The 261,084-nt window shown below is 40.1% G+C and overlaps 2 protein-coding genes across 18 annotated transcripts; one reads left to right on the forward strand and one right to left on the reverse strand.

Annotated features, from left to right (window-relative positions):
- The first annotated feature begins 454 nt into the window (after nucleotides 1–454).
- FIP1L1 (factor interacting with PAPOLA and CPSF1) lies at nucleotides 455–70,490 on the forward strand. Of its 15 annotated transcripts, none has more exons than XM_082630728.1 (19): nucleotides 456–784; nucleotides 1,960–2,004; nucleotides 2,108–2,147; nucleotides 5,645–5,702; nucleotides 6,814–6,917; nucleotides 11,698–11,762; nucleotides 12,304–12,414; nucleotides 13,105–13,235; nucleotides 13,527–13,595; nucleotides 20,473–20,582; nucleotides 27,423–27,530; nucleotides 34,753–34,846; nucleotides 36,814–36,970; nucleotides 49,384–49,410; nucleotides 51,445–51,499; nucleotides 52,989–53,044; nucleotides 60,654–60,867; nucleotides 68,396–68,533; nucleotides 69,281–70,490. In XM_082630728.1, exons 1-19 carry the CDS (start codon nucleotides 700–702, stop codon nucleotides 69,426–69,428), a joined length of 1,815 nt encoding a protein of 604 aa, XP_082486854.1. In that variant the 5' UTR covers nucleotides 456–699; the 3' UTR covers nucleotides 69,429–70,490. The 15 variants fall into 15 exon arrangements, with proteins under 15 accessions (XP_082486859.1, XP_082486854.1, XP_082486861.1 ...); XM_082630735.1 differs by having other exon boundaries at nucleotides 12,307–12,414; XM_082630738.1 differs by lacking the exon at nucleotides 1,960–2,004.
- A 123-nt stretch (nucleotides 70,491–70,613) lies between these two features.
- Nucleotides 70,614–196,539, reverse strand: LNX1 (ligand of numb-protein X 1; the record flags this gene model as incomplete). 3 transcript variants are annotated; one of them, XM_082630676.1, is made up of 10 exons in its annotated part: nucleotides 70,614–71,021; nucleotides 71,419–71,577; nucleotides 79,217–79,448; nucleotides 81,230–81,407; nucleotides 87,478–87,612; nucleotides 108,105–108,476; nucleotides 111,154–111,356; nucleotides 117,001–117,153; nucleotides 117,658–117,896; nucleotides 196,148–196,539. In XM_082630676.1, 10 exons carry the CDS (start codon nucleotides 196,537–196,539, stop codon nucleotides 70,886–70,888), a joined length of 2,199 nt encoding a protein of 732 aa, XP_082486802.1. In that variant the 3' UTR covers nucleotides 70,614–70,885. The 3 variants fall into 3 exon arrangements, with proteins under 3 accessions (XP_082486802.1, XP_082486804.1, XP_082486803.1); XM_082630678.1 differs by lacking the exon at nucleotides 196,148–196,539 and adding an exon at nucleotides 181,859–182,009; XM_082630677.1 differs by lacking the exon at nucleotides 87,478–87,612.
- Nucleotides 196,540–261,084: the final 64,545 nt, after the last annotated feature.

Below are 261,084 nucleotides of genomic sequence, written 5' to 3' on the forward strand. Positions count from 1 at the left end.
CTACTTCTGGAAAGGAGGGTAGTGGATGAGAAGGTCTTTGACTTTTTGACAACGAGAATGCATTATTCATTTTTTAGTTTGGCTTTTGTTTGCTGTTAAAATTAATTTTTCAGGAAAGTGGGCATGAATTATGATTTCTTCTCTAAGGAGAAACAGGGACTGATAAGGCAACGATTCTGGATCAAGTCTGATACAAGTAAAGAATGAAACAAGGCCTTCCGGAAGATTTAATAAAAACAAAACAAGAAAGCAAGCAACACACGCAGAAAGTAACCACGGTACACTCTCCAGCAAAAGCAATACAGGTTATCAGAAGGAACGTTGGGGGAGGGGAATCGTAGCCTACGTAGGACGTCACAGGAGAAAGCCACGCTAAAATGCAAGCGAGATCCCGTGGGGGCGGGGCCAACGGCGGTGCGCAGGCGCAACCAGGCTCAGGTGGCCGCCGCCGCGGAAGCGAAGCCACCTAGAGACTCCGAGCTGCTTGGGTGCTGCTGCGCGTGCGTGTGCGCGGGCGGCGCGGCGCCGGAGTCGTGTTCTTTGCCGCCTCCGCCGCCATCTACCCCGGATTTGAGTCTCGCGCCTTCTTCGTTCGCTCGCCGGCGGGTTCGCGCCCCTCTCGAAACCCCGGGCAGCGAGGCTGGGGAAGGGTTGGAGGGGGCTGTTGATCGCCGCCTTTAAGTTGTGCTCGGGGCGGCCATGTCGGCCGGCGAGGTCGAGCGCCTAGTGTCGGAGCTGAGCGGCGGGACCGGAGGGGATGAGGAGGAAGAGTGGCTCTATGGCGGTACGGAACTTCCTGTCCCTTCTCTCTCTCCCGGGTTCTCTCAGGCCTCCCTTCCCGGCCCGCAAACGGCCGGCGTCCTGGGGCCCTCACGCCGCCGCCTGGGGCCTCTTGCATGGGGCCTCATGCGGCCTGACTTAGGCCGAGCGCGGCGTGCGCGTCCCCCGCCCCCCTTGCCTCCTCCCGTTCAGCCCACGCCCCCAACACGCACCCACCAGGTGGCGGCTGGGACCCTGCTGGGCAGGGGGCTAGGGGCCGGGCCCCCAGCCTCGCCGTCCACTCCACCCGGGCTTCTCGGCCGCCTCGCCTCTGTGCTCTTTCCTCTTGTTTTCTTATATCGATTCTAAGCTGTGTTGGTGTGTCTCTTGCCCCTTGACTGTGGGATGCCCTTCCTGTCCCAGGAACAGTCATTCTGTAATAATAGATAAATAAAGTTGATGATGTAAAACTAACGTCTTGTTTCTTGATGGTCAGTTTGTATGGAATGCACCTGCAAGGGTACCTCCTTGTGTGAAAGTCGTGCTTTAAAAATAATTAATTAAAAGAGAGAGAAAGAAAGAGATGGAATACATTATGGCCCATAAAGAAAACCCCGAATGTCTCCTGTATTAAGGTGAAGTTTTTCTTTTTTAAGAGACTGCGTTTTAACCCACATAGAAGTACCTCATGTCCCTTAGGTTTATGGATTTCAGTATCACCTCGTGTATATCTTTTTCATAAAATAAGTTTATTCATCTCTTACTTCCCCCTTGGAGTTGTTTGACATCTGGCTTTTAACTTCCATGAAGTCACAGTCCCTTCTTGTCTGTTGCCGGTACTAGATTTGAAAGTCAGTGTTTGTTCCTTGCCTAAAATGCGTATTCTTGATTGTCTTTAGGATAGTTTAGTAAAAGTGCACGTTTGGGCACCACGCAGCTCCTTGATGATGTGACTTCGACAAACTTTGATTTTGATAAACTTGTAAAATACGTTATCTTTGGCGGCAAGATTTAGCATTTGTAGTACTGTTTGAAATGTAAATGTATAGGGTTTCTTTTACAAAGGTCTAGAAATCTTTAATACTTCTTAAGTTTATTTTTATAGAAGTAAAGTCTGATTTTTAAAATTTCTTTATTTTTCATAAAAGACATATCTTGTTAAGTCATTATAAGGTGATCTAACTTTGGATGTGCTTATAGGCCCATGGGACGTGCATGTGCACAGTGATTTGGCAAAGGACCTAGGTTAGTGCTTGTGATGATCACTTCAGATTTTCATAATACTGGTTTCTTTAAGAGCGGTATGTTTGTTAATTTTATTTATTTATTTATGTATTTTTTTTGGTAGATGAAAATGAAGTTGAAAGGCCAGAAGAAGAAAATGCCAGGTTAGTGAAATTTCTTGTTGATGCTTTTGCAGATTGTGCGGTACAGTGGTTCTGTCAACAGATCGTCAGAATTATTTTGTTATAATCATTGGCTTGATTACATTTTGACAAAGATAGCAAGACACTGAGTCCTTTATAGTTTATTACTATTTCAGGATGTAATCTTATACCAATTCTGTTTATTTGCTAGTAGCCCAGGGGACAAAATGTTTTTGAAGTACGGGTTTGGATGTTTTTCACTATTAAGTAACTTTGTACTCTTAAATGAGCTCAGTAGTGGAGTATACAGTATAACCATCAGACTACTAAGAAAAAAAGTTTTAACTTAAAAATTTTTTTTAAATAAAGAATTCCTTGGGTAACTACTTTTACAGCTTAATATTTTTGATGGTGTAATGCATTGTGGTTATAATTTCAATGTTTCGTATTTATTTAAAATTCGAAGTGGAATTAATGAATTTGTTATAAGATTGATTGCCTCTGTTAGATTACTAGAAAGGTCTGAGTATCATTTACAGAACATATCAGGGAGCCAGAAACTTATTCTAAATTTCAGAATAGCTCATGGATACAAGTACATGGATATGCTGACACCACTGACCAGATGCCTTAGTGTCTTATAATGGGGGAGGCGTGATTACAAAAAGGACTTTTAAAGAATATTTGGGTTTAAAAAGAGGAAGAAATACGACTTCACACCCACTAGGATGGCTGTAATCAAAAAGACAGATAGTTAACAGGTGCTTGTGAAGATAGGGAGAAATTGGAACCCTTAGACACTGATGGTAGGATTGTAAAATGGTGCAACTATTATGGAAAACAGTCTGATAGTTCCTCTAAAGGTTAAACGTAGAGCTACCATATATAGCAGCATTCTTCATAATAGCCAAAAAATGGAAATAACCCAAGTGTCCATCAAATGGATAGATTTAGAAAAGTGGTATATCCATACGGTGAAATACTATTTGGCAGTAAAAAGAAATTAAGTACTGATATGTGTTACAACATGGATGAACCTTGAAAACATGCTAAATGAAAGAAGCCGGTCACAAAGAACTACATATTGTATTTCTTATTATATTAGATGTACACAATAGGTACATCCAAAGAGACAGAAAGTAGTAGTTACCAGGACAGGGGAAAATGGAGAGCAACTACAAATATATAAGGTTTCTTTTTAGGGTGATGAAGATGTTCTGGAATTAGATAGATACATACATACATACATACATACACTATTCTGTAAATATACTTAAAAACCTTTCAATGGACTGTGAGTGGTATAAACCTTCAAATGAGTGGATTGTGTGGTATATGAATTGTATCTCAAAGCTGTTATTTTTTTTTAAGTTAATGGAGGGAAGAAGTGAGAAGTGGAAACAGCTCAGGGGGTGCTGAGATTATTGTTCCTCGCTTAAAAATACCACTATGTTGGAAGTTTTTTTTTGTTTTTATTTATTTTTTTGGTTTGTTTTTTCTTTTATTCATTGCTGTATCATCTGAAATCTTGTCATTTAGGGTTTTTTGTTTTTTGTTTTTGTCCACCTTTGGTGGCATGTGGAACATCCCCCTGGGATCGAACCCCCACCCTCTGCAGTGGAAGCTTGGAGTCTTAACCACTGGACCACTAAGGAAGCCCTTGTCATTTAGTTTTGAAATGGATGTATCCAACCCAGTTCCTAATCCTACTCTCAGTTAACCACAGAGTTGGGATTTGTGTAGTTTAATAGTTATGAAAGTAATATTTCTTCATACCCTGTTTTTTCAGTTGATCAAGAAATTAATGATAACAATCAGATACACATTTTTGTGAACTGATTTTTATTTTACTTTGTTAATATTAGTTCATGGCTACAATTCTTGAAGCGTGTTTTCTGATTAAGTATTCCTTAATTCCTCAATACACAGCTTGATTAAATTGATTGGAGAGGAACCCTTCTCCCTTCCCTATCACTGTCAAAATGTCTTCATATTCCTTATTAACACTTTATCTGGAAAGCTATTAAGTTTATTTCATCCAAAGGAAAAGATCTACCCTTAAAATGTTATTTTTCTAGATAAAGCTTATAATTTTATCATGTTTTAGTGTTTTAATGGTGATAGAGAATTAAAACTTTAAAAAGTCTATTGGGGAAGAGAGCTCTGCCAAACCTGTGTTCTGCTACACAGTGCGGTACCTACTTCGTTGCCCTAACTGAGCCGAGTCTTTGCTATTAGAGTTTTCCCCAGCTTCTTTGTGATTAGCCCATCGTTAAAACTGTTCTTAACCATTGCACTGTGCTGTCTCTGATTGTCTTGTTATATATCCAAGTTGTGGCTAAACATACTGTTTTGTGACATAAAGAACAAGCTCAACTTACATCTGAGAAATGTACTGTATAATTATAATTGCATTTTTGGGGGGGGTGTCAAGCAGTAGAACTATGAAAATTTAACAGATAAGTTTTCAGGTTTTGTCCTTCATTTTGCTTTGTTTGGAGATTGTGTTACAGAATACCACTATAGAGTTTAAATTGGTTTATATAGAAACTGCTTGACAAAAAGTGAAGTTTAGAAGAGATAAGCAGAAACCCAGTGAAAAGAGCTTTGAACTATATCAACATCTAGACATTTTTCCTAGAAATGCTACTAAATAATTGTCAGTGGCCTTGTATTTCAATTTCTTTATCTATAAAATGAGGTTAATGGTTAATTCCCACTTTCAAAATCATAATTATTAAAAATATAAGGAACCATTTGCACCGTGGTACTAGAAGTTTTATTTCATGGTTAATGGCCATATGCTTGAGTCTCTTGAGAATAAGTGTTTATTGTTATATGTCAATTTTGTTGTAACAGGGCAAATTCAAGTATTAACTGGCTTTTAAAAAGTAATTATTTTTTAATGCATCAAAATTAGGTCTGGAGCTCCTTAGTGTCAAATTGGAAGGCAGTCTTTACATGAAAGTAAACTTTTTTTTAAATCTTAAAATTTGTTTTTTATACAGCAAAGGACATATATCCAATAAGACTGATGAAACAGAAAACTAGGAAGAAGCATGTGTGTTAACTCAGTACTGAGTTAACGTCATCATACCGCACCTCTGAGTTCCTTGGGCACCAGGGAGAAGAGGAAACTGTGTGTGTTACATAGCCCTTGGCAATTCCTAGAGTACCTTGAAGTTCAGTGTAGTTTTAGGATAAATAATATTGATTAAGTATGATGCATATTTTAAAAATGTAAAAACTCAAATTATACCCCACCGTCAAATTGCAAATTTGGCATCATTAACAAATTGTGGAGGCAATTCCATTCTACTTCCAGTGTTGAGTGTACACATTTTATGTAGGGCATTAGGAATAGCAGAATAGGACAGGCAGTTTTTACCATCTTTTTTCGTCTCTGGTGGAGACAGTAATTTCAGGAAACTATCAGACATAGATTAAAAATACTAATATGCTCCATCTGTACTTCAGAAAAGTAATACCAGCTGTGTACTTATTTGTGTTGTTTGTAGTGCTAATCCTCCATCGGGAATTGAAGATGAAACTCCTGAAAATGGCGTACCTAAACCGGTAACATAAAGCTTTGAGATCTGGTTACTTATCTGTTTAAAATCTTTATCAATAGCTTCCCGTTCACTTAGGAAGAAAACCAAAATTTAACATGACTGCCAGTATTTTGTATGATCGGGCCCCTTTTATATCTCCTGTGTCATCTGGTGCCGTCAAAAAAGTGTAACCATGAGAAGAAATAGTGGGAGGAGAGTTCAGATGAAATGGGGCATGTGCAAAGGCTTGATGTTTATTGCTACCAAGGAACCTAGTGGTCATAGGTCAATTAGATAGATCATAGTGAGCCTGGTTTTCAAGGCAGACATTGAGTCTTTCAACCCAAGTTTGTCAAGTTTTTTAGCAAAAAATTATTTTTTATATAAGTGACAGTCTGACCTCATGCCTGTTAAAAGTGATGTTTTAGGGGGTGAACAAATCATTGGTCCCATGAGTATTTTAACGTTTTAATCTTGTAAAAAGAAGGAAATTCTTATTCTGCAAGCTTGAACTTGTATACAAAAAAGTATTTAGCCTTGGTGATCTACTTTTTAAATTTACTATTATGTGACTAAGCACAGAACAGCCTTTTAGAGCCAAAATAAAGCCTTCATAAACGTCCCTACTTTTACTCATAGAAACAAAGTATTCCCTCAATCATTTGCATGCAGGGCCTTTTCTATGTGTACATGAATGTCAAGAATAAGTGAGCTGCTTTTTAACTATTTGGTGCTTTTAATGGTGACACTGTGACCCTTAAAATTAGTTGTTTTACTCTTACCTTCATGTTCTTTTTGCTAAGAATTCCTCAAATATTTTAAAAATATCTTCTAGGTATTTTAGTACATTGCCTTAGATCCTTTGTGCAAGAGGAGCAGTTATAAATAGTAGGAAAAAATACATGTGGTGTTATTTACAAAAAGACAATGTTGAAAAAAGGTTTTACTTCACATTCTTATCCCTTTTTATCATTGCAAAACATCAAAGTTGTAAATGAGTTGAAGTAGGTAGTAGCACTATAACTTTTTCTCTAGAATTAGCTCAAAAAATGAAAAATGGTTACCTTTTCAGTTATTCATATCGGACGTTGAAATGGATTATTGAGTGTATTTTGTGGTTGTTTATGTTGATATAGAAAGTGACAGAGACTGAAGACGATAGTGATAGCGACAGTGATGATGATGAGGATGATGTTCATGTCACTATAGGAGACATTAAAACGGGAGCACCACAGTATGGGTAAGTTATTTTTAAATAACAACTGTGTGCTTAAATCAAAGGTAGTGTGTCTGTATCAAACAATCAGTGGTTGATTCCAATGTTTTTACATTTTTTCATCTTAAAATGATATGAAAGAACTCGTTAAAATTTCACATGATGTGTTGCTAAGACAGTAGGTAAAAGCTGTTGACACAAGAAAAAAATATTTGTAACTATCTTTGGTGATGGATGTTAACTAAACTTATTGTAATCATTTTGGCAGTTTATATGTATATCAAATCATTATGTTGTTTACCTAAAATTAATACAGTGTTATATGTCAAGTATCAATATATCTCATGACTAAAAGGAATTTCACCATGAAAATATTTTTTTCTTAAACATAAAGTTAATTAGGTAAAGTTAGCAGCAGTAAAGCAGCAGTTTTTGATTCCTGAAATTGAAATGTTTTTACAAATGAATTGAGTGATACAGATTATTTTTTTTTTAAAATTTATTTGTTTATTTGGCTGCATTATATCTTAGTTGCGGCACGCGGGATCTTTGTTGAGGCGCATGGGCTCTTCGTTGCAGCACGCGGGCTTGTCTAGTTGTGGAGCGAGGGCTTCTCTAGTTGCTGCGTGTGGGCTCAGTAGCAGTGCACTGGCTCAGTTGCCCTGTGGCATGTGGGATCTTAGTTCCCCTACCAGGGATCCAACCTGCATCCCTTGCACTGGAAGGCGGATTCTTAACCACTGGACCACCAGGGAAGTCCCCAGATTCTTTAATTAGAATTAGAAAACCTTAAATTGCTGTTTACGTCTATATTGTTCTTACATTTTATTACTTATCCAGACTTCAGCTTAGGTTTTTAATTTTTTTGTCCGATAAAAACAATATCAAAAGTATTTCTTTTTGCTTTTCATAATGTATTTTTCAAGTGGTTAATTATCCTGTATGCTATTTATGCCAATAGGTTGTCTCAAAGTTTATAGTCTGTAAAGTTGGATCAAGTGAATGGACTGTCATTGACTCATTGAGCACATAAAGAATCTTACAGAAAGATTGGAAGGGAATAAAGTACAGATTCTGATTTTGTTATGGTGGTAGAGTATGAGTTGACGTTTTCTCTATCCTTTTCAGATTGGATGTATGATGTGGTACTAGGGCGTTGGGAATATAAACTTTTCATTAATTGCACTATAGTTCATTAAGCAGCCTTATCTGAAATGAACCAATATACACATAAATCCTTTTGAATATTTTATTTCTTCAGTAGAGAAATTTTTTCAAAAGTTATTTGAAAGAAGCTTAAAGGTAATTCAGTTGTCATAATCAGTTTTGCATTATAATAATGACTGCTGATGTAATTTTAAGACCCTAGCAACTTTTTTAGGGAGGAGGTTTGAGAAGAGACTAAATTATTCAAGTTAGGATAACTCTTGATGTTCTCCTCATCCCCACTTAAAGTAAATAATTAGTGTTGAGCTATGATATTAGTAAGCCTTTATGCTAATAGGCCTTTATCCGTCTGCATTATGCAGAAGGAACACTTTAACATAATATTATAATAATCAATTGCATATTTAGTAAATACTTATATTTAATATAAAATTATTTGTATTTTCAAGTACAGAACAATTAAAGCATATGGTGATTACTTTTTATTAATATGACCAATTTTGGGGTGGGACTTGCATGCAAATATTAAATACATATAGACTCCCATAGTACTTTATCTGAACTTTATTTCTTATAACAGTTTCCAGTTTCATGGCTTGAATTATGTTTGCACGTGTTTATGACCTTTAGATTCTAAATTCTTTGAGTGGTTTATGAATTTTCCTATTCCTTACATTGCCTTAAATATAGTAAGTATTTAGTAAGTGTTCATTCACTAAATTGCGTGTTAAAAACACAGTTGTCTTTGAACTTTTTTTCTCAACATTTGATTATGAAAATTTTCAAACACTCGAAGTTTAAGGAATTGATGTGAACACCCATTTATTTACTCATCACCAAAATTTACATTTTGCTGTGTTTGCTTTATCACCTATCTGTCTATCTACCTACCTGCCTACCTCCATGCCTCCACCCACTCATCAATCCATCTTTTTTATTTTAAATTTTTTTTATTTATTTAGTTGTGCTGGGTCTTAGTTGTGGCTTGCCGGCTTCTTAGTTGTGGCACATGGGCTCCTTAGTTGTGGGATGCAAAGACTTAGTTGCGGCTTGCATGTGGGATCTAGTTCCCTGACCAGGGATCGAACCAGGGCCCCCTGCATTGGGAGTGCAGAGTCTTAACCACTGTGCCACCAGAGAAGTCCCCTTATTTTGTATTTTTTATGCATTTCAAAGTAAGTTACAGATCTTTCTGAAGCGTATAAAGCTTGTTTGACCTTAATATCTCAAGATATATCCATTGAAAACTGAGAGAAAGCCAGGGAGAAAATAAAATTTGATGAATATTTACTTTGTTCACAGCATTTCAAAGGCAAATTTAAAGAGCAAATTGTTTTCAAGGAACAATACTAAATTGGTTTATTATAAGCTGTTAGAAGGTAAAGACTAGAATTTTTTTTAGGTGACATACTTTTGTTACAGAGTTTATTGTATCTGTAAGTAAGGTATGAGGAAAATCAAATCTTAGGGTAGGAATAATTTACCTTGTATAGAGGAGTGGTTTCTTAGCTGTATCTTTGAAATTCAGCCGCTCATTCATTAACACTTTTCAAAGGCAGTTTGTTTGGCACTCTAATAATTGATGATGGGAATATCAACTGTCCTTATTTATCAAAAGTAGTGAGGAAGGGCTTCCCTGGTGGCGCAGCGGTTGAGAGTCCGCCTGCGGATGCAGGGGACACGGGTTCGTGCCCCGGTCCGGGAAGATCCCACATGCCGTGGAGCAGCTGGGCCCGTGAGCTGTGGCCGCTGAGCCTGCGCGTCCGGAGCCTGTGCTCCGCAACGGGAGAGGCCACAACAGTGAGAGGCCCGCGTACCGCAAAAAAAAAAAAGTAGTGAGGAAGATAGACGTGAGCAGATACTTTACTTGCAGTGTAAGTGCTTGAATAGAAACATGTACAGGGTGATTTGAAAGCTTTGAGAGGACAGTTGCTAAAAGTCTACATGTGTGGAAGAGAAGATCCTAGAGGAGGTAATATATGAATTTGTTTAAATAATTCTTGAGACAGAAGGAAGAGGACTGATGATTTTGGCAGAGGAAACTACTTAGATGTAGTGGAAGCATGACTTAGACGAACCACAAGACTGGAGGATAAGGTAGATGAGAGAGGATGCTTGAAAGCACAGAAGAGGGGAGTTAGGATGTTTTTGCTGTGTCGTCATGGAACCCTTAAAGGTTTTTAGGCAGGTCACATTGTTTGAAAATATAACTCTAGCAGTAGTAGTTGAGATGGACTAGATAGAACTTAGTTAATAGATTTGAAGTAATCATCCAGATGGGATGATAGTCCAAACTAAACCAGCAGCAGTAATATGGGGTAGATGGAAGAATTCGATGTATTTGAGTGAATAATAAATGGAAATAACATGGGTAATGGGTTGGTTGTAGATGGAAAGGGAGACAAAGGATTCAGTGACTTGGAGCTTTCTAGAGTAGTTCAGTGTGTATATAACAGTGTATTACCATATATGGGTAATGTGGGAGGAGCAGGTTAAGATAAAATTTTTTGATACATTTATTTTTAAGTTTTTGTAGACATCCAAGTATGTAGGATCTAGCCCCTAGAGAAGCCTGAGACCTCATGGTGGGTGCTATTGAACGGTATCAGATTTACTTAAGTGCAGTTTTCCAGACAGCTAAGGTTCTGTACACACAATGAATGTGAAGGCTTGGAGGCATTAAAAAAGAAAAGTAATGTTTTAAAGGGCAGAATGGGGAAGGAAGGAAAGTAGCTGGGTGGGAAGCAAAGAAGTTCATTTAATGAACTATGGTAAGCCTTTTATAAATACTGTTTTGGTTTATCCTTTAGCGGTTCTGTAAGAGGACCATTTGGAGACAGTCCTTGGTTTTTGTATTTTGACTGTCAAACAGCTAGGACTTTTGTGCATCATATATAGATACCTCAAAGCACTTTGGCTGTGCTGAATTTAGCTTGTTGAAATGTAAGCATCATGGGGCAGGAACCATATTTGTCCAGCTCCTCATTCTCTCTCCTTGGCTTAGAACTATATGTGATGTATTGTTGGTGCTTAAGCACTTATTAGAGAATTAGTCAATGAGATGATTAAACCTTTCAAGTTGGTAATGATAGTACAACTTGACAGTAACAATATATTTTAGGCTCCTTCATACTTCTTGCATTTATAGTAGTGGATCTTTATACAATTATTTGAATACTTTTTTGAATATCCTTATTTTTTTAAGCAGAATAACCTAGGTCTCATAAATTTAATACATTGGAGACAAAAGATGGAAATTGTTAGGCAGACCAGAAGCAGTGAGTTTTCACAAGTCCATTTGGATGACTGGGAGGCAAGGAAGTGAAAACAAGGCATATAAACTATTCTTCCTTTCCCAGCCAAATTTCTCGAAAGTTTGTTAGAGTGGGATATTGAGTTAATCGCAGGTAGGTTTTTGAGATGGAAAATTAGTCAGGCTTTTTAAAAATATTTTTTTATCTTTTATTAAGCAAGTGACAGACTTTTTAAATTAGTTTAAAACATTTTCTAAAATGTTTGAGTTAGTGTCAGTCTATCTAGTTAATATGTGGGTATATAATTTATGTGTACATGTTGAATATATTGCTGCTTTTGTTTACTTTAAGCATCAGGATAATTTTTTTTATTTTGCTTTTAGGAGTTATGGTACAGCACCTGTAAATCTTAACATCAAGACAGGAGGAAGAGTTTATGGAACTACAGGTAAAATTTGTATTTGCATTTGCATCAATAGAAAATAGGGCATATATCTGAATAGGTTATGAATAGATTTTAATAGCTATTACAGCTCAATTAAAAAGAGCAGTTTTTGACCATGTATCATAGAATGGGCACTTTTCTGTAAATGGCTAGATAATGAATAGTTTAGGCTGTGTGCGTCACATAAGGTTCCTGTCACGTGCGTGTGGTTTTTTGTTGTTGTTGCCGTTGTTTTTTGGTTCTACAACCCTTTCTTACAGCTCACAGACTGTACAAAGACAATGATTTAAAACATGGAAGTTAACTTCTTGGTACAGAAATCCCTTATTATAAACAAGAAGTCTCTAATCTCTCTATTTTATCTTATAGCTACACCATAAACTTTGACCTCACCTTTTATTTGTGGTAACCATTACTACTCTGTTTGGAATCTTGGCCATATTTAGTGCTAATAGTATTAAAAAGGTGTCATTGTTTTCTGTTTGTCTGTGGTATCTCTCAGCTTCTTATTAATATAGTTCCTTCATTTTGTAATTTTCTAAAGTAGGAACGAAAGTCAAAGGAGTAGATCTTGATGCACCTGGAAGCATTAATGGAGTGCCACTTTTGGAGGTAGATTTGGATTCTTTTGAAGATAAACCATGGCGTAAACCTGGTAAGATTATTGTGGATTATATCAGTTTCAAAAGATTTTTAGTCTAAACAATTATTAGAAAAGTTTTTTTTCAGCATCAGTTTAGAATATTATTTTTAAATGTAATTTTCAGTATCTTAAGCGCATGAGTAATAATGAACCTGTATTATTAAATCTTACAGGTGGCCTAGCATTGTATAAAAGTAGACTTGCATATTGTTTTATTATGATGCCAGTTCTTTTTTTTTTAACATCTTTATTGGAGTATAATTGCTTTGCAGTGGTGTGTTTCTGCTTTATAACAAAGTGAATCAGTTATACATATGTCCCCTTATCTCTTCCCTCTTGCATCTCCCTCCCTCTCACCCTCCCTATCCCACCCCTCTAGGTGGTCACAAAGCACCAAGCTGATCTCCCTGTGCTATGCAGCTGCTTCCCACTAGCTAGCTATGTTATGTTTGGTAGTGTATATATGTCCATGCCACTCTCTCACTTTGTCCCAGCTTACCCTATAATGCCATTTCTAAAGGGAGTAATTTTGATCAAAAATTTGTATAGTCCTGTTGCTTTATGGTAGTAATTGGGAGAATTGGTAAAATTAGAAGATGAGACTAATAGAACTCTAAATTTATTTTTACAGTTTATTATCTTTTATGTGCTGCATAAAAATAGAATTGAAATATTTGTACACTAAAAGTGTTTTATCTTTAGGTGCTGATCTTTCTGATTATTTTAATTATGGGTTTAATGAAGATACCTGGAAAGCTTACTGTGAAAAACAAAAGAGGATACGAATGGGACTGGAAGTTATACCAGTTACCTCTACTACAAATAAAATTACGGTAATTAGTAAATATTCCAAAATACCCCAGCCTTTTCTACCATCCCAGTTTTGCTCCCTAAATACATCAGTTTTTCCCTATAAAGGTGGTTAAATGCTATATGATAGTTTAAAAATTCCATTTTACTGTGTTTGTTTTTTTTCCCTTCCTTCCCTTTCAGAGTTTTATATTAATGATTATCTGATGTTTTTAGTTTCAATTCACAGACTAGCCACAGCTGGTTTGTCTTTATGTGGCCTATCAATTAAAAATTATGTGGTATCTTAATGGGGAATATGTTATTTAACTTAGGCCGAAGACTGTACTATGGAAGTTACACCAGGTGCAGAGATCCAAGATGGCAGATTCAATCTTTTTAAGGTGAATTTTAGTAAATTATCCTTGGTTGCTCTCATTTTTTGTTCTTGAGTCTGCTCCCATACCACTACTCGAGGGACAAGATTAAAGTGGAAATAGCTACCTTTTTTCCAAACCTTCAGCTTCCTGGTGACTTACAAATTTGCTGATTGTTGTTTTATCTCCACTTTTGCAAGCATGTGAATTATAGCCTATTATACTAACAAATGCAAAGTAAAACTATTCTTGCTATATGTTGTGATTTTATTTTGAGTCAAGTGTGTGTTTGCTTGTAGGATATAAAAGTTCATGCCAACAGGCTAAGCACTCATTGTAGACCCCGCTATAATCTTTATCAGAATTGGAGACTTATTTGTCCTAATTTTCTGTTAAAAAATGGTAAGGTAGATGACATACTGCTTATTATCTGTATGAGACTGAAATCATTGGTATAATGTCTTCTGCAGTTTAAGATGGCTCAAGAATCTTAGGTGTTCTTTGACAGTCGCCAAGAAAGACTCAACAAAATTAGGATAAAGTCATAGATTTTTTAAATTAATATTAAAAGGAGCAGGTGTAATGAGGGACTTGCAGGTTGATACCACTTGGGTATCAAGTCTGACTTCTGGCTTCTCCATTCCATAGGATCAGTCCCAAGAATAATAATATATTTTCATACTTGTGTGATACACAGCAACCTACAAACTTCTTTCAAAATCTGATTGTAAACTCTTCTTCCTTTACCTTAATTCTTAATTCTTGATTCTTGTATTGAGTGACACTGGGATGAAGACCGGGAGTGACTTTTAGATTGGGTTATATACCCAGGGAACTTTTGTGGGCAGGAACTTCTCTGTGTCCCATTTGGGGCTACAGCCCTGTCCACCAAAATACTGCCTTATGCAATGCATGTGCTATATCCGCAGATGTAGCCGCTCTGCTGGACACAGTTCTGTATAGAGAATTTAATTTTAATTTACATCCTACTTTGGGTAAGTATTTGGTTCTTGTTCTGCTGTAAATATTTTGAAAGTGTGTGATGATGTCTATCTTATTTTAACTGGTCATCAAGTTCTTTTTGGTGATACCTACTTATTGAGACATTGAATATATTGTTTTTCATGATTGCAATGAATAGTTAGAAAAGTTATCTTCATGAGGAAATAGTTTGTTTGCAATGGTGCTTTTAATTTTCTTCTAACAGAAATGAGAACTGCCTTTTTAAACTGCCAGCTTCTCTATACTTTGTCTTTTTGCAGTAAACTTCTAAAACTAAAGGATAAAAAGAAACTCTTAGGGTCTGGTCTCTTATTGGAGGTAGCCATTGTGAATAAGTTACATACATACAGTCTACTGAAAAATTATTTTGAAGTTTCTTTTGATCATGTGAGAGGAGGTCATTGTTCCATTCTGATTTATTTAATTCTGAATGAATAAGGACTTGAATTTGACAGGTATAGTCAAATTATTTAAGAAATCAGCTTTATTGGATCAGAGAGTTATTTCTGGAGAAGAACATCCATGGCTTTGTAGAGTGTGGTTTAATTTTAGAAAGCCTAGAAACCAGAAAGATGAATTGGAGGAATTACTCCCTGTTAGTGATCAGGAGAGTGACTTATAGTAACAGTATTCTGGCAGCAGTGTATGGTGTGGTTGGATGAAGTCCAAGCTCTTGTCCACTTATCTACCATTTGAACTATAATTATTAGGATTGGTGAGAAAGAAGGAAAAAAGCTTGCCCAGCTTTCTTGATGTATCTGAGTACCTTCAGTGTGCCCAGCACTGTGCTAGATGCTACAGTAAAAGAGGATCTTTGTATTCACGGAGCTCATGATCTGAATGATGTGTACATGTGAACTAGTAACCATGATGTTTTGTGACAAGTGTTATGTTGGTGTATTGACAAAATGCAGTAGGGAGTGTAGAGGAGAGATTGGGTTATCCTGCATTGCAGAGTCTAGAAGGATTCAAATGGGATGTGATAAGTGAAAAATGAGTGAGTTTTCGTTAGTAGGAGACAGGGGAGTATAGAACATTGTAGGCAGAGAGAGCAATGTGAACAAAACCAAATAGCATTAAAGGAGAGTTGGGGTAGATGAGAGATAGAGGAGAGAAACCTGGAAATGGTAGAAATGATGAGAAAGATCTTAATCTAAAACTAGCTTGCAGACATATGTATGGGCAGTAGGAAGCCATTTGAAAGTTTTTGGGTAGGAGAATAGTATGAGCAAATCTGGTTTTTAGAAAAAGAACTGGTACCAGGGTAAGCTATAGAATGTAAGAGGGAAAAAGGGAGACAGAGACTAGATAGGGAGCTGTTGGAGTACTATAGGTACGAAATGAAGAAAGACCCAGACTGATACTGGTGGATGGACAAAGGAACAAATTTAAGAATCAAAATTTAAGCTATTTTCATATCTACTACAAAGATATTTTTTCATCCTTAGTCAAGTGAGAGACAGGCAACTCATCAGCATCTTTAAAATATTTTTTTTTTTTTTTACTTTTTATTAAGTAAATTTTCAAACATTCTAACAGGTAGATAGAATAGTACAAGTGAACTGCCATGTGTTTATTATGGCAGTGTCTCAAGTAATTTATCAACATTTTAACATTCTTAAAGTCTTCTTACATACTTCAATATAAAATATTTTTAATATATTTTTTAGCAAAATGAAAGATGAAATTTAATAAGTATAAAAATAAAATCACTCAACTGGGTACAAAAGCAGTTGTATAATTACATAATTTGGGGTGAGGGCAAGAGAGGAGTGACTAGTGAGAATGGGTGCATACCTGCACAGATGTTTTTTTTTCCTCTGTGGAAGCATGTATGAGTTTTGTCACCAGTGTTGTGAATTTCATAAGCATGTGTCTTGGTCTGTTATCAGTCATTGTACCAAGCTTTCATTTGTACAACTTTTTAATCTGGAAGTACATATCCTTCATTTCTAGGATATTTTCTTATGTTGTTGTTATTATTATTATTTTACTTTTCCTCTGCTTTCATCTGCCTTTTGGACCTCTTATTCAAAAATTGGACCTCCTTATGCTGGTTTCTTTAATTTTCTTAGTTTTTCTCTTTTCCTTTCTCTTTATCTGGGAGATTTCTTCAGCCTTAGAATGCTTCTGTTCACTTTTTCATTCCTGCTATTGTATTTTTGAATATCCAAGAAGATTTTCCTTCAGTATTTAACTTTAGCCTATTCGTATTCAGTAATGCAGTATTTTTTCCTCCCTCTATCTTTCGAAAGATCTTAATGTTAATGATAGATTGTTTCTGTTAGGTTTTCTTTTTGTGCAAGGTCTGTTTTCTACAAGTTCATCTTTAAGTTTATTGCTTTTGGCTTCTGACTGACTTTTCTCAAGTATTTGTTGATCCTTGCCCATTATTAACTCACAAGAGAATGGGCCACTGAAAAGGTGATTGGAAGCTCTGTGCATTTGGGTAGAACTTGTTGATTGTAGGCTTTACTGTAGGGGTAAGTTTTTCTCACAGTCTCCTATGTCAGTATCTTTATCTTTTACTTTTTGTTTTTTCTTTTTGTGATAATCTGAGTTTTCAGAGAAGAAATTCTAGTATCCTGCCTAGAGGGTTTATATTTATATTTGGCTGCTTGAAATGTTCTGGGAGCTAGAGTTATCAGTTCCTGAATCTTTGCGGGTCTTGCTGTGAAAATCAATGTCTTTGCTTTCTCATTGCTGACTTAGGATTCCGATTCTTTGGTCTGCTCAGTTACGATTTTTTCATCTGCTTTCAAAGTCCTAACTTTTGTTGCCTTCCCAGTCTTTTTGTTCTTGTGGGTTGAAACAAAATTGTAATAAATAATTTATGTGATTTTCTATTTTTTCTTTTTTCATCTTAACATGTAAATGTTTTCCTAGGTTATTAAAGTTTTTTGATAAATAACACTTTATAAATAGTTGCATAATCCATCATTTGGGTGTTTCAGAATAATTTCTTTTTAGATATTATTTTGTAGTATTAAACTTTTATGAATAATGCTGTGAAAGGCAGTTCAAGGAAATTTTACAAAATAATAAAGTTTCAGCATAATTTGAGTAAAAATCTGATAATTTGTTTTTTTATAAAATCAGTCATAATGTCTTACAGTCATTTCTTAAAATATTAGATCATGTGGAAAAAATAATCTCATTATGTTGTGATTAAACAAGTTTTGAGTCTATGTAATGCTGAGTGCAACATCTGAAGACAGAGTGATAATGATAATGCAGGTTGATTAGGAGGGTTGCTAAAATGGTGAAGATTTTCATAATTGTTTAGTATAATGAGTATATTATGAAGAAATTAACAAGAAAAGAAAGCTAAGTTAGGAAACACAAGCAATTTTTACATGTTTGAAAATGTACCATGTCTTCTGATACCTTTTCTCACTTCTTCCCCTATTGTAAATACTCTTTAATTTATAATCTCTTGCCCCTCTTTCTACTTCTTTCCAACCCTTCTCCCTTCCTCCTTCCCCATCTTTATTTATTTGTTTACTTATGTGTTTGTTTATTTTTAAGATTTAACCTATTATTCTATCTTTATTACTTTCTTTAAATTGCCTTTCCAGAGATATTCATCTTTATGTAGTTTTTGACAGAATAACATTAATACCCCACGTTTATGAAGTGGTTTCCCATTATCTCACCTGATCATCACAAGAGCTTGATGAAATAGACTGAGTAGTTGTTACTGGTGTTTGATAATAGGGATAGAAGGATTAAAGACTTTCTCAAAGCCTCAAGAGCAGAGACTAGTGTCCTGGCCTTCTGGTGCCCAGCAGAGCTCCCTTTCTGTGAGACCAGATTTGCTGCTCTGCTCCGGTACTAGGGTTCCAGTTGCTCTCCAGATCCCAACTTTTTTTTTTGCGGTACGCGGGCCTCCCACTGTTGTGGCCTCTCCCATTGCGGAGCACAGGCTCCGGACGCGCAGGCTCAGCAGCCATGGCTCACGGGCCCAGCCGCTTCGCGGCAGTGGGATCTTCCTGGATCGGGAAGATCTCAACCACTGAGCCGCCAGGGAAGCCCCAGATCCCAACTTTTTTTTTTTTTTTTTTTTTGCGGTATGCAGGCCTCTCACTGTTGTGGCCTCTCCCGTTGCGGAGCACAGGCTCCGGACGCGCAGGCTCAGCAGCCATGGCTCTCGGGCCTAGCCGCTCCGTGGCATGTGGGATCTTCCCGGACTGGGGCACGAACACGTGTCCCTGCATCGGCAGGCGGACTCTGAACCACTGCGCCACCAGGGAAGCCCCTATTGGAGAATTTTGAGCAGGAGAGAGACATGAGCTGATTTACATTTTTAATAAGATTGCTTTGGCTATGTACAGAGGATGGATTTTAGAGAGGTAAGATCAAAGCAGAGAGACAGTGTAATAGAACAAATGAGCTGTGCTGGTGGGTTTGACCTGAGTTTTAGGAGTGGACAGAATGATAAGTGGTTGAATTTGGTATATATTGTCAAGGTAAAGTTGACATTGGCTGTTCATATGTATTGGATCATTGCTAGGTTTTTGTTTTTGTTTTTATTGAGCAACTCGGTGCCATTTACTCATAGGAAGAAAACTTGGAGAGGATCAGATTGGGGGATAGCGGGAAATCAGTAGCTTTATTTTGGCCATGCAGGTTTGAGATGGTTAGAAGACATGTGAGAAGCTGGGTATAAATTATTGGAGCTCAGGGGAACAGTTGAGACCATAGTGTCAACTCTGAGTATTCCTGACATCCCCAGGAAGAATAGTGCATTTTTTCTTCTGTGTTCTCATAGTATCTTTTATCCCAACTGTTATTTCATAACAGTTGTTGTATTGCTTTGGTGGTTTGTGTCTGTCTTTTCCCACAGTCTGGAATTTTGTTGTATTTCTCTCTGTGGTCTCAGTTTCCAGTACATAATAGATAGTCAATAAATGTTTGATGAATAAATCATGTTTATTTCCCCTGTCACCACATTCGGTCAGTTTTACCTGTCAGATGTCTAACAAATCTGTTTCTTTCTTTCTGTCCTCATTGTCTTAGTGCTGATCCTCATCATCCCTCATATAATTAGTATTAACATTAATATCTTATTTGAAAATGAGTTCCACATAATGTTTATTTGAGAGGTAGATGGTTTCTGGAATTGAATCAGTGGTTTGAATATATCAGAGTCAAGGTGTCTGAATTCTCTTGGCCTTTGCCCCATAGGGAAGGAGAGTGATGCTGAATTTAGACTGAACAGGGGCAGTAGAATTTAGATAGGGCCTAAGATATAGTGATGTTATTTAAGTATAGGGCAACTTGAACTTTATTTAAATTTAATAAATTAATGACGATTTTTAAGATAGGAAGGTGATTATAAAAGCAAAAGAGCATAAAGAAGATTTTCACCAGTCTAAAGGAATATGACTGGACCATACTTCAAAGGATCTGACAGGAGCACAAAGGATGGGCAAATATGGGAGAAATTATGAAGTAAGTAGATAACTGGCTTGAAAGTGAACGTAAAGAGTGAGAAGAGGGATTAAGGAGACAGATGATTGACTTCAGGCTTCTGGGTATACTGAATTCCTCAAGGCCTTTCTTGAACTCTGAAACATGGAGTCTTAACTGAGTATCTTGGACTTATTTATAGTGATCTGAGGGAATTTTGAAAGTCCTTAAAAGTTATAGGTTATTGGACTTTTAAGTGACATTAATTTGAACTTTTTACTAGTTGGGAACATTTTGGTCCCATAATCCATCTTTGGTGCCTTTCACCTAATGCTGTTCTAAAATAAGTTTAATTTTATTATATACTGGGCAACGAAGCATTCTTCATATTCAATTTCAAATCAAATGTTATGAATTTATTTTAACATCTTTACTGTATTAGGTTTGAGTGTTCCATTGAATAAACAAGCTAATAACCCTTTTTTTTAAGGTACAGCAGGGAAGAACTGGAAATTCAGAGAAGGAAACAGCGCTTCCATCTACGAAAGCTGAGTTTACTTCCCCTCCTTCTTTGTTCAAGACTGGACTCCCACCGAGCAGGTTAGTGAGATACTGATGATTCAGTTTATTGAAGGCATCAGTATCTTCACCTTTAGTGCTATATGAAGTATAAAAACTGAGTGATATACCAAAAAACTGGGACATTCTGCTTGGTTTTAGTACAAAATGAATTCTTTGTGAAAAACTCTTCTGGGTGCTCTTTCATCTAAAAAAATCTAGGTAAGCAAGAAATGAACAATGGAATATAGTTACATGTATATATAAAGAAACAACAATCTCACATTCAGGACAGGTGGTGACAGCAAAGGTCGTGCTGTTTTCTGTGCTTACTATTCTTACATAAAGAACTATTGAACTTCCTAAGTCTAGATGTACTGGCCTAAAGATGTTTCACTGATTTTAGTAAAAGAGGTGGTAGAAATTTCAGCCTGAGAAATTTTTCAAATTAAAACCATTTTCTTTTCTTTCTTTGGTTTGTTGTGATACTACCTAACTTTGAGTTCTACACGGTACCAAGTGTAAGAGGCAAAGATGTTGGCAAATGTCCTTTTAACTTCAACATAACAAGTGATTAGCCCATTACCAGGAAAATGGTAATGGATAAGCCAAGACTAGGGAAGTTTTATGTCAGCAGTTTAATCTTGGGTTAAAGATGACTTAAACCAGTTATTTCTCTGAACCTGAAACAAGTCAGTAACTCAACTATTACGAGTTCTCAGCCAGATCATTTACCTTTTGTGTTACTTTATTTTATGTAGTTTCCTGATTTTGTCATTCTGATATCTCATACTATATGAATGCAGAAAGAAAACTTGTAATTTAGCCCTAAAATAAAGATTTTTGAAACTTTCAGCCAAAATTCAATATCATAAAGCCATCTCAGATTTTGACTGTCTCTTCTTAATTTCTAGTCATGCATATATACACCACCAAATGTAAAATAGATAGCGAGTGGAAAGCAGCTGCATAGCACAGGGAGATCAGCTTGGTGCTTTGTGACCACCTAGAGGGGTGGGATAGGGAGGGTGGAAGGGAGACGCAAGAGGGAGGGGATATATGTATACATACAGCTGATTCACTTTATTATACAGCAGAAACTATAATACAGCATTGTAAAGCAATTATACTTCAATAAAGATGTTAAAAAAAAAACATAAGGGGAAAAATGACTAAAACAAAAAAACAATTACTAGTCATGGGCTTTTCCAAATAAGGTTTTCTAAACCAAATGCAATCTCATAAAAGTGTTTGTCTAAGAAGTTATGATAGCTGAGGAATATTGATTCTTTTAATATGTAGTATTCTTTTTTTTTTCATATTTTAAAAGAGGCCAACCTTCATTCATTGAGTTGATGGTGTTCTACATTCTAGAATGATATTAAGAGCTTGGACTCTAGAGCCAGACTTCTGGCTCAAATTCTGGCTCTATTACTTACTAGCTGTGAATTACACTAGCTGTGTATTACTAGCTAGTGTGTATTGGGCACATCGCCCAATCTTCTTGTTCTTTCATTTCTTAATCTATAAAATACAGTAATAATACTACATAATACTCTAACTGGATAGTTATATATATTAAATGGATTAATTTATGTAAGGTGTTTAGCACAGTGGTACATACATAATAAATATTCTATGGATGTTTGTTATTATCATAATTAAACTAATTGAACTTTTAAAAATCAATAGCAGTTTTTCTGTGTTTTGCCCACTTCCACCCCCTCCCCTCTTTTTAAAAAAAATTTGGGCCAGATTATGTAGGACATTGTGCCATTATAAGGGTTTTGGCTTTCCCTGTAAGTGAAATACATGGGGAGTCACCATCAGATTTTGAGCAGAGGAATGAAATAATCTGATTTAGGTTTTTAAAGTCTCAATTTAACTGCTTTATTAAGCTCAGACTACAGAGGAATTAGGGCAGTAATGGGGAGGCCAGTTAGGAGGCTATAACAGTTATCTAGACAAGAAATAATGATAACTTAGACCACGGTGGTAGTGGTGCAGATGGTGAGACGCAGTCAGATACTGGACACATTTCAAAAGACATAAAAGATCTTTTATACCTGAGGCGGAAAAAACTATAGGAGGAATGATTTTTGGAGGGAGGAGACCGAAAGTTCAGTTTAGAACCTGATAAAATTGAGATGCCTACTAGTTATACAAGTGGAATATTTGCATGGGAAGTGGATAAATAGATCTAGAGTAAGGGGAAAGGTATGGACTGGAGGTACAAATCTGGGAGTGATCAGTGTTTAAATAGTACTTAAATGAATCTGTGAAATTGAATTAGTTTGTAAATGAGGTAAGTATTAATAGAGAAGTAGTAAGAAGACAGAGCCTTGAGGCACTTCCATGCAGGTCAGAAAAATAAGGATGGAACAGTAAGAGACAAGTAGAGAAGAATGACTAATGAAATAGGAGGAAAACCCAGTGTATATCTTGAAAAGGGTGTGTTTCAAAATAGGAAGAATGTTTTAACTATCAAATAATATTGATTGGCCAAGAAGAAGAGGACTGGGAATGACTTTTGGATTTGAAAATGCAAAGGTTGTGGTGATTCTGACCAGGACGTTTTCAGTGGTATAAGGTGAAGATTTAAAAAAAGACTTTGTGGAATGGATTCAAGAGAAAATAGGAGGAAAGGAATTAGAATGAACAATTTTTTGAGTTTTTTTCTTTTTTTTTTTTTCTTTTTTCTCTTTTGAGTGGGCAGAGAAATGAGACAGTATCTGGAGGGAAATGTGGGGTCAGGAGGAGGGTTTTTTGCCAAAATGAAAGAAATTACAGCATGTTATTATATTTATGAGAATGAGTTACTAGAGGGGAAAATTGATGATACAAGAATTGAGAAGGGACAGTTGTTAGAGCAGTGTCCTTAAGAAGGTCGGGGGGAGGGTGGGATGTAATATGCAAGTGGAGGATTTAGCCTTAAAGAGAAGCATGGACAATTCACTCATTGTAATAGGAGGAAGGGCAGGTGAAGGTAGGTGGGTGGTTAATGGTGATGGAAACAACTGAAAGTTCTCTTTCTGATTGCTTCAGTTTTTCCCAGCAGCATAGAATGCAGACTTATCTGGTGAAAATGAGAACAGTGGAAGAGGGCGTTGAATGTTTGAGAGGAGAGGAGAAGGTCTGAAATAGTTATTTAGAGGTGTGTGAATAAACCTGGGGGAAGGGAGCAGGATTGCTAGGCAGTTACCTGGAGGGAAGTGTGGGGTGAAGAGATGGCTTTTTTTTCCAGGTGGGAGAAATCACAGCATTTTTATATGCTGATGGGAATGAGCAGAGTGAAAAATTTATGACACGGGGAGAGACTGTACATTTCCAACTTTTCTTGAGGTTAATGGCCATAGATTGAAAATGAAACAAGTCAGCTTGTCTGGGTGTGTTTGTCTTTCCCTTGTCAGGTATTCATGTGTTCGTGAAGAGTAGCTAGAGTTGAATTTAGCAGGGGTTGAAGTTATACCAGGCACATATGCCCAAGGGAGAGAGGGGCAAGGAAGGTGAGAGTGTACTTGAGAGAGTGATTATAATGATGGATCATGGATCTAAGGAGAGATGGATAAGGAGTGATGGGAGGACACTGGTGGATAAGGCACAGTAAGAAGGAGGTTAAAAAAAATGACAAAAATTAGCAGATTCATCACTTATGCTGAAAAGAATAGATGATTACCACCACAGTTTGTAGAAACAGACGTAGCATGTTAATACTGTCACTTTTGGATGCAGAGAACAGTACTCATTGCTCATTAGAAAAGTTTGTTTTCTGGATTCATCTTCGCTTGATCAAAAGGATACTTCTCAGCCACTGTGAAGTATTTCCCTAAATAAATATCTGTGTTTTATTCTTTATAAAGTATTTCCATTTTATTCTTTGTATTTATGGAAATTAGATGTTTTTGAAAGTAAAATTTTATTGACTTTAGGGAGAAGACAGTAATGTCATGTAAGTCATAATAGAGGCTGTACAGCAAATATTTAGCAGTAATGAAGTGTACTACTGACCTAATCATTGTATTTCTGTTGTTTAAAATCTTAGATTGCCATATTAATATATAAATGGCTAATGGTATGTTTGCAAAGAAAAATTTTTTTTTTTTACGGTTCTTTGTACTTTATCAGTAGGAATGTTGGATTTCTAACTTTCTGTATTGCCCGGCAAATTGTTAATATTTGATATATCAGAATGTTTTTTTTAATCTTTAAAAGTTTTCATATAGATCAATAAGCAGAATATTACCATTACTACCAGAAGCCCCTGTTGTGCCCACTTCATTTATTGTTTTCATTTTTTAATGTTTTATTTTGAAAAAAATTCAAACTTAGAGTTGCAAGGAAAGTATTAAAGTCTACACACTGTTCAGTCAGATTCACCAGTTGTTTACATTTTGCCATATTTGCTTTATAATTTCTCAAAAATATTTTTTTCCTTAACCATTTGAATGCTAATTGTAGACATGGTGCCCTTTTACCCCTGAGTACTTCAGCATATATTTCCTAAGAACAAAGACATTGTGTTCCGTAATTATAGGAAACAGTTAATCAATGTCAGAACATCTCATAATGAATCAGTACTTTAATATACAAGCCATAAATTTTGCTGATTATTTCAATAATATCTTTCATGGCAGTTCTTTTCTTTCCTCCTTGATTTAGGATTTAGTCCAGGATTATTCGTTACAATTAACTCCTTTATCTCTTTATTGATCTGGGACAGCTTCTTGAACATTCTTTGTTGACATTGACTTGAAGAGTACAGTCTGGTTATTTTGTAAATCATCCTTCAGTCTGGGTTTGCTTGATGTTCCCACGTTATTAGATTCAGGCTTTGCTTTGGGGGCAGGAATACTACATAAGTAATGTGGTATTCTCAGTGAATCAGCCTGTAGGTACATGATGTCAGTTTGTCCCATTTTTAGTGGTGATAACTTTAATTACTTAGTCGTGGTGGTGTCCTTTGCGTTTCTGCAAAGTTACTGTATAAATAAGTAATCTGTGAGGAGACTGCATAAATATTCTGTTTGTCTTTGAACTTTCCATGAATTTTAATGTCCGTTTATGATTTTTGATTTAATCAATTATTACTGTAATGACTGAAAGTAGTCATTGTCTAACTCTGTTATTCCTGTTACATTTATTAGTTGGCATTCTACTTTAAAAATGAGCTTTTCCACCTCCCTCACCTACTTATTTATTATTAGACCCATTAATTTTTATTTTATGTGTGAGAGAGTTATAAATGGGGTATATAAACTATATATATACATACACACACACGTATATGTATACACACACATATATGTATACTGTAATTCATATTGATGCTCAAATTGTTCCAGATTTGGTCTGTGGGAGCCTCTTCACACTGGCTCCTCTGACCTTTTGACATGTCCCCATCATCTTTTTTTGAGGATTTCTTTATTTTCTGATGTTTCCATCTTATGTTGTACTTTCCCTGCCCCTTCCCTAGAAGCAGTCATTTCTTGAAGGAATCCTGATGCTTTTTAGTGGGAAATGGTAATTAGAAACCACGGTCTTGGCAATAGTTATGCTCATTGCTCTTGGGGTGTCACTATTTCTAGGTCTTTCCAGCACTCAGAGCTAGGAAAAAGCAAGCAATTTCAATGTGAAATTGACATATGTATGTTATTTTTATAAAATTTTAATCATATAGTCATGTTTCTTTTACTTCTAGTTTGACACCACAGGTTCTACTCCTCTTTCCCTATTTTGTATTGCATCTTCCTTTTTCCCACAGTGAGAACCTAGTTCCAACAAGTTCAATATATACACTCATTTGCTTAATACTGAAATGCACACAAAATAGATTAGAACTGTGCACTTACCATTACAAAAAACAAACCTATTAAATAGAGTTCAAGATTTCTTTCAATTTTTCTTTTTCTTAGATTGAGGGTATATAGTTAAAATATTGTGTTCAAAATTTTCCTTCAGAGTAGTTATATGTATTAATCACTTAAAAGATAATTTGATCCATTGTTTGTTTCTGTTCAGTATTAACATTTCTTTTCCTCCATGCTTATTGACTTACTTTCTACATATCTAGAACATTTAACATAGTTCCAAAGGCAAGACTATCCAAAAGTATATTCATATTAGTCACTCTTTTCGCAATTTTTTTCACTCCTGTCAATAAACAATTTCATTTCATCTAGTTACTGGCTTGTTCTTCCTGTGTTGTTTTTTTTTACATAAATAAGCAGCTACATAAACATGTTTTTCCTATTGCTTTGAAAGAGTGTCTTATTACTCCTTTAAAGGATTGGCAAGAGTGTAAATAGGTGAACACCAGGGATAAAATTAACTTTTTTTAGAATTTTACTTTGAAAGACTTTAATTATTCTGAAATGGAATTTTAATGAAATATATATTTAATATAGGCTTTTATGAAACACAGAATGTTGCTGTTAACTGGTTACACTAACAATATTTACTTCTATTATTGAAGAATTAGGGAAAGAAACACCAACATTTCAAATAAGGTTTTATGAAACTGCAGAAATTAATGTTATTAATTTGTAAAAGCACTGAAATTTATTTCTGGATAATATATATAACCTGAAGTAAGCCTTTGGTTCTTTTCTCATTTCTGCATTTTGACATCATACTGTCTATGTTGAGAAGTATTTCTAAAAATATTCTAGAATTAATAAAATGTTGATAACAAAGACATCTATATTTGAATACCACTAGCAGTCTTAGTTCCACAACAAGTATTTCATATAACTTGAAGAGAATGATACTATCGGAACATGCTAAAGGACTTTAGAAAAAGTATGTCAAGGAAAAAAGAAACAGAACAAGGGGGGTCAGAGGCAACAGTATGTAAGAAAAAACATAGAAAATTTATCTCACCAGAAACAGCACCTCTTCTCAGTCTCAGACAAGTACTGCCTCCAAAAAAGCCAATTCAAGCGTTGGGAAGTGGCAGGATCAATATGGGAGGGCCGAATCACCTGATCTAAGGTAAGGCTATTTTTAAACATTGGATACTCCTGATGTTTAGGTCATCAGTGTTGTTTTATCTCATTAGAAAGATAATAAATTTTGACTAGGCTGTACCATTTTCCCCCCTGAATTACACTGTTTCAGTATAGAATTGGGGGTTTTTACACTTACCTTATGAATCAGCCCTTATCACCTCATGTCTCGCTCCTTGTCTCTCTAGCTTTTTATAACATAAATCACCTGGAACCATGCTAATGGGTGCTCAATAAATGTTTTCCTTCCCCTTGCTGCAGGTTTAATTTTCCTTTCTCGTATCATACCCTATTCAAAAACCCCTGGGTGCTTTTCACTATCTGGAATAAAATTTAGCTCTCTGAGCCGGTCTTTAGGACCTATAAAATTGGACGCCATTGAATCTTTCCAATCTTTATTTCCCAACTACAGTGCATAAACCTGCCATTCTATTAAGTGGGTCTAGGAAGTACTATCTCCCTTATTGTTGCTATGCTTTTTATTCATAATCCATCCTCCGTAGAATTTTGGTTTGTGTTCTACATCTTAAATTTACAAAGCATACAAACCTTGGATGGATATTGTAAACTCTGAGCCTGTGAAAATGGGAATAATAATTTCTATCCTAAGCGATATAATGAGAAGCAAGTGTGTTAGGGTATGAAAATGTTTTGCCAACAATAAGCAGCTATACTTTGCTTGACTATACAATCTAAGCAGTTATACTTTGCTTGACTAGAAATACAGACTAAGATACCTTCTTAATTTATCGCTTGAAGTTTTAAATAAGGTAATAGTATATGGGAGTGTATTTTGTTTGTTTTCGTTGGTAAAGAATTTAAAGCTTTCTTCCTGGGCAGCTTGATGCTGTATTAATGTGTGTTTTGTTTTGTTTTTTATGAATTTATTTTATTTTATTTTTGGCTGAGCTGGGTCTTCGTTGCTACGTGGGCTTTCTCTAGTTGTGGTGAGCGCGGGCTACTCTTCGTTGCAGTGCGCGGGCTTCTCATTGCGGTGGCTTCTCTTGTTGCGGAGCTCGGGCTCTAGGCGCACTGGCTTCAGTAGCTGTGGCTCGCGGGCTTTAGAGTACAGGCTCGGTAGTTGTGGTGCACAGGCTTAGTTGCTCCCCGGCATGTGGGATCTTCCCCAACTAGGGCTCGAACCCGTATCCCCTGCATTGGCAGACAGATGCTTAACCACTGCGCCACCAGGGAAGTCCCATGCTGCTATTACTTTAACATCTGAAATTTCTTTTATATAAACCATTTGACTTATAATTTTTATCTTAAAATAGTTATGCTTTTGATATAACAGTTTATTTCTTGAAATAAATTGGCCATTTTATAAGGAAAATATTGGTTTTTAAATCTGAAAGTGATACATTTCAGTACTTAGACTATATAACTTCCCCCTGGCTTCCCACCCCCCCTCCCCCCGTGCCCCAAAAGATGGTTTGGTAACTCAGAAAACTCCCTATTCTGATTTTGTGATTAGTCTCAGGGAGTATAGGTAGTAGGAAATTTGACACTGTATTTTCAGTATGTATTTTGTGCTTTTGAAAATTAAAAATTAAAAAGAAAAAATAACTGTAGATGAAAGCTACATACACTTTCTTATAGCATACGATAACAAATGAGATTCCAGCTCTTGTAATTAATGTAACTGAGAAATGGGGAGTTTATTTTAAAGCATTCCTCAAGTCTCTTTGTAAAGAACGATTAAATGATGGTTGAGATCCTTTTCATAAATTACTGTATTTGGAGACCCAGACTTTTCTCACCCTGTTACTCTTAATTTATATATTATTGTGTTTTTTAAATCTTTAAGCTAACTATAGTATATAACAATAACATTTTATTGGTGCAAGTTTGTTTTGTACAGATTTGTAACTCTTGTAAAGCGAATTAATGAGAAGAATGAAGTCGTTTTAATGAACACAGAAAATTGGAATAGGCAATGTGGATGATTGCTATAACCTTATGCCAGTGTCCAATTTATTTCTGTATTTTGTTTCCATTTTACAATCTTAAACTATGCTCCTTTTAGGTAATTAGTTGCAAATTCTAGGTTGTTTTATTAAGCTTGTTTTCCAATATCAGAATACTTTTAAACTAACCCAGACTCTTGAAGGAGGAATAGTTAAAAATTGTTTTACAATGTATAATCACTAAGATATTTAAACCTGCTCGCATGTTTTATAAATAGACAAACAAAACTTAAAAGTGGATGTTAAATGAACATTAAATCTAAGATTGACTCCCTCATTTGTTCTTGCTGCTTACTGTTATGTCTTGATGAAATCGTTTACTGAAAAAATGTACCTGTACTTCATAGCATTTGAGCACTCTGAATGCATGTTGCTATATTGTGTAGCTTGTAAGATTTTATGTGATTGGACATATGAAGGCCTTTTTTTTTTAATTACCTGTAGAAACATATCTTTTCCTGTCAGTGATACATTTAAAAAATGCAACTAAGCATAAATATGGCTGGTAAAGCTTTATTCCAAACTCTGCACAAAAGTAAGTAAACTTGGCTGCCCTAATAAACACAATTTATGTCCTCCAGTGAGTCAAATTTTAGCATATTTCACCTTTAAGTATTCAAGGTTTTTTGTTTGTTTTTAATATAGCTTAACAAGTAACGTGACATTTTAAAAATTCAGGACCCAGAAAATTAGCGTGGAAAACATTCTGTGGGTAGGAGGGGTTTGGAGTTGGTCATACCCAAGCCTGAATATTGACGTTAGCGCGGTACTTCACAAAAGAGCCTCTTTCCACATCTGTGAAAATGAAACTGATTGGACTTACACCTTACTTTCAATGTACTTACAGATGAAATAATTTTTAAGCCTGTGAAAATGCTATTGCAGGGCACCACTAAAGTGTTAGTTCCCTTTGGATCTCTGCTCCCATCATAGGCTTTACCAGTCTCTTTGAATATGGTGTGATAGGAAATTACATGTCCTGAAGACAGTTTTTAAATTCTGTGATTTTTTTTTTTGGACGTGTATCACTTTTCTAGAGAGAATTATTTTTTATTAAGAAGTCTCCACTTGAAAAATAGAATGTAAGTATAGAAGCAGTACTGTCTGTCCACAGAACTCAAAAGATCAATATGAAAATATGTATGTAATGAAATCCTTACCATAATTGTTAAACCTTTATAGATATGACTTTAAATTTATTGAGTAATAAAAACATTAATTTTTATTAACTACTTTAAGTTCTTTCTAGAAGAGGACAAAATATAAGTCTCTTCTTTGGGCATGCCATTAGTTGTAGTCCTCGACTTTAGCTCTGTATTGGGGTTACATGGCGAGCTACAAAAAATATTGGTGCTTCGGCCTGAGAGACTCAGATTTAACTATTTGGTGTGCACTCTGGGCATTGGGGGCCTTAAACGCTCTCTAGATGATTCTGATGTTCAGGCCAAGTTGAGAACCCCTAATCCATTAGTGGGGTGTGAAATCAATTTGCTGGTCTCAGCCACCAAATATTTCTTGGTTTTATTTTGGTTTTTTTCCTGTCTTATTTGTAAATATTAATAAAATCATATTTGATATTAATGTTATTTTTCCTTTATAGTAAGTGTAAGTAAGTACTGTTTTATGAACCTTTTTTAATATAATATATATACTGGATTGCTGTGCAAAATGTATTTCCTAAATAACTGTTTTGTGGTTTAAAAAGTTTAAAAACTACTGTACTCTATCATACTTTCACTTAAGATGGACTCAGCGGAGAAACTTTTTTCTTTTTTACTTTCATCTTTAAAATGGGAATAATAATAGTTGCTACCTCATAGGATTATTATGAGGAGTAAATCTATATAAAGTGCTTAGAACAGTGCTTTCCTAGCACCAAAGTAAGTGTTCGATAAATACTAGCAATTGTTATTACCAAGAAAAGTAATCGTCAGAGCTAGTGCTTTGTTTTTCTCTTAATGCACATTAAAGACTTTTGTTATGAAGACTGTCCTTCATTTTGGCTGGTAAAAAATAAGCTCAGAGATAAATTGGTGGCCAAAGATTAATAACTAACCTTTTATCTGTTTTCCCTTGGTTGTGATTTTGTTACTCTTAGGATTTCTATTGTATCTATGTAAGCAGCTCTCATACCCTTTCTGGAACATCAGAATCATCAAAATATGTCATTTTATTTTAATTCCACTAAAATTTCAGAGGTGTTTTCATATTCATCTGTGCTAGGAGGATAGGTAGAGGTTTTTGTGACTATTCACTGCCTGTATTAAACTGTAGATTAATGAAACTGTAGCTGTCCACTGTGGTTAGTTGCTCTGTCTTTCAGCTTTTTACTCTATGGTTGAGTCCAGTATAGAGAAGAGAATCTTGATAACTGCATTAGCTGTCTGCCTTATTGAACAAATTTGTAAACCCAGTTAAACCTGTGCTATGTAGAAATCCAAGTTACAGTAGATCCTCATGGTGAAGCTCTACTAAATTTTTTTATTCATTGAAATAGAAAGTGGTACATCAGAAATTTTAATAATAATATGGTTCAATATTGTTTTCCATAATGTGACATCAGAATTGATGTTTAATTATTCACCTGTGTTAAATATTAAGTGATTTTTGTTACTTTGGTACATATGTGTCTGTTGTAAAATATTTCTAACAAAATTTCTGATTAAGGTAAATCAATTTGTGTGGTAAAAATGCTTGGGCAAGGAGCTGTTACTATTATGGACATGTAAGGAATTGCAATTTTCTAGACTCCCTCTAGTGATATACATTTATTAAGGCTAATTTCTCATTTGTATGTTTTCATTTTATTTATTTATTTTTAAAAATATTTATTTATTTATGGCTGTGTTGGGTCTTCGTTGCTGTATGCAGGCTTTCTCCAGTTGGCGGTGAGTGGGGGGCCACTCCTCGCTGCGGTGCATGGGCCTCTCATTGTCGTGGCCTCTCGTTGCGAAGCACGGGCTCCAGGCGTGCAGGCCTCAGCAGTTGTGGCACGTGGGCTCAGCAGTTGTGGCTTGTGGGCTCCAGACCTCAGGCTCAGCAGTTGTGGCACACGGGCCCAGTTGCTCCGTGGTATGTGGGATCCTCCTGGGCCAGGGCTCGAAGCCGTGTCCCCCGCATTGGCAGGCAGATTCTTAACCACTGCACCACCAGGGAAGTCCTGTATGTTTTAGAAACACAGTATTTGCCATTTTGAATCTTTAGTGATAGAGCAATCCATTTAAAGCTGAAAAAGGTAATCAGACATCTCTGAACATATTGAAGATAAACTTTAATAAATGAGTACTCCCATGTGTCCCAGAATTTTTGAAAGCAGAAGTCGTTAGAAATCCATGGTCAAAGGTTATAGAATCTTTCCCCTTTTGCTACTTTTAACAATTCAGAGAATTTATAATCCAAGTTGCAAATCCAAACAAATTTGTGAGAATTTGTTCTTGATGGGAATAAATTTAAGAAGATGGAGAGGGGAGAATCCAGCAATTGAGAATAGAAGAGAATGGAAAAGAAAATGGGTAGAAATAAGGATTTTTACTATGAAGTTTAGGTAGTAATAAATGGTGAGGGAAATCCTGGTTTCAGAATATACACCTTTATCGTTTGGGCTGTTGGATCTGAGATGTGTTTATATATGGGAGAGCTGATGGCATGTGCTTTGATAGGAAATTATAGTGGTCGTAGCTTTGTAAGTCTTTTAAGTTCTAGGCAAAAATAAGAGCAATATTTGTTTTGTCAGAAGTATTTCAATTTTTCTAATGTGTGACTGTTAGGGTAGTTTCCCAGCTGCACTGAAGGGTACACGTTAAGTAAAATCACTTTTGATCTTTGAGATCATGAGGGAACCTAGGTGGTCAATGACCTAGGCATAAAATCAGAAAGGCTTGAACATTTTTTAAATGTTATGAACAGAAATCTTAAGTGGCAGGTTAGTAAGCAGGAATTAAATATGTAGTTGCAGACATTTCAAATGCCATTATAGACTTTTTATAGTTCTCTCTTCTTGTTTTTGTGAGCATAAAATTATTTATGGGACTTTTCAAGGTTTACTTGAAACATACTTTCAGTAGTTCTTGATTTCCCAAAGTCTTAAGTTTTTCAAAGGCTGCTTATCTTGCTAGAAGGCAGCATGGCTCAAGGGAAGGGGTCTGAGGCTTTGGAGTCAGGAGGAAAGTTAGTTTTGCCATGTAATCATTACTGAGGTCAGTGACATCACTCTGGCTCTAGCTTTATCATCTCTAACAAGTATATATTAATTTTTTAAGTTAAGGGTTATTCTGAGGTTTAGGTATAGAATGTAATCATTCAATAATTGGTAGCTGCTGTTATTAGTCATTTTAGGAACCTAACTGTGGTGACCTGAAGGATCTATGGTACTTTGTTTTACTTCTATAAAATTTTAAAAACAGAATTGTTCAGAACTGAAATATAGGTGAAGAGAAATTCATCTAATTTGCATCCACTTTTCATTGCCAGTTCCTACAAGTGACTTCTGTTATCTTGTTAAGCATATATATTTTTATAAAGTTCTTAGCTACATGTAAAAATGGCTTTAAACGTTATTTTATTTTCTTTTATTGTTAGATTTTCCTATTAAATTTGCAGCATTATTTTGTGATAGACTGTTTTTCCATCTACTCACAAACTTTAATGGTTGTAAATACAATTGGAGGTGGGGCTGGCATTTAAATATTTGAATTTTTCTATCTAAAGGCAAGTTATCAAGAATGAAAAAGTGGTTCCCTATTTATTTTTTCTAATTCTCAGAATAAATAACTAAGGAAAATAACCTTTATGTATCAAAGTGAGCATCATTTCTTTTCAAGCCCTTTTGAGGAATTTTTAAGATTTCTGTAATAGAACTATGATATGTGTTACAATTATAGTGGCCAAAAATTTTTATTTCCATTTGTTTAACATTTTCTACTGATTCAGTTCCACAAAGATAAATTCACTTGGAGACTATTAAAAAACAGTAAATTTTGAAGAAAACCTACAAAAATACTTAAAATTTAGCATTATGATCATTGTTGGGTGTGTTGGTCTTAGCTTATTAATAAAACTTAGTTTTTATGACTATGCAAAGTAGTGAGATCTAAGTGAAGTTTTTTCAATGTGTGTTGTGATCTGATTTTATTTTAAATTATATTGCAAAGGGTTTTAGCCTTTATTTCTCACCTAATATTTGTGTTATTGTCCAAACATCTAATTAGGTGAAACTGAAATGATTGAATTTTTATGTTACAGGAGATTACCTGGGGCAATTGATGTTATTGGTCAGACTATAACTATCAGCCGAGTAGAAGGAAGGCGACGGGCAAATGAAAACAGCAACATACAGGTTTAGTATTTTAAAAGTTATTATTTTTTTTTAAATGAAGGATTATATCTGTGTTCTAATTTAATTCATTCATAGCACTATGCTATGTGTACGGTGATTTAGATGCTACAAAGGGGATTTAAAATGTGGAATCAATCACCATGTTATTACAAAAGCTGTTCCATTTAAAATTTATAACCTTTGGATCTTTTTCAGTAAGATATTTTTTTCCTTGCTATAAATGTGATATATAGGCTCATTGGACTAAAAAAGGAAAATATGGGAAAAGTTTAAAGAAGAAAATAAAACCGTCGATAGTTCTGCCATCTAAAGATAACCACTCTTAACATTTTGGTACATCCCTTCCTTGTCACTAAGCAAGATTGGGATAGATACTACTATGGTTATATTTTTGTGTATCCTTTTTTTTTTCCATATAAAATTATCATTTACATTTTCCCATATTCTTAAAAATATTTAACAGCTCCTCATGATAGATTTATTGTATGGCTATACCATAATTTATTTAATGTGAGATTTCTCGGTGAAGTAGATCTCTTTGCTTTTCAAGTGAAAGAATGAAAGAAGATGAGTTATTAATAGCTTATATAATTCAAGTTTGAACTTTGAGTAATTGAGACTTTCAGCTGTTAGCTTGACCACACTTTTTTTCATTATTTATTTTCTTTCTCTGAGTACTTTAAAAGATGTCCAGTGTTTTGATTCTTTATTATCTTTAATAAATTATGTAAATGTTCTTTTTAGCACCTTTTAAGGTAAATTATTTCTAAAATGGAAGATAATCCTCTTTTTTACCCCCACCATTAAAATGTCATGCTTTCTTAAAATAATACTGCTTTCTACTTTAAAAACTGGCTTATCAGCATAAGCCTTATAAAAATTACTGTACTTAAATGTAGGAAAAGTTAATGAAAGGAGATTATATGTTTAGATGATATGCTTTAGCTAGCAAGGATTTGAAAAGTATAAATTAAATATATAACATCATGTTGCCTGTTTTTTCTAGTTTTCTCAAACATGTTTGCACATCAGATTCCCTTGGGGAGCTTGTCAAAAATTCAAATTTCTAGGTGCCACTGTCCTGTAGGTTTGGTTTCTGTCCCTTACCTGTTCACATAGATCAATATTTTGTAAATACTTTTACTTTTTAAGTATAAACCCTTGTTCCTAAAGGTACAAGGCTCACATGAAGAAGTTTTTTTATGTATCTGGCTGCCTGTTAGTTGCACCCTATTGATGCATGCCTTATAGTCTCTTACTTTGCAACCTGATAATGACAGGCCTTGGTACAGTGAATATCTGGTTCTCTTGCCACGTTAATTTCTTAATGTTGGTATCTATGACTAATGATTATATCGCCTTAATTTGAATACTTTAACTTTGGTTGAGTAACAAAGATAATACTCATTACATTTTATTTATGAAGTACTTAATTGTCTCATTTAGAATATTTTTTTTTTTTTTTTTTTTTTTTCTTTTTGCGGTATGCGGGCCTCTCACTGTTGTGGCCTCCCCCGTTGCGGAGCACAGGCTCCGGATGCGCAGGCCCAGCGGCCATGGCTCACGGGCCCAGCCGCTCCGCGGCATATGGGATCCTCCCAGACCGGGGCACGAACCCGTATCCCCTGCATCGGCAGGCGGACTCTCAACCACTGCGCCACCAGGGAGGCCCTAGAATATTTTTAAAACAATTATTCCTTAAGAATTTTATTTGTAATGATTCAGTTTTGTCTAGGCTTTGAATATGAACATTTTAAAAAGTGTGTTTGAGAGTGAATACTCACATCTGTATAATATCTGTATAATATACGCACACATCACACACATAGAAAAATTACTCCTGCTTTCCCAGAATATATGTAAGTGAATAAAACTTATTTCTTAGATTAAATGAGATTCATTTACTGAGTTTAATCTTAGATAAGAACATTTATTCATCTTTTTAATTAACTGTGCTCTAATTTTAGGTCCTTTCTGAAAGATCTGCTACTGAAGTAGACAACAATTTTAGCAAACCACCGCCATTTTTCCCTCCAGGAGCTCCTCCCACTCACCTTCCACCTCCTCCATTTCTTCCGCCTCCTCCCACTGTCAGCACTGCTCCACCTCTGATTCCACCACCAGGTAAATAGTAAATAAGACATTTGATTTTGAAAGAAAAATAACCTATGAGTGTTTTTAAAATTTCGAATTTAACAATTAAAGTATGTATTTTAAAATAGCATCTTCATTGATTGCACTACATTAAAAGTAATAGAATATGAAATTGATTATGTAAAATCTTCAGTAGATTCACACTGAAACAGATGTATACGTGTCTTACTTTTTCAGTAAAGCAAAGAAGCAATGTACTAAAATAGGGAAGAATGGACAGACACTAAAATTGTGATCCAAAAATATGATAGTGATCCTCAAATTAAAGTTGCTAGTTGTATATGTATAAATTCACATTGAATCATATTAACTTGTTTTGAAAAAAAATTTAAAGATACTTTCAGAATGGCGTAAGTCAGAAAAATTACGTCCTGTGAAGGGATTGAAATGAAAATCTCAGTCTGTCTGGTCATCTTTCTTTGTATACTGGTTTCCTTTTAGGAGACTTTCTGGGTGCCAGGTATCTGATATTTACTTCTACTACACAAGAGAGAAAACTAATGTCAATTTTTATCATATTCTTAGTCACTTTTGGTTATTTATTAAAAACTAGATCAGTGACAGTAGAAAAAAATTCACAAATAATTACCAAATTTTATACTTTCATCCTTTTGTCTGAAGACCTTTGTTATTTTATTCACGATAGGCTTTCAATATTTATATCCTTTAATCAATTTTTAATGAAACTAACAGGATTGATTGAGATAATAATTACTTTCTTCCTAGGGAGAATGCCAGTAGTAAATATTAAAAATTAGCTCCTGGTCCTAACCAGAACTACATGCGCTACATATGTTAAAATTTGCTTTCTATTAATAAAATCAGTTTATACTAGAGAGGCTTGTCCACTCACTTTGCATTTTCAAGAGAGTTGTCTTTGTTTTAAGCGGTGGTGATTGTAATTAGAGTACAGAAGCACTTAAAGGGTGTGACTAATCCTTCCCTGTAATACTCATCCTTGGCCTCGAAAATTCACCTACTGCATTAGCCCCACAAGCACAACGCCTTTGATTTTCTTCTGAGATTACTTCTGCTTTCAAAAAGGATAATTATGAAACCTGACCACGGCTTAGGGAACCTGTTGTCTCAAAAATAGAGGAAAGAGAAGACTGGAGAGGTTACTCCAGAGAACATTATTTCTAAAGTTCAGTGAATTTCTTGTTCCAACAATAAATTGCTTGTTCTGAATCCGAACCCATTCAGAAGTTGTGCCTGGATCTGTGACTCTTGAATCTTTAATGTGATGAGAATTAACTATATGAAAAGAGAAAGTAATGATGACTTAGTGATCCATAAATGAGTTCTTTGCCCAATGAAAAAGATAAAATGTAGAAATAGTTTTGAACGTATTCGATTTAATGAGACTAAAAGATGATCAATATATGTGATTACAGTCTTTACCCTACATTGCTTTGTAATCTTATTTAAGCTTTACCAGCTACTAAAGGTGATTTAAAAGAATTTTTTGTTTACTAGCTAATATAGTATATTCCCAGATGGCTAACATATATTTCAACACTTGCTATTTATTAAAGTAAGTGAGAGAGAGGTGGTATGAACTAATGATAAAAAAATAAATACTTCCCTGGTGTAAGAATATTTAGAAGCCCTGTAGGATATCGATAGGCAATGGCATTATCTGGATGTGCGTTCTTTTTCAAAATGGCAAAATCATTCTATTTCTTTGCTGTATAACCTCTGTTTATAAGGATGACAAATCTTTTAATTATGTTTAGCTTATCTATGGCATTATACTGTAGAGTACCAGTGATTATTGCTTAAGCTGTCTATTTAATATTAATTTTCAGCTACATGCTTTCCATATTTTAAACACCTGTCCAGATTTCCTTTGATGCTTATCCTTAGAGAATATTTCCATGTCATCCTGTCAGCATTTAAGGAATACATATTCAGATGAATTCTAATGCTGGTTAAGCAGTACCTATCTGTGGTATATTTGCTGGGGGTGGTAGTGAGGGAAAGATACCAATTCATATTAAAACCAAATATTTGTAAGTTGAGACTATCTGGATTACTCCTTATTTCACTAGATTGTGAGCTGTTGGAGAGAGCATAGGCTGTGTATTTCCATTTATGTTTCCCCGCAACGCTAATCACAGAGGTCTGTGTATACTTGACATTCCCTTAATATGTTAGCTAATTGAGTTAACAAGGTATTTATGTATCCATAACACCAAAGGGATTTTCAGATTGACAGTTGGTACAGGCACTTATTAATCAGAATGAGCACTGGCTTTAAACTAAAGTATGGCTGCATAGATATATATATACATATACCAGATGAATGTAGGCCTTGATTAAAGCCACATTTTCAGTTACCACTTACCACAGAGTCACATGATTACAGTATATTCTGTAGAGTTTGCTGTAATTTAGATCACCTTAAGAAACATAAGCAACTAGTGAAAGAAAGCTGTGGTTCAGGAGTCGTTTTGTAAGTACTGCCTTAAAAAGTACTCCATTTGTCTTTGAGAAACCTTGGGTTATCTTTTTGCTTCCTTGAGAAATAAAAAAAGGAAAAATGAAAAAAAATCTTTGGAGAATTAATTTGAACATTTTAGTGTTGCATTTGTTAACATTAGCTTTCAAATGTTTAAGTTTTTAAGACTGTAGTTCTGTATATGATGGAACAAATATAGTAATGATGTATTATGCCCTTAATTTGGGGTGTTATCCAGATTTGCTTGGAATAGTCCTATTATATGTTTTGTCCCAGCTTAATTATTACTATTCACTCTCAGAAACGCCTTGGTGTGGAGGATTAAATTTATGGTCAGCTCTTGGAGGTTTACAGATGTGGCTTCTTGCATGAGTGGACAGTTACTCCTTAGCAACAATGAATTGATAGAGACAGCTTCATTCAAGGGACTTTTACTTTCAGATAGTTAACAGAAAAGAAGAGGTGTGTTGCTTCCTCTCCCCCTCAAATACACATACATCTAGAACATACATGAAAGTGACAGGCCAAGATCGTATTTCTGGCCACAATGGATTTGTACGGAGAGCAGAGGAGGTTTTGTTTTGGAGAGTACAACAAACATGTAAGGTCCTAAATGAATGTTGTGAGTTCTGGATTAGCTTTTTTTAATGAAAAAGTATTTAATATGGTTCCTTGCCACCATACTAACAGTAGCTTGAAAACAAACACTCATTATTCAAGATCTTCCTTCATTTTCGGAAAATCTATTATTTTCATTTTCTAGTGAACCAGAAAATTAGATTATTAGATAATCTAAAATTAGATTATTTTCCTGTTAGCAGTATGGTTTCTAGCACAGCAGCTAGCAAATGTTTTGGTTACAGACCCCTTTATACTCTTAAAAATTACTGTAGACCCCAGAGGGCTTTTATTTATGTGTGTTATATCTATTTTTTATTAGAAATTAAACCTGAGAAATTAAAATATTATATTTAAAATATTATTTTGAGAGTATGCATAATAATCCCATTACATATTAAGAACATTTTTATGAAAAATTATTTTTCCAGAACGACAAAAAACATTTAGTGCAAACAGTGGCCTTGTTTTACACTTTTGCAAATCTCTTTACTATGTGGCTTAATAGAAAAAAACCGGATTCTCTTATTTGCTTCCACATTAAATCTATTGTGATTTCACATGTCATGTAGCCTCTGGAAAACTTCATTGTACACTTGCAAGAGAATGAGCATGAAAATGGCAAATAACATCCTAGTGTTTATGAAAGGAGTTTTGACCTTGCAGATTCCTAGAAGGGCCTTTGGGATGCCCAGGAAGCTCCAGATAACACTTTGAGAACTGCTGCTTTGTCAGAAGCTTGGCCTGTATTCGATGAGTATTTTCTGCATCCTTGAGGAAGTACAATTTTGTCCCTTTATTTGAGAAGCTATTTTGTGAATATAACATTTATTAAGCTGATTTTATAGTTCCATGAAGATTTTTGGTCTTACACAGCAAATCCACATATTAACTGATGCTGTTTGCCAAAAATGTAAGCATTATAAACATGTAGTTTCTAGAAATACCTTTTGAAAAATAATTTCTTGAAGTTTTTGAGAACTGTACTCGTTTTCTATTTTGTTGTGTTTTTCTATATTTTTTTAAAAAACCAAGAGTCTCTCAGTGTTTTCAGTAAACTCAAAGTAGGGTATAATGCTAAGTTATCTGTAACGAATACTGTTTTTTGGCACAATTAAAGTTAATTTAAATTTAAGTTTTAATAGAAAATAAAAGCTCCTTCAAGATGTTGATTTTTTTAAACGTCTTTTTTCCCCATGGATGCTCCCTTTATAATAGTTATATTTTTAATACACCATAGATGCTGTATTTTGTAGAATTGAATTATGGTTTAATATTTGCCTTTTGTTTGTGCTACTCTTCCTGTCACTTTGCCATTAGATGTGAGCTTGTAGAGATTAATTCCTTTACAGGTTATTTGTAAAAATATTGATATTTCTATCAGACGTTTTTATTTGTCTAACATAGAATTTTTGTTTTCCGTAGGCTTTTAGATTACTTTATAATAGGAGGAGTAAGAGATCTTAATAAAGATAAAATAGTTCACCCATTTTATAGTTAATGTAAAATTATCTTTTTTACTTCTTAGGTGTGGAGTATGCTGATAACTATTTTTGTTGCTTTAAGTTTAGTGACCATAGCACCTTTTAACATATTTTTTCTTTAAAATTACTTCCATTCCTTTTTTTTTTTTTTTTTTTTTTTTAATTTTTTATTAGTTTCTGCTTTATAACAAAGTGAATCAGTCATACACATACATCTGTTCCCACATCCCTTCCCTCATGCATCTCCCTCCCTCCCACCCTCCCCATCCCACCCCTCCAGGCGGTCACAAAGCACCGAGCTGATCTCCCCGTGCCATGCGGCCGCTTCCCACCATCTATCTACCCCACGTTTGGTAGTGTATATATGTCCATGCCTCTCTTTCGCTTTGTCACAGCTTACCCTTCCCCCTCCCCATATCCTCAAGTCCATTCTCAAGTAGGTCTGTGTCTTTATTCCCGTTTTACCCCTAGGTTCTTCATGCCATTTTTTTTTTTTAAAATTCCGTATATGTGTGTTAGCATACGGTATTTGTCTTTCTCTTTCTGACTTACTTCACTCTGTATGACAGACTCTAGGTCTATCCACCTCATTACAAATAGCTCAGTTTCGTTTCTTTTTATGGCTGAGTAATATTCCATTGTATATATGTGCCACATCTTCTTTATCCATTCATCCGATGATGGACACTTAGGTTGTTTCCATCTCCGGGCTATTGTGAATAGAGCTGCAATGAACATTTTGGTACATGTCTCTTTTTGAATTATGGTTTTCTCAGGGTATATGCCTAGTAGTGGGATTGCTGGGTCATATGGTAGTTCTATTTGTAGTTTTTTAAGGAACCTCCATACTGTTCTCCATAGTGGCTGTACCAATTCACATTCCCACCAGCAGTGCAAGAGTGTTCCCTTTTCTCCACACCCTCTCCAGCATTTATTGTTTCTAGATTTCTTGATGATGGCCATTCTGACTGGTGTGAGATGATATCTCATTGTAGTTTTGATTTGCATTTCTCTGATGATTAATGATGTTGAGCATTCTTTCATGTGTTTGTTGGCAGTCTGTATATCTTCTTTGGAGAAATGCCTATTTAAGTCTTCTGCCCATTTTTGGATTGGGTTGTTTGTTTTTTTGCTATTGAGCTGCATGAGCTGTTTATAAATTTTGGAGATTAATCCTTTGTCAGTTGCTTCATTTGCAAATATTTTCTCCCATTCTGAGGGTTGTCATTTGGTCTTGTTTATGGTTTCCTTTGCTGTGCAAAAGCTTTGAAGTTTCATTAGGTCCCATTTGTTTATCTTTGTTTTTATTTCCATTTCTCTAGGAGGTGGGTCCAAAAGGATCTTGCTGTGATTTATGTCATAGAGTGTTCTACCTATGTTTTCCTCTAAGAGTTTGATAGTTTCTGGCCTTACATTTAAGTCTTTAATCCATTTTGAGCTTATTTTTGTGTATGGTGTTAGGGAATGATCTAATCTCAGACTTTTACATGTCCTTGTCCAGTTTTCCCAGCACCACTTATTGAAGAGGCTGTCCTTTCTCCACTGTACATTCCTGCCTCCTTTATCAAAGATAAGTTGGCCATATGTGCATGGGTTTATCTCTGGGCTTTCTATCCTGATCCACTGATCTATCTTTCTGTTTTTATGCCAGTACCACACTGTCTTAATTACTGTAGCTTTGTAGTATAGTCTGAAGTCAGGGAGCCTGATTCCTCCAGCTCCGTTTTTCGTTCTCAAGATTGCTTTGGCTATTCGGGGTCTTTTGTTTTTCCAAACAAATTTTGAAATTTTTTGTTCTAGTTCTGTGAAAAATGCCAGTGGTAGTTTGATAGGGATTGCATTGAATCTGTAGATTGCTTTGGGTAGTACAGTCATTTTCACAATATTGATTCTTCCAATCCAGGAGCATGGTATATCTCTCCATCTATTTGTATCTTCTTTAATTTCTTTCATCAGTGTCTTATAATTTTCTGCATACAGGTCTTTTGTCTCCTTAGGTAGGTTTATTCCTAGATATTTTATTCTTTTTGTTGCAATGGTAAATGGGAGTGTTTTCTTGATTTCATTTTCAGATTTTTCATCATTAGTGTACAGGAATGCCAGAGATTTCTGTACATTAATTTTGTATCCTGCTACTTTACCAAATTCATTGATTAGCTCTAGTAGTTTTTCGGTAGCATCTTTAGGATTCTCTATGTACAGTATCATGTCATCTGCAAACAGTGAGAGCTTTACTTCTTCTTTTCCGATTTGGATTCCTTTTATTTCCTTTTCTTCTCTGATTGCTGTGGCTAAAACTTCCAAAACTATGTTGAATAAGAGTGGTGAGAGTGGGCAACCTTGTCTTGTTCCTGATCTTAGTGGAAATGGTTTCAGTTTTTCACCATTGAGGACAATGTTGGCTGTGGGTTTGTCATATATGGCCTTTATTATGTTGAGGAAAGATCCCTCTATGCCTACTTTCTGCAGGGTTTTTATCATAAATGGGTGTTGAATTTTGTCGAAAGCTTTCTCTGCATCTATTGAGATGATCATATGGTTTTTCTCCTTCAACTTGTTAATATGGTGTATCACATTGATTGATTTGCGTATATTGAAGAATCCTTGCATTCCTGGAATAAACCCCACTTGATCATGGTGTATGATCCTTTTAATATGCTGTTGGATTCTGTTTGCTAGTATTTTATTGAGGATTTTTGCATCTATGTTCATCAGTGATATTGGCCTGTAGTTTTCTTTCTTTGTGACATCCTTGCCTGGTTTTGGTATCAAGGTGATGGTGGCCTCGTAGAATGAGTTTGGGAGTGTTCCTTCCTCTGATATTGTTTGGAAGAGTTTGAGAAGGATAGGTGTTAGCTCTTCTCTAAATGTTTGATAGAATTCGCCTGTGAAGCCATCTGGTCCTGGGCTTTTGTTTGATGGAAGATTTTTAATCACAGTTTCAATTTCAGTGCTTGTGATTGGTCTATTCATATTTTCTATTTCTTCCTGAGTCAGTCTTGGCAGGTTGTGCATTTCTAAGAATTTGTCCATTTCTTCCAGGTTGTCCATTTTATTGGCATAGAGTTGCTTTACTTCCATTCCTTTTTGCACCTTTGTGATTATTTTACTTTATTAAGAAATAGTTTTATAGTAGTCTACATCCTGGTTTTTTTTAAAGGGTACATGGTAGATGATGTATGTGTATATATAGTATTTAAAATATTGATGAATAGAAAAGCATGTGGTGGAAGGTAATATTTAAAGATTTTTATACAACTTTTTGTACTCAGTTTTTTTGTGCAGACTTTACTTACGAGCTTGATTACTTGAAAGTAGAAATTGGTGAGACATAAGGAAAGTGATCAGGCTATCTATTTGTAACATACTAGTGTTGATGAAATTTGTAATTTACAAGTGAGAAATAGGAAGCATAGTTCACATAGTTCTTCTGCTGTGCTTTTTTCTTTCATTTGAACTGAATAGAGAAATGATAGGTAGTAACTATATGTATTAGTTAGCTCTTGCTCCATAACAAATTACTGTAGAACATAGTGGCTTAAAACAACATACATTTATTATTGAACAGTGTTTGTGGGTTAGGAATGTGGGGACAGCTTAGCTGGTCCTCTGCTTCAAGTTCTCTCACAGGCTTTGAGATGGTCATCTCAAAGGCTCGACTAAGAAAAGATTTCTGTTCAAGTTCACTGACCTCTTTGTTGAAAAGATTCACTTCCTCTCCAGCGCGGTAGCTTGCTTCATCAAAGCGTGAATGCTGAGAACACAATAGAGGAAACCAGCAAAATAGAAGTCACTCTCTTTTGTAACCTAGTCACGGAAGTGACATCCCATCATTTTTGCTGTATTTCGCTTGTTAGAAATAAGTCATTATATCTAGCCCACACTCAAGGGGAGGATATAAATACCAGAGGTATAAAAAGACATGAATACCAGGAGGCAGGGATCACTGGAAGCCATGTCAGAGATTGCCTATCACATAACTCTTTTTTGCCATAGCTATATAAAATAATGATGGGATACATTGAGAATGCATTCATAGATAATTTTTATTCATTTATCTTTTGAGTACAGAGCCTCTGTTAACTTTGTGAGAATTTTTGAAATATAGATGAGTTCCTTTTGATATGACGTTTTGCTGGTCTGCTGCCTTTCTGTTTCTTTGCATCAATTCCTTCAGTCCCTAAGTAGGATTTTAGGTGCTGTACTTCTTTACATTTACAAGTACTTATTATATACTGGAATTAGTTAAATCCTATTCTCTTTCTTTTGAAGATGCCAGATAGTATAGGCTGTCATAGAGCTGTACTGTTTTACTTAAGAATGTCACATGCTTTGTTTGTTTCATAAAACTTTGAAACGGAATTTATTTTATGTGTTTTGAATATTGAGGTGCTCAGCAGTGCAATTAGTAGAGAAGTTTGGATGTAATCCAGTGATTTGCAAAGTATGGTCTCTGGTCAGCAACATCATCATCTCCCTGTTGGGGATGCAAATTCTCTGCCTCACTCCAGACCTACTGAATCAGAAATTCTAGGGGAGGGGCCCAGCAATCTGTGTTTTAACAAATTCTTTACAGCCACTATGGAGAATAGTATGGAGGTTCCTTAAAAAACTACAAATAGAATGACCATATGACCCAGCAATCCCACTACTGGGCATATACCCTGAGAAAACCATAATGCAAAAAGAGTCATGTACTAAAATGTTCATCGCAGCTCTATTTACAATAGCCCAGAGATGGAAACAACCTAAGTGTCCATCATCGGATGAATGGATAAAGAAGATGTGGCACGTATATACAATGGAATATCACTCAGCCATAAAAAGAAACGAAATTGAGCTATTTGTAATGAGGTGGATGGACCTAGAGTCTGTCATACAGAGTGAAGTAAGTCAGAAAGAGAAAGACAATTACCGTATGCTAACACATATATATGGAATTTAAGAAAAAAAAATGTCATGAAGAACCTAGGGGTAAGACAGGAATAAAGACACAGACCTACTAGAGAATGGACTTGAAGATATGGGGAGGGGGAAGGGTAAGCTGTGACAAAGCGAGAGAGTGGCATGGACATATATACACTACCAAACGTAAAATAGCTAGTGGGAAGCAGCCATATAGCACAGGGAGATCAGGTCGGTGCTTTGTGACCACCTAGAGGGGCGGGATAGGGAGGGTGGGAGGGAGGGAGACGCAAGAGGGAAGAGATATGGGAACATATGTATATGTATAACTGATTCACTTTGTTATAAAGCAGAAACTAACACACCATTGTAAAGCAATTATACTCCAATAAAGATGTAAAAAAACAACAACAGAAAAAACAAATTCTTGAGGTGATTCTGATGGCCACTGAAGTTTCAAAACCACTAATCTATTCATTCCCTTTAGAACTTGAATATCACTTTTCCAAAAACTTTTGGCCTGTAATAGAAATCTTGCTTTTACTATTGTATGCAAAACTTTCCAGGAAAACAAACATTTTTTTCCTACTCATTTTACAGATAAAGGATACAAAAAAGAAACACAGTGCATGCTTTGTGTATTTCAAACCTGTTGGCTGGGCAGCATGTATGTTGGCCAGGAAAGGTGGGATTGTTGAGGGAGACAGGACCGGGAATTTTGAGATGCATTTTCTTTTTCATTACACTGTTTCTTTTGTTAACAAAAGTCGAATACCAAACGGTGATTATTTTAGATGAAAATTCTGTTGGTTTAACATTATATTACATATTTTCTTAGTAGAATTTTGAAAATACATTTGCTAATTGTCAAACAATGGATTGTATAGTGTTTCATCAACTCTTAAGTTCTGTTTCAGTGAACACTTACCAATAAAGATTTGCATTGAATTATCTTAGATGAAATATAGGTCTCACAAGAAGGACCCTTTATAAGTTCTCATGCCAGCTTTCTGATGTGTAGATACTGTTTGGAAAGACATCTATATCTGTCTGTCTATGTTGCATAATTTTTGTGTTCTTAATCCTTTTCAGTTGATTTTTTAAAAATCTGTCCTATGATACTACTGTAGTAAGATTAAAATTTAAAGCAAAATGTTTGTAATTTTAACTACCTTCATAGCATACTTAATAGTTTGATTATATTCTTTTATTTTTATGTTTTGTGAAGTTTGATAAATGTTTTTGAGGAATAAATTTTGAGAGGGCTGATTAGTATTTTCTTACTTCACATGAATTCACATTGTAGTTAGCTGAAGTGATGCATGTTGCTTGTGTATTTACTTAGGTAAAGTTATTAGGATTACAGAGTGGGTTGCTGAATTTGGTATGGTTTTTTTATCTTACACACCTAGGACAATAGTCATTCATTTAAATAGTCATGTATTTAAATGTGAAAACTAGGTCACATAGTGAAGTCCAGTAGTGCTCTAAAAAAATCTATACTGTTCTAAAGAAAATCAAGTAATAGTAGACATTAAGAACATTTAATATGCTCTACCTTCCTTAATTTCCCATTTAGTTTGGTGTCTGGGACTCTGCTAGTTTGTATTGTTTGCTGGATTCTTTTAGCTTAGTAATATAGGAAGCAGCAAGGTACCTCAGGATGGATGAGAATTACCATGAAGTGTAGCTCATTTTAGTAGACTTGTGGATGCCTAATGATTTTTGAAACATGATGGCTGCCTTATATATCTTTTTCAGTCTTCTTGGTTTTGTAAGTTTAGCATATCCTTTTATTGCATGGGTGGTTCAATAAGGTGCTTCATTCTCCATTTTAAGGCCACTTGCTGCTTTAAGATCTTTTTGTATAAACCTCTTATTCTGGTAAAACATGCACAGAAAAAGTTTAAATAAATTATTGGCAGATGTTTCATTGACAAGCAAACTCTTGAAAGCAGTTTTTTTCATTATTTTTTCTTATGCATTTAGTTAATGAATTAGATTACTTTTTCCTCTTTGGGAATAGTTTTGATGCAGTTTTTAAGATTGGATTTAGTAAACCATTCTGACTTTGTTGAAGTTATTGTGGTATAAAATGTTCCTTGAAAAAGTTATTTATTTTTAAAATTTTTCTACTTAGAAATGTCGTTTTTCTTCAAACACGAAACTGTTATAATTTGCATGACACATAAATTTTAAATTAGGATTTATGGGCACATTTGACCAATGTAAATTGAGAATGTTTATACATAGCTTATTTCTTAAAGTTTATAATGTGTGCTAATGAGTGAGAGTCACTCAAATTAGTATTTACTGACTTCTATAGAAGTAGACTTAGTGTGCCCTAGGGGTTTATATATGTGACTTGGCTATACCCCCTATCCTCCCACAAGTCAAGGGAAGTAATAACCTTTCCACACTCGTGTCAACAAGAGCAAAACAGTTCACACTAACACTTGAACCTCCCTCGTAGCTTTACTAACGTGAATATCCATCATCTTCCAAGGTCCCTTGCACTACCTGCAGTACTTCAGAGCCCATTGATAACTCCCCCTGGTAAACTGGGAACATAACAAGATCAGATGTTGAGTATCAAACTTAGTGTTAATTTCATGGAGTTTGATATTTGTGTAGGCACAAGTGTGCCTTTTTAACCGATGTCTGACTTCGTTCGTGATTACAACTAGTGGGGGAAACCTTGTTATGAAGTTGTTAGACTGGGATTTCATCAGGAAGTCTGACGTTACATTTGAATCGTTGGTCCTCTGCAAGAAAACAGAATGCTGCTTTTGACTGAATAAGCCAGGACAATGAGGCGAGGGGTTGTATTTCAAGGTTTTCTTTGGTGATGGCATAAATACATAACAGGTTATGAAATCCAATTACTATATTAAATTTCATCACTTGTTTTTTAGGTATTCCAATAACTGTACCACCTCCAGGTAAAACTTTTTTCATGTTTTCTCCATCATTGTTAATAAACATGAAATTTCAAGCTTACAGTTACAGGAGGGACAGTGTGGATGTGGTTAGAATGTGGAATAGGCTATTGGGATTTCAAGGTCCTATTTTCAGCTCTGCCTTTGCTTCATTCGAGTTTTGATTGAGATATTTAGTTTTCTTATACTTGTCTTACCCATTTCTGTAGAAGTAGAGATTCTGAGAAAATTCTTACCATATCAATTTATTAAAGAAAACAGTATAGGATTAAAAATAAAATTTTTATTAAAAATTGTTTTTTCAGACCAATGAATTTTTTATGTATGAAGTGACTGCAAGAGAAGAGAAAGATCATTTATCTGATTTTATCATGGTTTCTGATTTTTTTATTTTTACCCCGCTGGCATAACTCAGTGTTGTGAGAAAGTATGTTCTGAACCACACAGATAGATTGACAGCTGGACAGATGGTTGTTCATAGAGCAGTGATTAAATTGTTCATTGTTGTAAGGATATGATCAATAGGAGTTTATATGTGGCCCAGTGTTTTTTACTTTTTTTTTTCAGTTCTTTTTAAATTTTTTTTATTTTTTGGTAGTGTGATACGAATATGATAGCAAGTGTATTTACTGAGTTCAGTATTAAAAGTCAAGAAGTATAAAGAGAATGAGAGGTGACAGTGCTTGGAAAGGTGGGTCTAAATTCAAAATGACCTTGATAAACAGAAAATAGTGGAGTTTAGATAGCATGGGATAGTATACATATTTAGATGTGGGATAGAGAGTCACTGATTATGTATGAATATGGCTGAAAAAGACTTATTAGGAAAAGTCATAAAGGAATCATTGGTGTGTCTTTATAGGTTAAAAAGAAGTGTGATTGTAAGGCTATATAAATTAGGATTGTGACTCTAGGACTAATGTAGTAATTGCTGACTTTTACACTGCTAAGATGCTTAATAGAGGAGACCCTAAAAACTGGACACAGTGAAGATGAGCATGGTGAATTTGAAACAGCTTGAAGCAGGGCTAAAAATGGATTTAAATGGACTTCTGAGAAGGGTTAGGAGAACTGGGATTCATTTTTACCTAGAATACTAAAAAGGAAGCTTAGTGGAAGTGTTTTCAAACATGTATTTCAGTGGATTGCTTTTTGTCCTCATGCAGATCAGCATATGAATTGTAGTGAGAGAGATTCAAATTATATAATTTAATGTGCTTCCTAATAGTCAGGGTTATTAAAGCTTGGCAGGAATTGGTGTCATAAGGAATTGGTATCATAAGTTGCAGAATCTTCAAGTCTTGTTGGGATATTTTATTGCCTATCTGAATTTGAAAGTGCAGAGTAGATTAACTGTTAAGGTCCCTTGTAGCCATACCCTGTGGTATTTCATTTAGGTTTTGTGAATTATTCAGAATGCAGACCTCATGATATAAAGGTACAAATTATTTCCTTTCTAAACTAATTTAAAAACTATATTATGTGCTTTTCTTTATAAATTAGTTCTTTAGGGTTGTGCTATTTAAAACGTATTTTATGATGGATGTTCTCAGCCTTAAGTATTTATATATTTACTGGTAAGATTTTATTTATAAATTATACATTTTAAGGAAATTTCTATACATGTAAACTCTCAAAATATTTTTTGAAAGAGGTAAATGCTATTTTATTTGCTTTTCTTCTAAAATACTTAAGATATATTTGGTGGCAACACTACTACTGTTTTATATATGGAAAAGGTAAGGCATTGAGATTAACTTTCTCACACTCACAAAATGGGCTGTGTGTGGTGCTGAAAATAAGACCGGGTGTCCTGACTCCCAGTTTGTGCTCTGTGTATTAGACCAGACTGTTCATGTAAAGTTATATTCCTCCAAAAATCTGTTCATAAATTTAAGCTCCATTTTTTTCCTGTCCATTATAACATAGAGAAGCACGTTATATCCCCAGAGAAATTTAGTGACACACAGCAACCTTAACTCTTGTCATTAAGTGTACATTCTGTTAACTTTTTTTATCTTATATTGAATGTTTCAGGTTTTCCTCCTCCACCAGGCGCTCCACCTCCATCTCTTATACCAACAATAGAAAGGTAATCAGTATGGGTACTGTAAACTTTTTTATCATTGATAGGCTTCTGACAGAAGAATCATATGTATCTTGGTAATATTTTCAAAGGTTTAATTTTATAAACAATAGTACCTGCCTTTTAATTCATAAGTCTAGATCTATATTAGTTACTTTTATATAAGATGTTGGACCTATAGCCTAATAACAAAACAGGACAAAGAAAACTAAATGATAGTATTTTGAAATATCTTGCTTTGATTTACAATACTCTTATTAAAGAAACCTCTAGATTGTAAAAACTTGGCTGTAGTCAAGTTTTGTGGGATGTACAAACATGACTAGTAATCATGAATAATGCATGTCTGTTTTAGGATTAAGTAAGGATAATAACTATTTTCAGGGACCACAGTAAAGCAAAGCTGCCTTATTCCTTGCTACCCAGTGCCTTATTCCTTGCTACCCATCTTATTCCTTATTCCTTGCTACCCATCTGCCTTATTCCTTGCTACCCACAGTAAAGCAAAGCTGCCTTATTCCTTGCTACCCATCTTCCACAAAGGAAGATTGGATCCCTTCTGCGTGGCAGTAGCCTTATTTTTTATACCCTGCGTTTATGGTTTGTGTTATTTGGAATGCTGTGGTAAAGAACATTTACCTCATGGATGGCAATACCATGTTTAACCCCATAGGTTTTGGAATCACACTAACCTCGTTCAAATTTGGCTTCAGAATTTCCCAGCTTTGTGTTCTTAGGCAAGGTTCAGAACTATTCATTGAGACTCAGATTCCTCTTTTACCAAATGGGGGGTTGATAGAGTTGTGAAGATAAAAACAGCTAGTGAATATAAAGCATCAGCACCATTCTTTGCAGATAGAAATAACTAATAAATGGTAGCTATTATTATTTCCTCTTAAGTGGCAAATAAACTCTATAAAAAATACCGTATTTCTGAAAAAGTGATTTAAACTATATAAAAAGAAAAATTGTGAGAATTTTACATCAATAACATCAAACCGTGCATATGATTTTCAAACGAAATGATAAAACTCAGTGAAGTGTGACTTGTGAGACCATAGGATTTAATTTTAAGTTCTTGTTAAACATTTGTTTTCACAATCAAAATATTGATAAGTAGTATTTGTTGATTCTATCAGTAGGGCTGAATTTCTGATTTTTAATCATTAAAGTCAGTTTTTTAAGGCAAAATTTTAACTAAAGTCTGAAATACTTCGTTACCCTCGAAGTTTCTGTTACTTATTGTGAGTCAGGCTGAATTGATTGGATTACTCATGTTAGTACTAACAAGCTGTATTTTCTTTACAAGTAGGTGTTAGGTTTTGAGGTTAAATAGCCTGTGTTTTTAAGTATTAAAAAATGAAGTTACAGAATTACAGGTACCATTATATGGTGGTTAAATAAAAGTCATAATTCTGCCTTATGTTTTGCATTTGCACCAAATTAAAATTCAGAACTTCCTTGCAACACATAAAAATATATTTTTCTTCGACAGTGGACATTCCTCTGGTTATGATAGTCGTTCTGCACGTGCTTTTCCATATGGCAATGGTAAGTGTTATTTTTTAATTGCCCAGATTCAGTTTGAATCAGTAAAGTACTTAAGTACTTTTAAAACAATAGAAACATACTTCCTTGGTTTAAAGTACTATCTTACAGAGCAATTAAAAAATATTTACTACAGGAATAACTAGGTCTTACATATATTCCAGGTTACTTAACAGAATACTTTTCATTTCTTTATCAACTCTACTTTTAAAAATTAACAAATGGTGACACAACGGGGATATTTGTCCCTTGCCTTTTCCTAAAAGTATTTAGGATTTGTCACCAAATTGTCCATCTTCATTGTCCATAATCTTTTTTGTTTCTTAACTCACGGTATCTGACTAACCTCTTTCTCACCTTTCCCCCTCACTGGTTTATCTTTTCTTCTAGATCATTTGGCAGGTTCTCTTTCATGTTCACTCTTGACAACTTTATCCCTTCTAAGGCCTTCTGATACCACTTTCTGCTTAGATTTCTTGATCCATTCGTTTATTTTAAAAGAGCTGTGCATTGTACTCGGTTTTTTTTTGGTTTTTTGTTTTTTGCGGTACGTGGGCCTCTCACTGTTGTGGCCTCTCCCGTTGCGGAGCACAGGCTCCAGACGCGCAGGCTCAGCGACCATGGCTCACCGGCCCAGCTGCTCCGCGGCATGTGGGATCTTCCCGGGCCGGGGCACGAACTCGTGTCCCCTGCATCGGCAGGCGGACTCTCAACCACTGCACCACCAGGGAGGCCCCTGTACTAGGTTTTAAGGATACAGTAAACTAGACATAGGTTTGCTTGCCTTCAACAAATTATAAGCTAGTGAGGAAACAACCAAGTGACAGAAGAGGGTATCATAGGAGCATGATGGAGGGGTCTGCCACTCCACTGGAGTGGGGTGTAGATGATTTGATTTGGGGTTCAAATCATGTTCAGAAACATGGGGATGTGAGAGAGTGTGGTAGGCTTTATGAACTGAATGAAGTGTGGTGTGGTCCGAGTGTAGAGAATACAATGAACATCTAGAGATGAGATAAGAAATGGTGCGGGGTTGGGGGGGGGGGTTACAGCCATGCTGTAGAGTTTAGACCTTAGTCAGAGGGCTGTGAGGAGCCATTTAGTTTTATGCTGATTTGCATAATTGTTAGGTTTACATTTGAAAAGCGTCCATTCTGGCTACTTACTGTGAGGAAATTGGGGATTTGTAGGGTGGGAGAAAGGTGGGAAGGGCAGAGATGCCTGCTTGATTGGGAGAACAAGAAGCTGTTAGAGTAATCCAGGGGAAGAAATTTATAGCCCTGAATTCAACTGATACCATGGGGGATGGAGAAAATTAGTGGTTCCAAAGGCATTTATGGAGTAGAATTTGTAAGTCTTGGTGAGAGATCAGATCATAGTATCAGTCATATACTTTCTGTTAACCTTCTAGGTATCTGTGTCAGGGTTTTGTACTGTCCTTCAGACCCACCTTGTTCAAAGCCACATATTCCATTCATTCACATCAAAAGGTAGTCTTTCTGTTATTTGTTTCAGTGGTTATATCACATTTTTTCCCCTGGGCTCCCAGGAAGTCACACTCTGGGTTAGAATCTTGCTTCCCCCTCTCATTATTTATGTGACTTTTGTAGATCTTTAACCATTAAATGGAGAGCATAATTCTTCCTCATAAGATCAGAGAGAATACACTGAAGCATGTTAGTCCTGCCATTTAACAAACACTCAAATATTAGCTGTTATTTTTCTGATTATCCCCATCTCCAACAAGCTCCAAGTTCCTTCCCTTTTCTGCACTTGGAGGCGGTTATTTTTCACATCTGTTAATTGAAGTTTGAATATAAAGGACTCAGCACAGTGCCTATAATATGTACATACTCGATAAGCATTACTTATAAAATTAATTAAAATTTATTTTTACCTTTTTTATGGCACTTAACATTTTCTGCTTTGTCATTAAATTCCTGTGTATTTGTTGCAGTACAGATGAACTTGAGGAATAGCCCATATCAGAAAGAATAAGACTTTATTCTTGAGATTACCTGCACAGTTTCCTTGTGGAAGATTTCATTTTTAAAAAACTGGCTAATTAAGCCTTTAACTTTTTCTCAAAGTAATACATGCACATTTTTAATAAAAAAGCAAGAGTTTTCTGCTCACTCTTTACCACCCCCTCAGAGATGAGCTTTTTCCCCCCCTTTAATGAGGATGTCTTTAGTACTAACAATGATAAAGCATAGCACAAGAATTAAATAGAGGAAAGTTAGGTTTCTTTATCCCAAACAAAGCCTTGGAATGAAGATGATAAATACTACTTCCTCTTTATTGGTAATTCTGTTTTACCTTTGTTTATTTTAGAATTTTGTAGTTCATCCTCAAACACTACTAAGTAACTGTAGATGGAAACAATGATTTTTCTTGATGTGCATATTAAGATTGTGCTTATAAAGTAATACCTAGTTTAAAAGTAATCTTTGCAGGAATATTGAAGAACTGCAGAGACAAACATTTTTAATGGTTTTTAGTTCTTTTGATGGTCTGCATGGCATTTCTACATAGGCTTATCACCCTATTTCTTGATTATATAACTTTATAAATTTAGATCTGTTATCTTCCTAGTGTGATAGATGTGTATTTTACTCACTTACCATCATTACTCCTCTCCTATTCCCCTGAAGTGAAATTATATTACTCTCTTTCTTCCTCTTTTTATTTATATACCTATCCTCTGTTTCATGTACCATCAGTCTCTACTACTGTGTGTCTTTCCAAGCCTTCACCTCTTTTTCCACCTCTGCCTCCCTGCTTTGATCACCTATACTTCTAATATTCTGTCTTGTAACCAAAATTATCTGTGCCCTGGCAAATACTTTATTCTAAAAGCTAAACAATAAACCATAGTCACATTATTATGACTGTGTAAATATTCTGTACTAAAGCGATAATTATACTCAAGCCCCTCAAAGAAGAAATTTTCTATGGCAAATACATTAAAAGTATCATTTTTTTAAACACTTCATCAACTGTGCAAAGTCATACCACATTTTAATTGGGTTCATATTTGAACCATGAGTTTCTCTACCTCAAGTATACAAAGATATTCTTTAATACATTTTTCCCCAAAAAAAGTTTTCAAATTTCTTTTTCCTGTGTAAGTTCTTAAGCCATCTGGAATTAATTTTTGCCTACGTTATAAAGTAAATATGTAATTGTCCCAGTGTTACTTGTTATCCTTCCTGAGGGATCTACAATGTCATCTCTCCATTAATGTATCAAGTTTCCCTGCATGCATGGATCTGTTTCTTACCTTTCTAGACTATTCATTTGGTTAATTTAACTGTCCCTGTGCTAATAATGCCACACTACCTTAATTTTGAGTTCTATAGTAAATCTGATATCTGGTTCGGCAAAGTCTATCTACCTTATTCTGCTTCAGAAGTATTTTGGGGCCATTGCTCTTACATATCTATTTTAGAATCAACTTTGCAAGTTCCATGAAAAACTCTGTTGATTTTTATTAATAATTAACGCTTATATTATGCGTACAAGTATGACAAACACTGTTAATTCATGTAATCCTGACACTTATAAAGCAGGCATACTGTTATGATCCTCATTTTATGGACTAAGGAATTTAAGAACAGCCAGATTAAGGCCATTTTCCCAATGTCACACAATAAGTGGCAGAGGCAGGCTTTAAACCTTATAGCCTTGCTCCAGAGTCCTTTCTCTTACTATACCATGTTATTTGTTACATTGATGCTCTAGAACAGTTTGTAGGAATTCATACCTTACAACATTGAGTTAATGTATAAAGAAGTACTCTCCATTTAGGGAGGTGTTCTTTAATGTGTTTCAGCTGAGTGCCGTAATTGTCTCCATACACTTCTTGCACATCTTGGGTTAGATTTAGTCATAGGTGCCTATTTTTTGTTCTTATAAATGGTGTATTCATTTAAGCTCCATGTACTGTTTGTATTTGCTTGTATTTAGAAATATAATTGGTTTTTGTTTTATTTATATGTATATATATTGATCAATATATATGTTGATCTTGTAGCCTGTTACCTGTTGAACTCTCACTATAATTTGTTTGTGAATTCTCTTCAGGCAGTATCATCTGCAATTCCTTCCATTTCAGATTCTTATTCCTCACCTCCCCCCACCCCCAACCCCCTTTTTTTGGTCTTATTGTTCTGGCTAGGATCTCCATATAATATTGAAGTACTGAAAGTGGAGTTCTTGTCTGGGGACACCCCCCCCTTTTTTTTTAAAGGAAATGCTTTTATATTTATACTACTAGGTTTTTACTCTTAGGGTTTTGATAAAACCCTATGTCAGTATAAGGAAAATCTCTTCTTGTTTTCCAAGGGCTTTTAAACTGTGAACAGATATTGAGCTTTATCAGATGCTTTCTGAGTTGATCATATTGTTTTCCTTCTCTGTTAATGTGGCAGATTTCTAAATTTTTCTAATATTGAGCTACCTTTTATTTGCTAAGGTAAACCTAACTTGGTCATGATTGATTACCTTTTTATTTTTTAAAAATAAACACTGACTTATTTAGGATTTTGACAACTAAGTTCATATGTAAGATTGTTCTGTGATTCTCCTTTATTTGTACTGTCCTTAACTGGTTTTAGTATTAAGGTTATACAAGCCACATGGGATAAGTTAGGCAATAATCTTTTTTTCCTATTCTCTGGAAGTTTGTATATTATTAGAGTGATCTGTCGTAAAAGTCACCTGTAAAAGCCATATGGTCTTGTGGGTAGGTTTTAAGTTACAGATTTAATGTCTTTAATAATTATGGTACTAGTCAAGATTTCTTTTCACTCTTGAGTTACTTAATGTGTTTGTCTGAAGTATATAATGTTCTCTGTATTGTTTAATCTCTGCAACATCTGTAGTTGTAGTCCCTTATTTGTTCTGATAATTTTTATGAGGTCTGTTTTTTCTTAATCTTGTCAGAAGATTATCATGTTTTATTCATCTAGTCTTTAAAAACCAACTTCTGGCTTTGTTTATTGTATGGTAGTTTTCTGTTTACTTGATTTCTACTTTTATCTTTATTATCTCCCTTCTGTTAGATTATTCTATTTTTTCCTAGGTTCATAAGTTGAAAGCTTAATTCATTCACTCGCCATCTTTTCTAATCTAGTGTTTTTTAAGATTAATTTCCCTCCAGAACAGTTTTCATTTCTAGACTTTTGATATATTGTGTTTTTGTTTATGTTCGGTTTTTAAACTATTTTAAATTTATGACTTTTTTGACCCCTGAGATATCAGAAGTGTGTTTTAAATTTGATATATATGGAGATTATTTTCCCATAATTTAAAATTTTTACTTCTAATTTAAATTGTATGGTGGTCAGAGAACATGGTGTCTATTATACTTATCCTTCGAAAGTACATAGTATATTTTTATAAATGTTTCATATGGGTGAGAAGAATGAGTATTCTTTACCTGCCCTGGGCAGTATTCTATGTTAGGTCCATTAAATCAACTTTGTTAGCAGTATTTTGCTTGGTCCTCATATATCTATAGTGATTTTTTTGTTTGCTTAAAGTGTCAGTAATTGAAAAAGTATGTTAATCTCCCATGATCATGGTGGATTTTTCTATTTCTACCTGTATTATTTCTATTAGTTTTTACTCTATAAAAAGTAAGGCAATGGTGTTAGATATTTGGAAGTTTAATTTGTTCTGTCTTCTTGGTCAGTTGCATTCTCCACCTTCAAGTAGTCTTCCTTTCTTTCCCGAGTAATCCTTTTTGTATGAGTGTGCTTTAATACAGCTACTCATATGGAAATTGGGGGATATTAGTATTTTATTTTATTACTATTTTATTAGTATTTTCCTTTTTTCCCCCCCATTCTTTTACTTTCAACCATTCTGTGTGTTTTTATGTCTCTTATCTTCAGCATTCATTTTTTTTATTTATATAGTTAGTTTATTAATTCTTTTTTATTAGTTTCTGCTTTATAACAAAGTGAATCAGTCAAACATACACATCTGTTCCCACATCCCTTCCCTCATGCATCTCCCTCCCTCCCACCCCCCCATCCCACCCCTCCAGGCGGTCACAAAGCACCGAGCTGATCTCCCTGTGCTATGCGGCCGCTTCCCACTATCTATCTACCTTACGTTTGGTAGTGTATATATGTCCATGCCTCTCTTTCGCTTTGTCACAGCTTACCCTTCCCCCCCCCATATCCTCAAGTCCATTCTCAAGTAGGTCTGTGTCTTTATTCCTGTTTTACCCCTAGGTTCTTCATGACATTTTTTTTTAATTCCATATATATGTGTTTGCATACGGTATTTGTCTTTCTCTTTCTGACTTACTTCACTCTGTATGACAGACTCTAGGTCTATCCACCTCATTACAAATAGCTCAGTTTCGTTTCTTTTTATGGCTGAGTAATATTCCATTGTATATATGTGCCACATCTTCTTTATCCATTCATCCGATGATGGACACTTAGGTTGTTTCCATCTCCGGGCTATTGTGAATAGAGCTGCAATGAACATTTTGGTACATGTCTCTTTTTGAATTATGGTTTTCTCAGGGTATATGCCTAGTAGTGGGATTGCTGGGTCATATGGTAGTTCTATTTGTAGTTTTTTAAGGAACCTCCATACTGTTCTCCATAGTGGCTGTACCAATTCACATTCCCACCAGCAGTGCAAGAGTGTTCCCTTTTCTCCACACCCTCTCCAGCATTTATTGTTTATAGATTTCTTGATGATGGCCATTCTGGCTGGTGTGAGATGATATCTCATTGTAGTTTTGATTTGCATTTCTCTAATGATTAATGATGTTAAGCGTTCTTTCATGTGTTTGTTGGCAGTCTGTATATCTTCTTTGGAGAAATGCCTATTTAAGTCTTCTGCCCATTTTTGGATTGGGTTGTTTGTGTCTTCAGCATTTAGGTAGAATTTTTAAAAGTACAAATCAATAATCTCTGTCACTTAACTGATTAATTAATTCAATGCCTTTTGTATTATTGTGATTTTTGAGCTATTCACACTTGTCTCCCATATCCCCGTTCTTTCTAATTCTGTTTTGAATTGACTGAATTTTTCAGGTGAATTTTAAAAAATTCTATTTTTCCCTACATTGTTTTGAAATAATATACTTATTTCTGTTTTTTAGTGGTAACTCTTGAAATGTAATATGCATATATCTGGTAGAAATTTTTTTTGGTGAACTCTGTTGTTTATAACTTGCACTTATTTTTGTTTATGAATGCCTTTGTTTTAGTCTTATTCTTGAAATACAATTTTGAGTACATATTTCTAGGTTGATTGTTACATTCTTTGAGCACTTTGAAGATGTCCTTATGTATTCTGGTTTACATTTTTGATATATTGGGAAGTTTGTGGTGTATCTAATTCTCGTTTGCTGTTCACCTTGCAAAATGAAGTCTTTATATGTTAGATCTTTAAGGTTTGTTTTTGGGTATTTACCCAGACTGTGGGTATTCACCATATGTTATTTCTCTATTCTATGTATAAAATAATTTTCTTTTTAATCTAGTGAAGCATTTTTGTGGGATATTTACTTTTTTTGGTCTTTTTTGTTTTTTAAGTACCATAACTTTTGTTTTTAATTATTATTTTCTTTTCTCTGTAGTTGCCTTTCCCCACCTTCCTGGTTCTGCTCCTTCATGGCCTAGTCTTGTGGACACCAGTAAGCAATGGGACTATTACTCAAGAAGAGAGAAAGACCGAGATAGAGACAGAGACAGAGACCGAGAACGAGATCGTGATCGAGACAGAGAAAGAGAACGCACCAGAGAGAGAGAGAGGGAACGTGATCATAGTCCCACGCCGAGTGTTTTCAACAGGTATGTTCAGCGTGCAGTAATTTGTACACCTGTATTTTATATGCACTTTAGAATTTATATTCAGTGCCAGGATGGAAAATCTACTACAATTGGGAAAGGATTGCTTGAAGAGTAGTTAGGATAGCCGTTTTAAAAGCATCAAGGCTGTTTATTCATAAGGATTTCCCACTATCTAAAGCAGCAGTCTTCAAATTTGTTTGTTCATTTCTTCCTTAAAACAATTTTGAAAACGTCATACCCCCTCACATATTTTTATCTTGCCATCAAAAATTTTTCACCTTAAGTATAAATAGTTGGCTATATAGATATAATTTCCAGTCTGTTATAAATCTCACAATTTTAAAATAAAGTTATCATTATTCTATTATCCAATGGATTAAGAATACTAAAGTGATTTGCTAAACATCATTATCCATTTTTAAAAAATGTATAAACAAGCTCTGTAACAGTTGGAAATTCTGTGTTTCTTTTTGTGCTTGAATTCTTACTTCTGAGCCGCGTCCCCCGAAGAATTTTATTCTAATTCAAAATATTTTTTTTCTTGAAAAAGTTCTTTTAATCCATCCTGTCAGTATTCCCTGCAACATACCTATGTAAGTTAAAATGTATTAAAAAATTAATGACCATAAGATTAAGTATTTAAAATTTTTTTGATTTTATTTTATATATTATATTTATATATATAAATATAATACAAATTCTGAAAATACTTTAACAGAACTACATTCTTTAATGTGATGGAAGAGCTTCTTCCCATCCCTAAATAATATTTGTATCCATGAATGAATGTTACTACTGTTAGGGGAAAAAAGGCTTTGCCATTAATTATATTTCTTTTTTTTTAATATATAGATGTAAGCATTGAGAAACCTTGTTCACATAAAATATGTAAATAAGAATTGATGGAATTTTGTTGCGGCTCTGTCACTCAATTATTTGAGCACTTTAAGATTTAGTGATATGTCAAAATTACACAGCTAACCTGTCATCAAAAGTTATTTTTAAGAATCTATTAGCTCATGGCTCAGTTTTCTTAAAAGCAGATAATTGGAAACCACCTGATTGTTACTCGGTGAAATTGTTTTCTACGGCTGCTGCAATAAAAGTACCATAAACTGGTTAGCCTAGAACAACAGAAATTTACTCTCACAGGTCTGGAGGCTAGAGGTCTGATATCACGGTGGCAGCAGGTTTAGTTCCTTTCTGTAGGCTTTGAGAGAATTTGTTCCCTGCCTCTCTTGTAACTTCTGGTGGTTGTTAGCAATCCTTGGTATCCCTTGGTTTGTAGATGATGCTTCACTCCAATCTGTGTCTGTCTTCACACAGCATTCTCCTCTCTGTGTCTGTGTACAAATTTCCCTATTTTTATAAGGATAACAGTCTTTGGATTAGGGTGCAACCAAATCCAGTCTGACCTCATCTTACCTTGATGATTACATCTGCAAAGACCCTGCTTCCAAAGTCTTTAGTTTTCTCAGTTTCTTGGAAGAACAACAAAAGGGCTTTACCAAGACTTATCGGAAGACTACCAATTATACTTAATACTCTTTATTTTAGAGGTACCCTGTTCAACTTAATATGCTTAGAAAGGGTTAGAAAAATGGAAATATATCTTTTCCAAAATGTCTTTAAAAAATGAAACACCTTTATGTGTATTTGATATTTATTTTCATGCAAACCCCCATTCCATTTATGGAAAATAGTTACCAAATAACTTAATTGGTAAAAGACAGCTCCTATTGTCAAGCCAGCCAGCCACATCACACCCAATTTCTATGGGAAAAAAGTCTGACTTCATTTTTCTGTCCAGTTAAATGAGTTAATCCATATTTCCTATCTAAATCTAAGATAAAATAGTCACAGAACTCAAAATAAGGTGCTGCCCCCCCAGCACTTTGTTTTGCTTTCCTTCAGAAGGAATTTTTGGTTTTGTTTTTTTACTAGTTCAGGGAAAATTCTTATGACTCCACCACACTACTCTACACGATATCTGACGTTAGAACATCCCAGGACACAGGCCAAAATATTCCATTTCTTCATACTTTGTAGCAGACAGATGTATAAGAGAGAAAGGCCTAAAGCCCTATAGAAGCTTTATGGTTCTTTGAATAAAATAGGTCTTACTGACACTAATATTTTAAATTAGATCTTCTTGATGCCATGATGGTTTTTATACCCTGAGCCAATAATGTACTATAGTAAAATTGGTGAAAAGAATGCCTTTCTTTTGTAAAAGGCCAGGAACGTGATGGAGGAGAGGTTAGCCAGAGAAGTGGCATATGTGTTACCTGCAGGTGTATCATTAGGCAGTTCATGTTTAGGAAAGAATAAATATGGAAGTTGGGGACCTGGAAATAGATTCCCTAAAACTTTCTGTGCCATTGGAAAGAATTCATTTATTGCTAGCATAAAGAATAAAGTCAGAATTCTTTTTATGATCCATAAGTCACAAATTCAGTGCACCTTTCTATATTTTAACCCTGGTTCTCTCCCAAGGCAATATATTGCATGCTCTAGCTACACTGAACTAGGTAGTTGCTCTTCTGGAAAGCCTCATAGTTTAACACTTCCCTTCTTCATGTTATTCCTATCCTCTCTGCCTCACAAACTTTTACTGATTCTTCAAGGTTCAGCTCATATTTGTCTTCTGTGAGCAACTCTGAACCTGAAAGAAAGAATTAATTATTCCTTCACATGCTCCCTAAGCATTTTGTGTATTTTCTTTAAAGCATGTCTTTCTCTTTCAGGGTGTTGACTATCATTTTTCATCTCTGTATCCTCAGCACTTTGTACAGTAATGCCTGGAACATAATGAATGTGTCAGTGAATAAAATGACTTAACACGTATCGGGGAGGAGGGTGAATACAATAGAGAAAAAACAATCTTGAAAACTGTCGGTGAAACTGTATTAGCTAGATAGGTTTTGAAATGGATAAAAATTAACCTTTATATCAAAGCATTAATTTGGGCATCTTTCTAATTAACATATCCATTTAGGTACCTCCACAATGTAGAATGAAATAAGCTAAAGATAACTTTTTTTTGTTATCAGCTATTTTTATGGATAAGATAAATGTAAGGTACACAGTTTTCTGATTTTGCTGGATGAGATGAAGTAATATATCAGTTCAAGATGTGAGCATATGCTTGATTCAGACAGCATTTGTTTTGTTAGATGTGATCATGTAATCATACTTCTTAATCCAGAAAGGTCCTTAGGGGTTATCCAGTCTAAATTTTGATTTGTCAGATGAGGAAATGGAAGCATAGAGAAATTAAAGCAACAGTAGAGCCATACTATCTACTGGAAATATGGTTGAGATATTACTTAAAATCCTTTCTAGTCTTGAAATTAGGTAGTTTAAAAATTCTATTATTTTTCATTTGTTTTTATTACTCTTTCTGTACTTGATTTTTTTTTTTCTTTCGGGGGTGGTGGGGAGCAAGATTCATTCTTTCATTCATGTAACTGACATTTTTTAAAACATCTTTATTGGAGTATAATTGCTTTACAATGGTGTGTTAGTTTCTGCTGTATAACAGAGTGAATCAGCTATACATATACATATATCCCCATATCTCTTTCCTCTTGCATCTCCCTCCCACCCTCCCTATCCCACTGCTCTAGGTGGACACAAAGCACCGAGTTGATCTCCCTGTGCCATGTGGCTGCTTCCCACTATGTAGCTGTTTTACATTTGGTAGTGTGTATGTGTCCATGCCACTCTCTCACGTAACTGACATTTTTTGAGTCCCTGTTATGTACCAGGCACAGAGTTGTTTGCTGAGGATACAGAATTACTCATACACTGTCGTTATAGATTTAACCATATAATATTGTCACGATATCTAGGACTGGTTAGAAGTTTAAAACTTTATGTAAAAAAAAAGTGCAAGAAGAAACTCCATAGGATTTATTAATCTTTTTCCTTCCTGTAGCTCCTAATAATATGACTTACACACTGTAGGCACCTGGTAACATTTTATTGACTAAATAAGTAAAGGTATGGTATATACATACGTGTTTGTGTGTGTGTGTGTTGAAGTGTATGTTTTGAGTTTGTGTGGTGGGACATGTGCTGTTAATAACTTCAGTCACATAAGTGCATGAATTCTGTTAAATTCAAGGGCATTACTTTCTGGGAAGTTGAATTGTTTCTAATATAGTTAAAATTAATATATTTGAGATAGTACTGTTATCTCTGGAATGTACATGTTCACAAGGTAAGGAGCTTAATGCAAAACTTCACAGGAAAGCACTCTGAAATGAATTGCTTTGCTAGAGCTTGTAACTTTTCTTTGCATAAATAATACAGTGTTTATAAAATTTTGTCCATTTCAAACACACTCATGCACAAATGCTACTTAATTTTTATTGAAGCTAAAAGTGTTAATGGTTAAATCATATTTGATTTTCATGTTGCTAGCTGTAGGGCATCAGGAGTAATGTTTACTTAAATCTGACTAAAAGTTCAAGGCCAGAGAAGGAAAAAAAGGTGGAAGAATTTTGTGTTGTTCTGAATTATCCCAGGAATAAAATGTTCTCTGGAAAATCCAAATGAAGTATAAGTAAAGGCCATTTTTTTCTCAAGACTGAGATTTCAGCAATATGGCATGTAGTATGTGTTGTTACAAATAACAGAGTCATTGTTTTGAAAATTACAGACCAGTTTCAACATCTGTTTTTTAGGCCGCTTAATTGTGGGCCAGAGAGAAGGCTGGTCATTCTAGGGTGTTTGAAATGAGCTCTAATGATTTCCAGGCTCAGAGAAACCTTTGTGCTGCAGCTGCTTATCAGAGAAGGGGTCTTTATATTTTGTGTACGAGACCAAATCTTCCACCATCTGTAGGAAGGGTCCCATCAGATGGCTGCCTTCAGAATCTTAAAGGCCTCAAAGCTAACAAGAATTGGTGTTAGGGTGAGAGGGAAAAAAGAGGGTTACAAAGGACAAATTATGAGATAATTTACCTTAGTTATTTTTAGGTAAATCCAGTTGGAATCATTACAAAGAAGCTCATTTTTTAAAAAGAGGATAATATTAATGCTAATATTCATTTGTCATGGTAGGTGTGAGTTTATTCTCCTTTAGAAACTTTATTAGAAACAGTCACCTTTACAAAAAGCGTTCTGCTTCTGAAAATTTTAACATTAAATTTAATGAAGATGGTGAGCCTGCCTGTTAGTGGCCATTTGAGGGCCTGCTCTTGTTCCAAACACTTTATAAATGTTATTGCCAGTTCTACAACAACCCTGAAAAAGACTGTTGCCAGTTTTACAGATGAGAAAACTGAGTGTTCACAGAGGTTAAGTAACTTACCCTGGGTCATACATTTAGTAAATACCAGAGTCAGGACATGTTCCTGGGCCTGTTCTGCACGGACTCTTCCTGCTACTCCACACTGCCTGTCGTGGTGCATTGCCTTTCTGATGACACACTTCCACCTTCCCAGTACCAAGTACACATTTATGATCAGAAAAAAAATCGTGTTTGTGTATATGTGTCCATATGTGTGTGTGTGTGTGTGTGTGTATATATATATATCATCCATATATATGCATATATGAATACTTTTTAAAATAACATTAAAAATGTATCACAGGCAATAATAACTTGGTCAGCAATATGACTTGGCTTTAGGTGTTGCACTCCTGAATTATCACTTTTGCTAAGAGACCACAGTTAGGCTTTGTTTTTATATGGCTTATACTTCCACCTGATTCTGTCTCCTGTTATTCTCTCTCAGATTCCTTAACATCTTGAGGCTATGTACAAATTCTAATTTAATAATTTGTATTAAACATACATTTCTAGAAACCAAAGCTCTTTAGCACACAGTGTTCTAAAAGATATTTTTATTCATTCTAAGAGAGTTTACTGACATTAGGGTGTAGAAAATGTTGACTTCTATGCTGAACAAAAAGAAAAAATAGACTTGAAGGATTAAGAGAAAAACAGAAGTATGTCTCCATTTTCACGAAAGGACATGGAGAGACAGGTCTAAGGAGGTAAAGATGACTACCGTCTGTCCCAGTTTCACTAGTCCATTCTCTCCAAAATCAGAAAATGGAGGCAGAGCTTAATATGGATTTGAAGTTGTTCCCATGGTCCCCTCCCCTCCAGCTTCCTCCTCCCCCCTCCACCCCCAACCCCACCTTCCTCACCACACAGATAGTGTTAAGTTATTGGGATGTCAGAATTCAAGTATGTCCATAGGCAATTTTCTGCCTGCATTTTGTGTGGTTATTGTGGAAGTTGCTTTTTTTTTTTTCAGTCTTTTGTATAATACTTTATTATCAGCGCCACTTTTCGAACAGGATTTGCTCACTTCGTGTTTCTTTGTCACATTTTGGTAATTCTCACAATATTTCAAACCCTCCACCAGTAAAACGTTATGACTTGCTGAAGACGCAGGTGATGGTTAGCATGTTTTAGCAATAAAGTATTCTTAATTAAGCATGTACATTGATTTTTTTTAGACATAATGCTATTGCACACTTAACAGACTACAGTATAGTGTAAACTTTTATATGCATTGTGAAATCGAAAATTCGTGGGCTTGCTTTATTGTGATATTTACTTTATTGTATTGGTCTGAAACTGAACCTACGGTTCATATCATTGAGGTATGCCTGTATTCATAAATTTGCACATCTACTAAGAATGCCAATATATGACAGTTTACAATTGCCTGCTTTCTAATTTTCACTGGAAAATGGAAGTTGCTTTGATGTCACTCTGTTCTTAATGTTTATACCACTTCATTAGATGAATATATACTTTATGTGATTCAAAAGCTTAAGAACCTTTATCTACTTTCCACTATGTTGTCATAAGCCAAATATTTTTTTTTTTTTTTTGGCGGTACGCGGGTCTCTCACTGTTGTGGCCTCTCCCGTTGCAGAGCACAGGCTCCGGACACGCAGGCGCAGTGGCCATGGCTCATGGGCCCAGCCGCTCCGCGGCATGTGGGATCTTCCCAGACTGAGGCACGAACCCGTGTCCCCTGCATCGGCAGGCGGACTCTCAACCACTGCGCCACCAGGGAAGCCCCAAGCCAAATATTTTTAATATATTTTTAGAATCTTAACTGTGTGCCTAAGATTTTATAAATATCATAAGAATTTTGGTTGGAAATCTGAAATATACAAACATGCTTTTAATTCTAAAAAGTAAAATGAAGCTGCTGATTAAAATTTAAATCAGCTACAGCTCCCAAATTTTGAAGAAAAACAGCATTTATATAAAATTTCTACCCTATAACAACTCTGAAAGCACAGAACTTGGCCCTTTAACATAATGTGTAATTATTACATATTTTTTATTCTTGTATTATTAGATCTAGTACTAATTTGGGAACAGCATTGTTTTCCTCTCAGTTCAACAAATATATACTTTGCACCTATTCTGTGTAAGATGCTAACATTGGGACTTCTGGTTTGGACTCAGGTCACGTCTTTTGTAGCTTGAAGTCATTCAGAATCAACAATCCAGTTGTCAAGAAAACTTGTTTCTATTGTGATTTCAGTGATGAAGAACGATACAGATACAGGGAGTATGCAGAAAGAGGCTATGAGCGCCACAGAGCAAGTCGGGAGAAAGAAGAACGACACAGAGAAAGACGACACAGAGAGAAAGAGGAAACCAGACACAAGTCCTCTCGAAGGTTTGCTCTTTAATAGTGAATCATTTTGAAGCCAAGAGAAATTGATTGGACTTCAGGAAGTAAAAGCAAACATTTCTAAGTAACCACTAGAGCATATATGTGTTCCTAATTGGAAGACTATAGTTGGTTCCTTATAGGTTTCAACAAAGATATTGAAATCTAACCAGATTATAATTCCCATAAGCCAAAATAAGCATGGAATAAAAAATGAGAATTAGACTTACTACATTATTTTGGGGGGGGAATTTGTCATATGAATCAGTTTTTAGTAGTAAATGTTATTAAACAAACTGATGTTCATTTTAATCAAAGAAAATTCAGGGCCTTGTAGCCCCCCCACCAAAAAAAAAATCAGCATTAAATTTTAATGCCTATTGTTTGCCTAAAATCAACTCTAGGAAATATTTCCTGTTTTGATCTAGTGCTTCAGTTTCTAATTTGTAATTAGTCTTTTAGAATGAAGTATATGGGCCCTAGTGGCCCTCTTGGCACAGTGGGCGGTGCGTCGGTCTCATAATCTAATGTTTATGGTTCTTAGGGTTCTAGGAAAATATCAGTGAAGGTGAGCATTAAATGTAAATATAATCTCAGCATAAAAGTCACATAAAAAATGATTACTCCCCAAAATGTGTTTGAGAAAAAGAAAGTATTATTTAAAACCCACTGTTATACCAAGAATTTACCTAAAGTAGGTTGATCTGTCACTACTTAAACATTTTTAAGAATACACCTTTCTTTTTTCTTTAGTAATAGTAGACGTCGCCATGAAAGTGAAGAAGGAGACAGTCATAGGAGACACAAGCACAAAAAATCTAAAAGAAGCAAAGAAGGAAAAGAAGCTGGCAGCGAGCCTGCCCCTGAACAGGAAAGCACCGAAGCTACACCTGCAGAATAGGCATGGTTATGGCCTTTTGTGTACAGTAGTGCCAGAAATAGATACTATAAATCTTCTTATTTTTCTGGATAATGTTTAAGAAATTTGCCTTTAATCTTGTTCTGTTAGTATGAAAAGTTAACTTTTTTCTTCTAAAATAAAAGAGTGAATTTTTCATGTTAAGTTAAAAATCTTTGTCTTGTAATATTTAAAAAAATAAAAAGTAATGACTTTGTATCGAAGAAAGTAATGTGAATGAGTCACTCAGCAGGGAATTTAAAGAGCTATGTTTAGCTGTGTACATAATAGCTGATTGATAAAGGTCAAGGTTCCCTCTTGGCCAGTTTCCTTGAGTTAGTTAATCAAATACCAGTCTCTTAAGAAGTTGCACTGCAAAAATGCATCAAAATGCACCTCTGAGTCTTGAGATTAAAACTAGTCTTTTATCATCACTGCTGTGGCACTGTTGCTATGCATATTAAAGAACTCATACAGTTTTGATACTGCAACTTTTTGATTGATAGCAGGTTTTCAGTGTTCTAAATTTGGGTTCATGGTGAAACTAAAGGGGAACTTTTCTATCCAAAGTAATAAAATCTAATGGCATTTGGGTGACCTCTGAAATAACTTGCCCTAAATGTAGTTTCTGGCAGGCACATGGACAAATACTCGTCACTGTGACACAAATTTGAATTGCCTCACCGCCATCTTTTATGAGCTAGGTCAAGCTGGTTTGGCCTTTCTTGATGGTTCTTCCAAGGCTCATTGGTTGAGCAGCACGTAGAGTTTGTATACAATTACTAGCTATACTGTGAATAAAAATAAATAAGAGCTTTAGATTAGTCATTTCCCATTACATTTAAGAAAATACAAGTTTATATAATTCTGTGAACATTTTTAGGGATAGCCCTTAGAAGATACTTGTCAGTGATGGTAGCAACATGGTTTTGAAAGAATGAATTACCAAGAACTTTTAAATAGTGATAATAGAAATGAACTTCGTATCACATACTAAAAGACAGCTGTATAATTTTTGAAAAATATTTATTTCTCATTTCATGAACATTTTTCAGCAATGCACTTTTTAAATCCTCTGTCTGGAAATTGTTTTTAAAATGCCCATAATGTACCCTTTGCAGACCTCAGCATATACCAGATTTTAATTTAACTGTATGATTTGAATTCAGTGGGGGCATACAAACCATGTCAGCTGTTTAAGAGCTTTTTATTGATAGAAAAATATAAACTTAAAGTTATGAGAAATGCTCCACACTGAATAAAAACTATTAGTAATGTTTATATTTTGTGAATTATATTTTCTGAGGTGTAACTGGCTTTTCATTAGATCCTACTTTTCCTGACATTAAAGTTTATATTTTTACATTGTAGCCTTCAAATACAAAAATTGATAAGATAAATACATTGTTTCAACTTAGCTTGTTTGTGATTTCCTGTTTTTCTATGACCCATCATTGATTCTATAAAAAAGTTCCAGGCCAAGAAGCAATGGTGAGAGTAATTTTTCCTTTAAGTTCTTTTAGCATCCTTGCCAAGCAAGCATGTATCATTCCTGATGTACTTCTGCCATTGACAGCAAGAAGAATATCACCACATCTAAAAAAAATAAAATAAGGTACATGATTAACATTTTGAGCCACAGCTGAAGTTAATGCAAGTTTTTTTGGTGGTCCTAGTTTTTGCTCCATCTGTCAGTTTTAATTATATTATCAATACTTCTAATTAAGGTTCTTCCTCACTTAAATTCTTCAAATTCTATCGTTCAGCTTGTTTTAGAAAGAATGCTAAAAGTATAGGAAGTTGTTGTATGGGACCAAGAGTAACAAATCATTTTGGATTTCTTAGAAATGGAATGCTGCATAAATGTTTTATATTTCTTACCAATGAAAAAAGATATAATAGGTGCCTTATTTCAAATGGGGCCAGGCTTTTTGCATGTATAAAAACACAATCTTTGGATATAAATTTTTTGTTAAGTAGTCATTATTATTACCTGATTCTTCCATCGTTGTATGCTGGTGTTCCTTCAACAATGGATTTGATAAAAAAAGGTTTGTTCCCGTTGTATTCTTCATAACCTCCTACAATGCAGAAGCCCAGACTTCCAGCTGTGTTTCTTCGCAGTATAACATCTTTACAGTTGTACAGGTACCTGAAATAGAATGAAATCAATGTAAATAAATACAGTTAATTCGAACTCATAGTAATTACTGTGATTCATCTCCCATTCCCTTTATTGGCATTTTTTTAAGGCTTAATAGCACTGGATGGGTCTCATTCAAAATTGTGTCATAGCCCAGTCACCTTTGTGCTTTTAGCTGGCTTTTTCTTTCTTTTTTTTTTTTTTTTTTTTTTTTTTTTTTTTTTTTTTTTTTTTTGCGGTACGTGGGCCTCTCACTGTTGTGGCCTCTCCCGTTGCGGAGCACAGGCTCCGGACGCGCAGGCTCAGCGGCCATGGCTCACGTGCCCAGCCACTCCGCATGTGGGATCTTCCCGGACCGGGGCACGAACCCGTGTCCCCTGCATCGGCAGGCGGACTCTCAAACGCTGCGCCAGCAGGGAAGCCCTAGCTGGATTTTTCTAATTGAACTTCTCTTTTCCAGAGCTAACCACCCTTTTAAAAGAGACACCATCTATTATGTTCTGTTTATATGTCTACTGGAAAAGAATCATTTCTGGCTTAAAGATTTCTGACTTAAAGGTTTAATTTCTCAACTTATATTAAAAAGTTAGTTATGCCTAAATCTTTACTGATGAACCACATTCAAGCATACTTACAGATATATTTTTATTTCCTTATGGATGTAAATAATTTTTAATGAGGGAAAAATTCTTTGAATAAATGGTTAATATCTCAGTGAAAAATGTAACCCTAATTAATTCACTGAAGTTCTGACTTTTGAAAGATACCAGTTTATACATAGTTTTACATGTTTGATAGGTTATAGAGAAGAATGCAGGCAGCATAATATAGTGAATGGAGATTGAGGTACATTTAAAGATTGTAAGAATGATTCATACTGAAGGAGAAAAAACTGGCGGTAAACTGAATCGCAAGTTATAACAGGAATGGGAGAAAGACCACAGGTCTTTTGTAAATGGGTAGAACCCTCAGCTAAAATAGAAACTGATTGAGGAAGCTGTTCCTTTTATTATTCAGTGGCAGTTGGATCAGTGTTAACATAGGTGCAGGCTAAGTACAAAACTGTTACAGTTATGACAGGGGTATGTCAGGAGCTGGATTTGACTCCAAAATACCCCAGTCCAGGAACTGGTTTGAAAGAGAATTAGCATTTTCATGTTGGTAAAAGTCAAGATTTGGTGATTTTGTTTATAAACTGTACCTTGAAATACTAATTTTTTTTTTAAAAACCAATAAAAAGTCTCTTGAGAAATGTTCTGGTGATGAAGTTGGTCATTACATTTGTTACTGACCTTGCTAATCAATGTAATATGACTTTTTTCATGGCATTTTGACTCCCATTTGAAGTAAAACAAGCTTTGGGTTTGTCTGGTGGGTAACTTTAAAATGTAGTCCTAAAATTCAACTCAATTTTGTATCTGTTGTCATACATATATATCATTTATAATAATTTCGCTGAAATTGCTGAAAAATATGAATTCATTAAATGAAACATAACCATATTTTTATTATAAAGTACTCATTTGCTGTATTTCACAGTAATACTTGATGTTAGTAAATTCATCCTGTAGGAGTTGTGGTGTGTTTGATACCACATTTACACAGTGGCTCACTGACTGCTCATGTTCAAAGCAGGTAATTGTTCCCCAGACACTAGAGCATTATGTTCCCACCTATGCCCAATGTCCGGAGGAGAGCTGGTCGGTGCTTCTTACCCAAGGTTATGATTAAATATGTCTTAACGTTCTTTAAAACATATAAATGGGTACATGGAGCAATACTTGAAACTTAAGTATTTCTCACCCTTTTGACCATTGGGTTTTTTCATTAATTATCACTTTGGACCTTGACTCTTGATATTTTATTCCATGTGGACAAGCTATAAAAATAATCATCTAAAATTTTTATGTTACCAATACAAAAATTTCAACATAACATTAATGAGTCATTCTCATTTTCTTACAAGCATGTGGTGACATTTTCCAGAGGACATGTGATAGGTGATCTGGCACAACACTAGATGCAGAAGTAGATATGAGAGTCCAGAGTTATCTTGTATTAAGCCAAACATTAAAGAGGTTTGCAAAAAACATACACTGCCACTCTTGTAATTTTTTAAAATACTGCTTCTTATAAAAGATGTTATTTATGTTAATAATATAATGGATTATTTTAAATGATATAATAAAATGATTCAGATTAATTTATAATAAGGTAAAATATTAATAGGTATAACCTATATAAGCAAAAGCTCTTGGGGATCATCAATACTCCAAATAACTGTAGGGGTCTTGAAAAAAAACTTTGGGAATTGCTGCTGTAGACATGTTTATCAAACTTGATGTTCCACTGGTATCTCAACCTCAACAAGTCCAAAACAACTAATAACTCCTCATTCTTCCTTACTGTGTAAAATAATTACATTAATGGCCCCAAGTCATCACCCTTCCCTGGTATCATCCGTGCCACTTATTGTATAATTCTGTGGTGCCCCCCTCCAATTCTGGATTCAGCCATAAGATCATCAGTGGGATGTTGGCCAGAGCCAGCCAAATCTAGACACAGGAGCACGGCCAGCCAAGATTAGCAGAGCCACCTAAACGACCCAGAAAGGACTGCAAATGCATGAGGGAGCCAGCCAAGATCAATCATGCCTGGCCTGGATCAGCTGAAGCTGATCTGTGTCTGATGTTCCCTGCAGAACGGGCATTCTGCACATCAGAGGGGCCGCTCACTGGGGGCCCAGGGCTCTGCAGGCTTGGCCTGCACGCTCCAGATGTGGGCAGCCTCACTTCCATCTTCCGTCTTTGACTTTCACTTTCTGCTACTGAGGTTTTGTAGCTAGTTTGTTACATAGCATGATTGTGAAAAGTAACTGATACTCTTAACTCTCCTAGTTTGGTTATATCCTCCAGCTAGATGAAACATACCACCATTCACTCCAATGTATTTTCTAGGTTCCCAAAGCACCCTGTGCCTACATAATATTTTAATTATAACTTCTTTAATTCATAATTTTTAATAATTTACTATGACATGTTGCTTACTGTATTACGAAGTCCATGAGGGCCATTCCTAGAACCTACTCTATTGATTATTTCATTCAACAAATGCCTGCTAAGCAGAGCCACTTAAAGACCTACAGAGACACTAGGTATCCCTGTGGCGGCTCCACCCACTATTACAACAAACACATTAAAAGTGCATTCATATCCCACCATAAATATAGGTGAGTTTGGGGCAATTATAAAAGATTAATTTTGCTCCTTAAATGACTTCGCCAGGAGTTACTCATTTGATTCCTGATTGACTGTTACTTATTAGCAAACATCACACAGGGAAGGTAATGGTGGGAGGTGGGGAGGAGAATGGGAAGAAAATTGAGGCCTAAGAGGCTAAGCAATGAAGAAAAATACGCTGCTGGGTGCATGACACATCCACTGAATGACAGAGATCTGAGGCATTTACACTCCTGCAGAACTTGTTTACGGTAAAGAGAGAAACGGTTAAGACTCAAATTATAAAAGCTAAATATAGGCTTCACATCCTCCTAAAGGATGCTCACCAAACATTGCATAGTGGTTAAGATCCCAACCAGGCAGCCTGGTTCAAATCCCAGTTCTGCATATTAACTAGCATGTTACCTTGGACAAGTTACTTAACCACTCTGTGCTTCAGTCTCCTATCTTTAAAGTGGGGATAATATTAGTACCTAGATCATAGGACTGAGGTGAGCTTTAAATGAGTGAAAAATGCAAAGAACATGTAAAGCTCTTAGCAGAGTGCCTGTGTTGCAGTTGTTATTTCTATTCTGGGTTTGGATGTACTTGACACTGTCCCTGTCCTATAGTTAAAATGTAAAAGTTTTTGACTTAAAAAAAAAACAACATGATATTTGCCTCCTTGCTCTTCAATACAGACAATCCTCATCAAAATGCTTTATTAGTTCAGGAAAGTGAAAGTTTACATACTTAGGCAAGAGAAGAAATGAGTTAATGAGTATCACTATCATACTAGTCCAGATGAGAGCATGTTTTCAAAGACTTCCAGATGTGGAGTGTGGGCCCTGAGAGCCAACAGTGAATAAAGCAGAAGGTCTTCAGTGTTTTCTGAATCCCCTCCAAGTGAATGGCATCTGATAATTTGTATAGCTTAGAGCCCATGTCTGGAGCTACTGCCCAGGGGTGTACAAAAGGCACCCTGATAAGGGTGAGACATATTTGCATTGTCCTTAATAACCTACTTTTACTCTCTGCTACTATTTATTATATCTGACACCCACTGGTTCAGCATACTAATGGCACCCTCTTCATATACATTCATTCTACGTGTTGGACTGCACTTAAGGACATGATCACAATGTCCTAGAAAAGAGATTGTTTCCAGACCTGCTGACATATCACTTTTCTTCACCAGTAGGGAATCTTAGGTAAGTGGCTGGATCCTACTTTAGGGCAAATAGTTTTCCCTCAAAATCTGTTAAGCAAAAGGGGAAAAGGTTTGACTGGGTAAATGTATAACTTGGAGGGAAATGTCTCCTTTGTGAATTAAAAAAAAAAAAAACCAAAAAAAAAAACTATTTGCAGCCTAAATCTCTAGTGGTTCCGGCAGGTAAGTAACTTTTGCTAAGGCCTGAAACTCTTAGGACATCACTAATGCCAAATGACTAGAGACATTTATGCCCATGGTATTGCATCAGTGAGGGAGAACCTGGCACCTTTGGGGCTCTATGCAGTCAAGATCAGAAATGCCAACCTGCAAGATGGCCCTGGTTCCTTCCTTTTTTTATAAACCTCCAGCAAACAGCCACTCCAAGAAAAATTTAGCTCAAAGGTTTAAAAATGAACCAGAGACACATTATAAAAGAAAAGGCGGAGAGTAACAGTAAAAACAGTAACAGACAAAAACCACTCACCAGAAAAATGCTACCACAGAAATGAAATGCTGCTAGAGAAAAGGAAATTTATAACCAACCCTGTTACTGTGAATTTAAAATACTTCTGAAACAATGGCTCTGTAAAAGAGATCAAGGCAGAGATATAAGATTTCAAGGGGAGATATAAGACAAGAGGAGAAGAAATGGGCTGAGAAGAAAGACGTGGAAGGGAAAAATAAGAACACAGAAATGAAAGTGACTACAAAGGCAAAGATGTACTACTGAAAACACAGTAAGGGTTATGAAGGACAGATCAAAACAAGCAAAGAAAGCAGAATGAAAGTAAACAGAATTGAAAAGGATTCAAGAGAAAATGAAAGATATAAAACAAAAAGAGGTAACAAATACATATCTGGACTCCCTGAAAAGAAGACGCCAAATAACAGACATTTATCTTGAATGTTAGGTAGAAAGACCAAGCCACGTAGAGAAGGAAAGAAATGAGACAGACCTCACTTCTCCACATCACCACTCAGTGCAAGTCAGTGATGCAATGCCTATGAAATCCAAAAAGAGGTGATCAGATAGTTTTATAACCAGGTAACCTATCACAGGGTTGTACAGATATAGCATGATTTCTTTAACTAGTTCCTATTGGTAGTGGACACAACAACAGTGCAATGAGCATCACCATACCTTCCTTATGAATTCTTTTTGCAACATTGCTTATGAAAGATGAAAACAACCCAAGTGTCCACTACCAAGAGGACTGGCTGAATCAATATGGTACTTCTATACAAGAGAATACTATCGGCCATAGAAAAGAATGAGGCAGCTTGATGTGTACTGATGTGAAATGATACCCAAAGTATATTCTTAGATTTAAAAAAATTGTTGTACATCATAGTGTATATGTTACCACTGTATGTGTGTGTGTACATATATACCTAGACTAGGGGTCAGCAAACTACAGCCCAGCCCAACACCCAATTTTATAAATAAACAGGCATGCCCATTCATCTATGTACTGACTGTCTATGGTTGCTTTCACACCACAACAGCAGAAATGAATAGCGGCAACAGAGACAGCATGACCCTCCAAATCTGCACTCTCTGGCCCTTTTCAGAAAAAGTTTACCAACCTCTGACATAGACACTCCCTGGGAAATTACACAAGTCATTGGTAACTGTGACCTCTGTTGAGCAGATCTGAGGGGCCAAGGGTGGAAGACTCCCTTTCACTCTCTCTCTACCCTTTGGTGCCCTCTGAATGTTCACTGTGCTTATTACTACGAGGAGAGGAGGGGATGAAGGCAAGTAAAAATTGCCAGGGGGACTGCAAACCAGTGTTGTCTTTGCTGGCTTCACACTTTCTCTTCTTCTAAAGGAAATGAGCAAAATCCAGATTGGACTTCTGATAAGAGCAGGGAAGTGCTGTGCCCAAAGTCAAGGGCAAATGTAGAGGGAGAGAAAGCCATTCACTTGGTTGTACGTGAAGTAAAACACATCTCACATTTGTTCTGTCTTTACATGAATGAACGGCAAGGAACTCTGTTTTATAAGACAAGTAGCTTTCAAGCACAAAAATATTTTTTAAATGATCCATTTTAATAGATTGAAGTTTTAGAAATTTTTTTTTCATATGATTTTAGTTAAAGTAACATTCTCTTCCACCCAGGAAGAAAATTTTTTAAAAAAATTAAAACATTTTTTAAACTCAATGCTCAGTTTTTAACTTAAAATGTACTCGTTTAAAAAATATTTTATCAACTAGTGAAGGCTAAAAAGGGAATCTCAGTGTGGATTTGAGGTAGGGATGTTTTCTAAAACCTCATTTAAAATTAAAAGAGAGAGAGAGAGAGAGAGAGAGAGAGACCAACCTATCTCCACCCTCGAGAAAAATGTACTAAAACCAAACATCCTACTTTCATTCATTTAATCCTCTGCCAGCATATCATCATCAGTGACTCTAATGTTTAACATTTAAGTCATGCATTTGGAATTATTAAGGCAATCCTTTGAAGGCCAAGAGTTTATGCTCTGATGCAGGTGAGCAAACACCAATTTATCCGTCCTTCGAATATTTGATTTCTGTATCTAGCCATTTAGCAAGGCTGCCTTCAAATCCTTTCCTGAACTTTCCGAAACATTTATCTGGCTCCCCTCTAAGGCTCTAGTTACATCTCACTGAGATGACAAACTAGTTGCTTCCTGAAGGTTTACAGGAGGACTTTTCAAGAGTAGGAACAAGGGAGAGGTGATCTGAGATAGGCCCTCAATCAACACAGGACCCAACATCTGGGCAAAGGCAAAATGTGCTGCTACGTTGCTCTGGGTTTAGCTGGGGCCACCGGAGAGCTGGAGAGGTGAAGCCACAGATGGGTTTTACCTCCATGCAAGTTCCTAGGCCCGCCACTAGCCAATTGAGAAAAGGTGACCTTGCCCTGCTCCAGAGTGTGTGAAAACAGCGCTCTCTCTCTGTCGACTGAGCTTCCTGACGCACATACAACGCACACAATCAAACGTGGCAGCCCTACGAGCTCCTCGCCGTGAAGGCCAGTGTTTCCACATCCAGGCTTTCGTCCCTGCCCAAGAATTACTGCAGTTTCAGTTACAAAAGGGAACACAAATTCTTTCAAATAGACCCGCAACCAAGCCTGAGTCTCATTAACATGTCAGTGCCCTGAATCAGCCCAAGAGAGTGAAACAGTGGTCTAAAAACTATCATCGTTTCCTCCCACACCTCCCCAAGGACGTCACGCTGGGACTCACCGTGGTAATTCCAGCCACATGACCCAGGATGGGGACCGGTTGCCAGGTGGGGCCGTGTCTTTGTGGTTGGAGTCCAGCGCTGCTGGGCTGCTGCCTTCTTCCTGGGGCTCGCATTCTCTGACTTCCAAAGCTTTAAGTACCACCGAGGAGGATGTGCTTTTCAATAAAGCAACCGCCTCGCTCCGGCTGACCTCTGTTAGTTCAATCCCGTTCACATTCAACAGAACGTCACCTAGTGACCGGAGAAGCAGAAGCCATTCTTAGTAAGAGTGCAAACTGGAAAGGCAAAGGGGCAGGGACTGACTGGGATGCGGGTACGTGGGGAGGGTAAGGGGCACTTCCTTAGCCTCCCGTCAACATGCGGCTGGGTTTTCACACCTCATTCACACCTCAAATAGCGAGCGGTGCGCATGTGCCAAGGCGCTGGTAAATCATGTGGGGGGGGGATTCTAAAGCACACCTATTGGTATTTGGCTCTTGCCTTAAAAAGGAAGAGAGGGAGGGAGGAAGGAAGGAAGGAAAGAGAGGGAGGGAGGGAGGAAGGAAGGAAGAGAGGGAGGAAGGAAGGAAAGAAGAGGGAGGGAGGAAGGAAGGAAAGAAGAGAGGGAGGAGGGAGGAAGGAAAGAGAGGGAGGGAGGAAGGAAGGAAGGAAAGAAGAGAGGGAGGGAGGAAGGAAGGAAGGAAGGGAGATAAAATAGCCACGTTCACTATTTAATCAAAGAAAACCTCCTTTTTTTTCCTTTTCTTCCCATTTTTAGCACAAAGGCGGAGCATGTGGCCAAAGCGCCCAGCACCCACACGGAGCCAGGCATGTAGTAGGCACCCAATAAATAAGGGTTGAATGAATAAATAATAAGCTTCCCATGAGAGAGTCGGACAGATGAGTCTGCGGCAGTTAAGAACAGTGGGCCTGGAACTGTGTTCCTAAAGAGGTGGGAAGAAGAGGTTCCGTTTCTATTCAGTGCAAAGGTGCTGACAGCTACCACTGGTTAAGCCCCTACTGTGTGCGGGGCCATCCTATCATATAACCCTCTGCTCACGTTCTCTCACTAATAAGTCACTTCGTGGTTGACCTCATCGTTCTCCACCCGGGTGCTTGGGTGAAAAAGAAAAGAGAAACTAAAGTACATACCTCCCCTACCTCCATTTCCTATCTTTTTATCTCCCTCCTGTTTTTCTGCCTCCTTTGAATATCAACTTTCTCACACAGAATAACTGTAGCAAGAGTAAAAGGACAGGAGGAGAAAGATGGGAAAGGTCTTGAGTTCATCCTGAGCCCCAGAGAAGCACCGTTAGGTTGGCTGACTGAACCCCTTCACACATGCCATCCCCCTGTGACCCCTCAGGCTGAGCAACTGTACTTCAAAAACTTCACATTTTATTTCTTGAATCTGAACACCCTGAAAGGGCATATCGGCTCAACCATCAGCTACCCATCCATGTGAATTGACAATACTATCAAAGATACAAATTGGACATCTCTTTCCTTCACTTCAAGGAGCCCAAGTCACATAAGATTAAAGTAGTGAATCTACTTTATCATCAATGGGAAAGTACCTGGCTTGGTATTTTCACTTAATAAATATTCACTGAATCAAAATCTATCAAATTATTTCTCCTATCCAACCCATAAATGGAACGATTCATGAACAGTTTCATCACTGGATCAATCCACCAAAGAATTACTTAGAATGAATGGAACCAAATTATGCCAGTTAATCAAGGCAACTTGCTCATAACTGTAGCTCTTCCCTATTAATTCTTGGCATTGTTTGCAGATACTCACTTTACCAGCAAGCAAGGTGGCCCGCATCAACCCACATGAACCAAGAGGGGTGAAACCCGGTCCAGGAACTATACTCAAACCAATCACGGTCAATGGGTAACAGATGCCCTGGCCAGATCACCCTCACATTCTCTTGTTAATTCTGGAAACAGTTACCTAACCCAGTAAGCCGCTAATTCCTTTTAACACTCTGCTGCCCCAGTACCTTAAGTCTCTTTACTTTTTACCTGTTTTTATTCTTCCATCTCTGCTTATGACTCCTCCGGGCTCAACACTGATGACATAGATTGGCAAATTCCACTCCCTATGTGATGCTCCCCCTGCAACGGTCATGCCGAGTGATTCACTGGGGTCTTTTTGGACACTTACCACCTTCTCGTGACAAGTGACCGCAGAGTGGAGGGGCTGAAGGCACAGACAGAAAAACAAATATAGCACATTTGTTCATAAGTGGGTTTGCATTTCTTACATACAAAAAACTACCAAGATTGCATAAATATATGATGGTGGTTCTTGGTTGTACATAGAGAGAAGGAGGGAGAGAGAGGGAGAGAGAGGCAGAGAACTCCTCACTTGGTCCTCACTCTCAACAGAGTTACATTATCCCAAATTCCATAGGCTGACTCAGAGAAAAGTTATATTCCAAATGGGAGAAGTAAAAAATGGGAAGAGGAATAGGTTGGAGACCACTGGAGAAATAGTAAGTATACAAAGTAAACTGCACCCAAAATTTTTCAGGTGACTCATTTATTCCTGATATAGTGAGTCAACATTTCGTAAAACTCTCGTCTTGCATGAACATCAGGAAGTTTTTCTAAGTTAAAATGTAACCATATTTAAATTAAATAGTTCCAGTTTAATTTATGCAGGTAATCAATTACAGAAATCCTCAAAGAAAAATAATGAATTTCCTAGATATTATACTCTAAAATCTCACCAATATCTAGGTTTGCACCAGCTGACAACTGTACTCTTACTTTAGCAGTCCTAAATAATGTGCAGTTATAGCCTTTAATTTTATTACATAAAACATAATATATACATTATACAATACACATCGTAGACCAAATTTTCAAGAGCAAATTAATTGTGATTTGATTCAACAACACTAGATTAAAAACGTTGAAGCCACATTCAACATTATCTTGAAGCAATAAGAGTAGGTCAAGGGTACTGCTTTATCAATGAATATGTATCAATATATATTGTTCAAAAAAGTTATTCTCCTTCCTGCTTGGGCAGTGACCTAGGAGACTAGGTGGGCATTTGCACTGCAAATAAATACTTATAACACTTGATCAAACCTCAAAGAAGTCTATGGCTCAAAACATAGCTTAAGTTCTATCTAAAGAAAGAAAATTTAAAAACACATCTGACAAAAATAACCAAGCTACAGAACAAAATATAAGTATACTACCTTTCTTTTTTTTTTTTTTAAAAAAGGAGGGAAATAAGAATTTGTACTGATACTTGCATTTTCATAAAGAAATTATGGAAGAAAAAGTGGTTTCATGGGGGTGGAGGGGGAAACTGGGAAGATCAGGGAAGGGTGAGAAACTTAATATATACTTCCCATTTTTTTAACCCTGTGAATATATTATCTATGCAATAAATCAAATGAACTATAATCAAACTTCTGTAAATTTGATGGTTGACATCATACAGAACTAATGCTTGCATGTACAGAATCAATTTTTAATGCTTCATTATGAAGCAAGATAAGCCTAGGATTTTTGTGCATTTGTTATCTGATGATTTCCTATGGTTTTAAATAACCCACGTCTGTTTTAATGGCCTTATTGTATACAGTAATGCCCTGTGACTGTATCCCTAGCCCTGAACATTGTGTTTAACACATTGATGATGGTAAGTACATGTTTGTCGAATAAATGGATGGATGAATTGCAAATTGCCACATTGTTTTTGATAGTAATAGAATAATAAATTGGAAATTAAGAGTATAGCAAGGTATATGTTACAATTCGTACTTGTAAGGTCTCGGTTGTGTTTATATGAACCTTAGAACTTTGAAGTGCCCTGTAGAGATTGGTTGTCAGATGAAGGCTGTAAAACTGAAATGGGACTTTCTTCAGAGAAAAGTTTCAAGACAAGACAAGCAAGTAACAGTATGAACATAGTGGTTCTAGCATTCCAGCTGAGGCAAAGGAGTAGACTTGGAGGGGATCTCAAGATCTGTCCTTAGTACATGACTTTTCCTTTTTAAAAAGCAATTAGATTCAGGATGTCTCTTCCTTTAACCACAAATATCTCTCAAAAGATCCCAGCTTGGAGATGCAGGCAGTTCTGAAATGCCCCCAACTCAGGGCAAAGCTCTAAACCCAGAGACTCCAACAGGCTGCCCTGCTGCTTCAGCTTGTTCCTGGGGATATTCATAAGGCATTTATTCCCTGTGCTCTCAAAGAAGGGCTTAACTCCATTATTTCTAGGGGGCCTGGGGTATTGTAAGGGTAGTTAGTCAATCTCTCAAGGTGGTGCCTTATACACATATGGAATGCTCTGGAAAATAAGGACATCTTTTTTATGTAAATACACACACACACACGCACACACACACACACACACTTTATCTCTTCTTGAACAGCTGCCTAGTATTTCATTGTGTGAATATGCCATATCCACCATTAATGACCTTTTGGGTTTTTTACAGTCTTTCACAAAATTAAACAGTGTCACTGTGAATATCCTTAGACACACATATCTTGTGCACTTGTGTAAATATTTCTTCAGGCTAATGTCCTAGAAGTATAACTGCTAAATCAAAGAGCCTGAGCATTTAACATTTTGACAGATATTGATAAACTACCTTTGAAACAGCTCTATCATTTATAATCTCAACAATACGCTGTGAAAATGCTAATTTCCCACAATTCATCTAGTACGGGGTTTTAGCAATACAGTATTTAGAATGTTTACCCAGGTGAAAAAAATTCCGATAATTTAATTGTCTTTCTAGTAGAAAGTTTGAACATCGTTTGTTGCTATTTAGGTTCTATATAATTTTTTTTAAATTAACTAATTAATTTATTTATTTTTGGCTGTGTTGGGTCTTCGTTTTTGTGCGAGGGCTTTCTCTAGTTGTGGTGAGCGGGCCTCAGTGTCACGGCCTCTTTTGTTGTGGAGCACAGGCTCCAGACGCACAGGCTCAGTAGTTGTGGTGCACGGGCCTAGTTGCTCGGCGGCACGTGGGATCTTCCCAGACCAGGTATCAAACCGTGTCCCCTGCATTGGCAGGCAGATTCTCAACCACTGCGCCACCAGGGAAGCGCTATTTGGGTTCTAATAGTAATAAGCGAGAGATTTCATAACACTGTAATCACTCCAGGTTCCTCTGACTTCATCTATAAAATGGGTCAGAATGCCCACATACGGCAAACCTGTGGCTAAAAGAAATGCAGTTAAATGGAAGATATGGCTTTTATCTGAGAATACTTTGGTTAAAAAATATGTTGCTAAATTCATGTGAAAGCAGCAAAATTACATATCCTGTGAAATATTCCAGAAGTTCCATTGGCTTCTCTCCTGCCACTCCAGTTAATAGGGAGTGTTACTGAGGCCTTAATTATTTTGTCATGAATAAATATTGCCTGAATAATGTACAGACTGGCCAGATACTCATTTAGGAAAAGAAAAAATTATTTGTTGTTTACTTCCATGTGTCAGGCCAGGCAAACCGAGGCTCACCATTAAAAAAAAAATTTGATCAATGAATCACAACTGGCAGGAGAAAGATTGAGTGCTGAAACCTAGGATGTCTGACCCTAAATCCTTGCTCTCCCCTGTACACCGCTCTGCTTTTAGAGGTACCATTTAAACACGTGATATAAATTAATCTATCAAGTTTCAGGTGATGGTCAGAAAAACACACATGAAAGAATTAATTACCCAACTATTCCAGAAAGAATTTGTCTCACTGAATAGAGAACTCAAACCAACTTCAGTGCTGTCAAATAAAATACATGACATATAAGATTTGAATGCTGAAAGCTATGTCCTCCTGGCTGCAGAGATGTGCTGTCTATGCTTTCAGATACAAGTCCCTGGAGACAGAGTCTTTCCATCATACCTCCTCAGTGCTCACCAAGCAGTCTTGCTGCACTGAGCATAGGGATGTTTTGTTGAGCAGGTACAGGCTCAGCATGAATGTCTGGGCTACCCCAAATCAAGGTGTCCTGTGCCTCTAACAGCCACTCAGTTCCCCACCAGAGAGAGATCCATGTTAGGGACAGAAAAACCCAAGTCATCATCCCTCAACACCCCGAACCCTTCACACCCAGAGGTGCCTAACTTTGGTTGAAAGAAGAAGAGCTACATACAACAGAGATCTTCTTTTCCACCCGTGTTCTGTTCCCACCCCCTTCCCTACTGTGGAGACCTCAGAATATTCCCTAATGTTTAAAAATATAATTTTTTATGACACAGTTCAAACTGATTAAAAAGTATCATGGGCACCTGAATACTCATCATTCAGCTCTTAAAATATGTTATGGAATGTTTGCTTTGGATTTTTAAAAGAAAACATTTCAGACGTATAATAAAAGTATAAAGATGAACATAATGACCTACCCGTGTACTCTGCAATGCAGCACCAGAAATACAGGTTCTGTGTGCAGCTCAAGTCCCTCTGTGATATTCCTCTGGTCACGTTTCCTTTCCTGTCCCACAGAGGTAACCACACTCCTAAATTTGATGCCTGTCTTTCTTTAACTTTTCAATTGGCTAACAACTTCTCTGTCTCACAGATCTTGGTTTGCCTTCTTTGGTATTTCTTTGAATCATTTAAGCTCCTGCTTTCAAAAAGCCATGTTGCTTTCTAAATAAAACTTTAGTAGGATCATAAAAAACTAAATCATCAAATGTCTATGTGTCTTAGTTTAATTTGAAATATGCCAGTGTGTGTGTGTGTGTGTGTGCGCATTTCAGAAGGCAGATAGAACTATAAATTAAAATGAAACTAATTACAGTTTCCCACTAGGCCAGTCTGTTATATATGTTTTCCAGGAACTGGACACATGACAGAAGGTTGCAGCAAACACGTTATCAGATTACCCAGCTGTTTCCATGATGCATGATGGTTAGGCGGAAGGGATTATAAAGCCCACAGTGCTGGCGGAAGCTGCATTCTTAGTGGTGTAATGAACCAGAATAGAATATGGTCTAGTTAACTCAACTATAATTAGATTAAAACTTTAATTAATTGAGCTAATAAGCTAGTTTTCCATTAATAAATACCATTGGTTTAATTTAAACACTAATGGTATTTATTAGCAAAAAGACACCAGGGAGTCCTTATCCATAAAAGGTTTTAGCAGGAGGTACTTGGTTTTTCTAGATTGTTTATTGTAAATAAACCTGAAATGTATGGATTTATGGGGCATGGCTGTCTGACTGGCTGGAGAAAGGAGAGGTGGTGTAGCTTTGTAGGCTGTGCAGTTAACAGTATATAAAGCAGAGGTATTCCAAAATCAAAAATTTGAGTACTGTTTCTGTATCCACTGCTCAAAAACTCAAACTCATGAGTTATTCCAGACTGAAACACAGCCTTATGTAGAATGTAGGCATTCCTTAATCTCTGTTGCAAGAAGAATGGGCTACCTGTAAGATTTTAGTGACAAGTGATTTAATGAAACCAGGTCCCAGGAGGAATGATGGCTAGAAACTCATTGCCATCACAACAGGATGCCGAGCCACGGCTATAGGACTCTGAATTTGCACTAAACAAGGTTTGTGTTGCTTAGATACCCATCCAAATGAAGAGGTTACAGTATTACCTCTAATAAAAGCCATGACAGAAGTACATATTGTGCTGAGTCACCTCACTTAAAGATAGGCTACACTTTGCTGCCCTGAAGGAGGCATTCTGCCTAGAGATGCATTCTGCTTCATCCACAGTGTTTTAAAATTTTTCTGGAATTTAACGCCGTAAGGACATACGCTCTCTGGTTTGTCCCAATCCCAATTATTACACGAACTTCATGAACTAATGTTACATGAACTTCAAGTGTTTTTATTATCTTCCTGGGTCCTTCTTGCAAAAACAAACTTACTAAAGGGGAATCATTAATTTTCAGGCAGACTGGGAACTTCAAAAACTAGAAACCAAGCAAACCTTGTTTCATTTCAAAGTGAATGGGAGCAGTCCTTAAACCAAATGCCTGTTGGAAAAACACGACATCCATCTGGCTTAGGCTAGAAATTAGGTCCCTATATGAGGTCTGGTTTTCAAGATCAGGTTTCAAAACTTTCACGCACCTTCCTCTCTCCTGCTTGGATGAAAGACACCTGTTATCTCACCAGTTCTCGAAGATGGGATTTGGGGCTTTCCATTTTACAAGACAAGTCAAATAGTGTTTAAGTGATGAAGTCCAGAGGTGACACTTAAAAATGTTCAGGTATGCAGCCTTCCCAAGAAAGAGCTCCCTGCAGGAGCTGTGGACATACCCTGGCTGGGCCTCACCTTGGGAGTGTTGCTCCTGTCCTCTGGCCCTGGGGACCGGCTGCCGCTGCTGTTCCAGCCAGCTTCCTGAAAGATGTCAGGACTCTGCTGCCGAAGCTGGCGGGACACGACGAGGTGAATGCGCCTTTCACTGGCCTGTGTGATAAGACACAGGTGTTAGCCACTCTGAGCTTCCATTCAAAGCACCCAGCACCAGTGGCTTACCAAGATGAGTTTGGTTTTACCTTTTTTTATGAAAAAAAAATTATTTCTAGTATTTTCCATGGCCATGCCCCCTTTGTAATTTAGCGAGAACTTGAGTTATTTCCTTTATCCCTAAATCGGGTAATGAAGGTCGCTTCAAGGGAAAAACTAGGGAAGGTTTGACTCATTCAACAGTCTTTGAAAAGATACTGTTGGACATTGCTAATTTATTTTTAATGAATGGGTTCCACTGCACACAAGCCATGTCTGTAGGACTTTCCAGCTAGAACAGAATGTACAGTGTAAAGTGGTAGCCCAGCCCAAATCCCAGATCGAAGGTCTAAGACCACAGGTAAACAATAAAGAAAAAGAAATGGAGTTGGTGGCAGCAACACTACCACTGCAGGAAGAGGAATCCCGTGTCTGACAGTTTCAAACATTCGCGCATTGGAAAGGATGAGCGTTTCAGAAATCTGAGGATGACGGCAGGTTGTAATGCAGCCTGATTAAACGCCTTTGCCTTGATCCTTTTTTATGTGACAGCCACTAATTGTGATGACTAGTCCTCTCTGCTATGTACCCTGACACTTGGACAGAGCATTGCAAATAGCAAATGCACTGATTATTAGGAAGGTTCATTCCACACCATAAATTTACCTATTGGCTCTCTGCCACAGATGAGTTTCACTTGTGTCTAAGGGTGTGGGTCATTATTCCAGAACTGCTGACTACTGAAGTTCCAGATCTGCAGGCCAGATAGACTAGACCTTGGACCTGTGAAACATCTATAACAAGGCTCCCTGATGGTCCAAGATGACGTAGTCTGCTGACCTCCCTGTCACTTGAGTAAAAGCTGACCGTGGCTAAGTCATGACTAGATTTGATTAGAAACCAGGAAAGGCTAGGTTGGAGGACAAGGAAGGCGGAGAAGAGAGGAATAAGTTCTAGGCGTTCCCCTCTACATCCCATCCCCCGACGGCTGAGCATCACAGCCCAGATGGACAGCGGCCTGCCTACCCTCTTCCTTCACAGGCATGGTTGTCATACCATGGACAAGTCAGGTCGTGAAAGGGGGCCATGGAAAGTCCACGCTCTTCTCCATGGGCTCAGACAATGGGAGTGGAGATATTCACTTCCTGCCTCTCTGCAGCTTCGTTCCCATGACCCATAACTCACTCCCACTCTCCAGAACAGGGACCTTATCTTAAAACCTTAAGCAATAAGAACCCCCCAATAAATCAAATCCCCACAGTTGTCCAGCCCAAGTCTTCAAGACTTTACATTCTTATATTAATGTCTCTTCTCGGCCATCTCTTGAAGAAGCTTAGGGGTCATCAGTTGGGTGGCTGTACATTAGATGAATGTTTAAAAACACCTGCTAAAGTGCAGTGTCTCCTGTAAACATCATGGTGGATGGTGGGCCAGGAGAGTTGACTCATTTCACATAAATGTAGGAAACGCTACAAAGAAAGTCTAAGTCCTTCGCTCACTCTCCTTCACATCAAGACTGATCATCACCTCTGCTGCCCTGCCCAGTCATCACTTACATACCCTTCCTCTGCTCATTTGCCTATCTTGAATTCCCTGGTGTCTCTCATCATATATAAAGCCTGTGTCAGAACAGGATAAAAATAACAAGCCCAGGAAACAATAATGAAGCAAGCTGACATGAAGAACTATGGTATTAACCAACTAAACTCAGTTCTCGGAAGAGTATTTTGTAATAACTGTCTCTTTCTTTATACCGTAGGTCTCACTTATCCAAATGAGGTTATCTCATTTGGAACTTTCTGAAGGAAAAATTACTAAAAGATAAGAAGTGGCAAACATTCAAGTCAAAACCTCAACTGCTGAGCCCAGATGTGTTCCTTATCTTCAGGGAAATTCCGACGTTTTGAAGGATCTCGGTGGTGGTGGTGGGTTTGTATCCAGGCCCACATGTTGCACCATGTTCATTCTGGACCGGCAGCAGTGGCAGGCCTAACCACCTCGTGATAATTGAGAAAATCTGAGGCTTTTACATACTGAATCAACTTGCTAGGCAAAATCCCAAATACCAAGAAGTAGCCTAAGAGCTATTTAATTCACATTTTCCAGCACGAATTTCTCACTGGATTTTCAAATGCTGACTTTGGCGGGAATACACCCCAATAAATAGCCCTGGTATCAACTTACTTGGAAATAAATTCCCTGCAAGGCTGGATCCCCAGCTCTTACCAGCCACCTTATAAATTGCTCTCAGAGAGATTCTATTTGATGCTCTTTCTTACCGAGCATTTGAAGTTGAAGGTGGAAAATGGGCTAATGTGTTTATCCTGGCTCTAATTCTCAGGAACAGCTGGATTCAGTGTTGAGAAATGGCCCTTAGCACTAGATAGCCTTTCTTTCCACTGGTGTGAGTGTGGGGTGAGTGTGAGAAGAGGGGAGTCACAGAAAGACTGAATGAAGGAGAGAATGGCAGGAACTTGTTTATTTCATACTCACATAATCTGTGTCAGGAAGATGGGGGCAGGAGTTCTGTCATTTAAATAACAAACCTTGGGACTTCCCTAGTGGTCCAGTGGTAAAGAATCTGCCTTCCAATGCAGGGGACATGGGTTCTATCCCTGGTCGGGGAACTAAGATCCCACATGCCATGGGGCACCTAAGCCCGCAGGCCACTACTACTGAGCTTGCGTGCCTCAACTAGAGAGGCTGTGTGCTGCAAACTGCAGAGCCCACGCGCTCTGGAGCCCGTGCGCCACAACTACAGAGTCCACGTGTCCTAGAGCCCACACACCACAACTAGAGAAGAGAAAACCCACACGCTACAACTAGAGAGAAACCTGGGCGCTGCAACAAAAGATTCTGCATGCCTCAGTGAAGATCCCGCATGACACAACTAAGACCGATGCAGCCAAAAAATAAACAAACAAACAAACAAAAAATAAATAAAAATAACAGACACTCGAAGAGGGAGCACAGCAACTTTCTTGCATTTCTTGGGATGCTGTAATTTGGGCAAAAGGACTGTTTAACAATTGTGACTCTTTCAAGTGGCAGACCAGGCTATAGGTAAATCCTTTTTACTTTTTCCTCTCCTCTCTTCTCTTCTCTCCCTTAAACATTCTAGATTTTGATCTAGACAAATTCTGGACACAGTGGTTACCAGTTGCACCGCCTGGCTGCTGTATCGTTTTCTTTCTACTCTAAGAGCCCAAGCATTAACTCCCTCTTCTCCTTTCCTTGGCTAGGGGGAAGGGATTCTGATGGCCTCTACGTTCTCCCCTGTGGACCTCCGCTTGTTGGCAGGTCTCATTCTACAAACATTCTGCCCCTGTGGCTGACAGGTGCCTGCTCTGGACCAGCCACTGCACTAAGAGCCTTGGGAACATGGCTCCTGCTCTCAGGGAGCTTGTTCTACTTCAGGGAGAGTCAGAAGCAGGTGCCAGGAAAGAGATATGGGTAGCACACAAAGGAGTCTCCTGAGGTGGGACCAATTGCTTCTAGCTGGAAAAAACAGGATAAATCTCATATTCAGAGAAAACCAGAGGGCTAAAACCGAGTAGCATTTCTCATGGAAAGGCTTGTCTTTGTTTTGTTTGATGACTTTCTCTCTGCTCTTTTGAGATTTGACTCAAAACTGCCTATAATGTTTATACGATGGGAGTAAGCAGAGGTCACAGAAGGCAGCCATAGGCCGGCAGCCTCATTTATATTTAGCCCAATTCAAAATAATACGATCCCATCTCTTACAGCTGGAAGGAAGAGTCTGAGAGCACTACACTAATGCCTCACAGGGCAAACATCTTCCATCGTGTTCAGCTTGGAAATGGCTCTTTTCTCTACAAAATCCACTATGGTTGATAAGAACTGCTCATATTGTCAGGATGCAACACGGACCAGAAGCTTCACAGAGAGACGTAAATCAAAGATGCCACTGCACAAGGGGCCAGGAGAGGCATTTTGCAGAGCTGTGCTTTGGAGCCGAGTGAGACTTTGTACTGACCCAGTGTTGCATGGGTCCATGAGGTGGCTGTTCAGCCAGTAATAACTAGGGCAGAGCAAGAGTTGATAGAGTATCTGTACTTCAAGGTGTGACCTAGCCGAAGGAAGATTGGAGTTAAACCAAATGTACTCTAGCATTTGCTGCTTTTTAACCATATATATATATGCATATGCTTAAAAAACACATTTGGTAAACTGTAACTCATGTGGGTTTGGTCACTGCATTGATATATTAGCTTCAGAAAATATCAAGTTCAGAGCTACCACACTCGTGCCCCCTCAATGCCACAGGGTATAGTTCTACACAAACACATAAAACAGAGGACTCCAAACTGACTGTTGGGCATTGAGATTGTGCTGCCCACAGCAGACAGACCATGTACACGGCCCCCTTTTTATGACATAGTATAGACCCGCTTGACTGGAGGTCCCTCTTCTTACAGAGATAAGAGCTGTAGTTGGATTTATAATAATAAGCTATTTACAGAGTTCGTCTCTACTTAATGCTCCATCCATTAGCATCCGAGGTCTTTTTTTTTTTTTTACAAATAATTATAGTTTTATTTTTTATTTCTGAAGACATTGTAGTATATAATAGAATGTTACATGTCAGGTGCAAGATGCAATAACTCTTCCTATCCCTCTGAAGGAAAATCCCAGCCATAGGTCACTCTGTGGGAAGATTGAAAGAAATTGCTGCTATATAACTCTTCCCATGGCATTATAGTTTCTATCCTCAAGAGGTCATAGACTCCACTGTATTTGATAGACTCTGGGTCTAAGACTGGCTCAGGTTGGAATCTGAGAGAGGGATTGTGATTTCTCAATAGCAGCTATAAGCCAAGAGAATTAACTGTTAAACTATGAAAAGCAATGAGAGTTTGGTAATTTTACTGAATAAAACACCAACACACTAACAATCAACGATTTTCTTATATATCTTTTTTTTTCAAGGTAACAGTAGTGTTTTTTTTTAAATTGCACATGTCTATAAACCTAACAAATATGTTTCCTCTTTTTTTTTATACAGCAAGTTCTTATTAGTCATCCATTTTATACACATCAGTGTATACATGTCAATCCCGATCTCCCAATTCATACCACCACCACCATCCCCACTCCCCCTGCCGCTTTCCCCCTTGGTGTCCATACGTTTGTTCTCTACAACTGTGTCTCGATTTCTGCCCTGCAAACCGGTTCATCTGTACCATTTTTCTAGGTTCCACATATACACATTAATAAATGATATTTGTTTTTCTCTTTCTGACTTACTTCACTCTGTATAACAGTCTCTAGATCCAACCACACCTCAACAAATGACCCAATTTTGTTCCTTATTATGGCTGAGTAAAATTCTATTGCATATATGTACCACATCTTCTTTATACATTTATCTGTTGATGGGCATTTAGGTTGCTTCCATGACCTAGCTATTGTAAATAGTGCTGCAATGAACATTGGGGTGCATGTGTCTTTTTGAATTATGGTTTTCTCTGTGTATATGCCCAGTAGTGGGATTGCTGGGTCATATGGTAATTCTATTTTTAGTTTTTTAAGGAACCTCCATACTGTTCTCCATAGTGGCTGTATCAATTTACATTCCCACCAACAGTGCAAGAGGGTTCCCTTTTCTCCACACCCTCTCTAGCATTTGTTGTTTGTAGGTTTTCTGATGATGCCCATTCTAACTGGTGTGACATGATACCTCATTGTAGTTTTGATTTGCATTTGTCTAATAATTAGTGATGTTGAGCAGCTTTTCATGTGCCTCTTGGCCATCTGTATGTCTTCTTTGGAGAAATGTCTATTTAGGTCTTCTGCCCATTTTTTGATTGTGTGGTTTGTTTTTTTTAATATTGAGCTGCATGAGCTATTTATATATTTTGGAAATTAATCCTTTGTCTGTTGATTCATTTGCAAATATTCTCTCCCATTCTGAGGGTTGTCTTTTCATCTTGTTTATGGTTTCCTTTGCTGTGCAAAAGCTTTGAAGTTTCATTAGGTCCCATTTGTTTATTTTTGTCTTTATTTCCATTACTCTAGGAGGTGGATCAACAAAGATCTTGCTTTGATTTATGTCAGAAAGTGTTCTTCCTATGTTTTCCTCTAAGAGTTTTATGGTGTCCCGTCTTACATTTAGGTCTCTAATCTATTTTGAGTTTATTTTTGGGTATGGTGTTAGGGAGTGTTCTAATTTCTTTCTTTTACATGTAGCTGTCCAGTTTTCCCAGCACCACTTATTGAAGAGACTGTCTTTTCTCCATTTTATATCCTTGCCTCCTTTGTCGTAGATTAGTTGACCATAGGTGTGTGAGTTTACCTCTGGGCTTTCTAACTTGTATCATTGACCTATGTTTCTGTTTTTGTGCCAGTACCATATTGTCTTGATTACTGTAGCTTTGTAGTATAGTCTGAAGTCAGGGAGTCTGATTCCTCCAGCTCCATTTTTTCCCTCAAGACTGCTTTGGCTATTCAGGATCTTTTGTGTCTCCATACAAATTTAAAGATTTTTTGTTCTAGTTCTGTAAAAAATGCCAATGGTAATTTGATAGGGATTGCATTGAATCTGTAGATTGTTTTGGGTAGTACAGTCATTTTCACAATATTGATTCATCCAATCCGAGAATATGCTATATCTCTCCATCTGTTGGTATCATCTTTAATTTCTTTCATCAGTGTCTTATAGTTCTCTGCATAAAGGGTTTTTGTCTCCTTAGGTAGATTTATTCCTAGGTATTTTATTTCTTTTTGTTGCAGTGGTAAATGGGAGTGTTTCATTAATTTCTCTTTCAGGTTTTTCATCATTAGTGTATAGGAATGCAAGAGATTTCTGTGCATTAATTTTGTATCCTGCGACTTTACCAAATTCATTGATTAACTCTAGTAGTTTTCTGGTGGCATCTTTAGGATTCTCTATGTATATTATCATGTCATCTGCAAACAGTGACAGTTTTACTTCTTCTTTTCTCATCTGTATTCCTTTTATTTATTTTTCTTCTCTGATTGCCATGGCTAGGACTTACAAAACTATGATGAATAATAGCAGTGAGAGTGGACATCCTTGTCTTGTTCCTATCTTAGAGGAAATGCTTTCAGGTTTTCACCATTGAGAATGATGTTTGCTGTGGGTTTGTTGTATATGGCCTTTATTATGTTGAGGTAGGTTCCCTCTATTCCCACTTTCTGGAGAGTTTTTATCATAAATGTGTGTTGAATTTTGTCAAAAGCTTTTTCTGCATCTATTGAGATGATCATATGGTTTTTATTCTTCTATTTGTTTCTATGGTGTATCACATTGATTGATTTGTGTATCTTGAAGAATCCTTGCATCCCTGGGATAAATCCCACTTGATCATAGTGTATGATACTTTTAATGTGTTGTTGGATTCTGTTTGCTAGTATTTTGTTGAGGATTTTTGAATCTATATTCATCAGTGATATTGGTCTGTAATTTTCTTTTTTTGTAGTATGTCTGTCTGGTTTTGGTATCAGGCTGATGGTGGCCTAATAGAATGAGTTTGGGAGTGTTCCTTCCTCTGCAATTTTTTGGAAGAGTTTGAGAAGGATGGATGTTAGCTCTTCTCTAAATGTTTGATAGAATTCACCTGTGAAGCCATCTGGTCCTGGACTTTTGTTTGTTGCAAGATTTTTAATCACAGTTTCAATTTCATTACTTGTGATTGGTCTGTTCACATTTTCTATTTCTTCCTGGTCAGTCTTGGAAGGTTATATACCTTTCTAAGAATTTGTCCATTTCTTCCAGGTTGTCCATTTTATTGGCATAGCGTTGCTTGTAGTAGTCTCTGAGGATGCTTTGGATTTCTGCTGTGTCTGTTGTAACTTCTCCTTTTCCATTTCTAATTTTATTGATTTGAGTCTTCTCCCTCTTTTTCTTGATGAGTCTGGCTAATGGTTTATCAATTTTGTTTATCTTCTCAAAGAACCAGCTTTTAGTTTTCTTGATCTTTGCTTCTATTTCATTTATTTCTGCTCTGATCTTTATGATTTCTTTCCTTCTGCTAACTTTGGGTTTTGTTTGTTCTTCTTTCTCTAGTTCCTTTAGGTGTAAGGTTAGATTATTTATTTGAGATTTTTCTTGTTTCTTGAGCTAGTCTTGTATAGATATAAACTTCCCTCTTAGAACTGCTTTTGCTGCATCCCATAGGTTTTGGACTGTTGTGTTTTCATTGTCATTTGTCTCTAGGTATGTTTTGATTTCCTCTTTGATTTCTTCAGTGATCCCTTGGTTACTTAGTAATGTAGTGTTTAGCATCCCCGTGTTGGGTTTTTTACGTTTTTTCCCCTGTAATTCATTTCTAATCCCATAGCTTTGTGGTCAGAAAAGTTGCTGGATATGATTTCAATTTTCTTAAATTTACTGAGGCTTCATTTGTGACCCAAGATGTGATCTAACCTGGAGAATGTTCCGTGCACACTTGAGAAGAACGTGTAATCTGCTGTTTTTGGATGGAATGTCCTATAAATATCAATTAAATCTATCTGGTCTATTGTGTCATTTAAAGCTTCTGTTTCCTTATTTATTTTCATTTTGGATGATCTGTCCATTGGTGTAAGGGAGGTGTTAAAGTCCCCCACTATTATTGTGTTACTGTCAATTTCCTCTTTTATAGCTGTTAGCAGTTGCCTTATGTATTGAGGTGCCCCTATGTTGGGTGCATATATACTTATAATTGTTATATCTTCTACTTGGATTGATCCCTTGATCATTATGTAGGGTCCTTCCTTGTCTCTTGTAACATTCTTTATTTTAAAGTCTATTTTATCTGATATGAGTATTGCTACTCCAGCTTTCTTTTGATTTCCATTTGCATGGAATATCTTTTTCCATCTCCTCACTTTCAGTCTGTATGTGTCCCTAGGTCTGAAGTGGGTCTCTTGTAGAGAGCATATATATGGGTCTTGTTTTTGTATCCATTCAGCAAGCCTGTGTCTTTTGTTTGGAGCATTGAATCCATTCACGTGTAAGGTTATTATTGATATGTATGTTCCTGTGACCATTTTCTTAATTGTTTTGGGTTTGTTTTTGTAGGTCCTTTTCTTCTCTTGTGTTTCCCACTTAGAGAAGTTCCCTTAGCATTTGCTGTAGAGCTGGTTTGGTGGTGCTGAATTCTCTTAGCTTTTGCTTGTCTGTAAAGCTTTTGATTTCTCCATCGAATCTGAATGAGATCCTTGCCGGGTAGAGTAATCTTGGTTTTAGGTTGTTCCCTTTCATCACTTTAAGTATATCATGCCACTCCCTTCTGGCTTGTAGTGTTTCTGCTGAGAAATCAGCTGTTAACCTTATGGGAGTTCCCTTGTATGTTTTTTTTTTTTTTTTTGTGGTACACAGTCCTCTCAGTGTTGTGGCCTCTCCCGTTGCGGAGCACAGGGTCCAGACGTGCAGTCTCAGCCGCCATAGCTCACAGGCCTAGCCACTCCATGGCATGTGTGATCTTCCCAGACCGGAGCACGAACCTGCATCCCCTGCATCAGCAGGCGGACTCTCAACCACTGCGCCACCAGGGAAGCCCCCCTTGTATGTTATTTGTCATTTTTCCCTTACTGTTTTCAATATTTTTTTTTGTCTTTAATTTTTGCCAATTTGATTAGTATGTGTCTCGGCGTGTTTCTCCTTGGGTTTATCCTGTATGGGACTCGCTGTGCTTCCTGGACTTGGGTGGTTATTTCCTTTCCCATGTTAGGGAAGCTTTCAACTATAATCTTTTCAAATATTTTCTCAGGTCCTTTCTCTCTCTCTTCTCCTTCTGGGACGACTATAATGCGAATGTTGGTGAGTTTAAAGTTGTCCCAGAGGTCTCTTAGGCTGTCTTCATTTCTTTTCATTCTTTTCTTTATTCTGTTCTGCAGCAGTGAATTCCACCATTCTGTCTTCCAGGTCACTTATCCGTTCTTCTGCCTCAGTTATTCTGCTATTGATTCCTTCTAGTGTAGTTTTCATTTCAGTTATTGTATTGTTCATCTCTGTTTGTTTGTTCTTTAATTCTTCTAGGTCTTTGTTAAACATTTCTTGCATCTTCTCAATCTTTGCCTCCATTCTTTTTCCGAGGTCGTGGATCATCTTCTCTATCATTATTCTGAATTCTTTTTCTGGACGGTTGCCTATCTCCACTTCATTTAGTTGTTTTTCTGGGGTTTTATCTTGTTCCTTCATCTGGTACATAGCCCTCTGCCTTTTCATCTTGTCTATCTTTCTGTGAATGTGGTTTTTGTTCTGCAGGCTGCAGGATTGTAGTTCTTCTTGCTTCTGCTCTCTGTCCTCTGGTGGATGAGGCTATCTAAGAGGCTTGTGCAGGTTTCCTGATGGGAGGGACTGGTGGTGGGTAGAGCTGAGTGTTGCTCTGGTGGGCAGAGCTCTGTAAAACTTTAGTCCACTTGACTGCTGATGGGTGGGGCTGGGCTCCCTCCCTGTTGGTTGTTTGGCCTGAGGCAACTCAACACTGGATCCTACCTGGGCTCTTTGGTGGGGCTAATGGCAGACTCTGGGAGGGCTCATGCCAAGGAGTACTTCCCAGAACTTCTGTTGCCAGTATCCTTGTCCCCACAGTGAGCCACAGCCACCCCCCGCCTCTGCAGGAGACCCTCCGACACTAGCAGGTAGGTCTGGTTCAGTGTCCCCTGGGGTCACTGCTCCTTCACCTGGGTCCCGATACGCACACTACTTTGTGTGTGCCCTCCAAGAGTGGGGTCTCTGCTTCCCCCAGTCCTGTTGAAGTCCTGCAATCAAATCCCACTAGCCTTCAAAGTTTGATTCTCTAGGAACTCCTCCTCCCGTTGCTGGACCCCCAGGTTGGGAAGCCTGATGTGGGGCTCAGAACCTTCACTCCAGTGGGTGGACTTCTGTGGTATAAGTGTTTTCCAGTCTGTGAGTCACCCACCCAGCAGTTATGGGATTTGATTTTGCTGTGATTGCAAAATCACCCCATCCTACCGTCTCATTGTGGCTTCTCCTTTGTCTTTGGATGTGGGGTATCCTTTTTGGTGAGTTCCAGTGTCTTCCTGTTGATGATTGTCCAGCAGCTAGTTGTGATTCTTGTGTTCTCACAAGAGGGAGTGAGAGCACGTCCTTCTACTCTGCCATCTTGGTTCAGGCCTTAGCATCAGAGGTCTTAATGACCCATTTCTTTAAAAAAAAATTCGTCCTGCATCTGCATTCTCCACTGGTTTCTTTTCCAAGGATCCCAGAGTGAGACAGCCTAGCTTTAACTGTGGGGATGGTTCTTCCTGCACCTTTGGGGGCTGCCCCACTTTAGCTCCCCTTCCAGCTAGGGCTCAAGTATCATTTTCAGTTCATCTATCATGTGCTCACAAAGCCCTGGGGAACTGTGGAGCACTGGTTGCACACAGCCAGGAAGCCACAGCTATGGAAGAGATGGCAGACATCATCTAATCCAACATTTCCTCTGTAGTCTGTGCTTTAATTCCACTCCAAAATCCTTGCCGTGTTGTCACCCAGATCATGCTTCAGTGCCTCCAATGATAAGGAACTTACTGTGTCCCAAGGCAGTGCAGCACTAATTAGCAAGTTTTTTAGACAGCACTAATTAGCAAGTTTGTCCTTAGGTTGAGTTTAAATTCGTCTTTCCCTTGCTTGCCCATTGGTTCTAGTCATGCCCTCTCGGGCAACCCCAAATCAATTTCCATGGGACAAGCCTATTTGAAAATAGCTCTCATTGCCCTCCCTGATCTCTTTTCCTTTCCAGATCAAGTATTCCTAGTTTCTTCACTATTTAACATGTTTTCAAGTGCCCTCAAAAACGTGATGAACTCTTGATGACTCACTGTAATAAAGCTGAGTTGGGTGTGCGTATGAGATTTGGACCTAGAAGACAAATCTTGGTCTGACCAGCAGAGCAGGGACTTTTTTTGGATGGACCAGCTGCACCCGGGACCTCACTGATGGAGTTCGCATTCTGCCATTTCACGTGTGCATAGGGATTGTCTCTGTGTTCTATGGATCCAAGAACTCCATAGATGTCTGTCTTCGTTATTACTGCGTAACTGAAAGATGACAGGGAAGCTCCCAAGACGCTGCTGTGAAACACATCACAGCAGTGCAACCTGGCTCTGAGATCACATGTGGCACACGGACCCTACCTGGCAATACAGACAACAGGAGGCATCTGAACAGGGTTACCCACTGATATGCTAGAAAAACAACAAAGTTGTCAGCCATTCCTGTTGATATGGCAACATACTGCACAATGAGGTACAGAAACAAAATCCTTGCCTAACGGTCCTGCCAGTCAGCAAGAGAACATTTGAGAAACAGAAATCTCTCTCACTAAAAGGAAATCCTCCTACACTGTTGGTGGGAATGTAAGTTGGTGCAGCCACTGTGGAAAACAGTATGGAGGTTCCACAAACAATTAAAAATAGAATTACCATATGATCCAGTAATCCCACTCCTGGGCATATATCCAGACAAATCTGTAATTCAGAAAGATACATGCACCCCTATGTTCATAGCAGTACTATTCACAATAGCCAAGACATGGAAGCAACCTCAGGGTCCATCAACAGATGAATGGATAAACAAGATGTGGTACATATATACAACGGAATATTATTCAGCCATAAAAAAGAATGAAATAATGCCATTTGCAGCAACATGGATGGACCTAGAGATTATCATACTAAGTGAAGTCAGACAGAGAAAGACAAATATCACATGATATCACTTATATGTGGAATCAAAAATATGACACAAATAAACTTATCTACAAAACAGAAACAGGCTGCCAAGGGGGAGAGGGTACGGGGGAGTTTGGGATTAGCAGATGGGAACTATAATTTATAGAATGGATAAACAACAAGGTTCTACTGTATAGCACAGGGAACTATATTCATTATCTTGTGATAAACCATAATGGAAGAGAATATGAAAAAGAATATATATATGTATAACTAAATCATTTTGTTGTACAGCAGAAATTAACACAACATTGTAAATCAACCATACTTGAATAAAAAAGTTAAAAAAAAAAAGTCTCACTAAGCAATAAGTTAGGGCTCCAGAATTACAACTCTAGGATGAGCTAATGGTGTTGCTAGTCCCTAGAAAATGAGCTTGGTGAAAGCAAATCTGGTGTGTGTTGATTTGTTCACCACTGAGACTTTAGCACCTGGCATACATAGAGCCTGGTACATTCTGAAAAGAATTCTGAGTATCTTCTCTGGAGAGGCAGCAGCTACTTTAGTGAGTTAAGGGTGACCAGAGTCTGGCCAAGGAAAAGGGAAATTAAGGAGGCTTTGAGGAAAAGTGCTGAATAGGACCTTAGGATTTGACAAGGGTAGAAAAGAAGATTTGAGACAGCAATTTGATCTATTTTTCCCACTAGACTTTAGCTCCAGGTACATCTTTATGTTTCCAGAAGCATATCTTTTAAGTGCTAAGAAATTAACGATGACAGTCTGACTTATACAGGGTCATACAGATGTCAGTGACAAGCTCAAAATAAGAAATTAATTCCTGAGTAAGCAGAATGACCTAAGTCCTCAAACACCATTTCTTTTATGGTATCTGGAAGTTACTCTGATTCTGTTCCGTGGTAAAAACAAAACAAAATCATGTCGGGGAATATGAGAGTTGGAGAGGGTAGTGAAGTTTCAAGATCCCCTAATATTTGGAGTGTAGCTGGGCAGGAGATTCACTCATAAAATTCTGAGTTGAAAGGCTGAACAGTTTTGCAAGTCATGCTTTAATCATGAATGCATGGAATTTGGAGCCCTATATAAAAATCATTTGGACTCTTAAGAATTCAGCTCACGAGAATGTTTCTAAAATTAAAAAAAAACTGTTTAGTCTTATGTGCATTAAATTTACTATCATACTGCATTAAGAAAATTTGTTTAGATAGGGATTTGATTTGATATTAGCTGTGCTAATCTATAAAAAAAAAATTACACACACAGAACTGTCAGGTCTTATTTCTTGGCCATTCTTACTGGCTCCAGGGGACAAAAGTTCTGCCCCAGAACTCATGAGCTGGAATCATGTATTTAGAACAAATGTAGGCAATGGAGTAGTCCATTATTTAATTTCTGGCTCTGTGTAAAGGCCTATCACATTCTTTTAAAAAGTCTGAAGAAGCTGCTTGTCAATTGTTCTTTGGTGAAGTAACTTCTCATTTAAATATTAATTCATGTGAGGGGAAAAAAATCACACGGGCCAGTATTAATGAAAACCCATGTATCACAACCTCTGCAAATGGCTTTGAATTATTTCAACTTCTGCATCAAGTCTGGGAAGCTGGCTAAGAAAAAAAAAGGCACAAAAAAGAGATACTCAAATTTGAAATCCATCATTGCTTTCTTCATTTATTAACTGTATATATTTGAACTCCTAAATATGAATTCACTGATCCATAACTGCAGGTAGATGAGAGCATCTCAAAACAGGCATAACTCTCAGCAGAAATCTTTCTCATATTGAATATTGGGTAGATATATGTGGAATCTCCCGGGTTTGGGATGTTGAAATGTCTTTTTCCCCCCTAGGGTCTCAAACCTTTGGCCCATATATCTTTGTTCTATTATTTTAGGTATGACACCAGACAGTTCAACAACTTTCGTAGAGAGATTCTAGTCGTGGTGCTCAAAAAGCTTAAATTGACAAGGGAGAAATATAAAGTTGTACTAAGTTGCTAAATAAGGCTATTGCCCCATAATTGAAGCTTCTGTCTCCATCAGGTTTGTCTCTGAGAGGAGTGCAACTCTCCATCTGTCTAAATCTGGAGTCTGGACCTTAGGGCTGCTGCTGAGTAAGCCAAGGTTAGGGCTCCACATATGTAAAGCTGGTCAAATTTAAAACAGTTGTGGCTTTTCTGTAATAACTTTTCCCTGAAATAATGTAGAAAATGGCAGAATGTGTGGGACTGTGGGAGAAAACATGACCAAAAGGACATGTTGTTTGGGAATTTCTTTGTAAGGCAAGTATGATTCATGCAGTGGACAAACAAGGCCAATGCAGCCAAGGATTGGTTGGAAATTTGAGTCTCAGCTTTTTTTGTGTGTGTATGTGTGTGGTACGCGGGCCTCTCACTGTTGTGGCCTCTCCCGTTGCGGAGCACAGGCTCCGGACGCTCAGGCCCAGTGGCCATGGCTCACAGGTCCAGCTGCTCCGCGGCATGTGGGATCCTCCCGGACCGGGGCACGAACCCGTGTCCCCTGCATCGGCAGGCGGGCTCTCTACCACTGCGCCACCACGGAAGCCGAGTCTCAGCTTTTGAAGGGCATTTAGTTTAATCGCCCCAGCTTGGTGTGTGTTACAAGTATCTCATAAATAAAATTCATGCTTGAGATCGCTTAACTGAGTTTGCCCAGCATTCTACTTTTTCCATTTCTTTTCCAACTAGTTTTGTCCAAGCTTTTTTTTTTTTTCTCCCTCCTCTTCCACTGCCTGTAAAGCACACTGGCTTTGTTTGGTAAGCAGAAGAATCTTTTAGGAAATTCCACTGTTAGGCAAGATTTTATTTCATAAATTAAGTTTCTCAGGGAAAAAATATTTTCCTCTTCTGTTACTAATCTACAAAAGTAGAATGTCATTTGTAATCAAGAGTTTTCCAAGTGACATGAGTAAGGGAGTTTTTCTTTCACCTATTGGGAAGGATAGTTGGCAGATGATCTTCAGAATGTGAGCTGCACTGACTGACCTGCAGAGGGAGTTGACAAGTGTAACAGGGAAAAAAAAATTGATGATCACCCAAGAGTCTGCTTTTTAAGGAGAAAAAAATCATGCTTAGAGTGCAGTTTCTTCACAAAGAAAAAACCAAGGGCTTTTCTTTTTCCATGGATTAATATTTTCAAAAACATTATCTATATCCTGTTCTCACCCATTGGCACATACAGGCTACACCACTGGCTCAGTGCTGACTTAATTGTATTTGAGGAGAGGTGGGAATGTATTCCGAGCTCCAAGAGGCCAGGACTGTGTCAGTCTTGTTCACCGTTGTACTACACACCTCTTGGCACTTAGAAGGTGCTCAACCAATAATAACTGAGCAAATACAAGGTGACAAAAAGTAGAGTTCTACCTTGGGGACAAATAATGTAAAAGTGGATTTGGTGCTTGTTCTTCAGTAAATGGTTTGACAAAAAATATCCTTATGAGATGGAGTTAATGTGTGAATTATATATAATTATACATTTTTATAATTTGACTAAACTTATTCATTCAAATATTTATTAAGTTCCTATTACTGCCAGGCATATCTCTAAGTGCTTGAGATATAATACTCTACTGTACTATACTATGCTAGATTGGCAGGTAATAATACAATAATTTGTTGGTAGAAGATAAAGAAGATTAGGGACTTCCCTGGTGGTCCAGTGGAAGACTTAGCGCTTCCAATGCAGCAGGCATGGGTTCGATCCCTGGTTGGGGAACTAAGATCTCACAAGCCTCGTGGCATGGCCAAAAAAAAGAAGATCAAGAAGATTAGAGGATACAGAATTGAGAATTGAGGGTGGGAGATGCCACTTTAAGTGGGATTGTCAGCGAAGGTGTCTCTGAGGAGGTGACATTTGAGGAGAGACCTGAGTGAAGTGTAGGAGTTACATAGACATTTGTAAGAGTCTTTTGATCAGAGGGACAGCAAGAACATCAGCCTTGAGTTGAAAAAGTTCTTAAAAATGTTTGAGGAATGGGCTTCCCTGGTGGCGCAGTGGTTGAGAGTCCGCCTGCCGATGCAGGGGACACGAGTTCGTGCCCCGGTCCGGGAAGATCCCACATGCCGCAGAGCGGCTGGGCCTGTGAGCCATGGCCGCTGAGTCTGTGCGTCCAGAGCCTGTGCTCCGCAACGGGAGAGACCACAACAGTGAGAGGCCCGCGTACCACAAAAATGTTTGAGGAATAGCAAGAAGGCAGTGTGACCGAGCATGGTTAAACAAGGGGGAGAATACCAGAAATACTCCCCTTTGCTTAAGATGAGGTTGCAGAGACAACTAAAGACCAGATTAGTATGGCTCTGCAGGCCACTGTAAGGATTTGGAATTTTAATCTGAGTGCCTTGGGAAGTATCAGAGAGCTGAGGGCAAGAAAGCGACAGGGTGGAATTGACTCTGTAAAGTGGTCATTCTAACTGCTGAGTAGAGAGAGAGGTGAGGATCATGGAATATGGAAGCAAGGAGACCAGTTAAGAGGTTCTTGCAGTGGCCTAGACCAAAGATAATGGTGGCCTAGCTGACCCAAGCCATGGAGTTGGTGAGAGATGAATTGTAGGCTGGGGATGTAGAAGAGTAAAGATTCTTTTTTGGTCCAAGTAACTGAGAAAATGGTGGTGCCATTTCTAGAGATGAGGAAAGACTGAGGGGAAGAGCAGGTTTGGAAAGGGGTGGAGGGGGGAGAAGTCAAGGGTTCACTTTTGGACATTAAATTTGAGATGCCTTTTAGACAGCCACATGGAGATACCAAGTAGGCAGCTGTCTACGTAAGTGTGGTGTTCAGAGAAGTTGGAGCTGGGCATGTGAACTTGGGAATAGATGGCATAAACTCCAGAAGGGAAATGTCTCTTGTAACTCTGGTTTTGTGCTCCCCCGGCTCCACAGGGCATGACCTCAGGCCCCATAGGACAGATGGACGGCCATCAGGTTAAGAATCACCTTGGAACTGGGGCACCATCAAAAGTCCCAGCTCGGGGACCAAAGCACCACATGTACTTCCTGTCCTGGTAGACGGAGGAAGCAGGGTAAGTCCCCTTGCACCCTCTGCCTCAGGCTTTCCACCTTTAAAATGACAATAATTTCAACTGCTACTTGGTTCTCCTCAAAAAAGAGGGATAAGATACCACACATACGACAGTGAAAAGAGTTGCCAACACCTGGAAGAACTCCATGACTGGAACCCAAGGGTAGGGAGATTTGTTTGTACTGAGATGATCAAGTCCTTGAGAGTAGGATCTGTCTTCTGAATGTCATCCTCCATGGAACTTGGTACAAGGACCAGTCAGCTACTGCTGCTGACTCTCTGTCTATACTTGAAGAATTAATACTTCAGTCACTAAGTGGAAGCTGACATGATATGCCAGATAACTGCAAACGCATCTTAAGACAAGGCCTCTGTTCTTGCCCCTCTCCTATCAGCTCTCCACTGCCTCTAGAGAGATCTTGCTAGAAAATCATGTCACTTCCTTTCTTAAACCCTTCCAATGACACCTCATGGCCTTGGGGGTAAGGTCTGAGCTCCTTATCATGGCCTGTAAAACTCTACATGATCTGGCCCTTGCCTACCACTCCTGCCTTATCTATTGCTGCTTTTAAAATGTATACCACTCTCCAGGTGTTAACCATTTCTCTAACTGGCTTTTGGGGAAACATTCTTTTGTGTTGTGTCTCCTTAGAACGACCCTCCCTGCATCATGCACCTAGAGAACTTCTGCTAATCCATCAAAACCCCAGTTCAAGATTTTCCTCCTCTGTGAAGAATCTCTAGACCCCATCTCAGTAAAAAACAAAACAAAACAAAAAAAAAACAAAACTCTCCTTTGCCTACACCAGCACTATACTTAATTTCACCATTACACACTGTCACACCACACGGCAGTCATTTAGAAAAAGTCCACCTCCTCTACTAGACTGTGGACTCTTTGGGAGACCAGCCTAAGAGGTCATCATCTCCCTGTTCTCTGCACCCAATCCAGAGCTAGGCAAGCAGCAAAAACTTAATACATTTTGGCTAAATGAAGTGGATTAAAGGGTTAGAATACAAGAGCCCAGAACAAAGCCTGTCTCTCTAGAGATAAAGCTGGAAGCTCAGAGAACATTAGAAAAGCTCATGATGAAGAATAAACAACCCAGTCAAAAAATGGGCAGAAGATCTAAATAGACATTTCTCCAAAGAAGACATACAGATGGCCAACAGGAACATGAAAACGTGTTCAACCTCACTAATTATTAGAGAAATGCAAATCAAAACTACAATGAGGTATCACCTCACATCAGTCAGAATGGCCATCATCAAAAAGTCTACAAATAATAAATGCTGGAGAGGGTGTGGAGAAAAGGGAACCCTCCTATATATACTGTTGGTGGAAATGAAAGTTGGTAAAGCCACTATGGAGAAGAGTATGGAGGTTTCTTAAACTAAACACAGAGTTACCATATGATCCTACAATCCCACTCCTGGGCATATATCTGGAGAGGACTATAATCCAAAAAGATACATGCACCCCAATATTCATTGCAGCACTGTTTACAATAGCCAAGACACAGAAGCAATCTAAATATCCATCGACACAGGAATGGATAAAGAAGAGGTGGTACATATATACAATGGAAAATTACTCAGCCATAAAAAAATGAAAAAAGTGCCATTTGCAGCAACGTAGATGGATCTAGAGATTATCATACTAAGTGAAGTAAGTCAGATGGAGAAAGATAAATATCATGATATCGCTTATATGTGAAATCTAAAAAAAAAGATACAAATAAACTTATTTACAAAACAGAAATAGATCCACAGACATAGAAAAGAAACTTATGGTTACCAAAGGGGAAGGTGGGGGAGGGATAAATTAGGAGTTTGGGATTGACATATACACACTAGTATATATAAAATACATAACCAACAAGGACCTACTGTATAACATAGGGAACTACACTCAATATTTTGTAATAACCTATAAGGAAAAAGAATCTGAAAAAGAATAAATTATACATATATATGTAAAACTCAATCACTCTGTTGTATACCTGAAACACAACATTGTAAATCAACTATAGTTCAATGAAAAAAAAAAAAAAACGACAACAAAAAGAAAAACTCATGGCGACCCAGCCAAAGTCAACAGGATGCATGCTGGGGCTTGGTAACATCACGTCTGTCTGGAGAGTGAATTAGTTTGAACTAATGTCAGGCTATCGTGAGCTCTATTTGCCTGACTAATGATAATTTGTATGCCTCTCTTATAGGGGGACTTCCTTAGGTTCATATTTGAGTTCCCTTGGGCTTTCGAAGGGGGCTGGACTTAGCCATGGAGACAGGTCTCAGCCTTAGCCAATCCTACAGTGGTTTCTTGTCCACAGGATCCCTGGAGGGCACATGGCACAGCTTCTTACGGGAGTTGGTACAACCAGATGTCTTGGAAGTGTCCAGAACACATCTAAGTGAGCTCTGGGTCTATGACTATCATACTAGGTACAGGGGTGACACAACCCTGCCGACCTTGAGTGATCTTAACCTGGTAAGGTTGCAACACCTTGCCTAATGTGTTTACCTGCAGTCAGACTGGATGGCTGGCAACACCAACGGAATGGCCATGACCCCAAGACACACCGTTTGCTGGACTAATGTTCTTCCCTGGCCCTCCACCCTCAACTCCTCGAAAGGGAGGCACTGTATGTCACACGGGGTAGTAACAGGGTAGATGGGTCAGGGTGATGAGTGTTCCTGATCATGCTGGCAATTTCTGACTGGGATCTTGTAATGACCCGTGACCCACCTGAATCAGATGAGCTGCACTTTCTGGGCTGCCGTACCGAAGGTCATGTCCATTGATGGCTAACACACGATCGTTCTCCTCCAGCTGACCGTGTCGGTCTGCCACGCCACCATCCAGAACGTTGGAAATAAACACCCCAGGCTCATCCACCTTGCGTACTAGTTTTATTCCAAGCTGCTCCTCCGGGCTGCTTTTGTTGAGGATCACGTGGAAACTGTCATCCCGGGGCCCGTAGGTGTCCAGGGGCTGCCCATCAGTCCTGCTCCGGAATTTCTGCTCCCGCAGCACCGTCAGCCACAGCACCTGGCAGGGCTGCCGCAGGAGGTGCAGGGCATAGTTGTGCCGTACGTTGCCGATGTCCATCCCGTTGACCTAGGGCAAGGGGACCTCAGAATCTGCAGCGACCGAGCCGTCTGCTCCACCGGCCACAACCCTGCCCCAAAGGCCCAGCCCACAGACTCACTGGGGCCCTTCCTGAAGGACCACTCTGCTCTATCACCTTCTTCTCCGTCCAAATACCCCCAATCTTCCAACAGGACTTGTAACCTGGTTTCCTTGAGTATTAGCACACCTTTTCAACTCTCTCTCAGCAGACACCATCTTTCTTCAGTCTGGTCCTTACACAGGCCCTTGAATTTATATAGTCCTAACCCTCCTTTCTGTTGCTTGCTAAACTTATTTTTCAGCTGAAGGGGGGAGGAAAAGGAAGAAAAAGTGGGAAAAGGCAAAAGAAGAAAAGAAAATTTCCGATTAATGTTTACATTAAACTGTTGTTTAAATCAAACTGAGTTGGCATTTTCTTTCCAAACATCTCCAGATGAATTTTTCTCCCTGGATCACCTGTACTGGAACTTCCAGGCCCCACTACTGCGTGCGTGTGTGTGTGTGTGTGTGTGTGTGTCAAGTCTCCAGGTGTTCACCTACAAGTTCTTTTGCCCATGTTCTCAGCAAAGGAGAGAAAAAAAATCTCTACAGTTTCAAACAAACTGATGTGAATGGAAGCTTCTAGGCTCTTTTATTGAAAGGCTGGATCACATTATTAGGCCAGCTTGGCCCACTCATTTGTGCCTCACTAATGATCTTCAGGGCTGATGCTGCATGGGGCTTTCTGGTTTTAATTACTCTAAGCAGGCCCAGCCTGAAGGTTTCAGATCCCAGTTGTGGTCACTGCCTGGGAAGAAAATAATTTCACAGCAGCACTCCACTCTGTGCTTAAGGAAGGAGGCCTCACAGAAGAGAAACAACCTTCTTGAATTTCTATGGTTTGGTAAGATTTCCTGTACTTGCAGCCAGCTGTTAGAAGAATCTTGGAATGAGATTTCATGGGCCTGCCTGCAGCGTGCCATCGCTAGTCCTCCGTTGCATCTCCAGGGATAGATGGAGGCTCCCTCGTGCTTGGACAAGGCTCATCACCTTTGTCCAAGCACAGGTGAGCTCAAAGACCTGGCTCTGCTCTGACACCTTATCCCAGGTCTGGTTTTCCCCATCACACCCAGGCCAAAAGAAAGTCAGGGTCGCCTGCTAAACACTCCTGGCAGCTCTTTTGCTTGCAAGTTCCAGTTGAAGGTCACAAGAATCAAAAAGGTTTTCCTTATGCACCCGTCCCAGGCAGCATAGTTTCCACAGAACTGGGAGGAAGCCATGCAGAGTGTCGCTGATTGCACGGCTGACTGTCCCTTGAGGTTGACGGGCCCTGCCTCATACTCCACCTCGGAGGCCAGTGAGAATATCAGTGTTTCTACAATAACTGCTTTAAGTTCTTTCTCCTCTTATTCCAAACAATAAGAATTTCTTTGCCAGAGAAACAGCTCATGATGTATCAGGAGCTGGCCCCTCAGCAACCCAGAAGGGATGGGATTAAACTGTCATCTGAGTATCAGACAGGAAATATATGGCCAAGGCAGGGATTTTTTCTTATCACTTTTGGCACATGTTGGACTTCTGTCTGATAAACAACTCTTCCTTTATCCTTTCTCTTCTTCTGAAAATTCCTCCCTAGCATCCTTCCCCTCAGTCAAGCCTCAGAGGACAGTAATGCCCAACGTGTTCTCTTCCACCACCTGTCTCCCCTGGAATGTCTGTGGGTTGGCAGAATAGCTTAGGGATGTGTGTGTGTGTGTGTGTGTGTGTGTGTGTGTGTGTGTGTGAAGGGCCATTAAGCTATAGGAAATTTACTTTAGAGGGGTGTGTGAATGTAAGTGATTAGGTAAAATATAAAATGTTCCATTTATCTGCTCTAAAAACAATTTAAGAAGATATAGGTTTCAGTTTCATATTGTTTTATGTTATTCTACTTAAAGTGGGAGGAAAGGGTGAGAGAGGAAGAGAGAGGAGGGAGGAGGAAAAGGAAGAGAGAAGAACGCAGAGGTAGAGAAAAGGGAGGGGGAAGATAGCAGAAGGCAGAGGAAGGAGGGGAACACAGAGACAAAATGATACAGAGGGGCTTCCCTGGTGGTGCAGTGGTTGAGAGTCCGCCTGCCGATGTAGGGGACACGGGTTCGTGCCCCAGTCCGGGAAGATCCCACATGCCGCGGAGCGGCTGGGCCTGTGAGCCATGGCCGCTGAGCCTGCGCGTCCGGAGCCTGTGCTCCTCAACGGGAGAGGCCACAACAGTGAGAGGCCCGCGTACCGCCAAAAAAACAAAAAAATGATAGAGACAGTATTTATACAGAGAGAGAAAGAGAGATCAAAAGAACAAGAAAGGGAATTCCCTGGTGGTCCGCTGGTTAGGACTCCGCACTTCCCCTGCAGGGGGCACCTGGTCGGGGAACTAAGATCCCGCATGCTGTGTGGCATGGCCAAAAAAACCAAACCAAACCAAACCAAAACAAGAAAGACAGAAGGGTTAGGGACCTATCTCAGATTACAAATCTTGTATGAAGAGCCATATCAACATAAGAACTATGGAAAGTGACGGCTCCACATTTATGTTAGTGCTTTACCCATGCATCCGTCTGTCCGTCCGTCCATCCATTCATCCACCCAATGATGTGCTCTGAAGTGACTTTTGCTAAGACCCTCTTCATAGCTCCACAGCCGTGGTCTCTACCTTTAGGATGATGTCTCCTGGCAATAGCCGGCCGTCTCTGGCAATCACCCCATCACGATAAATGTGCTGGATAATGATATGGACCAGCGGGGTTTCATTGCCTCCCACAAGCCTAATGGAGAGGCTTTCATTGGGATCCGCTCGATTGATCTTGACTCTGGTAATTTCACCATATGGAATCAGGTGATACAGCCTTGGAAAGACTAAAATGGACAGAGACAGTATTTATTTAAGACACCCCCCCAATGGACATTTCCAACCACTCCTTTTCTTGCCAAACTTTGGTTCCAGCCAAACTAAACTATTCGTCGTTCCTTGTACATGTTTTCCATCTTCCTGCCTCTGTGCCAGCATAAGTTTCTCTGCCTGGAATGTTTTCCATTCTAGGCCTAAACCCAATTTTTCCTTCAAGGCCTGCATGAAATGATCCCTTCCAATTAAACTCTACCCTGACCCTTTTCCCCCTGCAGTCTCTAAACTTCCCATTTCCCATAAAGCTTTATTTCTCATGGCACTGAGCCTTCTATTATTATTATTATTATTAATTATTCATGCCCATTTCTTATACCCACCATTGGACTCTAAGATCCTTGAGGACATAATTTCTGGCTGTTTTGTACTTCTGTGCACAGATCTCTGTACACAGGAGACTTCAGCCTATGTTTACTGAATGAAGAGGAATGAACGAACAGTCATTATGGAATGGACTGCAGTTTGATCACTTACTAATCAATGGGCAAAACAGAACAAGCCTGTTCTGCTCTTTTTGATCATCTTGAAGATTTCCTCCTGGGAGGACCTGCTTTTCAGGCTTAGTGAATCAGTCCTCTCTACCCGACCCTGTTGTCAGTAAAGGGAAGTCAAATGGCCCAATTCATGATCAAGGAAAGAGGCCCAAGCCTAGCTGGTGGCATCAAGAGGTTCGGTCCCGATCCACTTGTATGGCTGGATTCAGAGCCAAAAGGAGATTCAGAGACCCAGGCTGGTGTTTCCAAACTTTATCTTTTCACTGAGGACTCTTTCCCCTTGAAATCTGTCACAGGTCCCCCGCCCTGCTGGGACCCCACACAGAAGAGCTTCTCAGGCTATGTAGTTTGACAGTGACAGTCAGACCCTTGTTTCACAAGGGAGCATGCATGAGCTCGGAGAGGAGAAGTGACACGACTGGCTGGAGGTGGCAGTTAGGTGGTTGTCCTCAGAGCCAGGTCAGAACCCGGGAATCCTGATGACTCTCTCTCCTGTCACCTTCCTCAGAGTCCCCTGAAGCCAGGGGTCCACAGGGGACTTGGTCTACAGACCCATAGCCAGCAGCAACGACTGGCGCTGTTCTCCACCTCAGTTGGAATAGAAGCCTACGCGGGGGGGTGGGGTGGGGGGGACACCAGGAAATGCCAGCCACGCAACACCTAGTTTGACGGGAGCTGTAGCTCCTCCCCAGTTGCTTGAGGCTCGAGTTAGGATGTTGAAAGCGCTGATGCTTTTGTCTCCTGTAGCTGCTGACAGCTGCCTCTGCCCTATGATTCTCCCTTAATTATGTCATCGGGAAAGATCAAAACTGCAGGCCTGGTTCTACATAAAATACTCTTTCTGACTATTTTCAAAACCCATGACCTTAATGCATTTTCCCTAATGAACTATGAGTTCATGAATGAGTACTCAACTCTCTAGGAACCATACAGCAAGAATTAAAATTATTTCTAAGTATTGCAGAACATGATAAACAAAGCAATTTAGCGGCCAGAGGAAGCTGGAGACGTTGTAAATGTGGGTCTTTACCCCCGACTGGGAGTTAATTGATGTAAGCAGTTGGGCTTTGCTGTAAGGCTGTGGGCAGCAGCCTTCATCTGTCAGCTCCTGGTGCTAACACTGCTTGGGTGACTGAGTTCAATTAACGTTTAAACTATCTTGATTACCTTAAGTAGGCTCTATCCACAAGTATTTGTTGGAACAGGTCTGGTGACAAGGAAATGGAAGTTCTTAAAAAAAATCATTTTGAGCAAAGAAAGATTTGGAAATTATCATCAAAGCTGCTGGTTTTCTCTCTCTCCTCCCTCTCCCTTTCTACTTTTTTTCCCAACAGATTTACAAAAACTATGCTCCCAAATCTAACCAATCAAGGATGTTTGATAGTCTGAAAGGACATACCCAGTCACACTTGGAAATGTTAATTAGAGCTACAATAATGAGACCCTAGTGACCTTCCCTTCGAGAGAAAGTAATTTTTAAACTGCCAAACTAGTGCTGGTCTGAAAAGAAACAGTTTTCAATATTGTGTCCTTACTTAAGGACTAAGGGATATAGTGTCATTTACCAAGTGTTTATTATATGCTGGCCATTGAGCTAAGCAATTTGCATGACATTTTGTTGTTTGTTTAGTCCTCACAGCAACCCTTTGAACTAGATTATTATCATCCCTGTTTTTTTGGATGATGAAATACTAAAGCTTAGAGAAGTCAGGTAACCTGGCCAGGTCACACAGCTGATAAGTAGTGAAGCCAGTCTCTTTACTGATATGAAAAGGATGGATAAACCGTGGGCGTTCACCATACTAACCCCGGGTTACTTACTGAAGAAATGAGATCCTAAGGCCATTTTTAAAAGCTTTGTTGCCTCACAAATCCTGTAGCAGCCTCACTGAGTCTTAATACCTCACCCCACTGTGGAGTAATAGTTTCCTGGAGCACCTGGGGAAATCCATTCTCTCCTACTTGAAGCCCCTGCACTCATAACACAGCTGCCATCTTCATCTTCCTGAAACACAGCTTCCATCCTGCCATAACTCTACGCAAAAGCTCTCAGGTGTGTTCACTGCCCCAAGTCAAGACTCCTAAGTGGCATCCAGGACCCTTCTAATCTGGCCTTAACCTCATCTCCCACTACTTTCCAACACAGTCAAGATCCCCATGCCCATCCAGGTCATAACCACTCCTTAAACACGGATTACACTGTCCCACTGGGAAGTGGTGCTCCTCTCTTGACAGCTGCCATTTTCGTTTATTTGTATCTCACTCTTTATGGTATTTTATTGTTTTAGTCTTGAATGAACTTCTTGGAGCCAGGAGCTGGATTTTATAATCTTTATATAAAAGTACAGAGCTTAACTATATAAACAGCTCATACAAGTCAATATCAAAAAAACAAACAACCTGATTAAAAAATGGGCAGAAGTCATGAAAAGGCATTTTTCCAAAGAGGATGTACAGATATGGTCAACAGGCACATGAAAAGATGCTCAACATCACTAATCACCTCACGCCTGTCAGAATGGCCATCATCAAAAAGTCTTCAAATAACAAATGATGGCGAGGATGTGGAGAAAAGGGAATCCTAGTACACCGTTGGTAGGAATGTAAATTGATGCAGCCACTATAGAAAACAGCATGGAGGTTTTTCAAATAACTAAAAATAGAACTACCATATCATCCAGTAATTCCATTCCTGGGTATATATCCAAAGAAAACGAAAGCATTAATCTGAAAAGATACATGCACCTCAGTGTTCATAGATGCATTATTTACCAAGATAGGTTGCTTCCATAGCTTGGCTAAGTGTTCATCAACAGATGAATAGGTAAAGAAGATGTGGTATGTATACAATGGAATACTACTCAGCCATAAACAAGAATGAAATTCTGCTGTTTGCAACAATGTAGATGGACCTGGAGGGTATTATGTTAAGTGAAATAAGTCAGACAGAAAAAGACAAATATTGTATGTTATCACTTACATGTGGAATCTAGAAAATAAAAACAAACAGAAACAGATACACAGATATAGAGATCAAACTAGTGGTGACCAGCGGGGAGAGGGAAGGGGAGAGGAGCAAAATGGGGTAGGGGATTAAAAGGTACAAACAACTATGTATAAAATAAATAAGCTACAAGGGTATATTGTACAGCACAGGGAATACAGCCAATATTTTATAATAACTGTAAATGAAGTACAATCTATAAAAATATTGAATCACTATGTGGTACATCTGAAACTAACATAATATTGTAAATCAATTGTACTTCAGTAAAAAAAAAAAGTACAGAGCCTAGGCCAATGTCTTACACATAGTAATCTCTTATTTTAAAAGTTTCTGCAATAAACATGCAAATCAATCTTATTCAGGTAGGAGAAAACTTGACATGGAATGGAATTAAGGAGCTTTTAATAGGGGGGAAGACTGGCAGAAAGGAAGTTATAATCCTTTTACTCATTACAGAAACATTCAGCAAAAACTATTATGTACCAGATATTGTGCTTGGCCTTGAGAACACAAAGACTTAGATAAAGAGCCCCTGCCCCCGTTGGTACAGTTACGATGAAAGGTGACATTGCTATAACAGAGATACAGGTGCTTTGAGAACACAAAGGAGAGGGGACTGAGGGAGTCAAGGAGGGCTCCCAGGAGGAGGCAAAGCCTATGCTGAGCCTGGAAAGAGGAATTAGGATGCCAGCTGAAGGGGCATGAGAGTACAGGACGGACACAACATGGAAGTGAGAGAGACACAGTATTTACAGGATGGCAATAAGTTCAGAGTAGTCAGAGCATGTAGCGTGTGTACAGGGTGAGAGGGGATAAGCAGGGGTCTTATACGACTGCTCGCAAGTTCTCTGAGAACATGATAAAGACGGTGGTTTTGGATTTACCTCCCAACCTCGAAGGAGTGGAGGGTGCTTAATCCAATGGGTAAACGAGTGGGCTCTGTAGCCAGAGGACCCAAGTTAAAATCCTAGGTCTGCCATTTTCCAGCTGGGTGACTTTGGACTAGTTACCCAATCTCTCAGAGTCTAAGTTTCTTCTGTAAAATGAGAATCACGATCACTGTCCTTAGCACTGTGACCTTTAAATGACCTATAGCACTACCTGGCACCCAGAAAAGCTCAAAAAAAAAATTAAGCCACTATTATTACTGCTGTAAAGGTCTAATATTAGATGAAAAGAAAGGACAGGACAGTATTTTCTCAGCTCCATTTATACTGGGGAAAACACATAGGATCTAAGATCCAGAAACTTCCTTTGCATAGATTCTAGAACTACATTAACCTGGATTCCAAGTTTAGAAGGGTAATTTGGGTCAAGCTAAGTAACCTCCTGGTGTCTCAGTTTCCTCATCTGTAAAACATAGATAATAGTAGTAGCTACTTCAAAGAGTTGTTGAGGATTAAATGAGTTAATGCATGGAAAACACTCAGAACCACACATCACACAAAGTGGTAATAAGGATAAATACCTACATAGCATTTAGTATGTGCCAGGCACTGTTCTAAATGTTCTTCACTTAACTGTATTATTCTTGGGACTTCCCTGGTGGCGCAGTGCTTAAGAATCTGCCTGCCAGTGCAGGGGACACAGGTTCAATCCCTGGTCTGGGAAGATCCCACATGCCGCAGAGCAACTAAGCTCATGCACCACAACTACTGAGCCTGCATGCCACAACTACTGAAGCCCGTGCACCTAGAGCCTGTGTACCGCAACGAAGAGTAGCCCTCGCTCTCCACAACTAGAGAAAGCCCACGCGTAGCAACAAAAACACAAAGCAGACAAAAATAAATAAATAAACAAATAAATTGAGGCATAATTCAGTTAAAAAAAAAAACTATATTATTCTTTATATGCACTAAGCTAGCACCTGAAGGTAAGGGTTCCAAAAGCTTTTCCCTCAATCTATGTAAAAAGAGAACAATAATTTCTGCCTTTGGTTACTTATGCAAGAAGTAGGCTAACCAAGGTAAGACATATTTATGCCCTTGGGAAGAGAGGTGTCATAGAAAGCGGCGGAGGGAGGGGGGCGGTCTGGTTGTCATCACGCCTGGAGGCGTCATTCTGGAAGCCCAGCCTTACTGGGAGGCCACTTACCGTCAGGGGCAGTGGTGTTTTCAGAATTCTCTCTGCCCTGCTCAGCTTGGTTGACAACTGTACTTCCACACTTTGTCCTTCGAAGAACACTCAAGGCTCGGTTTATTTTTTTAAAAGATCTGCTTCTGATGGTGGATCGCTCAAAGGGCCGTGCTGAGGACAAGAGAGAAGGAAGGGAGAGTAGCTACGCATTCACAGAAGTCCTCTTTTATGGACACGGCTGGTAAGACACGCACAACCCATCGGGAACGGTGATTACTTCTAGGTGGTGGGATGATAGCATTTGCTTATCTGTATATTCTCAGTTTTCTACAATGCAGTATGGATGGTTTATTTAAAATCTGCTTGTTTTTTTTTCCTGGGCTGGATGGAATATAACCGCACTTTTTTCGAGCCACCTGGATGGGAAGGTAGGGACACCGAGGGAGTGATGAATCACTAGGTCTAACTTCAACCCCTTTTGCCAGGTCAGATTACACACATTTCTAATGATCTCAGGTCCTCGCGGTTTCATTTCACTCTGGAGAACTGGATGTTGGGTTGCTGCCCAAACTACCAGAATGTTTTTCCCTTGAAAAAACATTTCTATAACTTTCCAGAGAGGGCAATCCCAAGGCCAAGGAGCCCATTCCCGGACAACAACCCCCTTTGACTCACCCCTTGTTCGGTTGCTCCGGCCAGAGTCCAGGGGGCTGTTTGGCTGACTGTCCTCTGCTGTGGACACGTAGGCAGGGTTGTCTAGGCCAGGCTCGTCTGTCATTAAGGAGATGGTGGCAGCTGCAGAAACCTCTGGGGAGAGTGCTGTTGCTGTGAGGCTGGCACAGCCGTCTGGACAGCCGTCCTGAGAGTGCCTCTTCCTGTCTTTGGTGAGGCCATAGTGGGAGGCGCCTTTGCAGCTGCAACAAAACCAGCAGGAGGTCAGAGAAGGCTTTGCGCATTGTTCAACCAGGACTCTTCTAGTACACGTGCTTGCTACCCTTGGAAATTGACTTGCTCATCCCTGGTTCCTCTCCCTTTTCACATGGACGTAAGTCAATATACACTTGCCAACCAAATGAATGAATGACTTGAAAGAACAATTTTTAAAAGATGTCTACAGCATTCTGTTAAAGCACTCTCTACACTAGCCCCTGGAATGCAAATTATGAGAGCTGTCATGGGGTCTACAAGACTAGGGCTTGAGGCTGGCAGTCTTCAACTATTTGGATGTGGTAATTCCTTCTTGCTGGTGTTTATTTTGACCATGAAAGTCCTTAGTCACCCTCTCAGTCCCTTCTTTTGGGTTTAGTTCCCAAACCACTGACCATAAATACAAAGCTCCTCCCAGATTCCATATTTAACTGTCCATGGAAACAGAAATGTCCTCACTACAAAGCCACAGGAGTTGGTTCAGCTTCACATTCTCTAGAGGCAGGCTTGCTGGTTTCCAGTCTCCACCTCTGGGCTGGTCTGAGTGGCCAGGACCAGGGTCTGGGGGCTCCCATGTGCTAAAAGTTTTCATGTCTTTTAACATTGGGAAGGTAAAAGAACATTCATGGTCTTTAAAAAACAGGTCTATATCCATTCACCATGCATGTTAAAGAGCAAACATAAGGGCCAGGACACCGAGGTTTGAGCCAATCTGAGTCCATATTTTGCTATGGATGCTCTTCCACTGTCACTGGGCAAGTCGTCTCAGCTCTTAGGTCGGGTTTTGATCAGCAAATGGTGAGGATTTAACTCTCTCATTCACTGTGGTGAGGAAGTGCTGCAGACAGCCAAACCAGCTACCAGTGGTTATGAAGGCAAAAATCAAATGGGTGAGTCCCTTTAAGAAGTGGCCATTTGCATATAATGGATGTTAATTAATAAATTATTTTTACCAACTCAATACAGAAAACCTTATACGGTTGAGCTATTTTAAATAATGCTTTGGGAGCCTGTATGGAGTGATGCATATGAATGGAATCAAACAGCAGTCTGCAGTTGAAATGCACATGATTTATATGGCCTACAGAACCAGATCTATGGTTTTTGTCTGGAGGGGAATCCTTGCTCTGAAATTTACCTAGATGTGTGATCTGGGACAATTTTGTTAACCTGGTTAAACTTTCTAATCTGCACATACATCTTGGGTTGCTGTAAGGTCTGGTTGACATTAAGTCTTGTTAAGAGTTTAGTTCTAATGTATCTTGCCAGATATATAGAAAATTCTCAACAGATTGTAGCTACTTCCATAATTCAACCATTCTAAGATGCCTGTTTTGTCACATTTTAACTTCTCTGAGATTAGGATGTGTGGGTGATTGATGGGGTCCCACAGCTTCAGGTTGCCAAGCTGCAGTCATGACACAAATGCCACTGTTCAAGGAAACATGGTTACAGGTGTCCATCTTGTCCCTTCCATTGAGTTGCCTCCACTCTTGGTACTATGCCATTGAGTTTAATTGCTCTTCAATGTCTTAGAAAAGATTACATTATGATTTAGCATTGCAATGAAAAGTTACTGTATATATGGAAAGTCTCAAAAATGGAGCAGTGGCATGTAAATTTGATATTGGTGGTAAATATTTGTTGTTAGAAGGAGCGCAGCAATTTCTGATTTTCTTGCAAAGAGACAAGCAAATGCTTTATTTGCTTAGCAAGAAGGATACCCCCAAGGAGATGAAAAGTGATGTCACACTTTGTTACTGAGATCATCCAAAAGGACAGGCCTAGTTCATGCCAAACAGTACAACTAGAGGGCAGGAGAGGTCACCATATTTGTCTGAATGGATTTCAAAGTCTGATCTGACCAACACATGCATTGCAGGGATATCTTTAAAGGTGTTTTGGAATGATTTAACCAGTGGCAGTTTTAAAATTTTCTTGTTAGGGGACTTCCCTGGTGGTACAATGGATGAGACTCCATGCTCCCAATGCAGGTGGCCCGGGTTCGACCCTTGGTGAGGGAACTAGATCCCACATGCATGCTGCAACTACGAGTTCGCATGCCGCAACTAAGAAGCCCTGAAGCCACAACTAAGGAGCCCGCGAGCCACAACTAAGACCGGGAGCAACCAAACAAATAAGTTAAAAAAAAAAAGAAATAAAAATTTGTTTTCTTGTTGGTACATAAAATATGATGCTTCTTATAATCAATGATGATGATTTGATGAAATGTGGTGGGTTTTTTTGTGGTACGCAGGCCTGGACCGGGGCACGAACCCGTATCCCCTGCATTGGCAGGCGGACTCTCAACCACTGCGCCACCAGGGAAGCCCTGAAATGTGGTTTTAATATTAGTAGGAAAGGACTCTGATTATACAACCCTACTTCCTTATCTTATAGAAGATGAAACAGGACCCTGGCTTCTAATGCAAGTTTTTCCCTCACTGAAAGAGTACAAGCTCCCTGCTTGAATTGGTGAGGTTTTACTGTTCTGATTAGTTACTTTGGCTTTGAATTGTTCTGCTTAAAAATAGCAAAGTGGTTGATATGAGAAACTCAAAAATTGGAAGAAACATTGTGTGATGGAAAAAATGAAAGCCAGCCAGCATTTGAGCAGCTCCAAAGTCATAAACATACGAGTGGAACACTTCTCTGTAAGCCAGCAGTATCGGGTTAACAACGCATGGTTAGGAAGTTCCTAGTCTATTTCGTTGGACTGGAAACAGTATTTCTTTTCTTGGGGCAGCAATGCCCTTGACCATGTGTCCTGTCAGAGCAGGAAATGAATTTTCCAATTGGACAAATGGCTGGTAAAGGCACAAGCCATGGCTTTCTGAGGGGACATAGCATACCCCAGTGGAAAAAAAGTAGCATCTTATTCTGCGGCCACATCTGTGAGAAGAGTTAAGGTATTTAAACATCTCTGAATCCCAAGACTATGCCATTAAGAAGCCATTTCTGTTTCAGATGCTTGGGGTTCCAAAGACACAGTTTAGTCCAGGAAAGGAAAACCTCATAAAATGACTTAGAAGTCTCCTCTCTGGCCTCGTATCCCAGACATCCTTACAATATCTGGGGAGGGTAGATTTAAACATTCAGACTCATAAACCTTGTATAAAAATGGTCTGCTAAAGAGGCTCATACCTGTGCAATGTTGCTTGTTTCAGCTTCTTGGCTTAGCTTGAATCTGAGGCACAGGGTGATCTATGAAGGTAGCAGCTTGTACTTACTAATTATCTCTTTTGTGTTGACTAATCCTGGGGCCTCTTGATTTACAGGCACAAGTGAGGGGAGGAGGGGGAAAGAGCTGATTAGCCTTGGCCAGTACAGGAACATATGCTGAACCCTGGGTTGTGTTCAAAGCAAGCAGGATTTATTCTCCCTTTAGTTATCCCTGAGCACTAAGTACTCTCAGGTGGTGATGGGCGATGGCCATGAACTTGAAGGATGCACACAAGAAACATGGAAAACCATTTTTCAACCACTTTGGATATGCCAACTGTTCAAAGCAACTCTGATGACCAGTTTTGTTAATAACACAGTTGAGATCCTGAGCTCCTATATCAAAGTGAGTAGAGGCAAATCTGTCTTAATATAAGAATGCTGACACCGGATGGGTGTGCCATGGAATTTTTGTCTTTTTTGCAAGGATAGGTGGGGGAGCGGGTGGGGGGAAGTAAGAAGAGAAAATGACCCTCCTTGCAAAAATTCCTGAGTCCATGAGTTCACTACTAATGGGGGTTGACCTGAAGCAGGATGGACCCCCGGCATACTTCACAGAGGCTCTGAGGGGCTCAGAGCTCGGCCAACCGGGTGGGCACAAGCTAGTTTGCAGGGGAGGGCTCCTTTCGTTTCTTTTCTTTTCAAGGTTATTTTGATGTGGACCTTTTTTTTTTTTTTTTTTTTTAAGTCTATTGAATTTGTTACAATATTGCTTCTGTTTTATGTTTTGGTTCTTTGGCGCCAAGGCATGTGGGATCTTAGCTCCTGGACCAGGGATTGAACCCACACCCGCTGCACTGAAAGGCAAAGTCTTAACCACTGGACCACCATGGAAGTCCCGGGGAGGGCTCCTTTCTGATGACAGAAGAATAAAAGTGGTCCATGACAAACTGAGCCTCAATATACTCATTATAACAGTCTGGGTAACTACACAACCTCCCCTTGAGCCTTCTAACTTCCTTTGCATTCTTTCTTTCTCAGTTCACTTCTGAATTAGGTAAACATTGAGTCTGCTCTCATACTGAGTTCATTAATTGCCCAGTCTGCTCTTACTTGAAACCAGGGCTTGCAAATTCATATGTTAATCAGGCCAGGTGGGGGACTGTGTCGAGCAGTGCTGTTCCATTTCAAGGGTGCAGCAACCTCCACAGACCTTCACTGAGTGTTGCCTCAAGAAGACCAGCCCAAGAGCCATTAATCAAGAAATGAAAGTTATCCAGATTGGAAAGGAAAAGTGAAACTGTCACTCTTTGCAATGACATGATATTATATATAGAAACCTTCAAAGACCCCACCAAAAAAACTGTTAGAATAAATGAATTTAGTAAAGTTGCAGGATACAAAATCAATACACAAATATTTGTTGCATTTCGATACACTAACAAAGAACCGTCAGAAAGAGAAATTGAGAAAATAATTCTGTGTACAACTGCATGAAAAGTATCTAGGGATAAATTTGACCAAGGAAGTGAAATATCTGTACACTGAAAACTATAAGACATTGATGAAAGAAACTGAAGATGACACAAATAAATGGGAAAATACTGTGTGCTCATGGACTGGAAAATATTGTTAAAATGTCCATACTACCCAAAGCAATCTCCAGATTCAATGCAAACCCTATCAAAATTCCAATGGCGTTTTTCACAGAAATACAACAAACAATCCTAACATTTGTGTAGAACCACAAAAGACCCCAAATAGACAAAGCAATCTTAAGAAAGAAGAACAAAGCTGAATGCATCACACTCCTTGATTTAAATCTATATTACAAAACTATAGTAATCAAAATAGTATGGTATTGGCAAAAAGCCAGATGTAGATAGATGGAAAAGAGTCCAGAAATATACCCACACATATATGGTTAATTAATTTATGACAAAGGAGTCAAGAATATACAATGGGGAAAGGACAGTCTCTTCAGTAAATGGTGTTGGGAAAACTGGACAGCCACATGCAAAAGAATGAAACTGGACCCCTATCTTACACCATACACAAAGTTAACTCAAATAGATTAAAGACTTAAATGTATGACCTGAAACCATAAAATTCCTAAAAGAAAAACAGATGGTAATCTCCTTGATATTGGTCTTATAGATGATTTTTTGAATCTGACACCAAAAGCAAAAAAAGCAAAAATAAACAAACTAAAAAGCTTCTGCACCACAAAGGAAACTATCAACAAAATGAAAAGGCAACTACTGAATGGGAAAAAATATTTGCAAATCATATCTAATAAGAAGTTAATATCCAAAATATATAAAGAACCCACACAGCTCAATAGCAAAAAAATAATATGATAAAAAAAGGAATATCTGAATAGACATTTTTCCACAGAAGACACACAGATGGCCAATAGGTACACGAAAAGATGCTCAACATCACTCTCTAATCAGGTAAATGCAAATTAAAACCACAATGAGATATCACCTCACACCTGTTAGAATGGTTATTATCAAAGAGACAAGAGGTTACAAGTGTTGGTGAGGATGTGGAGAAAAGGTGAGGATGTTCCTACTGCTGGTAGGAACATAAATTGGTGCAGCCACTATGGAAAATGATATGGAAGTCCCTCAAAAAATTAAAAATAGAACTGCCATATGATCCATCATTCCCACTTGGTATTTATCTGAAGAAATCGAAAATGCTAACTGGAAAAGATATGTGCACCCCCATGTTCACTGCAGTATTACTTACAATACTCAAGGCATGGAAACAATCTAAGTGTCCTCTGATGGCTAAATAATGAAAACGTGATGTATATATATATACCACGGAATATTTTTCGGCCATGAAAAAGAATGAAATCTTGCCACTTGCAACAACATGGATGGACCTTAAAGGTCCTGCATCACCCGCTGCAGGAAGAGGTGATCACTGTCAGAGAGCGGCAGGCTCTCCTTCGTGTCCTCAGACAAGGCACCTGGGAGACGGGCCATCGGGAGCCTCAAGGAACCACAGTGCTCTGGCTCAGAGAATGCCTGTGTCAGGGTGCTGGTGACCCTGGGGGCTGAGGGTGGGCCTCGGCCATGTGTGCCTGTCTCCCAACTCCATCTCCAGGGCCTCCACCCTGGCCCTCCTGACACCATGCCTCCAGGGCTTTGCAACACACTCTAACCCATCTCCCTGTTCCCAGTCTTTCCCCTCCTCCCCATCATCCAATCCATCCTAACCACAAACATACCAACACAATTTCTTTTTGCTCAAAAACTTCCCATGGAAATATTTCCCAGTGCTTACCGGGTCAAGTCCCAACTCCCCAGGCTGACATCCCAGGCCATCCCTGAGCTGTATTGATCATGGCCTCACCACAGGGGCTGGCAACACAGAAGGGGGCTGGGAAGAGCTAACATCTATTGCTCTACTGTGTACTATGCGTTATGCTTCACGTACGTGGTCTTCTTAAACCCTCCCAGTGGTCCCAGCTGTCAAGTCAATTAAACCACCTCCACTTTGCAGATGAGGGTGCAGAAACTTGGATAAGGCTTTCTTCCCTTCTACCTATCAGAGTGGAGCTGGGATTTGAATCCAGGCTGTGAGGCCATGCTTTCTCCCCTCCCATGGCCTCGCCTCCAGCCCAGAGCATCCCCTGCACTCCAGACTCCTGCATCAAACTGCTTATGCCACATCTTCACTCCCATGTCCAATAGGCATCTCAAACCTCACACATCCAAACACCCCAAGCTTCCCTGCTCTTCCCACCTCTTCCCCGTTTTACCTTACATCCTTCTTGTTGTTCAACCCAAAAACCCCGGAGTCGGCCCTGATTCCTTTCTTTTCCTCGACACTCCAAGTATAATCAACAAGATCTATCCAGGATCTAACTCCTTCTCATCACTTCCACCGCCACGGCCCTAGTCCAAGCCACCATCATCAAAGCCTGGGTTATTGCAATGGCCTCCTGAGAGGTCTTCCTGCTTCTACACTCTCTGCCCTGCCCCGTCCCCATCTATTTTCAACACAGCAGCAGTGTGATCCTTTTAAAATGGCTCTCCATGTTACTGAAACACAAGGTCCTCACAATGGCCCACAAGGCCCTGTATTCTCTGTCCCTGTTACTTGTACCCTCACCTCCATCTCCTGCTCATCTGGCCTCCTGCTGGGCCTCACACTTGCCCAGCACACTCCTGCTTCAGGGGCCTTGCATTCTGCTGTCTCTCCACGGCCCCCTCCACCCCTCTCCGTAACACTTGCTCCAGATTCCTGTCTGGTCTGCTCCCTCATCTCCATCAGGTCCGTGATTGAAGTCTACCTTCCCTGAGTACCCTTTTTAAAACAGCACTTATTTGCAAAGCACAAGGTTTATTTACAGCACTTTAAAACCTACTTATTTTTCCTTCTTCTTCCTCCCTGCTCATTTTTTCTCTATAGAGTACAAGCTCCCAATGGGGCGGGGGTGGGGGAGTCTAGTTCCATAATTAAGCCAATAGAACCAAACTTTGAAAACTTTATCCCTTTAGGATCAAGAGGGCTTCATCATATTGGTGCTTGGGAAAGAGCAAGCTCATGGATTCCCATGTCCCTTCTGGCTGACGGTCCAGACATACCAGCCCTGCTTCAGCTGCCCAGTCAGCTCTGGGCACATCTTGCTCCACGGGGCTGGAGGGGACTGGAGGGGACTGGAGAGAAGGGACAAAATCTTGCTCACCTGGTGCCTTTCAGAGGGTCCACATACCATATAGATTTCCTAGGGCGGGCACTCAGCAACCATTTACTGAATTGAGCTGAAGTCCCCTTTTGGGTGTTCTGTCTATTGAAATTACCAAACTGGGAATTGATGATTCACCCACACAGTCCTGCTAACATATAATTGTGGTTGGTTGTGATACCCATGCCAGGCTCCCTTTTTCCCTCAGCAAGCTCATGATTTCCCTGCACTCTGACTCGAGATGAGAAAAGTGAAAGAGGGAAAAGTGAGACTTTAAAAAAATTCTTCTTTTCACATACTTCCCTGATAACTTTAATAGGATTTTATTGGGTCTGGGTTGTAAAACTATCATGTATATAGGAGGAATAAATAGTTGCCATATACCTTCTTTTGATGGATTATGCTGCTACAACAGGATGGGTGATTTTGAAATACTTTGTTTTTTTCATTCAATGAGCACATAAGGAGGACCTTGTTTCTTTCATTCAATGAGCACATAAGGAGGACCCCCTGAGAAAGAGGGCACAGTGATGTGGAACAAGCTCAGGCTTTCAAGTTTAAAACATTTGGGTGTGAATCCTAGGTCTGTCACTACCAGTCTGCGACTTTGGTCAAATTCCATGATTCCTCTGAGCCTCATTTTCCAGAGGTAAAATGGGCACAAGGTTTATTTACATTGAGATTTAAAGATTCATGCCAAGTCCCTAACAGTACCTGGAATATAGTAGCAACTCAATAAGCAGTAATCAACATAATTATTGTATATCAATACCGTGTACTATGCGTTATGCTTCACGTAATTATCATGCCCACTTTGCAGATGTGGAAACGTAATACAAGGGTTCACTTGCCCAGGGTCACACAACACCTAGACACTATGGATGCAAAGAAACATACTATACAGTGTATGCATGTGAGGAGACTGACATGAAAACAGAAAACTGCCATGCCACATTATCAGAGAGAGATGGAGGTACGAGCCAAGTGTTGGGAGAGCTCAGAGAAAGGGGCCATTCACTCTGCTTGGGGTAATCAAGGAAGGCTTCCCAGAAGAGGTGACATCTGAGCTGAGTCTAGGAAAATGAGTGACATTGGTCTGACAGACTAGGTGTGAATGCCACATTTAAAGACCCAAAGGATGCAAGTGCACGGTAGATGCCAGGTTTACTGAGTTCAGTGCAGACTTTATCCCAAGGGATAAAGTAGAAATGGAGAAAGTAGAAATGGAGAAAGTACAGAGCTGAAGTGAGACCAAAGAGGAGGACAGATGCTGGGGTGGCGCTGGAGGCCGCCTGACTACCCGTCTGTTGCCGCTTCTGGGGTTCAGCAGGGCTAAAGCCATGCCCATGGGCACAGGAGACAAGTGGGCACTGAGAAGTCAGATGCCAACATGGGAGAGAGTAGGGGAGAGCAGGAGGGACGAAGGGGACGACAGAAAGCTCAAAGTCACCTCCTCACAGAGGCTCCGTGACTGTCCTTTAAAGTGGATCATCTCTCCCACCAGCACCTACTTTCACTTCCCAGCACTTAACATCTTTGGAAATGATTCTGTGTGTTTACTTACTTCTCTTTTAAATCACCGTCTACCCCCAAAAGTAAAAGTCCAACGTGTCTTGCTCACCACTAAATCCTCGACACTGCACACAGCACTCACAGACACGGGGTCAGCCATGTGTCAGAGCAGCCTGAGAGATTCTGGGAACAGCTGTGTTTCTTTCTTGCTCCCTTTATTAAATGCTTTCTGTTTATGCTTTTAATTGTGTTCGCCTAGATAGGTTTTATTCCCTTTGATAGATTTTATTGAGGTATAACTGACCTGTAACATTATATTAGTTTGAGGTGTACAACATAATGATTCGATATTTTTATATATTGTAAAATAATCGCCACAGTAAGTCTAGTTAACATTCAATTAAATTTTTTTTCCCTTGTGAAGAAAACTTTTAAGATCTACTCTCTTAGCAACTTTCAAATATGCTGTGCAGATTATTAACTGTAGTCCCCATGCTGTGTAATACATGCCCATGACTTACTCTATAACTGGAAGTTCATACCTTTGGGCCCCCTTCACCCCTGCCTCTGGTAACCAATCTATTCTCTGCATCTGTAATTTTTTTTTTTTTTTTAAGATTCCACATATAAGAGAGATCATACAGTACTTGTCTTTCTCTGACTTATTTTACTTAGCATAATGCCCTACGCTATGTTTTTTCTAGCTCCTTTTATTAGATGCTTTCTGTTTATACTTTTAATCATGCCAACCCAGATATGTTTTCATTGTTGCAGGCTGTCTTGATTCTTTTTTTGGAGGAAGACAGGCTATGTTTTTTAAATACGTGATAATGTCTCATGACTTTTTAAATGCAAAACACTAGAAATCTTTATTATGTTTAAGATAAAAAATAAACGCATCAGTCATCTTCTTCCAAAACAGATGCATTGGAGCTCTCCAAGCCCACACTCCAGCAGGACCCACCCTTGCTAATTAAGTCCTGATCACTTTACTTGGAAAAGACTCAACACTAACACAACTTCTAATACGACCACCCTGGTTTTCAGGCAGCCAGGTCCTAAGTACCAGAACTCTTTGGGGAATTTTCTGAGTTCAGATTGGATAATTATATTCTATATTTCACTCACTCTACCTGCAGCTTCTGAACTAATCTCTCTTTAGTTTAAGGATATTAAGTAAAGTAATTCTTCCTTGTTTGGATTACTTTTTCTCCTCTAGGTTAAAATTCATGTACCCTGGGATCGAATTATACATGGCCACTCATGAAGCTACCAGAAGCCATACATTACAAAAAAGTCATTAGCACTTTTGTATACTCATGGGTGAAGCAAACATCGGTTAGTAAGTAAAAGGGTCATCAGCTGGGCAAGCCCACCATCCGGGAGTCAGCTTAGGCCCTGAGTATGAACTTGAGTGAAAGGCCCTCACCCTGCAGAACTGAGGGACTTCTTACATCACCACCAACCGTGTTGTCCTTCCTCTCATTAGCCCCATTCTTCTGCCTCCAAACCATGGGGAAAACATCCCCAGAAATTCCAACCGCCCCTGCCTCACTTGTTAATGAATCCCAGAAAGGGAAATTTAAAACAAACTGGAAAGCGACGTGGAAGCATAGGTCAAACTTTGGGCAGCCGGAACCCCAGTCCCTTGGGCCTGGTGAGGTGGGGTGAGGGGCAGGGTGCTCTTACGGTGGAATCAGCTCCACAAACAAATGGTCCGATGACAACTAAGCCAGCACATGTGACTCAGTTTACCAAACATGCCGATGTGTTCCTGTGGGATTGATGACCCGGTGCTGTACAGGCATGAGAAACAGCTGGCCTGTCTCTGCAGTGTCTATTTTTATTTTGGGGGAGGCAGGGAAAAGCGGATACTCTTTTACCTAAGGTTAAGAGCTCTCCTTTATTTTTTTGTTAGTTTGCAGAGGTAGGTCTGTCAGACAACCTGTGGCTTCATCTTTTTATCCTTCAAATCTCAACTCACATATTAATAACAACTTATAATTACAGCCAGCACTTACTGTACACTTACTATGGACCAGGCACTATTCTATGTGCTTTATGCATATTAATTCATTCGGTCCTCACATCATCCCAATGAGGAAGAGCCCTATCGCCACTTTGCTAATAAGCAATTAAGGCACAGAGAGGTTAAGTAACTTTCCCAAGGTCACACAGCTGGTAAGTGGAGGGGCTGGGATTTGAAGCCAAAGCAGACAGGCTTTTGGTTGAGGTGTGCACCTCGGGACTGTACTCTGGTGGCTGATGATCTGGAGGCAACTGCAACGTAGCAGGCAGGGAAAAGGCAAGGAACATGAGAAGGTTCTTTATAACCACATACTCTTCACTACAGCTATCGTTCACTGCCAGCTACTGAGTGGCTGCTATGAGAAATACAAACAGCATGAGCTGGCAAGTGTGGCCTGTTCTAATCAAGTCGGCATCTTCAGGCCTGCAGCTGACAGCCGTGAGCTTTGAGCTGCTTGCGCCTTTGCTTCTGCCCTGTCAACAGGGACATTTGTCAGCAGAGCACACTTGGTGGGCCGGTGGTGGAGGAAGGCAGCTGCACGGTCCCCATGTGCCCTAAGGTTTGCTGTCTCCCTGCCGTTCTTCCTCTCCAAGCACAACCTAATTACCTGAGAAGAGGTGCGGCTCCAAGCATCCTAAGATGCAGTGGCTTAAAACGATCTCCACCCAGTGGGTGCCTAACTTCTTGTGATTTACTTCTTCCTCCTCTAGAGGGAGATCTTTAGTCCAGGTATTCAGATACTCAAATACACAGCATTTGTGGTGGAAACAATTTACCAGGGGAAAAGAGGCAGATGTATCCGTCCCATGCCAGCTAGGAGTGCATGATCTCCTGTCCTATTAATAACAAGTCATAATAGTAATCACCTGAGCTGTTACTTATTCCATGTTTGGTCTTTATCACCAGGCATAGTAGCGGGGCTTATGCTATCAAACACTGCCCCAGCTGGCTTATATTATCCCCATTTTACAGAGGGGGAAAACGAGGCTCAGAGAGGTTAAGTAATTTATCCAAGATGACACAGCACTAAGGCAAAGGAGCTGAAAATTAAACATAGCTCTGTCTGGGATTTTGTTGCTGATTTAAACCATGTGTAACTATCAAGTTATCTTGGTCCTTAACATGGGCCAGGCGGTTTTAGGCACGTTCCCCTCTGTTCATTCAATCCTTACAACCACCTAATGAGGAAGACGTAATTATCATGCCCACTTTGCAGACGTGGAAACGTAATACAAGGGTTCACTTGCCCAGGGTCACACAACACCTAGGGTGATTGGCCGCCCGAGTTTGCCTTTGACTGGGTTCCTGAGATGTAGGACTTTCAGTTTTAAACCCAGGCCAGTCCCAGGCAAACCAGGATGAGCTGGTCACCTTATAAGGGGCAGAAACAGAGTTTAAAGTCAGAGTCATGACTCCAAGGAACATGCTCTTCACCATGTACTCTATGACATTTGTTCCCTTTTATTTGGCCCAAAGTTTTAATAGAGACAAATGAGTGAGGTGGGAGCTGGTGTGGTTTCAGGTGCCTGCCAGTGTGTGCTCAGATGACATCCTCTTAGCAGGGCCTCCAAAAGGCCACCCCCAAACCGCTGCTTCAGCTCAGTCTCACAGCAGCCCTGGCAGGTCCAAAACACACACAATTCCAGGGCTTTCCAGCAACTAGAAAAATCGACTCCACTGTTTAATTAGGAAGACCCACACTGATAGGCAGGAGTGCCTGATAAATACCAGTGCTGTTCCCTGGGGTGATGCCTAAGAATTCCAAAGCCCAAACCAGATGTGAAGTTGACAGTGGTTAATGAGGGATGGTCGAGGGATCGGGCACAGTCCACTTGCCAGATCAATTCCTCACAGAGATGTCACAATAGTTATTCATTCTGTGAGTCTCCAGCATCTTTGGGGTCACGGAGTTGTTCTCCTGGACGTTTTGGGGGAGGGAGAGCAGACAATTCCCATACATAGATGACTGGAGTTTTCAGTCAACTGTCCATGGATGAGAGGGAGAGGGAGAGGGAGAGGCAGAGGCAGGGTGGGGTGATGTTTTCTTCTTTTCGGCTAACATTTAGGTTCATGCAATTCTTGGTTCCATTCAGAATTATCATCTTTACTTTTTTTTTTTTTTTTCGTTGCGGAGCACAGGCTCCGGATGTGCAGGCCCAGCAGCCATGGCTCACGGGCCCAGCTGCTCCGCGGCATGTGGGATCTTCCCGGATCGGGGCACGAACCCGTGTCGCTTGCATGGGCAGGCGGACTCTCAACCACTGCGCCACCAGGGAAGCCCTATCATCTTTACTTTTAAAACACTTAGAAATGACCAAAGTCCAGCTTCTCGTTTTTGGGAAACTGGGCTATGGATAAATTGTGCTTTCTGTTTCAGGGTTGAGTAGGAAATGTTTTTAGGGGAATGGGAAAGGGTGGATTTCATGGTGGTAAGGGTTTCTAAATATCGGAACGGACCGCCCAGTGAGGTTTTCCGATCAACTCTGAAAGCAGCCTAGGTTTCCAGCCGCCTGGGATGAGTCTTTGAGGGCCTCACATTTCTGTGAAGTCTGCACAACGCTGGGGGCTGTTCAAAGGTGACAGCTTGGCATGGGGATGGGGGAAGGGTGGGAGAAGGTAGCAGGGCATTCGAGTGGAAATTGTTTCCAGATGACATTTTAAAGCGTTTCCTTCTTTCCTCAAAGTGCCCTCCGTTCCAGCCCTTAGGATAATTACGAAATGCTCCAGTTTTTCCAAGCGCTTTTTGGGCTGGGTGTCTGGAACCCTCCTGGATGCACTTTACATGACTCTCAGGTACTGAGAAAGTGGGTTCCTCCTCACTGTGTTTGCGAATATGTCACACGAAGATATTTGGCTCTTTTGTGCCAAATCTTTTTGCATGAAACAAAACTCCTATTTTTCCAGCTAGCTTCTATTTGCTAAATGAGCTGCTTCTCTCCTGCAATATATTGAAAGGAAACAACCTGACTTCTGTGAATCATACTTCATTTCCCCCAAATTGTATTATGCAAATGGCAGAGGGGGCGGATGCAGGAAATCCTGACTCTCTTATTTACTTATTGGATAATAGAACACCTCTTTCTCCCTCTCTCTTGCCAGGCCTACTTTTCGGCTACGGCTCTGCACGATTTCTTTGGTGTGGCACACAGTCACTGCACTTGACAAGGCTTCTGCAGTGGAGCACATCTGCAAACTGTCCCTCCTCATATGCAATGACCTCCACCACGGGCCTCTCACCTGGATCTGTTTGAACGGTGGCCACTCCGACTCATTTTATCCAATGATAAATCTAATCTCACGTCTAATTTCTCCGTTGACGCTTCATAGTAATCTCTCTGTTCTCTGAACTCATTCCTTCCTTCCACAAATACCCGAGTGGCTTCCAAACATAAGCCCCAAGGCTAGGTGCTCCTAAGACTCTGCCCTCTAGTAGTGATCTAGCACAGAAACAAGACAGGCAGATGCACACACATGGTCTGAACCACACCTGCTTAACCCCAGGACTCAGTGTTTCATTACATGTTGACGGACAATGGTTACATCTCTTTGACTAGATTGCAAACCCCCTGAGACCATGTCTCCTGTATCCTCCACCATGCATACACAGTTGAGGGCATGATAGATATTCATGAAATACTTCTTAGTTTTATTAGAATCAAATAGAAATAGTCCCTTTCTTAAATTTCAAAAGCAATAGAGGTTCAGAGAAGAAATTTTTGAAAATATAGAAGAAAAAACCCATAATTCTACCCCCAAAGAAAATTCTTGCTAGTCTGTTAGTATTTATTCTTCTAATCTCTTTTTAATACATAGACACACCATATACATGTTTATGCTTGTGTTTCTTCCATAACTGGACCAAGTGAAATGCACATTCTTAAGCCATTTGAGATTAGTAAATAAATCTATTATCAGTGTATGGACACGCTTGTTCCCCTATCCAGTGGTTCTTAACCTTATGAACAGAATAACCTGGGAAGATTTTTTAAAAATCCAGCCTATCAGGTACTTTCGACGAATTAAATGAGAATCTCTGCGTGGGTCTACCATACATCAATGTTTTGTAAAGCTCCCCAGGTGATGTCAATGTGTAGCCTGGTTGTGAACCACTAGTCCAATCCTTTCCATCTCACTGATTATTTTAACTGATTGAGTTACAGAATCTGCTTAGGACTGTCCATCGGCCAATCACTGCTCTGTGAGTTCTTGAAATCATACATTTCTCACTCTTAATGTCTGAGTGACTAGGTGTCCTGGCTTCTAGGATACTACTGAGTTGTTTCCCTCACTCCTCCCAGAAGGCTGTGCTGGGAACCATCTGAGGAGATAATGTCTGGGGCAGTGGGAACTGGGTGTGCAGCTCCCTCAGGGAAAGAGGTGGGGTGGAATAGGGTTTCTTTCCCTGCTACGGCATCATCTGGACTTGCAAAAGGGAAGCAGCCATTTACTCCACTGGAGAGCATCCACTTAACCCTGACCTTCCACAGGGCATGGGCTGGGCCGGGGGCGTGGGAGTGTGTAGAGGGTGGTGGCTACAACGTGCTGCACAAATCAGCGTTTCCTCTAAAATGCAACTAGTTGAATTCTTACAGTGTTCTTTGCATGATATAGTTAAGATATAATCAGGCAAACAACCCATCAAGAGATGGCCAGCATGATCACAGCATATTCCCAAAACTTACATATAGCTTGAAGGGTAAATCGAAAGTCCACCTCAATAAACACAGTGATGGATTTTTATGGCTTAAAATAAGCCACGTTAAAGTTTTCCCTATTATCCTAGATGGTTAAAATCTTTTAATACAACATATTGGGTTCTCTTTCAGCTCTAACTTCTATAAGCCTAAAATAATAAATCCCTTTTGGGAGCTATGCTGAGTGCTTGATATATGGTAGGCTCTCAAGGAACACTTGTTAAGTGATGATGCAGGAATATTTTATTAATTAGATTCCTGATTCCAACAACCTATATAAAAATGTCTCTCTGTTCCTGGTTTGATAGTTTCATTTAAAACTGAAATAACTTTAACAATACTCCTAACTTTTCCATCATCCCATTTATTTCCACACACTCTTTTAAAAATCCTCCCAGGGTGACCCCTGGGAAGATGGCGGAAGAGTAAGACGTGGAGATCACCTTCCTCCCCACAGATACACCAGAAATACATCTACACGTGGAACAACTCGTACAGAACACCTACTGAATGCTGGCAGAAGACCTCAGACTTCCCAAAAGGCAAGAAACTCCCCACATACCTGGGTAGGCAAAAGAAAAAAGAATAAACAGAGACAAAAGAATAGGGAGGGGACCTGCACCAGTGGGTGGGAGCTGTGAAGGAGGAAAGGTTTCCACACACTAGGAAGCCCCTTCGCGGGCGGAGACTGCGGGGGACGGAGTGGGAAAGCTTCGGAGCCACGGAGGAGAGCGCATCAACAGGGGTGCGGAGGGCAAAGTGGAGAGATTTCCGCACAGAGGATCGGTGCCGACCAGCACTCACCAGCCGGAGAGGCTTGTCTGCTCATCCGCCGGGACGGGCGGGGGCTGGGAGCTGAGGCTCGGGCTTCGGTCGGAGCGCAGGGAGAAGACTGGGGTTGGCGGTGTGAACACAGCCTGAGGGGGCTAGTGCGCCACGGCTAGCCGGAAGGGAGTCCGGGAAAAAATCTGGACCTGCCGAAGAGGCAAGAGACTTTTCTTCCCTCTTTGTTTCCTGGTGCGCGAGGAGAGGGGATTAAGAGCGCTGCTTAAAGGAGCTCGAGACGGGCGCGAACCGCGGCTAACAGCGCGGACCCCAGAGACGGGCATGAGACGCTAAGGCTGCTGCTGCCGCCACCAAGAAGCCTGTGTGCAAGCACAGGTCACTATCCACACCTCCCTTCTGGGAAGCCTGTGCAGCCCGCCACTGCCAGGGTCCCAGGATCCAGGGACACCTTCCCCGGGAAAACACACAGTGCGCTTCAGGCTGGTGCAACGTCAAGCCGGCCTCTGCCGCCGCAGGCTCGCCCCGCATCCGTACCCCTCCCTCCCCCCGGCCTGAGTGAGCCAGAGCCCCCGAGTCAGCGGCTCCTTTAACCCCGTCCTGTCTGAGCGAAGAACAGACGCCCTCCGGCGACCTACACACAGAGGCAGAGCCAAATCCAAAGCTGAGCCCCAGAAGCTGTGCGAACAAAGAAGAGAAAGGGAAATCTCTCCCAGCAGCCTCAGAAGCAGCGGATTAAAGCTCCACAATCAACTTGATGTACCCTGCATCTGTGGAATACCTGAATAGACAACGAATCATCCCAAGTTGAGGAGGTGGACTTTGAGGGCAAGATTTATTATTTTTTCCCCTTTTCCTCTTTTTGTGACTGTGTATGTGTATGCTTCTGTGTGAGATTTTGTCTGTACAGCTTTGCTTTCACCATTTGTCCTAGGGTTCTATCCGTCTGTTTTTTTGTTTGTTTGTTTGTTTACTTAAAAAATTTTTTCTTAATTAATTTTTATTTTAATAACTTTATTTTATTTTATCTTACTTTATTTTATTTTACCCTCTTTCTTTTTTTCTTTCTTTCTACTTCTTCTCCCTTTTATTCTGAGCCGTGTGGATGAAAGTCTCCTGGTGCTGCAGCCAGGAGTCAGTGCTGTGCCTCTGAGGTGGGAGAGCCAACTTCAGGACACTGGTCCACAAGAGACCTCCCAGCTCCATACAATATCACATGGCGAAAATCTCCCAGAGATCTCCATCTCAACACCAACACCCAGCTTCACTCAACGACCAGCAAGCTACAGTGCTGGACACCCTATGCCAAACAACTAACCAGACAGGAACACAACTCCAACCATTAACGGAGAGGCTGCCTAAAATCATAATAAGTCCATAGACACCCCAAAACACACCACCAGACGTGGACCTGCCCACCAGAAAGACAAGATCCAGCCTCATCCACCAGAACACAGGCACTAGTCCCCTCCACCAGGAAGCCTACACAACCCACTGAACCAACTTTAGCCACTGGGGACAGACACCAAAAACAACGGGAACTACGAACCTGCAGCCTGTAAAAAGGAGACCCCAAACACAGTAAGATAAGCAAAATGAGAAGACACAAAAACACACAGCAGGAGAAGGAGCAAGATAAAAACCCACCAGACCTAACAAATGAAGAGGAAATAGGCAGTCTACCTGAAAAAGAATTCAGAATAATGATAGTAAAGATGATCCAAAATCTTGGAAATAGAATAGAGAAAATGCAAGAAACATTTAACAAGGACCTAGAAGAACTAATGATGAAACAAGCAACGATGAACAACACAATAAATGAAATAAAAAATACTCTAGATGGGCTCAATAGCAGAATAAATGAGGCAGAAGAACGGATAAGTGACCTGGAAGATAAAATAGTGGAAACAACTACTGCAGAGCAGAATAAAGAAAAAAGAATGAAAAGAACTGAGGACAGTCTCAGAGACTTCTGGGACAACATTAAATGCACCAACATTCAAATTATAGGAGTTCCAGAAGAAGAAGAGAAAAAGAAAGGGACTGAGAAAATATTTGAAGAGATTATAGTTGAAAACTTCCCTAATATGGGAAAGGAAATAGTTAATCAAGTCCAGGAAGCACAGAGAGTCCCATACAAGATAAATCCAAGGAGAAACATGCCAAGACACATATTAATCAAACTGTCAAAAATTAAATACAAAGAAAACATATTAAAAGCAGCAAGGGAAAAACAACAAATAACACATAAGGGAATCCCCATAAGGTTAACAGCTGATCTTTCAGCAGAAACTCTGCAAGCCAGAAAAGACTGGCAGGACATATTTAAAGTGATGAAGGAGAAAAACCTACAACCAAGATTACTCTACATGCAAGGATCTCATTCAGATTTGATGGAGAAATTAAAACCTTTACAGACAAGCAAAAGCTGAGAGAGTTCAGCACCACCAAACCAGCTTTATAACAAATGCTAAAGGAACTTCTCTAGGCAAGAAACACAACAGAAGGAAAAGACCTACAATAACGAACCCAAAACAATTAAGAAAATGGGAATAGGAACATACATATCGATAATTACCTTAAATGTAAATGGACTAAATGCTCCCACCAAAAGACACAGATTGGCTGAATGGATACAAAAACAAGACCCATATATATGCTGTCTACAAGAGACCCACTTCAGACCTAGAGACACATACAGACTGAAAGTAAAGGGATGGAAAAAGATATTCCATGCAAATGGAAACCAAAAGGAAGCTGCAGTAGCAATTCTCATATCAGACAAAATAGACTTTAAAATAAAGACTATTAGAAGAGACAAAGAAGGACACTACATAATGATCAAGGGATCGATCCAAGAAGAAGATATAACAGTTGTAAATATTTATGCACCCAACATAGGAGCACCTCAATACATAAGGCAAATACTAACAGCCAGAAAAGGGGATATCGACAGTAACACATTCATAGTAGGGGACGTTAACACCCCACTTTCACCAAAGGACAGATCATCCAAAATGAAAATAAATAAGGAAACACAAGCTTTAAATGATACATTAAACAAGATGGACTTAATTGATATTTATAGGACATTCCATCCAAAAACAACAGAATACACATTCTTCTCAAGTGCTCAAGGAACATTCTCCAGGATAGATCATATCTTGGGTCACAAATCAGGCCACAGTAAATTTAAGAAAATAGAAACCTTATCAAGTATCTTTTCCAACCACAATGCTATGAGACTAGATATCAATTACAGGAAAAGACCTGTAAAAAATACAAACATATGGAGGCCAAACAATACACTACTTAATAACGAAGTGATCACTGAAGAAATCAAAGGGTAAATCAAAAAATACCTAGAAACAAATGACAATGGAGACACGATGACCCAAAACCTATGGGATGCAGCAAAAGCAGTTCTAAGAGGGAAGTTTATAGCAATACAATCCCATCTTAAGAAACAGGAAACATCTCAAATAAACAACCTAACCTTGCACCTAAAGCAATTAGAGAAAGGAGAACAAAAACATCCCAAAGTTAGCAGAAGGAAAGAAATCATAAAAATCCGATCAGAAATAAATGAAAAAGAAATGAAGGAAACGATAGCAAAGATCAATAAAACTAAAAGCTGGTTCTTTGAGAAGATAAACAAAATTGATAAACCATTAGCCAGACTCATCAAGAAAAAAAGGGAGAAGACTCAAATCAATAGAATTAGAAATGAAAAAGGAGAAGTAACAACTGACACTGCAGAAATACAAAAGATCATGAGATTACTACAAGCAACTCTATGCCAAAAAAATGGACAACCTGGTAGAAATGGACAAATTCTTAGAAATGCACAACCTGCCAAGACTGAATCAGAAAGAAGTAGAAGATATGAACAGACAAATCACAAGCATTGAAATTGAAACTGTGATTAAAAATCTTGCAACAAACAGAAGCCCAGGACCAGATGGCTTCACAGGCGAATTCTATCAAACATTTAGAGAAGAGCTAACACCTATCCTTCTCAAATTCTTCCAAAATATAGCAGAGGGAGGAACACTCCCAAACTCATTCTACGAGGGCACCATCACCCTGATACCAAAACCAGACAAGGATGTCACAAAGAAAGAAAACTACAGGCCAATATCACTGATGAACATAGATGCAAAAATCCTCAACAAAATACTAGCAAACAGAATCCAACAGCACATTAAAAGGATCATACACCATGATCAAGTGGGGTTTATTCCAGGAATGCAAGGATTCTTCAATATACGCAAATCAATCAACGTGATACACCATATTAACAAATTGAAGGAGGAAAACCATATGATCATCTCAATAGATGCAGAAAAAGCTTTCGACAAAATTCAACACCCATTTATGATAAAAACCCTGCAGAAAGTAGGCATAGAGGGAACTTTCCTCAACATAATAAAGGCCATATATGACATACCCACAGCCAACATCGTCCTCAATGGTGAAAAACTGAAACCATTTCCACTAAGATCAGGACCAAGACAAGGTTGCCCACTCTCACCACTCTTATTCAACACAGATTTGGAAGTTTTAGCCACAGCAATCAGAGAAGAAAAGGGAATAAAAGGAATCCAAATCGGAAAAGAAGAAGTAAAGCTGTCACTGTTTGCAGATGACATGATACTATACATAGAGAATCCTAAAGATGCTACCAGAAAACTACTAGAGCTAATCAAGGAATTTGGGAAAGTAGCAGGATACAAAATTAATGCACAGAAATCTCTTGCATTCCTATACTCTAATGATGAAAAATCTGAAAGTGAAATCAAGAAAACACTCCCATTTACCACTGCAACAAAAAGAATAAAATATCTAGGAATAAACCTACCAAAGGAGACAAAAGACCTGTATGCAGAATATTATAAGACACTGATGAAAGAAATTAAAGATGATACAAACAGATGGAGAGATATACCATGTTTTTGGATTGGAAGAACCTACACTGTGAAAATGACTCTACTACCCAAAGCAATCTACAGATTCAATGCAATCCCTATCAAACTACTACTGGCATTTTTCACAGGACTAGAAGAAAAAATTTCACAATTTGTATGGAAACACAAAAGACCCTGAATAGCCAAAGCAATCTTGAGAACGAAAAACGGAGCTGGAGGAATCAGGCTCCCTGACTTCAGACTATACTACAAAGCTACAGTAATCAAGACAGTATGGTACTGGCACAAAAACAGGAATATAAATCAATGGAACAGGATAGAAAGCCTAGAGAGAAACCCACGCACATATGGTCACCTTATCTTTGATAAAGGAGGCAGGAATGTACAGTGGAGAAAGGACAGCCTCTTCAATAAGTGGTGCTGGGAAAACTGGACAGGTAAATGTAAAAGTATGAGATTAGAACACTGCCTAACACCATACACAAAAATAAGCTCAAATGGATTAAAGACCTAAATGTAAGGCCAGGAAGTATCAAACTCTTAGAGGAAAACATAGGCAGAACACTCTATGACATAAATCATAGCAAGATCCTTTTTGCCCCACCTACTAGAGAAATGGAAATAAAAACAAAAATAAACACATGGGACCTAATGAAACTTCAAAGCTTTTGCACAGCAAAGGAAACCATAAACAAGACCAAAAGACAACCCTCAGAATGGGAGAAAATATTTGCAAATGAAGCAACTGACAAAGAATTAATCCCTAAAATTTACAAGCAGGTCATTCAGCTCAATAACAAAAAAACAAACAACCCAATCCAAAAATGGGCAGAAGACCTAAATAGACATTTCTCCAAAGAAGATATACAGATTGCCAACAAACACATGAAAGTATGCTCAACATCATTAATCATTAGAGAAATGCAAATCAAAACTACAATGAGATATCATCTCACACCAGCCAGAATGGCCATCATCAAAAAATCTAGAAACAATAAATGCTGGAGAGGGTGTGGAGAAAAGGGAACACTCTTGCACTGCTGGTGGGAATGTGAATTGGTACAGCCACTATGGAGAACAGTATGGAGGTTCCTTAAAAAACTACAAATAGAACTACCATATGACCCAGCAATCCCACTACTGGGCATATACCCCGAGAAAACCATAATTCAAAAAGAGTCATGTACCAAAATGTTCATTGCAGCTCTATTTACAATAGCCAGGAGATGGAAGCAACCTAAGTGTCCATCATCGGATGAATGGATAAAGAAGATGTGGCACATATATACAATGGAATATTACTCAGCTAAAAAAAGAAACAAAATTGAGCTATTTGTAATGAGGTGGATGCACCTAGAGTCTGTCATACAGAAGTAAGTCAGAAAGAGAAAGAGAAATACCGTATGCTGACACATATATATGGAATCTAAGAAAAAAAATGTCATGAAGAACCTAGGGGTAAGACAGGAATAAAGACACAGACCTACTAGAGAATGGACTTGAGGATATGGGGAGGGGGAAGGGTAAGCTGTGACAAAGCGAGAGAGTGGCATGGACATATATACACTACCAAACGTAAAATAGATAGCTAGTGGGAAGCAGCCGCATAGCACAGGGAGATCAGCTCGGTGCTTTGTGACCACCTAGAGGGGTGGGATAGGGAGGGTGGGAGGGAGGGAGACGCAAGAGGGAAGAGATATGGGAACATATGTATATGTATAACTGATTCACTTTGTTATAAAGCAGAAACTAACACACCATTGTAAAGCAATTATACTCCAATAAAGATGTAAAAAAAAAATCTTCCCAAGTGATTCTACAGTTCATCCAAGGTTAACAGCTACTGGACAGGGGAACAGGCATGTTGATATACTGATACTAGGGTTCTTTCCACACTCCTTCTCCCACTCTCCTCACTTTCTCTTCCACACACACACACACACACACACACACACACACACACACACACAGCTTATAATATCCTCGAAGTGGGTAAATGTCTTAAGGTACTATTTACCAACCATGTGTTCTTAATGATTTCCAATAAGCAGAGTTTAGGGTTTGCATCCTGTTAAACGTTCTGTCTGTACCATGACCCTTGAAAACTTCAGTGTTTGGTTTTGACCATTACTACCCTGACTGAATCCTAAACGTGGCAATAGCCCCGACTTTCTATCACTTGTGAGCTCAGAAGTTGCCTTTTTCATTTCAATCCATTTGATTCATTTTCCTTTTATTTCTCTAGGAATTCAACAATCCCTAGGGAAGGGATAGCAAAGAAAGGGAAAAGAAAAAGAACATAAGGGAAACCTAAATTTTGGCCGCTTGTCAACCATCTAATTTATCACTCAACCTGTTCACGACTAAAATCTATCATCGGAGAACTGCACTGAAATCAATGGGGGTCAAACAGTTTAATCTGTCCAATTATTCCACAGGGAGTAAACAGAGTTCCCAGATTTATTAGGACAACGTGGACTTCCAAGTTGTTCAATCCAGCTTTTACCCATCTGCCAACACTGGGAGCTGGAAATAGGGAAGTAAAGTCACAGAGTATTATATAAAACCACAGGGACTCACGTCTTTATAGGATGGAATTTGGTGCCAACATCCTTTGGATCTGAACTCTTAGATATTTCAAACTTTTATTAAGATGTTAGGCATTTCATCTGTTATGAGTTGTTTATTATCATATAAAAATTGCACAGACCTCCAAGTAGATTAAATAACAGGATCCTCCAGAAATCTTCCAAGGAGAGACCAACCTAGGCATGGATTTATGTTCCTGACTAAGAATAAGTAAAGGATTGTTATAGACAAAGAATATTATATTTTGATCTTTGAAAATGAGTATCTCAAGCTGTATAATGAGCTTTCAAGTATGAATATGCACATCTCATGTAAAATTAGATAGTGGTCTACTAGAAGGAAACTATGGATTTTCTGGTTCATAGGTGAACTTGGAAGTATAGTTTTGGCCTCTTCAAATGAAGACAGGCCCAGATACATTGCAGAAATCACTCGATTCAGATAGTTTCACACACTCTTTTCCAGTTGTCCTAAAATACCCGCTGAGGGCTCCATTTACACTGTTCCCCCATCTTCCTGCTTGCCTGTCAGTGACAGAGGATTTGGGTAATTAAAGGATTTCATTAATTATAATACTTAGAACTGATTTTCAGAAGAAAACTTTTTCTATTAACTTGTCATCTGGCTGGTCGGCCTATTCTTAAATTGACCATCAATTGGATTACATAAAACTGACATTTTGGATAAGAGTCTTTGTTCTCCCAGCAAACCAGGAGATTTGACTCACTAACATCTGTTCTCTTAATGTCAATAGCATCGATGTGTTTTGGAAGATATGGTTTGATAAGAAACACTCCAATGTTTAAACTAAAGTGGGCTTTCCCCCACTGCCCCCATTTTAAAATTATAGTCAACAAAGCTTTCATTGGACCTTGGTAGCACTATGGTCACTATCTTGTTGAAATTTTGTGGTGATTTGAAGAGCTAGTGATGGAAAGTGAGGTTTCCTGTCCCAGGAATAACCAATGAACCAGGTTGGAAGCAGGACTCAGCTGGATGGACATTTGTTGAGCCCTGTACTACTCTTTCATATGTGGTATCTTTCACATTTACTGGGCAGCCTAAGTATTGTTGGGTCTCCATTTTATAGATGGGGAAACAGATTCAGAGACACTAAGTCACTCACCCAAGATCACACAAGAAGACCAAGATGATTTTCCTGGAAGTCATTCAATTCTAACAACTGGTAAATGCAGATCAAGAAATGAAAAACGGGTCCATATGACTTCAAGCCCATATCTTACTATCGGTCAACATTACCTCCAGAACTAATCCAATACCTGGGAAGTTCACTGCATTTCCTAAGGTTTAGGGGAAACATACACAGTTGGGCAGTTTGGATCCTGCACAAAAGTGCCCAAGCGAGGGCTTGGGGGGGGTGGTGTCAACATCCAGCTAGTGCTTTGCCTCCCAAGCCAAGTGCCAGCAGAGGATTCATCTGCCAAGAGGTAGGGGCCCTTTTTGTAAAAAAAAAAAAAAAATTAAAAAGTCTCTGTCCACTTGCGAAGGGGTTGATTTATTCTAATTTGCACATGATCTAAAGGAGGTTTAGTGTGGAGGGAATCTTAGAGTGCACAGGTGGGAATTTCTGCTTGATTTGGAAGATTCCAGAAAGCTCTCGTGTGTAGCACAGACAGTAGTCATCTATATTTTGTAGCCTCTGCAGCCACAGGGCCTTCACATACCTCACATGCTCTCATGCTTCTCCTTCACTCTCATTTAGAGCTCCGAGAGCCACTCTATGTGAGCTATGGGCCCTCCTTGTTACGGATTTTAAAAAACGAATGAAAGGCTCTGCCATTTGCCCAAAGTCATAGAGCTGGTAAACCAAGAGGATTTAAACATGTCTTTTCCACCTCCTTCCTTCTAGTTTTTCAGTTCTGTGCTTTCAGCTTAGCTTATCTAGCTAACCACACATAAAGATGCTTGCTTTCCTCTCTGCAATTTCAGCTCTATTTTGATCTCAGCAAATCTCAGAAATATGTCTGTCCCTTAGTCTACAAAGTTGACTGGCCATCACCACCATAAGGAAAGAACTGTCAGTCAGGCTGGTGACTAGAAATAGCTCAAGTTTAGGATTTCTTAAAGGTAGAGACTCAGTCACAAAAGGTTCTTGAATCAAAAATGTGGTAGTGTTGGTGCAGCCATTATGGAAAACAGCATGGACATTCCTCAACAAACTAAAAATAGAATTGCCATATGATCCAGCAATTCCACTCCTGGGCATATACCCAGACAAAACTATAATTCAAAATGATACACACACCCCTATGTTCATAGCAGCACTATTTACAATAGCCAAGACATGGAAACCACCTAAATGTCCATCAACAGATGAATGGATAAAGATGTGGTACATATATACAATGGAATACCACTCAGACATAAAAAAGAATGAAACAACTTTCAGCAACATGGATGGACCTAGAGACTATCATACTAAGTGAAGTAAGTCAGAAAGAGAAAGACAAATACCATATGATATCACTTGTATGTAGAATCTAAAATATGACATGAATGAACATATCTACGAAACAGAAACAGATGCACAGACATAGATAACAGACTTGTGGTTGCCAAGGGGGGTGGGAGGGTGGAGGATGGAAGGATTGGGAGTTTGAGATTAGCAACACAAACTATTACATATAGATTAGATAAACAACAAGGTTTTGCTGTGTAGCACAGGGAACTATATTCAGTGGAAAAGAATATGAAAAAGAATATATGTATAACTGAGTCACTTTGCTCTACAGCAGAAATTAACATAACTTTGTAAATCAACTATACTTCAGTAAAATTAAACAAACAAACAAACAAAAATGTGGTAGTGAATGCTATTATCCTGTGGCTGAAATAGCGCCTTCCTTTCAGGGAGAGGACTCGGAAGGCTGGGAAGGGGGTGTCCCTGGGGGAAGGCACTGGCAAGCTGGGCTGATTGTTAAAATAATGAGGTTCTTTGTTAGCTCAATCACATTTTTAAGAAATACCACCTGATCAGTGCTAGCATGTACCCTGTCATTTAATAAAAAATGGGCAAAGGGGTAATTTGCAAATTGGACTTTGCAAGTTGCCAGCGTCTATCTAATTACTGTTTAACCAAAATAATCGCTTGGTTATGGGTATTCAATTTTTTTAAAATACAGGCTATTTGTTTAGAAACTGCCTAAAAGAAAATTATAGCATGTTTTGGAACTTTTTAGAAAGAAATAATGTAATAAAGATTCCAGGATAATTTAAGTCACATTCAACAAGAAACCTCTTCTAGTCAATGATGATATAAACAAACAAAAAAACTTAATCACTGGACACATTCCTAAGTGTCCATTTCTACGTTTACGTTAGAAATTCAATTTGGGAAATTTATACATGTCGATGTAAGATGATGAGGACTGGTTACTGTGTAAGTGACACACAACTTCTGAACTTTTTCCATTACCCTGAATTCTCATGTCTGAATTACCATGAGTCAATCCACCCATGCCTGGCACCCACTGGGGAAATCAACAAGTGTAACTTCATATTAGAATGGCAATTTCTGGAAGAAATCTTGAAGTCGAACGAAAACTGTTGGCCAAGCATCTAGTAAAGGTACAGAACAAACTACACCCCTTTGCAGCCACAGCCATGAGAGGCTCTCCCTCCAGTAGCCAAATGGCCACCACCTCAGTGCCTTTCTATCTGCTCTAGTCTCTGCTTTCTTAGCCTCTACTAGGCTTCTGAGGGTAAAATTATTCCCTTTTCTTTTGAAACTTTGTAACCTTTGGCATTTATTAGTTGTGAATTCCTCAGTCTCTCCAGTTAAATTGTATCTTAATGACAGAGGGTCTTAAAATCTTTATATCTTCAGCAGCTAGCTCCATGGAAGGCTCACAACGTTTGTAGAATGAATTAAAACGTAGAGCAAAGTCCTCTTTGTAAGGTATACACTCAGAGAGTAGTAGAAAGTAAAGTAATAGAATATGAAGTAATAGCAAATGAAGCCTAAATGAGGGGTAGGGAATGCATGAATTAGAGACCAAATACATGCTGGGTCAAATAAAGTTTCAGACTCCCTGACCATCCCTCCCCTCCCCCCACCGAAAAAAACCCCCAAAAACCCAAGGGGGGAAAAAGAAAACAAAAAAACAACCCAAGCTTGTGTTTATAGACCTTAGTTGCAACTAAAATATATCTCTAGGAATTTATAGAAATTCAGTTCTATATTCTCAGCACCAGGTCAACTTCTTCATTGCATCTTTATAAACTGAGATACAACTATATCCATTCACTGAAACTACTTCTACATATTCAATGAACTAGCTGACTTCCAGGTTTGTACCTTGAATGGTACAAATAAGCTATTTTTTTTTAAGTCAAGGGTTGTTTAATTATCCATTGTAACTAACTTTCTTCTATTTTAGGAATTTATCCATTTAAATGTTTTCCTAATTTGGTGTGGTACTCACTATCTGATGGCTTCAAAATCCTTGAGAAGGGGTCTGCCTGATTCCCCGCACCCAGAATCAGCTCTCTCTCTCTCTCTCTCTCTCTCTCTCTCTCTCTCTCTCTCTCACACACACACACACACACACACACACACACACACACACACACACACACACACACACACACCTGGTTCGGCTCTGTTGTTATAAAGGTCTTCAGCCCCTGGGCATCCCTGGCTCCATTTTGCAGGCACAGTCCAGTCTCTTTTCAAACTCTTCATTATGCGTAGGAAATGCTTTGATGCTTCTGGACACTTCCTGTGCCTTTACCTTCTTGGGCACTGTCCCCATCACTCAGCCAAGCCTGAATTCTGGCTCCTCACTGGATCGGTAAAACCCATGCCCACAGATCCAACAGCAGAAGGTGGAGAGTGCAGCAGGGGGTCGCAGCAGGGAAAGGCAGTGCTGGGGCTGACAGCTTGTGGACTCTGAAGACAAAGACCTTGTGAAAGCTACCCCCTCACTGAGAGACTCAGATCTTCCCCCAAAATCAAAGAGCAAGCAGAGGGATTCTAATCCCATTACATGGGCAAAATGCCTCCAGCAATTAGATGATGCTGATGCTGATGATTGTGGTCTGATATAGTCTACTTCATTCATTCAACCCCCAAAGTATTAATTTTGAGCCTACTACATTCCAGTTTCTGGGAATAAAGTTTTTAAGTTTTCTAAGTTTACCTAAACTTAAGTGCCCATGTTCAATTAATTGTCTTTCTAATTTGTCTTCTGAGATGCCTTAGAATCTTGCCTAAGGTTGTTGCCTAACCCGTTGTGTCTGTTTTCCCTCTGAGAATGGCTCCTCCATTTGAAAGGACTTCAAGCAATCAGTCATGTAGGCTAACCCGGGAATGATATGGAAAAGATTTAAAAATCTAGTGTGAGGTTCTGGCAGATCCTGAGTTCACTTCCTCCCAGAGACACACTGAATCTATAGCTACAGTTTCGAACAATCTCTATGGAAAAAAGACGAAGAACTAGCTGAGTGACTCCTGCACTGGGAGCAGATGAGAGGGAAACCGCACGGAAGCAGGAGAGAGAGGCTGAGACACAAGTTCGCCATAAGTCCCATCCCTGGCACAGAGTCCCACAACCAGGAGGGAACTCAAATCCGGAGCTTCTCCCTGAAAACCCCACATCAGGCACCCAGTCTTTTAAGACCTGCAACTGAAAGATGAGCCCCTCCAAACACCTGGCTTTGAAAACCAGCGGGGTGCATGTGCATGAGACCCAAGAGGATGTAGCAAACTGAGAAATGACTCTAAAAGGGCTCTCAAGACCTGAATCACCCGCCCCAGGGCACAACACAGAAGCAGCTCTTTGAAAAAGTACCCAGACTTTATGGGAAAGACGTTCATTTGCTAATGTCAAAGCAGTGTCCGCCGGAGGGGCAGGGGATTGCTGGGATACTCGCCAGGAATAGAGGCTGGTGGATGCAAGCCACACGCTCTCCCTCTGCCTTGCTAAAGCCTGCGGGTGCCATTGTTTCCTGGTGGGTGCCCCACTCCAGACTGCCAGTATCAGCTGGAGGGTAGCTTCTATATACACATCGGGTGCTGCGTTTACGCAGCTGCTGCCCACGGGACGTCCCTTGACCGGCTGGCTCTGAGGTCAGGGGAGCTTTCTTCCCTGTGTCCCATGGGATTGCAACGACTGGAGAGAGATCTTGGCAGGTCACCCCAAGGCACTGCCCAGACCAGACTGAAACACACCTCCAGTCTTTCTGAGAAAGGCGCCTACTGCTTGCCCAGGAGCTCGGCTTAGTGCAGCCTCTGGTGTGGCAAACTTCTAGGAGGTACAGAGGTGCACTCAGGGAATGGAGGCTGGGGTTGCAATCTTTGCACCCTCCACCTGCCTGCCTCCAGCTCACCAACATCTTCTAGAGACGGGCTTATACCCTGTTCTGGCAGCCCGATTTTTTGTGGCTGGGTCCAGGGGGACACCTCCACATCGCCTGGGTCTGGTGGCCTGCGAGGCTGATTCTTGTGGGTCCCACAGGACGGTAACCACGGAGGAAACGTTCTTAAACTGCTACCACCCTCAGGGCACAGCAGCAGACTCAGGAGCTCATCCTCCTGAAAGAGGCCCATTAGCTTATCATCTTAGCTGCAGCCTGAGGGCCGGGCATTGAATTAAAAACACATCTGAGGGCTGACTGTAATCCCGTCCAGAGAACTGGGAAGATGGACACCATCTTCACACTCTCCAGAGCACCAGTATCACTTGGAGGGGAGTTCTTACAGGCCTGGTACCTCAATTTTTACATCTGGTGCCCTGATTTTTTCCGACTGCCACCCAGGGAATATCCATTGATCACCTGGCTCTATTAGTCAGGCCTTACAGTGCTGGGTCCCACGGGACAGTAACAATCAGAGATAGCTCTTGGCAGGTTGCCACCCCCAGGGCACTGCGCAGACAGCAGACTGAAACACACCCCCGGCCTTTCTATGAAAGAGGAATATTTGCTAGTCCTGGAGCTTTGGCCTGAGGGGCCAGCTTCAGATTCGGCACACACCTAGGAGCCTACAGAGGTGCTCTCAGGGGGAATAGAGGCTGGGGGACACCAGCTTTGTGCTCTCCCTCTGCCTCGCCATAGCTCACTGGTATCTTACAGAAAGCAGCTTATACACACATCTGGAGCCTTACTTTTTGCAGCTGCACTCAGGAGACATCTCCAGATCACTTGGCTCTGGTGGTCTGCAGGACTGTATATATTTGTTTACTTTAACAGCTTCTGCCTGAGGCTCTGGCTTCCAATGAACCTGAATCTAGATGCTGACTAAGATCCTTCTCGTTGAAGCACTGACAGGTCTTGGCATACCCTCAACTACGGGGAGCTATTAAAAATAAAATAGGCTGTTGGACAATCAGAAAGGTTTGAGACAACCAAGAGCTCAGGCAGTGTTGAGTGATGAGGTTCTTCTCCTACATGAGCCCACTACTTCAAGACTGGGACAGGTGGCTGTTTCATCAAGTCTTAGAAACCAACAGAGAGAGTCAAGCAAAAGGAAGAAACAGAGGAATATGTTCCAAATGAAAGAGCAAGATAAAACCTCAGAAAAAACCTTAATTAAATAGAATGCAAAGTAATGGTCATAAAGATGTTCACTGAACTTGGGAGACGAATAGACGAACAGTGAGAATTTCAACAAAGAGATAGAAAATATAAGAAATATAAGAAAGGACCAAATAGAAGTCATGGAGGTGAAAAATATAATAACTAAACAATAAAAGCAAAAAACCCACTAGAGGGGTTCAACATTAGACTAGATGAAACAAAAGATCAGTGAACCCAAAGAAAGGGCAGTGAAACCAACCTAATCAGAGCAACAACAAGAAAAAAGAATGAAAAAAAGTGAAGATAGCTTAGGGACTTAGGGGATAACATCAAGCAGGCTAACATTTTCATTATAGGGGTCTCAGAAGGATAAGACAGAGAGAAAGGGGTAGAAACTTATTTGAAGACATAATGGCTGAAAACTTCCCTAACCTGGGGAATGAAACAGACATCCAGATCCAGGAATCCCAGAGAGTTCCAAATAAGAAGAACCACAGAGACCCACACCAAGGCTTCTTATAATTAAAATGTCAAAATTTAAAGACAAGGAGGGAGGGACTTCCCTGGTGTTGCAGTGGTTAAGAATCTGCCTGCCAATGCAGGGGACATGAGTTTGATCCCTGGTCTGGTAAGATCCCCCATGCCATGGAGCAACTAAGCCCATGAGCCACAACTACTGAGCCCACGCACCACAACTACTGAAGCCTACATGCCCCAGAGCACATGCGCTGCAACTACTGAGCCCACGCACCTCAACTACTGAAGCTCATGCACTCTATGGCCTGTGTGCCACAACTACTGAGCCTGTGTGCTGCAACCATTGAAGCCCGTGCATCTAGAGCCCGTGCTCTGCAACAAGAGAGGCCACCGCAATGAGAAGACCATGCACTGCAATGAAGAGGAGCCCCTACTCGCCACAACTAGAGAAAGCCCCTGTGCAGCAATGAAGACCCACTGCAGCCAAAAAAAAAAAAAAAAAAGACAAGGAGAGAACCTTAAAAGCAGCAAGAGAAAAACAACTGTTACATACAAGTAAACCCTTATAAGACTATCAGGAGACTTTTCAGCAGAAACTTTGCTGGCCAGAAGGGAGTGGCACAATATAGTCAAAATGCTAAAAGAAAAAAGTGCCAAGAATACTCTACCCAGCAAAGTTATCATTCAGAATTGAAAGTGATGTGTTTTCTAAACAAGCAAAAGTTAAAGGAGTTCATCACTACTACACTGGCCTTGCAGAAAATGTTAAATGGACTTTAAGTTGAAAAGAAAATGTGCTAATTAGTCACAAGAAACATATGAAAGTATAAATCTCACTGGTAAAGGTAAATATATAGTATAGGTAGTGGGTTAATCACTTGTAAAGCTAATATGAAGGTTAACACAAAAAAGCAGGAAAAATAATAACTACAATTATTAGTTAAGGAATATGCAAGATAAAAAAAGATGTGAACTGTGACATCAAAAACATAAAATGTGAAGGGAGGGGAAGAGTAAGATGTAGAGCTCTAGAATGTGTTCAAACTTAAGTTTTATCAACTTAAAATAGACTGTTATAAATATGTTTTTATATGTAAGTCTCACAGTAACCACAAAGCAAGATCCTATGGTAGATACTCAAAAGATAATGAGAAAGGAATCTAAGCATAACATTAAAGAAAGTGATCAAACTACAAAGGAAGAGAGTAATAGAAGAAGAGTAATTGCAAAACAGTTAACAAAATGGCAATTAGTACATACCTATCAATAATTACTCTAAATGTAAACAGATTAAATGTTTAAAGACAGTGGTTGAATGGATAAAAAGAACAAAACCCATCTACATGCTTCTTGCAAGAAATCCACTTCAAATGTAAGGACACACAGAGACTGAAAGTGAAGGTATGGAAAAAAATATTCCATGCAAATGGAAACCAATGGAAAGCTGGGGTAGCTATATTTATATCAGAAAAAACACACTCTAAAACAAAGACTGTAAAAAGTGACAAAGAAGGGTACTAAACAATGATAAAGGGGTCAATCCAACAACAGGATATAACATTTGTAAATATCTAGGCATCCAGAATAGGAGCACCTAAATATATAAAGCAAATATTAACAAACCTAAAAGGAGGAATAGACAGCAATGCAATATATAGTAGGGGGCTTTAGTACTGCACTTACCTCAATGGATAGCTCATCCAGACAGAAAATTAATAAGGAAACACTGGCCTTAAATGACACATTAGACCAGATGGGCTTAGACATATACAAAATGTTCCAACCAAAAGCAACAGAATACACATTCTTCTCAAGTGCACATGGAACATTTTCCAGGATAAATCATATGTTAGGCAACAAAACAAGTCTTAGTAAATTTAAGATTGGAATCATATTAAGCACCTTTTCTGACCACAATGGTATGAAACTAGAAATCAATTATGAGAAGAAAACTGGACAATTCACAAATATGTGGAGATTAAACAAATGCTACTGAACAACCACTAGGTCAAAGAAAAAAAATCAAAAGAGAAATTTAAAAAATATCTTGAGACAAATGAAAATGGAAGTACAACATACCAAAACTTACGTAATGCAGCAAAAGTAGCTCTATGAGGGAAGTTCATAGCAATAAATGCCTAGCCTCAAATAACAAACAAACAAACATAAAATCTCAAATAAATAGCTTAACTTTACACCTCAAGAAACTAGAAAAATTCAGAACAAATGAAGCCCAAAGTTAGTAGAAGGAAGGAAATAACAAAGACCATAGAGGAAATAAACAAAATAGTAACTAAAAAGACAATGGAAAAGATGAAACTAAGAGCCAGTTCTTTGAAATGATGAAAAAAATAGACCAATAGTAAGGAGATTAAATCAGTAATCAAAAGTCTCCCAAAAAACTGAAGTCCAGGACCAGAAAGCTTCACTAGTGAATTCTACCAAACGTTCAAAGAATTAATAGCAATCCTTCTCAAATTCTTCCCAAAAATAGAAGAGGAGGGAGCACTTCAAAACTCATTTTACAAGGCCAGCATTAATCTGAAACCAAAACCAGACAAGGCAAGGAAGACACAAGGAAAGAAAGTTACAGGCCAGTATTCCTAATGAACATAGATGCAAATATCCTCAAAATATTAGCAAACCGAATTTGACAATACATTAAAAGGATCATTCACCATGATCGAGTGGGATTTATTCCCGGGATGCAAGGATGGTTCAACATCTGCAAAATCAATGTGACATGTCGTATTGACAAAATGAAGGACAAAAATCATATGATCATCTTAATAGATGCAGAAAAGGCATTTGACAAAGTTCAACATCCACTTATCATTAAAAAAACCTCAAAGTGATATAGAAGGAATGTACCTCAACATAATAAAAGGGCATATATGACAAGCCCACAGCTAACTTCATAGTCAATGGTGAAAAGCTGAAAGCTTTTCCTCTAAGATCAGAAACAAGAAAAGGAAGCTCACTCTCACCACTTTCATTCAGAACAGTATTGGAAGTCCTAACCAGATCAAGTAGACAAGAAAAAGTAGTAAAAGACATCCAAACTGGAGGGAAGAAGTAAAACTGTGACTATTTGCAGAGGATATATATAACATAGATGTTATATATATACATATATCTATATAAAATCCTAAAGTCTCCACCAAATAAACTGTTAGAATAAACAAATGAAGTAAAGATGCAGAATACAAAATCAATATACAAAAATCTGTTGCATTTCTATACACTAATAATTTCTCTTTCAGACAGTTCATTTAAAAAAATCCCATTTACATTTACATGAAAAAGAATACCTAGGAATAAATTTAACCAATGAAGTGAAAGATCTGTACACTGAAAACTATAAGAGATAGATGAAAGAAACTGAAAACACAAATAAATGGAAAAATATTCCATGCTCATGGATTGGAAGAATATTGTTAAAATGTCCATACTACCCAAAGCAATCTACATATTCAATACAATCCCTATCAAAATTCCAATGGCATTTTTCACAGAAAAAAATCCTAAAATTTGTATAGCACCACAAAGACCCTGAATAGCCAAAATAATCTTGAGGAAGAAAAAAGCTGAAAGCATCATGCACCCCGATTTCAAACTATATTATAAAGCCATAGTAATCAAAACAGTATGCTATTGGCATAAAATCAGACACACAGGTCAATGGAACAGAATAAAGTCCAGAAATAAACCCACATGTATGTGATCAATTAATTTATGACAAAGGAGCCAAGACTATACCATGGGGAAAGGACAATCTCTTCAATAAATGGTGTCAGGAAAACTGGACAGCCACATGAAAAAGAATGAAACTGAGACACCATATTACACCATACACAAAAAATAACTCAAAATGGATTAAAGACTTGAAACCATAAAACTCATAGAAGAAAACATAGGGAACAAGTTCTTTGACACTGGTTTTGGTGATGATTTTTTGAATCTGACACCAAAAGCAAAAGCAGCAAAAGCAAAATTAAACAAGTGGGACTACATCAAACCAAACTAAAAATCTTCTGCACAACAAAGGAAACCATTAACAAAATATCCTACTGAATGGGAGAAAATATTTGCAAATCGTATATCTGATAAAGGGTTAATATCCTAAATATATAAATAACATATAACTCAATAGCAAAAAACAAACATGAAAATAGGCAGAAGATCTGAAAACACATTTTTCCAAAGAAGATACACAGATGGCCAATATATACATGAAAAGAAGCTCAACATCATGCTCTAAATTGTCAGGTAAATGCAAATCAAAACCACAATGAGATATCACCTCACACCTGTTAGAATAGCTATAATCAGGCTTCCCTAGTGATGCAGTGGTTAAGAATCTGGAGACACGGGTTCAAGCCCTAGTCTAGGAAGATCCCACATGCCGTGGAGCAACTAAGCCCATGTGCCGCAACTACTGAGCCTGTGCTCTAGAGCCCATGCTCTGCAACAGGAGAAGCCACTGCAATGAGAAGCCAGTGCACCACAACAAAGAGTAGCCCCTGCTCGCCACAACTAGAGAAAGCCCGGGAGCAGCAACGAAGACCCAACGCAGCCAAAATAAATAAATAAAATAAATTAACAAGAACAAAAAAGACTAGTGATTATCAAAAAAGACAAGAGATAAGTGTTGGCAAGGATGTGGAGAAAGGGAAACACTTGCACATTGTTGGTGGGAATATAAATTGGTGCAGCCACTATGAAAAACAATATGGAGGATCCTCAAAGAATTAAAATTAGAACTACCATATAATCAGACTCTAATTCTGGGTGTATATCCAAACAAAAACTAACTTGAAAAGATATATGCACCCCCATGTTCACTGCAGCATTATTTACAATAGCCAAGGTGTGAACACAACCTATGTGTCCATCAATAGATGAATAAATTAAGAAAATGTGATATATATACAACAGAATATTATTCAGCCATGAAAAAGAATGAAATCTTGCCATTTGCAACAAACGGATAGACCTTGCAGGCATTATGCTAAGTGAAATAAGTTACAGTGAAAGACAAATATCATATGATCTCATATGTGTAATTAAAAAAGAAAACCAAGCTCAGAGAACAGATTGATAGTTGCCAGAGGCAGGTGTGGGTGGGGTAGCACATGTGGGCAAAATAAGTGAAGGGGTCTGTCAAAAGGTACAGACTTACAGTTATAAAATAAATAAGTCATGGGGATGTAATGTACAGCACAGTGACTATAGTTTTTTTGTTATGTTTTGTTTTGGGTTTTTTTTTGCAGTACGCAGGCCTCTCACTGCTGTGGCCTCTCCCATTGCGGAGCACAGGCTCTGGACGCACAGGCTCAGTGGCCATGGCTCACGGGCCCAGCCGCTCAGCGGCATGTGGGATCTTCCCGGACCGGGGCATGAACCCGTGTCCCCTGCATCGGCAGGCAGACGCTCAACCACTGCGGCACCAGGGAAGCCCTCAGTGACTATAGTTAATACTGTATATTTGAAAGTTGCTAACAGAATAAACCTTAAAAGTTCTCATCACAAGAACAAAGTTTGATAACTATGCATGGAGTTAGATGTTAACATTATATTAGCTTCAGGTATACATCATATGATTCTATGTTTGTAAACACTGCAAAATGATTGACACAATAAGTCTAGTTATATGTCAATTATATCTTAATTTTAAAAAATAAACAAAAAGCAAGAACAGCCTACACAGCAACCAGTGAGAATAGATCATTGACCAATATGAACTGAAGCCAGCCTATATGGACTGGTGGACCATTATCTACCCTGGCACCACCTTTCTTGGAGAAGGGAAGGGCAAGGCATGTGATCTAACTTACGAATCAGGGTACCCATAGCTAAACGGATTGTGTCCAAGATGGAGATGTGACTCCCATCAGATCAATCCAAGTTGGGACTCTGCATTTCAGTTGGTAGGAAGAGGCTGCCTGTGAAAGAAGCCATACTAGGGGAAAGCAGAGCATGAGACAGTGAGAGAGAACCTTACTGATGAAGGCATGGAGACCCAAAATCCAGTGATGCCTGATGTCTTCAGTACGAGCCGTCCTATTTTTGCTTGTTTGACATCTACAGCTAAAGAGTCCTGACCAACACACACACACACACACACACACACACACATATATGAAAACAGAGGTCAACACAACACAATTAAGGCACGAGAGGTGGCTGGGGAGAGAGAATGAAAAAACTTAAAACACCAAAACTTAGGCAATGAACTGACACAGTCTAGGAGATAGGAGTGCTGGAGTTGGATTGAGAAACCCAACAGCTACTTTGCCCCATATGCACTGATTCATGAAAGAGAACAGAATCTGCCCAGGGTTGGGGAGGAAGAGAGAATTTTTCCATGCCTCTGTCTTCTCCCTGATCCAGAGACAGAGACCAAGAGGTGTTATTCCAACTGAAAAAGAGGATAGTACAGGTGCTGATTTTTGAGGCAACCAATCTACTAGAATCACATACACATATTTCTACATTCATGTGGAGACTGAGGTTCCCAGGAAGCAAGAGAACAAAGGTCAAAGGGAGAAGGGACAGCATGTACTTGGCCAGTGAAACAGAAGAAAAAAATTGTTCAATCTCACTTGTAATTAAAGTATAACATTATAATTAAAGAAACAACATGAGATAGTATTTTCATGTATCAAATTGGCATTGATAATATCCAAAGTACTGGTCAAAGTGTTTAAAGTGAAGCACTTTGATAAAAGCTTATAGCAGGAACTTATATTTTTAGAAAGCAACTTGGCATATGTATCATACTTTTAAAATCTCCTACTTTGAATAAGTAATTCTACTTCTAAGACTTCAGTCTAAAAAAATAGGGATTTATATTAAAGGATGTTCATCACAGATTACTTAGGAGAGTTAAAATTTGAAAATTTAAATATATTGCTAAGTAAATGTCCCCATGTCTAGAGAATAGTTCAATCAATTATGACATGCCAAAAGACAGAATACTAGGCAGCCAGTGAAAAACATTTTGTTGACGTATTTCTGGGTAAAATTATTTATTTCTGGGTAAAATTACATAATGTCTGGAATTTGTTTAAAAATATTCCAGCAAAAAAAAGGGGGGGGCGTGCAGGGATGAAGTAAAATTGCAAAATGTTGATAATTGTTAAAACTGGGAGATGTTCATATAAGAGTTCATTAAACTATTCTCTCTACTTTTGCATGTTTGAAAAACTCTACCTTACAAAGATAAAATCATAGTTTTAAAGAATAGCAAATAAAATAGAAACATGACTCAATTATTAATATTAAACATTAGGAAGTACAATATTAAATAAGAAGTGCAAGATAGAAAATTGCTTATATATTCAGTTTCTAACCTTTTAAAATATATTTTAATATATATTTTATATTTAAATATAAATATATATAAATATAAAAAATATACTTATATATTTTAAAAGGTTAGAAACTATATGAATATATATTTAAAAATATGTACTATAAGCTTAATTTCATTCAAGTCTTTTTTTCCATGCATAGTTTAGAGCATAGAGCTGTCCAAAAGAAAAATCAATGAAAGCCACATAGGTAATTTAAAATTTTCTAGTCACCATATTTTATAATGTAAGATTTTTAAAAACAAGTGAAATTTTAACATATTTTAACCTAGTATATAATTTTATCATTTCAACATCAATAGAAAAATTACGAGATAATTTACATTTTTTTTTCATACTAAATCCCTGAAATTGACTCTTTTACGTCTACAGCTTATCTGGACTTGGAAGTGTTACATTTCCAGTGCCCAATAGCCACACGAGGCTCGTGGCTATCATAACGGCAGTACAGAACTAGCCCTTTTAAGCCTCTCTCCCTTCGTACTAGACTCCTGGGTAGTCTAATTGCACACTAAATAAATCAGCTAGGACAATGATGCTCTAACCCCTAGCCTGTTCTCTTAGAAGACTCACACACCAAGCTCAAGTACACCCGGCCCTGTCGGACAATGAAAAGGAGTCCTCAGGGCCCATGTACTTGACCAGGTAGAAGCCCAGCTTCCCTTCCTTTCTTATTTCTTCTTCTTTCTCTCGTCAAGGTCCTGGCATGAAATGATTATGCCTCTCTGACAGGCCTCCAAGGGACCTTGTTCATGTTCTTCTCTCTCTCTTTCTCTCTGTTACTCTCTTCCATTTTCTCTTTTGCACAAAAACATGCATGTACCTATGCTGTATGGACTGAGTTTTGTCCCTTCAGTTTTATGTTAAAGTCCTAACCCCCAGTACCTCAATATGACACTATTTGGAGATGGGTGTCTTTAAATAGGTAATTGAGGTTAAATGAGGTCATTAGAGTAGGCTCTAATCTGACTGGTGTCCTTAAGGAAAATTAGGACACAGAGGGTAGAAAGGGAGGACCACATGAAGCCACAGGGAGGAGACGGCCGTCTACAAGCCAAGGAGAGAGGCCCAGAACAGATCATTCCCTCACGGCCCTCAGAAGAAAACAACCCTGCTGACACCCTAATCATAGACTCCTACCCCAAGAACTGTGAGAAACTACATTTCTGTTGTTTCAGCTCCCCAGGCTGTGATACTTTGTTATGGCAGCCCAACCAAACTAATACACAGTACATGCAACTTCAGCCTTCTCTTTCTTCTAGTAAGCTAAGTTCAATTGGCATTAGTTGAGAATTTTTCTCTACTTTTGTCTAGCGAGGAAGTGCTGTGGACATGACGCAGGGAAAGAACACTTTATGGGCAACAGAATTCTATGATTTGCAGAAAACTGGGTCAGAAATTAAGATATGCCACCTGTCCCTTTTCTGCACCAGCTTGCTGTGTTCTCTAAAGCAAACCACTTAATTTTCCAGGGACTCAGTCTTCTCATCTGTAAAGTGAAGGCTTGAATTAGATCATTTCTCTTGCCCCGAATAATCTTAACATTCCACAGCTCAGCTTGGCTCAGACACGAGTCTGTCTCCTATTCTACACCCACAGCTTCCTGGATGAGGCACAGAGAAACAGACAGTGGTTAGGACAATATTTAGCTTTCAAAATGTTTTTAGTATAAATTATTTTAGCTTGAAGCTGGTTGTTTGCTTTTGCCTGCTCAGATGCTTCCCCGCTATATAAACATATAAGCTTGGGGAGAATGTAAAGGGAGGTGAATGAACTTGCGATCATTGTGTAAACTGTGAAGGAGCATTAAACGTGAGACTGAAATGCCTCACGTTTGTGATACGTTTGAACCACGCTGCTGGTAAACCACGATTTCTGCACTTCATTTTTCTTGACATGGGACCATAACGAACGCTTGGAGTTCTAAGAGGGAACTTAGGACTTGTCCTATCACATCACCATCCTGGTGATGTATTTATTTCTATCTCTTCAGGGATGCTTAGGAGACACAGTGTGGCCTCTCTGAGGATTAGAAACCACCTTCTGCCTCAGTTGTTCTTTTTTCTGGAAAGAAGTTAAAAGCCTCTGGTGTTATAAGAAATATCTGAGTCACGGACGGACACCAAAGCATCTATTCCAGCCTTCTAATGAAAAACAAATAAAGGCAACATTATTTCTAAATATAACTGCAATGGCTTAAGTTCTTCAGAAAAGGTGGACCAGGACTTCCTTGGTGGCGCAGTGGTTAAGAATCTGCCTGCTAATGCAGGGGACACCAGTTCGAGCCCTGGTCCAGGAAGATCCCACATGCCATGGAGCAACTGAGCCTGTGCACCACAACTACTGGGCCTGTGCTCTAGAGCCTGTGAGCCACAACTACTGAAGTCTGCGCATCTAAAGCCTGTGCTCCTCAACAAAGAGAAGCCACTGCAGTGAGAAGCCCGTGCACCACAATGAAGAGTAGCCCCTGCTCGCCGCAACTAGAGAAAGCCCGCGGACAGCAACAAAGACCCAAGGCAGCCAAAAGTAAATAAATAAATAAATTTATATTAAAGAAAAAGAAAAGGTGGACCAAGGACACCAATGCCATCACCATAGTCAGTGTCCTCTTAGAGAAAGCACCTGCTGACACAAGGCCACCGGCTATAACAGCTAAAGCCTCAAGGAAACCCACAGACAAGAAACCCTTGTGTTGCCAACTGCAACCAGGCTTAAACAAAATGTTCACTTTTGGTAAAGAGCCCTACAGAAGGCCTTCCCGCCTTGAATGCATCAGCTCGGCCAGAGCACAGCACTTATAGTCACCATAGGAAATTTTCCTGGTGCCAGTTGTAAAATAACATCCCCAATATGACTGTTTGGAGAGGAAGTTCCAACCACAAGAGACAGACTAAACAGCTGAATTCCTGAAAGCATCCAAGTCATTCACGCTAGAACAAAGGCGTCAGATTCGGCTTTGCTGGTGCTCAGCTTGTGCTGGGCTGCAGGCTGGTCTCTGCTGAGGCTATCTCACCTGCCCATGAATTCAGGTCCAGCCTTCCGTCAGGGAAGGCTCCAGGCTGCCCCAGGAGTTGCTAGCAAGCATCATCTGCTCTAGATACTTCCCCCTCCAGAAGCCAGCTACACCGATGCTCTTTTCTCCCTTTGGGTCCAAAGATCCCATCAGGGGAGCCTATTTATTGTTTTCCTGGCTTATACAACAACAGCAGGGACATTCCCCCGGAAAGGGCTCTGGTATTAAGTACATATGCTCCCTGGATGCAGAGAGGGCCACTCAAGCAGCACAGAGCAGGATTTTGTTTATTTAGTTAATTGTCTCTGGGCAGCACAGCTGGCCTGGCCTGGGAAGGGGAGAACTGAGCTTTACCTTTTATTAAGACTGTAGTAATCCTCTAGGTGACTGTGGAAGCAGGGGCTGAAGGACACGGGGTGTTGAAGAGAAGAAGAGGCCCAATAAGTCACACGCAGCAACTCGATTTGCCTGAGAAGCATGTTAAAAAGAGAATCCTGGGCTCCACTCTTCCATTAGGAATTAGAATCCCAAAGACAGTAGTTCTCAGCCAGGGACTCTCTTGCCCCCAAGAGACATTTGAAAATGTCTAAAGGCATTTTTGGTTGTCACAGTTGGGGAGGGTGCTAGTGGCACCTAGTGGGTTGGGGCCAGGATTGCTGCTAAATATCCTACAATGCACAGGACAGCACCCAACAGCAAATTATCCAGCCTAAACATCAGTACTCCAAGGCTGAGAAACCTCGCTCTGTGGGTTAGAGAGGTGCCAAGTACCTGTGTTTTTAAATAAACTCTGCAGGTGATGCCAATGTACTCTGAGGTTTGAGAACTTCTACCCATGTGTTGTCAACTAGCTGACAACATCGGGTTGTCAGGGCAGTGAGGGTGGGTTGAGATAGACATGGAATACACTCCAATCAGTAGCACTGAAGACAGTCACAACATACTTTACAAATTTATTCCACGTAAGACCCATGGGAGACTTTAATAGGACTTACAATGGGACCGTGGGCATGAGTAAACATAGGGTCCAGTTACCCCAAACAGAAAAGCAAGGGAATGCTGAGCAGCTGTGCCTCTGAAACATCAGCCTCACTGCCAATTTTCCCATCATTATAGCTTTGTTGGCTTAATTGAATCTTCAAGAGTTTGCAAGTCCTCTTTGGCAGTGTGCTATGCTTCTGGGTAGGGCCGTATCTTCAACCTTAAGTGTCATAAGTGGACCGTGGGGAGAACAGGAGTTACATCTAGGGCTTGTATTTTAGTTATCTGTCATGTCACAGAAGGCTAAGGGAAAGATGTGAAAAAGTTCAGGAGAAACATCTCAACTGTCTTCTAGTGCTCAAGAGTACCATATTGAGAGTCAAATGATTTCTGCTCTACTTTTTCTCTCTCTTCAGCAGCCATACACTTGGGCCAAGCTGCTATCTCTGGGGGCCCTGGTGTCCTTGCCCAAGATAATGCTTGACCTGTCTAACTCGCTGAACTGCTGTAAGGATCATTGAGAGAAGTCTGAGAAAGGACCTCTTAAAAAATTAAAATGAGGACTTCCTTGGTGGTCCAGTGTTTAGGACTCAGTGCTTTCACTGCCATGGCCCCAGTTTCAATCCCTGGTTGCGGAACTAAAATCCCACAAGCCACGTGGAGGGATCAAAAAAAAAAATTAAAATGGAAAGAAGTGATTGTGCTTGTGGGTGGAAGGAAAGAAACCAGTAGCGGTAACCTGTTGTAAACGGAAATGTTTTTCTATTAAGTCATGGAGTTGAGATGATGGAAGGTGTTTATCATTTTCTTGGAATAATTATGATTCCTCATGGCTGTAAAGAATCCGAAGAGAAATAGAAGCAGACTGTTCTTTCTACATCATAATTTGAAGGCTTAGACTTTTTTTTTTAAGGAACACAAAGAATATAATCAAAGTCATATGAGACCCACCAATATTTCCATTACAAGCTAAGCCTGTTTAATTAGGCTCTGTAGACCCCAAAAACAACTGAGACCAGGCTTTGTTGTTTTGTTGCATAAGGCATGATTCTTTCTCCTTTTTGCAAATTCTACTACAATTGTTGTCTTCCTCCTGAAATATTATTTCCATGACATAAAACTTGCATCCTGATATGGCCAGAAATGAAATATCTCCCCTCCATCCAGAATAGCAAACTATTTTACTCTGTTTACCTACAAGGGCACATGAGAAATCAATTCAATAAAATAAATTGGCTCACTACATTGTAATGAAACTGAACATTATGTTTATTATTAGTTTTACCATTCTATTCTATTAGTGAATATTTTAAAACACCACGTTAATGTTCTCAAAGGTAAACATTATTATAAAACATGTTACTCCCTTGATATAGATTGGAATGAAATGAGTGATGACAAAAGCCAGGGAAATGTGGGTTGGTTCAATGGTCAGCCGCACGTCCCTGAATCAGCTCCCCAGCCCCAGCACTGTATGGACGCCAAGTAAATAAGTACTTCCCAGTCAGTCTCCCCTTCCTACTACATCAATCTCATTTCCCCTGTGATTTCTCATTCATCTATTGGCTCAGATCATGAGCACACGGGGTTGGGACTATCTTTACTCCTACGTTTGGTAGAGCATCTAATAACTTGATAAAGGCACCAGCACCCCCATTTTGCAGAAGGGTAACCTCAAATACTGGAGTATTAGACTTAGTCAAGGCCAGTACTTCTGAGAGGTTTTCAGGGACTGCACCAGTGTAAGCCTTGTGGGTTAAGCACTTGACCCTGACCTGAAGTCTTTCCACCTGCTTTTAATAAGTAACTGTCTTACCATTGTTTAGTTAGTTATTCCACATAAAATTGTTTTCCTTATTTGACCACGAGGAAATAGGTAGAGAGTAACTAAGGCCATTTCTACATAAATGTGATGCCCTCTGTGAATATACCTCCTCTAGTCTCAAGTTCAAATCAAACAGACTCTCGTGAGAATCTCATGGGAAATGCCTAACAGGATTTCCTCCTTTAACTGAAACCACTCATCACCCAGCGGAGATGAAGAGATTCTCACTGCACCCCTCCTTTGGAAGACGATCCTAACACAAATGGTACGGCCCCTGAGGTTGCCCCCGAGGAACTGTTACTTTGGCAGACAAGCACAAAATGGTCATAGCAAAGTATCTAGAAATGTCCCTGAATGGAAGGGTGCCTAGAACAAAAGCAACTCCTGACCTAAAAAGGTTTCCCCTTTCTCCTCCACCTTTGTCCTAGAACTCAGTGTGTTCTATAATTGTGCTCTATCAAAACTTGCTTAGCAGTGTTAATGTACCAACTCCGGATTAGATCTCAGGCCACGACATTCCTAGTCTAGTGCTTCTGTTCTCACGTCACTTATTTACAAAGAGTTTTAGATACTGAAGTGACACAGCTTCCTTGGATGAATGCTCTAAATGCCCCTCAAGAGACTTTGATTGCACTGAGGAAGCACAAAATGTTCACGAGAAATTTCTCCTTTGTTTTTCTATAATTAGCCAGCTCTCTTCCTCTTCTTGATTCCCCACCTAATGATGCATTGACTTGGGTGAACAACAACACAAAAGATGTGGGAGACTGCATTTATTATACTATGATGCAAATATTAGCATCAGGGTGGAATTTCTGCTCCAACCCCAGGAGCATTACTTACTTTCTCTGCTGGTAGCAGATTCTAAGTATCGCTAACATGGTTTCAGCAGCAATCACTTCCTGGTTACTCAGGAAAATTTACCCTTTCGTTTATTGCTTTATTTCTAGCCTAAGCTGGTCATTAGCATGCCACTAGTGAAAAGACTCACCTCTAGGTCTGTTCCCTTTGCATTTTAGGGTGGCAGTGGGGAAGGTACATTGATTTTCCTGTGAAAAGTGACTTGCCTTAAACTGTGCGAAAAAGATATATATTTAAAGGCAGCCACCTGCATGAACACCTGGCACTTTTTATGCAAACACCCAGCAAATCATAAAAGGATTGTGAGAATGCCTATAAATGCTTCGAAATGGTAAACAACACCCTTGAAGTTCTATGTGTACAATAGCCTTAGTTTCATCCTTTCTTAATTGAATGAATCTTTTGTCTGAGGGCCAATTTCTCATTCTATGTCCAGTCCTGCTCCTGGGTGGGGAAGGGAGGGAGGGAGGCTGTGGTGTTTCTATCAATTGGTAGCCAGATGCTGGTTCTTTGGAAAGCATTGATTAGTTTTATTCCTTTTATAGGAGGGCACGTGCTCATGCGCACATGCACACACATCGTGAGAAGTTACAAAGGATTGGGATGTGGCCACTTTTCAGGCTCCATTAGTATCTTCTCACTCCCTCTACTTTCTCTAACCCAACTTTGCACCCAGCCACCAGGCTCTGCCGTCAGCCTCATGAGACTCAGTGATGCCCAAGCCCCTCAGCAGTGGGCAGCCCTGGCACCTTCCTTTGCATTGCCTCCCCATCTGACAGGAGTCCCAGCAAACCACATCCTATCACACAGCCAAGGCAGAGAAGGTCTTTGTCATTGAAAATGGAAAGAGCTTTCCATGAGTAGCACTCCTTCCTCATAAAAATACACACTCTGGTCCATCCAGTTCCTTCTTTTCAGGGGCTGATCTGAGACAGTATCCTAAGGCTGGGTGGAGCTCGGCCACTGTCAGTAACTGCTTCTCTATTCTCATTCAGAATGTGAAATGTTAGGGGACCCAAAGTATGTAATGAAATTTGCATAGCAATTGGTTTCAATCAGCCACTGGCTAAATATAAATGTCTCATAAAAAACGAAAAACAACCCACAAACAATCACAAAAAAACCCACTCCCAAGCCCATTACCCAGAACATAGAGGAATCGAAAGTGAGTAATACACAGGGCCCTCAGGGTGAGTGCCTGGATGGCTCCTGGGGCTGGGACACTACAGTGTCTGGGCTTTATCTGCACCCCTTTCTACTAGCCTGGCCACAAACCCACTATTTTGAGTGAGACCTCACCTTCAAGCCTAAGAGCCAGGATCAGCAATGACAGAAAAACACCTTTGGCAGCACCGTCTTTTGCTATTTAGAACAGCTTGTCTTTACAGTTCTGCTGCATTTGGGGCTCCTAACTCCAGGTGAAATGCAGGAAAGAGACACACACATAACTGGAGGTGGGGTAGGAGATCAGAACCCCTATGCTTCTTTGCTTAATGGATCAGGGTTCATCTCTGGAAAACCACTAAATTACAAATTTGGTCCAATTAATCTGAGTTAAGTCTTACATTTTAGAAAAGCAGTCAATCCGCTTGCTCTGCCAGATGGCTTAAGCCCACTATCATGGCATGTGTTTGGATAAAAGCTCTTCCCCATGTAGCCCAAGTCTTGCTGGATTCATCTGCAATTCAAAAGCTGTGATTGAAAGAGACTTCAAATTCGCAGGTGTACGGCTCACTGGGGACATGACACAAGATTCAAAATGCAGGTGTCATTAGTGTCTAGTCTCATGATTTTCACATGGCCAGGAAAGGCCAAACATGAACACACTGGAACAAGGGCTGTTTTGTGGGGGCAGGGAGAGAGGCGGGGTGGGGGGAGGAAAAAAGGTAACTGAAGACCCTCAATAGGGACAACATGTCCTACACCTTCTGGAAGCAATCAGAGGGAGTAAGCCAAACAGCTGACTGACATTCATGCACTTTCACCTGCCCGACTCCCAGAGAGCTGACTGGCTGAAGGGGCTCCAGAAAGAGGATGAAATCAACTTGGTCCCACTGAAAGCGGGGTCAGTTCCAAGGGCTTAATCTGTTTCAATTCTTTTTTCTGCTTTAAATAAGGTAGATTTCCTGACTAAAATCGGATCAGCTGTGTAACCATCCTGCTTCATCTAAGGAGCCACACGGGTTAAGGGCTCCCTCTGGCACGAATGGGGACACAAGGACCCTCTGCCAGGTGAAGCTGCCCAAGGCTAGACCTGAGCTAGAGAGGTGTCCGCTGTTCCCTTCCCAGAAGGTCCCCAGCAATATTTCCTACCCTTCTGGCCCTCTAATCATGCAGAGTCTCAAGAAGTGGGAACATTATTTTACCTCCCGTCTGTAAGATGTACATAGATATTTACCCACGAGTTATGTCTGGGCTGATAAATGCTCACATATTCCTTAGTTCTTCTTTTAAAAATGACTCGTTTCAGTATAAGATTTTAGAACTTCGGTAAGTAATATTTTATTTTTATTTTTAATTTTTTTTTAAAGGTGAAAGCAAGTTTATTTAGAGAGATACAAATTCTGCAGGCAGAATGCAGACTGTCTCAGGTGAAAGTGGCCCTGAGGTGGAGGCGTGGTTAGTTTGGGGCTCGGTAAGTAATATTTTAGAACTTTGACATTCTTCTTCTAGTAGCAGGAACAAGATTATACAAACATTCTTTCATTTGCAGAAACTGATTCAGCTCTCACTTGTTTGCTTTAACCACTGCTCTGATCCCTTTAGAGTGTGTGTATACAGAAGCCTCCAAATACCAGGACTTCTGTTATCTAAAACTGATGCTATCAAAGACATTGTTTACTGCATGTTTTAAGAGTAAAAGTTTGCTTTCAGAGGACAGTGACAACAGCTTCTTGTAAGCTGCAGGGGAATCCACCCCAGCGAGGTTGCTCCCTCTTCTGCCATTAGCGGTAGTGTTAATTTCTGCCGTCCTTGCATGGATCATCTATGACAAAGGTTGACCTGGCCACAGTTAAAACTGGAAGTTTACTATTTTCAGTTGTTCCAGTTCTGTTTGCTCAGGCTACTAATCAATACCAAATCCAATGCATTTAAATAAGATGGCACAGCAACTACACTGTTCTTGCCAATAGCTTCAAATGACAACGCAGCATCACTTAAATGTACTCCGACACCAACCTCCAAGTCAAATGCTACACCAGCTTGCAAAGCTCATTAAGAAGAAGGATTGGGACTTCCCTGGTGTCACAGTGGTTAAGAATCTGCCTGCCAATTCAGGGGACACGGGTTCGAGCCCTGGTCCAGGAAGATTCACATGCCGTGGAGCAACTAAGCCCATGCACCACAACTACTGAGCCTGCGCTCTAGAGCCCATGAGCCACAACTACTGAGCCCATGTGCCACAACTACTGGAGCCCACGCACCTAGAGCCCGTGCTCCGCCACAAGAGAAGCTACTGCAATGAAAAGCACACGCACCGCAACGAAGAGCAGCCCCTGCTCGCTGCAACTAGAGAAAGCTTGTGGGCAGCAATGAAGACCCAACACAGCCAAAAATAAATAAATAAATAAATAAATTTAAAGAAAAAGAAGGATTATTGTATCAGGAACAGAGCTTTCTGTTGGAGTCATCATTGGCAAAGAGTTGTTACAGATTTGTGTCCTTGCTTACTGGGGTCAAACATTTGTCTTTAGTAAAATAAAGGCATTGGAATAGATTCTAAAAATAACTGGCAGGAATGTGTTCTATGACTTGAGGCTTCTCCAGTGGTTGGGTGGAGGTATCGACCAAGTCAGGACACAGAATAAACTTCAGCAAAATGCTCTCTAAAATCAGTTGACTTGGCAAGGTCATGTTAAAAAAAAAGAGAGAGGCTGGGTTGAATACAATGATTTCTCGGAGGAAAAGAGTGAAAAATCAGTGCCAAACTATTCGCATGGTGGAAAGTTCTACACTTTGGGAAGATGAGACTTGGTTTCTAAAAAGCTGATCAGCATATTCCATTGCTTTTTTTTCCGAAAGAAATTTATAGTTCATAATTCTTTAATTCCACTCTCTATTTATATCAAGTGGAAAAAGAGGACATCTATTCAGACATGTGTCAGAAACTCAGGATCACCAAACAGTTCTGAATACTTAAGACAAGAACAGTAACATGCTCAGACAATGGACATTATTAAGCTCAACAGAGAAGAATACACATAAGTTGAAACAGGAGGATTTAACACTTAGCAATAGCTTTAAAATCTGTAAGCTCACCCTGAGTCATAAAAAAATTAGGCCAAGAAGCTTGAAAGAACACAGATCTATGCTTTTAAAACATGCAAACACTGAGATGAAAATGTTAACACATGAAATGTTAAACTCCTTAAAAATATCTTTATAAGTATAAATAAGTATAAATAAAAATTTGGAGAATTAAACTAACACAGAGAAGTTTTGACAAGAAAAAATTAGGTACAGGAATATTTGGCAAATACACACACACATAAATCAGCTGCTCCAGATGACATATACCCCCGGGGAATAAAAGAATTTGACTAATATGCTTACTGAACAATGGTGCAGTAAAGATGAATAATTATTTCTGAAAAATTACCTTGCACACAGGGGGATGTCAGAAGATTGGAAAAAGACCAACAACATGTGATAGTGATGTAGAAAGAAAACAGAAGGAAAGGGCAGTGAAAAATTAGTGTATGATATATGCAATTGCTGGTTTAAAAGCTGTGGAATAAACATTACGGAGGCAAAATTTAAAAGGTTCAGAATATCAGGGGTGAATAAACAAAACAATCTGCATTTAGAGGACCGCAGATGAGCGGTCTGAGATTATGTTGAAGACATTAATACAGTTCTTGTTGTAGTTAAGACTGTAAAGGGATGGGGAGGGGGGCATTAAGGTGAACATGCGGTGTCTTGGGAAAGATTTTATTTCCACTATTAGTCTAAAGATTCAGAAGGGGGGCTGAAAATGGACAGAAATTTCAAACAAAGAAGGTATTAAGCCCAGTCATAGGGACGTGTTTCAGAAGGTGTCTTAACAATCCGCCATCACATCAGTCTCAATCACTACCCTGATGGACGACCCGAGATGGGGTGTCACAAAATTTATGGATGACACCCAGGTGGAGAGAGCCACAGAAGATGGGAGACAGGTGGAAGAAAAAGAAATAAACTAGGTTAGGTTAGACACAGACACATCTGCAACTGGAGAGAATCCACTGAAAACAATGATATGAACAAGCTGAAGAAATAGAGAAAACAACACAATTTAGGGATGAGAAAATTAACCATGAATTCACACCAAGCAAGAATGGGGGTGTGTGGAGAGGGAGGTCATTGCTATTTGACATTCCAATGTAAACTATATTCAGAGCATGAGACCCAGAGTAAGGTTTAACTAGGTACAAATCCCTCCCCCACCCTGGTTCAGGAATAATCCAGCAAAGAAAGATGAAAGCAGAAGCAACAGGAAGTTACATCGCCCAGCCTGCCCAGATGCCAGCTCTTTTTCTGTGGGTATCACTGGCTACTCACAGGAATCCTTTGCTGTAGGACTCACCATTCCCATTTCACAGATGAGACAACTGAGGCCAAAGAGGTTAAGGCCACATAAGGAGACATAGAACTAGAAAGTGTCAGATCTAGGGTTTGCAAACAGCACAGCCTGACTCAAAGCCCATGCTCGTCCCAATGTCAGATGCCCTCACAGCTCACTGCCTTCTGGTTTCTGCTCAAGTGTCTCATCCTTTATGTAAGAGTCTTCCTTAAATCAATAAACCAGGGCAAAGAGATGCTGTTTTATTTCACAACACTTATTTCTATTTGATATGCTATTTATTTTCTTGCTTATATGTTTATTGCACAATCCTCAGTCTCGAACATGACTGCCATTTCATAGGCACTCAATAAATATGTTATTAAATTATACGCTTCCCAGAAATGAATGCTTTCTTTTCCTTACCTAAATGCACACTAATTCATCTACCACTGGTTGCCTAGTTTGGAAAATTTTAAAAAAAGGACCCCCCCCACACACACTTATAAAACAAAACGCTGAACAGAGAATAAGAACTTCTAAGAAGTGGGAAATGTCTTGCTGGATTTTTCCAGAATATTAATTTATGTCTACTGTACCAAGAAGTCAGTCTGTTTCTGTAAGGTACTGTTTTCATGAATAGAAATTCTCTTTTTTTGTTAAATAAAGAATCTAAAGGCGAACCAAATCATTGGATTCCTTGGAGGTCCACATGCCTTGATCTAACTGTCAACCAAACCAAGGAACTAACAGGAGATGGACCTGTGTGCAGAGAAACTGAGTGAAAGGTGAGAAAATCAATTCATTGAACGGATGCTTTCTTTACTGATGTCAAGCAACTGAATGGGGGATTAAAAAACAAACAAACAAATTGACCACATTTCCCACAGAATAACCTATATTGTCTGGTTCTTTTGTAACTAAAGAAACAATGCCTGAGTTACAAAGAATGCTTTTTCATAGTCTCCTTTACCCTCTCCCATCCTGTATTTGAGTCCTAGATACCATTCCCGTCTAGTTGCTATTTGGACTTTTAAATTCTCTGATGTTAACTATAAGTGTTTGGGGCCTTTTCAGGGAGAATCAGTACCTCTCAGGGGTTGAATCGTTTTTTTGTGATGTTAAAAGGAATTATAATTCCCTGATGGAGTTGGGCTGCCATCCTAAGTAGAACCCAAGGAGATCAAAAGAGGGGAACCTCCTCAGGGAGGAGACTTTAGAACTCAGACACTGACACCACCACCCAATACCACCACATGGGTATCTTTTTAAAATAGAAAAATACGCAGGGAGCAAAGAAAGGAAGTTGGCCTGTAGAGTAGCAAAGACGGAAGCGTAAGAAGAGCTCACATTGGTCATTAATGCTCACGTGGCAGGCATGGTAATGGAGCTGCATGTGATCTCACTTAGTCCTCCATAAGGCTGATCTCGGAGGTTAGGGCAGCTAAGACACACACTTAGCAAGTGACAGGTCCGGGGTCTGTCTGGCTCTCTGGAGTCTACACTCATGACCATAATTCTACATGACTTGCACATCCCTGATGACACTTCGGACCTTAGGGTTTGTCACATGGGGGGGAGTGAGGGTGGAGGGAGCTTCTACTTTTGATGGTGCCCAGATGTTTTTCTATAAAAACTGCAGCAGCATCTTGGAGGGAAGGGTTATTCCAAATGCATTTGTAACAGAATCCCTTTGATCCTCTTTAATCTATCGTCAATTAGCTCATGAGGCCAAAAACCATTTTTGGCTGACCACTTTAAAGAACGTCTTTGGGACCACTTGTAGTCTGCCCCCTTATGCCTACTCCAATGGAAAAAATAGTTGTACATGCTAGAAAGTCTTCAGCATAATTTCAACTGGCCAGAGAAACTACCCAAATATTTCACCCAGAAAAGTTTCATCTATAAAGCAGTTTACTTTTTGGGTTCAGAATCCACCTCAGTCCCCCCACCTGGCTCTAGTGAATTGTAAAGGTCTGGAACAACCTGAGACACACCCCAGCAATGCCATCTCCATGGCAGCAAAGGGAGATGCAGAGGAAAAGCAGCCCTGGTCCTAGAATCAGGATGCCTGCATTCCAGCCTGGCTGGATCATCTTGGGGAACTTCCTTAACCTCAATGATGCTTAGTTGTCTCATCAGTAAGATGGGGATTCACTACATTTGCTATGAGGTTCAAATGAGGTAGTTTATCATCACCATGGCTAATGTTTATAGTGTCCTTGCAATGCTCCAAGCATCTACTAAGTGCTTCATGTGTATATTTAATTTTTACCCCATGGGGTAGGTACCATCATTAAAAACTGATTTAAGGATGAGAAACTTGGGGCCCAGCTGAAGTAATTAATCTATCCAAAGTTACACAGCTGGTAAGTGATGCGCCAGAACTTGGAACTCAGATCTGAGTGACTTCTGAAGCCACGGTTTTAATCACTACAACCTGAAGCTTGTAACTGCTTCATGATTGGGCTCTGCCTCTCTGCTGCCACCATTTGTAATATGAAAGCCTTGGAATTATATGAAAATCCTTGGATTGCCACATTCCAATATGAAGCTTTATTATTGTCAAATGGCCTCAGGTTGCATTTGTACAAAATTGATCAAGGAAGTCCCACGGTAGGCCTCTCTGAGCATGCCCAGGTGGTCATATACCCTCAGAGGACACTCACTTCCTTAAAGGCAACGTGTGTGGTCCCATGCATCATTATATAACATCTATGCCATTGCTTTGCCCAAAGCTGTTAAAGTTTTAACAACTAACTCCAGTTTTATTGTTTCCTGAGGAAACATTAGAATATTGAATGTGTTAGCATCGTTTCTCCAAAAATGTCATGACTTGTTTGAGGTCACACAGCTTGTTACTGGTAGGATTGAGTTATTTGGATGAATTACTATACCTCAGTTTCTTCTACAAAATGGGCAGACTGGGCTGGGTCATCTCCATAGCCCCCTTTGACTCAAAAAAAACCCATGACTCTGGGCCACGGACTCCACCAGCCAAGAGACACGCTGGATCCAGCGTTCCTATGCAAACTGGGGAAGAGGGAAGATGGGTAGGAAAGAGGAAAAGAGAAGTAGGAGCTGCAATGACACGGAGCTAAGTGGTGAGGAATGACTGCAGGGAGGAAGCATGGAAGATGGTCCAGAGAGAAGGACCCACCACAGAAGCAGAGCTGTGTAGGAGGCGGGGCCCTCATCCACTGACAGATGGCTCAGGTGCCTCCCCAGGCTTCACCCAGGAATGCTAGTCACCCCTTTCTCAGCTCAGGTAAGGCACTTACCTACCTCTTCAGTGAGGGAGGAAAGGAGGGAGGGAATGTATGGTTTCAGCAACTCCATTTCCTTGACCTTAGCCCATCCCTGCTCACAGTGGATGAAGTTTAGTTATTATCAAATGTCATTAAATCGAAGACTCCATCTATTGTAGGTGCACCATTATTTTACAGAAACAGAAAAAAGAAGCACTGCCCATTATCTTTGTATAGTGCCACTTACAAGATGCAGCCTACTCTCATACTAAGAAGTATCTTAGAATTGATGAGTTGTTCTAATAACTACTGCTATTACTACTAATAAAACCCATAACTTAAGGGTTTGCTATGTACCAGGAACTGTACTAAATGCTTTATTTAACTGCATTCAATACTCACAGTCTGTGAGAGAGGTGTTACTACCCTCATTTATAGATGAGAAAAAGCTCAGAGAGGCTAAGTAACTTGCCCAAGGTTGCTCAGCTGGCAGAGACTGAATAGGAAGCTGAGTCAGCCTGACTCCTGAGCATGTGCCTTTAATCACCAAGTTATCTCACCTCCAACCTTCCAGGGGTGGGCCACTTGATTACGGATTTCAGGGTGACAAAAGGACTCCCGTCATAGTCTTGGGGCCCTGGTTTCTCTCTCTCTCTCTCTCCTATTCTTCTGGGTAGAACTGCCAATGAAGGAAGAGGGTGGGGAAGGGGCCACAGGTACTCCCTTGGCCCACTGATCATCAAGAAAGCTCTGGATACGTAGGAGTTAAACACAGGAGCAGTGGGCTTAGAGGGGCACCAGAGTTTCCAGAGCTTGTTGTATAGGGAACTAAAAGAGAAAGAGAAATGAGGAGGGGGAGGGACACAGACAGATGGTTGGTATCTCAGTGCTCTCACAGGAAGGGGGGTTACTCTAAGACCTATGATTATACCTCAAGGCATGCATGAGCCCTTCCAAGAACCTGACCAGGGACCTAGCCAGTGCGAATTCATGATCCTGTTTGTTTGAAGAGGACTCCTCTGAATGCTTCAGTTTTCTGTATGAACACCAAAGGGGGGAAAGCGGGGTGGGTGGTGGTGGTGGGATGAATTGGGAGACTGGGACTGACATAATATACACTAATATGTATAAAATAGATAACTAATAAGAACCTGCTGTATAAAATATAAATAAAATTAAATTTAAAAAATAAATGCTTCAGTTTTCATAACCCTGGAGCCTCCCCTGGACCCACTCTTGGGGTTTATGAAAGCAGGTGCAGTTCGGGGTAGAGGAAGCTGGAAGTGAGTGGGGTCCACATGGGTCAGGCAAAAGAAGGAATGATGCTTAAGAAGGGGGAAAATAACTAGGAGAAAAGATGTCTGATTCTCTCGCCTGCAAGTTTTCTTTGGCTTGCAGATAAGGGCCATTTCCTGCCCTTCCAACGCCAATCCCACAGACTGGCAGTGGGAAATTTCCTGTTTACTTTAATGAAGGGGTTGTGTTCTGATGCCAACCGGTCCGGAGAGCCTGTTCCTCCACGGTGGTCTCCAAAGCGATGACACCCGTGAGGAATGTGGGGAGACTGTAATAGAACCCTTATGTAGAATTTCCTGATCCTTTAACAATATTTTTGTATGTCTTATAATGGATATAATACAGTAATACATGTGCATAATTTATAAATAATCATACGTATGACAGGCATATGAACAAATTTATTGATACAGGTCTGTGATGAAAAAAACTGGGAGATTATCACCTTAGGGAGAAGATATTTCCCCATCCTCTTTAAGTTCCCTCTCTTAAAGTTTCTGGGTGACAAGGTCATCAAAAACACCCATCTTGGTTAAATTCACAAGATTATTCAGATTATTATTTGGATCTTGTCTTCCTTACATTTCCTTCAGTTTGATAGGAAATTAAAATAATTGCTGTATTTTTCTTTTTCAGCTACTAACCCAGGATTAGGGAGTTTTCCAAAGTTATATTCCTCAGAATTTACCTCAAGAACACCTTTGCTTCCATGGAGTCTGGAGGGGGAAGGGAGGAGAACTCGGGATATAGCAACCAGTTGTAATGTGTAAAGTTTATTTAGCTCACGATTCAAACAAACTATAAAAAGTTATGAGGCAAAAGGGAAAATTTGAACTGGCTGCATATTTGATATTAAGGAATTATGGTTGTTTTGGTGTGATATTAGTGTTATGGTTACATTTCTTAAGACTTTTTATCCTTTAGAGGTAAATACTAAAACGTTTAGTATTAGCAGATGAAGTATGATGCTTGAGATTTGCTTCAGAGGAGGATATAGAGGAAAACAGATATCCAGGAATTGTTAATTATTGGAGGTGGGTATTAGGGTACATGGGGATTCCTTATACTCTACTTTTGTGTTGAGATTTATCATAAAAATAAAATAAAATAAAAAAATCACCAAACATGAAGCAATCAGTGAAGCCTGATATATAAAAAAAATCCCCACTGCCTTTCATCCACCTGACATAGTCAGGTGACACCAAGAAAGACACAATTTGCCAAGCACTGAAGTGATACCTGGAAGCCCTCGGGTTTTGCCTTTTAGACCAGAAAGCAAATGGTTTGGGACTGGTGCTGCTTTTCTGCTGGCAAAAGAGAAAGTGCTAATTCTCAAGGAGAAAAATAAAACCATTAAACAGGATCACTATGCTCTTTGGACAAAGAATCATTACAAAGCACCATTTTGATGAGTGAAGTGTAAATAAATCAGGAACATGCGGCTTCAATTTCCTTCCAAATACACAAGTTGTAGATTTAAGGAAAAATGCCCTATTAGACATGTGTGGAGCTGCCACGCTTTGAAAGACACTGAGAGTCACTGAACCCAGATGGGCCCTGGCTTTGCTCCTCTCCATTGGAGTAGGATTTCTCCACCTCACTCCATTTCCTCTGTAAACTCTCTCTCCTTCCTTCTAAGTCCTAATCTAAACTCAACTTCAGATTCTCAAAACATAGGATGAGAAATCCAGAGATCAGCAGGGTTTTTTTTTTTCCCTTTTCAATTTTGATGAAAAAGAAACAATTTCTTTGAGACTCAACTTGGAAAGCGTTTCCTGGCAAACCCATAGAGTTCACCCTATTGGTTTAAACTTGGAAAGTGTTGGGAGTCGTTAACACAGTGCAAATGAAGTGGGGAGGAAAAGGATGCTGAGGTCATCCCACTGCACTCCTCTCCCTCAACCCTCTTCCAACTCATTCACAGAAGAAAGAATCCAACAGCAACAATCTAGATATGCCTTGTGCCCTTAAAAAAAGGTGCCTCCCGGGCTTCCCTGGTGGCGCAGTGGTTGAGAGTCCGCCTGCCGATGCAGAGGACACGGGTTCATGCCCCGGTCAGGGAAGATCCCACAGGCAGCGGAACGGCTGGGCCCGTGAGCCATGGCTGCTGAGCCTGCACGTCCGGAGCCTGTGCTCTGCAATGGGAGAGGCCGCAACAGTGAGAGGCCCGCGTACCGCAAAAAAAAAAAAAAAAAAAAAAAAAAAGCCTCCCCAGGCTTTGTAGTTCATGGCCAAGGCTGGCTGAAGCCAGCAGGGAGGAGGCCAGTGCTGCTGCATGACCTTTACCTAGAGAAGGGGAAATGGAGAAGTCGGACCAGGGCAAACCATCTCCGCAAACCATCTCCTCATTTGAAAGCCCAGAATGCCCAGCTGGGTGTGATTTAAGGCTCTTTTTAGCCCGTGAACCCCAACAAAGACAGTGGAATTTGTCAGAAGTGTGTTTTACAGGTTGGTTCAAGGAAGTTCTGCCAGGGAGGCTATGGGTGGTTGGGCTCCTTGGACCCAAGACATGTGTCCCAGGAACGACACACACAGGGCTGCCTCATAACTCCTGCTGCACTTGGCAGTTTCTCCAGGAGACATTTTTCCACAACCTTAAATGATTCAAGTTGCAAAACTGCAGTTGTTCATTTTAATTTCCCGAGCACAAAACTCTAGGGGGAATAAACCTTCCCTCCTTAGAGCTACTATCTCTACAGGAGTCAGGGGAGAGAGTGTAATTTTTGTCTCCAGATACGGGCATGGATACTGTTCATAGTGATGCCGGTTCCCAACCAAAAGTATTTGACTGTAAGCTAGAAAGAGAGCCGGCATGCCCTGGCTTTCTGAGAAGCCACACAGCTACAGCAGTACCATCAGCTTCAGGGACCTCTCATCCCCCAGCGACGATGCCTAGCTGCCTTATGGATACCTTCATCTCTAAAATAAAGGACAGTCACCTACTTTGAAAAACAGGGCACCAACTTACTGTATGCCTACTCAAAACTCACTCAGACTTTACACCATGGGCAGGAACACAGCATCTACCAAAATAGGACACAGAGTAAGAAGTCTTTTCAGGGGCTGTAGGAGCTAGAAATTTGAAAGGCTAGGGAAAGATGACAAAACTTTCAATTTTCTGGAAATGGCTCTTGAGAGTAGGGGCTGGACCATAAAATGCATCTCACCACCCCACCAAACTCTAAGGTTTTTCCCTTGGATTTTTGCTAAACAAAATATTTAAACAAATGTTACAAAAGCCATGGGAGATCACTGACCACAGAAGCAGCCATCTCAGTTACTCACGCCCGGTGCTGCTTTCTGCAAAACCTGAGATAAGACCAGCTTGCCAAGGAATTAGCCAAGACATGAGGCAAATCCATTTCATTTAGTTCAACTTAAGCTTATACCACGCAGAAGCTGGGTGTACAGAAATTAACATCTCTCAAAAAGCTCTCCTTCTAAGGACTCACCAGGCAGAGGAGACGGACAGGAACGCTGCAGGGGATACACAGCAGAGGAGACGTGGAGGAGACGCACAGAGATGATTTTCCATGGGCGGGGATGTCAGAGTGAGTCAACATCTGAACTGGATCTAAAGGTTCTTAAATTATAGTGCCCATAAGGATCACCTGGGGAGCTTGTTAAGAATGAAAATAGGATGGGCTCCATAAGAATCACCTGGGGATCTTAAGCATGAAAATGGATGCACCCTCCCCTGCCAAGATTTTTGTTTTAGTGGATTGATTTAGAGCCCAAACATCTGCATTTTAAAAGACAAACCGGGCCCTCGGTTCTTCTGTGGGGGGATCCTCAGAACCCACGCCGTTTAAAGGACTTCATTCACCTGTAAGCCTTGTAATGCATGAGGCTGTAAGTAGACCCAGAATGATGAGAAGGCTGGAGTGGGAGTCCGGGGCTGAGGGCTTGTAGAAGAAAGCATTGCCCTTGATCCTTATGGCATGCTTTTTGTAGACCCCAGGAGCAGTCCAAGACTCCCTGTCCCCTAACCTCAGACTGGGACTCCTTTACAACAAATGCTCTGGTTTTAGGCTTCTTCCATGGAATTCACTCTCCTCTGGGTCATGGCAACAGGTGTCAATGGAAATGTTTAAAGAAGCAGCTGCCTAGGGTCATAAACTCTTGGCCCTCAAGGCCAAACCAGGCAGAAGCGATCTGCTGGATTGGACATGGTGTTTTTGTTTTATTTTGGGTTTAAATGCCTTTAGACATATACTTATTTTCTCAGCAGTTGTTCAGAGGCCTCATCTCTTCCTGTGGTCTTATACCTGAATGAGTCACATGTTCAGATAACTCCTGCCTGGTTCCTGAGGCATTTGAGTTTGAGAACTCTAGGTGCCACCTCTTAAGTTTGAATCCATTTACTGGATTAGCTCCAGTTTTCCAGCGGGGCCCCAAGGGAACAGGACTCAGCCTGAGAGAGCCTTCGTGTCAGAGAGAAAGGAAAATCCAGGAGGAGCTCTGCGGCTGGAAGCTCGGGACACAGGGCCAGCCTCACCGTAGGCCCAGATGCCAAAGCTCAGACGAGGGTGGCAGGGGGAAGCCTGGCTTCCCACGCTTCCCAGTGAGTCCCCTCCACCTTCGAGATCCCAGCGGCCTACAGTGGCACCTCATCACCCCACGGCCCCCGCTCTGAGAATGCTGAGCAGACTCAGCAGTACCACTCGCTGCTGTCAGTTGCTTTCCAAACCTTTGCTGATCAGCCAAAGGCTTAGCCACCTCCTAACCCTTTTTACCAGTGCAACTGACCCTGCCTGAAATGCTTTCTCGCTCGAGCTCTGACTCTGCCTAATTCCTCCCTAATTACTTCAAGATCCCACTCAAACCCCCAACTTCTCCCCAAGCTTTCCCTGATCAATTTCACCAAAATGCACAACCTCCACCTCCTCTCAACTGGTTACCTGCCCTACTGTTTAAAAGGCTTACCCTCTTATGCCTTGGATCATTGTTTATATTTCTTATCTGCATAAATGTTGTCTTCTCAATTAGATCCTCAGCTCCTAGAGGGTGGGTAGTGTGACTAATTTTTTACTGCCCGTATTCCTTCCAGCACCTGCCACAGTACCTGCAATGTGTCATTAATTCACTGATTAGTTCATGATCACCAGCAGCATCAGGTAACAGCTGCACACAATTCTCTTATAAAGCATCCCTAGCAACTGGAAGCTTCCAAGAAAGTTCTGTCAAATCAGTATGGGAACATGGTCTTTGCAATTTTCTGGCATCACGCTTCCTGGATTGCTTCACATTTCAGAAAGAATGGCCAGCTTGCATTCGCTCAGTTATTCAACAGAAAAGTTGCCTTTGATTCATGTATTTGCAGAAAAGAAAACTGTAAGCCAGTATGAAGAGCCTTCCTTTAATTAGGCTATAAAACAGAAAGTAACTCAATGGAAAGGCTCCTCATTAGCACCTGTCATGGGTTGAATGGTGGCCCCCAAAAGATATGCCACCCAGAACCTGTGAATGTGACCCTACTTGGATAAAGAGTCTTACAGATGCAATTAAGCTAAGGCTCTCAAGATGAGATCATCCTGGATTATCCAGGTGCACCTTAAATCCAGTGACAAGTGTCCTTATAAGAAGAGAAGAAGATGTAGAATTAGAGAGCACACACAGTGGAAGGCCATGCGAAGACGGAGGCAGAGACTGGAGGGATGCAGCCACAAGCCAAGGGATGCCTGGAGCCACCAGAAGCTGGAAGAGGCAAGGAAGGATTCTCCCCTACAGCCTTCACAGGGTGTGGCCCTACTGACACCTTGATTTCAAACTTCTAGGCTCCAGAACCGTGAGAGAATAAATTTGTGTTGTTTTGTGTATGTAATTTGTTACAGCAGCCCTAGGAAACTAATACAGCAACTAACAAGGAGAGCAGATGGGGGCTGGGGGTGGAGGTGGAGGGGTGCCGGTGACAAGGGTGGGGAGGAATGCTTTTTGGCACTAGATTTCACAGATACCTTCGGCATCCATCAAGAGAGAGGAAAGGGCCTCTTCACCAACCCAATTAATTCTGCCATTGTATATTTTTCTAGAAAAGCTTCCACAATGTCATTATCACCCCAGAGATGCTCACTATTCAGGCTTAAGCTAGATACTTTCTCTTTGAACCTTCTTATCCAAGGTGGACTGGGGTAACATTCCAATAAGGTAGGACCAGGAAATCCTGAAATGAAGAGTCCTCAAAATGAATGACGTGCCTCCAAAGACCCAGGTCATTCATTCTTTTCTCTACTTATGGAGCATTTATTGAGCATCTACTGTGCTGGGCAAATTGGTTAGTCTGTCTAACTATAACAGAGGCACTGGTTAGAGCTAAACATGTGGGGATCTCTATCTAAATCTGACCAGTCAAGCTTTCCTAGTCTGGGCTCTTCGGACTCTGTTTATAGAGTCCTCTTCACTTGCCCACTGACTCTAACTTATACATAAGCCAACTCTTGCCATTTTTACCTGTCTGGTGAGCAAGGAGAACTACATTTTTGTAAATTCTGCAAACACCGAGGCACACACAGCAGCACCTTTCACCTGATTGCTAGAAGCTGTTCACATCAGTCTGCAATCCTCTTGAAAAGCTTATTAACAAAAAAGAGCCAGAAAAATATCACTGTAAAGGTTGGAGACATGAGTCATTTCCTCTTACAAAATGGACATAGGTCATGGAGGAAAATGTCCTTCTTTTTTAGAGATGCATAATGAAATATTTAGAGGTAAAACGTTATGATGACTGCAATCTACTCCAAACCACTTCTGTAAAAAAATAAAACAAATGAGGCAAACGTGACAAAATGTTAATCATTAAATCTAGGTGACATGAATATGGGTGTTCACTGCAGCGTTCTTTCTGCTTTCCCATGTATAAAAATTACCAAAAGTAAAAGCAAAATGGATGTAGATTTTTTTTTTTTACCTATAGGGCTATCTTGCCCCTGTACTGATACTCTTTGTGTTTGCAGGTATGGAGACCGACTGTCTCAAAAAAGCATGATATCTGCTCATAACTAGAAATGCCTGATAGAGACTGCACATCTGTGCATGCAGCCTCTGTTCTTAACTGTTCTTTGGTTCTATTTATGGAAGGAAGAGAAGACACATCTATTGAGAAAAAGCAGAGTACCAAAAAAGAGAAAGCAGTGTTGGCACAGAAGCAGGGAAAAAAATGCCTTGCTGGGAAAGCACTGCATCTGTAAGATGGTGTTTTTTTGTTAAGTCACAGACAGCTAAGCACGCTGCTTTAAACTGCCGGCAGTGTGTTTTGTCCAAGTGCATCTAGTGCATGTGGAATTTATTCCTCTAAACCGACATACCAGCCGAGAAACGGACTCAGGTCCCACCCCCGACCATACCCAATATACAAACACAGGCAGGCACGGTGAGACGGGGACTCACATTTCTGAGTACAGGAAGTGTAGGTTGCCCACATTGTCAGTGTAGTTGGCAGGGCTGAGCCAAGGCAGGACCAGCAACAGAAGCGCCTTCATTTTCCGATTAGAGGGCAGCTTTTTCCCCAGCCACCTTCTGTCTGTCAGCTGCAGGGGCCCAGCCCAGTCCAGTCCCTTTAAACAACCCTTGTCATGTTCCCACAATCAGTAGATCAGAGAGAATCAGACTTAGAGCCCTTAGCTGGAGCTGTGCTGATAAATCATGGGCTCATAAGAGGATTGTGTGCTCTGATTCTCAAATGGGGAGATGTGAGAACGGAGGGACCCACCGTGGTTGGTGAAAGGGCTTAGGCTGAGAGCAGGCAGCGGGGAAAGGGACCTGGGAAAGGGACCTGCCCCTCCTACAGGATGCCGACTGGTTCTTGGGAAGCAGCTGGTACATTTACATCACCGGCTGGGAGCAGATGGGCTGGAAGCTAATCTGTGTTGGAAGAGGGCTCGAACATGGGATATTCAGAGCCCACCGTGTGAATGAGCAAATACTCAGAAGCTGTCCTCCAGCTTGTTGGAGGAAGACACTGGATGAAATCAGCATTTTTGGAACACAGCTCGGAGCTCGGAGCTCAAAGTGAGTCTTTGGATATTGTGACACAGGAATGTTAAAGTGAACCAACTCTACCTATACATGTATATTTAGAATATGCATTTAAGGTATTTTACCTGTTGCTGTCCTGACTACACTGACAGAGGCAAGAGAAGTGATGGTTTCCTTGTTAAGTTGTAAACTGTCCCTATGTCAGAATAGGCTGTCATTCTCTCTGAGACTAATAAAGAGCCTTGACAGACAGACATAAAGCTCTGTCCACACAGTGTATATAGGCTCTTGATCTGTAAGAACAAGTCACTCCATTCATCCTGCTCCCCTGAATAATTGAATTAGGCTCTGATACTAGCTGTCAGATTCTGGGCATTTCACTGAAGCTCTGAGCTTCAGTCATCTCATCTTTGAAATGGAGCTAGTAATGCCTTACCTACCTGGTTCTATAGAGGCTGGGCCATATCACCCCTTCCAGCGCTGAGATCTGTGATTCTAGACTTTACTATCTATCTTAACACTAGGGCTACTTTGCATGCCTAAGCTCTGGAATGCCACAGAAGCCCCAGACTCCTCTCCTTCTAGCTCATATTATATTTATGAACATTAAAATCCATTTTGCTAACTGAAGGCCTAAACCTTAATAGAAATGGCTCAAAGGGATGAATGGATAAAGAAGAAGTGGCACATATATACAATGGAATATTACTCAGCCATAAAAAGAACGAAATTGAGTTATTTGTAGTGAGGTGGATGGACCTAGAGTCTGTCATACAGAGTGAAGTAAGTCAGAAAGAGAAAGACAAATACCGTATGCTAACATATATATATGGAATTTAAGGAAAAAAATGTCATGAAGAACCTAGGGGTAAGACGGGAATAAAGATGCAGACCTACTAGAGAATGGACTTGAGGATATGCGGAGGGGGAAGGGTAAGCTGGGACAAAGTGAGAGAGTGGCATGGACATATATACACGACCAAACGTGAAATAGATAGCTAGTGGGAAGCAGCTGCACAGCACAGGGAGATCAGCTAGGTGGTTTGTGACCACCTAGAGGGGTGGGATAGGGAGGGTGGGAGGGAGGGAGACGTAAGAGGGAAGAGATATGGGAACATATATATATATATGTATAACTGAGTCACTTTTTTATAAAGCAGAAACTAACACACCATTGTAAAGCAATTATACTCCAATAAAGATTAAAAAAAATAGAAATGGCTCAAAGGGATAGTTAGTTACATTAATGACACCCAAGCAATTACAGCAAACTCCACTTCACAGGAAGAAGACCAGACAAAAATCTCCGGGATGAGACCAAGTGCAATAAACAGTGTAGTCAGAGGGAATTTGGCATCAGAGATCTGCATTCACCCAAGGCAGGGCTGAAAGAGTTAACTGCGGTAGACCCTGAGAATGTACAGATTTAACTCTGACACTTTAGATCTGAGATAAGCAACCTTGAGAAAGCATGGCATCTATTAATTTATAATTTTTTTGAGGTCCCAATTTGAATTCCATTCTCTTTGTCTGGAGAATGCAAGAGTGAGTCAGATCCAGTGAAGAGCCGTAAAAAGGAAATTAGGTTTGGAATTTAGATGCTGTAGTCAAACAGGCTTGAGTCTGAACCTTAGCTCTGCCACGAATGAGCTGTGTGACACTGGGCATGTTGCTTAACCTCTCTGAACTTCCGTATCCTCCCCTGTAGAGGAAAGACAATGATAGTATGCTTAACTCACAGTGTTGTTACGAAGGTGGAATGAAATAATGCCTGTAAGAACAAAGGACTCAATGAATGTTAGCTATTGTTATAAATGCTGTTATTAACAGCCACTAGTAATAGTGGATGAGCCTAGCTGCTATGCTGGTCCTGACCTTTCTTTCCTCCTGCTCTATTAGGGATGTGGCATGTTACAGTCTTTTCCTGAATATAGAGTTTCAGAGTCCTGGGACATACTCTTCTTGAATGTCCAAGATCTACTGTATAGAGCATAACTCATAAGCAACATCATATATAACACATGCTGTGGGCTTCAGAGTGTACTGGATTGTATTTCTGATAACCTTGGTAAGGTCAGATTGCTTCTCCAAGTCTTTGTGAAAAAGAAGGATGTCTGCCTTTCACCTCCTTGTATTTCCATAGGATAAGATGCATTAATGGATATGATGCAATATAAAAATGAAGGTATTGTTTTTTGTTGTTGCTTCTGTCGCTCTTGCAGAAACTGCTGGTTTCTTATCCAATATCTAATTTCCTCTTCTTCCTTTTAACAGCACCCAGGTTTTGTTCACGGTGGTGATGCACTTCGCCTCTCCTATAGATAGGCAGCCATGTAACATGATACTAGCCAATGAGGTATAAGAAGAAATGACTGGGTTAGGCATCCCAGAAAGCTCTTTAAAGGAGGGAGTCTCAGTTTGTACATTGCATTTTGCCCTTTCTGCCTGGTTCTTTCTGCATGGAACTTGGATGTGATGATGGATTTTGAGCAGCCATCTTGTAGCCATGAGGTGACTAACTTGAGGATGAATGCTAATCGAAAATCAGGAGCCTGGATTCCTGATGGCATCATGGCAACATCATACTGGTTGTGGGCTTCCTAGCCCCTGACTTTGTGTTAAATGAGAACAAGAAAACTTTTACATAGTTAGAACAATATAACCTGAATTTTTTATTACCTGCCATCAGATGTAATCCTATCTAATACAACCTTTTGGAAATAAAATCCTACCTTCAAATGCTCATGGATTGCTCTGTAGCTTCCTTGCTAGTAAACAGTCCTAACCCTAATTATTGCGCCCAGGCTCTACCTGCCTGAGTCCTATTTATCCTTAAATGTCAGCTCAGACATCACCCATCACCAATCACCTCCTGTTTTCCTGTCTCTTTTCTCTTCACTAGACAGGGAATTCGTTGAGGGCAGGACTTCTACTGGTCCTGTTCTCTATTGTATCCTTACCACAGTGCCTAGAATGCAGTAGATGCTCAATAAATATTTGTTGAATGAAAGAGAATTCAACTCAGTTAAAGAGACCATTTTTTGGACCAATCTTTCTTGATCAGAGGCAAATTAGCAAAAAAGGACTTCAAACTTTATGAGAGTGATGGCAGAGATTGAACATGTATATGGATGGATAATAAAATGTCCAGGAAGAAAGGAAAAAGGTAAGGAAGATTTCTGGAAATAAGTGCCCAGGAGACTGTGGTTTCTTTAAAGAATGGCTTGGAGCATAATCTGATGGACACTCAATGGTTCTCTCAGAAAGTAACGCAAAGGCATTACCCCATCTCTTTTGTGCCCAGGAGAGCTAAAAGAGCAGCCCTCAGCCAGGTAGGGCCAGGAGAAAATTGAGTTCAGGGTTAGAAAGTCACATGAAGGATGTATGTATGTCAAACACAGGGTGGAGATGTTGACCCAGGCTGAAATGGCCAACAAGACTTGTCACCTCCCCACCTTTCTGTAGGGTAATACTCCCCAAACCTTCACTCTGGCAGTAAAATCTTCCCTGCCCTGTAGGCAGCTAGCTGAGCCTATGTTTATGGAACACACTCCAGAAAAGGGCCCCTGATAGAAGAAAAGGTCAGGAGAGGTTCCAGGGTAGGTCTTTGGGGAAGAAACTTCCAGGACATTGGGCTTAAAGTTAATCAAGAAAATAACCCTAAGAAACCTTCAGTCAGGTGTGCTAATGCCATCATGTTTTCATTCAGGGCTGTTTTCAAAACACTGAACAATGAGCTCTTTATTCGTGCCAGTAAATGCTGAAGGAGGGTCAACTTCACTATCTCCCATTTTTATTATCTCCCATGAGACAGAAACTCAAGAGGAACGTGACTTATCCCATGAAACAATTCAATGTGTGTGTGTTTTCAAATTCTCTCTTTTACCTTTCAAAGGTCATTTTCTCAGAGGCAGAAATCATGGCTTATATAGATTTTTCTTTCATTCTGGGCCTGGCCTGTTGTGGATCCTTGTTAAGTATTATATATGCAGATGATGATACTGCATAAAGTTGTAGCCTTGAGACTAAGATAAGTCCCACTCAGGATCAAGGAAGGAAAAGCTTCGCCTCCACATGCCCTCTCACTGCTGGTCTGGGTCAAGAGAGATGCATTGAATTGACCCTCTACTGTGCCCTCACCATGTCCACTGCCAATGTCCCTTTGTTGGGGAGGCTGCCATGTGACTCAACAAGCCCATCGCCCTCGTGTGCATTCTTTAGAGTAGACCCACGTGACAGGAGTCTGCTAGCATCTAAGAGGGCAGAAGTCAACAGAATTATCCAGAAAATTCCAAACATTAGCTCACATGCTCAGATCTACTTCCACAGAAGAACCCTCTAGTCTGAAGTCAGAAATAGTTGTCCAAGTCATTGCTGGTCCAGCCAGGCATGCACACTCACAGTTGGTCCTACATGTTTTACTTCAGGATTTACATTCAACCCAGGGTCTGAAGTAGTAAGATAACAATGTTTACAAATGACATGAATTCTGTAGAAAAACAGCCAGCATCCCTGGCTCAAGTCTACTGTTATTATTAGCGTGATCCTATGGACAGGCCATGAACAGAGACCTTGGGAAAACAGTTCTCGAACACATGTTCTTTTCTAAAGGGACAATGGAAACATTCTAAATGTGATGCATTTCTGCAAGAGCTTAGTATTCACGGAGCCAACTGAAATAAATTCCCATTGTATAGGTGGAGAAACCTACATGCGGGGTTTCTCATGAAGCCCTGAACTGTTAGCTCTCTAGGACCCCCTGGAAGGGCGTGTGTGGGTCCACATCAGTCTCCTGGTGGTTCTCAAACAGAATTACAGTGAAGTTCCCCATTCTAGGTCGATTCTCAGCCTGCCTAGTTTACATTCATCAAAGCGCCATCAGCCAAAGAATTTTTTTTTTTTTTTTTTTTTTAGCTGCACCACATTGCATGCGGGATCTTAATTCTCTAACCCAGGATCAAACCCATGCCCCCTTCAGTGGAAACCCAGAGTCTTAACCACCGGACCACCAGGGAAGTCCGAAAGAATATTTTTTTTAACTCATTACATTTTAAATACTGAAACCAAGAATGCAAAAATGATAAATAAATCTGTCTTCTAGTACAAACATATGACCACACTCACACACAAGCAGCCACCAACCTGGAGGCGTCATATAGGAATGTAAGGCAAACACTTGCCTCCTGGTAACCTCTGAGTTTTCCTAGTTTAAGGGACTCCAGCGGTAGTAACTACTTAATCTAACCTCTCTTCTAAGGGGAGGAAGAGGTAGTCTACCGGCCCAGTCACAGGCCCAAGGCCCAAGAGGGCTCTAGAGTCAGGCTCTGGATTAGCTCCAAATTCTGAATCCTGGCTAATGCTCAGGAAGCCTGAGGGAAGGAAGTGTATATTAAGCATTTGATGACTAACAAATATAACATATTTTTGGAAATGTTGGTTTCAACCTGCTTAGGAAGCCGAAGTGTGGAGAGACTCACAGCAAGCATGGGGCCCAACACCTCCCTTCCATGAGAGTTTCCTCCTCACCGAGGTTGCTGAGTGGGCCTGTGAAGGACTCTGAGGCCGCAGCTCAGAGAGATGATTTCAGCTAGCTTTGGGTTCTTTCCTCACTGTTGTCTTTCACAGGTGCATCTCGTTATCAGCTGAGTGTTCAGCAGGTCTTTTTTCCCAGGCTTCCTCGAGGTGTGTGGGTCACACAGCCTGCGTGGGCAGGGGAATGAAATTCCCACTCTGGGCAGCTGAGGTGCACTTGTGTCATCTCTCTTCTGCACCCCAGAGGCGCCCCCCCCACTGCCTCTTCCCAGCCCTTCCCCTGCACCACTTCTGCTCCAGCCTTGCTCTCAGATCCAGGTGCTATCTTACCCCAATTTTTAGGGATATTCTTGGCCCCAAATCAGTTCTTGATCAGGGGCTGAGGAAGGACTGCTGTGTTTCCACTTTCTCAGAGAGTGCTCCTATTTCTTTCCTTGTCTCTCTCCTCTCTACCCTTCCCCTTGCAAAACTCCAGCGGTGGGCAGAATAATGACCACCATCCCCCTCAAAGATGTCCACCTACTCATCCTCAGAACATGTGAATATGTTACCTCACATGGCAAAAGGGATTTGCAGATGTGACTAAGTTAAATCTTGAGATGAGGAAAGGAGCCTGAATTATCCAGGTGGATTCACTGAGTGGATCCCAGTGTCCTTATACAAGAAAGGCAGGAAGATTAGAGTCATAGAAAGAGATGTGGTGATGGAAGGAGAGGAGAGAGACAGAGAGAAAGAAGGGAAAGATGGGAGAAGAGAGAGAGATATTTTATGCTGTTGGCTTTGAAGATGGAGAAAGAGGCCACAGGCCAAGGAACACAGGTGGCCTCTGGAAGCTGGAGGCAATGAGGAGCGGGATTCTCCTCTAGAGCCAAGAGGAACTAACCTCCCAACACCTTGATGTTAGTGAGACCCGTGTTGGACTTCGAATCTTCAGAACTGTAAGATAACACACTTGCATTGTTTTAAGCCACTATGTTTGTGATCATTTGTTAGAACAGCAATAGGAAACGAATACACCTCCCAGAACAAATATATAGACGGCAAACGTTGGGAACACAGGAAGCTGGGAGGGAGGTCTACCAGAGCCTTTCTCCTCCTCATCTCCTCACTTCCCCTACCCAGTGTGACCTCACTCTTGGCTCTGGCCCCCCATCAGCATCTGTCTGCATCTAACCTCTGACCCCAGACCAACTTCCCCTCCAGACAATGCCTCTCCTACCTGGGTAAAACTTGCAGCAAAGGTCACACATAGACTCCCTTACCCCTTCTCCTCTGGCCACACTTCCTTCCGGGCAATCAGAGAAGAGCCACACCCTAGTTTACACACCAACAATCACAGAGGGTCAGAGGCAGCCCAGAAACCTGAGATAGATGCATTTGGTGCAACATCTTAGGGGAGAAAAGTGAGTTCACTGATGTAATTGTATGGAAAACATGTGTGAAGCATTACACCCAGGCCATTGCTTTGAACGCAAACTTCCATGTTAGAGATTCTGCGTGTGCCCAAAGACAAAGACTCAGATTCATGACTTAAAGAATGTGACCTTTAGAAAAAACACCTGCACCTGCCTCTTGCCCTTGTTACAACAGGAACCAAGATAAATACCAGCTTCCACATTTCCTCTTACAAAATAACTGTGGTATTATTGTTCACGCTTTATTAAGCACCTTAAATGCTCTAAGAGAGTAACTCCTATGCCCAAGACCCAGGGGTGCCCCTGGGCCATCCACACGAGGAACATTCAGGACCATGGCAATGTGAGTGGACGAAGTAAGAGGTGAACAGGTGGAGTGGGTGATGTTGGCCACCAGCAGGAGTGGTCAGACCAGTGTTCTACCACCAGTGTGTGTACCTTGGCTGAAAAATTTGCAGAACAAATCACTTGAAGGACAAAAGGTTTCTAAATTTCTCCTTTTAAAAACTTAGTTGAAAATACCTCACATCTCCTCAAAGGAGAGATGGACGTTGCCAATTCTCATACAGAGAAAATTCTAATAATCATAGGCCAAAGTGGGAGACATTTTTTCCTTACATAAAAAGATAAGCAGACTTCCCTGGTGGTGCAGTGGTTAAGAATCCACCTGCCAATGCAGGGGCCATGGGTTCGAGCCCTGGTCCAGGAGGATCCCACATGCCATGCAGCAACTATGCCCATGCACCACAACTACTGAGCCTGCGGTCTAGAGGCCACGAGCCACAACTACTGACCCACGTGCCACAACTACTGAAGCCCACATGCCTACAGCCCGTGTTCCACAGCAAGAGAAGCCACTACAATAAGAAGCCCGCGAACCACAACGAAGAGTAGCCCCCACTTGGGGCAGACATCAGAAGCAAGAAGAACTACAATCCTGCAGCCTGTGGAACAAAAATCACATTCACAGAAAGACAGACAAGATGAAAAGGCAGAGGGCTATGTACCAGATGAAGGAACAAGATAAAACACCAGAAAAACAACTAAATGAAACGGAGATAGGCAATCTTCCAGAAAAAGAATTCAGAATAATGATAGTGAACATGATCCAGGACTTCGGAAAAATAATGGAGGCAAAGATCGAGAAGATGCAAGAAATCTTTAACAAAGATCTAGAAGAATTAAAGAACAAATAAACAGAGATGAACAACACAATAACTGAAATGAAAAATACACTAGAAGGAATCAATAGCAGAATAACTGAGGCAGAAGAATGAATAAGTGACCTGGAAGACAGAATGGTGGAATTCACTGCTGTGGAACAGAATGAAGAAAAAAGAATGAAAAGAAATGAAGACAGCCTGAGAGACCTCTGGGACAACATTAAACACAACAATATTTGCATTATAGGGGTCCCAGAAGGAGAAGAGAGGGAGAAAGGACCCGAGGAAATATTTGAAGAGATTATAGTTGAAAAGTTCCCTAACATGGGAAAGGAAATAGCTACTCAGTCCAGGAAGTGCAGAGAGTCCCATAAGGAGAAACCCAAGGAGAAACACACCGAGACACATAATCATCAAACTGGCAAAAATTAAAGACAAAGAAAAATTATTGAAAGCAGCAAGGGAAAAAAGACAAATAAAATAAAAGGGAACTCCCATAAGGTTAACAGCTGATTTCTCAGCAGAAACTCTACAAGCCAGAAGGGAGTGGCATGATATACTTAAAGTGATGAAAGGGAAGAACCTACAACCAAGATTACTCTACCCTGCAAGGATCTCATTCAGATTCGATGGAGAAATCAAAAGCTTTACAGACAAGCAAAAGCTAAGAGAATTCAGCACCACCAAACCAGCTCTACAGCAAATGCTAAAGGAACTTCTCTAAGTGGGAAACACAAGAGAAGAAAAGGACCTACAAAAACAAACCCAAAACAATTAAGAAAAGGGTAATAGGAACATACATATCGATACTTACCTTAAATGTGAATGGATTAAATGCTCCAAACAAATGACACAGGCTCGCTGCATGGATACAAAAACAAGACCCATATATATGCTGTCTACAAGAGACCCACTTCAGAACTAGGGACACATTCAGACTGAAAGTGAGGGGATGGAAAAAGATATTCCATGCAAATGGAAATCAAAAGAAAGCTGGAGTAGCAATACTCATATCAGATAAAATAGACTTTAAAATAAAGAATGTTACAAGAGACAAGGAAGGACCCTACATAATGATCAAGGGATCAATCCAAGAAGAAGATATAACAATTATAAATATATATGCACCCAACATAGGAGCACCTCAATATATAAGGCAACTGCTAACAGCTATAAAACAGGAAATTGACAGTAACACAATAATAGTGGGGGACTTTAACACCTCACTTACACCAATGGACAGATCATCCAAAGAGAAAATTAATAAGGAAAGACAAGCTTTAAATGACACAATAGACCAGATATATTTAACTGATATTTAAAGGACATTCCATCCAAAAACAGAAGATTACACTTTCTTCTCAAGTGAGCACGGAACATTCTCCAGGATAGATCACATCTTGGGTCACAAGTCAAGCCTCGGTAAACTTAAGAAAATTGAAATCATGTCAAGCATCTTTTCTGACCACAATGCTATGATATTAGAAATCAATTACAGGAAAAAAAAGTAAAAACACAAACACATGGAGTCTAAACAATATGTTAATAAATAACCAAGAGATCACTGAAGAAATCAAAGAGGAAATCAAAAAATACCTAGAGACAAATGATAATGAAAAGATGACTATCCAAAACCTATGGGATGCAGCAAAAGCAGTTCTAAGAGGGAAGTTTATAGCTATACAAGTCTACCTCAAGAAACAAGAAAAATCTCAAATAAACAATCTAACCTTACACCTAAAGGAACTAGAGAAAGAAGAACAAACAAAACCCAAAGTTAGCAGAAGGAAAGAAATCATAAAGATCAGAGCAGAAATAAATGAAACAGAAACAAAGAAAACAATAGCAAAGATCAATAAAACTAAAAGCTGGTTCTTTGAGAAGATAAACAAAATTGATAAACCATTAGCCAGACTCATCAAGAAAAAGAGGGAGAGGACTCAAATGAATAAAATTAGAAATGAAAAAGGAGAAGTTTCAACAGACACCGTAGAAATACAAAGCATCCTAAGAGACTACTAGAAGCAACTCTATGCCTATAAAATGGACAACCTGGAAGAAATGGACAAATTCTGAAAAGGGTATAACCTTCCAAGACTGAACCAGGAAGAAATAGAAAATATGAACAGACCAATCACGAGTAATGAAATTGAAACTGTAATTAAAAATCTTCCAACAAACAGAAGTCCAGGACCAGATGGCTTCACAGGTGAATTTTATCAAACATTTAGAGAAGAGCTAACATCCATCCTTCTCAAACTCTTCCAAAAGATTGCAGAGGAAGGAACACTCCCAAACTCATTCTATGAGGCCACCATCACCCTGATACCAAAACCAGACAAAGGTACTACAAAAAAAGAAAATTACAGACCAAAATCACTGATAAATATAGATGCAAAAATCCTCAACAAAATACTAGCAAACAGAATCCAACAACGCATTAAAATGGTCATACACCATGATCAAGTGGGGTTTATTCCAGGGATGCAAGGATTCTTCAATATATGCAAATCAATCAATGTGATACACCATAGTAACAAATTGAAAAGTAAAAACCATATGTTCAACTCAATAGATGCAGAAAAAGCTTTCGACAAAATTCAACACCAATTTATGATAAAAACTCTCCAGAAAGTGGGCATAGAGGGAACCTACCTCAACAGAATAAAGGCCATATATGACAAACCCACAGCAAACATCATTCTCAATGGTGAGAACCTGAAAGCATTTCCTCTGAGATCAGGAACAAGAGAAGGATGTCCACTCTCGCCACTATTATTCAACATAGTTTGGGAAGTCCTAGCAATGGCAATCAGAGAAGAAAAAGAAATAAAAGGAATACACATTGGAAAAGAAGAAGTAAAGCTGTCACTATTTGCAGATGACATGATACTATACATAGAGAATCCTAAAGATGCCACCAGAAAACTACTAGAGCAAATCAATGAATTTGGTAAAGTAGCAGGATACAAAATTAATGCACAGAAATCTCTTGCATTCCTATACACTAATGATGAAAAATCTGTAAGGGAAATTAAGGAACACTCCCATTTACCATTGCAACAAAAAGAATAAAATACCTAGGAATAAACCTACCTAGGGAGACAAAAGACCTGTATGCAGAAAACTATAAGACACTGTTGAAAGAAATTAAAGAAGATACCAACAGATGGAGAGATATAACATGTTCTTGGATTGGATTGTGAAAATGACTATACTACCCAAAGCAATCTATAGATTCAATGCAATCCCTATTAAATAACCAAAGGCATTTTTTACAGAATTAGAACAAAAAATCTTTAAATTTGTATGGAGACACAAAAGACCCCGAATAGCCAAAGCAGTCTTGAGGGAAAAAAAAGGAGCTGGAGGAATCAGACTCCCTGACTTCAGACTATACTACAAAGCCAGAGTAATCAAGACAATATGGTACTGGCACAAAAACAGAAATATAGATCAGTGGAACAGGATAGAAAGCCTAGAGATAAATAGACACACATATGGTCAACTAATCTATGACAAAGGAGGCAAGGATATACAATGGAGAAAAGATAGTCTCTTCAATAAGTGGTGCTGGGAAAACTGGACAGCTACATGTAAAAGACTGAAATTAGAACACTCCCTAACACCATACACAAAAATAAACTCAAAATGGATTAAAGACATAAATGTAAGACCAGATACTATTAAACTCTTAGAGGAAAACATAGGAAGAACACTCTTTGACATAAATCACAGCAAGATTTTTTTTGACCCACCTCCCAGAGTAATGGAAATAGAGAACAAAAATAAACAAATGGGACCTAATGAAACTTCAAAGCTTTTGCACAGCAAAGGAAACCATAAACGAGACAAAAAGACAACCCTCAGAATGGGAGAAAATATTTGCAAATGAATCAATGGACATAGGATTAATCTCCAAAATATATAAACAGCTCATGCAGCTCAATATTAAAAAAACAACCACCCAATCAAAAAATGGGCAGAAGACCTAAATAGACATTTCTCCAAAGAAGACATACAGATGGCCAAGAGGCACATGAAAAGCTGCTCAACATCACTAATTATTAGAGAAATGCAAATCAAAACTACAATAAGGTATCACGTCACACCAGTTAGAATCAGCATCATCAGAAAATCTACAAACAACAAATTCTAGAGAGGGTGTGGAGAAAAGGGAACCCTCTTGCACTGTTGGTGGGAATGTAAATTGATACAGCCACTATGGAGAACAGTATGGAGGTTCCTTAAAAAACTAAAAATAGAATTACCATATGACCCAGCAATCCCACTACTGGGCATATACACAGAGAAAACCATAATTCAGAAAGACACATGCACCCCAATGTTCATTGCAGCACTATTTACAATAGCCAGGTCATAGAAGCAACCTAAATGCCAATCGACAGATGAATGGATAAAGAAGAGGTGGTACATATATACAGTGGAATATTACTCATCCATAAAAAGGAACAAAATTGGGTCATTTGTAGTGACGTGGATGAATCTAGAGACTGTCATACAGAGTAAAGTAAGTCAGAAAGAGAAAAACAAATATCGCATCTTAACGCATATATGTGGAACCTAGACAAATGGTACAGATGAACCCGTTTGCAGGGCAGAAATTGAGACACAGATGTAGAGAACAAATGTATGGAAACCAAGGCGGGGAAGCAGTGGGGGTCGTGGTGGTGGTGGGATGAATTGGGAGATTGGGATTGACATGTATACCCTGATGTGTATAAAATGGATGACTAATATGAACCTGCTGTATAAAAAAATAAATAAAAGAAAGAAAAAAAAAAAGAGTAGCCCCCGCTCACCACAACTAGAGAAAGCCCGCACGCAGCCACGAAGACCCAGCACATCCAAAAAATAAATAAATAAATCATATAAATAAATTTAACAACAACAAAAAAGATAAGCAGTGCCCTCCAGGAAATCTTTTTGGGGATCAGGAGCCTCAGAGAAAGCTGCTCATCAGATTTTCCAGTATCTTTCACATTTCAAATGGACACAAATGAACTAAGCCAATCACAAAAGTACAAGCATTGAATGATGATTCTTATATGAGGTGCCTAGAGCATTCAAATTCATGGAGACAGAAACTATTGTAGAATGGCGATTGCTAGAGGCTGGAGAGGAGGGAATGGGAGTTTTTTTGTGTTTGTTTGTTTTAATGGGTATGAAGTTTTAGTTCTAGAAGATGAAAAAAGTTCTGGAGATGGATGGATGGTAGTGGTGGATGCACAACTGTATGAATGTACTTAATGCCACCAAACTGTATACTGAAAATGGTAAATTTTATGTGATGTATATTTTAACAACAAAAAAAAAAACCCAGTTCTATAAACACACACACGCAACTCACACCCCACAACTTTGCCACATACTGTTTCCTCACCCTGAACCACAGCCATTAATACCTAAGACCTTTCTTATTTTGAATGACTCCTTCCATTGGTTGCAAAGCAGAAGGCAGAGAAATAGGCATCTCGGGAAGCAGCCGGGCCCTGGAACACCCCACCCTTCCAGCAGCCGCCCTGAGGGTGGGGCTTCGCTGGATTGGCCAAGGAGAAGCCCCTCCCTACCTCATTTGAAAGTGATGGTCAAGGTCGCAGCGCTGCAGCACCTGTGCGCAGTGCTCTGTGAACGGGCAGGTCACCAGCAGCTTGTTGAGGAGCTTGTTGACCAGGATGCTCGATTTCTTGCAGTGCTGCAGAATCACAGGCTTGCGATCCACAGGGCAGAAGTCCTTCTCCACCAGGAAGTTGGTGAGGCAGAGTGTGCAGTAGGTGTGTCCGCAGGGAGTGTCCAGAGGGTCCAGCAGAGCTTGTAGGCAGATGTGGCAAATGAGGTCATCGTCCACTTCTTCCGTGTAGGTGTAGAAGTGGTTTTCCTCAAGGGCGTGGGCTTGGCCGCACACCACACACGGCGGGGCAGGGCCGGCATCTGGATCCTCAGCGGGGTCCAGCTGGTTCATGGTTGACTGGGAGGGGGCAGGGCAGTGTGACAGGAAAACGATGTATCCTCCGGAGAGAATCAAGATCTTCTAGGAGCCATCCACAAACCTAAAAGAGAACAAGACTGCTCATCTTGGTTATGGACGTGAGGCGGTGCTGCCAGTGGACAGAACTGGGCCGTGACTCAGAAGGCCAGGGCTGAGTGCCCACTCAGGTGACTGACATGACCTGGGGCCAGCAGCCTTGCCTCCTATGCCTCAGTTTAACCACCTATCCCAGCAGGAATAATATTTCCCTTTAATGTCCTCATGTTGGTGTAGTGAAAATTATTGGGGTAAGATCTGGGAAATGCCCAGAAATACACCCTATGAAATGTAATTTGTTAATAAAATAGCCCAGTGATTTATAAAATTCTCTGTCAGAGCAGGACAAGAAGAAAACCAGTTAATGCTCTGATGGCTTTCTCGTATCTGTCTTCCCTACCGTTCTCCAAAATTCAGAAAATATGGGACCTCAGAGTCTTCAGCTAAATCATCTGAGAAGAAATGAGAGCTCTTTGGGCAATTGTATTTTTACGATGACAAAAGCATTGTTTTCTTCTGTATGCGTTTCATTTACTCAGTCATGTAGTGGTAAAGTGGGTTCTGGAACCACACTGCCTGGGCCAATCCCACCACCACTGTATGACAATAATTTAAGCCTCTGTTTCCATGTCTGTAAAGTGGGGATAATAACAGACTACCTCAGAGGGTTGTTGTGAGGATTAAATGAGATATGAGACATAAAGCTCTTAGAATTATGCCTGGAATATAGTCAGTGCCCAACAAATATTAACTATTCTTACATGTATTTGTTACTGAAGTCCTTCTGTCTCCAGTCTAGCTCAGTTGGCCTGGAAACGGAAAGCTATGGTTCCTCTAAGGGGTCTTTTTGCTTTGTTCTCATAGTTCTCTTTCATTCAATTATATATATATATATTTTTTCAAACTAGCAGAATACTATCACACTATGTATTTTCCTTTAGTATCAGAGTTTAAAATGGAGTTTTCAACATGCCTGATTAACATCTAGGAAGTCTCCTGATCAGTCAATAAACGGCCTTCAGTCATTTTTATTAATGAGATGCAGTAATGTGAGATGAGTAACAATGATAATCATAAACATCTCTGTTTTCAAAAAACATTTTTTGAGCGCCAACCTTGAGCTAGGTAATGAGTTGGCTATGGGGGAGACTTTCAAGAGAGCTTTAAAGGACATGCCTGCCCTCATGGAGGGGTGGACATGAGCACAGTAATGAGAAGCCCGGGTAAGCAGTGCAAACAGAGGTCAGCGCTAAGGGACTCTGGGTCAACGCTCATGACAACAAAGAATCCTGCAATACCCCAGCCCCCAACTCAACTTTCTTCTTTTCTGAAAGTAAATAAAATAACTTTAAGCTTTCCACAGGAACATAAGGACACATGAATAACCTAACAGGAAACTAGCCACGTTTGGAAACAGCACAGCAGTTATAAACTGCCTTGCAGTTTTTTCTTTTCCAAATAAAGTCCGAGGTTGTTTGTACAAACATAGCCTTATCTCAAAAAGAAAATACATTGGCTTCAAACTTTCACTGAGTCAGCTTCGTGCTTACATTTCTGTACTGCAGTAATATGGCTTGAAGAATGCTCTGGTCAAGAGGTGGAAGTAAAGTACCCTGAATGTGAAACATTTAGAAATCATAGCATTTTATTTAGCATCAAAAGAGACCACAGGCAGCTAAGGTAGAGGGTGCAGGAGGGGGTGAAGTTGTTTCTAGTCAAATTTCATGGAAACCTACACAGCTGCTCTTTGTCCTCAAGGCTGATAGAAGGTACTGGAACCACACAGGAAATGCTTTAAGTGGCATGAAAAACAGTTGAAAAATAAACATGAAAATGGAAATGGGCCACCCAAAGGTTATCATCTGCTATAGGAAAAGAAGTTCACCTACTTTGAACTAAAGCTTTAGATCTTTAGACCTGTAAGAGTTGGGTCAAATACTCCCACGTGTTCTTTCTTGTTGTGCAGTACTGGAGACTGATAGGAATGCAGGTGATAGCTCTGGCTGGACCAGTGGAAAAACAACGTCACATTTCTAGGCCATTTCCTTGTTGGTGAAAAGGTGGAGTTGGACCAGATTTTTGGTTTTCACTCTGCTCTGGAAGGTGTGTCAGTTGCCTCAGGGTCTTCCAGGGAAGGGAAGGGGGATGGTGGGTTGTGTCCACTTTTCCACTCCACCCAGACCCAGCTCCACTTTTATTTCACACGTTAGATTTCTCATAATATTTGGTTCAAAACACCACAGCTTAAGTAAAAAAAAAAAAAAAACACCATCAAACTAGATACTATGAAATCCCTTTCAGAAATAGAGTTCTATATATCTGTGCTAATAAAGTGGAGGTGTTTTATTTTGGGGTGGTTGGCTTTTGGGAAAATCTTTTTTTTTTTTTTTCTTTATAACAGCTTTTTGAGTATGCCAGGCACCATGTGCCAGGCACTATGCTGGGGCCTTATATATATTATGTTATTTAATCCTTACAAATCCCCAGGGATTTTGTTTTGTTTGGTTTTGTTTTTGCAGTACGCAGGGCTCTCACTGTTGTGGCCTCTCCCATTGCGGAGCACAGGCTCCGGACGCGCAGGCTCAGCGGCCATGGCTCACGGGCCCAGCCGCTCTGTGGCATGTGGGATCTTCCCGGACCGGGGCACGAACCCGTGTTCCCTGCATCGGCAGGCGGACTCTCAATCATGGCGCCACCAGGGGAGCCCTGTTTTGTTTTTAATTTAACAGATGGGGAAACTGAGGTGTACTAGGTAAGTAACTTGTCAGTTGCACAAAAAAAGAAACAAACCAGCATGGGCTCCTGACTCCTTACTGCTCTTCACCATTTTGCCACTTTTCTCCCAGCATCTTTTTTGATTATGACCAGTGAGAATCCCAAAATGTAACTAACTAAATAAAAGAGCCCCAGGAAATTAGAAGGTTAAAAATCTCTTTAGGCCATATTGCAGATGGGTTTACCCAAGATCTCTGAATAAAAAGATGCTTTGACTTTACTGAGTGTTAAAATGCCTGACACAGGATGAGTGAATTGGGGCAAGCAAAAACGGCAGGTTTTAGCTCCAACGCTAATTTGTTTTTGTTTCTTTCTTTTTTAACTGAGACGAATTTGAATTCCCTAGCAATTGTCCCTATGAGAAAACCAGATTCTTCACATAATATTAATGTAAACACTGCTGTATATATTTTTCAACTTCGCTTTAGGCTAAATAAAGCCTATATGTGTGTCTATATGAATACACACAGATTAAAAGGGAACTGGCTGACAAAACAGTTTGGGCTCTAAAGAAAGAACTAGGTAGACTTTAAAAAAATGCGATTCATATCATTTACCTGACGTTTCTTATTTCCAGTTTACATCTTATAAGCATGTATGATGTATCATGTTTTTAGACATATATGTGCCTTGCTGATGAGCTGAGAAGAAATTATCAAAAATCATTAAGGCTTAAAAGGTAAACTCTTTTCTCCCCTAAAAGGGAGTGAGAGGGCCTATCCATCCACATCAGTCAGTGTGTCAGCTGTCAGCACTCTGATCCTGGCTGGGGTAAGGCAAGAGAGCTGCAGGGTGTTTTTTTTGCAGTTTGGAATGAGAAAGAGCAGGAAGTAGATTGCCTCCTTGGGTGTGTGGTTTGGTGTGGAACTCTTATTCTGCCTTGATACAATGCTCTTGTGACTTAGGAACCATTTTTCCTCCTTCTCCTCTTATGTGGGGTAGAAGAGACACCCGAGGGGACTTTTATAGAAATGTGTAGTCCACCAAGTCATGCCAGGAAGTGCCAAGGAAAATAACAAAATCTCCATTTCTGTTTGTCCTTAATCCCTGCTTCCTTACCCACTGGTTTATCTTGCCTGAAATCTGTCCAGAACTTTTTTCTACCTAACTTTCAAATTCTAAACGTTTGTGGCTTGTCAACAAAGACACATTTCATAGCAAACGTGAATCAGCACCATGCGCAGCCAAGAGGGTCGTTAGAGGTCATAGGTACACTGTCGCCTGCACTGGAAAATTCAATAGAATGAAGACTTAATATCCTTAAGAACAGGCTTCAGGAGGGAGATTAAGAGGTATAAACTTCCAGCTACAAAATGAAGGACTCAGGGGGTGAAATAATATAGTCAATAATAATGTGTAGTATCTTCATATGGTGACATATCATAATTAGATTATCGTGGTGATCATCTTGTAATGTCTAGAAATATCAAGTCACTATGCAGTGTACCAGGAACTAACATGGTGCTGGAGGTCAATCATACTTCAACAAACAAACAAACTCAGAGAAAAAGAGATCAGATTTATGGTTACCAGAGTGGGGGGAAGGGGGGATGGGTCAAGGTGGTCAAAAGATACAAATTTCCAGTTATAGGATAAATAAGCACTAGGGATGTAATGTACAACATGATTAATAAAGTCAACACTGCCATACGTTGTATGTTAAAGAGAGTAAATGCTAAGAGTTCTCATCACAAGGAAAACAATTTTTTCCTTTATTTTATATCTATATGAGATGATGAATGTTCACTAAACTTACTGTGGTAATCATTTCATGATGTATGTATGTCAAATTATAATGCTGTATACTTTATACAGTACTGTATGTCAATTATATCTCAGTAAAACTGGATGATAAAAAAGCACACACACAAAAGAACAGCCTTTGGGATATAGCCTATTAGGAAGTAGAAAAAATTTTGTATGAGATAACCTACCAGAACAATGGGGTCCCTGGTGGCTATTGTCCCACTAAGTTTCCTTTAAATGCACACTGCCTTTATAGAAAATGATTAACTGATGTAGTCAGAATAATCCATGTACTCCACTTTGGAAAGGTGCTATAAACATGTCATCTGGCATGCTGCACTGACAATTTCACATTTTCCTTCTACTGAAAAGTCAAGACATGACTCTAAAGCATCTCTTGAATAGTTGCATGAATCCCATGTGCTATTCAAACAACAGTAATGGGACCTCATAATATTAAAAAGAATGTATCCTTGTAGTCAAATGGAAGTGTGTCCTGCATTGGTACTTTACCCTTGACAAACACGAATCATGGTAGCCAGAAACTTTTTGGGTTGAAAGGGAGCCTTGAGAGATGGTCCTTAGATGAAATAGGCCTTTATTACTTTATAAAATAGATCATTCTGCCTTTGGATAGCTCTAATCTCCTGGGGAGGGAAAGTCCATATAGTGACCAAAAATTTGCCTCCCTGGAACTCACCCACCCCCTCATGGGTGCCATTTAGAATATGTCTAATTCCTTAAATCCCTCAATTCTATGAAGACAGCCCCCAAGTCCTCTCCTAGGTTCAGTAGCCTTAGGTGCATCTGACATTCCTTCAGGTTTCCTTCAGACTCCAAGAGGCTGACCACGCTCTTCTGAAAGCTCCCAACTTAACAGTGTCCTTCCTACAATTTATGGATAGCATCCAGGACAGAATGAAGCGGGAATAACCAACTGCTCCCACAGCCAAAGACTGCATCTGCTTTCTTGGTGGCAATACACGCCTTGGCTGTTGCTGCAGTCCTGACGGGGCTGAGCACAGGACACTGCCCTGAGGCCTGAAGGAATCTATTAGCAATTCTTGGCCACAGAGGGAAAAAAAAATTAAGGGTAATAAGGTAGAGAAATAGATACTTTTTTTTTGTGGCCTCTCCCGTTGCGGAGCACAGGCTCCGGACGCGCAGGCTCAGCGGCCATGGCTCACGGGCCCAGCCGCTCCGCCGCATGTGGGATCTTCGTGACCGGAGCACGAACCCGTGTCCCCTGCATCGGCAGGCGAACTCTCAACCACTGCGCCACCAGGGAAGCCAGGGAAGTAGATACTTTTAAAAGCAAAAGCAAGGGCTAGGAACAGTTTAGAAAATGCAAAGATATTTAGTGGCATTAGTTAGATTTATATAAACAGAATAAAGTCCTCAATGGTTAAACAGTTCCAGTATTAGAATTCTCAGCGTATAATCTGATCTGAAGAATGGATGGTATTTGGGGAATTTGGGGCTCTCCCATTTGTTTGTAAGCATTCCTTTATTTTGACAACTCTTGTTGTTCTAAAATATCCTGACATATGTAACACAAAAGAAATGGAAATCATTTAAACAAATGGTAAATCAGAGATAATTTTTCCTATCCAGAGCATTAACATTGATGAGCTTTCACTGAAATTCACTAATAAATGAAAACATTAAAATAGTGGCAGGCCAAGGGCAGCTGACGGAGGGGTGGGCGATGGGATAAACTAGAAATCCTGAAGCTCCAGATGATCTTTGAGAAGGAAAGTGTGTGAGGAGCCTTATTAGTCAGGCACCTTGGACCATTAGCGTTCTCCCCTTATCTGTCAGAAAGCCTTGCTTCTGGAAAATTCCTACTTAGCCTACGACAAACAGTGTCAGAAAAAATCCACTGAAGACATTCCTAAATAACAGATACTTTTATCCTATCAGCACTATGTGGTCCGTGTTGCAGCCTAAGGCAAAAGGAAATGTGAGTACTGATATACATGTTTTTGTGTATTTTTTTAATGGTTAATTTTCCCCCAGATCATTAAGACAGTTATAAAAATGTGGGAGACATGAAAAACATGTATATTAAATGTACAACATTATTTTAAGTTTAAATATTTTACTTATACTAAAACCAGAATTTTTTCCCCATAGTTTCATTTTCCTGGCTTTAAAGGACGCAAGCCCATCAATACTATTTTCAAAATCTACCTCTTTGCCTGTCTGATATTCAGTTGAGGAAATTGCCATGTCTGACAATTTCTTTTGACTAAGTGATCATCTTAAATAACCTTTAGATAACTTGAGCTACCAATCCTTGTCTTTATTTAAATTCTGATCACCATGGATTTCTTTTGCATTAATTTTGGCTTTTAAAAATAATACATTAAAATATTATTTATAGTGATCACTAAGTTTTTTTTGGTGCCCCCTTAAAATCTGCACCCTAAGGTGAGTGCCACATTTGCCTCACCTACTCATGGCCATGTCACTGTGATTTTTAGAGACTCAGGTAGAGAGAGCAGGGTGTTGAGGCTGTGGTTAGGACCCAGATCAGCTTCCAACACCTCCTGTGGGCCTCAATCTTTTCCTTGCACCCGCCCTGGTTCCCAGCCAGGTGCAACGGCAAAAGTGGAGAATTACAACCTTGTCACAGGTGTGCCACTAAATTTTAACCAAGGTCTAAATTGACTGCTCTAACTGATTGTTATGCTTGATAGAGGCACCAGGTGAGCCGTTTGCTGAAGGGCTCATGAGGCAAGAGGAAGAACTGGCTTCAAATGAGAGGAAGAAAGTGTAACCTACAGCCAGGTCCCCAAAACGATCACAAAACTATTGGATCTTGAAAGAGCTTTGTTCTGTGAGTGTATAAGAGAGCCCAGTCAAGTGACAGAAACCATTCTCTAGAGCAAGGACACTCTGTGGACTGTCGCTATACAAACAGCATGAGACTCTGCCCTACTGTAGTCAGTGTGCTTCATAATTTTTGCTGACTTATTTAATGTTCCAAATCTTTGAATCCCTTCAACCAACCTTAATGTTTTACAGTGTGTCTCAAACACGGAAAGACTAAGAATCCCTTAGTCTTTCCCTTCAAGAAACTAAGCTTGTGGGGAGGGATAAACTAGGAGGTTGGGATTAACATATACACACTACTATATATAAAATAGATAACCAACAAGGATCTACTGTATAGCACAGGGAACTATATTTAGTATTTTCTAATAACCTATAAGGGAAGAGAATCTGAAGAAGAATATATATATTACTGAATCGCTGTGCTGTATACCTGAAACTAAAACGATATTGTAAAACAACTATACTTCAATTAAAAATTTTTTTAAAAATCCAAGATGAATTAGCCATCAAAACAAAACTGAGCTTAAGGTTTTCCTGTTGTTGATGATACTTTAAAATCTGGATGAAGCTGCACAGGGCAGAAAGGCTGCAGAGTTGGTTTGAAACTGGTCACTAAGGCCACACCTTAGTGCAGAGATCACAGTCACAGGAACACCATCTGGGACCATGAAGACCAGAAATACACCCACAGAGGAATAGGGTAGACTAGTGCCAATAAATTCTTCACACCAGTAGCCTCTTCCCTCTTTCTAAAATGATTATCTAGCAGGCATGTTTGTCTAACCACTGCCATAGCTCTGGCTTCAACTCCTAAATTAGATTATTGGGGGAAAGTAATTGCCAAAGTTAGGGCAAACTCTATCTTCCTCTATTAAACAAAGTAAATTTACAGTTACATTTTAAATTATAGATAAATTATGTGAGACTGGGAGGTATCGACGTGCCATCAATTTTTTTATAAATACCAACTGTGAACTAAGGTGTATAAGAGGATGAAGAAATGCTCTGTGGGCTATTCCTTAGCTTATAGACACATATGTAATAGGGAGAAATTAGTGCTTTAGTGACCTGAATAAAAATAGTCACACACTGGATAAAAACTGTCTTTGAACAAAGAGCCTAGGTTGGAAGTGGAGGCTGGGAAGGCAGGGGCGCCATATGCATTGCAGAGGGCAGACAGAGGGAACAGAGGGAGGGCAGGTGCATATGGGCTGCTGCAAAGGTCAAGGTTAGCTCTGCTCCTACTTAATATCTAAACCAGTGGTCTCCGAGAGAGTAAGCAGTTCACTAACGCAGTCTGTGAATGACACTGGTCTGCATAGTGTTGCCAACACTAGAAAAGACAGAAAAAACATATATAAATGGTCTTTAAAGAAGTTGAAATATGGTCAGGAAATGAAAGAACTGAACTAAAAGGAGACAATGTAATATATCTGGAGTCAATAACTGAGAACACAGATGTTCAGAAAGTGGGAAAAACAAGGGAAGTGTTAAGTGAGAAGAGTCCCGGGTGGCAAGCCAATGAGATGCAAGTTTTAGAAGTTAGTGATGGACTTTCACAAGCCCGAGGAGCTTTGCCTCTTTTGACAGATTTTACTGTCTTTCCCCTGGGGTGTCATGGCACACCTTTAAAACTTGGGTTTGTTTGTAAGAACTCTGGCCCAGAAGAGATATCCTTCCAGTTCCTGGTCTACAAACACGGTGAAATGGAGCAGATCTCCTGCCAATAACAAAAATGAAAGTAGAGTATTTTGCATTGACCAAGGGCTCTGTTCATGCATCTAGTTGCCATAGGGTCCTGGGAAGTACTGATGTCAGAGGAGAAGCATGGTAAAGAAGCAGGCTGGCCTTCTTCCACGCAAGGCTGAAAAACATACTCAGGAAATGCTTATGGTTTTTTTAAAACAGATAACCAAGCTTTAAGGAAGGAAGGACAAGGTGGAGGAAGGTATTTGAATTCTCAGCATTTTTCTACTGTTTCAATTCTACAGGTGTTCACGTATCATCTATTACCTGCCTGACATTTGTCTGCATTTCTGTGGGAGTTCCCATAGCAATTCAATTTCATCCTCAATGAGTTTAAGTCTATTATGAAAATGGAGCTTACATATAGAAAAAAAAAAAAAGTTAAAACACTTCATGAGAATCCACAATGAGTATGGTCCTCCAAAATAGGAGCCAGGGACATAAGTGTGGAGGGAAAGAAGTGAGAGAGCAGTGTAGTCTGGCCCAGAACAGTCAAGGAAAGTCCATGGAACAGATGGTCCTCAGGGAGGATCATGAAAGATGAATGGGATTTGGACAAGTGGGAAGAAATCCAGGTGGGAGGAAGAACCTGAGGAAATTCCTCAATCAAGGAAGAGGAATCCACTCGTTGGTGTCTGATGTTCCCACATGATGATCTGTATTTGAGATTTTAAAATTATTTAGAAGTCACAGGATTTTGAGTTGGGTAATGATCTTAGGTTCTCACCAAGTGCAAGAATCCTCTTTACAGCATCCCAGACAGATGACCTATCAGCTTCTGTTTGAAACACCTCCAGTGATGGGGAGCTCATCAGTTTGCCAACAGCTGAATGCTTCCCTCTTGTTAGTATAACTTTTGGCTCTTGTTCCGCCTTTCAGTGTAACATAGATCACATTCATTCCCTCAAAACATGACGGCCCCCCAAATTAAAGACAGCATTGTGGTTTCTCTCTTGTCTTTTTTTTTTTTTTTGCGGTACGTAGGTCTCTCACTGTTGTGGCCTCTCCCGTTGCAGAGCACAGGCTCTGGATGCGCAGGCTCAGCAGCCATGGCTCACGGGCCCAGCCGCTCCACGGCGTGTGGGATTTTCGTGGACCGGGGCACGAACCCATATCCCCTGCATCGGCAGGCGGACTCTCAACCACTGCGCCACCAGGGAATCCCATCTCTCTTGTCTTTTTGTCTCTGGTTCTTCCAGTTGTCTTCCTGGGTAGTCTAGGTAGTGCTAAAGTGTCCACCCAGGATGCCCTCTAGTTTGTTAAGGTCCCTTTGAAAACATGGCTCCTGGAAGTGAAAACTTGTGGTTTGGGCTCAGGGCTCAGTGGAATAATCACTTCCTTAACCAGGATATTACTTGTCTATCAAAGCAACCTAAAATGACCTTTACTGATTTGCTTTTGTAGATAAATTACACTATTGACTAAAAAAATTCGGTAGGTCTTTAGAATATAAAACACTTAACTATTGTACTTTGAACATAGGAATAAATAAGGGTAGTGGTGAAGGCTGCCAATTCTAACTCTCCTTGCTGGATTCTGCACAATATTTCAGCCTCTAAGTGGACAAGGAATTTCTCTATAAGTAGTGGGAGGGGCCTATGTGAAGGAATGTCCCCCCAAAAGATATACCCACATCCTAACCCCCAGAACTTGTGGATGTGACTTGATTAGAAAAAGCTTTTGATGATTTAATTAAGTTAAAGATCTTGAAATGAGATCATCCTGGATTATCTGATTTATCCTAAATCCAATGTCAAGTGTCTTTTTAGGAGACAGAAGAAAAGACACAGATACAGAGGAGAGGGTGATGTGAAGACAGAGATAGAGACTGGAGGGATGCAGCCACAAGCCTGGAATACCTGGAGGCACCAGAAGCTGGAAGACGCAAAGAAGGATTCTTTCCTGGAGCTTCCAGAGGAAGCAAGGCTCTGCCAACACCTTGATTTCAAACTTCTGGCCTCCAGAACTGTGAGAAAATAAATCTGTGCTGTTTTAAGATGCCAAGTTTAATTTGTTACAGCGGCAATATGAAGTGAATACAGGGTCTCTGTATTTCCAGGGGTATTCCCCAGGAATGGGGTACACATTCTGCAGGATCCTCTCCAACGCTTGTCTACACGGTTTAGGGTTTAGGAAAAATATGCTGAGTGGCAGCCACTTAGATAGCTACATACTTAGGGATAGCAGTTCTGCCCTGGTATAAAAACCTAATAATTTTCTTTTAATCCATTGCTAAGTTAGAACACAGATGTCTTCAGAGATGACTGTTAAACCAAATTTGCTAGGGCCCCAAAGGGGAAAAAAGACTACAGGTAGAATAGCTGAGTTTGTATGTGTGCTGTGGAAGACATAATACAAGTGTAATGATAATAATTAATGAGGAGTTTGCAAACACCAGATGACTCATGTATTAACATGAATATGCAGAAGCCTAAGCACTCAGCGTACTATTCAAACCGGCCATGCGACTGACCGAAGTAGTCATAAGCAAGTTATGTAAATCACCCCAACAAATAGCAATGACATATTTAGTCCTCACCATCATATGTGTGCTGTTGTCATGCTCTACACCAAGAGGCTACTAAAGAAAATTCTTGGAGAGTTTCCACTCTGCTGTTGGTGAAGTCTTTTATGTCCTTGTGACAAATATATCAAACACAAGAAGCGACTAAGAGTCATTGGAAAATAATGGTGGAATTTAAGTCCACACATTTCAAGTCACATATTAGTGATACTAAAAAAAAAAAAGTCTCTGGTTAATTGGGACAGAATCTAACAGTGGTTCAATCTACCATGTCAAGGAGCATGGCTCCCTGGAACGGGGGGGAGAAGTTCTTCTAGAAAGGCAGGCACAGAAGGGCAGGGGTGAAGAGAGCAGGAATAAAGAGATAAGCATAGAAACCGCAAATCTCAAATTTGGAGGTCATCTTATCTACCCTCTACCTGAATCCCAGGAATCCCTTCTCTCCTCTCCTTTTAGAATATAATATAAAATAAAACATAATGATTATTACTATTTAATGAGCAGTTCACTAAGTGCAAGATACTATGCTGGGTACTTTTCATGTATTATCTCATTTAATCTTTAGAATGATCCTATCAGTGATTATAGTCTTTATTTTACAGATGAGCGGTATATGCTTCTAAAGAAACACAAATCTTCTTTGTCACTCATTCATTCAGCAAACAGGTACTAAATATACCTAAAAAGAATCACCTTCAGTGACAGGGAACTCAGTGCCCTAAAAGGCAAACTACTGGATTTTTGGACAACTCGAATTTTTAGAAAGTTCTTCCTTATATTGATCTGAAATATATCTGTGAGTAACTAAGGAACAGGTCACTGTTGTGTCCTCATGTCCCTTAGAACAAAATAAGAGGAAAAGATGGATGTAAAAAGTTTATAGGGGACAACCAACATTTTCTGTTTTTGATTTCAGCTCAGTGCAGTTTTTGTGCTTTGCAATTTGTATGGCTTTCATGTAAACCTTTATTCTTTGGAGATAATAGACGGTTAAATTCTATTAACCCAGAAAGAGTGATGTAGTCTTCCTTCCAAATGGTTTTGAAAAGCCCTTGATACTTTGGAGGCCCCATCAGAGGACAATAAATTTGCCTCCCACATAAAAGTGAGTCTACGTGTTGCCAGCACAGAAATATCAAGAATAGTTATGTACCCCCAGTGAGTCCACGGATACTGAGACAATGAGGAGGACACATTTTAGAGCATCCCTCATATGTCCCCTCTTGGTAGTATCTTACAAAAATGGCCTTTTAAGTAGTCAGAATCCTAGCAGACCCTATTTCTCCACTTTAAGTAAGGAATTCAAATCTAAAAAGGAGACACTGCAAGCCAGGAGGCCAGGAATCACTGCTCTAGGAAAACCCACTGTTTATTTACATCGCAGAATCCTACTGCCCACAGTTCTGCAAAGGTTCAGGCATTTCAGCTGGCAGTTCCCCTCCCCTGGAAGTCCAAGATAAACAAGATAATCTTTGTTAATCAGGTTCTCCTTTTAAGCCTTTGGGGGCCTTTTGGGAAGTCTGTTTTGCTCAGAGAATCTTTGGTTCTCAAGTTACTACTGTTTCCATCATTATCATATCCAAACTGTAGCATGACCTTAGAAGTCTAGCTGTATCCAATATAATAATTGTTTCCTATAATAATACACGATTTAACATTTATTGAGTGCTTGCTATATACTAGGCACTTTATATAAAACCATTTCAGTTATTCCTCGTGACAGCACTGGGTTTGGTAAGTATTCTGTTTTCCAGATGATGAAACTGAGATGAAGAAATATTAAATTGCTTCTTTAGTTTAGTAATTACATGGAGGTACTGGTTCTCTAACCCAGATCTGACTGATTTTACCCATGGTGCCTTCCTTTCAAGAAAATAATACTAATAATAGCTGACATTGTGCCAGGGACTATTCTAAGCACTTTGTACCTTTCAACTCATTTCAAACTTCACAATAAGCCTATTTTACAGCTGAGGTAACGTGAGGTTAAACAACCCATCCCAGGTCACAAGGCTAGTAGGAGGTGGAGCTGGGTTTTGAACCAAGGGAGTCTGGTGGCTAAGACCGGGCCACTCTTCTAAAGCAGTAGCACTATTCCACCTAGAATTCAATAAATAAGACTAATATTTCCTAGGGAGGCGTTGCCCACTCCCCTGCAGTCAACCTGACCTACCCACCTAGGTGTGCAGCCCATCCAGCTTCTGTTATGGGGCCCAGGGGCGTGTGAAGCACACCATGTTAGCATCCCTTTTGAGGGAAATGTAAACAAGGAAACTGATGGAAAGGGAGGTTGAGGGGCTTCCCCAGGTTCCCCTAAGCAAGCTAGCTGTCAAGGTCAAGGTTTTGAACCCTTGGTGTCAACCCACTAAGCTGTTACCTTGCTCTTGAATGGTGAACAGGTGCCTTATCTTTTCAGGATGGGGTGACACCTGGAGAAGGTCCCAGGGCCCTGGGAACATGCCTGCCCTCATGCAATGGCTCCAGGTCATCAAAGGACACATGATAGTCCACTGAGGGAATTATCATATTCAAAAGACCTACAAGTCCCCCTTCTTCAGTCCAGGGCAGGCTCCTCCTCCCAGCGACTTGGCCCTGCAGCTCACCAGGCTGTGGCCAAGGGTGTTTATCTGCAAGCCTGGAGGAGACCAAGCACCAATCTGCCACGCAGATAGCACAACTGAAGGCAGCGAGGGCTGCCTGCCAAGTCAGATTACAGCAAATGACAGCAGGACATTTCCCCCAGAGGCCTGCGAAGGACCACATTTTGTTGTGGGATGAGAGCCTTGAGGAGGGAAAAGGCAGGAGTAACAGCGGCAGACAGCAGCTCCTAAACCCTGCCTGGGAGGTGGGTGGAGACAGTTTAAGCATTTTCCTGCCTCCTGCCTGTTTCCTTTCTCTGCACTGTGAACATTGGTGTTAATTACTTACAATTAATAACCATAACAAGAACTATCAGGGCCCCTAACAATTGCAGTCACATTGGACCTTTTATCTTGGTAAGGCCAGACTATCTCTTCCAAGCAACCCAGATAAATGCCTTAAAAAACGATGTATATAGATGCTCTCTATATGTTACCTCATGTACTTCTCAGGAACACTTTATATTGTAGGGATTATTAGCTCTTGTTTTACTGATGAAGAAACTGAAGCTCAGAGAAGTAATATAAGGAAGTTGTAAATGAAAGAGTGTACATTTTTCAATCAAGTCTTTTTGCCACTTAACCAAGGGATGGAGTTACTACAGGAAGGGAACCACTGTGGGTCTTTTCATCCCTTTGGACAAAACTCATGTATACATTATCCAAGACACCAACTGCATTCTGGATCACTGTGAATTCCAGTCTCTGTAATTTTTTCCCTTTCTTATATCTGCGGGTGTAAGGACTTCCCTGGTGGTACAGTGGTTAGGAATCCGCCTGCCAATGCAGGGGACACGGGTTCAAGCCCTGGCCTGGGAGGATCCCACATGCCGCAGAGCAACTAAGCCGTGAGCCACAACTACTGAAGCCAGTGCACCCAGAGCCCGTGCTCTGCAACAAGAGAAGCCACCGCAATGAGAAGCCTACACACCACAAGGAAGAGGAGCCCCCGCTCGCTGCAACTAGAGAAAGCCCACACGTAGCAACGAAGACCCAACACAACCAAAAATAAATAAGTAAATAAATAAACTTATATCTGTGGGTGTAGTGTCCTTAGCTTTTTTCCTTTAATAGCCAGGGGCTCTGACATATAGTGATGAAATGATTGGTTTAACCATACATGAAGTACTTGGCAAAGAACTAACAAACCATGGTCAACAGAGGAAAGGCAATCTTGTCGAGAGGTTTGTGACTTTAAAGACACAATTTTCTGGAAGATTCAGGATCTAAGAGATCTTTTTCTCTCTTCTGCTGACGAAACTCGGAATCAAGTGAGCACACTGGTGAGGGACAAGCAGCCGTCACCACCCAAGGACAAGGCTCAGGGGAAAAGGACAGACTCGAAGGTCACTTGAAGAGCTACATAAGCCTCTGAGGAGTAAGAGAACCTGGCAACAAGTGCGGAGCAGAGTCTCTGGAGAGAAGCAACTGTCTGAGACAAAAGTGTTCTCAGCTTGTTTCAATTTATACTTTTGGAGAACTGCCATGCACTTTGAATTTCTGGGTGGAGGAACATGAGTATTCATAGGAATATGAATATTCCTAACATATTATTCCCTTGCTAACTGAAATCTCAGAAAAATAGCCCATGAAGGAATCCAGAATGAAATGCCTCCCTCACAGGTTGAGTTTTCTCCCCCATTTTTCCAGCTCTTCCCGGCGGGGACCTGGGTTTGGAGATGGCTTCTTTTCCCCTAACAACAGAACTGAGTGCAGAGTGTGGCTATTGGGCTGTTAAGAACAGAAGTAGCAACAGGCTGTGTGGTCAGGATTAGGAAAGCAAAAATGGATCCTAGAGGTAAAATTACTTAAAAAAGAAAGGTCCTGGCAGAACAATCTCCTTGGTATATTTGCTAAGAAAAGAAAGAGAGAAAAAAATGGAAGAGTTCCAAAAAATTAAAAATCAGACCTGAATTTATATTCTTGTAAACACTGAGGAAATAATCTTTACTTTAACCAAAGGTCAGCAGGCAGGCACTCAGGGTCTGAATGTAAACAATTCTAATCCAGACTGCAAAGTGGTTTTAAAAAGAACAAAGAACAAAGAAAATAGTAGACTTTTTTAAAGAAAGAGGGAGGAACACTGGAGCGCAGGGCTGCTGAGTAAGGGCAACAGAGCTTACCTGTTGGAGGAACAGACTTTCAGGAGAAAAAAAATTGAGGTCATCTCACAGGTTTAGATGGAAATTGCCTCTGGTGAACGCAGAAGGGAAGACAAAATAAGGCAAATAGACAACTCTGAATTCAGCCCCCTCCCAACACGGGCTGAACAGGTCTGCATCTTTGAGTTAAGTTTCAAAAAAAGTCCCCACTCCACTTCAGAGTTTAAAAAAATAATAATTAGTTCAACTTCCCAGACAAGCAGAGGCAGGATTAATGATTAAGAGAAACAAAAAGGATTAAATATCTGGACTGGGAGAAAGTTCCGGTGCCACCAAAATGTCAACGGCATCTCTTTTCCTTTCAAAAAGGACTTCTCCCGCTGGGTCAAACACCCAGGGCTAAACCATTCAGTTTATATTTTTCATTCAAATTCTTCCTTCAGATCCGTCAGGGGCCAGTGGTCTAAATGCCCGGAGAGAAAAATGGAGGGTTTCAGCTCACCTTTTCGAGTGCTGCCTGGGGCTCTCAAAGCAGCAGCAACCCTGCAGCTCTCTCCCCTTGTGGGTTAATCCAGCAGCTCCTTGGGCCACCTGAGCAGGACCGGCCTCCACCGGTCATACAGGTGCCTTGAGGAAGGAGGAGGGCACTGGTCGGTGGAGACCAGGAAATGTGTGACATCACGGGAGCCTCGACAGATAAAATATTGCTGGGACCTTAGCTATTGAAACAGTCAGGTAGGTCCCGCCCGCTTGTCATTTACCTGAATACCTGTGAGCAGGTGGGTGGCGTCTCTGCATGGACAAATGAATCAGAGCAATTTGCCCTATGGAATTTACTTTCTTTCCTGAGCACAGCGCATGTACAGCTCCGTGGACAAATCTGAATTTATACGCCTGGTTGCTTCCTCAGTCCCCTCCTCCCACTCCCCCCAATAGCTGCCTACAAAAGAATTAAAGTTTACTTACTTTTTTTCATTTTAAAAACTTTATTTTTTAAAATTGAAGTATAGTTGATTTACAATATGATATTAGTTTCAGGTGTACGACCTGAATATTGAATCAGGTGTAGTGATTCAATATTTTTATAGATTATATTCCATTTAAAGTTATTACAAAATAATGGCTATACTTACTTCCCTGTGCTGTACAATATATCTTTTTTGCTTATTTATTTTTTACATAGTATTAGTTTGTGTCTCTTAATCCCCTACCCCTATCTTGCCTCTCCCCACTTCCCTCTCCCGACCAGTAGCCACTAGTTTGTTCTCTATGAGTCTGTTTCTGTTTTGTTATGTATACACAGAAACAGATTGTTTTATCTTTTAGATTCCACATATAAGTGATAATGTAGGATCTTAAAACAGACAATCATTTAATAAGCATAAAAAGGAAGTGTGTGAAGATTGACTGCTTGGAATATATCTGAGATTTATCCCCAAATTGCCTTTCTTGATGGCATCCATTTGGATCCCAAGTGCTTCTCTGTTCCAATAAAATAAACGACAGGTGACATTTCAAATTCATTAAAAAAAAAAATCTAAATATGATGCTTGTTAGCAGTTTCAGAGTCAAGTTTTCAAACACTTTTCCCCCACACCCTCCCGCTCCCAGCATTTCATCCCATATTCAGGAGTTTGTGAAACTTCCTCCTATCTCCCTGGCCTGGCAGAGTCACATGGAGGTTACAGTTCACTGTTGGCCTGCAATTAGGAGCAATTTATTTTTTATTTATTTTTACATTTTTATTGGAGTATAATTGCTTTACAATGGTGTGTTAGTTTCTGCTTTACAACAAAGTGAATCAGTTATACATATACATATGTCCCCATATCTCTTCCCTCTTGCGTCTCCCTCCCTCCCACCCTCCCTATCCCACCCCTCTAGGTGGTCACAAAGCACCGACCTGATCTCCCCGTGCTATGTGGCTGCTTCCCACTAGCTATCTATTTTACGTTTGGTAATGTATATATGTCCATGCCACTCTCTCACTTTGTCACAGCTTACCCTTCCCCCTCCCCATATCCTCAAGTCCATTCTCTAGTAGGTCTGTGTCTTTATTCCTGTCTTACCCCTAGGTTCTTCTTGACATTTTTTTTTCTTAAATTCCATATATATGTGTTAGCATACGGTATTTGACTTTCTCTTTCTGACTTACTTCACTCTGTATGACAGACTCTAGGTCCATCCACCTCATTACAAATAGCTCAATTTCGTTTCTTATTATGGCTGAGTAATATTCCATTGTATATATGTGCCACATCTTCTTTATCCATTCATCCGATGATGGACACTTAGGTTGTTTCCGTCTCCGGGCTATTGTAAATAGAGCTGCAATGATTCAGATTCGAATGATAGTACAGTAATAAGGTGGTTTTGTCAGCTGGTTAGAGCCCGGAAGGAGCAGTTAGGATTATTTCTGTCCCAAGCATGGTGTGTGTGACCCTGGGCAAGTCATTGTGTTGCTTCAGCTTTTCCAGTAGGAAAAGATTGGAACACTACAACTCATCTGGTGTCACAGCGGCCGCTGTGAGCTATTGCGACTGACTCTTAAACCCTTTCGTCTTTCAGATGAAAGGCATCTTTCAGAGGACTGTAAACAGCTTCCATCATTGTATTTAAATGTCGCGTATTTCTGTGGCCCCCTCCAGTATCTCTGGACAATTTATTTACTCTCTGGAATGTACTACCTGGGGGAAATCGTGGGTTCTCCCTCCCGGGAGGATGGCTTGCTTGCCCAGAGATATACTCTATTTTTTTCCCTTGAAGAAAGAAAAAAAAAAAGTTGAAATTCCGGCTTTTCCCCCCTACTCTAGCTCCCTTTTCTCTTGATACTGGAAGCGCTTTGGTTCCATAGTTCTAACACTGTCCTTCTTCAGAGGTTTTTGGATTGGTTGGTTGGTGTTTTGGCTGGGGGGAGGGGTGGAGGAAGAAGGATAAGTGGGAGGGGGAGGGGAGGGGAGGGGGAGGGGAGGGGAGGGGAGGGGGAGGGAGGGGAGGGGGAGGGGGAGGGGAGGGGTGGGGAGGGGGAGGGGAGGGGGAGGGGAGGGGAGAGAGAGGGAGAGGGGGAGGGGAGAGAGAGGGAGAGGGGGAGGGGAGGAAGGTGTTGATTCCATTCTCTTGGCCTCCACATTGACTGGGTGCCACCAGTCATTCGATACCTTGTAAAACAACCAGGCAGGGAAGGAGGAGAAATTCTAGTCAGGGGCTGGGGTGCAGGGCGGGCTCTGGATACTTCACTTGCAAAAGAGCTGGCTTCTCGCCCCAGACGTCCCAGAGTGCTCTAGACTACCTGCCCCGCCTGGGAACTGGGTGCCCTTTGTAGAGAGCTGAAGCTTAAAAAACAAAACAAAACAAAACAAAAAAACCCATTCACGTTTTTATCCAATGGAAACTGTGGTAGGTGTGGCTACTACTTTATTATTAACAATGACAACAAAATAAGACTAAGGCAGCAAAACCTTATACTTGCCGGTGTTTCCGGAATAAGTACCGGCCCGCCAGTAGGAGGGCCAGCCCAGCCGCAGGCCTGGTGAATCATCCAGAAGGCCTGCGTACAGTTGCCTTCCGTGTGTGTCAATCATCTTTGAAGGGCGCCAGGCCCCACCGGGGAGGGGGAGAAAATCACAGACTTAGGGAGGGTAGACGGGGAACACGGTTTCTGAGTAAAAGAATTTGCAGGAAGTGACAGCGCAGAAAGCGTTTTCTAAAGCCATCGAGGTGATGGGGCTTCACTTGCTGTATTCAGATACACAGCCTTCTGCTCCTGTGGTTTGATGAATAAAAATTGAGAACAGAAGTGGAACCATGAGTGGAGCTTACTCCCAGAAACGGTGTATAAAAGGAAAGGAGGGCTTCCCTGGTGGTGCAGTGGTTGAGAGTCCACCTGCCGATGCAGAGGACACGGGTTCGTGCCCCGGTCCGGGAAGATCCCACATGCCGCGGAGCGGCTGGGCCCGTGAGCCATGGCCGCTGAGCCTGCGCGTCTGGAGCCTGTGCTCCGCAACGGGAGAGGCCACAGCAGTGAGAGGCCCACGTACCACAAAAAAAAAAAAAAAAAAAAGGAAAGGAAAAAGTAGATGTATCTCTCACACAGTAAGCCCCTCGACTTGGTACTCCTGGATTTAGAATAATCTTTAAAGATTAAAAAAAATCAATATGGGCTTCATTATTCCATTAGTGCTGTTGCATTATTTATGGAAATGCTATTTCTAAAGTACTGGTGGAAAGATATACACAATAATCATAAAAAACAAACACTAAATAAGTGCTTAGCTGGTGCTACTTAGTGTTGTAAGCACTTTGTACCACAATCCTATAAGTTAGGCACTATTACTATTTGCATAGACGCTGGAAAACCGAGGCATAGAGATGCTGAGCACTCGCTGAAAGCCAGCACAGCCAGCAAATGGCAGGGCCAGAGCAGTTTAACCCACTGGGAAAAAATGGGGAAAGGTTCTGATTTCATGCTCCCTGGACAACTTCCTGGACACTAATCAAAGTTCTTACCCATCCTCTATTCAGAAGGAAGTGTCCTGTAGAAGTAGCCCTAGGAAGTGTAGTTTCTGGGAAGGACTGTCTCCAGTTGCAAATGAATTACTAATCTGATTTATACACTGAGTATGTAAATATAGAACATATAGACATATGGATACATTTATACATATATTTATGAGAAAACACACCAGGAAATCCATCATCCCTGGGTGCATCCTCAAAATCATCTTTTTGGGGTCTGTCAAACCAACCCCAAGCAGGGAAGGCCAACTTGAGGGGCCCCTCCAGAATGATCGGTTGTAACTCTCTACGACATGATTTATGGTTATTTCTCTCTAAAACTTCAACAGTCTATCCCTTTAAAATCTGCAGATGTTATCAGAAGGGTCATAAGAGCATAGAACTACATACAACTGGATTATATGGACAACATAAAATTAAGTTCCAATACAACCACTACCAAGTTAGATGGTTTAGACCAGGCTTGGCAAACACTAGACACACGCCACTCAGTTTCCTCTTCCCATATCATTCTCACTGTCATTGCTAGAAGGCCGTGGTGCCCTTGAGCTCAGAGGTAACCTTGGAATCTTCAAGACCCAAGTCCAAGCACAATAGCAATTTCTATCCTTGGTTTGATAGAAATGGGAGGGATAATCAGGAAAGGAAAAGATTGGTGTTGGCTGGTGTCATTAGGCAAGATTTCATGGAGAATGGAACATGAATCAAACCTTTTAGGATTTGGAGAGATAGCTGAGAAGGGTACACAAATCCAGGCAGGACAGCAGGGATGATCCCAACTTGTGTGTGTTGGGGAGGAAGGTATGAGAGGGGCATGAGGGAAAGGACAAGACAATGAAAAGTGCACCTTGCTGGGGTAAAGAGGAGCCATCCTGTGCTTGGTTTGGATGGGTAAGGTGGGCCAGATGATAAAGAGCCTTAAGCGCTGACCCTTCACGTCTTCACATTACTGCTGGCTACTTCTCTCATGATGATTAAACTGTGAAAGGAAGAAAGAAAGACAGAAAGAGGGAGAAAGAAAGACAGGAAAGAAGAAAGGAAAAGAAAGGAGGGAGGGAAGGAAGGAAGGGAGGAAGAAAGAGAAAGAAATTCAGCATCTAGGGCATGGGTCATTTATTAAGAGCGACAGTATTTTTGGTGTTGAGCTAAACTTCTACGATATGCCATTTCGGCTACCATATGATCATCTCACTCTTTAGAAGCAAGCCTCCTTTGCCATCAACATATCCTGTAAACTTTGTTCTTTGGAGAGACAGGTGGAACACATTAGAAAGCTCTCTGAACTCAAGGCTGGTCCTGTCCTAGTTAGCCAGCCAGCTCACTTGGGCTTTTTGATTAGTCTGAATTCTTTTATGTATCTTGACAGGGAAATCTATGGGGGGAAAGGAGGTCTGTTTTCAAAGCTCTTTCCTTCTAGATCACTACAATGAAGGTTGGCATTCTCAAGGATTCTTCCCGGCAAGGAACTATTGCTAAGACCATACCTCAAGATTCGTCAGAACTACTTTAGCCCCTCTTTGCTTCCTTTTTCTTCCCCCACGGCATATTTGTAGAGTTGTCTAAGATGACTGAATGCCACAACAAAAGTGAACATATTCCATCTGATTTTAATAAAAGGCATCTCTTTAGCTGAAAGTATTTAGCGTTATGAGATGGAATTGCTGTACATATTGCATCATGTTGGCCTCAGTTTCTTTTTTTGAACTAGCTTAGCTCCAAATCTTTTATTGGATAATTACAAGTACTTAGCAAGGTACAAGTAAGCAGAACCCAGAGGGCAGTTATGGAAAATAATAGTGATAATCACAGATGTCAGCTGATGGGATAGAGGCCGTCTGGTTCTGTGTATGTGGAAGAGATTGCATTTCTCTCACAAACTCACAGACCATGTGTTATCTGGCTTGCAGATGAGCTTCTAGGATACTCGATGGATGTACAGTTTGGGAGCACTCTCTGGGTTGTCTGCTTTTGGCGAGAGAGCATGTACATTGGTCACTGGAGGTGGCACACACTTTGTGACTGTTTCCTACACAGACCTGCGGCCAGCACGGCACTCTTCTTTAGTAGAAAAAAGAAAAAAAGACATCATTATTGCTCTCTCTGTAAATGTCACAAGGCCTATATTCCACAAATGTAAATATCTATGTTTTTATGACTCCATCCTTGCATAAACCAGGTGGGTTATTCAATTTTTTGGCTGATGGTTGTTGCTATTTTGAAGGTTTTCGTATCTTTCTTTCTTGGTTCCATTATATATAGCTACTATAACTGACCCAATACCATGTGTCAAAGGTGTAAAATGTCTCCTCTCCTTCTGAACTTTGGCCTCATCCTGGGAGCTTCCATGTCCTTGTAGACAACCCCTCTACATCCTTGACCTTGTCAACTCTAAGGACATTTATCACTACTCCTCTTAAGCTGCCCATTTTTGGGGCCACCCCTTGGATTTTATTATCATGCAAAAATCTTCAATTTCAAGAAAAAAAATCTGAGAATGCTGCTCCCTCCTATATTCTTTTAGCCATTCACATTTTCCACTCTCCTACCCAAATTTTACCTTCCTCTTTGAATTGATTGTGATCGCTGGTTCTTGACTCCTAGAGGTTGCCCAAGAATATTGTTCCCTACTGTTTTCACTTCAAGCCTGTCTGGTCCAGATCCCACTTCCTTGCCTGCATCCTCAACTTCCTAATGGCCTGGCAGAACCAGGGTGCCAGGCTTCTCTCTTCCTATAAGCACGATGGTTGGTGCCACTCTATCTGTACGCTCTGCAATGCCAGCCACGCTAGTCAAGTCTCCTCGGCAATCCTCTGTGACTCTTCTCTGCAGCCATCCCACCTTCATTTCATTTGCCTTGCCTGGCACACTAGGCTTTTCATGACCTGGCCCCTGCCTGCCAATCATACCTCATCAACACCTCCACATCCTCTCCACCCACAGAATACCACTCATGCCCCAGCCCCCATGCCCTGGTAACACTGTGTTAGAGGGACTGCCCCCCCCCCATACCCCCATTTCCACAGGAGAGTGGTTTCCAAAGCAAACTCCGACCATGCTTCGCCCTTCACGCATTCTGCCCCTGCAAGTCCATCACTGGAAAAATGGAAAAAAAAAAACATAGGCAAGCTTGGCTTCTCTCCTCCCCTTTCTGTCTTGGGAGTGAGCCCGAGTTTTCCTCTGCAGCTCCACCTGCTGAGTCTTCCCCAGGCAGGCTTCTGTTTGAGAAGCTGCCGTGCCCAGATCTGCTCAGGCTGGGTGCCTTCAAGCTCTGTTTTCCCTTGTTCCAGGCCTCATTCTCCAATTTAGCTATTACCATTTGAAAGGCGATATTTTGGCCTCCATAATTACTCCTTTGAATTTTTCTCCAGTTATTCCAAACTTAGGAGAGTCACTGTTCGTTGGGGTCCCCTTGGATATCCCAAAAAACCTGAGTGTGGTTCCCATAACAACCAGGGTCTCTCACTGCTAGGCTCGTACCCATGCAGCACCATCTTAACAGTTCTTGCTCATTTACCATCGCCTGGATTGATGTTATGTACTTTTATATATTCTCTTACAGAATCCTGGCAGAAACCCCATGAGCTAGCTCTACTTAGCAGATGAGGAAGCTGAGTGTCTGAGTGGTAAAGTAACTTGTCCAACATGCCCAGCAGGTTACAGGCAAACCTGACACTCAGGTATTTCTCCTCCTTCAGCTTGGGTAACTCCTTCTCCCTCTTCATGTCTCAGCACAGATGCCACTTCCTTTATAGAATCTCCTGGCTTTCCGAAGCCGACATCCGCACCTGCGCTGTGCTCTCCTCATGCTCTACTCCAGCAGTTATTGTTCTGATTGTAATTTATTACAGACAATCCACTCTCTAGACAGCCAGCTAATGAACACGACTTTTCATAGACCTTCAGGACGTAGCCCAGGGCCTGGAAGGAACACAGCCCAGTGCCTTCAATAAATATTAGTTAAAAGAACTAAAGATGACTATAAAACAAGGGAAGGAATGAGGGAAGGGAGGGAATTCCCATTATTAGGTTAAATTTGGAAGTATTCCCTCCTTCCTTTTCCCAGGCGTCTGGGCTTGTAGACTTTGGGAAGGGAACTAACTTTATTACATTTAATTTTCACAGTAATACTACATTCTAGACATTCATTCTTCATTCATTCACTTATTCAAAGAAAACTGGTAAACACTGTTAAGGATGAGAAGAATCTCTGTTTTCAGGAACTCATAATCAATGGAGAAGCAGAGTTAAAGACAAAGGATTAAAGCACAAGTGGAAATTACCGGGTGCTTGTGCAGTTGCAGGAAAGAGGAAGGTCAGCTTGTTTCTTCTCATGTAAAGGCTTTAAGTTGTTAAAGAGTTTTGCCCAAGTTCACCCAGCTAGTAAATGACGGTGCTGACACTGGGGTGCAGATCTGTTTACTTTAGAGCCTGTAGCTTTCCCAGGCTCCACATAGCCTCGCCTTGGCCCTTAGCCAAGAAGGGGGCTCATGGGAACAGGGACTTGTCCTGCTTCTAGATTCTGTGTGTGTCACTCCAGAGACCCCGAGGCTTCTTACGCCTTAACAATTTTCATGAATGTAGAGGCGGGTTCTCTGAGTGGGTAGAAAAGCTAACAACTTCTCAAATGTGGTCTCAGAGTTTCATGCCCAAAGTCAGGACTGGCTGGCACCTTGAGAAGAACTTGAAAAAGACTTGTGCTCTCAGGTGACAGTAACATCTGTAGATATTTAGACAAATTGAAATTCCTTTAAAGAGGAGTTGACAACTTCGGTAAACCTTAGTTAAAATCCTCACCTCAAACTTCATAAGGTTTTTCAGTGTTGTATAATTTAAATCCCACTTAATTCTATTTTTTGTATACTCAGTCCTCAGTGAAGAAGACCATATGACCATTCTCTTCACAAACCCTCCATATACTTGCTGTCTTTTATGTTGTCTAATAGAGCACTCTGTCTAGGCCTAAGGGCCCAACTTCTTCAAACTTTTTCCTGAGAAAGTTGAAAGTTCATAATAACTAGTAACATACAGTGACGCACAGATACACACACAAAACGGCCCAGTAAGGGATGGCGTGGAAAAGGCAAAAGCAAGAGGGGAATCACGTTGCTGACTCCTTCGGGTGTGATGAGCACAGAAGAAGCTAACTTTCTAGATAGGGAAGTGTTTTCCTTCCCACTGAACTTTTGCTTCCATCCAAGAGAGGGCAGGTTCTCAAAAACGGGGATCATTGCCAAGAATCCTGTCCTTCAGTTCTCCTAAGTCAAAGAATATAAGAAAGGATATCAGGAAAACCACTCACCATTAATGTGGAGACAGCTCTTGGTCTGAATCTGACTAACAGAGTCTCAGCAAAGGGAAGTTCGTTTGTCTGTTCTCAGATCATGAGCAGGTGAAGATGCTCCTTCTTAGCTTGGACAATGAACCTGGATGGTTGCCTCTCTTTTCAGCCCTTCTTAGAGGTGAATTTCCCTGGGCACCTGCCACTACTCCATGATGAGGTGCCTGGAGTAAACAAGGGCGCTTCCTGGTGGTCGTGAAGCCACAGCAAGGTGGAGCAGTGAACATGGATTCCTGTGATGTGGACGAAGGCATCTCCATGGCCAGTTCTGGTAACTCTGGCTCCAGGAGCTGCCAGCTCCTCCCAAGTTCAGCGTGGAAGCTGCACTTCCAGTCGAAGTTTAGATTATCACAGAGTGATGAATACTTTCCCCTCCTACTCTCCCTCGCCAATTATGAGAAGGTGGGGTTGTTGTCATCGTAAACCTTTCCTGGAGTCCCCCATTACTGGGTGGCTCAACTAATCCTGCATTGGAGATGTTGACCTCAACTGCAACCAAGGTGCCAAAGTGCAGACAGCAGAAGCTCATTCTCCCTGGGGTATGAGACTATCTGAAAGATGCCTGCATTTTATTTTCAAATCCATTCAGCTCAGTTCAATGAACATCTGCAGAGAGTTAAGAGTTAGAAGCAGTGTTATAAACCGGCCCGGGTAATAGAGGCCCCAGATCTCCAAGTTCTCTGTTTGTACTGCCTTAATTGAGGCTTTGTCAATATCAGTACTGGCCATCAGCCTAGGGCGGCTAGGCTGGTCTTTTCAGCTCAGCCTGTCCCCCTGAAGTGAAATGATCCATGTGGCAAGGGAGAGGCTGGCCTTCAGTCCTTTCTCCCACTTTCTCTGAGTCGCCCCAGGAGGTAGATGGGCAGTACGGCTTTGACAAGTCCTGCCACGGGTGTATTCCCACCTCTGTGTTGGGTGACTCTCACTAAAGTGTCTCCCCAGGGTGGCCAGTCCTTTTACATGATTTGGCTGCACCTGGATCAACACTGTTCACGTTCCATCCACCCACCTATAAACTCGCAGCTGTGACTATGGAGTGTGTGGGGCAGCAAGCCAGGTGTACCTCAGGATGCTTTTCTTCAATGTCATATAGCTGTGCAATTTTGGCAGAGGGGACAGCAGTCGTGCTGGGCATGTCCCCTCCTCATCTCTGCCCCAAAGGGATGCTGCGCACACCAACTCCTTTGAACTTGAACGTGGAAGAAGACCTGTGAGTCTTCTGATCTACCCTCTACCCATCTGAAGGTAGCATCGTCTCCAGAATAAAGGAACCAGGAACCACATGCCAGAGGTCACCAGCAGGTCAGTCCCAAGTGCTAGTCATCTCAAAGCGAAACGTTCTAAACTGATTGCCATTATTTCTCCCTGCCCCCATCCCCTCTCCTACAAATCTCCTTGTTCTATAGAAACTGTATACTACCTACCCTCTTCATCCGTGCTTAAATGGAAAGAGGAACATAGAAAGAGTAATCAGGGTCTGTCAATGCGCATGCCCAAAGTAATGGAAATGAAGTAACCCTCTGTAATGATCCAAGGATGGATTGACCCAAATGTAACAAGAGAGCTCTGCTGTCTATGATCCTGACACCACCATTAGGAGTTAGTCTGGGTCCTGTGAGAAATAGATGCCAGGATGAAGTTAAGCACACAAGGACTTAATTAGGGAAGATACCTGTGTGAGCGACAACAGGACAGGAGCTGAGAAAGGTTGGGAGAGCACATGGAAAAGCTTAATCATGTGTTTGTTGAATGAATGGGTGGATGGGTGGATGGATGGATGGATGACTGTATGAATGAATGGGCAACGTATAGTTTGGAAAGGGAAAGAGAAAGGAAGCATCTGGGTACAAAATGATGTGAATTAGCAGAGTTGCTATTAAGTTATAGGCAGGGTAGATATTCAGCTGAGGCTGTACGGGCTGTTTACTCCTGACATCTCTTCTGATTGTTCAGGTCTATTCAGACTGGTTGATGCCTGTGCTGTACTGATTGTTAAATATTTTGAGAATCATCCCTAGTTACATGGACTATCATATCGCCTAGAATATCTGGTGATGTTTTCACAAACGGAAAGTTACTTATTTCTGATGGCCATTCCACCGCAACATGGGGCCACCACACATACTAAGAATTCTCGCAGATGGTGGTGGTGCCATAATCAGGGGAGCCACCCAAATTCATCTGTTGTTCTGTGACTCTGATGGAGGGCAATTTATCAAATTGAGGTTATGTCCATTCCAAGTTTCTGAGGAGCTGCTGAGTTTTGTTCTACTCTCCCTAGGAAAGAATTTATATTACTTTCCCCCCCCCTGCCCCAGTAAAAATATACCAGCAACCAACGCTGGTGGACTTCTTTGTTCTCTTATCATAAGCACGGGACGGCCTCTTTAAACTGGAGAGTATTTGAAGAAAAAATAAACTGAGACCAAATGAAATGTGACCTGTTATTAAAGTTTTTATACTCACAACATGCTGAAGTAATGGGAATACCTGGGGGGCAAACTGATGAAATGTCTAGACTTAAAAGCCAGGTGGACAAGAAGCAGAACTGGCAGATCCCATGAGGATGTGGGAGTTGGAGACAGGGGGGGAACAAGAGAAGGGAACCCAGGAACCCCTGGAGATTGTACCAAGGACTCTGAACTCTCATGGACGGTGGTATTGGGGTTTAGGCCAAGTTTAACTAGCGCTCCAAAGAGTATATAAGAGGGTACACCTGGTATCTGGGGTGTACTTAGGCTAGCTGGATTTGTTGTTGTTTCTTTTTTTTTTTTTTTTTTGCGGTATGCGGGCCTCTCACTGTTGTGGCCTCTCCCGTTGTGGAGCACAGGCTCTGGACGCGCAGGCTCAGTGGCCATGGCTCACGGGCCCAGCCGCTCCGCAGCATGTGGGATCTTCCGGACCAGGGCACGAATCCATGTCCCCTGCATCGGCAGGCAGACTCTCAACCACTGCACCACCAGGGAAGCCCTGGAATTGTTGTTTCTTGTAACCAGAAATGAATTATGAATATCAGTCCAAAGTCAGAGACAGACTAATTTGGCTTTCATATAATTCTCCAAGACTGAAAATCTGTGCCCATGTCTGGGATGGGGCTGAACCACTTGGGTGGGAATAGCAGGTCACAGGTCACCAAGAAAAGAGCAATGCAGGAGCAGGAAACTGGAAAAGATGACGCTTTGGAGGTATAGAATTCTGAGGGAAGTGACATGCTTTCTTACGTGCATTTAAACTCCCCTTCCAGAGTAATAGAGTGGTTTCATTTTCTGACACAGGGCACAAGCTCTCTTTCTCTCAGAGTTCTAGTCATTGCTTCTCTCCTGCGTGGTAATGCCTTCACCCACCCACTGAAACACACACTGCCGGTAGCCCGGTAGCCCTGAGTCTGCACTGTCCCTCTGCTCATCCGGGAAATGGCCCCTTTTCATAAGCTGTTTTCAATGACTGGATTTGACTCCAGCACCTGTTTGCCACCCAGACTGATACAGTGGCCCAAAGTCACACACAGCCCTCTTCTTTCCTCTGTACCAAACGTCTGCAGGAAAGAATAGCTAAAAATCCCTGCCTCTTTTTGTGGCAGGTGAAGACAGAAATGAGTTTAGGGCTGGGCAGCGGAAAACTCAAGGAATTTAGACTGGAGATATCCCACCTCAGATATTGATCAAACTTGTGAAAATTAGGGAAAAGAAAAAGCTTAAAAAATAAAATCAAACCAATCATAAATGAATTGGAGAGAAGAAGTAGAATTAAGCATATCCACCATCATGAAGAACATGGCATTTCCTCGTCACTCCATCAAAACCGCACACCCTCAGCCAAGGTACCAATGATGTCCTGTTGCCAGATCCATGCCGATTCTCAGTCCTCATCTACGACTTTTCCCTTTCACTCTACTCCAGCCACTCTGGCTTCCTGGCTTTTCCTCGTACACAGCAAGCATACCTCCACCTTACAACTTGGTATTGGCTGTTCTTCCTGCTTGGAACACTTCCAGGTTCCAGGTGTCCACATGGCCTGCTTCCTCCCTCCTTTAATTCGGACTCAAATGTCACCATCTCAGTGGGGTCTATCATGACCACTCTATTTATAATTACAAACTCCTCCCCCTTGTACTCCCAATCTTATATACCCTGCTTTACTTTTACTTTTTTCCACATCATTATCACTTCTAACATGTTATGCTAATTGCTTATTTATTATGTGTATTGTTTATTGCCTGTCTCCTCCCATAAAATTTCTTGAGATCAGGGATCTTTGTTTTTTGCACCAATGCCCAGATATAGTCTAAGGCATAGTAGGCGCTCAATAAATATTTGCAGAATAAGTAAATTTCAGAGGCATTCAAACACAAACTTTAACTAAATGCTGTTAACATGATGAAACAAGGGCAGGAAAAGAGGCAAACGAAAAGATAAAAAGACCTGAAGTAGCATATTAACATCAGCAAAGGTAAAATTTAAGTTTAAAATCACTAAACAGGACCAAAAAAAGATATTCCATTATGATAAAAGACACTTTTTATAAGGAAGGTATAACAGTCATAATCCCATTTGCATCAAACACTAAAGTATGCATCAAATGTTAAACATCTAACTATAAACCAAACACTTTTAGAAATATAACAGCAACTTGATTTTTAAAAAACACAGTGCTGGTGGATAACTTTAGGATGCCATTAGAATGACCTTGGAATTTTGAACAGAAAATCAGACAAGACAAAAGAGATGCACAAAAATAACGCAAGGTGATGTAATGATCTATAAGAGTTGTTGAAAGGATCTAAAAATACTTGAGAATAGAATCAAGTAACAAAAAGATGAACAGGCTTTAAACAAGTGCTAAAGCAACTTCTCTCTCCTCACATACTCATCAGAGAATTAAGGGAGAATCCAAGGAACCTGGATCACAAGATCACTGCAAGACTTGGAGTCTCCATTAGCCTAGTGAAGTGGAAGCTGCCAGGTCAGTTATGGTCTATGACCAGAACTTGTATAGCATAACTTCCTCCATATTCTAATGGTAGAAAGAGTCACAAGGCCACCCAGATTCAAAGGGATGAAAAAATACTTTCTATTTCATAATGGGAAGTGTCAAGGTCACATTGAAGAGCATATGGGATGGGAATTGGTAGGGTGGTGTGGTAGCCATTTTGGAAAATACAATCTACTACAACAGATAATTGAAATACTTAAAAAGAAATTTTAATATATTATCTTTACAATTTACCATGCAGATGAACATGTTAAAAAATTTAATAAGTTAAGTTATAAAAGTACCCTAAGAAGGGATTATATATATGTGTGTGTGTGTATATATATATATATTTTTTGCTAGCTTTATAAATTAAATAATAATGTTTGTAAATTACACTTAAAATCTAAGTAGGTGGATTCTTCTTAGAATATAAAAAACTGGAAAGAACATCACTCGCACCCTAAGAAAAAGTAGAATAATCTACAAAATCATAACTCTTCTGGGGTCCATTAGTGACCTGAAGTTGTAGGGCAACCAGCTAGCCTGAAATCTAAGAGAAGATAGGCACTTCCAAGGAAAAAATATGAGTACTAGCTAATCTGAAGCAGAGCACGGGAAGAAGGCAGATCTGCCGTGAAAGCAAGTAAGAAAAATTCAGCTAAAATCTGTAGTAAATTTCTAAAGTCAAGTTTGGGCTATCATGAGAGTATAGACACCCTGGAGTCACAGGCAAAAAGAGGAGTCATACCTAATGTGGAGGCTCTTCTCCACAGACCTCCTGCGAAAGACTGGTGCAGGGTAGAAGGTGGGAGAAATGCTTCCTCATGGATCAGGCCTGTGGAAGTAAGATAAGAAAGATCAAACTTCTCATCAGAAAGGAATAAAGCCTAAGGCAATGGGGGAACATCTTTAAAATGCTGGAAGGGAAAAACTGTCAACCCCAAATTCTACACCCAGTGAAAGAGCCTTGCAAATATGAAGTGAAATTCAGACTTTTTCAGATAAACAAAGACTTAGATCATTTATTACTAACAGACATGAACTACAAGAAATCTTAAAGGGATTTCTTTAGGGAGAAGGAACATGATTTGAGACAGAAACTTGGATTAACACAAAAAATGAATGGCACTGGAAATTGTAAGAATGAATGGACTGTGGAACTCAGTACACTTGACATCATTTTGGGAGCACATCTGTAATCCAATGTGATTATACAGGCTACTTAATTTGCCTGAACTGCTCTGAAGGAAATTCAGCATTCTAAAGTATAACGAGAATGGTTATTTATGTATTATTTTGGGGAAAAGACAACTTAGTTAAGGAAGAATGAGATTGGGACTAAGTTTATTAAAGGGCAAAGAAATTTTAATTTGTGTGGTCAAATGTTAAAAAAAAAGTAATGGAGATAAGAAAAATACAAGGAAGTAAAATGAGCATTGAAAATCTAAAGAAAAAAAGGATTACATTAAAAAATCTATCACTTTAATAATTTAAAGCTTAAATTAAAAGAAAATAGTACCAGAATAATGTTCTGACACATGAGCCATCCTCAAAAACACCTAAAACTTACACTAACCCAAAATATCTCTTTGACTGTATTGGACAATTCTGGAGAAAGAAGGAAATAAGGACATAGATGAATTGACTAATTCTTTTTGTTTACAAACAATTAATTTTATAGCATTTGGTATGTGCTAATGTCTATTCTACGTACTTTATGAATATTAAATAATTTAATCCTCACAAAGACCCTATGAGGTAGATACTATTATTTACATCTTACAAATGTGGTCAAGGTCACATAGTAAGTTCAAGATTGAAAATAAACATATTTCCCCTAAAGTCTTTGCTTTTAATCTCTGTGCCATACTGCTTCCCAATACAATAATTGAACAAAACTCTACATTTCAAATAAAGATAATTTTCATAACTTTTTATATTCTGCGGAACACTTATAAAGACTGATCATGTAGCTGGCTACAAAGAAAATTTCTGAAATTCAAAAAATAAAGATTTTATAGGTTATATTATCTGATCCTAATTCAATGAATAAGAAAAAAAATTATGAAAAGATGACCAAAAACTGTCTACTTGAAAATTAAGAAATACTTAGAAATATTTGACTTAAAGAAGAATCAAAAGGGAAATTACCAACCATCTTGAAAGGTTGCCTTGAAAAGGCAACCTTTGTAAAATACTCTAAGACTCTATGAAATTATACTAGAAAAATTTTACAACCAAAAAGCCCTTCCTTGTGAAAGAATAAATATGAGAAGTAAAGAAACTAAATCCACATTCTAAGAAATTAGAAAAAGAACAATAAAGAGTGATTATAAAGGCAAAATCTTAATATAATAGGAAGGAAAAAAGTAGTTGAATACATAAATAAATTTAAAATCTTGTTGTATTAAAAATCTGTACACTTGATAAACAACCTAATTTTTTAAAAGGAGAAAAAGCAAAATTATAAAAGATCAGGAAGTAGAAAGAACATATTAAAATGACTAAACATATTAAAAGAAAATATAATTTGAAACTTTATGGCAACAAATTTGAAAACTGGAAAAAACATTGAAAGGAAGAAGAAAAATGATCTATTTTTGCAGATGATATGATTGTAAACCTAGAAAACCCAAAGGCATCTGGTAAAAATCCCCTAGAATTAAGCAGAAAACTTTGTAAAGTAAATGGATCCAAAAATATGCCAAAAAAAAAATCATTAGCTTTTCTCTACTCTAGCAATAAAATAGGAATGGAAAAAAATCATTTAAAATCAACCCCTATGGAATATTTGGATATAACAAAAAAAAAGGAAATAACAAAATCATACTAAAATATGTAAAAGGAGAAATGGAAAGACATGCCATATTCTTGGATGAGAAAACTCAATGCCATAAAAATGTTCCCTCAAATTGTGTATGGATTTCATGAAAACTCACAATAAGGTGGGTATTTTGGTTGTTTGTTTTTGGCAATTGCATAAAGTGATCTTAAAGTTTCTAGGAAAAAATTAAACACTAAAGAAAAGCTAAGTAATTTTAGAAAAGTAAAAATGGAGCAGAGACTTCCTCACCAGTTATTAGAACTCTGTAGAAAGCCACTGTATTCAGATAAGCACCTTATTTGATCCCAGTTTGATTGCACATTCAAGGATATAGTACAAATATATGAGTAAAAATATAAAGATAAAGCAAAGCTCTTGCGAGAAAATCTATTAGATTATATGTACTATATTGTGCAGGAAAACTTTCCTGATCAAAACTGAGAAGTCAAAAGCTACGAGAGAAAAGATAGGCATATTTAACTCTAAAATTATAACTTTTAAAGCAAAGATATCATAAAAATATCATTGACCATAGTAGGTTTGCAGAAATACATATCGTGCAGATACTATATTTAATTTTTATAATATACAAATATTTATTATAATTTGACAAGAGAAAGAAGAACAAACCAGGGGACTTCCCTGGTGGTCCAGTGGTTAAGACTCCATGCTCCCAATGCAGGGGGCCCAGGTTGGATCCCTGGTCAGGGAACTAGATCCTGCATGCCGCAACTAAGAGATCCTGAATGCCGCAACAAACATCCTGAAGATCTGTCATGCAGCAATTAAGACTCGGTGCAGCCAAATAAATAAATAAATATTAAAAAAAAAAAAAAGAACAAACCAGTAGGAAAATGGACAAAGTCTGTGAATGGGCAATTTACAGAAAAGCAAATCCAAATGTCTGAGAAACAAGGAAAGATCCTCAAATTCACCCAAAGTGAGGGGAATGCAAATTAACAATGAGATATCATTTTATACCTACCAAATTGTCTAAAATTTAAAAGATCTGAAACACTTCTTGCTGGCTGGGTTGTAGGAAAGGGATCACTTTCATGGTCAGAATGAAAAATGCTACAGCCTCTTGGGGAAGCAGTATGGCGATATCTACTTCAAATTTAAAATACATATACTTTTTAGGCCAGAAATCTTTTTCCTGGGAAACTCTCCAATAGAAATAAAGTCACTAGAACATAAGGGTTCATATAAAGTGTTTTCTTGGAAGGAGGGAGTTGTTTTATTTTTTTCAAATTGTCTGTGAAAGCTACAATGTTTCAAGCAATAGGGAATGGCTGAATAAACTATGGCGTAGCCTATGATAGAACAACACAGCCATCAAGAAGAATGACATAGAGTTCTGCTAATTGACAGGAGGAATTTCAGAAGGTATTGTTGACTGAGTAAAGCACAGTGCAGAAAAAAAAGGGTAATATTTTTCTATTTTTGTAAAACAAACAATGATCAGAAAGCACCTGTGTGTGTATGTGTGCATCTTTATATGATTATATAGCCATGGGTAAAAATAGGAAAGATACATATTAGATCATTAATAAGGGTTATCTGGGTAGGTGGTGGGTTGGGAATTGATATGCTTGTAAGAGAAGGGGAGGCGCCAAGCCTAAAAAAAGGAAACAAACAAAAAGACCACCCACACATGACCACACACATGTACCTATGCTTAAATCCATCACATACATGCATTTGTGAAAATGTATGAATGTGTATTGTTCAGATATATAGAGCTCACCCGGCCAGTTCAAAGGACTCTGCCTCCCAGATAACTTTTTCCTTTCTAGGAACATTTGCTATTCCATTTGTACCCCTGTACCAAAACATTCCCCAGGCAAGAATTTCTGATTCTGGGATTCCCATTCTTAATTCTAAGACCTACCCTCCCATGGCATAGTGTTTCATCTCGGAAACAGTGCTCAGAAAGGCTCCAACTTCCTTCTAGAAATGAATATCTTTTGGCCTTTCTACCTCTGTCCCTTCTTGTCCATACTTCCTTCTGTGAAATGATTCCCAGGTTAACCTTTGTAAGTAAAGCAAATCACACCATTTGGGGCAGCTTCTCTAGGGGGGCCGGGTCACGGTTCTTCTTTCCCCACAACAGAGAAGCCAGAAGGCGAAGGTACCTGGATAATGACCAGTTGCTCTTTAGGTCATAAGTCCAAGAACTTTAAAAGTTGTCTAAGTTGTGAACTTCTTCAGAATCAAATATGAGGTAAAATATAAGAAGACAAGAAAACGAACTCGAGATACCATTGGTCAGCCCACGCTGCTGACCGACCCCTCGGTGTTTACAGAATGTTTACTAGTTTCACATTCCGTGCTCACATCCACCTGCTTCCCTCCGCCTCCTTGTGGTGGAGCAATTTCCTTCACTTCAAAGGAAGCTCCAGGTGCAGGGAGGACCCAAGGGGTGTGGCCCACCCTCAGAATCTGGCTCCTCTTCTTAATGAAACATGTCCTCTCTTCATCTTATCCCAAGTTGACTTTTGGAGCTATTCCTCAATTCATTCATCTGCTTTTGAACTCTGTGAGAAAGAAATGTAGTTTTCTTTTTTCCTCAAGTCACTGACCCTAGATTTGTCATGACGTTTCAAACTGATTAACCGCAGAAACAGGAGGGATAATTACACGTCACTAAAGAGGAAATGACACAAGTTAAAGGAAGGTGAATAGGCTGTGGGAGATTAATTTTAAGCCATAACTTTTGGGATGGTTTGTTAATGCAGAATTAGTTAACTGATGCTGTGTCCAACCTCTTTGCCATAGGATATGCTTCTCCCAATAAGAATTAGGGACCATTTCTCCACCCCTGTGAATCTGCCTGCACTGGCCTTGGCATGCCGTGGGAGTTTCAGAGCCTAGGCATTGAGGGACTTTGCAGCTTCCACTCTTGCCCTCCTGCAACCCTGAGATAGCCATGCTGTAAAGAAGCTCAGGCAAGTCTACTGGTGAATGAGAGACCTTTGGAAGAGAATGGAGGCTCTCACGAATGGCCAGCACCTACTCCCAGACATGGGAGTGAGGCCATCTTGGACCTTCCAGCTGAAGGCAGCCTCACGAGTGATCCCAGGCAAAATCTACAGAGAAGTAGCTCAACCAACCCCCAGAATTATGAGAAATAATAAACGGTTGTTGGTTTAGTCACTGAGTTTTGAAGTGGTTTGTCATACAGCAATAGCTGATTAATAGAGTGGCTTGGATGTTTTAATTGAGTATCTATCTTTTCTTCCTCTAGTCTAGTGTTTCATGTATAACAGGGCTCCTTTTTAAAATTTTTTTCCTAGAAATCTGGGAAAACACATTCTCTGCATGGACACAACTAACTCCTAAATACCATGTATTTAATAGTTCCTGGGAGGTAGATGATTGCAAAGGCAGGCACTACATCTTATATCTACTCTTCAGTATCCCATACACAGGATAGTGTGGCTGGTGGGAGGTTAGCACATGTTGACCAAGTTAAGTGTCTCCTGGGACACCTGTTGCTGCTTCCATCTCATTTTCTTAATAACTGTGTGTGTCACAAAACGAATAGTGACGTGTTGTTGCTTTGGTTTAGCTGGCCAGCTCTGCAGATGTTCCCTTGTTGCCTCACTTTTCCACATAGAAGGCTCTCAAAGATCCCAACACGGAAGAAGACAGCCTCTCGCCACTTGTGGAGGAACTGATCTCACTGGTCAAGAGTGTACTGATTATAGTACTACTAGTGACAGGAGCGGCAGAAGCAGCAGCTACTGTTTACTGAGACCTTATCAATATGCCAGTCATCACGCTAGTCGCTTTACATGAATTAACTAATTCAGTTAATTAGTAGGCTGTCATTTCCATAAGGCAACTGAGGCACAGGTGGGCTCATTTAGCTGCCGAAGCTAGCACGGTTACATGGCAGAGCCTTAGTGCTTAGCAAACGCTCTGACTCTTCGTGGCTAATTGTATAGTTACAGCTGAAAGGTTTAAACTAAGGAATATTAAACATAGTCATTTATAAAAGTTATCTAGCAAGAAATCACCTACAAATGACAAGCTCCAAAACTTTTAAATATCACTGTACTTCTCATTAGTCAAGAAACAAGTATTACTGAGAGTATGTGTCTGTGTGTGTACACAGAAAGTTATAAAACATATAAACAAATACAAAAAATAACATCATATAAGAATCTTGGCTTTAAAGGCATTTACACTGTTTTGAAGAGAGCAGACCTATACGATGAAATGGCCAAAGAATAAGACAAGATACAACTAAAAAAAGAGCAACGTAGTTCTGAGACCTCACCTCTTGCAGGGAAGGATCTGAGTCATATTTCAGATCTCCCTTTCACCTCGAAGCAAAACCACAGCTTTCATGTTTGGATGTCACGGCACTAAAAGATGGTTCAATAACCCAGACTAACCTGTGTTAGCAACTAGAGTAATCTCCAGGAAAGAATATTTACTTTGGGATTAAGATGATCAAAACTGATTACTTTTCAAGAAGCTTAGCAACCCAAAGCTGAAAATACAGCTGGGGAAACACTTGAATGTGGGTCCATAAAAACTCCAGTGAAAAATCCATCCTTCTGCCTCATGATGTGGATACTACACAACATACATGAGCCTATGGGGAAGCAGTTAATATTTTTATACAACCTTGTCGGTGAAGAGAAGAGAAAAATGTAGAGAGACATGCCCACCCACATCTTTGATGTGTGTAATGTAAATATCTTTCTTGTTTTATTGAAGTAAAGGCTAAAGGATTCCGTTAAGTCCACCTAGTAAATTGTAACATGGGGATATTATAACCAAACTTGTAAAAATCTGATTTATCTTCTCAAAATTTAGTGCCAGTAGAATTATTTTTGTTGGGTGAAAAATAACTCTTCTATTTTTTGACCAGCAGTTAATAGAATTGGAGCCAATTTTCTCTATATAGGATTATTTTGACCTTTCTGTCCCTGGAAGGATAGGCCTCTATATATTAACAATGATTATCTCTGGTAGTATGATTAGGAATTGTTGGTTATTTACTTCTCTTTGCTTTTCATTATTTTTGAAATTTCTCAAAATAGCATATATTGTTTTTATAACAAAAAGATATTGATTTTTTAAAAGCAATCAACCTACCTAATTTCCTTACTGATAGACATTTCTACAGTATTCAAATAATTTGCCCTTAACTACTTTGCCTACCAAATAAATCCTCATCTTCATTTTATTTAAAAACAATTTTCCAAGGAGGATGGACCTAGAATCTGTCATACAGAGTGAAGTAGGTCAAAAAAACAAATACCATATGCTAACGTATATATGTGGAATTTAAAAATACGGTACTGATGAACCCCATGGCAGGGCAGGAATAAAGATGCAGACGTCGAGAAGGGTCTTGAGGACACGGGAAGTGGGAAGGGTAAGCTGGGACGAAGTGAGAGAGTGGCATGGACATATATACACTACCAAATGTAAAATAGATAGCTAGTGGGAAGCTGCTGCATAGCACAGGGAGATCAGCTCGGTGCTTTGTGACCACCTAGAGGGGTGGGATAGGGAGGGTGGGAGGGAGACGCAAGAGGGAGGGGATATGGGGATATATGTACGCGTATAGCTGATTCACTTTGTTGTACAGTAGAAACTAACACAACATTGTAAAGCATTTATACTCCAATAAAAATGTGGAAAAAACAAATTTTCCTTTCCAGAAGAATTCTTATGATCAATTTTCACTGATACCTAGAAATTTATGCCAAGGCTAAAAAAACCTTGATACAGGACTTGAGCCTTGGAAAAAAAATTACTGTGAGGAGGAAAGAAATTGTGCCTTAAAAATTTTTTTTCAGATGACTTGCTGTGTAGTTCATTAGCAAGAGACACAAGAAGTACTTTCTAAAATAATGGTCCAGAGCCTTGCTCTTTGAGATAACAAGGCTCTGTTTTTGCAGGTGGCCTTCTACTCAAAGAACAAAAACTGGAAGCATCCATTGAATTGCCCTGTTTACATGTGTTGAGTCATGCTAATGGAAGAGAGCTAATCAAGCGCTGGGTACAAAGCCCTTTATGTAAAGGAAAAGGACTAGCTTCAGTTTCACTAACCCCAGATGCAAACACTTTCATGTGTCTCTACAAAGACTCGAACCTACCGAGGAGGATCCTGGAGGTAGATCAGGCCAATAGAAGGATCATGTGAGCCAGAAATGTGAGCCACATACAGAATTTTAGATTTTCTAGTGGCCACATTTTAAGTAAAAATAAACAGATAAGTAAATTTTACCACTATATTTTATTTAACTAAATATATCCAAAATAGTATCACTTCAGTATTAGAAAGGTCTTTCGATAATGTACATTCTTTTTTTACAAACAGTCTTTGAATTGCAGTGTATATTTTACACTTACAGCGCAGCTCACTTTGGACAAGCCACATTTCAAGAGTTCAGGAGCCACACGTGGCTAGTGGCTGCCTTACTGGACAGTGCAACTCTAAGATGAAACTGTTATTCTCACCAAGTAGGATTACAGGGTCTGAAGTAATCTTTTTACATTGAGATATAATTCACACACTGAAATTCATCCTTTTAAGGGTACAATTCAGTGGTCTTTAGTATCATCACAAGACTGTTTATCACCACTCTCTGTCACCACAATCTAATTCCAGAATATTTTCATCATCCCCAAAAGAAATTCCATACCATTATCAGTCACTCCTAATTCTCTTCTTTCCCTAGCCCCAGCAGCTACTAACCTACATTCTGTCTCTATGGATTTGCCCCTTTTGGACATTTTATATAAATGGACTCATTTATATGTGGTCTTCTGTATCAGACTTCTTTTACTTAGCATAATGTTTTCAAGTTTTATCCATGTCGTAGCATGTATCAGTACGTCACTTCGGTTTTTTTTTTTTTTTTTTTTTTTTTTTTCAGTACGCAGGCCTCTCACTGTGGTGGCCTCTCCCGTTGCAGAGCACAGGCTCCGGATACGCAGGCCCAGTGGCCATGGCTCACGGGCCCAGCCGCTCCGCAGCATGTGGGATCTTCTCAGACCGGGACACGAACCCGTGTCCCCTGCATCGGCAGGCGGACTCTCAACCACTGCGCCACCAGGGAAGCCCACGTCACTTCTTTTTAAGGTTGAATGCTATTCCCTTGTATGGGTATATACCACATTTTAACTATTCATCAGTTGATGGCACTTTGGGTTCTTTCCACATTTTGGCTACTATGAACAATGCTGTTATAAACGTTCATGTAAAAGTTTTTGTGAGAACATATGTTTTCAGTCCTACTGAGTATATACCTAGGAATGGAATTGCTGGGTCAAATGGTAACACTGTGTTAAACTTTTTAAGGAAAAACTTATTAAACTGTTAAACTGTTTTCCAAAGTGTTTGCACCACTTTACGTTCCCACCAGCAGCGTATGAAGGTTCCAATTTCACCACTGTTTGTTATTGTCTGTCTTTTTTTATTATAGCCACTTTTTAACAAATGTGGAGTCAGCTAGTGTTTCACAGATTAAAAAATATTAAAACTGTGCTTACAAAAATGCAACAGGGGCTATGATATTCCTACAGGTTTCAGAAATGAATGATTAGGCTCACATTTGCCAAGTTTACCTGTAAAGAAACACACTGCAGCTTTGTTACAAAGCTGTTTTATTCTCTCTGTGCCATCAGCCATTGAGGTGAGTTCTTTCAGCAACAACAATTAATACTTATCAGCAATTCCCCAGTGTTTTATATATATTAGCTCATTGAATCCTCACAGTGGCCCTAGGGGGTAGGTGTTATAATTACCACCTTCATTTTATGGTGAGCATTCTGAGGCCTGGCGAGGTTAACTAATTCCCCAAGATTCCACAGCTTAGGGTCCATGCTTTTAAGACATTAACTTACTTTATCTCATTTGTTAACACTGCTTGGTAGGAAGTAATCACAGCTGCATCTGCATCACCTGTGAACATGTTAAAGCACAAACTCTAGGGCTCCAGCCCAGAATTACTGCATCACAAACTCTGAGAGTGGGATCCAGCAATTTCTGTCTTAACAAGCTTTCCGTCATTTTTATGTATGTGAACATTTGAAAACCACTGATCTAGAGCAAGAACATCACAGGATCATAGTTTATGGACAAACCCCTATGAGTCAGATACAGTGGCAGGTGTTAGATGCATTCAGTCTTGAGGCTTCAACACTGAAAAGGACATTACTGTCCTTCTAGTGCTTAGAGTCAAGTGAATTTGATAGACGGTTGGCTCAGCCTTACCTTATACTGTGATTGGCTCTAAATTAAGGTATGCACGTAACGCTCCGCCCAGGGAAGGGTGAGAAAACTTCCCGGAGGAAATGCCTTATTGAGTTTCCAATAAACTTAGAAAGCCGACATCAGTTTCAGGTTGTTCAAGTCTATTTGTTACTCCTGTGACTTTCCGGAGAGAATCCGAATTCTAGAGCATGACCTTCAAAATACTTTACTAACGGGCTCCTACTTCTTTCCCTACTTCATCTGCTCCGTAGCTCCTTGCTACTCAAAGCGGGGGGCGGGGGGGGGGCACAGCGCGCTAACATCACCTGGGAACTCGTTAGCAATGCAGAATTTCAGAGCTTACTCCTGACTTACAGAATCTGAACCTGCATTTGAACAAGAACCCCAGGTGATCTGCATGCATACTGAAGTTTCAGAAGTACAGCTCTAGCTACGGGAAGGACCGAGCCATTCTCCAGAACTGCCCAACTATAACCTCTGTGCAGCACCATCTGTCCAGAATGTCCTTCCCTCCTTTGGCTTCTCTGACCCCCAGAGAAGTTGGACATCCTTTCATGACAGCACCCGGACTGCAGGTTGTTTATTTACTTGTCTTCAGTACTAGACTGAGAGCATCTCAAGGTCAGGGAGATCATTTTATTTTCCTCTGTAATTTGCAGGGATTGGGGACTTACTTGCCGCGTTGCACATAATGGGTGCTCAGTCAATGTTCCTTTGATGAAACAACGTGTGGATGAATGAGATGTGACAAGTACTCAATGTAGACACCACATCTTGGGTGAATTTTACCTCAGGACTTATACTCCCCTCTGTCACAGTCACATAATTCTGGTTTGTTTTCTGGTTCATAAGCATCAGAGAGAACCAGACAGAAACTTAGGGCAACAGGGGACTGGGAAGTGGCCAGGAGTTAAGAGAGAAAATCTAGTTTGTCCTTTTGAAAAGATTGCTTTACGATTTCTCATTATATATATATATTTTTTTTGGTGGGGGGTACGCGGGCCTCTCACTGCTGTGGCCTCTCCCGCTGCGGAGCACAGGCTCAGCGGCCATGGCTCACGGGCCCAGGCGCTCCGTGGCATGTGGGATCTTCCCAGACCGGGGCACGAACCCGTGTCCCCTGCATCAGCAGGCGAACTCTCAACCACTGCGCCACCAGGGAAGCCCTGATTTCTCATTATATTTTGATTTACCAGATCCCACATCAAAAGACAGAGACTGGGACCTGACAGGAAGGAGCACGGGGTTGAGAGCTGGCTTCTGAATACAGTGATGATCAGGGGTGAATCACTTTGGCCCTTTCATTTCACCTCCTGGGGCTCTGTCTCCTCATTAATAGGTGAGGGAGTTGGACTAAGCAGTCCCTTAAGTTTCCCCCCACCCCATCATAGATCGCTTTAAACACTAAAGTTCTAATATTTGTTAGATATTAATGTAATCTAATGTAGGCAACTTTGGGAAATTAAGGTTTTATTTGAACAGATCTCTGGAGGATAATCAGTTTTCAAAATCTCTTTCATAGGCAAGTAACACTAAGCTATCTGCTTCCCTTATTTCCGTAGACATTTTAAAAAACACGGTATATTATATTTTAAGGTTTTCATGAGAAGGAAACTATTGAATGGAACCTGCTTCAGAAAGATGTAGGCGTGTCATAAGCCAGGAAGCGTGGATTTTGGTCAAGAAAGTTGGCATTTGCAATAAACCCAACTTTGTTCTGAGTGATTAAGTACTTTAGAATCCCCACTGATGCCTCAAAGAGTGCATCGATTAGAAAATACTGACAAATTCCACAACACTAGCCTTGCATGTTAAGGCCCCGGTGTCGCGGGAGGGAACAGTGAAGCCCTGTTGGCACACACTGGGTGGCTCTCACACACAGAGACCGTCAACCTGGCTGGCCTGGGGAGACTAGGGCTCCCCTTGTTTCTCTATCACTCCCCCACCCAAGGGCTGGCAAAGGACCATTATCTCTCATTCTGACATCGGAAGAGAGAATCTGAATGCCAGGAAGGAAGTTTTCCAAATCGGTATGAAAACAAAATCCTCTTATTACAACAGGATACAGTAAAGAAAACAAAGAACGATGCTCATGAGAGGGAAAAGGTTTAAAAGTATAAACAAAACATTTCTGAGAAAACAAAAAATTTCTGAGAAAACCAAATACCCCTAATGCAGCACAGTTACTTGTACTTGCTGGGGAAAAACAGCATCTCTGGAGAGATGAGAGAATGTGTAGGGCTGATGCATATGTTGCCAGGAAGATCGCTCACCTTTGTCTATGTCACAGGACTTTAAAATCTAACTTCAGTAACTGGAAGTCAATGGCATTTTCTTTCACAGTTCCATTTCTCTTAGAAGTAAACTATTAATCTTTGGGAGGAAAGTTTTCATGAGTTTTGCCCAGAAATGAATATGGTTGTACAAGAAAGGTGGAAAGAGCTTGTCTTTTCATTAACCAGAGATTAAGGAAAATGGTAATGTGGCAGTATTTAGTCATAAAGAGCTTTAATAACTTATCCTAGCTCTGGCTGGAAGAGATTTCAAAATAGTGAAATCTAGTGCTGATGTTGTCATTCAGGTTCCATCCTCCTAGACTGAGCTTGCAGTACGGCTAGAATACATCCAAGTCTGCCACTGTGAATTGCTTGACTGAAATGAGAGCTAACTGCATCTCCTTTACTCCGGGGGATGGAAGGGGAAAGAGGTTTGACTCCATAGAACATGAATGAAAATGAGTCAAGAGCCATTCTTACACAAACCGTATGTGCCTCTCAGATATTTGTCAAGAGTACTGTGACTAAATGGTAGGAAGAGGGTTAGGATAGAATAAAATATCATTTCAACCACTTGAATTCTCAACTGAAGTAACATGGATGCGTTTCATTTCCGCTAGAGCTACAGAGAATGTGTAACTATCCAGAGATTTATATGTAGTCCTCCTAGAATCCTCACACAAACAGCCCGATGAGGTAGGTCTATTATTGATCCCATTTTACAGAAGAGTTTAACAGCTTGCCCACGGCTGCTCGGCTAATGAGTAGCAAAGGCAGAATGTAAACCCAGGTCTGTTTGCACCTGGAGCTCAAGTTCTACGCTTTGAACTTCTTTTAGTTTAAATGGCAACCTTGCACTGAAAAATCTATTACATTTATAGGTAGTTACTCCTTAAAGGAATATAGGTTCTTCTGATTTCCAAGTTACTTTTGTAACCTATGCTCTTAACGCTGTCCTTTCTTCTTGCCTCTGAGAAGCAGACTCTCAGTTTCTCCTTTTCTTGAGGATCTTCAGGCTCACCTTCTTACTGGCTGTCTCCTCTCAATACACTCATGCTCCAGTTTCCCTTGTTTTGAATAAGTCTTTACTTGACTCTTTTGTACCTTCTAATAATTACTCTATTTCTCTCCTTTCCTCAACAAGTGGTCTCTTTTGCCGAGACTTCCTGGCCCTCACTGCCCGCCCCCGCCTCTGCTGCAGTTGCATCCTCACGGGCACTTGCGATCTCTAACCACCAACCCTGAAGGCCTTTCCTTGCTGTCCTTCACCTTGATCTTTCTTCAGCATTTTGTCCTGCAGATCATCCACTGCTCGGAGAGCTGCTTGTGCACATTAGACACACAAAAATTTAATAAATGATTGGTTAAAAATATATTCAAAGATTTTCTAGTTCTTAAATATAATGTATATATGATTAAAAACAAGAAAAACATTTTTACATGTAAACGTCCGTCTACATTTTTAAAGAATTCATAAGAAAATGATTCTAGTTAAGGAAACTGCCCAACATTTCAACAACAGCCCTCTTTTGCAGAGTAAGGAATAAATTCAATAGTATTTAAAAAGATTTATATATATTTGATTAATATTTTAAAAATTTTAGGTATATAACATATAAAAATTAACTCAGAATGGATCATTGGCATGGTGACTGCAGTTAACAATACTGTATTATATATTTGAAAGTTGCTAAGAGAGTGGATATTAAAAGTTCTTACCACAACATTTTAATTAAAAAAATTTTTTTTATCAGAGTGTGGTTGCTTTGCGATGTTGTGTTGGTTTCTGCTGTATGGCATGGTGAATCAGCCACATGTATACATATATCCCTTTTTCCTTGGATTTAATGGTAATGTTTTAGTGTATGTCTATTCGAGCTATTTATAAGAGCAATATATTCATACACGTTTTAAAAATTAGATAATACCGTAATACTGTTTTCTAATCTGCCTCTTTAACATAATAAATTTTGTGACTACTTCTTTAAAAAAAAAGTTCTTACCACACTAAGAAAATTTTATAACGGACTTCACTGGTGATGCAGTGGTTAAGATTCTGCTGCCAATGCAGGGGACACAGGTTCGAGCCCTGGTCCGGGAGGATCCCACATGCCACAGAGCACCTAAGCCCGTGTGCCACAACTACGGAGCTCACGTGCCACAACTCCTGAAGCCCACATGCCTAGAGCCCATGCTCTGCAACAAGAGAAGCCACCGCAATGAGAAATCCTCACACTGCAACAAAGAGTAGCCCCTGCTTGCTGCCAACTAGAGAAAACCCATGTGCAGCAACGAAGACCCAATGCAGCCAAAAATAAATAAATAAATTTATAAAAAAGAAAATTTTCTAACTATATGTAGTGATAGATATTACCTAAACTTAATGGTAGAGATGTTGCAATATACACATATATCAAATCATTATGTTGTATACTTAAAACGAATACAATGTTATATGTCAGTTATACTTCAATTTTAAAAGAAGGATCATTGACTTAAATGCAAGAGCAAAAGCTAAAACTCTTAGAATAAAACATGAGTCAATCTTCATGAATTGAAGATTGAATTAGGCAATGATTTCTTAGATATAACACATAAGAAAAAACAACAAAAGAATAAATTGGTCTTCATCAAAATTAAAAAACGTTTGTGCTCCAAAGGACACCATCAAGAAGATGAAAAGAGAAGCCATGAAACAAGAGAAAATATTTGCAAAGCATATATCAGATAAGGAATTTATCTTCAGAATATAGAAAGAACTCTCCAGGTTCGCCTCAATTTCTGTGCTTGAGCAATAAAGTGGAAATAATTTTAAAAAGAATACATAAGGAACGATTACAACACAACAACAAAAAGACAAGCAAGCCAGTTGAAAACAGGGCAAATGATTTGAATAGACATTTCTCCATGGAAGATATACAAATGGTCAAAAAGTACACGAAAAGATGTTCAGTGTCACGAATTTTTAGGGAAATAAAAATCAAAATCATGAGATACCACTTCACACCCAGTAGGGTAGTTGAAATAAAAAAGACAGACAAATGTTGGCCTACAATGAGATATCATTTCACACCCATTAGGATGGTTACTATTTAAAAAAAGCAAAACAGAAAAAAAGTCAACCCAGGATGTGGAGAAATTAGAACCCTTGTGCATTGCTGATGAGAATGTAAAATTGTGCAGCTACTGTGGAAAACAGTATGGTAGTTCCTCAAAAAAAATTAAACATTGAATTACCACATGATCCAGGAATCTCACTTCTGGGTATGTATCAAAAAGAATTGAAAGCAGGGACTCAAACAGATATTTGTACACTATGTTTAGAGCAGCATTATACAGCATAGCCCAAAGGTTAAAGCAACTCAAGTGTCCATCAATGGATGAATGGATAAACAAAATGTGGTGTACACATACAATGAAATACTACTCAGCCTTAAAAATGAAGGAAATTCTGACACATGCTATGACATAGATAAACCTCGAAGACGTAAGGCTAAGTGAAATAGGCCAGTCACAAAAGGACAAATACTGTGTGATTCCACTTATATGAAGTACCTAAAGTAGTCAAATTCATAGAGACAGAAAGTAGAATGGTGGCTGCGAGGGGCTTAGGGAGAGAGGAATGGAAAGTTATTGTTTAATGGGTACAGATTTTCATGTTGGGTAGATGAAAAAGTTCTGGAGGTGGATGGTGATGATGGTTATACAGCAAGTGAATGTACTTAATGCCACTGAACTACTTAAATATGGCAAAAACAAAACAAAACCAACGAAGCAAACAAAAAAACAAATGTTGACAAGGATACAAACAAAAAACAAATATTGGCAAGGATATGGAGAAACTGGAAACCTCATACATTGCTGAGTTTTTAAAATGGTACAATCGGGACTTCCCCTGTGGAGAAGTGGTTTAGAATCCACCTACCAATGCAGAGGACACAGGTTTGAGCCCTGGTCTGGGAAGATCCCACATGCTGCAGAGCAACTAAGCCCGTGCACCACAACTACTGAGCCTGTGCTCTAGAGCCCGTGAGCCACAACTACTGAGCCCTCATGCCACAACTACTGAGCCCGAGTGCCTAGAGCCCGTGCTCTGCAACAAGAGAAGCTACTGCAATGAGAAGCCTGCGCACGGTGAGGAAGAGTAGCCCCCACTTGCCGCAACTAGAGAAAGTCCGTGCACAGCAACAAAGACCCAATGCAGCCAAAAATAAAATAAGTAACTTAGTTAATTAAAACGGTACAATCACTTCTGAGTTTGGTAGTTCCTCAAAATGTTAAACAGAGATGCCATATTACACAGCAATTCCACTCCTAGATAATATATGTCCTAAAAAATTAAAAATATATGTCCATATAAAATATGTACACAAATGTTCATAGCAACATTCTTCATAATAGCCAAAAAATGGAAACAGCTCAAATTTCCATGAACTGATGAATGGATAAACAAAATGTGGTATATCCATATAATGGAATTTTACTCACCAATAAAAAGGAATGACGTACATGCTACAACACGGATGAATCTTGAAAACATTATGCTAAGTGAAAGAAGCTTGACACAAAAGGCCCCATATCATATGATTCAATTTTAAAGAAATGTCCAGAATAGTCAAGTCCATAGAGATAGAAAATAGATTAGAAGTTATCAGGGGCTGGGCAGAGCAGGGAATGGAGAGGGATGTGACTGGGTCTGGGTTTCATTTTGGGGTGACGAAGATGTTCTGAAATTTGATAGTGTTGGTGGTTGCACAACCTTGTAAATGAATTGTACACTTTAAAGGGATGAATTCTGTAGTATGTGAATTATAACTCAGTAAAGCTTTTTCAGAAGAAAAAATAAGTAGGGATTGGCTACTTGCAAGCTAGTGTTCATTTCCTCATTCATTCATTTACCAAATATTTGTGGCACACCCCTTGATCAAGGGATTGTGTTAGGTACTGGGCATAACAGCATTTGGAAAAAGATTCATGGTGACTAGATTGGAAGGGCACCAAGAGTCATATGGACAGGTGACAATATTGGAAGTTAGCCAATACAGAGAATCACATCGCTTCTCAGTCAAAAATCATTTCTTGGGCTTCCCTGGTGGCGCAGTGGTTGAGAATCTGCCTGCCAATGCAGAGGACATGGGTTCGAGCCCTGGTCTTGGAAGATCCCACATGCCACGGAGCAACTAAGCCCGTGCACCACAGCTACTGAGCCTGCGCGTCTGGAGCCTGTGCTCCGCAACAAGAGAGGCCACGACAGTTAGAGGCCCGCGCACCGCCATGAAGAGTGGCCCCCGCTCGCCACAACTAGAGAAAGCCCTCGCATAGAAACGAAGACCCAAAACAGCCAAAAATAAATAAATAAATTTATAAAAAAATCATTTCTTTACATTCTTTTTACCATAAATAGACAAACCAAGGAAGGAAAACAAGCTCTTCTTCAGCTCTTTTGTGATCCAAAGAAAGCTCCATGGCGTCTGAGGGGCTTCAGAAAAGAGCTTTATAATCATAAAAACCAGACTTGAATTTTTATTTTACTTTTGAAATCTAATAAAAAACACACCATATGCCCATCTTTGCCAAGAGCCTGAAGTGAAAAGTGAAGCTAGGAGAGCAGCAAGTGGTCTGGAGGCCTGGACCTTCACTCCTCACACATCATTGACAAAAAACACCGTATATAATGAGGGGCCAAGGAGCTGAGGCCAGCTTGGTTGGACAAGAACGGCATGTGAAAGTGCCACCTGCTCCAACATATCTCCTTCTTGTCCCCTCAACGGCATTTGCCCCAGGTACATTCATATGTTTTAATGGGGCTGTGTGGCATGGGACAGTTCGTACCCAGACTTTGTCTCTTAGGCCAGTGGTGTCTTCAGGGAGAAGGAAAGCTTACCTAGTGTAACAAGACTCCCCTAGATGGTGTGAAGAGGACCGGGTTTGGAGTTATTGATTACCTATTAACTCTCTTATCACTGTCCTTGAAGGTATAGCGATGTCCTCAGGCTGTATTCATCATCTTTCCTACTGTGAACTGCTCATTAACATTTATAAGAAAAGCCCAATCAAGTTTTGTTAAACTGATTCTAACAGAGTTGAGCAACCTTGTTGAACGTTTAATTTGCTTCCAAATAACTTGGTTGACTCTCACATTACTTCCATAAGAATTCCTATGGATGGTGAGCTCTTATGTTGAAAAGAACTCAGTTACAAACAACTCCATCAAAAAAATGAGATTTTTTTTTGCTTTGAATTGATTTTTTTTCCTTTGACTCCAATAAAATGATATAATCCCAAAATAAATGCTCCCAACCTAAAGAAAATTCAAACATTAAAGTAATCAAATAATTGTTGGCTGTATGGAAGCAAAGTAATTTATTTCTCTTTCTAAAATGTGCCAATGGGTAAGTTGGTCTTGAGTTACCACCCCTCTGAAGATGGATGCCATAATCTGCTCAAATGTAATGCTCTGAGCAACATGGGTGGGCTTGGAGGGCATTATGTTAAGTGAAATAAGTCAGACAGAGAAAGACAAATACTGTATGATCTTACTTATACGTGGAATCTAAAAAGTACAACAAACTAGTGAGTATAACAAAAAAGAGGCAGACTCACAGATACAGAGAACAAACTAGTGGTTACCAGTGGGGCCGGGGGTGGGCAATATGGGGTGGAGAGTGGGAGGTACAAACGATTGGGTGTAAGCTAGGCTTAAGGATGCAATGTACAGCACAGGGAATATAGCCAATATTTTGTAATAACTGTAAATGGAAAATAACGTTTAAAATTGTGTAAAAATGAAACAATGCAAAAAAATTTTTAAATAAAAAAACTAAAATTTTCAAGAAATGTAATGCTCTGAGTTGACCCAGAACCTGTTAAAGGCTCCACTGCCATTGCTGCCCTGCTGAAGGATCCGGAAGTGGTTTTTAGGGAGCCTGTGCCCTCCTAATTAGCCAGTCCTCCTCCTGCACTTCCCACGGGAGGATTCCAGGTGGGTGTTCAATGGGAGCGCTCAGCTCCTCTGGGTCAAGTGGACCCAGGATTTACATAATTCCAACTTCACAAGTCTTTGAGGGAAACTGCATTTAGGAAGCAACGAAAAGAGAAGATTGTGGGTGTCAAGTTCACAATGCTCCAATCTGAGGGCATTTTTCTTTAGCACCCCTTCACGTTTTCAAGTGGAAGTGAAAATTAAATTCACTGGGAACAGAATCATCTCCACGATTTCCATTAGGCAAAGCCTGGAGGCAGCCATTTTGTTGGAAGGATGGCACAAGTACAGACTTCTTGAAGCTGAGTGCACGGGGCAAGGGCTCAGGTTTAGAATGTTTGTTTGGGCTGACTAGGGGGCTACCTGAGATGGGAGGGGTGGGGAAGCCCCCTCTTCCCTGCCTCCAGCCATCCCTCGGTGCACCCACAAATGAAACAGGACTGGAAGCTGCCCTTGGAAGCCAGAATAATGGCCACCAAGAAACAGACCAAGCTCACACCACCTCTAGAAAAGGGACAGAGTTTCAGTGCTAAGAGCTTGCTCTGGCTCCTTCTGGTCTGTGTTGGCCCATCCTTTCAAATATGTCCAAAGCAGTGCCAAAGCATGGCTTCTCTCCCAGACCTGGAAAGAAAGAGTGTTGTAAAAGATGCAGTGTGCCTTCCAAATGGCCCATCTGCACGCAGGCTGCAGCCCAGCCCAAGAGTGCTCTGAACCAGGAGCAAAGCCTTTTGCAACAGAACAGAACCAGAGGTCAGAGACAGGCTCAGACGTGGGAGGGGAGGAAAAAGACACCCACTTCCCTTTTCTGCTCAATCTTTGGGGTGATCAGGGTGGTGGTGGTTAGTCTGTGCCTCTTCCCAACAGATCTCAGCTGGACAACACTGAGGCCAACACCCCTGGCTTGGATGGAGTCTTTTGTTTTGTTTTACGTGACAGAGACACCATGGTTTGATTTTTTTTAAATGAATGATACCATTTTGAACAAAGGAAAAAAAAAAGATCCTCTCTATGTACCCACAATAAAGACCACGAATATATCTATTTTTCCCATTACAACAAAACACTCTTCTAGCGAAAAGTCAAAATCTACACAATGTACTGATACTGCTTTTTTCTATTATGTTTCATTGGTTGGGGGGGAAAAACCTTCAATCATCTGTGGAAATATGAGTATTTTTCCACATAAATAATTTCTTGCTTAAATGCTGTGGCCTCTCCCGCTGCGGAGCACAGGCTCCGGACGCGCAGGCTCAGCGGCCATGGCTCACGGGCCCAGACGCTCCGCGGCATGTGGGATCTTCCTGGACCGGGGCACGAACCCGCATCCCCTGCAACAGCAGGCGGACTCTCAACCACTGCGCCACCAGGGAAGCCCAACTGTATCACTTTTAGAAGTTGGAGGTGCAAATCAGGATAGGACATGAGCCTACCTGGGTGGGTCAGGGCCTACCTGGATGCAGAGGCCAGTTCGAGCAAGCCAGTCCAAGTAAGCCAGTGAGGGGAACTAGGTGTGAACTTTGCAGTGAGGCCCACTGGGCTAGAAGTGCAGTACTATGGACTGGGTCAATATGAAGAATTGGGGGAGGGGGTGGGGGGCAGAGGCCCGTGAATGTGAGGGATGCAGCCACTTGGAAACAATTTCAGTACCCAATGGCTGGTTTTCAAGGGGTCTGTATATCCAGTGGGGGTGAACGATCAGGAGCCGGGTGGGATAATAGAGGTGCCTGAACAATCTTGATTGGGTAAATTAATTCTGGGCCTGATCTCAGGTACAATAATCCCCTTCTCCTCGCACCATTTTTGGGATGATCCTCCTGTGGACCTCCAACAGAAAGCTTCTAACAGAAAGCTTTCCAACAGGAAGACCTGAAGACACAAAAAGATTCCTGAAAAATCTAGTTTTACTTTATATTTGATAGGAAATCTAATCAAACTGGCTGTTGGCTGTCAGATTAAAAGTGAGAGTTTCTTCTTTCACTTCTGTTGCTACTGTCCACAGAGGCCTCTTTTCTTTTCATTAGGACTCTGATCCCAACACAGTTCCAAACCACCCTATCCTGACATGCTTCCCCATGGCACAATTCAAAAAAATCCCCCAACTTTCCACATTGGCTGCATATTTGAAGCTTCTGGGGAGCTTTAAAAAACCCTGATGTCAGACCCTCACTTAAGACCAATCAGATCAGAATTTCTGGGGGATGGGACCTGAGCATGGGTATTTTTTTCAGTGCCCGTGTGATTCTAATATATTGGCCCCAAGTGACTGAGGTATGCCTGGTACAGTGATTCTCAATCCTGCCTGCAATTAGAATCACTCTGGGACTTAAGATAAATCTCAGGTGAATTGATTCGGAACCCCCTTGCAGGTAGAGAAAGGCTGGGCACTGGTATATATTTTTTAAAGTCCTTGAGAAACCCTGGCTTAGTGAGATGCCATAGTTATCACATGTTTGAAGTAAAATCTGCTAGAGGAAAGCAAGGAAGAGAGAGTGCAGAAAGTGCTGGTGATAAATATGAATGTGGTGAAATATTTGAATGTGATAAATATATGAATATAGTGAAAGTGAAACCAGGCATTGGGTACCTTCAAAGATCCTGGTCCTCTGATTCTTCTAATCCATTGAATTTTCACCTGTGAGGGGAGGCAAGTGGGCCATTGAGGGGACCAGGGGGAGTTGGGAGGGGCAGATCTAGGGCCATATTATCCAGGAACTGCCCCAGTGTGAGGTCTACTACCTTCAGTTTGGCTGCTGCAGTTGGCCAGGCCTTTGGAACTGACACTGGCACTCAGCATGGGTCTCCAGTGACCACTGGGGCAGTGGTTTCTTCTCTTCAGGGCCCCCTTCTCTTACACAGCTGCTCCCCTGAGATGTTACAGCCCCCATACTCCTCTCTACCCTGGCCAGGAGGGACAGCCCACAGACAATGACTGACTAGCAGCGGTGTTAGAGTCTGACTCCCTTGCCTCAAGGTGGGATGAATTCTGAAGGGTAATCCATGTTCTCTGTCAGATCAGGCTAAAGCTAGAGTAACTGTGGCTCTATCTTTGCTTACAATTTCGCTGCCCTATCCTGCTTCCCTCACTCCCCTTCTCCTGAGAGCCCTTCCTCAAGAAATCCTTTGTACAAGAATCCTTGTCTCAGGCTCTGCCTCTAGATAACCTGTCTTAGGACAATAGTGATTAGATAGTATGTGGGTGATGGGGAGGTTGGGGCAGAAAGAATATGAACTTGGGAGTCAGATATGTCTGGGTTCAGCCCCAATGTTATTACTTCTTAGCTGCAAGAATCCATCAAGTTACCTGGAAGCTATGATCCTCTGTTTCTTCCTTTACAATGTGGGATGGCCACACATCCCTTGCAAGGATGCTGTGAGGATGACATTAAATGCAACAAGAGAATGGATGTGAATGTCCATGGCACATAGTAGGGATCCAGTAATGTCAAGTTTTCTTGCCTCCTGGAACCTTCCTGCCATCTCCCTCTAAACTTGGTTTTCCACTGTTCTCTTTGGTCCCCATGCACAATGATTTTCTTAGTCTCTCCATTCTCTTTTTCTTTCCTTCTATACCTTCCTTTTACTATCTCCCTTTCCCAGGGTTTCTCACCTCATTTTTTTTGTAGTGCTTTCCACTTCCTCCAGCCATGATAGACTAAGAAAGATATACAGTAATATCCAGAAATACAGATCCTTGTTCTGTGGGCCATGGCCAGGGAAGCTGCAGTGAAGTTATCTGTTTTTGCCAGCTCAGCAGAATTAGGCTGCGTTCAGTTTTATCAACAGGACTCAGGAGGCTGGTTTGTGGCTTTTTCTGAGATAGTGTTTAGCCAGGAAAGGATATGCTATTTTCCTTGTAAGATGAAAATAAGGCCATTAAAAGCCAATTACACTAGTGCTTGACATAAAGAACCCTCATCAACTTCAGTCTTCAATTTCTGGGCCAAACAGTGAAGCAGAGGGAGCTGATCCCCACAGTCAGGACTTGAGACAAGAGTTTACTGGCTCAGCCACAAACTAGTTGTGGGACTTTAGGGAGATTGCATAACCTCCTTAGGGCCTAGTTTTCTCCATCACCAGGAAGGCTCTATAGCAAAATACGTGCCAGCTACTCTACAAGGGACCTCCTAGAATTCATAAAATGTTTTTTGGGGGAAGCACTGGAACCCTGTGCAGAAACTGATTGAGAACAATATATTTTGTTACAAATATTCTTGTGAGTAACATTATGAAACCATTGCAATTCAACTCTCCAGGGCATGGAGTATATGGTAAGTCATGTCTGTCATGATAACACTCTCCAATGAAGAGGGTGGGAAATCTGAAAGTCACACATTAGCCTTGAGTGCCCAATACCAGCTGCTCAAGTGGATTTTTATAATAATAATTATTATCATAAGTCTAATGGAACAGTCTGAACTAAGCAATATTCTGTGCCCGCCCAACTACTTTTTCTCTCCTTCTGGCATCAGCACTTCCTTTCCCCTGGGGATCTCCGTCTCCACCCCTTGGTCCTAGTGGGGCTGTGATCATGGCGTCTCATTGCCCGACCGGCTCACCCCGCCCCCCTTGCAGGACGAGTGGGCACAGGACCCAGCCTCTGCTGAGCACAGTCCACTTCTCTCTGGTCACAGGCATTGGTCCAAGGGGTAGATGGTTCATCAAGTCAATCGGAATCCTTCTCCAGCATTTTGGAATAAGAGGGAGAAGGACAGCATCCTCTGCCTTTTTGAAAACAAGCTGTAAGGATGAGGCCTGCCATCCATCTTTCCTGTCACATGGGGAGGGGGTGGATAGAATGCTACCAACACACTCGGAAGCACGAGAGATGTGCAGAGGCCAGATGTGGAGAGAGAAGAGAACACGGACATTCTTTGAACCAGATCCCCCCTCTGGACTTCCCAATTAGGTGAACCAATGAAATCTCTCTTTTTCTTTAGTTGGGTTGAACTGAGGTTATGTTACATAACTTGCTACAAAGTTAAAAAATATAATTTTAAAAATATAAACTTCCATTCAGATAGATGTTCTTTCTCCTTCCTCAAGTATCTTATATTAAAGAATATATGTGATTAGAATAGAATGAGTCCATTCTGTGTTAATATATTGCAATTACAATTGACCCTTGAGTAACATGGGTTTGAACAGTGCGGTTCCACTTATATGCAATTTTTTTCAATAGTAAATACAGTGCTACACGATTGAACATTGGTTGAATCTGAGGATGTGGATCGTACATACGGGGAAACTATGGGTACTGAGGATATAAGTTATATATGGATTTTCAACTTTGGTTAAGGTTGGTGCCCTTAACCCCCAGATTATTCAAGGGTCAACTGTATTTCAATATTATTACAAAGAGAAGTAGAATCAATATCTTGGTGTAAGTTATATATGATTTAATGTAAAAAAAAGTCTCTTGGGAAGTAGGGGCATAATTTGATCAATATTCTTTCCAACACAAAACCCAGCCATCTTATAATGGGCTTTTACTACTTTTTTCAACATAGGATGTTTTAGGGCATCATGAGCTTGGGAAGGCTAAACAAAGAGAACACTTTGCTCATCCTTTTTCAGCAGTGCACTTCTAGGTGGGCACAGATTTTAGGTCTCTTAGTCAAAGGTGTACTCTCTGCTCAGAATATTAAAGAACAACCAAGAGATGGGAAAGGGCAAAGCAGTCGTCTTGAATCTTGGGTCTCCCGGGTTTTAGTCTAGTACTTTTACTATCAGGGGTGCTGTGTCCGTTTAATTCAAGTTTATATTTCTCACATCTGTTTCGCATGCACATGCATGTATGTGAAAGTACTTCTTGTCCTAACTGTGATGGGCAAGATATTTAAGTCTGTAAATATTTACTAAGTGTATATAAAACAGCAGTGTGGGCTGCTACGGCCAATGAAGGAGAATTACAGCACTGGGGCCCCACTTCCGGCTCCACTGCTCATTCCTGTGTGACCTTGGGCAGGCCAATTAAAACTGTGTTCTTGCACTGCATTTAAGCAAAGGAGATGCTAATCTTTATTGACCAGCTCTCCAGAAGCAATAACCTCTGAGGACAATACCTGCTATTCAGAACAGAAATCGAAGAGGTATCTCATTGGGACGGCACTTCTATTACTTTCTCTCTCTCTCTCTCTTTTTTTTTTTTTTTTCCTCTCTCTTTTTTTAAGGGAGGAGGAGTGGTGGGGCAAAAGGGATGTATCCTTGACAGGCTTGCGAAAGACAAAACTTCATTGTCTCAAAAAAATTAGCAAGCATCTGCTTCTGCATGTCACTGTGTGGTAAGAAGACAACCACGTGAATAAAGTAGCCAGTTTTGCAATTCCCCTCAGAGAAGGTGGTAGGAAAAGTGGATGGCAGGGCGATTGTCACCACATCTCAGGGACACTGCTTGGCCTTTCTTGCCCCTTAGAATAGAATAGCAGGGTTTTGAGACAGGATTTGGGTGTTAAGGTGATTCTGTTCCTCACTCTTGTGACTTTAACAGAAATTGTCTCACCTTCAAGTGCCAGGTTTTGATACTAGAAACATGGAAATAATAATGCTCATATTTAGGGCTTCCCTGGTGGTGCAGTGGTTGAGAATCTGCCTTCTAATGCAGGGGACATGGGTTCGAGCCCTGGTCTGGGAGGATCCCACATGCCACGGAGCAACTAGGCCCGTGAGCCACAACTACTGAGCCTGCGCGTCTGGAGCCTGTGCTCCTCAACAAGAGAGGCCATGATAGTGAGAGGCGCACGCACCGCGATGAAGAGTCGCCCCCACTTGCCACAACTAGAGAAAGCCCTCGCACAGAAACGAAGACCCAACACAGCAAAAATAAATAAATTAATTAATAAACTCCTACCCCCAACATCTTAAAAGAAAAAAAAAAGTCTAGTAATAGAAAATGGAAACCTGACTGCCCTGGGTTTTAAGAAATTCCACTTTAAATGAAAGAAGTAGTCACTTGAATCTTGACAGTAACCTCTAAAAAAAAAAAATAATGCTCATATTTAGGTGTGTTGAAACAGTTATACACAAACACCTAACAAAATGGCAATTAAAAGCAGCCCTGGTTTTCTACCCCCTTCCATTTATTCATTTACTTTGATAATATTTGGCAATAGGACAGCAGATCCCTATATTTTGTTCTCAGGGAGCAAATGCTCAGCAGACATTCAGTCCTACACACACAGCCAGTGGATCCCATCACAGTCCATATTTAGACTCCAGAGAAATGTCTTGGATTTATATTGTTCCTTTATATCAAGGAATGAACCAACATGTATAAAGAAACAAGGCCAAGATATGTTGTTTAAAACTTCTGTTTGGAGTGAAGGTGTTATAAGCTTTCTCTTATACACAGGGTCTAGGTAACCTTTCTCCCATCCACCCCCTCCAAAAAAAAAAGAAAAAAGCAATTTAGGCAATAATCTGGATGACCTACATGGAAGAATCTTGGGTTGTACTAATAATTTAGGACTGAATTATTGCCTCAATTTTTTCACATCCCTTTTACCACTGAGACAACAGAACATATGCAAAAGAAGTTTTATGAGTGGAAATCCAATTTCCACTGGCAAAGAATCTCATAATGCAAATGGGAGAATCCCAATAATCAAGTCACATGTAACCTCACATTTGCAACATCATAGACATGGAGAAAGGAATGCTCTGGCCTCCAAAGAACTTGTTTTGCTTTTCCCAAAGCAGTAGTTCTCAAATTCTTTTTGGAATCTATTTCCAATTACAAAAACATTTCATGATCCACTAAACTAATCTGTTTGTACCAACCACTGCATGAAAAATATAGTCATAGAAGATCGTGGGTGCAACTTTCATGAAATTTCCTGAGTAATTTCAAAAGTAAAAGATTGATCTATTCCAGGAGCAAGAAAATACTCCCAGTCCTGATAATAATCCCCTAATTTGCAAGTGCTTTGCTCTGTTCATATCCTTTCACACTTTATTTACTTTTTCACATCAACCCTGTGAAGCTGTAGCATTGCCCGGTTCTCAAGATAACATGAGGTAGGTATAATTTTTCTTGTATTTCATCACTTCTAAGATGCCAAAGGGTGGAATATGCACCTTTATTTTATGTACCACCCAGAAAGAAAACAGTATGTTGCCTATTAAACGACGACACACAATCAACTGTAAAACAAAACAAAACAAAAAGACCATGCAGTTTCAGATATGTTAAGATGTGAAAGAATGAGTGTCTCAGAACTGATGAACACTGGACTTCCCCTTTTACAGAGGAGGATACTTATGCCTAGTTCAAGGTCAGGCTGCTGATGGAGACTGAAGCCTGAAGCAGCACTCAAACTCCGACCTTCTGACCTGAAACCAATGTTTGAAGTTTTAAAGAGAAGTCTAGAAAGGTCGAGAATGTTTGTAACATAATTTTGTTAACATTTCTAATTGTTGGTACTCCTTTGGAGATTTAGACGTTAGAAAACAAGCCAGATTGTCGGGAAGGGGAGGAAACAGCCCCTGACAGAGGGTGGTGGCTGGGGCAGTGGCAGAGCAGCTGGGAGAGCTCAGCAGGAATTAACTCCCCTGCAGAGATGTCCTTCTCCCTCTGGAGTGCTTCCCTGGCTGTGGAACAAGCTGACTTGATTATAGAGGAAGCACAGGGCTCCATATCAGCTTCTTGACCTTTTAGCCTCCTCTTTAAAAAGTCAGTAAAAGAAACATGAGGAGGGAGAAGAGGAGGAGTAGAGAAAATGAGTCTGTGGTCTTAGTGATTTTCTGCTGAGAATAGAGCACTGGCAAGCATATCAAGCACACGCTTATTTGCTAACAATGAGGGGCACGAGTGATTTCTTTTAAGCCTTGAGGTGAAATTGATGATAAAGAGCCACCAGTTACAGAGGGACCACCCTGCATCCATAACTCTGAAAAACACATCAGCTTAGGGGGAACTGTTGTCAATGGTGGAAACAACCAAGGAGACTGTGCCATTATAGAAATACTGCGCCTCGCTGGTTTGCAAAAGAAAACTCCCCAACTTAGCGGAGGAAGTGGAGGGCCTTGGAAGGCGGTTTGTTTCCTTGTGGCCAGTGACTGATTTTCCACCAAATGTGCATTGGCTAATTCTCACAAGAGTATTTAGAATGAAGGGAGGGTTTCAGGTTCGACTCACATGAGCTGCTTTTCTTTGGACAGTCTTTGTTTCCTCCCGTCTGGTCGGCAGTCCTTCCGGGACCTTCCTCAATCCCTGGCGGGGGCTGAGACCCAGTCCTTGTTCGGGATGAAAAGGTATTGGAAGGCCGGCTGCTCTAATTGGAGTTTGCACCTGCAGACCCCAGCCTCGGAGGCGGCTGGGCTCTGGTGCCGCTGTGTGTGTGTGTGTGTGTGTGTGTGCGCGCGCGTGCGTGTGTGTGTGTGTGCGCACGCGCGCGCGTTTGATTTTCTCAATGAACACTGGGACACTGCACGTTTTTTGGCCTAAATAGGCTGGAGAGGATCCAAGCTGCTCAGCCACTTTCTCCACTCTGGTGGGGAGGGACCCTCTTTTCTCTCCTGTCTAAGAAGGAGGGATTTTCAGCCCTGCAAGTGTATCCAGTGTATTCTGATCTAATCTCTTCTGGCCCCAAGAGAACTTACCCCGATAAAAGGTGCCCTTCAGGTAGTATGAGAGGGTGTCACAGCCGGGCTTTCACCCACCCAGAAGCTGCTGCATTTTTTATGAGTTTCTCACACTTGACTCTAGTAACACAATCCAGGTAGCGCTCAAGCACGATGGCTACAGCCACTGTGCTCAGCCCGAGGAGAGGGAGATGGAAAAACTGCCCGGGAAGATTTAATTAATGACTGTGCCTCTGTCACCCTCACAGCACCCTAGTGCCTGAGCTCCAGCCGAATGCACATATTTAATGTGTACAATCTGATCAATTTTGGCATCCAGATATGCCCACGAAATCATCACCACCGTTGACTGAAAAAAATGCACAGCCTAAAAGTTGAGAATTATGTTTTACTTGGCGGACAAAATTGAGGACTTAAGCCTAGAAGGTAGCCTCTCAGGTAGCTCTGAGGGACTGCTCTGCAGGGGTAAGGGAGGGACCAGAACATATGGAAGTTTTGCAACAAAACCTGGGTAGTCGGAACCTCAAATGATTACTATTAATTAAAGAAAACCTCACATCTCAAGTTAATAAATTTAGCACCTTGTATGAGAAGATGCAAGAGTCTGGGCTCATTGAAATCATTCCTTTGATATGCACCTTAACTATCTAGGGCCTGGATCTTGCTTTTCTCCATCTTGAACGCCCTCAGGGTGCACTGTTTGTGGCGACTGCAGTGGCTGCTCGCCGGATGGTCGCAACATCCTTTGTTTACTGATATGGCAGGTGACACTCTTCGTCCACACCACAGTTGAGATAATAAACATGCCCATCACCTCCCAAAGTTCCCTTATGCTCCTTTATAATCCCTCCCCTCGCTTGTCCCTTCACTCCACATCCCCAGGCAACCATAAATTTGCTTCCTATAACTATAGATTATTTGCATTTTCTAGAATCCTATACAAATGGAATCAGACAGAATGTTCTTTGGTCTGGCTTTTTCCACTCAGCAAAATACTTTTGAGATTCATTCATATTGTATGTATGAATAATTTGTTCCTTTTTACTGCTGAGTAGTTTTCCATGGTGGTCTGTCCATTCATTCACCTGTTGATGGCCATTTGGGTTGTTCCTAGCTTGAGGTGATTACAAATAAAGCTGCTGTGAATATATGTGTACAAGACTTTGTGTGGATATAAGCCTTCATTTTTGTGTGTGTGTGTGTGGTACGCGGGCCTCTCACTGTTGTGGCCTCTCCCGTTGCGGAGTACAGGATCCAGATGCGCAGGCTCAGCGGCCATGGCTCACGGGCCCAGCCGCTCCGCGGCATGTGGGATCCTCCTGGACCGGGGCATGAACCCACGTCCCCTGCATCGGCAGGTGGACTCTCAACCACTGCGCCACCAGGGAAGCCCATAAGCCTTCATTTTTTTGTAAATTCTGAGGAGTGCAACGGCTGGATCGTACGGCAGGTATATGTTCAACTTTTTAAGAAACTGCCAAACCGTTGTCCAAAGTGGTTGTACCATTTTTTTTCCCCACAAGTAGTTGTAGTTCCTATACACTTTCCAACATTCAGTATGGTCATCCTTTCTAGGTTTAGCTATTCTAAAATGTATGTAATGGTGTCTCAATCTGGTTTTAATTTGCTTTCCCCTAATGACTAATAATGTTGTGCATCTTTCCATGTGTTTACTTGTTATCTGTAAATCTTATTTTGGCAAAGTGACTGTCCAAATCTTTTGACCATTTCTTAAATTGGCTTGTCTATTTTCTCGTGATTTAGTTTTGAGAGGTCATTATACATTCTCCCAGGGATATTTTTTATTTAAAAATGATCCTGGAATGTAAGATATCGTGTAGAAAGTTTTCATGGAATTTTCAGCACTAAGAACACATGTGGAACAATTTGGGGGCCCAAGGCCTTCTAGCCCCTGGAGATCACTCTCCCTATGTGCCTTGCTCTGCCTTATAATGATGAAAGCAGGCTATGTCAGAAGTTAAGACAGGCCTGGGCCATGCCCACTTTTTGAGGCTCTTGAGATATTTAAAATAAAAGAAAGTCCAAAATAGACATGTGAAAAGTGTGATATATTTTAAATGTATATATTGAACAAATTAGTGCTTTTGACCACGTGCAAAAATTCAGCATGTACATAACATGGGAGAGGATGTCAAAATTTTAAATTTGAGGCCCAGTGTGGGGGCTGAGACAAAGGACTCTGGTGTCCCACTGGCCACCTTGTGATAAGCCATGAGACAGCAGCACCAGCCTGGGCACTTCCCGCACACCCCGTACACCTTAAAGTCATATCTGGCATGATCACTCTTTAGTCATTTATGCTTGGGGTTAAATGAATGCCACAGAGGTGGCTATGGAAGAAAGGACCATTTCCCAGCTAGACACACATTTCCTGCCAGAATGGTGACACTGGGAAGGTTAATCATGGCCATCAGGGCCTTTTGGAGGGACCCCCCTTACCCCACCCACATGCCAGCCTATGGGGCCAGAGGCTTCCTTTGGGTGATTAGTCTTGGCCTTTTCCACTTAGCTTGAGGTCAGAATGACAGGGTGACTAGAAGTGGGGTTGCTTCACCTGAAGAATTCCCAGAGGCCTCTCGGCCAGACCCACAGAAACTCCTGCCCTCTGGGGAACTTCACCATCACCTCTGGAACTTTAATCTCCTTTCACCCCTCGTTGTATCAAGTGCGGTGGTTCTCTGTATGGGGTGGTTTTGCCCTCCAGGGGACATTTGACAACCTCGGGAGACATTGTTGATTGTCAAAACTGGGGAGATGTTACTGGCATCTAGTGAGCAGAAGCCAGGGATGCTGCTAAATATGCTACAAGACAGCTCACCACCTCCAAGAAATATCCAGCCCTAAATGCCAGTGTTGGCGAGGTTGGGAAACCTCAGTCTTGATGATTTAATCAGGTGTCAATCAGAACGAACAGAGAAAATGACTGATGTAGATTCTGAAAAAGCGGTTCTTTGTCCATTAAGCAGACAAGCACCACAGTATGGACGTAGAGAGTTGATCAGGAAGCTTGAGGGGTTGTGAAGGGTGGGCTACCCAAGACCTCTCACTCTCTCACCACCTTCCTCTGCCTTCCCTTCTACCTCCTGTTAAGAGCTTTGAAGTATAACAGACCTGGTTTCAAACCCAGTCCTGCTGCTTGGTGACTTTGGGCATGTTACTTAACCTTTTTAAACCTCAGTTTTTCTACCTGAAAAATGGAAATTATCATAGTACTTTTCAGAATCATGTGAATTAAACAAGATAAGCCAAGCCATGTAAAGAGTTTTATGGTGTCTGGCACATGAGAAAAACTCAGTAAGTGACCGATTATTATTATTTCACAAGTTGAGCACCTGCTGAACTCAACGCACCTTTT

This window comes from Mesoplodon mirus (genome assembly GCF_964341445.2).
Source record: "Mesoplodon mirus genome assembly, chromosome: 2".
Lineage (NCBI taxonomy): Eukaryota > Metazoa > Chordata > Mammalia > Artiodactyla > Ziphiidae > Mesoplodon > Mesoplodon mirus.

What these genes read in the sequence shown, in the direction of transcription:
- FIP1L1 (XM_082630728.1), top strand. Translation starts at nt 700, where the DNA reads ATGTCGGCCGGCGAGGTCGAGCGCCTAGTGTCGGAGCTGAGCGGCGGG. An exon ending in CCAGAAGAAGAAAATGCCAG is followed by an intron (nt 2,148 to 5,644) that starts GTTAGTGAAATT and finishes TGTTGTTTGTAG; the next exon opens with TGCTAATCCTCCATCGGGAA. An exon ending in ACGGGAGCACCACAGTATGG is followed by an intron (nt 6,918 to 11,697) that starts GTAAGTTATTTT and finishes TTTTGCTTTTAG; the next exon opens with GAGTTATGGTACAGCACCTG.